Below are 273,682 nucleotides of genomic sequence, written 5' to 3' on the forward strand. Positions count from 1 at the left end.
ACGTCAGGACAGCCGCTGCGGCCCCACCCCAGGCTGTGCCCCCGGGGGGAGAACCGCCCTGGAGGACCGCCCAGGCTTCCTCCCCTCACAGCTTCTCACGGCCCCCACCGAGCGGGCCTGCCAGACAGACGCCAGGACAAGCTAGACGCTGGGGACCCCCACGCACCTCTCCCCCTGCCCTGCTCCCCTGCCCTGAGGCCCCTCACGGCTGTCTGGCCCCACAGGGGCACCGGGGAGGGGGGTGCATAGTTCATCCTTCCAGGGCGGAAGCCCAGGCTTGGTGCAGAGAAGAGCCGGGCAGCCCTCAGGGGACCTTCCCTCCACAGGCTGCTCTATTTGTGAGGGAGGGAACCAGATGGTGAGGCAGTGGGTGGGGCAGCTGTGACCCCCGCTGTGGACCATCTGCTCTTTGGGGGCCCTGACACCGCCCAAGCCCCAGGTGGATGCTGCTGTCAGGGCTTCGATGAGAGTGAGGGGCATCCCCACCGTCCTCCTGTGGAGCTCTGGAAGGAAGCAGCGAGATGCTGATGCCGGCAGAAATGGGGTGCGGCCTTCTTGGGGAAACAAGGCTGACCCCAGCGCCTGCTCACTGCAGGCTGGCCCACGGTGTCGGGGGCAGCGGCTCACGGGGGGAGGGCACTGGGAGAATGGCTGGGGCGGGCGTGGGGAGGAGGGGAGAGCGGACAGCAAGGTGGACACATCTGTTTTGGAAATTGCGGGCAGAGCCAAAGCTTGTCTGAGCCACAAGAGAGATTTTGTCAACCAATGTTTCCTGAGACGGGTTCTACCGCCTCTGGGCGTGAGCTTCTGTGACCACAGTGACCACGCCCCGCTTGTGTCTGCACTCCTCGGACGGTCCAGGCCTGGGGGGACCCCTGCGGAGTGCTCCCGGACAAAAACCGCCAGGGCCCGCGGGGTAGGAAGAAACCTGGGCTGGGCCTGTCTCCACCGCGGACGCCTGTGGGTCCTCGGCAAGCCGCTTCCACATCAGGGCCCGGCGCTCTCACCCGGGACGCTGGTGCCCACGCTGTCTGCACCCGTCCCAGGAGCCACTGCGAGGCCCTGGGCATCCGGGGGTGGGGAGGGAAACCCCTCGCTGGGCCATCTGTGCTGGGCCCCACCTGCCGTCTGGCTGGGACCCAGGCCAGGCGGTCTCAGGGCCCGCCGCCCCTCTGCCTGCCCTGTGGGGCTGCCCGTCGCGGGGTGAACGCACAGGCAGCAGGTCCAGTCCGGCCTTTCAGACTGGGACGCGGAGCCCCGGGCCCAGAGGGGTCTGCTCCAAGCGCCCCGCGTTCGCTCCTGAGCCCCGTCTGGGCCAGGCCCGGGTGGGAGCTGGGTCTCCGGGTCCAGGTCCAGCCTTGTCCATCCCCAGGCCCCCAGGCCTCTGGCCTCGACCCCTCCCAGCTCTCCACACACACCTGCCCAGGGGCTCGGCTGAGCGGCTCCCAGGGCGGTCCCTCCCCTCGTCCTCACAGCCCTGAAGCCCTGGGCGGTCTCCCCACGGCCGCTGCCCACCCGCCCAACGCCCTCCATCCCCAGCTCAGAACTTCTGTCAGACAGATCCCAAGCTGAAGGCCGCCCCTCACTCAGACTGGCACAGCCTGCTTCACGAGACCCACAGGGCTCTGCCGACATGCTCAGGACCCTTCTTGAGGGTGGGGACCCCCCAGGTTCACCTGCCCCGAGCTGGGGCCCTTGCGGTGGGTTCTCCCCACTGGGAAGGAGAGACTAGGTGGGATTGACAGATCTGGACCACCCCGGGGCACCCTCGGCGCTCCCACGGGCCGGAAACGTGGGCCCCACCTCAGCGCTGACCCGGGGCCGTAGGCTCGGGCTAGGCGGGACGCCCCGCACCCTCAGCACCCAGACGGGCCCAGCCCCCCACACGGTCCCCACCTGGCGAGCCCCCTCAGCTCCTACCGCGGACAAGGACTCTCACAGACAGCCCGAAACCCGAGGCTGCCTTTCGTACAAAAGTCTTTAATAAAAATAGCTCTGTGCAAAACTACTCCCAGATGGAAGCAGCAAATGCGCCCTCCTGCCGGCTGGGGGCGAGAAGGGTGGCAGGGTGGCCCGAGGGTGGCGGGGGCATCTTCCCAGCGCGCAGGAGGCATCACAGACATCTGCCCTCTCAGGGGCATCTGCGGCTGGCTGGCCCCACTACCGACGGGGTTGGGGGGGGGGGGGGGGCGCGGCCATTGACACTCGCAGGCCGCGGGAGCAGCCCGTGCTACACGCTCAGGACACGCGCGTGCGGGCTCTCAGGTCAGCCGCACGTGGCTGGGGCGACGCCAGGGGGTCCAACCAGCGGCCCTCGGGGGCGAGGTGTGCGTGAGCAGGGTGCCTAGCAGCCGAGGAGCCGCCGGGCCTCCTCGCTCTGGGCCTGCAGTGTCTCGCTGGCGTACTTCTGCAGCAGCTCCATCTTCTTTCTGCGCACCAGCGCCTCCTCGATCTGCGGGCGGCAGGGGCGGGCTGGGGCGGCGGCCGGCCCTGCGTCCACGGCCCCGGCCCCCTCCTCCCAAAGTCAGAGCTGCCCGCGGGGACGGGAAGAACCCAGAAAAGCACGCGGCGGGCCGGCGTCCTACCTCCTGCTGCGACGGCACCGGCACGTGCGCGATGAACTTCTGCTGCCCGTCCTCCCCGCCGTTGTCCAGGCCGCCCTCCTCGTCAGACTGCAAGAGACGGCAACCAGAGGCTGTGCGGAGGGGACCACGAGAGGCCCCCCCGGCAGCCATGTGACGGGGAGACAGGCCCGGGGCGCGCTCTCCTCAGCAGCGCCAAGTGCAAGAGCCAACAGCACCGTGGACCGTGCGGCCTCCCGCCCGAGGAGGAAGAGCGGCAGAGAGGCCGGCGACCTCAGCGAGAGCCGGGCCCGGAGGCCGAGGCTGCGAATGGGGAGCTGTGTGAAACCTTTATGTGTTTCTCGGGTTGTGAGTCACATGAACATATTATCTTTGTGACCCCGTGGACTGTAGCCCTCCAGGCTCCTCTGTCCGTGGGATTCTCCAGACCAGAATACTGGAATGGGTTGCCATTCCCTTCTCCATGGGATCTTCCTGACCCAGGGATCCAATCTTGCAGGCAGATTCTTTACCATCTGAGTCACCAGGGAAGCCCTGACTATGTTATCTATTTTTAAAACTAAACTCATAAAAACGGACCACATCCACAGAAGCATCACTCAGAAGCTGCCTGAGTCAGCAGCGCTCACTCACGACTAAGGAACGGCCCTGGGGGCCCGAGGGCAGAGGAGGTCCGTGCGGAGCTGGGTCTGCTGGCCGCCAGTCTCAGGGCCGAACTGTCCCGTCCAACCCCACCCCACCCATGGGTGGACGCAAACAAGAAAGGCCGCTGTGGCCCCGGGATCCACACAAGTGACGGCAGACACAGCCCTGCACACACGGGTCACAGCGGGCAGGATCCTCGTGGACGCCATGCCGTCAGCATCCAGGACGGAGCCTCCGGGGCCCCGGGGGAAGGACCTGCGGGACCTCTCATAGCAGCTGCCTTAAATCTATGATGATTCCAACACGAACGATTTTTTAAACCTTTTGGTGCTTTTCCATCACTCTTATGATGAAGGAAGACAGGGCCCCTGCTGGTCCCAGCTCACCTCCTGCAGTCTCTGCTCACGCCGAGGCCCCGCTCTGGGCTCCAGCCACCAGCCGGTCCTCCAGCCCCGACGCTCCCCTGGGGCCGTCCGCGCGTGCTGTCCCCTGCTGCCACCTCGACTTCTGAGCTCCGCTGAAGGGTCACCTCCCCAGGAAGTGTTCACGGCCCCACCCGCCCCGCGTCGCTAACCAGAGCTCCTGTCACACCTGCCGTTTTCCTACAGGTCTGCTGACCCGGCTGGCCCTGGGATCTTGAGCTACTGACTGAGCATGTGGCTGCGAGGCCCCTCGAGTGGGCCTCACTCACTCATTACTGGCCCCAAGTAAGCAACATCCCTTGAAAAAGCGAATGGGTCGTTTGCACCCAGAGAAAATCCTGGCAGGGCACGCTGCCATCCTGCTTCAAACGCCTGCCTGAGGGCATGCCCCGCAGCTCTGCCGGACCCCGTGCAACCGTGCCCAAGTCGCCAAGCTCCTCTGAGCCCGCGTCCTCGCCGCTGCGCGCGGGCACGCCACGCGGTGTCTCAGGGGCCCGACCCGTCGCCCCGACCCAGCTGACTGCCCCGCCTTGGCCCAGTTCACAAATCCACTTCGCCCTGGGCCGGCCCGACGGGGGAGCTGGGAGCAGGGGCTCTGCCTGCGGGGCCGCAGCTCCACCCCACTGGGGACTCCCAAGGGAGCCTCTGCTCCGGTTTCCCGTGGTAAGGTGGGTGTGGGGGGTTAGGACCCACAGACGCGCTACCGGCTCCGCCGCTGAAGCTCAGTGAGGTCAGGGGCTTCAAACGTGCCTACAAATCCAGGCCCAGCAGGTCCAGAGGGCCCAGCTCTGAGACACAGGTAAGCCACCCGACACGGAGCGCAGGTCCCCGAGTGCCCTCAGCGGTCCTCACTGGGACCCCGAGGGGACCTTCATCCCCTGTCCGGGGCAGACCGGACCTTGACCCCGACCCCAGCCTGGGCGTCCTCCGCCACCGCCCCCCATGGCGCAGCGGCGGCCCGTACCTCCTCCTCGGTCACAGCGTAGATGTTCACCTCCTCCTCCTCCTCCTCCTCCTCCTCCTTCTCTCCTCTGGCCAGGCGGGCCTCTCGCTCTGCTTTCCACTTCTCCACCAGTTCGGCTCTGTCTGCAGACGAGGGACAGCAGGCGTCAGTCACTCTGGCCTCCGAGAAAGCTACATGCCACGCGGGGCAAAGGTGACCAACGCCTGACCCCTGCAAAGGGCGACCCTGCTCCGGCCCCAGCAGGTGGGCATCAGATGGAAGGGCAGGGTCCCACGGGAGCTCCAGGGAGGCTGGCGGGGCACACGGCGGATCGTCCCCGGTTCAATACCCTGAGGTTCCTCAAAAACACAAAATCAGGACTAACACGTGATCCAGCAATTCCATTCCTGGGTTCACACACGAAATAATCAGAGGTACTAATTAGAAAAGATACAGCATCCCAACGTCCCGAGCAGCACCATTCACAATGCCAAGGCGTGGAAGCAACGGAAGGGTCCACCGACAGATGAAGACAGACGCACGAGGGAACCCTGCTCAACAAGGAATGACGCTGTGCGCCATTCGCAGCAACGAGGACGGGCCTAGAGATCACCGTACTAAGTGACGCAAGCCAGAGAAAGACAGACACTGAAAGCCATCACTTACTTGTGGAATCTAACGAATACAACAGGATACATTGTACAACACGGAATATAGAACATGTTCTTCCAATAACTTGCTAGTGGAATATACCTTTAAAAATTGTGAATCATCATACTGTGCAGCTGTATATAATGTTGTACATCAACTATACTTCAATTCTTTCCAAAGTCTAATAGAAAATAAATTCCTTAGAAAAAGAAAAAGAAAACCCCCTTTTTCGAAGGCGAGAACAGAAACCAGCCGCCAGCAGTCGCGCAGCGACGCCCGCAGACCTACATTTCTTCTCATACTCCTGCTCCAAGGGCACAATGACACCATCGTCCTCGTCGAGGTACCCGTAGTACTCAAAGTCGATCGCCTTCATGAGCTCGGCTCGTGTCTTTCGTGGAGGAGGAAGTGCTGGAAGAAAGAATTCATCAGCTTAGCCGGGTTCCGCTCACAGCCACACTCACGCCACCGCCCCACACAGCGCTGCGCAGGCTGCGTGTTCCTGACAACGCCAGGAGACAGGCACTCCGCCCCACTAGCAACGGGGCCACACACGACACCCCTTTTAAACCAGCGCTGATTTTTAGACTCAGTCGCTTAGAAGGAATCTATCGTAACTTAAAAACCAAAACCAAAAGCTAGCAAAGTTTTATGGAGATGAGCGACACGGCATTGTTTATACAACAGTGAAGACTTGGACCCCCCCCCCCCCCCCACCGCCCCGAGGACTATGAACTGCCCGGCAGGGGGAGGGTGTCCTGTGACCCCCCGACCATGGCTTCACGGGGTGTTTTCACAGGAAATACCATAATGACTAATGAAGACAAAAGAAACTACAAGCAAAAAAGATCCATGAGAAATTCCTGAAGAAAATACATTCAGACTAAGTACTACTGTTCAGATTATGTAGTAATTCTGGAAAATCAAAAGGGAAGTGAAAGTCCAGCTGACTGGTTGAAGAATAAAAGCTGATTAACTGAAGGAGAAGAAACCTGTAGTTATGAAAATTTCAATGATTAATACTAACTGAATTCAAGTGTCAATTTCGTTAGTAATCAGGGAAACAAAAAATAGAAGTAACATACTGTTTCAAGTAACAGCAACAATGTTATAGTTGTGAAGATGCGGAAGTAACTAAAAGTCTACACAGGAGGGGTGGTCACAGCCAGCACGGGTCACCCCTGAGACTCCCATCCTTCCCGACGCTCTCGGCTTTGCAAGAACGGGGAGAGACAGAGACGGCCCACACATGACGGGCGCAGGTACGGGGAAGGCCCCTCCCATCGGCCACGAGGTGCCAGCGACCCTGCCCAGCCCTGCCCCCCGAGGGCCGCGCCCAGGACGGGCTCGGAGCTCCGCGTGCACTCCAGCCGCAGGAGGGAGCTGGGATCCAACCAATGCCGCCGGGGCTCGCCCTGCGGCCCGTGCTTGAAGCGTCTTGGGGGTGCAGGATGGTGGTAAACTGCCGCTGAGAGAGGACAAGCTCTAAGCGGATAACGGACAGCCCGCCACCCCAAAGGAGACAGCCAGAGAAGCGCTCGCAGGCCGGAAGCCACAACGGCAGCAGGGGCAAGGGCGCTGGGGCCAGCCATTCCTGCGGACAAACGCGTCAGTCACAGGAGCCAGGAAACGGGCGTCTCTGCCTCAAGGCAGCCGGGCTGGAGTCACCCGTCACTCAGGCTGACGTGACTCAGCTGATGAGACAGGCAGGGAAGAGCAGGGGAGGCCTGGAAGGAGCACTCCAGACAGACGGTAACGGCGACGGGGCAGCCCTAGCAGAGCACCGAGGCGGCGGAAGAGGGGGCCGTGCTGCCATCTAAACTACACGCCTGAGGACTAACTCGGGCACTTTCTTCTTAAAAAAAAAAAACGGTGCCTGGAAAACATAAGAGTAAATCTAAAGTCAAAGTCAATGCAAAAACAAAAACACAAACACAGCACCACCTCACCTTAGGAGCCTTAAAAATCAGAAAGGGAATACACCCCAACATGTCAACAACCATCAACTGTAGGATGTGAAAATGTGGGTGTTTTTTCTGATTTTCTGTATTTTACATGTCTATAATAAAATTTTATTGCTTTCATAATAAATGACATGATATTTACATTCTGAGTTATTTTAAGCAATGTCAACGACGCATGCAAAACTAGTTTGCACACATAATGAACTTAAGAAGAAGCAGGGCTTGGGAGTTCCCTGCTGCTCCAGGGGTTAGGATTCCAGGCGATCACTGACAGGGCCCGGGGTCAATTCCTGGTAGGGGAACTGAGATCCCAAAAGCCTCCCAGGGAGGCCAAAAAAGAGAACAAGTGGGGTTTCACGAAGGCGGAATCGGAAGGGGTCAGCAGGGGAGGAATCCTGGTCTCGCCCTTCTCTGCTTTCCACACTTTTGCCTATGGAATGCTTGGACTGCTTTTCGAAAAGTCAAAATTAAGATGCAGGCAAACTCCAGACCGGTGGCATTCCGGAGGTGCCCAGAGCCAGGCGTCCGGCTCGGAACCGCGCGTCTCCACTGGTGCACAGCGGCGTGGGCCTGCAGTGTCGTCTGTCCTTCAGTTAAGAGTTTTTTCAGCCCAACAAGTAACTGAAACATGAACCTGAGCGATGGACCTCAGAGCTGCCCCGACAAACGCCAACTGGGAGACTCTGCGTTCACAGCATTTCTGTGTTCACCCGGAGACAAGCCTGTGCAGGGCCTGCAACCTGGCGCCCCGCAGCTCTGGGTTCCCGCTCCCGCCCAAGGCGTGCCCCGAGCTTGCCACTCCAACGCCCAGCGCGCGAGGTTCCCATTCACACCTGGGAGCGGTGACCCCGACAACACGGGGCTGCCGCGCAGCGGGGCGCCGCTTACAACCAGAACCACGATCTAGGCTGATGCCCTCGCAAACACCGGCTACTCACGCTCTTTCTCAAACAGCTCTCTGACGCCAGGCAGGTCTTTTGCTGCTCCGAAGTACTTGTAACCTCGATTTCCTGGGACTTCCTTCCCTTCGTGGTCCAGCATTTTAGGGCCAACTTTCTTAGGGGGAAGGAAGAAGAGAAAATGGATCTGATCCGTAAACCCACTATTTCCATGATTCCAAACATAGTTGAAGACAAGGATGCTAAAAGTAGCAAACATTAATGGACACAGAAATACACTTCAGTGCTTTCTTTAATCCTTTTAAAAATCAACCTAAATGGATGATTTAAGTAAACTATAGTATGTTCACGAGTGGAACATATTCTACAGCTGACAAATGACGGTTCGTATGACACACCTATACTGGCTTAAAAACTGCTTATAACACAATGTTAAGTGAAGAAAAAAAAAAGCTTTAAAAAGTTGCAAAATATCTACATGACAACTAGTAGAAGAGGACAGATGAAATATCCAGAAGATGGAATTCTCTCCATTAAGAGCGATGATGGTAACACCTGCAGACCACAGCACGCGAGTCTGGATGAGGCTCTGTGCTGCAGGGGAGAAACCGTGAAGCATGGGACACGGTGACACAGCCAGATGACCGAACCAAAGGTGAACGCCCCTAAGTGTGTTACTTTTACACCCAGGAAATAAACATCAATTTCTTTAACATTAGAAAACTCCAGGAGGAAATAGACAGAAACATCACTACTGACTTTGGGCGCCTTTGCAACCCTTCCAGGATGGGTAACAGGGGGCACTCACGCCGTCCGACAGGGAGCAAGAGCAGTGTCACAGAAATAATGAGGGTGCAGAGGCAATGTTCCCAGCACACATGCTCAAGGAATGTGAAGATAAATGCCTCGGCCTAGGCCAGGCACTGAGCCGAGAATTCTGGCTCTGTGTTAAGAGGGGGCAGACTAACAGACAGAAACACTGCCCATGCTTCTTGCATAACTACACGACAGGCCACTGGCCAGATGCAACTGGTTCAAAGACCTGGGCAAACGGGGCAGGTCTGGGTCATGAACTCCATCACATGGGTCACATCACCAACTTTTTAAAAATCAAAATAGAACAGAGGAGAAAATACCAAAGTGCAGCAACAATGCACTTTGATACAGCAGGTATCTTCTCAGCACACAGGGACTGCGTGTGTTTCACACAGCCGGTCACAGTCTAAAAGCCTGAAGGTTACCGTCCTAAAATACTGCCTTAAGGAATCCAGAGGAAAAGAAAGAACCCAGAGAGAGCACAGAGCAGCCTGTCTCCAGGCCCCCTCGAGCACAGAAGCCGCGGTGGAAGGGCTGTCCCAGTCCTCAGGAGGCTCAGAGACGCACGTGGGGCGCCAAGGTCGTCCCCACCAGGGGCCCGGGGAGACCGAGCGGCTGACTCTGGACGCCTGGCCGGTGCACACTCGGGGGCCGCGCGGGGGACCTTCTACCCCACTGGCCCTGAGCTTTCACGGTTCCCGTGCACACACCCCAGGCCGGTTCAAGGCTCCTTTCATTTCTCTAGGGCCTCGTCTACGGCAGGCCTGCGGGGGCTGCAGTGAGACAGACCCACGCTGCCTGCACAAAGCTCCCGAGCCGAGCCCGGGCGGCTGCTCACTTACCCCGTAGTCAGGGCCGCCCAGCTCCTTGATCCGGACCTCCCAGTGTCCTTTCTCTCGCAGCAGCTTGTTAATTTCATCATTCAGGTCGCGGATCCGGAATTCACCTAAGCCAGCTAAGAGAAGAGAAATGTCGTATCATTTCCTGAAGATACCGCTTCACGTCTTACCCCTAAGAGTGAGTGTCAACGCCGACAGAGGGGAGCAACGCAAAAACACTACTCCAGCTTACGAGAAAAACCATCCACACCGAAATCACGGGGGGGTGACGACTGTGAATAGAGTTCCAGCAGCACGAGAAAAACTCTGGAAAAAAACTTCCTCCTCATCAGCAGCCAGAGAAATACAAACTGAAGCTGTCCTGCGGCTCCATTTACACCAGCTCTAAGACATCACAGCTCAGCGGCGGGGCCCTCGGCGTCCAGTGTCAGCCAGGACGCAGGGAGGCAGCGTCAGCCCCAGGGCCAGCGGCCTGTGACGGCTCCATCCTTCCGGGAAAGCAGTCTGCCGGTCCCGGGGACACCTCTGCCAAGGAGCCCCCGGGGCGGATTTAAGGGGACAGCACAGGAGTCTGCTGCGGCGCTGTCACTGGCGACAGGGGCATCCCACCAGAGGCGGGAAGACGGTCAGGGACCCCTGACGTGCTCAAGGGAAGCGCCCTGGGCCCACTGGGAGGGAGAGCCCTCCTTCCCCACTGAATCGCCTGTTCCCGCGTCAGGTCGCTGGACCCCTCGCCTGTGCCCCTATGTCTGGACCCCTGCTCTGCTCCCCGGTCGGTCTGTCTGCCTCACCGCCATGTTATCCTGATGCCTTTCGCCTTACACTGAATCTTGAAATTAGGTATTATGGGTACTCCCATTTTGTTCTTCAAAGTTCTTTTGGCTACAATTTCACATGGAAAGGCAAAGTTGTAAATTTTACAGTTCATCAACATAAACCGAAACACCACACTGGGTTTCTGTGATAGATTTTAAAAAGAAAAGAACTGACCTCTTTCCGATCTCGAGTATTCCCCTTCACAAACACTAGGTCTCCATTTCACTGGTTCTTTACTATCTGGCATCACTGCTTCATAGTTTTCACGATACAGACCATGTGTGTATCTTACTAAGTTTATATCTAAGTATCTCTTGCCTTTTGATGCTTCTGTAAATAACACTTTTAAAAATGCTCTAGTTCCAAACTTTACTGCTAGTACACAAAAATCGGACTGACTTTCTTTGTATGGACTTTCTAGTCTGTCATCTGGCTAAACCCAGTTATTCACAGTGGAAATCCTTCTGTGGATTCCTTGGGAAATCTATACAGAAAACTAGGTCATCTCGGAACAGAGCATTTTTCTTCCCTTCCAGTCTTTGGGTCTTTATTTCCTTTCCTCGCTTTACAGTACTGGCCAGGAGTTCCAGTACAATGTTGAATGGAAGAGGTGAGACTGGATCTCTTCACCTTGTTCCCCATCTTGGGAGGACAGCATCCAATCTTGCAGCATTAAACATGATGTTTGCTATAGGCTTTTTGGTAGAACTGTTTCATCAGGGAAAGAAAAAAGTTCCTGTCTATTCCCAGTTAGCTATCTGAGTTTTTATGAATGCATGAGAAACTATGTCAAATACTTCTGCATCTACTGATATGATATGGTTTTTCTTCTTTAAAATGATGACACAGTGAATTAATTTTTGAATGCTGAATCAACCATGCAATCCTTTGTTGAGATTTTTATGGCCAAATTCAGTAAGGAATATTGGCCTGCAGCTTTTTTCTTTTCTTGTGCTGTCTTTTTCTGATTTCAGGATCAAGGGAACACACACTAAAATATACAAAAAGCAAACTGGGAAGTGTTCCTTCTTCGATCTTCTGGAATAAACTGTAGAGTTGGTATTCCTTAAACATCTGAACTGGCCAGTGGAGCCATCTGGGTCTGGAATCTTCTTTGCTGGGAAGTTTTTAACTATGAATTCAATTTCTCTAATAAATAAAGCCCCTCCAGATATCATGAAATGGCCGGGGCCGGGGGGCGGGTGCAGGGAGTAACGCCGCCAACGGTCAGGAACCACTCCTTTGTGAGTGTGTGTATTCTAGACAGCGGCCTGTTTCATCCAAGTTGCTGAGTGACAGCCCTAAGCTTGTGTCTAATATTCCCTGGTCCTTTCAATGGTGAGAATGTGTGACATTCCCAATCTCATTCCTGCTGTTACTAATCTGTGTCTTTTTCTCTTGATCAGTCTAACTGGACTAGCAGTTTACCGATGTTACTGAACCCACTTTTGATCTATTTTCTCTACTCATCTTCTGTTTCTTCCCTTCCTTCTGCTTAGTTTGGAATTAATCTGCTCGTCTTCCTTTTTGGTTTCTTAGGGGAGAAGCTTGGATCACTGACTTGAGACCTTTCTTTTTTTATTTTACTTTAATGCTATAAATTTTCGTCTAAGCACTGCTTTTTTCATACCCTGAATTCTGACATTACGTTTTCATTATCATTCAATTAAAAATATTTTCTAATTTCCTTGAGGTCTTCCTTTAGGTATATGAGTTGTTTAGAAGTATGTTTAATTTCTAAATAATTAGGACGTTTCCAGGTATCTTTCTGTTACCGATTTCTACATTAACTGTGTTTTAATCAGTGAATTATACTTTGCAAAATTTTAATTATTTTCTGTTTGCTAGCATTTATTTTACAATCCAAAACGCACTCTATTTTGGTGAACATTCCATTTGCTCTTAGAAAAGAAAGTGTATTCTTCCTTGTGAGGTGAGTGCTCTATAAATGGCGAGTAGGTCAAACCGATTGACAGTACTGCTCAGTTCTCTGTCCTTATTCATGTTTTACCTTTCGGTTCTATTGACCACTGAGAGGGGCTGACGTCCCCACGCCTAGCTGTGGATGTGAGAATCAAGCACTTTAAAGCGAGGGGCTAGCTTACCATTCTGAATCTGAGCCACTTTTTTTGAGATCTCGCCAATGATCTATAAAAAAAAAAGGTAATACATTTTTATGACTGAATAAGTCTTATAGCATAAGAAATATCTAGTTAAAAATTCTTAGAAACACGGTTTAAGGGTCATGCAGATAATGAAAATCAGAGACTCGCTATTTCTGCTAAGATCGAATTCGCCCAATCGCACCTGTCGTCTCCACTTCTCGGCTTTAGGCAGTTCAGTACATTCTGAGGCAAGGAAGGGTCTTCGCTCCTAAGGAAAAGCAAAATACACACGTTGCCGCCATCTTGTACAAAATTACAAGCTTCGTGCAACAGTCAGAATTGACTCAGGCCTGAAGCCTCAAATGTCTAACAGTCTACAGACACCTGCAGCTTCAGCTCCCGGCGGGCTTCGCCAAGCCTTAAGGCTCACTCTGCAATCTCTCCTCAGGAAATAACCGCACAGGCAGAAACGCTCACTGCATTGTACCTGGGACGGGAGCCAACACACAACGGAAACGTCCACTGCACCTGGCCATGAGCAATGTGGGGGTTAATCCGAGTCTAACTGCGTCAGCCCCCAGGATCCGTGGTTCCTCTGCAGCCACAGATTCAACCAACCACAACCGTGTAGCTCCACAGTAGTTATTGTTGAAAAGCATCTGTGTATGAGTGAATCCACGGAGTTCAAACTTGTGTTGTTCAGGGTCAAGTGTCACAGAGAAATGGAAAAGTACAGCTGGCTATACCCACTTCATGGCATTTTCTATGCTACCTTAAGCAGCGACAGCGATCAGTGTTGAGAACAAATGTGTGTGTCTGTGTGTACACAGGTGTATGTGTGGGTGCAGGTGCAGGTTGAGTGGATACTTTTAAAAAACAAAAAACAAAAATACTCAAAGAGCAGCATATATTAGCCCTAACCTGGCGGAGTCCCCATGAGTGGAGGTCATCCGCTGGTCTCAGGTTAGAGCTGCTTCCCAGAGCACACCCCACTTTCTAGTACTGAGCATGAGCCCGGGCTGGGATAACAGGGAGACCCAAGCATCACATCACCAAGGTAACAGATCATCACACGGCCCCCGCGACAGGGAGCTTCACCTGCGCTTCAGGTGAACAGACTCTTAGGATACAGGGAAGTGCCGGCAAGAAGAGGAGGGTCTGAAGTCTGGAGCCTGCCGGCGCTCGTCCTTCCTACTGGAAAACTCACGAGGAAGGTTTAAACCAACCTTTACTTTCCCCTCTTCCAGCTGAGCCTGGCGAAATCTTGCTAAGGCCGTCCTACCGGGAAGAGAGAAGACTGTCAGATCCCGCTTACAGGTCTCTCATCACCCAAGTTCCTGGATGAGTGAATCTGCTCATGACCACGTTGGCTGTCACTCCTCACTCATAGACACACACACACACACACACACACACACACACACACACACACACACACACTGCTGTCAAGAAACCAGAGACATCACGGGTTTCCATGTTCCCAAGAGCAGGGCTCATAAGGACTTGTGCTTGTGAACACCCCCGTACCCCCTCTACCCACACGGCAGGTAAGGACTGTGGGAAACTCAGCAACCTGCTGCAGCATTAAAGATACTGATATGATGGGCCGCCGCTCTCACAGCCCTGCCACCCCCCACCCCACCCACCACCCCCCCGCCGGCCGCAGGGTAAGTTCTGGGAGCAGTGAGAAAACACTTCGGGGGAGATAACTACATGGGCAGATATAAGCACGCTACTTCAACACAGGGAGAGGAAGAAACGGGTACCCAAAGACCAAACAGGAAGAGAGCTCCCAGGTGGCGACTGAGCAGCATAAAACCTACAGGCAAAAGGGACTTGATACTCACATGGCCTTTTCTGCGTTTCGGGCCTAAAAGGAAAAGAGAGGGGAAGAAAAACGTCCATGTTTAAAAGAGTTTTTTCTTTTACTTTTTAGAAAAAGGTTTTATTTAAAGAAAAGCTTCACCAGGACACAGTCAGAAGCATGGGCACAGCAATGACAACAAAAATCAAACGATGTCCAAATCCTGTGACTTGACTTAGCCGCTCTCCCTAAACTCTACTCCTCCCCATGACCACTCCCTTGGATTTGGCCACTCCTCCTTCAGAATCCACCTGTGTCATCATCATCCCAGGCAATTCTCCTGTCACCCGTTCTTCCCAGCTAGGCTGCTCCCCTTTGTCTGGGTCTATACCTACCAGGCACTTTCCACCCAGCATCACAACTGTCTGTTCTGTGCCAGTGGAACTTGAGGAAGGAAAGACTGGCTTTTACAAGTGAGTTTTACGGAAAGATTGTTGCACTGAGGGCAAGTCACTCATCCCTGAAACACAGCGTCAGGCTGGGAACACGTTTTCTGGGTTGCAGTGTAAGCAGAGTACTTGTTGAGTCCAGGATCTGAGCGTTACTCTCCACTCTCCCACTTAGCGTCCCTGAGAAATTCTCTCTCAGGCTTGGCTTCCCCATCTCTAGGCAAGGATCGCACCTTTTACCTCACATAGGCGTCAGGATGGTGCAATCAGATAAATATATGAAGAGGTCAGCGATGCAGTTTACAGGTGCTCAGCAAGAGTGAGCTCCACTTAAGTCTTTCTGACTTTTTCTTCCAACTGACACAGAAATAAGCTTGCTAAGTGCTCGGTAGATAGATGGACACGATATCTACTAAGGAAGGAAACAGAGGCTCTCCCAGGAGAAGCCATCTTCTTGAAGGCTGAGGTTGTGTCCTGCCTACTTCATTAAAGCCTATAGATTCTCAGTATATAATGTAATTCGTGAAACACCATGCTGGGTACTACGGATCTGGCCCCGGTCCTTCCTTTTGAGGGAAGTCAGAGGAACTTCGGTCCCCAGCACAGTGAGTCATGTGACAAGGGCAGGTAGCCGGGATTGCAACGCAGTGGACATCTGTTGCTGCTGTTTGGTCACCGGGTCGTGTGCGACTCTGCGATCCCATCGACTGCAGCACACCAGGCTTCCCTGTCCTTCACTATCTCGCAAAGTTTGCTCAAACTCATGCCCATTGAGTCTGCGATGCCATCCAACCATCTCATCCCCGGCCGCCCCTTCTCCTCCTGCCCTCCACCTTTCAGAGCTTCCCTGTGGCTCAGACAGTAAAGAATCTGCCTGCAATGCAGGAGACCTAGGTTCCTTCCCTGAGTCGGGGAGATGCCCGGGAGAAGGGAACAGCTGTCCACTGCGGTATTCTTGCCTAGAGAATCCCACGGCGGAGTACAGTCCGCAGGGACACAAGGGTAGGAGAGGGCTGAGAGGCCAACACTTCCAAGGGACGTGACTTCGGGCAAACGCAGGGAGAGAGTGGAGGCCAGGGGAGCCTGGAGCGCTGCGGTCCACGGGTGTGCAAAGAGTCGGACACGACGAAATCCAGGGTTATGGAAAGCCACAAAAAGGAGTGTGTGTGATGGCCACAGTTTGCCGGAAACATCCAAAGCTTCTCCTCTGCCAGGGAGTGGAGGGAGGAGACCCCTACGCTTGTCAGAGTTCGCAAACGAGAGCCTGCGGGCTGAGGCGGCCAGTGTGAAGGAGTAATGGGGGGCGAGCGGCATATCTCCGAGGGCTGGAGAGCGGAGAAGGCTGCTTTCTGCACCCTGGTTTCTCATCAATCGACGGACTTCCACGACGCCTTCGATAACTTGCTACGGCGCCTCGCGCCTCCCACCGGCGCTTCGCTTGGTGAGAACGTCACGGTCACCAACGGCCCCGCGCATCCTCCCGTCCCTGGGCCCTGCCCTCGGGGGCTGCCCTCGCCTCCTCCGGCCTCACGCGGCGGGAAAGCCCTGTGTCCCGAACGCGAGGGCCGCAGCCCCCGGGCTCCCCGGCCCCGGCCCGCCGCTCTCCTCCCCCGCTCCCCGCCCCGCTCACCATGCTGAGAGGGAGCGCGCCGCCCTCAGGCCGCGCAGCACCAGCCCACGGACTTCTGCCGCCCCGGGAGCGGCCAATCCAGACGGGAACTGAACGTTTTAGCCTTCCGGAACCACCGGCTTCCCAGTCGGAAGGATAACTACGGGAGCCGGAAGTGAGGAACCGGAAGCGAAACTCAGAATTGACCTGGGGACGGGAAGGAAGTGCAGGCGCGCTCCCGTTGGCAGCCTTCCCTGGGCGTCAGGACGTCGCACAGACGTGTGCGCACGAAAATTAGGGGCGTGGCAGAACTGCGCTTGCGCAATGGAACGGAAGCGTCTTCGACTAGGACCGGGGTGGTGGGGTGGTGCTGGTGCTGGTATTGCTCTCGCGATAACAACGGCGTGGTTTCCCGTGATAACTCGCGGTGAGTCTGCTTGGTCCGTGGCTGCTCCTGGAGGTTCGCGTCCCTGCTACCCGTCAGGTCCTGGGAGCGGAGACACGCCGTTGGAAATTTCTCGTCCTCAGCCCTCTGAGTGGACGGGGGGCCCTCCCGCGGCCCGCGTGCTCGTCAGGAGCGGGAGGTTGCCTCGCCTCGCCAGCTCCCCCTCCCCTCTCAGTCGTTTATTTCGGGTCTGTGCTTCTCAGAGTTTCGCCTGGAATCGCGGGGTCTGTCCGAGCTTGACCCAGGCTTGAGGTCACCCTTTAAAAGTAAACGTAAGGCCCGGGGGAGAAAAGGACCGTTACTGCTGGAGCTCAGTCGGTGGGTACTGGGCACGCCGCGGGCATCCGAAGGGCCTCAGCCCAGGACCAGGGAGTCAGGGAAGAGACCGCCGCTAGGGATGGAGCTGGTGACTCCTCCCGCAGGGCCCCGGTGACCGCTTCGGCCAGTTCCAGCACCTCCCCTTCGGCCAGCATGGTGCTTTGCGGAAGCGACTTCCTGCGACACGGGGCCTAATCTTTGCTGGGTGCTCCGGCTGCAGCCGGGAAGCACAGGCCGTCGGGGGACGCAGCCAACGTTTGTGGTTCAGACAGGACCTCCGAGTGCTTGGGACAGACACGAGGGGCTCGTGCCTGAGCCGTGACAAGTTTTCCCTTAAGAAGTTCAGGCTGTCCTGCCACAGTCCATCGTCCGCCTCCCTGACAGCTAGGCGTGGGCTTGCCAGGAAACCCTGGCCCATGAGAGTGGAGTGGAAGGAATGTGTGCCACTTAGGTGGCGCCCTGAGAAGTGTGGATGTGCCTTGCCCTTGCCCCTTGGCTGCTTTAGTACTGTGAGCCATAGGGGGCGCTCTCCCAGGCTGATGCCCGCTTTCAACCATCTCAGCAGAAGCCAGGAATACAGATGGGTCATCCAGGAGAGATGTGCAGAGGAACCTCTTGTCAGATGGAGTGAATTCCCATGACACACACAGGAGACCCCCAAGGTTGAACATTTCACACCAGTAGAACCACTGCCAGCTTGGACGGCATGGGACAGAGGGTACAAAAGAGGGCTGTTAACCCGCAAAAATTCTAGGGGCAGGACATGGGCTGATCAACGTGTAGCCATGCACAGGTGCCGCCCTTCATGGAGAGCAGCTGATGGCTCCTGGGGAGGCAGCTCAAGCCCAGAGGATGTGGGCTTGAGGCTTGAGGTTTCAGGCCCTGAAACCTAACACACTTGCCCTGTGACTGGTTGAAACCAGTGAGGCCTCTTCCTTCCAGTCTCCCATCCTGACGGGTAGTGGGAGACGTACAGTCTCCCACTCATCTTGGGGAGCAAGTCACAAAGCTCCTGATAGGAGTGATGGCCCAGGCTGGATCATACCGAGATCTCACCCATACCTGATTTAGGACAGACTGGGGCCTCTGTAGCCGGCCAAACTTAGAGCAGACTTGTATCTTTGATGGGATGACGCTTTTAGTGGTGTTAGGATGAGATGGTGACAGGGTCCATCCGAGGCAGAAGCATACCCTCCCTTCATGTAAATGTCCTGGTCCCCCAAGACCTGAAGTTAATACAGACTCCTTGTGATCTGAATGGATCCTGGAGCATTGTGTTCTTCGTGGAAAATAAAGATATGCCAGTATGAGAGTAAAATAACACAACCCTCCTGAAAGAGGACTGCATCTCACAGGTCGTGTCGCAGCTTTTAATCAACTTTGGGCTTCTTTGTTCCAAATTACAGTTAACTAGCTGAATATACCAGAAACTCCCATGCTCGTGAGGGGATGGTATTCTGTTGGGTCTAATAGAATTAACACCCAAGGAAAGAGTAAAAATGAGTTACGGTAGAATCCTTAGGGGGCTTCCCTGGTAGCTCAGCTGGTAAAGAATCCGCCTGCAATGTGGGAGACCTGGGCTGGGAAGGTCCCCTGGAGAAGGGAAAGCCCACCTGCGTAAGTATTCTGGCCTGGAGAATTCCAGGGGTCATTCGACCCTTTACCAACGACGTCTTGTCACCCAATCACTACAGTCCGCGGGTTGCAAAAAGTCCGACACAACTGAGCAACTTTGGCGCATGCAGAATCCTTGGGAAGGGGTATGATTGGAGCATCCCAAAATTGTAAGAAAAATTTCAGTCACTAGTAAGACTTTAATCCATCACACTTGTCGTGTTCCTGCTGTCCCCAGAGGGACAGGGCCCTCAACCTGTTTCCCGCAGCACCAGCTCCTTCATCTGCCAGCTGACCAGCTTCACCCGCATGACCCGCTGCCTCCCGGAGACTGGAGGTAGTGGCCAGACACTTAAGCATTTGACAACTGGCTCATCCCGCCCCATTTCAGGCTTGCCCAACACAGAGGTGTTCCTCTCAGCAGGATGCAGTGTGGCGGCACTGCTGGAAGTTTGAAAACAAACAATAGGTACCATTGATTATTCGACCCTTTACCAACGATGTCTGGTCACCCAATCACTATACAGTGATGCTGCAAGATAGCTTTTCTTCACTTTACAGACCAAGCTCAGAGCTACTGGCTGAGCCCGAGCGGACCTCGAGTGTGGTCTGCTGCCTGCATGGTACTACACAGCTTCAGACACAGCAAGGCTCTGCTGCTAAAACCAGGAAGAGTTTTGGAGATCTGGGTACAGAGGTACTGAGATGGCCCTTGGGGGAGGTGAGAACTGACTTAGCCAGGTTTTAGAAGTCACACACACAACTCTCACCATCAGTGACCGCCAGCTCTGACCTCTGCTGTATCTGTCCAGGTTCCTGTTGTCGAATATTTCACCCAGAGTATTAGTGAATAAGCAAATGGCCTCAGCTTGGACAAGTGTCACCTCCATCTGCGTTTAAACAGACCACATCATTTGCACAGAGTTTCACTTACCCAAACTGAAAATAACAAGGAGGCACTGAAAGAAAGGCCCATCCCAGGCTCTCCTGGTGGCTCAGCCATAGAGTCCTTCTCCCAGTCGAGTTTGATTCCTGAGCTGGGAAGATCCCTCACACCTCGGAGCAACGAAGCCCGTGCGCCTCAACTACTGTGCCTGTGCTCAAGCGCCAGGGAGCCCAAACTGCTGAGGTTCACACACCCTAGAGCCGTTGCTTCCAAACAGAAGCCCCTGCAATGAGCAGCCCACACCCCACAGCTATGGAGGAGCCTCCGCTTCACATAACGAAGGCCCAGCACAGCACCCCTGAAAAGAAATGCCCATCCCTCTAATAAATCAGCTGGAAGTCTTCTCTAGACCATGACACACTCATCCGGCTATAATCAACCCTTGGTTGGAAGGCTCCCTAAAGCTCTAGTGATCAAATAAGGCTGCCTCAGACTTGGGAGTGCTGAAAAAACCGGGCCTAATGCACACACCTGTGGCCTGACCAGGAAATACAGACGTAGTTCCCATCTCCCGACTGACAAGCCTCAGGTGGTAGACTCTGCCTGCAATGCAGGAGACCTGGGTTCATCTTGCTGCAGCAACTATTGTGACAGGCCACGAGAGGGCAAGCAAACCGCAGCTGCTTCACAACCTGAAGGAAGCGGAGGTCGCGGCTGGGAAGGAAGGGCCGCGAGGGAGGGTGGTGACAAGTGCAGGTGGCCCTGCTTGTGAAGGAAGCCGGTCTCGGTGAACTGGGGAAGGCCCACCGAGGCGGCACTGAAGTTAATACCTCTGCCAGCAAACGCTCTCTGCCCAACAGCGGTCACACAGCAGTGTCCTCGGGTGGAGACCAGAGCGGTCAGGTTCCAGGCCAGGGTTCGTGGTTCATACTGCAAAGTACCCTCCATGGAAAACGAGATGAGGAACACAAAAGCACCCCAACCAGCTGAAGTGCATGCGTTTCACTCACTGCAGCTGCCTCAGTCACTCAGGCCCGTCTAGGAAGGTGTGTTTTCACGAGCACAAGAGCAGAAACCCGAGTGTGAAAACAGCACGTTTGTGACGTTGGAAACCCCACTCTGACCCTCATTACCATCACGTACATCAGCCTGCTCAGGAGCCGGCCCGACACCACAGCTTGCTAGCAAACCTTTACCGAGATTACCAGTACTCAAGTTCATTGCCAAGGTTCGCAGCAGAGGTGGAAATGAACAGATGGGAAGCTGTTACGTTCAATGTAATCTTTCAATTCTAAGGCAAGGAACAAGGATAATTGAATGCACATGAACCTTTGTAATTCAGAGCACAAGCTCTGGACTGAGTTCTCAAATGATAACCACACCACTGGGGCCGTGACCCTGCCTCCTTACCCCAGGAGTTTTCAATCCGGCGGGGCCCTAGTCACGGAGCAGCTCCCAAACTAGTGCTCAGTACCCACCCTGAAAGAGTCATGCTAAACGCGAGCCTCTTTAACAGAGACGTTCTTTGACACCTACTCTACAAAACTGGAGAAGGAAATGGCAACCCACCCCAGTGTTCTTGCCTGGAGAGTCCCAGGGACAGGGGAGCCTGGTGGGCTGCCGTCTGTGGGGTCGCACAGAGTTGGACTGAAGTGAATTAGCAGCAGCAGAAAACTGTTGTTAAATGTTTTAAACAGCTGCAGCAGTTACATGAGCCCAATGAACAATGTGCTCAAAATCTTTTGGATAACTAGAATTTCTATCAGGTTTTAAAAATGAGTTAAGGTTAACAAGGACTGTCACAACCAGTACTAATATGTAATTAAGGGAAACGGATCCCAAAACAGGGAACAGAGAACAGATGGTACAAGTATATGCTACTGTCTTCTCTGACAGCCCCAAATTCTCAAGATCTTGCCTCTGACACTTGAGTAGACAACAATGTCTCATTACAAGTCAGGTACCTCACCTAGTGACTGTGGAACTGCCTTAAGTCAAGGACAGCCTGTTCCATGAATAATTTAACATATAAAATAGTCAAAATAACTCAAGCACAACAGCTACCAACATCCCAGACAAAATCCTTCAAGGCACTGTTTTCCCTACAACTGCAACAGAAATCTATTTCTATCTAGAAAAATCAACTCTTCCTTAGTGGATGATTCTCATTATTTACCAGAATCCTCAAAACCCTGAAGGGAAAAAAAAAAAAGAAAAGAAAACCCTGAAGGGCACTGTATCACTTAGTACCACTTGGTTTTGTTGAACCAGGGAGGACAGTCTTCACTTCTCCCAACTGTACACAAAGAACAGGAAATGCTAAACTCATCAGGTGACTGAAGGACGGATTACTGACTTTCCAAGGGAAGCGCTTGCCATCTCAATGCAAAAGAGGTCAAGCTCTGTGTCAGCAATAAGACTGAGGCAGTGCACCGCCGCTGTTGCCTGCTTGTGCCAGAAAACTAAAACCATCATGATCTCTAACAGGCTTAACATCTGAGACACAACACTTGCTTCACAAAAATATCAAAGGGACTTTGCTGGCTGTCCCAGGATAAGGACTCCAAGCTTCCAGACAGGAGACACAGGGAAGGAAGATCCCATATGTGGTGCCACTCAGCCAAAAGAAACAATGAAACTCAACCACAGAAGCAAAAGGAAACCGCAAGCTTGTCCTCGCAAGGAAATGAGCTGGCGCTGGGAGTTCACTTTCCTGCTGCTCTGGTGACTGCAGCGCCAGTGACCCCCATCACACGCCGACCAGATTATACACAGCGTACACACACGGCGCATTCAAGAAGAGACCAGCAGGCAGTGGGAAGCGGCAGGGAGCCACCTTCACGGGGCGGGGGACAGGACCCTTTAGAGGGTGTAGGAGAGGCAGGGCACCTGGTTCCAGGAAGCTGCACATTCTTCCAGCAGCTCATCTATAGTGAGTTCATTAAACGACTCTTAAGGTCCATGTCAGCTCTAGATCAGACCCTAAGAGAAAACTCAAGGAATCCAACATTTCAGATCCCTGTGAAGTCCAGGAAAATCTGAAATGCTACAAGTGTAAGGTGGGACTTCCCGGGGGTCCAGCGCGTAAGCCTTCGCCTTCCAGTGCAGGGGGCACGGGTTTATCCCCAGTCCAGGAGCCAAGATCCCACACGCCTTGCAGCCAAAAAATCATAAAACATCAATACAGTAACAAATTCAATGAAGACTTTAAAGACAGTCCACATCAAAAAAAAACCTTTAACTAAAACCATCCATGGTGTTAGAACTGTTCAGAATCCATGTGGAACTGAAGGCCATCGTTATAATGGATGAGAAGAATCAAACTGTCCGTATCCTCGCAGGGCTGACAAAGCGTCTGAACGCTGTGCTCCCTCTAACAGCTGTGTTTCCTTACTGAAGACGAGACCGAGTTAGTAGAAAAAGAAAACTCCAAACTGTCAGCTTCCGGTCCTCCGCTCCCCTCTTTAATATGGCATTTTGCACTATATACATTAATGAAAAGTTGAAACAAACAAAAAGAACTTTAGTCAAACTCCCCTTCGTCCTCCAGCTTTATTGGATAGTTTAAAATTACATTTCTATTTTCTAGGACTTCAGTTGCTTTTTCCATCTGACTTTTAAAAACTGATTACAGCAAATGAAACACAGTTGTCTAAGTGATATAGTATACAAAAATAACATCTTGATTTCTGTGAAAATGCATTTCTCTGCAATTCCTGAATAGCTCCAAATTATGCTAACTCTGAGCATAGATGTTTTACTCTGGGTTTTAGATTTACTCTTTGAAAACGTGTGTTCTACACCATTGCCATCACCATATTTACCCAGCATCGACGCTGCGGTGAGGTTGTTCCTGCTCAGGCTTTTATCCCGAGTGTTCCCGCACAACCATTAACACGCATGTTTGTCTTTTTATTTTGTTTACTCCCACTCAACTGTATGTTCTATGTAGGGCCTGATACAGATGTTACTTGATGTTATTTAATAGCTACTGAGGTCAGACAATCCAAGGCAGTCATTATGCTAAAATTAAAGTTATTTATGGAAGCTCACAGACACTTCCAGGATTGGTTTTACCTCCTACATGGGAACATATTTGAGAAACCCAAAACGGGCTTCCTGGTCTGACTCAACTCTTCCCATTCATTAATCCCTATTCACCAGTGGCGCGGAAAGGGGGTTCTTTAACAAAGCATTATACATTAACACCTCTACCAAACTAAACATAAACTTTTTTTTGTAGTTAAATGCAGAAAGTCGATTTTTTTTCCACCCCTTTCCTCCTTTTACACGGCAAGTAAAGCTCACTGGCCTGGGAGTAGCCTCTATCTGCCAACCTTTGGCCAGTGAAGAGGATTCAGAGAAAATAATACAACCATCAATCAGAAAAGGAGGGGCGACAAAGGAAAGGAATTAAGCCGTGGCCTCGATCGTGCATTCCCGCGCCAGGTGCCCCGACTCGCCACAGCGGTAACAGTTGACTTCACTTGTCTTGCTGCAGTTGATGGCTACGTGACCAGTCTCGCCACACCTGAGAGGAAATTAAAACAGCTTTCACAACAGCGCTCACAAAACATCAGTGTACTGAAGGATTAGTCACTGCAACACAAAAGGCAATGATGAGTGAAGTGTACATCTGTGTTTTCAGACAGTAAGTCTTATTAACCCTAAACTGAGACCAAGGAGGAGGAGCCTGACAGCAAAGCTACTCAACTGAGCGGTCCACAGCGTGAAATCAGACTGTGCCATAGGAGATCATCCATCACCACCCCCAAAGCACTGGCCAAATTAACCCCTAAGATTTCACAAGTATGTACAAACCGACACTTATGAACTTTTACGCTTGAACATGTACCTATGATGTCACATTCACAAGCAGAGACTTCTAATTTCATGACAAAACATTTGTGTATGAACTACACACACACACAAAACACACACTTTGTCGTTTTCTACAGAGTCTCTGAAGGTGCCAAATTATTACACCCTAACGTTCTTTCCTGCACGCGGGCCCCTCCCCTGCCGGCCGGCCGGCCGGCCGGGCGCCCGCAGCCCCCGCAGCTCACCGGTAGCACTTCACTTTGGTGCAGTCTTTCTGAATGTGCCCGAACTCGCCACAGGAGTAGCACTTCTGCTCGTCCGCGTGGTCGCAGTCGCGGGCCAGGTGGCCGGGCTTGCCGCAGTTGTAGCAGCACTGCTCCCGCTCCCGCTTGGGCTCCTTGCAGTCCTTGGCGATGTGGCCGCCTCGGCCGCAGTTATAGCAGGCTTCAGCAGTAGGCAAAGGGCAGAGCCAGACTGTAACACCGCACCCGGGGCCGCCTCCCGCACACGCCCCTCGCGTCCCTAACCCTAACCCGGGAGGCGGGACAGGAAGGGTCAACACTCACCATCCTCCTGAAGGTCGCAGTCCTTGGCCAGGTGCCCAGACTCACCGCAGCGGTAACAGATGTCTGGGAGAGACGAGGAGACAAACTGGAAACCTGTTTTGAACAGAAACAAAACATGCGTGGCTAATTAGACCAGTCTTGACACTCATGAATACTGAAGTACTTAAGAATTTTTTATTCGACAAAAATACCTCTATCCGAGGTAAAACCACCTCTGCCGCGGCTTCTCATCCCACGACCGCGGCCCCCGCCAGCGGGGCACTCCCGGGCCCAGTGGCCAGACCGTCCACACTTGAAGCACTCATTGCTGCTCATGGCTGCAGTCAGATCTTCAAAACATTAAAACGACAGCATGAAACCACTCAGCACTACTTACAGCTCTTATTCCCTACTAGTGTATTTCTGGATAATTATTCTTGAGGAACAAAAGCCAACCAATGTATTGCTTAGAAAAACAGTCAGATGACCATATACTTAGGCATTATGATTATGAAATATATTAAAAAATGAAACAGAAACAGTCTGCTATGCATACGTGTTAACCCAGTCACTAAGGGGACTTACAGGGTTAGTGCACATGAATATACACCATTAGGAATAAAACTTGATTGTGCGCAACCGGAGGTCACATACTGGCTACAGACCCGCAAGGAGCCCGTCATGTGTAGCACCGACAGAGCAGAGGGGGACCCCCTCCCCCCCCAGGAGAGCACCTAGCGGGCACCTGATGACGCTGCAGCCCTGCCGCCGCCGCCTGAGCGCTCAGGAGCACACGAGCTACACCAGGGGCAGCAGATCCTGACTCGAGAGGTGCGGTTTGTTAAAAACAGTAGGAAAATGACAGAGAAACTCCGAAGGACAGTCCCGGTAGCACTGGGGCCATTTCCCCTCTTCTATTCTCCTGCTTCCAAATTTTCTTCGTTAATTTTACATCTAAAACAAGGTTACTTGGAATTCCACAGTAGACTGCTTTATTGGGTATTGTTTCAAAATAAAAGCGAAACTCCACTAAAGCAAATGCATTTTATACTTATTACATAACAATCTAAAAATAAGTAGGGGCTATTCCTAGAAAAGAATGGAATAGAACAGAACGGAATGTTGCAGGACAAACTCCCATTAAACTGGCCTTTAAAAAACTAGCTAAAAGCAATGTGACCTTTACATTTCCACACTTCCCTGTATCTAAACATGTTTTGTCCTTAATTCCAGTGTCAAAGAATGGCGCACAAAGTTTTTAAACTTGATGGAGCAAAACCTAGTGACTAAAATTATGCTAAAGTTTAGTTTCAAAAGTTTCCACAGTCATATATCCGAAGAACCCATAGCTGTCCCATGCGTCTGAAATCAGAGCCGGGATAAACCTTCAGAGGACACTTTCTACCAACTCGCACGCTCGCCCTGTACACTGATCAGCAACAGCGGCACTCATACTCCGCAGCGTCACAGTGCACATTTCCAGAGAAGAGACCAGACTGTGAAGAGTAAGAAGGCATTTGGCAAAATTACATCTGCTTTCCTGTACAGGTGCTGGCATTTTAAGTCAAGTGGAGGGCAGGTTTCCAGAGAAAATACTCGAGATCAAAAGTGAACAGCACGTAAAACCATCACAGGAAAACGCAGCTTCTGGCACTTCCTCCTCCCCTCAATCCCGCTTCCATTCTGCGTCTTCTCTGGTTTACTGAGCGCCAATCTGAGCACAGACGGGTGTACCCAGGCAGCCCAGTGGTAAAAAAATCTGCCTGCCAATGCAGGACATGCAAGAGACACAGGTTCACTCCCTGGGTTGGGAAGATGCCCTGGAGTAGGAAATAGCAACCCTCTCTAGCATTCTTGCCTCAAAGTCCCATGGACAGAGGAGCCTGGGGGGCTACAGTCCACAATCAGTAGGTCAGACACTACTGAGCACGCATGCAAATCTGAGCACTTTAACTCTTGGTCCCAAGGAGTTCTTTCCTTTCACAAGGCAAACCAGGCAATTTGACAGGCTCTAAGCATTTTATAATTTTTTATTTCAATGAGATATTTATCTTCTAGAAAAATGACAACCCAACATTCAACATGCATTTTCCAAGCTAAAGTACATGATAGTTCTGGGCAATCTCACTTTTACGCCGCTGCTTTAAAAAGACCTCTTGCTTACTTCATAATGGTAAAGTACAAGGGAAATACATTATAATGAATCATCAGATGTTTATCAGTGGAAGAAAGTTAACAGTGAAACCTTTAGGTTTACTTTCAGCCTACAAAAAATAGTTTAAAAAATTTAACTTCCTAAAAAGTGATTAACCCATGTGTGGATTTTTCATGAACTGTTTCTTTCTGTTTGGCCAAGCCAATCTCAATGAGCTGCTCTACATTTTTACTGAGGGTGCTCTTAGGTAATGGACATTATTCCAACAGCCTCCTGCTGTTTCAAAGGCCGCCACCCACCCTAGGGGGCAGGCCGCTCTCCTAGTCCTCACCTCACACATGAACACATTAAGCCACGAGGTCTTCAAAGTCTCAGGCCGTTCCTCAGGAAAACCAGAGGCAGTGAGGGAGGCCGGAGCTAACTACGGCTCTGTGATTCCCACCGCTCTTGGCTGGGAGTCTTGCTGCACTGTCTGCCTCCGCCTCTCGCACCTGTCACAACGTTTTCCAACCTTCAAGGGCCAACTCAGATAAATGCCAGCTCTATAAAAGAACCTGACCACATCACCAGCCTGGAACTCTCCTTTTTCCTACTAAGACTCAGGGCACTTTGCCTGCTCTACCATTTTGCTTTTTATCATACTCCTTAAGGGTACAGACCAAGTTATTTACCTTTGAATAATACCCCATACAATCACCTTTTTAGTAGCAGTTATATAACTCAGGATTTTAACTGCTGAGGTTTTTTTTTTTGGGGGGGGGGGGTGACCAAAGTCATTTGCTGAATGAAATAAACTTGTGTTTCTTGTACAGACCCAACTCAATCCAGTAAGTACTGACCAAAAAAAAAAAACCCCCACCTAAATTTCTGCTATCAGATGAGTGGCTGCACCATTCATTTAAAAGGCCAATGCTGGAAATCCCCTGATGGTCCAGCAGCTGGGACTCATACTTTCACTGCCAGGGCCCAGGTTCAATCCCTGGTCAAGGGACTAAGATCTCACAAGCAACACAGTACGGCAAAAAAAACCAAAGAGTAACAATGAATTTTACATCCTCGTTAAGGACCGACTACAGTCTAGATTCAGTATGCACTTCAGATTGTCTATTACAATTCCCACATGTAACTGAGAAATTTTCACCCCAGGTCACTAAAGCCAGTAGCCAAGCCAGGACCTCTGCTTGCCACCCAGACTCTTATTACTCCAAGAATTCAACGAGACCCCAGGAATCTTTTATGGAAAGCTGCAAGACATACGCATACTAATTTAAAAAGCAAATACTGTATTTCCCTGTCACTTGGCAGTAAGAGCGTGTTTTTCTCCTCGCTGCGATCTACACCCACGTACTCTCACGACGTGCAGATCTGGGATCCACGCGGTTAACCTCTGAGCTGCGTGCTGTGTTGCCTCGGGACACCTGACACATCTCCGGTCTGATCTGCAACCCTAATTGTCACCAGGTGCCTTGTGCTTCACACACGCTCAATTAAACCTTTAAGCATTTCTATCTAATGCTCACAGTTCCTCTTTCCTTTCCACTCCTCCCCTGCTGAGGTTAAAGTGCAGACGGGCAGAACGCACTCCGAGGAGTTCCCTGGCAGCCTGCGGGTCAGGATTCTGGGCCTTCACTGCCAGGGCCCCGGTTCTTTCTCTGGTCCGGGATTTAGCCCACGAGCCTTGCAACACAGCCAATCTACACAGCAGGCTTAGGGTGGGCCTAACTCCGCTTACACTCCAGTTTCCCGGTCTATAACGTCTCCCTCTTGAGAAGCAAGAGGGTCGATTCCAAATGAGCTCACATTTCCAACCCCAGGAAGCAGTATGTTTCCCTTCAACCACAGTGAGCTCAATTTTTATGACACAAGTCACACTTAAGATGTGGCAGGGCCCAGGGCACGCCTGGTGCAGTCAAGATGTGACCTGAGCAGGGCTACTGTCAGCGGCCGCGTGAGCTGAACCGGGAGGTCCAACTATTCCGGTTCTGCACTCATCCAGGCTGTGAGGCTTAACGCCTGGAACTAGTAACAAAACACTAACGGTCACACAAATTTGTCTTTATTGAAGTAAATCTACTGCATTTTTGATACTAACAACCAAGCCAGTAAACTGCTTTGACTAAACCTTAACAGTACCTGGTCAACACTAACACTGAGTTCCAATGAGCAGGAGCCAGTAACAGTCTATAAACACATCTAAAATCAGCAGCAGCCAAGAGGGAGGCGAGAGCGGGCATCAGTGGCTGGGGGCGCGGCGAGGCTGCTCTCCACACACGGCTCTGCTTGCTGCCTCTCCACGCCTGTCCCCGAGCCCACGGCGCGGCCTCTGCCCTCCGAGTGCACTCACCCTCCACCAAGGTGAGTCAGTTTACGGAGTACCAACGTGGGGCCCAAACACTTCAGTTTGAAGTAAAAATAAACAAAATAAAGGAAGTAAGTGACACTGTGACTTCACTCAGAAGAGTGAAGAACAGAGTGCAATACCAGGAGCAGTTCTGGCTTCTCATCCTGCATCTACTGTGTGGTCTTGTTACCTACATCCATTTCTGCATATCTGGAAAGGCTTTAATTAGTAGCTAAATATCTACCATGAGTCAAGGGTTAACATACATATTATCTATAATCCCTGCAACTGTGCAAGTTCCGTAACCTTGTTCCCATTTCACTGATAAGGAAACTGAGGATCTGAGAGCAAGTAACTCACCCAAAGCCACACAACTAGAAAGTTCAAGTCAGGATTTCAACAGTGCGCTCCAAGTCCTCTGCAGAGGTTTTTGTTAGGGTTAAGTGATAAAGTTCATGAAAATGCTATCAGAAAAGTATACCAAATTAGATAAGTCAAAATAAAAGAACAGAACTGATACGTTTTTTGAAAAACCCACACCCATGAAAGAATTAAAAATCATCTTAGATTTTAACCTTCCTCAAGGCAGAATTTAGGAGTGGCAAAGACTGGCAACCTGACCTCTCGGGCTAACACCCTCATCTGTAATTAACAAGCCACTCCAAGTGAACACCATACTGCATCTTCAGTCCCCTTTAACAGAGCCCACCCACTCACAAAGTGAATGCTGGTGGCTACAATCTTTACTGAATTAGACCAGCGTCTTTTTAACATGAAAATGGTGCACACTTTCCTGGAATCTCCCAGGAGCATGCCTTGACTGCAGCAGCATCTGACACTGCCAGCAGAGGAGTTCTATGAAACCTGTCAGAACAGAAAGGGTGCCCTCCACAGAGCAGGCCAGGAGGCCTTGGCACCAGCCTTTCGCTCTCCACTTACTGTCAGAAGGCTAGAAAAGGAAAGAAGCCAACAACCTTTTAAAAAAGAAACTCTCATTCCTGCAGGCACAGGAGAAGGGAAGCAGAATCTCTCTCATGGTCAAGCATTTAGACAAGAGACCAATCACCCCAAGTAGTTAAAACTGTGGTTCTCTTGTCTTTAAGCTTTCCATGTAGATGCCATATACTTTAAGATTTCAAAAAGAATCCTCATTTATAGTACCTTAAAAAAGATATTCTGCCTGTTACAGATGTTCAAATATTAAGTGTAATAAATGTCCCTTAAACTGCACATTTAAAATACCTAGTTTGTTGTCAAGAGGAAAAGGACTGTGGACCTTTGGTTGCTAAGAAAAACTTATCCAAGTTCTGTGACACATTAGATAACTACATAAATATATACCTTGTTTTTGTTTTAATTGTTGCCAAGAGTTACAACTTGGAAAAAACTTTAAGTTCTTTATTCAGCCCTTGGGAATATAATAAATTATCCCTTTTACATTCCAGTACAAAGAGCTCCTCCTAAACAAGAATCAGGCTCAACAAACTACAACAGCATCAATCTATGAACGTGGCATTTCGTAGGTGTTTGATTAAGCCATGACCACAGTAATTTTTAAGAAATATTTGAAAGTAATTGCTTTGCAGAGAGGGAAAAAGTCTTACAGGTAGGAACAACCTCTTAATTCATCTCTTTAAGGCCCTCAAAACCTTACATTCAACTAACAGGGATTGAGCAAAAGAATAAAAAGTTGCTAACTTAAATTAAGGTTAACTCACTGAGGCAGAAATTAACTAGCTATGTTTCTCTCCAAAAGTGAGTCAAACAACGAGAAAAAGGGGGAAAAAACCTTTTCTTAAAAAGTTGTCTTTTGGGGGTACAAGATAAGGACAAAAATCAATACTCCTGAAAAGAAAAAACAAGGGGAAAGAAAAAAAGGCAAGCTAATCCAGACTTTTGGCTTATTTACCTTATCCTTTTCGTGGGTCCTTCTGAACAATGTCTGAAACATACTATTTGAAGTCACAGATGAAAACCAAGCAATGTTTTCTTTTCCTAGGACCCCCAGGACCAGATGCAGTCACTTCCTTAGGAGGTGTCCTGTGGCTGAGGCCATGTGGTTAACATGTGGCAACAAGCACGAGCCTTATCCATAAGAAAATCCACACCCGAACCCAAACGTGGGCCATTATGCCGTTACCAGAATAGGTTCTCACGTCTGGAAAAACCAAACGGAGTTTGGTTAACTCATCTTCTCGCCTCGTTTTTATATTGCATTCGTTTCATCTACCCCGGAGATGATGCAAAGGTTACTGCTGCTGCCATGATTTGGGAAGTTTGGCCGATTCATGTTTTCTGCCGATAATGGGGTTTTTTTCTAGAGGCCTCTCGAACTTAAAGCAGTGTTGATTCAAGGAAAACGAGCCTTCTCTGCCCTTTCCCGAAGTGCAACGTAAGACCAGTAACTTAGCACGTCCATGACGACAAAAATCCAAGAATCCTGAAGCTGCCATGGAGCACCGAGAGCGAGTCCCGAAGCCGCACGGGCCTTCCGGCGGGGTATCCCCCGCCCTGAGCGGACAGCGTCTCCGAGGCCCCTCCCGGGCTCGAAGAGCCCTTTGGCACGTGGCCCGCCAGGCCCGGCCCCGGCCCCCCACCGCCCCGCGCCCTCCCCACACGGCCCCCTCCCCGCACCTTCCCGCCAAGCCACCCCCTCCCCGCGGCCCGGAGCGCCCGCCTCGGTCCCAAGGACGCGCGGCCTCGTACGCCGCGGGGCTGAGGCCCGGGCGCGGCCGGGTCCCGGAGGCCCCAGCGAGGCGGCCCCGCGTCCCGGGCGGCGGGCAGAGCGCGGGGGCAGCCGGCCGTAGGGCACAGGCCGGGCCCGGGCTGCGGCGGCCTGCTTCCCGCCTGACGCAGCAGCGGAGCAGGCCGGAGCCCGGCCGCCATCGCCGCCGCCTGGGGCCCGGCCCTCCGCCGCGGCCCCTCCCCGCGCCGCGGTGCCCGGCCCGCTCGCGGCCTCACCTTCCGCGTCGCAGGGGCCCGCAGCGGCCGAGACTCAGGCGCAGGCCGGGAGGACGGCTCGCGAAGCGGCGGCTGTTTATTTTCAGGGTCCCTGCCTGCGCCACACGCGGGTCTGCACACGGCCCCGCACACGCCGCTGCGCACGGCTCGCCGCCGCCTCGCCCACGCGGCCAATCAGCGTGCGACGCCCGGCCATCCAATCAGGGCCGCCCGCGACGCGGGCCGCCGCGCCTGACGCGGCGCTGGGGGCGGGGCGCTCCCCCGGCGCGCGGCCCTTCCCGCCGAGCCTTGCGCGCGGCCTTCCCGCCTCGAGGCCGGCCCGGCCCTCCGGGGGCTGTCGGAGTTCCGGCTCAACGACCCTCCTGGCGGCGGCCAGGGGCGCCGGGACTGGCTTTCTGTGCTCGTGGGGCCCGGAGCCTCCTCCCGGGGGCGGGCTCAGCGCCGCCGGAGCCTGGCCCCGCTTTGGGGGCCTCTCTGCTGCGGGGAGCCGGGCTGCCGGTCCGCCTCACAGCCCCTCCCGGGTAAACGTCCCGCCCCGGGGAGCGGGCGCGGGGGAGGCACCGCCGCCCCAACACTCCTTGTCCCCCGGGCAGCACTTGACGCGTGACGGCCCCTGCGGCCCGAGGGCCACCGTCCCTGCAGGCCTCCAGGCTTTCTCCGAGAGACGCTGAATGTAGCGCAAACACGCTGTCACGGTGACATCAAGCCAAACTGTTCGTGTAAACTGAGCAGTTACAGACCTTGGTGCCTCATTTTGGAAAGCCTTTCATTAAAAACAGGAGGAGAAAAGGGAAGAATCCCAGTCTCTTGAAGCCCGAAAAGGTCCTAAAATGACCACAGTCACAGTAAACGGTGTGCTCTGGGGGTCTGCCTGCGGCCCGGCTTGGCCTCACAGCCCGGGAGTGTACTTTCCGTTCTGTTAATGACTATCTCACTCTTGCAAAGTGAGCGCTTGTGTCTATTCAGATGTTAAAACGGGTGGCCAGTCCTTGTTTGCAACGTTAGTTCGTTGCATCCGCAGGTGACTGTAGACTTGAGCTATTCATTTGCCCCCAGTTGCGCCTCATTGAATCCGAGTACCAGGCTGTGTGGCTTCTTAAAGGACGCAGAGAGGAGGCAGTGCGGTGTGGTTAAGAGCTCAGGTGTTGGGAGGGTTAAACCTGGTTCAGATCAATCACTGCAAAGCATCCAGCTGGGAGCAATCATTGGAGTGGATGGACTGTTTTAAGGACCCATGATTTTACCTTGTGTTAAGACAATTCAAAGTTGAAATATTTTAAAATTCGCTGTGAAAATGCCCAATTTCCAGTAACGACTGAGCTGTCGCACTTTCTGCACTGAGTTACGCATAATGCACTGGTACTTTGTGCTTACCGAGTTTTATCACCAAGAAGCTTGCCCAGCTTCATAGATTTCCCCTCCCTGACTGATCACTCTTTATCATGTCTTGAGATAAGTTGTAGTGTGGTAACCACAGACACTTACCTAGTGATTTCCTAAGGCCTAACAGTGAGTCGGTGTAACGCAGGACGCTTTGTAGGAAGTCCAGCCTGGGTGCCTCCACGCCACACCAGGAGATGAGTTAAAATTGTCACGGGAACTAGAAATTAGTATTTTCTGACTCGATTTTGGTTTACCATTCCAACCAAAGTGCTACATAAAATATTCATTACAGACACAAGGACTGAATGTTCCTAATATATTTTTTTAAAGATGGGTGTGAAATAAATATACTGGACATAATGTTCTTGTACACGTTTTAGAAGACTTCAGTAGAGGAAACATCATGTGATCTTTGCTCTTTGGCTCTGGGAGGAGCAGCTAATGGCTCTTTTCTACCTGGCATCCAGCTTTCTGTAATGACTATTTTTAATAGAGCCAGTCTGGTCATAAGTCATTCTGACCTACCCTGGGAAGGTCTGGGATGAAGTGACTATTGTTGCATGGATATGGCCCTGAGTATACCTGTTCATTAGTGATGTTTGAAAACAAAGGAAATAAAAGGCTACCCCACTTAAAAGATAAACTGCCATCTGTATTTGAAGAGTTTTCTATATTTCCCTCCCCTGAAATCTGCTTTATCCCTTCCTGCCCTCCCATGTCCAGTCTTCCCCAAGGTATTGTACTCAGCTCTGCAGGGGTCACACAGGTGAGTTAAGACAGACCATGCCCTTGAAGATCTTTCAGGATGACAAGGGCCAAAAGAAAGTATTAAGTGTCCTCAGAGAGGCCCAGCTAGGATGCTGTGATTCAGCATGATTCAGGATTCCTTCAAATGAGTGCCAGTCGAGCAGCAATAACTGCCAACTCCTCATTTCCGCTTAAAATGCCCAACTGTTCCTAGCACAAGCCCTAGATCCTGTTGTTAAATGGAGAGTATACTGTGTCTGTCCTTCTAAACCCTTCCATGTCTGGTTTTCCCTGCCAACAGAGAAATAGTCTGTGACTTTACTTGGAAAGTATGCAGCTAAGGTTGAGGAGAATGAATTGTTTCCACCTCTCATGTCAGCTTCTGATCCTGAAATAGGAATTAGTTATACAGTACTAATCATACCTAATAGTTAATATAGAGAGTTCTTAAAACATGTGTGGCTGCATGCTAAGTCACTTCACTCATGTCCAGACTCTTTGCGACCCCATGGACTGTAGCCCACCAGACTCCTCTGTCCATGGGATTCTCCAGGTAAGAATACTGCAGTGGGGTTGCCATGCCCTCCTCAAGGGGATCTTTCCAATCCAGGGGTCGAACCCCTGTCTCTTATGTCTCCTGGGTTGGCAGACAGGCGATTGACCACTCGTGCCGCCTGGGAAGCCCCTGTTATAGCAACAGTGTCTGGCATGAAGTATTATCCATCATTATTGTTATTGTCATTATTTATTGAGTACTTACTCTATGCCAGACATTGTTTATAACCTCTTTATAATTTTTCACAAAACCCCCTTGAGATAAGTACTTTTATTATCCCTATGGGGAAATTAGTCCAGAGAATATAATCTGCGCAAGGTCACAGAGCAAATAAATAACTGGGCTGCCTTCGAACAGAGGCAGCCGGAGTGCTTCACACAAAGCTTCTGGCCTCCATAGTTATTGAGACCTCATCCTACAGTTTCCCACAGACTTCTTAAAGTGACAGAGTAGGGAAGGACAGCTGATGACAAGAAAAAGATGAAACACTGACTAATAGTTTAGTGAGCTTTCCCATTGGTTGGCTTCCTCCTCTGTGACCTTAACAATGACACAATCTCTACTTCTGCAAGCTAACTGGTAAAAGAAAAACTTTATTTGCAAATAAGTTTTAAAAGTTTCAAAATAAAACCACCACTGTTTTTTTTTTTTTTTCTTCCTAGAAGAAAAGTAGGTGAAGTTACTTAACAAAAAGTAATTTCATATCAATAAAGGACAGAAATGATATGGACCTAACAGAAGCAGAAGATATTAAGAGGTGGCAAAAATACACAGAAGAACTATGCATAAAAGATCTCAATGACCCAGATAACCTCGATGGTGTGATCACTCACCTAGAGCCAGACATCTTGGAGTGTGAAGTCAAGTGGGCCTTAGGAAGCATCACAACAAACAAAGCTAGTGGAGGTGTTCCAGCTGAGCTATTTCAAATCCTAAATTCCAGCTGAGCTATTTCATATCCTAAAAGATGATGCTGTTAAAGTGCTGCACTCAATATGCAAGCAAATATGGAAAACTCAGCTGTGGCCACAGGGAAAAATATCAATAACCTCAGATACACAGATGACACCACCCTTATGGCAGAGAGCGAAGAAGAGATGAAGAGCCTCTTGATGAAAGTGAAAAAGGAGAGTGAAAAAGAACTGGTTTAAAACTCAACATTCAAAAACAAAGATCATGACATCCGGTCCCATCACTTCATGGCAAATAGATGGGAAAACAGTGGAAACAGTGACAGACTTTATTTTGGGGGGCTCCAGAATCATTGCAGATGGTGACTGCAGCCATGAAATCAAAAGATGCTTGCTCCTTGGAAGAAAAGCTATGACCAATCTAGACAGCATATTAAAAAGCAGAGGCATTACTTTGTCGACACAGGTCCGTCTGGTCAAAGCTATGGTTTCCGGTAGTCATTATGGATGTGAGAGTTGGACTATAAAGAAAGCTGAGCATTGAAGAATTGTTCCTTTTGAACTGTGGTGTTGGAGAAGACTCTTGAAAGTCCCTTGGACTGCAAGGAGATCCAACCAGTCAGTCCTAAAGGAAATCAGTCCCGGATATTCACTGGAAGGACTGATGCTGAAGCTGAAACTCCAATACTTGGGCTTCCTAATGCGAAGAACTGACTCATTAGAAAAGACTCTGATGCTGGGCAAGATTGAAAGTAGGAGGAGAAGGGGATGACAGAGGATGAGATGGTTGGATGGCATCACTGAATGGATGGACATGAGTTTGAGCAAGCTCCGGGAGTTGGTGATGGACAGGGAGGCCTGGAGTGCTGCGGTCCACAGAGTCGTAAAGAGTCAGACACAACTGAGCGACTGAACTGAATTTCCATCAAGTGTCTACATTATTTAGTGAAACTTTGAAATAGGGAGTGAATAGCAAGATAATGGTGTGTTTAAATTGCTTCTAAAGAGTATTTTACAGGATGTCTCCAGTTGTGTTTTGAGAGAGCATTATACAGTTTAACACTGGATCATGTAGTTCTCATAATCTATAAAAATAATGCAAGTGATTTTTAAAGGTTAAATTTTAAAAGAACTACTATATAATTTGGAGAAGGAAATGGCAACCCACTCCAGTATTCTTGCCTGGGAAATCCCAGGGATGGAGGACCCTGGTGGGCTCATGGTGGTCCATGAGGTCTCAAAGTGTCAGAGATGACTAAAGTGACTTAGCACAAACACACTACATAATTGGCTAAATTAGGATAAAAAATCTAAAAGGACCTTTAGCCTAATCTCAGAGTATTTAGTCTCGTCTTCTCATTTTAAATTTAAATTGAAAGGAGACCAATAGAGTTGCACAGAGTTCCTGCAAGTATATTAATGATTTTTCAGTCACAAAAAAAGAATAAAATAATGCCATTTGCAACAACATGGATGAATCCAGAGATTATCACATCAGTGAAGTAAGTCAGAAAGAGAAATACCACATATCACTTACATGTAGAATCTAAAATATGACCTAAGTGAACTTATGTACAAGACAGACAGGCTCCCAGACATACAGAAGAGACTTGCGGTTGCCGAGGGGGAGGGGTTGAGGGAGGCGTGGGCTGGGGGTCTGGGACGGCAGATGCATGACCGACAGCCAGGTCCCACCGGGTCTCCTGCATTGCAGGCGGATGCTTCGCTGTCGGAGCCGCCAGAGAAGCGCAGTGTTCAGCACAAAGAACCACATTCAGGTCCTGTGATGAACCATGATGGAGAAGAACATGAGAAAGGATGCATGTGCGATGGAATCACTGTGCCGTACAGCGGAAGTTAGCACAAACTTGTAAATCAACTACACTTCAATAAAATACATTTTTAATGGGGAAAAAATTGATAAAAAAATTTTTGTGTGTGGTCATACCCACACCATGTAGGATTTTAGCTCCCAGACCAGGAATCGAACCCAAGCCTGTTGCTTTGGAAGCATAGAGTTGTAGCTACTGGACCACCAGGGAAGTCCCCCAAACCCACGCCTTTTTAATATGAAAAAGGCGTCACCCACGTGTCGTAGAGTCCGTTAGCTGTGCTTGTGCCTGATTAGTGCAGTTAGCCACAGTGGAGGTAGGAGAAAAGAAGTCGCTCAGTCGTGTCCGACTCTTGCGACCCCGCGGACTGTAGCCCACCAGGCTCCTCCGTCCGTGGGATTCTCCAGGCAAGAGTGCTGGAGTGGGCTGCCCTTTCCTTCTCCAGGAGGTAAGAGAAGGGGGCCCACATCTATACCGTACCCTTGATTGTTGTGTCTCCAGCTCCTTTCTGTGGACATCAACACAAATGGCCATTCTAGCTTATGAATTAGTCATTTATGAGTTTGGCGAGGATGAATCAATCATCAGCTTGTCAACTTTGAGAAATGTACTCAGGTTCCAATTTAAGAGACATGAACTTCACACTCTACATTTTCATAAGGACTATAAAAACATCCTCTAATTAGGTATTATTACTACAGAAGAAAGTGTGTGAATTTACACCGGGCTGAAGAAAGGCTTTTAGGTAGTGACGATACAACAGGTAACAGCTGCTGTTCCCTTAAGCCATCCCGACCCCAAGCTCCACTTCTTTTCTCTTCATCCCCAAATCATACAAATGGTATATTCTTTAGCTCATTTTTTATATTATAAAAATAAACATATGCCCACATTAAATGTATAAACTTGGGCAGACTATTCAAATATAAAATTTCTCTAAATATGTAAATTTTAAAATAGTATATTGTATTATACATTCTATAACATACTATGAATCACATGTACAAATTTGATAAAATTTACATATAATCTATAATATGAATTATTTAATTATATGATATATGTAATTTTTATATAGGGTTTATATATAGCAAACAATACATGCACAATTAAAATTTACATAAATCGTATCATACCTATCTGCTAACTTATTTGCCTTCCCTTACAAGAATGTAAGGCCTGGATATGACTGAGCGACTTTCACGCTCACTTTTTCACAAGAACGTAAGATCTGAAAGGCAGGGGCTTTGTTTGCTCTGTTTTCTGCTTTACTTCCAACTCCTAGAATGGCTCCCTGTACATGAGAGGCAGCCAAATGGTTGCTGAAAGAATAAATACCAATCTTTGTCTTGCTTTTTAAATTTACTATTATGTTTCTGAGATCTCTATCCACAAAAACGTGTATACACACTTATATCTGTATTATTCTCCTAGTTCATTTTTTTCAGTGCCATGCATGACAGATATGTGAAGTGAAGTGAAAGTCGCTCAGTGATGTCCAGGTCTTTGCAACCCCTGGACTGTAGACTGCCGGGCTCCTCTGTCCATGCAATTCTCCAGGCCAGAATACTAGAGTGGGTAGCCGTTCCCTTCTCCAGGTTATCTTCCCAACCCAGGTATCGAACACAGGTCTCCAGCATTGCAAGCGGATTCTTTACCATCTGAGCCTCCAGTTTAGCTCAGTTCAGTCACTCAGTCATGTCCGATTCTTTGTGACCCCATGGACTGCAGCACACCAGGCTTCCCTCTCCATCACCAACTCCTGGAACTTGCTCAAACTCATGTCCATCAAGTTGGTGATGCCGTCCAAGCATCTCATCCTCTGTGGGTCCCTTCTCCTCTTGCCTTCAATCCTGCCCAGCATCAGGGTCTTTTCCAAGGAGTCAGTTCTTCGCATCAGGAGGCCAAAGTATTGGAGTTTCAGCCTTCAGCATCAGTCCTTCCAATGAATATTTCGGACTGATTTCCTTTAGGATGGACTGGTTGAATCTCCTTGCAGTCCAAGGGGCTCTCAAGAGTCTTCTCCAACACCACAGTTCAAAAGCATCAACTCTTTGGTGTACCTGAGGTTATTGATATTTCTCCCTGCAATCTTGATTCCAGCTTGTGCTTCATGCAGCTCAGCATTCCGCATGATGTGCTCTGCCTATAAGTTAAATAAGCAGGGTGACAATATACAGCCTTGATGTACTCCTTTCCCAGTTTGGAACCAGTCCTTTGTTCCATGTCCGGTTCTAACTGTTGCTTCTTGAGCTGCATAGAGATTTCTCAGGAGACAGGTAGGGTGGTCTGGTATTCCCATCTCTTTAAGAATTTTCCACAGTTTGTTGTGATCCACACAGTCAAAGGCTTTTGGAGTAGTCAATGAAACAGAAGTAGATGTTTTTCTGGAATTCTCTTGCTTTTTCTATGATCCAACGGATGTTGGCATTTTGAACTCTGGTTCCTCTGCCTTTTCTAAATCCAGCTTGAACATCTGGAAGCTTTTGGTTCATGTACTGTTGACACCTGGCTTGGAGAATTTTGAGCATTACTCTGCTAGTGTGTGAAATGAGTGCAATTGTGTGGTAGTTTGAATATGCTTTGGCATTGCCTTTCTTTGAACTGGAATGAAAAGTGACATTTTCCAGTCCTGCGGCCACTGCTGAGTTTTCCAAAATTGATGGCATATTGAGTGCAGCACTTTAACAGCATCATCTTTTAGGATTTGAAATAGCTCAGCTGGAATTCTATCACTTCCACTAGCTTTGTTTTTAATGATGTTCCTAAAGCCCACTTGACTTCGCGTTCCAGGATGTCTGGCTCTAGGTGAGTGATCACACCATCGTGGTTATCTGAGTCAATAAGATCTTTTTTGTATAATTCTTCTGTGTATTCTTGCCATTTCTTCTTAATATCTTCTGCTTCTGTTAGGTCCACACCATTTCTGTCCTTTATTGTGCCCATCTTTGCATGAAATGTTCCCTTGTTATCTCTAGTTTTCTTGAAGAGATCTCTAGTCTTTCTCGTTCCATTGTTTTCCTCTATTTCTTTTTTCTTTTTTGTTTTCCTCTATTTCTTTGCACTGATCACTGAGGAAGGGTTTTTTTTATCTCTCCTGCTATTCTCTGGAACTCTGCATTCAGATGGATACATCTTTCCTTTTCTCTTTTGCCTTTCACTTTCCTTCTTTTCTCAGCTATTTGTAAGGCCTCCTCAGGTAACCATTTTGCCTTTTTGCATTTCTTCTTCTTGGGGATGGTTTTGATCACCGCCTCCTGTACAGTGTTATGAACCTCTGTCCACAGATCTTCAGGCATTCTTATCCATCAGATAAAATCCCTTGAATCTATTTGTCACTTTCACTGTATAACTGTAAGGATTTGATTTAGGTCATACCTGAATGACCTAGTGGTTTTCCCTACTTTCTTCAATTTAAGTCTCAATTTTCCAACAATGAGTTCATGATCTGAGCCACAGTCAGCTCTATGCTGACTGTATACAGCTTCTCCACCTTTGACTGCAAAGAATACCATCAATCTGATTTCGGTGTTGACCATCTGGTGATGTCCATGTGTAGAGTCTTCTCTTGTGTTGTTGGAAGAGGGTGTTTGCTATGACCAGTGTGTTCTCTTGGCAAAACTGTTAGCCTTTGCCCTGCTTCATTTGGTACCCCAAGGCCAACCTTGCCTGTTACTCCAGATATCTCTTGACTTCCTACTTTTGCATTCCAGTCCCCTGTGATGAAAAGGACATCTTTTTTTTGGTGTCAGTTCTAGAAGTTCTTGTAGATTTTCACAAAACTGTTCAACTTCAGCTTCTTCAGCATTACTGGTTGGTTCATAGACACGGATTTCTGTGACATGAATGGTTTGCCTTGGAAACGAACAGAGATCATTCTGTTGTTCTTGCCATGCCGTCCTCCAGGGGATCTTCCCAACCCAGGGATCAAACCCAGGTCTCCGCATTGTGGGCTGATTCTTCACTATCTAAGCCACCAGGGAAGCCTGAACTGCCAGGGATTTATCCATTTCCATGTCCGTTTCCCTAATGGAGGGTGCAATGGTATTTCCACTCTTTCGCTATTATACAGTGTTGTAATAAGCACCCTGTGTACAGGTCTCCTGAGGCACAGGTGGGAGGGTTCTGTAGGGCATGTAAACCCAGGGGAGAGGTGTTGACAGTGAACAGGCTGTATTTACACTTTGCTGGCTGCCTGCCATGACTCTTAAAGTGGACACACCAAATGATACTCCCAGTCACAGAGGGTATGGGTGCCCTGTTTCTCAGTCATTGCCGACACCTTAAATTGTGAGATGATTTAATTTTTGCCAATCTGATGGGTGAAACCGAGGGTCTCTCGTTTGTTTTCATTGAGATCATCGTAGATTCGCATGTGGTTGAAAGAGATAATACAGACGGATCAGAGGTGCTCTCTCCCCGATTTCTCCTAATGGTAACATCTTGCAAAAGTACCATACACTATCACACCCCGGATATTGAAGTCACAAAACCCACTAACTTTGTTCAGCTTTCCTCAGTTTCACATAGACTCTGTATATGTCTGTTGTCATGTATATGAGTGTGTCTCATGTGTAGGTCTGTGTACCCGTCTCTGCCATCAAGAGCTGAAGGGCTGCAATGCTGAGTTCATGCAGAACTGGAAGACACAAATCAGACTGTGATGCCTATCCCCTAGGAGGAACTAGGACTGTCTTATTTCTGAACTAGTGTTTCTTGACTGCCTTTTCTTAGTTGCTGCTTCCCCTCACTTCCCTGAAGATGCTCAATCGCTGGGGCCTGTTCACGGGCAGTTATCGTGGTCAGGCCTCGATCACAACATGGCTTCAGCCAAAAATGGCTTCCTTTATGTCAGCAAAGCCAGGTCTGGTTCCCTTTCTCCAGGGACCCCCTGACTCTTCCGGTTACACAATTTCCAACTATCACAAATAAAGCTTCTGCGAACGTTTGTGAAAAGGTTTTTGTGTGCACGTAATTTTCACCCGGTTTGTTGTCCTTTTCATATAGTGTTCCCCCATCACAGTGAGGTTGAACACCCTTCATGTGTTTGCAGGTTATTCAAGTTTCCTCCTGTGAGAATGGCTGATTTTGCTCATTTTTGCTGTTTTCTTGCTGCCCTTCTCTGATAGACTTGGAAGAACTCTCTTTTCTGCACACCCGTCCTTTGTCAGTTATACAAGGCTATGCTTGTTGATAGTTTGGTGATCACTGTTTCTCAACATGACATAAAGACTGGGAATTGATAAAGAGCTTCTGAGACACGGATCTGGATACACATGAGAGGACGGAGGGTTTCGTTCAGGCTGCCTACACTGCATCTGGGGAGACGGCCACACGCAACCCCTCCCCCATGCTCTGTAGCATCTCCTTTGCCTCTGTCATACGCCAACAATATGCTTTAACGGCGGTGAGCATCACAGCCTCTGCCTGCTGCAGGGCAAACGCCAGGCATCTTTACGTTTTTGTCTCATTCAGAGGAGGCATTTGGACGCACGTTGCGTCACAAACCCCTGCTTGTCAGCATTTCGACCCGCCCTGGAAAACTGCTGACTTCATGATGTACTTCCTTCCGCATGCTGCCGTTCTCCCCTGCGCTGCAGCCAGCTTAGAATCCTGACTCACCCTCCAGCCAGCCACTGAGAACGCTGATGATTCTGGTACGGTCACTGCTCTCCAAGTGACTTTGATGGGGAAACAGCTTCCGGACAAGCCCAAGCCAGTGCAATCTCAGGTGCCAGGGAGGCCTTTTCTAACTGTCTCGTCATGCAGCCTCCTACTCTTCCTGCCGTGGCAGGAGCGGAGGCCGTGCTCCTGCGGTCCTGGCTGTGAGGCAGTGCGCTAGACGAGCTGGCACGGCCTGCACCCTCCTTCTGAGCTCAGCGAGCAGCCTCTCCCATCTGCACTGGAGCCCTGGCTGGGGCTCAGGACCCACAGCGCGATGGTCTGCAGAGCTGGGTTAACGAGTCCAAAGTCGGCCTGCCTTTCAGTAAATTACCCTGTAAAGCATTCATTGACCAAAATTATCTTGATTCGTTTCTCTTATGCATGTTATGCTAAGTCACTTCAGTCGTGTCCAACTCTGCAACCCCATGGACTGCAGCCCGCCAGGCTCTTCTGTCCATGGGATTCTCCAGGCAAGAATACTGGAGTGGATTGCCATGCCCTCCTTCAGGGAATCTTCCCGACCCAGGGATCGAACCCAGGTCTCCTTCATTGGAGGCAGACTCTTTACCACTAGCGCCACCTAGGAAACCCACTCAAAGGTCTCTGGTGAAGATCAAATAGATAAAATATATGAAAATGCTTTGCAAATTCTACCATGTTTTATCAAGATAAACTGAAATTAAGATCAGTTATTTTTGGCCTCACACATGTCATGGAATTCTTTTTTCTGCACTTATTTATTACAAATAACAGACATATTTTGGACACTTGAATCAGAAATCATAGCATTTCTATTGCACTTGAAGAGTGATCAGAAGTAATTTTTCGCTTTGTTTAGGGGTTGGTTTCCTCATTTGATGCAATAAGAGTTCTCAGGGGACTAAAACTTGACTCTAAAAGCTACTGATGCTGAAGATTTACCCAAAATGAAGTTGCTTTTGGGGGCACAGCATTCAGAGACGGCTCTGGACCAAACTGAAATGATCGTCCCTGTGCTTCCTGATTCCTTCTTTCTGGACACTCCCCAAGCACATCTAGTTTCCTTGAGACTTCCTGAGTCAACCAGGGCCGCTTCCTCCTCTCTTCAAGGCTGACAAGCCCATTCCATCAGGAGCTAGGAAGTCATTTAGTATGCTAGGATAATAACCTCGTTTACATGAAAAGTGAAAGTGAAGTCACTCAGTTGTGTCCGACTCTTTGCGACCCCATGGATGGTAGCCTACCAGGCTCCACAGTCCGTGGGACTTCCCAGGCAAGAATACTGGAGTGGGCTGCCATTTCCTTCTCCAGGGGATCTTCCCAACCCAGGGATCGAACCCGGGTCTCCTGCATTGTAGACAGACGCTTTACCATCTGAGCCACTATAGTACTTCATAAAATAATAAAACTTTAGTAAGAATTTAGTGCGAGAAGATCATGTACCACACTCTGCTGGGCAGTTCCACCTTTGCTCCGTTATTTAGCTGTCATCTTATTCTTTGAGCCTATGAGGTTTAGAAACCTTACAGATTCTAGCACGACCTCCCTAGACAGGCTCTACAAATGTTTTTTAAATAAAAGTAGCTGGCTGATTTATTTATGTGGCTGTGCCGGGTCTTACTTATAGCACATGGGGTCTTTTATCTTCATTGCAGCATGTGAGATCTGGTTCCCTGACCAGGGATCGAACCTGGGCCTTTTGCATTGGGAGCACAAGGTCTTAGCCACTGGGCCACCGGGGAGGCCCCAGGATCTGGATATTTAAGTAGGAGGCGTTAGCATCCTGACCAACTGTTTTTCACAGGTGAGATGCCTGGATGCTTTTACGTGGTATGTGACAGGGCACCAACTACGACTGGGTCGCATGGTAATAAAATCTGCTCTCAAGCCTTTTCAATCCTTCCAGCACCAACGAGAGGTCTCAGTTCGGTGTTTACCAGCGTTTAACTCCTCTGCGACACTGTGCCTGACCTTCGGAACGAGGGGAGCCCAGGCCAAGTGGCCACCCTGGATGTTACCGTTTTATTCTGATGACGTGACACACGAGCTAGAGTGTCTTCTCACTTGTGTAGTGGGGTCTGCTCTTCTTGTCTCTTTTAGACATACACACATGCTTTATTTTCTGGCAGAACCACCTGAGAGAAAGCTGCAGACTCTGCACGTTGTGTTTACAGAGATGTAATTGACATATAACATTATACTGGTTTCAGGTGTACATCATAATGATTCGATATTTGTATGTGTTGGAAAATGATCACCACAAAAGTCTAGTTAGCATCCATCACCACGCAGTTACTCACTTTTTTCTTGTGATGAGACTTTTAAGACCTGTTCTCTTGAAGGGATAAATCAGACGTTTGGGATTAACATACATGCACTACTATATATATACAATAGACAGCCAACAAGGACCTACTGCATAGCACAGGGAACTATTATCAATACCTGTATGGGGAAAAAAACCTGAAAAAATAGATATAAATGTGTATGTATAACTGAGTCACTTTACTATATGCCTGAAGCTGATGCAAGATAGTAAATCAATTATACTTCGATAAAAAAAATTTTTTTAACTCTTACCAAAAACTAAAAAAGACTTATCAGGACCACCCCCCACCCCCGCGGTGGCCCAGTGGTTAAGGGGTGCGGGTTCCATTCCTGGTCAGGGAACTAAGATCCCGCATGCCACAGGGCACAGCCAAAATTTAAAAACAAAAAAGACATTCTCTCAACAATTTTCAAAGATGCGATGTGGTATCACTAACTATAGGGTTTCTCCAATGGCTCAGCAGAAAAAAATCCCCTGCCTACAAGCCAGGAGAGGCGGGAGAAGTGGGTTCGATCCCTGGGTCGGGAAGATCCCCTATAAGAGGAGATGGCAACCCACTCCAGGATTCTCGCCTGGAAAATCCCATGGACAGAGAAGCCTGGTGGGCTGCGATCCAAGGGGTTGCAGAGTCACGCACGACTGAACGCACATGCATCTTTAACTGGTTCAACGTGCTCTACACTACGTTCCCAGGACATTTATTTTATAATTGGAAGTTTGTACCTTTTGACCAGCTTCGCCGATTTTCCCCAGCCCACTCCCCGCAAACCCAGCAACCCCCAAAGTGTTCTCTGTTTCTATGAGCTCAACTTTTCCTAACTCTACATATGAGAGCTCAAACAGTAACTGTCTTTCTACGATTTATTTCACTGAACATAATGCCCTCAGGGTCCATCCATGTTGTTAGAAATGCCAGAATTTCCTTCTCTTTTTTAATGTCTGAATAATATTCTGTTGTCTATAGGTACATAAATTCCTTATCCAATCATCTGTCAAAAGACACTCAGGTTGCTTCTGAAAGCTCCCTCTTAAAATACTAAAATGTGAGTCAACCTAAAAATACAATGAAGTAAACGAGAGCAGATAGGGTGTGTTAGTTGGTCAGTCCTCTCCGACTCTTTGCGACCTCATGGACTGTAGCCCACCAGGCTCCTCTGTCCATGGAATTCTACAGACAAGAACACTGGGGTGGGCTGCCATTCCCTTCTCCAGGGGATCTTCCCAACCCAGGGATCAAACCTGGGTCTCCTGCACTGCAGGCGGATTCATTACCACCGAGCCCCCAGGGAAGCCTAACTGAGAGCAGAGGAAGTACGCAAGCTGAACAGTCACAAGGACAGACGGGTGTGACAAGAACGGTGTCTGGGCTGTGCCGCGGGGCCAGTGGGGAGCCCCGGGGAACCCTGAGCTGCCCCTGGGGGACAGCTGTCTGCGGCGCTGCTGCGCGGGGGCGGGGCGGGGCGCGCTCGCAGAAGGGGCTTTGGAGAGGTCCACCCCCGAATGGAGTGCTTGCTTGAAAAATTCAGTGTGGGTGGCAGCTCTTTTTGACACAGGCCGCATCTCAAGTGCAGAGTAACAGTCTGACTCTGTGTGTGCGTGCATGCACACGCAGGCAGCGCCTTACACACCTATCATGACTGGACGATTGGAAGAGTAACACAGTGGTGGAAGCCCCTCTCAAACAACCCAAGGATGTTTCTGCCTCGAGGGGATCTGAGACCCCACTGCAGGCAAAGGTTTGTCTTGGATTTTCTCTTTTATGCCATTTTCACACTCCTTTTCCCAGTCTATTATCGTCCCAGGACGCTCATGGAGTCGACCCGCTGAACACAGCCCACAAACCCCTCTGCTGCAGAGATCAGGGGACATTCGCCAATGGTGTTAGCTCTTCCAGAGTTTCTTCCACGGATGCCTCTTGGAGACCCCATTAAATCCATCGTGGTGGATTCCATAGAGGCTGACAATTACAGTCTCCTCAAGGTTCTCCATGTATTAACCACAGACACTTACCTACGTTTTCCTCCCACAATCTTTTAAGACCTTTGTACGTTCTTCTATGAAGGACAGATGGGTTTACACATAGGAATAAGATCTGCAAGGGGCGGGGGGGAGAAAGGAAATCTGAAAAATCAAGTCATAGGGCATTTTTGAGAAAACAAGTGCTCGTTTCATTACAGGATTCTAAACTGTAGACCCTCCAAGGTCAAGGGGAGGCAAGATGGAACTCAGGTTTGCAGAAGCAGTGCCTGGCAGCGGCTCCTCTCTGCATGAACAAGGGCTTTATTGTCCCTCTGTGCGGCGCTCCTGAGATTGCCCAACTGCCCATGGGCCTCAGAGCCAGCACTTCTCAGACCTCACTAGAAAGTTGCTAAGACAAGGCGTTTTCCACAGGCGTTTCCTGTTTCCAGGGCCCTTCCAACATCATTCCAGTGATGTCACTGCCGTGGGTTTTATGCTGCATTTGCAATGATGATACAGCAAACAATGTGGAATATCCAGAACTGATGTTAATACAAATAGTTTTTCAAGGGAACGTTGACACCTAGCTCACCAGAGGGTTGTGACTTTAGAATAATCTATGCCAGCGGCACTGTTTACAGTGTGAAGTGCTATCCATTTGCTAGACATGATTATTACAACACCAGAAAACAACCCAAGGACCTCACAAGGAGACTGCACCAGGCCATTTTTACTCTTTGTGACAAAGCACTGATTCTTCAACATTTGTGGTCAGTTAATCATTTTGGCAAAATACCTCAAGATGTGCCCTCTCATTCACTCTTACCATCAACTGAAGACTTTTATGAGAATAAAGTGGGAAGAACAGAGCCATTTTTAATATCCAGATGTGCCATAAAAGCCACCCTTTCACAGCACACGCCTCACTGGGCTTTAGTGCTCCCGCAGAGCCACACAACCAGCACCGTTACCTGAGCGCAGGCTCTGCTGCCGCTTTTCTTAGGGCAGCTTCAGGCTCAGAGTAAGTCTGAGTGGAGAGTGCGGAGCTCCCCCACCCCTGCCCTGGGAATCCCGGCAGCCAGCACTCATTTCACTCTCTGCTGCTTTTGCCTTTTCCAGAGTGCCACAGAGTCGGAATCTTACACTTTGTAGCCTTTTCAGATTGGTTTCTTTCACCTGGTCACATGCATTTCCTTTTTCTTCACAGCTTTTCAAGGCTGGATAGCTCATTGCTTCTTGGTGCCGAATAACACTCTTCTGTGGTACCGAATGTTCCACGGTCTGTGTATCCACTCGCTTACTGAAGGACGTATGGTTGCTTGCAAGTTTTGGCAATTATAAATAAATATGCTGTAAATGTCTGTGTGCAGGTTCTTCTGTTGACATGCTTCCAACTCCTTTGGGGAAATACCAGGGCGCATGACTTGCTGCTGGATTGTATGGGAAGAGAATGCTTAGTTCTGCAAGAATCTGCCAAACTGCCTTCCCGCCAGCTACACGTGAGAATTCGTGTTGTTCCACATCCTCGCCGGCATGGTCCGTCTTTGGTTTGTGGCCATTCTGACAGGTGTGTAGTGGTATCTCATCAGAGTGTTATCATTATTAATCAATGTATTATTTCTAGCTGCGCCAGGTCTTTGCCGCTGCACGCAGGCGTTCTCTAGGTGTGGAGGGCAAGGGGCACTCTTGGTCACGAGGCACAGGCGGTGGCTCCTCTGGCTGCGGGCATGGGCTCCAGACGAGCGGGCTCAGCAGTTGCAGCAGCACAGGCTTCATGGTCCTGTGGCACGTGGGAATCTTCCCAGACCAGGGGTCAATCCCACGTCCCCTGAATGGCAAGGCAGAGTCTAGTCACTGCACCGCCAGGGAAGTCCTCTCACCGCTGTTTTAGTTTGCAGTTCCCCGATGACATATGATACCGAGCATCCCTTCACCATTTCCAGCTCTATGTCTTCTTTGGTGAGGTGCCTATACAGCTGTTGGCTCATTTTTAAATCGAGTTGTTCTTTTTCTTATGGTTGAGTTTTAAGAATTCTTTGTATATTCAAAAGATTTTAAAAGTTTCTCTGAGACCCCTTTCACCCACGTGTGGTTTAGAAGTGTGTTGTTTAACCTCCCAGGATCGAGGGGCTTTCCAGACCTCTCTCTGTTACTCATTGCCACTTTAATCCCACGTGGCCCGGGAGCAGGCTGGGACCACATTCCCACCCCGTGTCAAGGAAGAGTCACCACCCTGAGTGCTAACATCACTGAAACTGCAGCATCTGAGCCAAGCCTGACTGTAACTCTAATCTGGAAGGTTTAATCATCAAAAAAAAAAAAAGTCCAACTCTCCACCTCCCTATGTTTTAAGCTGATTTATACCATTTAAAGTAAAAGGCTCAGTGTTCAGTAAAGGAAAACTAAGCAGATTTCTGTTTAATGAGCCAGGGCCTAAATGTACCAAGCTCTGGGGATTTGGACTACATTCTCTTTTTGAATTTTTTTATTGTGGTAAAATATACCTAACTAAAATTTACCTTCTCAACTGTTTTTCAGCACACAGTTCAGTGGTATCAAGTCCACTCACACTGTTCTGCAGCCATCACCACCATCCGCCTCCAGAGCGTTCTCATCTTCCCAAACTGAGCCTCTGTCCCCATTAAACACTACCTCTCCACCCCACCATCCTACTTTCTGTCTCTATGGATTTGACTACTCTAGGGACCTCATGCAAGTGGATCATACAGTATTTGTCTTTTTGTGACTGGCAGAATTTCCTTTCTTTTTACATTTCTATTTGAATTTCTATTTCTCCATTTTGTTTCAAATTAAAACTTCAACAGTACAAATCAGTCCTGATTTAGCAAATGAACATGCTGTGCAAAGCTGGCCTAAAGACAGGGTACCCAGCGTCTCCAGAGGCTGCTGCCTTTGCAAGGATGGTCATTTGCTCACGGAGCTCAACCTCTCTATTGACCGTGGCTGAGAAGTGGCAGAGCATTATTTAGCATTATTATCATTTCTTTGCCAAAAGAGAATCTAAATTATGCTGAATCAGAGCAACTGGACACATTTTTTGCTTTTAGATATTTTACTTTATCAGGCAGGCTCGGAGATTCTCAGCCTGTGTCCTGGAACTGTGCTTCTGAGAAACAGATACAAATGAGCTGGCAGTGTCCATAAACAAAATATTTCAGGCCCTCCTAATCTAGGACAAGGCAACTAATATTGTGGTTTGTACTGCATTATACAAATCTTTATGAAAGGTGAGCATTAATTGAGGCAAGGAAATTTCCAGTCTATAGGAAAATGACAACATATAAAATAGCTAATGATTTATTCTTATAACTTAATATTCTACTATATATACTTTTTTCATATAATATTTTCTAAATATGGCAATTTTATCACTTCTTCCTATTGTAAATTTATCAAACCAAAAAGTCAAAGCAGTAACTGCTGGTGTGCTAGGAAAAAAACCCAACCAGAAAATACTGCTTTCTCACATTGTTATCACCTTTAAAATGTGCTTATAGTCTACATGTATAAATATACAGTATACATATTTATATTATTATGAAGAATATGTAAAAATATCTTATGGATGTAAAACTGCCTGGTATTTACTGGTTTTGACCAAACTGAAAAGACTGCCTCCAAGTGTATAAATTGAGACAAATAAAAGCTGCCTTTTATCAACATCTACCATAGGAGGAAAATTCAAGACAAAATAAATATTATTAGTTAAAAATGAGAGATTTCCCTGGCTATGCAGTGAATAGGAATCTGCCTGCCAATGCAGGGGACATGGGTTCAATCCTTGATTCAGGAAAATTCCACACGCCGTGGAGCAACATGAAACCTGAGAGTATCAGAAGTATTGTGAAAATACAGTATCTAATCAAGTTCTTTTACTCCAAGTACCAAGACAGTCTCCTGAAAATAGGAACTCAGATTTCACATCTCCCGACATTCTCCACAAGCAACAAACTCAGAAAACTTCACGGATTTGCTGATGGTCACGGAGCCAGGACACCAACCCTTCCCCCAAATGCAAGCAGGAGAAAAAGTACAACAAGACAGAAAGATGCTGGAATAGGGGAAATCTGTTTTTTTTTTTTTGAACAATTTTATACAGTGGGTTGCATTAGGCTTAAGGAGAGAGGAGATCACTACAGAATTAAATACTGACACCAAAAAGAAAAGAAACCCTCAGGTGTGGCACTGAAATAGCCCAGAAATAAACAGTTTGCACAGGAGGAGTGATTTCCTAATCCCTGAAAAATACTAGAGCAGGCAGGGAGGTGACTTGGGGAAGGCTATTTTCTTCCAGCCAAGCTCCCAACCTTGGAGGAGCCCTTGTACAATATCCCTGGGAATGTAAAATGGTGCAGCTGCTGTGGAAAACAGTTTGATTGTTCCTCAAAAAGTTAAACAGAGAACTACTGTATGACCCAGGCATTCCATTCTGAGGTATATACCCAAGTAATTGAAAACAGACTCAAAATAAATACGTGCAGGCCAGTGCTCATTGGAGAACCGTTTGCAGCAGCCAAAAGGTAGAAATTCCCCAAGTGTCCATCAACAGATGATGAATAAATAAGCAGTGATACAGACACTCAATGGAATGTTAGTCAGCCATAAAACAGGAATGAAAAGAGAAAACGAAGTGGTTACAAGGATGGGAAGGAACTGGAGCCACCTTGTGCTGCTGGTGGGAATGTGAAGTGGTACAATCACTGGGAAAACACTCTGCTGGTTCCTCAGAGAACTGAACATAGAACTACCTTGCGATCCAGCAATTCCACTCTGGTATATACCCCCAACTACGGAAAGCAGGGAGCTGAATAGATACGTGACTTCAAGTGTTCCTAGCAGCACTATTCGCAGTAGCCAAGGAGTGGAAACCACCCAAATACCCAGCAGTGGGTCAACGGATAAACAGAACGAGAGGATAAACAAGGGATAAGCCAACATTCTGCTTTAAAAATGAGTGAAACTCTGACACGTGCTACAACACGGCTGAACCTCAAAAGGCATTAACAGTGAAAGTCGCTTTGAAAAAGGCTTTTAAAAACCTTCAAAGTGAAAGTCGCTCAGTTGTGTCAGACCCTTTGTGACCCCAAGGACTATACAGTCCATGGAAATCTGCAGGTCAGAATACTGGATTGGGTAGTCGTCATTCCCTTCTCCAGGGATCTTCCCAACCTAGGGATCAAACCCAGGTTGAACCCAGATCGAACTCCCACATTGCAGGCCGATTCTTTACCAGCTGAGCCACAAGGGAAGGCCCTAAAAGACATTATGCTCGGTGAAATAAGCTGTCACAAAAGAACAAGCACTGTTTGATTTCACTTAGATGAGGTCCCAAGAGGAGTCAATTTTATAGAGACAGACAGTAGAATGGGGGTTGGCGGGGGCTGGAGAAGTGGCGGAGGTGGGGGAAGTTAGTGTTTAATGGGGAGAGAATTTCAGTTTGGGAAGATGAAAAAATTCTTAAGATGGATGGTGACGGTTACATAACAACAACATGAATGCACTTAATACCACTTACTGAGCACTCAACAAATGGTTAAACAGTAAATTTTATATTCTGTATATTTTACCAAAAGGAAAACAAAAGCATAATATATTCAGCACACACACACACACAAAATGGATGAACTTCTGATACATTCTCTTACAAGGGCAAATCTTTGAAACATTTATAAATGAAATAAGCTGGACACAAAAAACAAATACTATACGATTCCACTTACATGAACTATCTGTCTTAGGCAAATTCATAGAGGCACCAAGTGGATGATAGGTTACTGAGGGCTGGGAGCACGAGAGAGGGGAAAGCTATTGCTTCATGGGACAGAGTTTCTGTTTGGGGTGATGGAAAAGTTTTACAAGCAGATAGTGGTGATGGTTGCACAACGCTGTAATTAATGCCACTGAATGGCACAATTTAAAACAGTGAAAACAGCAAATGATACATATATATCTTTCCCCACCAAAATGGACAAGTAAACAAACCAAGCAGACAAAAGTCCCTTCGGGGCACCAGAGCTTCGCGGACCTCAAAGTGCACGCCCGTCTGGTGGGCGGGCCCCCCTCTGCCTTTCCAGGCTCCTCTCGGCTCCTGGCTGACGCCCAGTCCTTCTGGCCCGGCTCCACCAGGCCTTCTCCAGTTCCCAGTCTGAGAGCCTTGCCTCGTCCAGTGAGTAACTGGTCGCTCCTGCACCACCTCCTGCCCCACCCTGCCCCTTCCAAGGCCTCAGCTCTGAGTCATCTGGGCTCTCACTGGGTTGTCTGCCTGGTAATCTTATGAACTCGGAAAGGCTGGAGAGCGAGCAGAGGCAGGACTGGTCAAGGTCAGGGCTTGGGACACAGAAAGGCCACTGGACTTGGCCTCAAGAGGACTCTTGGGCCTCCTCTGCCATCAGCCAACAGAGTGACCATGCACCAACCACTGCACTTCTGTTTTCTCGTCTGCAAAATGAGAGGGCCAGACTGGAATCTCCAAGATCCTGTTTTCAGTTCCAGGCTATGGGGACTAAACCCAGGCACAAAATACAGCAAGACAGAAGCAACTTTCTTCAAAGGAGAACGTTTTCCTGACATTTTCAGTTGATGATTTTATTCTTATCAGAGCACCTGGGGCAGTCTTTAAGGTTTCTTGAGACATAAATGAAAAAAAATTTAATGCACTCAAGTTAAGAGTTTTGCGGCTGAGTTACACAATAATTTCAGTGTTCATTACAGTATTAGACTTTTCCTAGAGAAACTATCCAGAGGTAATAGCAGTTGCTCTTTCTACTCTTAGCCTGCAAACATAAGCCTGAGACACTGAGTAGAATCTGGGTGTTGAAATGCATCGTTGGATGTGGAAGCAGCTAGAAGTCAACAAAACAGGTGTGGCAGGGGAAGGAGTCAGCACAACTCCCGGCCACAGCACGATGTGTCTCCCAGTCATAGATGTTGTACAGGTCCCCTCTGTGAAGCATTCAGAAGTGGGTGAAGTTGGGACATCCGTGGGGGTCGGTGGTTAAGAATCCACCTTGCAATGCAGGGAAAGCAGGTTTGATTCCGGGTCGGGGAACTAAGATCCCACATGCCCCGGGGAAACAGAGCCTGAGATAAATACTTCTGGGTATTTATCCTAATGAAATATTCAATGATGTGCACAACTATTTATTTATAAGCATGTTCAGTGAAGACGGTTGTTACAGACTGAATGTTTGTGTCCTCTCGATATGAATATATTGAAACTCTGATCAGCAATGTGATACTAATTGTATTGGGCTGTGGATCCTTTAGAAGGTAATTAGCTCAGAAGGGAGGAACCCTCTTAAGGAGGATTAGTGCCCTTGTAAGAAGAGGCTGGAGAGCGAGCATGTTTGCTTTCTGCTATTTGAGAGGAGAGCCGTCTGCGAACCAGGAAGCGGATCCTCACCAGACACCAGCTCTGCCAGAGCCTTGATCTTGGCTTGTCAGCCTCCAGACTATGGGAAACAAAAGCCTGCTGTTTAAACCAGCCAGTATAGTGACAGCGGCCCAAATAAGACTGGGGTCATTGTTTACAATATTGAAAAAGAGGAGACAATCTACATGTCTTAAGGAATAGGTTTATAAATGTTTAAATATATACATAATATACATATAAGCTGATATAATAGCATACCTGGAAACATACATCGGCATATACACATGCTGTTATGTCAATTCCTATGCCAGACACTTACCACATGTATAAATAATGTGTAATATAAAGAACACACAAGTATATTCATATATTATATAAAGCTATGTATTTATTTAACAGAGTCAGTGTTATCAACAAAAGCTTCCCGGGTAGCTCAAACAGTAAAGAATCCACTTGCAATGTGGGAGACCTGGGTTCAATCCCTGTGTTGGGAAGAACCCTGGAGAAGGACATGGCAGCCCACTCCTGTACTCTTGCCTGGAGAACCCCCAAGGACAAAGGAGCCTGGCGGGCTACAGTCCAGGGGGTTGCAAAGAGTCAGACACGACTGAGTGGCTAACACACATGCACAGTGTTATCAATACCACGGAATGCTTGCTACACAGCCACTTAAACTTCTGAGGAAGAATATTTAATCACTCTAATTTTTCTTGAAGAGATCTCTAGTCTTTCCCATTCTGTTGTTTTCCTCTACTTCTTTGCATTGATGCTGAGGAAGGTTTTCTTATCTCTCCTTGCTATTCTTTGGAACTCTGCATTCAGATGGGTATGTCTTTCCTTTTCTCCTTTGCTTTTCACTTCTCTTCTTTTCACAGCTATTTGTAAGGCCTCCTCAGACAGCCGTTTTGCTTTTTTGCATTTCTTTTTCTTGAGGATGGTCTTGATTCCTGTCTCCTGATAATGTCATGAACCTCCATCCATAGTTCATCAGGCACTCTGTCTATCAGATCTAGTCCCTTAAATCTATTTCTCACTTCCACTGTATAGTCATAAGGGATTTGATTCAGGTCATACCTGAATGGTCTAGTGTTTTTCTCCACTTTCTTCAATTTCAGTCTGAAGTTGGCAATAAGAAGTTCATGATCTGAGCCACAGTCAGCTCCTGGTCTTGTTTTTGCTGACTGTATAGAGCTTCTCCATCTTTGGCTGCAAAGAATATAATCAATCTGATTTCAGTGTCAACCATCTGGTGATGTTCATGTGTAGAGTCTTTTCTTGTGTTGTTGGAAGAGGGTGTTTGCTACGACCAGTGCATTCTCTTGGCAGAACTCTATTAGCCTTTGCCCCGCTTCATTCTGTACTCCAAGGCCAAATTTGCCTGTTACTCCAGGTGTTTCTTGACTTCTACTTTTGCATTCCAGTCCCCTATAATGAAAAGGACATCTTTTTTGGGTGTTAGTTCTAGAAGGCCTTGTAGGTCTTCATAGAACTGTTCAACTTCCACTTCTTCAGCATTACTGGTCGGGGCATAGACTTGGATTACTGTGATATTGAATGCTTTGCCTTGGAAACGAACAGAGATCATTCTGTCATTTTTGAGATTGCAACCAAGTACTGCATTTCGGACTCTTTTATGATGGCTACTCCATTTCTTCTAAGGGATTCCTGCCCACAGTAGTAGATATAATGGTCATCTGAGTTAAATCCACCCATTTCAGTCCATCTTAGTTCACTGATTCCTAGAATGTTGATGTTTACTCTTGTCATCTCCTGTTTGACCACTTCCAATTTGCCGTGATTCATGTACCTAACATTCCAGGTTCCTATGCAATATTGCTCTTTACAGCATCGAACCTTGCTTCTATCACCAGTCCCATTTACAACTGGGTGGTGTTTTTCCTTTGGCTCCATCCCTTCATTCTTTCTGGAGTTATTTCTCCACTGATCTCCAGTAGCATATTGGGCACCTACCGACCTGGGGAGTTCCTCTTTCAGCGTCCTATCTTTTTGCCTTTTCATATTGCTCATGGGGTTCTCAAGGCAAGAATACTGAAGTGGTTTGCCATTCCCTTCTCCAGTGGACCATATTCTGTCAGACCTCTCCACCATGACCCATCCATCTTGGGTGGTCCCATAGGGAATGGCTTAGTTTCACTGGGTTAGACAAGGCTGTGGTCCGTGTGATCAGACTGGCTAGTTGTCTGTGATTGTGGTTTCAGTCTGTCTGCCCTCTGATGCCCTCTCTCAGTGCATATCGTCTTACTTGGGTGCAACTCCAATACTTTGGCCACCTGATGCAAAGCACTGACTCACTGGAAAAGACCCTGATGCTGGGAAAAATTGAAGGCAGAAGAAGGGGATGACAGAGAATGAGATGGTTGGATGGAATCACTGACTCGATGGACATGAGTTTGAGTAAGCTCCGGGAGTTGGTGATGGACAGGGAGGCCTGGCATGCTGCAGTCCATGAGGTTGCAGAGTCGGACACGACTAAGCGACTGAACTGAACAGTAACTAACACTTACTGAACCCTAGTTATGCACTCTATGTTTATTACCTCATTTAACTCTCACATTATAACTGCCTGTGATAAAATACATTTGGTTTATAGATGAGAATACTGAAGCACAGGGAGTGAAGTAACTTGTTCAAAACCACCTAGTTAATAAATGACAAGTCCAGAAATATATCCATTAATTTATGTTTAAGTAAAAAATAAGGTATATAACAATATGTATAGTTTTATCTCATTTTTATTGCTGTAGTTTTAACTTTATTCAAAACATGTCTTTGCACATATCTGTAAGACATAACAACATATACATACAGACACAACACACAAAACCTCTACAGAATGCAGTGGTGGGATTATGAGACACTGCTTCTCTTCCTTTTGGCTAATACGTGTCGAATGGGCCGTGCATGAGCCAGGCACAGGCTCTTTTCTCAACACACGTTTACGGGCTGCACCAGCTCTTACTCGCAGTATTCATGATCTTTCACTTGTGGCATGTGGGATCTCGGTCCCCGACCAGGGATCGAACCTGGGCACCCTGAATCGGAGCTCAGAGTCAGCCACTGGACCCCCAGGGAAGTCTCACAGGGCACGAGATCTTAGCGATTACTAGCCCATGGGGGGCTGCCTTATCCGAGGGTGAGTCCACTCAACACGACACACGGGGTGGCCGTTGGCATGTTCCTCAGAGCCTCCGCAGAGCCCGAAGAGTGCCGTCACCCCTGGGACCAATGCGTAGGGCCCGCTCGTGTGCACAGAGCCCTCACATCACAGCCGCACGCAGCGTGGGCCCTGGGTGGTGGCACCTGTGCCCAGAGCGGCAGGCGGCAGGCTGTCCTCCAGGCTCCAGCTCGGGAGGTGCGGGAGGCCTTGGCCTGGGTCCACCCCACAGCGATCAAAGGCCTAGGCAGCTGGGAGGGCCCCCTAATGTAACAACACTAGAAGTTACAGGACCAGGGAGGGCCTCTGGGCCTACCCCACAGAAACCTGTGTGACAGGAACTTGTGAAGATTAGACACTTGCATATCAGACAATTCTGTGTTAGGTTGAATAATTTTATGATAAATATAAGGAATCTGAAAAGGCTGCTGTCATAGCAAGTGGTACGACTGTAACTCAGTTCACTAAATAGCTTTGACGATGTCTATTGTCTAAAGTTTCTTTAACGAATGTAGGAAATTTTGCAACATGCATTTTTAAACAAAAAAATAACCTGGGGGAGGGGCAATATAGGGGGAGTGGGAGGTAACAAATTGTTGGGTGTTGATAGATAGGCTCAAGGATGTACTATAAACATGAGGGATATAGTCAATATTTTGTAATAATTGTAAATGCAAAGTAACCTTTTAAAAATTAAACAAAAATTGTTAAAGTTTTCAAAGAATCAAAAAAAAATTTTCCAAATATTTTGGAAGCATTCATTCATTTAACGAATATTTGGGAGCTGGCCAGAAAGGAGAAGAGACAAGATTCACAGGTTGTGAGTTTACGGCGTCCTCTCCTCCACCTAAGCAAGCCCCTGGGTTCTCTGCCCCGCTGCCTCTGGAGGTGGGCATCCTGCCTCCCCGGCTCTTCTCTGACTCTTAGGGCTGCTCCAGGCCAACGCGAGCACTCCCCTCTCTGGGCTAGCCTGCAGTATTCTGATACCCACGATAGTTTACACTTATCGGCAGCTCCTTCTGTGCCCAGCACTCTGCCTTTCCCAGCTCTTACTCCTTCACACAGCACAACACAATGCTTCTCTCACTTCGAAGCTGAAACGCACTCAGACACCAAGCCATGGGTCACTCATCAGCCCAGGGACACCAGACCCAGAGCCTGCCTCTCCTCTCGACCTCTCACCCCCCTGCCACGTCCACCCCCAAACTACGGATACACCCCACGCAGGTTGGCTGGGGAAGTCCTCAGGGGAAACATCAATCCAGGCATTCCTGAAGAGCAGTGGTTCAAGGTATGACACATTAGCCCTGGGTGTGCCTGGAACCCCTACCTGGTTTGTGGCAGAAAAAAACTCCAAACAATGGTACCTCCTCTGTGCATCCCCACACCTCCTCTAGGGGCCCTGTTTCCCCTCTCCCCACTCCCACGTCCTCTTTACAGCTGCCTAAAGAAGCTGAGGGCTGAGTGGGTGCAGCCACTTGGGCACCGAGTGGCCAAGACTTATTGTTTCAAAATCCAGTTTTTCTCTGGAATCCAGACCCTTCCTTTTCTTTCATCTCAGCTGCCCCTGCTAGGCCCTCACTGTCAGCAGCCTGCAGACGGCCACCACGCACCCAAGTCGAGTCACACTCTAGCCCTCCGCTGGCTGCACGCTGGCCAGGAGAAAATGCCCAGCCTGTTACCTGGCAAGCAAGGGTCTCAGGGGCCCAGCCCCCGCCGGCCTTCCCAGCTCCATCGCGCATCTCCACTCTGCTCCCGCATTCATCTCACCTTGCCACTGGGCCCACGCCAGGCTCCACCTGCAAAGGCGCTTCTGCTTTCCTCCAGGGAAACCCGCAGCGCTGGGCAGAGGCTGGGTGCAGTCAGGGAGACTGATGTAAGGTAGGGCCAAAACACAGTGTGCGTGCTAAGACCATCGCGAGAGAGTGAGGGGACAGTGCTTGGAGGAGGAGATGTTTTCTGCGTCTTGAAGAATGAGAAGGCATTCACTGGGCTGAGAAAAGCAGGGAGGGACATCAAAGGCTGAGAAAGGGCCTCTGTAAGTTGGGAAGGGATCTGGGCTGCACAAACATCATTCACGGATACGGCCGGAGGACCAGGCTTCCGGTCAGGTCGGAGCTGGGACCCAGCCGTGGCCCCATCGCCTCAGCCCCCAGCTTCTTTAGGCAGCTGGAGAGAGGACGTGGGAGTAGGAGAGGGGAGAGACAGGACCCCCAGATGAGGTGGCGGGGGCACAGAGCAGGTTACATCGTTTGGGGTTTTGTCTGGACACAAACCAGGAAGCAGGGCTTCTAGGCACACACGGGGCTGCTGTGTCATACCTTGAACCTCTAGGTCTGTCACGGGACCCGATTTACGCTCAGATAATGAAACCATTCAAGATGCTGTGCCGGTATTTCTCTATTGGCCTTCCCTGATATCTCAGTTGGTAAAGAATTTGCCTGCAATGCAGGAGACCCCGGTTTGATTCCTGGGTCGGGAAGTTCTGCTGGAGAAGGGAAAGGCTACCCGCTCCAGTATTCTGGCCTGGAGTATTTCTCTAGGTTACTGACATATTTTAAAATCACATAATAGAGAATTCCCTGGCAATCCAGTGGTTAGGATTCTGTTTTCACTGTCAAGGGCGTGGGTTCAATACCTGATCAGGGGAGTAGGATCACACAAGCTGTGCAGTGCAGCCAAAAAATAAAAATTACAAAATGCACTCAAAACCTAGGACATTACTCTTGGGAAATCATTGAAAGTAATTACATTAATAATTATTAATTGACAATTAAAGCAAGCATCCAAGAGAATAACTTTAATTACTTTATGGGCTATCTCTGGGTGTGGCATAGTGCCACCTTAACAATTACAGTTGTGAAGGTGGTAACAGACGAGGAGGGCTTTCCCGGTGGCTCAGCGGTAAAGAATCTGCCTGTAACACAGGAGCTGCAGGAGACGCGGGTTCGATCCCCGAGTTAGGAAAGCCCCCGCAGGAGGGCATGACCACCCACAGCAGTGTTCCTGCCTGGGAATCCCGTGGACAGAGGAGCCTGGCGGGCTGCAGTCCACAGGGTCGCAGAGAGCTGGACACGACTGAGGTGACTGAGCACTCACACGAGAAATGCTTACCTCTTAAGTGAAGGAACAGAGCTCGACAGTACATGGATATTGCGCTTATCAGGGAATCTAGAAGCTATAGGCAAAGATACGCATATTTGACTACTTGACGTTCTAAGTTTTAAGACAAAAAACACTTTAAAAGTTAGAAGACAGAGGATAGAGCAGGAAAAAAATGATACTATCTACAACAAAGGTTAAGATCTTTAGTAAACGAAGAGTTGCTACAAATTAAAATCCAATGGAAAAATGAGTCAGTGGTCTGACAGACAATCCATAAAAGAGAAAATGCAGAGCTTCCCTAGTGGCTCAGTGGTAAAGAAACTTCCTGCCGATGCAGGAGACACGGGTCCCACCCCTGATCTGGGAAGCCCCCACATGCTGGGGAACAACGAAGACCCTGTGCCGGCACCACTGAGCCTGCGCCCTATGGCCCAAGGCCCGCGACTACCGCAGTGCGAGTGCCCCAGAGCCCGCGCTCCGCAACGAGGACCCAGCACAGCCACAAGCAAACAAACAAACGGAAAAAAGAAGCGCCATCTCAGCACTCAGGGAAGGCCAACTCAAGGCAGCAACAAGAGCCTCATTTCATCTGAGGAACTGGCAAAAACAGAAAAGAATAACACCCAGTGCCTGCAGAGATTCGGAGAAAAAGACATTCCTGTCCGTTGCTGTATGGGAACGTGGCCAGCTGTGACTTTTCTGGAAAGGAGCTTGGTTCTCTGAAAACCACACCTGACAGCAAAAAGGAAGAAACTCTGACATGAGCTACGAGGTGGAGGAGTCTCCAGGATGTTGGGCCAAGTGGACAAGCCAGACCTGGGCGAGACACGCAGGGGGATCCCAGGTACGTGAAGTCCCGGGAAGGGGAATCCCTCCTGGGCAGTGGGGCGAGGGGGGAGGCGCTCCTGCAGAAGGCCAAGAGGGGCCTTTTAAGGGGATGGAAAGCTTTGCACCTGGGTGGTGTTGGTGGTGACACTGGTGACTATTCTCATCAAACCTCATTGACTCTTACAGTTAAATGGGAGTATTTTAGCGCATGACCATGATGGCTGCAAAAAGTTGATTTAAATTTTTTAAAATACAAATATATATGTTTTTTTGATCTTGCAAATCCCATTTTGGATAAGCAGGCCTACAGATATAAAAGTACCCATATAGAAGAATATATGCCGATGGATGTTTTATTGCAACATTTTTTAGAGATAAAAAAACTATGGATGATAGAAATATTTATCATCAGGTAAATAAATGAATAAACTACAATACACCCTTAACGTAAAATAACCCTACCTAAAAGGATAAGTCAAATCAGTGTCTTTTGGTCTTGAGGACTATGCATGCTATGGTTTAAAAAAAAAAGACAAGTTGTTTAGACATGTGCATAGTGTTCCATTTCTGTAAAAAAATAAAGTGTGTATTTTTAAATATGGTATGTATATCTGAGAGACAGGAAAAATATGCGTTGAGCACACCAGGCTGTTAGCATGTATTACTTCAGGGGACTGGAGTAGGGCGTAGGGCACATATGATTTTCCTTTCACAAAATGTTGAATTATTTCAGTTAGAACAAATCAGCATGAATTACTTTTGTAATTCTTTCAAGTCTTAAAGTTTAAGAAAAAAGTAATAAAGAGTATAAGGAATCACTAAGTGTTTCTAATATAAAATAGGATAAAAATAAGAAACTGAATTTGTGCTTTTATTACTAGTGGAAAAAATGAAATATGCATGTGGATAAGGATTTGTAAGAAGAATTCAAAACAGATTTTTAAGAGTTTTGTAGAGTGTAGGAGTATATATACTTTTTTTTTATAAACCTGTGAATGCTTGTGGGCAATAACCAGAATAGTTCTATTATGTAAAATATGCAAAATATAGATGCCGTGAACAAAGCATAGATAGAAAATGCAAAAATTAAAGTGGTTCAGTAAGGATGGCAGGTTTATGAGTAATTTTTTTCTCTTTCTCCAAACTGTATGTAATGTTACAACATCTTAGAATAAAAAGTAACCCTTCCTCTCTGAGAAGAGACGTATTCTTTTATGGAATTGTTGACATCAGGTGAAAAGACAACACAAATGTTATCAACTTTGTCAACATAAACCCCTGTACAGACAAGGACTGGAAAAAGAGGCTGAGGTGTCTGAGGTTTCTAACTTCCATTTCCTTTACTATTATTGCAAAAACTGCAAATAGAGCAGGGGAAAGCCATCTGCAGCGACACCGATGGACTCAGATCACACTAAGTGAAGCAAGTCAGACGGGGACAGAGAGCCTGTGACGGACATCGCGTGCTTGTGCAACCACCCCCCAAAACGAGTGCAAGTGGACTTACATACAAAACAGAAATAGACCCACAGACATAGAAGACAAATGGACGGTTGCCAAAGGGGACGGCGGAGGGAGAGATAAACTAGGCATTTGGGACTAACACCCACATCACATATAAAACAGACACCGACAAGGGCCTGCTGTGCAGAACAGGGAACTCTACTCAATATCTCGTAATAGAATCTATAAGAGAAAAGAATCCGAGAAAAACCAGATTTATGCATGTATAACTCAAGCACTTTGTTGTACACCTGAAACTAACACAACATTGTTAGTTTCAAAATCAATTGTTCTTTAATAAAAATGAATTTTTAAAAAAAAAGAGTCCAAGGAAAACTTTTATTCTGGGTTTTCCTAGTTGCCAGAGGCTGTATCTTCTTTTTCCAATTATAAACGTCTTTTAAATACTAGCTGATTGGGTCATCCCTAAAACATTATCTCAAGCTGCTGACCTTTGGAAAGCAAATGGAGCAGGGGGCGGGGAGGCCGTGATCTGCATTCCCTCTCAGTGGGTGTCAATCCTGCAGGGTTCCAACCCCGCCTACGGCATGGGGTCGCTGGGCCGTGAGGAGGAGACGAGAGCTGGTCTGAAGCAGGCTGTTCCGGGAAGGAGGCCCAGGCCTTCCCTGGCAGCCTCCTCGGTGTTCTCGGGGGATGTGCCGTGTCTAAACACAGACTGCAGATTGAACATGACCCAAGCAGGTCACTTGCCCTGCAATTCAAAAAACAAACCCAATCCTAGACTTGAAATGGTTCAAATCAGCTGGACCAGGGGTCTCTCGGGTTGCAAGAGGCTCTAGCCACTTCTAATCTTCTAATAGGAAGGAATATCAAGTCAGGGTTCCAAATTGTGATATATTTTAAATGTTTAGATAACACTTTCAAAAACACACACATTGCATTTTAACAGTGCTATTCTAAAGGTGACTACAGAATTACATATATATATATATATATATATATATATATATATATAAAAGTAACTGCATGTGTACGTATATATATATGGATGGAGATACATGTATTTCCTTTTTGGAAAGTATAGATGTATTTTAAAGTCAGGAAAAAGGATGAGTTTGTTTGTTTGTTTTTTGACCAGGCCACACAGCTTGTGGGATCTTAGTTCCCCATCTAGGGACTGACCCGGGGCCTGGCAGTGAAAGGGTTAACTGTGTCCTAACCACTGCACCGCCAGGATATTTTGGAAAAGGTTATTTTAAAATAATGTATTAGTTACATACTCAAATAAGATGCTGAATATTTTTTTCTTTAATCTCTAGTAACCGTTTCCGGTAAACAACATCTAAACTGGAAATAATAGATTCAATTGTTCATTTGAAAAAGTACGGTAAATACACAGGGAAATTTTTATACACATTGTGTAATATTCCCTCTGTATATACCTATCTTTTCAGGGTGTACTCCAGGTGTACTGGTTTGACTAAAGAAGACAAAATTCAAAGTAATACCATAAGTATTTTCTTTCAATCCTTCTCATCCTCGGCTCCTGGAGGCCCTTGTATGGCGATGGAGCTCTGGGAGAATGCGCAACCTGGCCACCTGCCCACGGCAGGCCCCGCTAAGGAGCCGGCAGGAGCTGCGGGGGGTGGAGGCTGTGACTCGGGATCAAAGGACTCAGGCTGGAATTGCAGCGCTGCTGTTTACCGTGTGACTCTGAGCCTACATCCTCCACAAAGAGATGGAGATAAGAAGTAAAACCTGCACAGGCTTGGGGGAAGGTTAACCAGATGCACAGGGCCACGCAGCATAAGATTTAGCACAAAGGTTGCTCAAATGTTTGCTTCCTTGGACGGACTCTCCCTGGCTGGACGAGGGGATTATGTGGGATGATGTATGTGAAAACAAATGTTGGCTATAATTAGAAATGGGCAACAGCGCCCTGGAGTCTGTGTCAAGACGGCTTGTCTGTGTGTAAGATGGTGGCGGTGGGAGGTTTGTGCACTGCCTCCCAATGTCCGGCGCAGGGGAGTTAGCCTCCAACGCTAGGATATTTTTTAACTTCCTTCTGAGCCCCCTGCCCCACCTTTTGACAGCCCCCAGAGCTTGAAAGCTTCTCAGAATGGTTCTGGAAATGCAGAGGAGGGCCGAGAAGGCGCAGGACGACGGGCAAGGAAGTACAGGTCACGGCTCCCAAGGCACATCATCCTTCCAGGCGCATTCAGAGGCGCAGCGAGGCCCGGCCTGCTCCCTCGGACCTTTCCTCCCTTTTCCAATACTCCAGACGCCCTAGTCTAGACAGTTTCAGTCTACTGTCCCTGAAACATGTCGAGCTGAGATTTGGTCAAGGTGCATTCCTGCCCCCTTCCTCCACCCTTGGTTCCCTCCTCCTAGAACATTTGCGACTGGATCTCCGCGAGGTTGGTGCCCTCTGCTAAGTCCCAGCTAAGCTTCCTGATTCAAGGAAGGCCTCTCCTGATCCCTGTATCTGAAGTACCCACCCCCTACTGACTCTCTGCCCTATTGGGCTGTTTGGTTTTCCTTATAGTGCTGGTCATCATCTGAAACTGTCTTATCTGCATATGCACTATGATAGCCCTCAGAAGCAAGAGCTCAGCTGTCTCGTCCATACCAAATCCCCAGCATCTGCACTCTCGAGAAATGCTTGTTAATTGAATGAATGACTGAGATCCTTCATGGCGTCTTCCTAACTGAAAGGAGCGCTTCATCCTGGGTAATCCGTGGCAATTTATTGACTGCTGTATGCAAGACTTTTCCTGGCTGTGGTGGGTCCATGCATCAGTGGTCTCCGCTGACCATCAGCCCTCTTCCTCACATGTAAATTCGGGATTGGACATGTAACTTGCTTTGGCCAATGGGATGGTAGCAGGTGTGCTGGGCACACAGCCTTAATAAACATTTGAATGCTGGGGTCTGTCCTCTTGGGATGCTGTCTCTTGAAGTCCTGAGTTGCTCTGTAAAGAGGTCCAGCTACCGTGATGACATGGAGGCACAGGTGTTCTGGTCATCCCCGTTCCAGCCACCTCAGCTGAAGCCCTAGAAATCCGAGTGAAGATGCTCTTCGGAAACTTCCACCCCGGGAGACACCTGGCAGGGTGGAAGAACCACCCAGCTGAGCTCAGCCCAGAGTGCAAAGCCAGGGGAAACATGAAGTCACGTTTTAAATAAGCTGGACATGCTGACTTCAGCAATAAGTAGCTGAGACACCTGTTTACTTTCCATTTTGAATAGCTGTGTGAGTCCACAGCTCAGAAACCGAGGTGGCAAAGGGCTGCTCTCGCACTCTGCCCCGCATCCCACACAAGCTACTCAGTAGTTGGCTGAGCAGTTTATTGGACTCTCCCTGCTGATCTCTTACGTGTGTGATGGAGAGGGTGCCGGTCATTTTCTGCACGATCTCTAAGGTCATGCAGAGGGGTCAGGGGCCCCTTGCACGCCCTGATCCCCACCGTAGCTTGTGTGGGCTGGGCAGCTGGACCTGCAGGGGTGAGCCTCCCACAGACGCTGCAGCCAGGTCACTGCCCTTTCCCTGGGCCTTCCCTCCCAGACCTTTCCCCCGGCACCGGCTGCTCTCTAGGAGAGCGAGCAAGAGAAAAGGGTAGGTCTGCCTAACCTTGACGTTCACTCATGTCTTAAAAGACAAGAGACAGAAAAAAAAAAAAAAAGAGACAAACCCTACTCTCTACTGCCTTAAACCTACGTTTAAGTAGAAAGCTTTATTTCCTCCCTTATTTTTGCCTTTTGGACAGAATTAAGAATCCAAATTGACAACAGTTTATCTCAGTTAGATTAGAAGTTATGTTTGGTGGTTTGAAAGCAAAAAAAGTCGATTAATTTTACAGTTAAAAATGAATACATTAAAAATTTTTAAGGAAGGAAGGGGGATTCTTTTCATTATTAAACAAGTCAAATACACAGACTAAAAAGATCTAATGACTGCTAAGTTGCCACATTCACTTTATGTGTGAATGTGTGTGTTTCCGCAAAGATTTGGAGGTAGTTTTGGTTCTCCTACCCAACCACCACAGCACTGTCACACCTAAAAGACCAACCATCGTGAGACACAGCCTTTGAACATGGGGCTTGGGGGAAAGAGAGCACGCCTCTGCACTTATCTGAGAGCACAGGATAGTTGGCAGGGTGCGAGGCCAAGTGTGGGAGGAGGGAACGAGAGGGCTTTCTGATCCCCGAGGCCAGGCAAAGGCATGGAGTCGCTGGGCCTCAGCACCGGGTTTAAAACTATTTATGGGAGCGCCCTGGCTCCTGGATTCTGAGCGCCAGTGACGGACTGCCTGTGCGTGAGCAAGCCCCAGGCCGACGTGCCCCTCAGCAGCGTGGAAACAGCGTGAAAAACCGAATCGAGCAGGTCTTTGAGAATCGAGCAGGTCTTTGAGAGACGAAATAAACTGTAGTCACAAGTCAAGCAAGAGAGGGAAACAAAAGATTCAGTGCAAACAATTTCTGCTGTGAAGGAACCCAGGCCTTCCCAGGGGGCGGTGTGGGTGGGGACAGCTGGACTGAGACAGGAAGTGGGGCTCAGGCAGGGACTTCCTGGCTGGATCCAGCGTGCTGGAGGAGCACCCCGCAGTCCCCACCTCTGCTGGCTGCGGACACTCCCTGGCCAGGAAGGCTTCTGCATAATCTCTCTGCGTCCCTGCAGCCCTGCCTCCTCTCCTCCACCCCCTGGCTGCGTCTCCCCCAACAGACTTTTTCTTTATCTGCCCCTCATCACTGTCATCCCTATAAAGCAGAGGCGGTATCTGCTTGCAGGGCAGCTCTCGGGCAGGGCCACCCGGGGTGGGGTGGGTGACCGCGGCTGGCACGCTGTCAGGCATCTTGAAACAGGCCCTGAGTAAATGGAGTCTGAGTCATTTCCTGGGGAGCCCCCGCCCTGGGAGGTGCCAGTGGGCGGGGCAGGCAGGAGGAGGGAGAACCCGGGTTCTCTTCCCCCTCTCCCTCTGCTGGGGGGGCGGTGTGAGCCGACAGCTCTCCCTGCGTGCCCCAGGGCCCACCAGGCAGCCCCAGGCCTGGGTCAGTCTGCGGGCTCAGCCACACCACCCCTTGTCCCTGGGCGGCAGAGGCCTGTGGTTGCCGCTGATGGTTCCTGGGCTCCCTGCCTCCTGCATCACTTTCCAGCTCTTCAATCACCTGTGAGACAATCTCCTTGTATTAAATTCTGTCTGTTCTAAATACCTACACTGGTTTCAGTTTTCCTGGCTGGACCCTGGTGGGTACACGTGTTAAGTGTTCAGATCAAGTGTGCAGTAGAGGGAGAACTCAGCAGCCTTGGGAGGTCCAACCCCTGCACATCCCACTGCGAGGACTGGCCCCTGACTGGCTCCTGGGAGGTAACATGCAGGCCCTCGCAATGTCCCACACGGTAAGAGTGCCTTTGTGCACCTGGGGCCTAGAGCCACCCCAGACAGCTGATGCTAACCATATGATGTATGATAAATGCCTATTTTTACTTGCCTGGGGCCGAGGTTGGGGGATGGTAATGGAGACCGTGGTGGCTCAGTGGCAAAGAACCCGCCTGCAATGCAGGAGATGCAGGAGGCCTGGGTTCAATCCCTGGTTCGAGAAGATCCCCTGGAGGAGGCACAGCAACCCATTCCAATATTCTTGCCTGGAGAATTCCATGGACAGAGGAGCCTGGCGGGCCACAGTCACAGTCATAGAACTCTGAAGCGATTCAGCACGCATGCACGCAGTGGAGCCCGCGTATCTGCGGCCAGCCATGGGGGTGCTCTCTGCTTACAGACTGCCCTTCCACACAGGCCCGGGACACTGCGGACCGGATGAGGGCCCTGGCTGGCCACGTCTGTGCGTGCTGTCACACGCCATCTCCGGGAGAACTAAGCGCCGTCTGCAGGTCTCCTGTGGTTAGGACGCCAGACACTCACACCTGGGAGCTCCTGCGCTCTGCTCTGTACACTTTCTCCTCTCCTGATTTTAATCTCTATTCTTCTACTAGAGTGAACTGCAACCACGAGTTGAACAGCTTTCCTGAATTATGAGTCCTTCTACCAAGTCACGGAAGCTGAGGGTAGTCCTGGAGACCTCCAACACACCAAATAAACAGGAAACGTTTTTCCCACAGACAAAGTGTCTAGGGTCCGAGAACTTAAGTAACGTATCTGAACTGGATGCAGGTTCCACCTGACTCCAAAGGCCTGGCCCCCATCACCACGCACCATGGACTGCCTCTTGTAAGGAAGAGCAGGGTGAGAGGCGCGGATGCAGGAAGACTGCTTGACGAGGAGCCAGAGCAGGGCCTGCTGGGGCCCCTCGTGGCTCCCTGTGTCAACAGGCATCTACTGATCTCCGGCCTCTTTGACTAGGCAACCACTTGCATGCCAGGGAGGGACTAGAGAGGGCTGCTGGGGGTGAAGCCACTCTCCTGCAGAGAGAGGGAGACCAGGAGCGATGGACAGGGTTGACTGACCAACCACACAGCAAGAAGCTGGTAACATCTTCACTGGGCCTCTCGCCCAGATCGGGGGTGCTCTGGCGTGCTCTGGCTTCCACATGTCAGTGGTGAAAAGTGAAAGTGAAAGTCGCTCAGCCGTGTCCGACTCTCTGCAACCCCACTGACTATACAGTCCATGGAATTCTCCAGGCCAGAATACTGGAGTGGGTAGCCTTTCTCTCTCCAGGGGATCTTCCGAACCCAGAGATCAAACCTCCCACATTGTAGGTGGATTCTTTACCAGCTGAGCCACAGGGAAGCCCAAGAATTCTGGAGCAGGTAGCCTATCCCTTCTCCAGCAGATCTTCCTGACCCAGGCATCAAACCGGGGTGTCCCGCGTTGCAGGTGGATTCTTTGCCAACTGAGCTAATTGGAGCCAGAAACATAGCATCCTCTGGCCCCTTCCTTCCCCTTGTTCACCCCCCACGGCCAAGTGTGTGCGCCCAGTCGCTCAGCCATGTCCGACTCTGCGTGACCCCATGGTTTGTAGCCCGCCAGGCTCCTCTGTCCATGGGCTTCTCCAGGCAGCGATACTGGAGTGGGCTGCCATTTCCTCCTCCAGGGGATCTTCCCTCCACAGGGGTTGAACCCGAGTCTCTTGTGTCTCCTGCACTGGCAGGTGAATTCTTTACCCAAGTCTGCTTCCGAAATCCATCTGCGAAGGCCCTCTTTCCTCTGCCCCTGGCCCGCCCGAGCCCACCCCGGCGCCACCTTGGCCCTGCACCGCTCGTGCTCGGCTGGGCGCTCGCCTGCTGGTCGCCTCCACGCCCTCCAGTTTCACGTAAGACGTGCTCTTCAGAGAAGCCTTCCCCGCCAGCCTAGGGAGAGGAGGCCACCCGCCTCGTTGTCCCCTTCCATGGCGTCCCCCTTTGTTCTCATTTACAGGTTTCCCCACTTTCTCCGACAATCACAGCTAAGACTTGTTGGGCACTTGCTGTGTGCTAAGACGCTGCTCAAAGCGTGTGACTTCATATTGGCTCATGTGGCGATCACTTACACAATTCTGACTTTGCAGCTAAGGAAACAAGCTTAAAACCACCGCCTTGACAAGCCTGGGGCATGAGGAGGGCAGGGAGCCTGTCTGGGTTACTGCTGAGCCAGAAGCCAGGCACGCAGTCGGGCCCAGAAACAGGGGCTCTGGTGTATTTGCTGGAGAGAACAGAAGCCTGCAGAGGGCCTGGGTGTGGAGAAGGAGAAGAAGGAATCAAGGCTGGCTCTTGGCCTCTAGGTGATGCAACTGGGTGGTACCATGGACAGAGGCAGGGCTTCCGGGTGGCGCCAGTGGTAAAGAACCTGCCGGCCAGTGCAGGTGACACAGGAGAAGCAGGCAGGATCCCTGGGTCGGGAAGGCTCGCTGGAGAAGGGCGTGGCAAGGCAACCCACTCCAGCAGTCCTGCCTGGAGAATCCCACGGACAGAGGAGCCTGGTGGGCTACAGTCCAAGGGTCGCAGAGTCCAACAGAACTGGAGCGACTCAGTGTGAACGCACGAGTGATGAACACAGGAGCAGCGGTCGGCCGGGCCAGCTGCTGTGCAAACACTCTGAACGTGGGCTGGGCCTGCTTACTCGCTCCTCCCTAGGAGGACAGGACAAGGCGAGGTAACGCCCCATCTGTCGTCGGGTTACTCACATTCTGACTTCCGCCTCACGAGCCATCTTGCTACCTTGCCCTCCTCGTGTGCACACTCTGAAGAAGCATGCCGACACATGGGGAGGCCCGTGTGGCAAGGGGCTGAGGGCAGCCTCTGGCCAAAGCCAACGAGTGACGGACACCCTCGAGCCAACAGCAGACGACGGACTGAATCCTGGCAATAAAGACCTTTCCTCAGCCTTCAGATGAGACCCCTGCCCCTGTGCAGCCTCGTCAGAGACCCTGAGGCAGAGAAGCCGGCTGAGCTAGGTCCGGATTCCTAGCCACAGGAACTGTGAGATAGGAAAGGGATTTAAAAAAGGATTATCATGGTAAAAAGCAGGCACACAAGATGGACCGTCCTAGCTATCTGACGTGTCCTGTTCAGCACTGGTAACTACTGGCTCCGTGCTGCATGACAGCTCTGGGACGCCGTCTTCTTGCAGCGGGAATCCTACAAACGCTGAACAGTGACTCCCTCCCGCCTCTGCCCAGACCCTGAAACCAATGTCCCACTTTGTGTCTCGGTGACTGTGAGGGCTCTAGGTGCCCGTGGATGTGGAATCAGACGTCCGTTCAGACTGCTTCATTTCAGTGCGTGCGAGGCCCTCCAGGCTTATCCAAGTGGCAGGGTGTATCAGAATTTCCTCCTTTTTAAGGCTGAGTAATACTGCCTGATGCTGGGAAAGATTGAGGGTAGGAGGAGAAGGGGGCAACAAAGCATGAGATGGCTGGATGGCATCACCAATGCAATGGACCAGAACTTGACCCACCTCCAAACATCTCTGAGACCCTGCTTTTCCATTCTTCTGGGTGTAACCTAGAGATGGAATTGCTGGATCATATGGTGATTCTATGTTGAATTTTGGGGGAACCTCTGTTATGTATTCCTTCTCATATTTCCACCAAAGGAGCACAAGGGTTCCAATTTCTCCACATCCTCACTGATGCTAGTTGTTTTGTTCTTTCGATACTGGTCATCAAAAGGGCAGGAGCTGGTATCTCATTGCATTGTGTTATTCTAGGCAGCTAAGTTTTGGGGTGACTTTTGTGTAGTGGTAAGTGATACACCATCTCATTCTGTGATTTCCAAGAACAGACTGGCTATTGGTTTCTAATGGTGCTGAAAGACTGAGCCGGAGGAGAACAGAAACACAAGGGTCCTAGGGTCATCAGAGAGCCAACGCTGCGGACCACGGGCAGAACAAGACCCTGAGAAAGGGGAGCAGTGGCAAGGCTGGCGGCAAAGAGGTGGCGACTGGAACAAGGGCCAGTCTGCAAGGAGTCACCATGTGCTTTCTGTAGGTTGTCTACAATCTTTTCAGCTGGAGTCACCCGTGTGCTTTCTGTAGCTTGTCTACAATCTTCCCAGTTGGAGTCACCGTGCGCTTTCTGTAGGTTGTCTATAATCTTTCAGTTGGAGTCACCGTGCGCTTTCTGTAGGTTGTCTACAATCTTCCCAGTTGGAGTCACCGTGCGCTTTCTGTAGGTTGTCTACAATCTTCCCAGTTGGAGTCACCGTGCGCTTTCTGTAGGTTGTCTATAATCTTTCAGTTGGAGTCACCCGTGCGTTTTCTGTAGGTTGTCTACAATCTTCCCAGTTGGAGTCACCGTGCGCTTTCTGTAGGTTGTCTACCATCTTCCCAGCTGGAGTCACCGTGCGCTTTCTGTAGGTTGTCTACCATCTTTCCAGCTGGAGTCACCCGTGTGCTTTCTGTAGGTTCTCTACAATCTTCCCAGTTGGAGTCACCCGTGTGCTTTCTGTAGGTTGTCTACCATCTTTCCAGCTGGAGTCACCCATGTGCTTTCTGTAGGTTGTCTACAATCTTCCCAGTTGGAGTCACCATGCGCTTTCTGTAGGTTGTCTACAATCTTTCAGTTGGAGTCACCGTGCGCTTTCTGTAGGTTGTCTATAATCTTTCAGTTGGAGTCACCCGTGCGTTTTCTGTAGGTTGTCTACAATCTTCCCAGTTGGAGTCACCGTGCGCTTTCTGTAGGTTGTCTACCATCTTCCCAGCTGGAGTCACCGTGCGCTTTCTGTAGGTTGTCTACCATCTTTCCAGCTGGAGTCACCCGTGTGCTTTCTGTAGGTTCTCTACAATCTTCCCAGTTGGAGTCACCCGTGTGCTTTCTGTAGGTTGTCTACCATCTTTCCAGCTGGAGTCACCCATGTGCTTTCTGTAGGCTGTCTACAATCTTCCCAGTTGGAGTCACCATGCGCTTTCTGTAGGTTGTCTACAATCTTTCAGTTGGAGTCACCGTGCGCTTTCCTTGGTTGTCTACAATCTTTTCAGCTGGAGTCACCGTGCGCTTTCTGTAGGTTGTCTATAATCTTCCCAGTTGGAATCACCGTGCGCTTTCTGTAGGTTCTCTACAATCTTCCCAGTTGGAGTCACCGTGCGCTTTCTGTAGGTTGTCTATAATCTTCCCAGTTGGAATCACCGTGCGCTTTCTGTAGGTTCTCTACAATCTTCCCAGTTGGAGTCACCGTGTGCTTTCTGTAGGTTGTCGACAATCTTTTCAGCTGGAGTCACCGTGCGCTTTCTGTAGGTTGTCTACAATCTTCCCAGTTGGAATCACCGTGCGCTTTCTGTAGGTTCTCTATAATCTTCCCAGTTGGAGTCACTGTGCGCTTTCTGTAGGTTGTCTACAATCTTTCAGTTGGAGTCACCGTGCGCTTTCTGTAGGTTGTCTACAATCTTTTCAGCTGGAGTCACCGTGCGCTTTCTGTAGGTTGTCTATAATCTTTTCAGCTGGAGTCATCCCTGCGCTTTCTGTAGGTTGTCTACAATCTTCCCAGTTGGAGTCACCGTGCACTTTCTGTAGGTTGTCTATAATCTTTCAGTTGGAGTCACCCGTGCGCTTTCTGTAGGTTGTCTACAATCTTCCCAGTTGGAGTCACCCGTGCGCTTTCTGTAGGTTCTCTACAATCTTCCCAGTTGGAGTCACTGTGCACTTTCTGTAGGTTGTCTATAATCTTTCAGTTGGAGTCACCCGTGCGTTTTCTGTAGGTTGTCTACAATCTTCTCAGTTGGAGTCACCGTGCGCTTTCTGTAGGTTGTCTACAATCTTCCCAGTTGGAGTCACCCCTGCGCTTTCTGTAGGTTGTCTACAATCTTCCCAGTTGGAGTCACCGTGCGCTTTCTGTAGGTTGTCTACAATCTTCCCAGCTGGAGTCACCGTGCGCTTTCTGTAGGTTGTCTATATTCTCCCCAGTTGGAGTCACCATGCGCTTTCTGTAGGTTGTCTACAATCTTTCAGTTGGAGTCACCATGCGCTTTCCTTGGTTGTCTACAATCTTTCAGTTGGAGTCACCGTGCGCTTTCCTTGGTTGTCTACAATCTTTCAGTTGGAGTCACCGTGCGCTTTCCTTGGTTGTCTACAATCTTTCAGTTGGAGTCACCCCTGTGCTTTCTGTAGGTTGTCTATGTTCTTCCCTGGAGCAGAGAGACATGTAGGGAAGAGTGGTCCAGGGAGGGCGCACTCTCCGCGTGTTTAGCGTGGGAAAGCATCGGTCATGCGGAAATCACTGTGGCTCTGCAGCAGGCCTGGGGCAGCCGTCTGTGTCCCAGGCGATCCAGCCCAGGCCCTTCCTTCTGGGCCACCAGCCTTTGGTCATGTCTTTTCTGAGCAGAGCACAATGTCTAGCAGCTCCCTAACGATGGTTAGGAAGACACAGCAGCCCCAGTGGTTGAACTTCCTGGGGTTTCCAAGTCCCAGGCCCTTCACAAACCGCAGTAGGGTCACCCTCCAAAGAGGTGCCTGCACTGAATCCCTGTGCGTGAATGTGACTTGTATACACTCCACGATACCACGCATGACTGTTTGAGCAGTTCATGCAAAGGCAGACTTGTTCTGGGGCCTGACTACAAACTCTGCGAAGTCAGGCACAGCCAGAAGTCACTGGGCCCCGTGAGGTGGGCGTGGGCCTCGGCGAGCTCATGACAGACACGCCCCGTCAGCTTACTGAACTGTGACTATTCTGTCGCTGTCCTCCAGTCTGCGGGCAGCGGAGATGTTCTCAATCCTTTCTGTGCATGTCACCAGCTCCTGGCGAGTCACAGAACAACCCAGTCCTGCCACCCCTCCACGAGGGTGAGCCTGCAGAGGGCTGCTTCTCCTCCTACCTTGCAGTGACAGGAAAACTGTCTCTCGGGAAGCCTGAAGCCATGATGTAGGCCTCTCAGGCTTACAGCCACGCATCCAGAGAAGAGCAGGGTGGGTGTTAATTCTATTTTCCTGGACACCAAGGTCCAGGGGAAGCTGAACTGCCTGACACTCCCACTCCTGGGCGCTTTCATCACATAAAATGAATACCAATCATTTGCACATGGACATTCATTTGACTTCAGATGTTATTATTTTTTTTCTTTTCAGTCAACCAAGTGATCAATCTGAAGGAGTGTCTTATTGCAGAGAAAGAATCAACACGGAGTTGCTCAGAGAGGGGCTGGAATCTGGGCTCTGTCATTCATTCATTTCACTGCTATTTACTGAGCCCCTACTATGTGCCAAAAACATGCCAGACTTGTCTTAGCAGCTGAAGGTAAAGAGATACAGTCAACAAGTGTGGTGGTTAACTTTATATGTCAACTTGATTGGCCATGGGGCACCTGGATATCTGCTCACTCGTTATCCTTGGTGTGTCTGTGATGGTGCTTTGGATGAGATTACATTTAAAACACTACATTGGGTAAAGCAGGTTGCCCTCCTCAATGTGGGTGGACCTCGCCCAATCAGTTGAAGGCTTGTATTTAAAAAAAAAAAAAAAATTCACTGAATAAGAGGAAGCTACACCGGCCTGACCGCCTTTCAAACTAAGATATCGGCTTTTTTTCTGCCTTTGTCCTTAAACTGAAATGTCAGCTCTTCCTGAGTCTTGAGGCTGCCAGTGTTCAGACAGAAACCACACCATCAGCTCCCTGCTCCTCAGACCTTTGGACTTGGGCTGGAACTAAGTCATCGGCTACCCTGGGGCTCCAGACTGCTGAGCACCCTGCAGGTCTTGGGACCCGCCCACTCCCATAACTGCATGAGCCAATTCCTTACAATAAATCTCAACCTCCCTCTCTGTCTGTATACACACAAACAAATCCTATTATTTCGACCTTTTTGGAGAACTTTTACTGCAAATGATCGATCCAGACAGTGATAAGTTGCCATGAAGGAAACAGGACGAGACCATGGAAAAGAGGGGAGACGGGACTTCAGCTCTAACGGTTCGGAACGCCTCTCTGAAGAGGCGCCCTTTCAGCTGGCTGCAGCGGGAGAGCACAGCCACTCACACTGTGGGCGCTGGCTGGGCAGAGGCCTTCCCGCAGGGCAGGCCACAGAGAGCTGGAGACCCAGGGAGAGTCCCAGGGAGGCGGGAGCGAGGCAGGATGCAGGGCGCTGGGGCCTCAGGGGCTACAGGGAGGCCTGTGCATTTTACCCCCAGGCGAGGGGCCTCCTCCGGAAGCTGCTGCCCCTCTGGCTCCTCTGTGTCCCCAGCCTGCCGTGTGGCCTCGAGCGGGTGAATGTGCCTCTCTGAGCCCCAGTTTCCTGGTGGTGCTGTGAGGATCAGAGGGAATGGCTTAGTGCTGGGTCTGGTGGTAAGAAGCGGCCGAGGAAACGTCACTTTCTCTGGCTTGCTGTTCACTGTGGGTTCCGACTGTAAATGCTGATGCTGGAACAAGCTGGGCAAGTAAAACTGACATGAACTTTCTGGGAACAGAGGCAAAATGTATACCAGAGACACTCATCAAGTGTCGTTTACACGTGAAGAGACTGGAGCCAGTTACATCCTGAGCGGTAAAGCCAGAGCTGCGGGGTCAGATAGACTTGGGCTCAAACGCTGGCTCTTCCGCTGCCTCCCCCAGGTGAGGTTTGCAAATCATCAAATCCTGCAAGCCTTAGTGAACTCGGGAAATGGGGACTGTGAGAATTAAATTAGACAGCTTGTGCAGACCATAACTACCTGGCACCCATTGGAGCCACCGGGGGGACACACAAGTGCCAAAGGGACTTTAAAAAAGTAGAAAGTTATATACATGTGCATATAGCGATGGTTAGGCTAAAAACTGTTTAAGCTGATCTACACATCTAATTAAAATCCCACAGGTTTGTCTATGAAACAAGCTTTATTTGGAGGATTTCTATGGAGGAATAAAGGCCAGAAAAAAAAAAAAAAAAAGGGCAACCCATGCTCCAGAAATAAGATGGAAGGACTCACCCTCCAAGATACTAATGTGAACACTTATCCTAAGACTCTGATGATGACAGTGCAAAACCGACAGAGGGATAGACAGACTGACAATGATACAGTGTGGGAGCTCAGAAACAGACCCATGGACTGCACAGACTATAGACGGGAGTCTGATGTGGGGTAGAAATGGCACTGCAAGTGAGTGTGGGAGGAAAGGATTATTCAATGAACTGTGCTGGGCAACTGATTATCCAAGTGGGAAAAAAATGAAATCAACTCCTTACCTCACACCATAAAAAACTTACGATGAAGTCAGAAGGTAAATGTGAAACGCAAAATTTAAAATCTTTGGAAGAAAACGTAAAACTGTGTTGTTCAATATAGCGTAACAACAACAACAACAACAAAAAGCCCAGACAACTCAATCAAAATATGGGCAGAAGGTCTAAACAGACATTCTCCAAAGAAGACGCCTGGATGGCCAACAGGTACCTGAAAAGATGCTCGAAGTCACTAATCTTTAGAGAAACGCAAGTTAAAACTACAGCGAGGCCTCACTTTACACCAGTCAGAATGTCCATCACCACAAAGTTTACAAATAATGGATGCTGGAGAGGGTGTGGAGCAAAAGGAACCCTCCTGACGCTGTTGGTGGAAATGGAGATTGATACGGCCATTATAGAGAACAGTATGCAGGTTCCTGAGAAAAAGGGAAAACAAAAAATACAACTACCATATGACCCAGCAATCCCACTCCTGGGTATATATCAGGAAAAGATGAAAACCCTTCCTCAAAAAGACACAGGCACCAAGGTTCACAGCAGGACGGTTTACAACAGCCAAGACCCAGAAGCAACCTAACTGCCCACCAACAGGTGAACGGATAGAAAAGGTGTGGTCCACACATACAACGGGATATTCCTCAGTCACTAGAAGAACAAAACCATGCCATTTGCAGCAACATGACTGACCTAGAGATTATCATACTAAGTGAACTAAGTCAAACAAAGACAAATGTCATAGGGTATCATTTACAGAGAATATAAATAAAAATTACACAAATGAATTTATTTACAAAACAGGAACAGAGTCACAGCCTTCAAACACAGACTAGCGGTCACCAAAGGGGAGAGGTGGGGGAGGGGAAAGTTGGGAGTTTGGGGCTGAAGTACACACTCATACGATATACAATGATCAACAAGGACCGACTGCCAAGCACAGGGGACTCCACTCAGTGTTCTGTGACAGTCTAAATTGGAAAAGAATTCACAACAGAATAGATACATGTCCGTGTATAACTGAATCACTGTGCTGATACCTGAAATTAACATTGGTAATCAATTACACGCCAATTCAAAATAAAAAATAAAAGACACACTATACACTTTAAACAAAAGAAAACACTGATCATTTAAAAATATTAAATTCTTAAGCTTACCTTGATAAAAATGCACCATAAAGAAAATGAAAACACCAGTCACAGACTGGGAGAAGAGAACTGCAATAAACACAATCGACAGAGAACAGCGCCCACACTATACAGAGAACTCCTACATTCTGGTCACCAAAAGAAACAAACGGGCATTTTAGAGAAGATCATGGCTGTTCAATAAGCAAGTAGAAGGTTTGGAACTTCAGGGGAAAGCAGATTAGATCTCAGTGAGATTCCATCTATACCCGCTGGGTTGTCAGAAAGTGGATTTAATAACACTGAGCTGGAGAAGGTGTGGCTCCACGATGGGGAGGATCAATCGGTACAAGGACTCTGGGCAGCAATTGGCACAATTTTGTAAGGTTGAATGTCCCTACAAGGCTATTCCTCTCCTGGATGTGTCTATGCAAGAGGCATTCCTGTAAACATAGGCATCAGAAGACAGGCACAAGAATGTTCACAGTAGTGGGGTGGTTTTTTTTTTTTTTTTGGTGATTAGGGGAAAAAAAAAGCTGGAAACGATGTAAACGCCCAGCAATAAGAAAACAGATAGGTATGCTCTGGTTTATTCACAACGGGGTATTATATAGCAGTGGACATGAGGAACTACAGCCACATAACCTCCAGATGTCCTATATGTTAGTTGCTCAGTCGCCCAACTCTTTGAGACCCCATGAACAATGGCCCACCAGGCTCCTCTGTCCATGGGATTCTCCGGGCAAGAATACTGAGTGGGTTGCCATGCCCTCCTCCAGGGGATCTTCCAAACCAGGGATCAAACCAGGGTCTCCTGCATTGCAGGTAGATTCTTTAACGTGTACTTCAGTCCTGTACACAAGCCTTTCAGAGATTCGTTTTTTTCCAATATTTTTATGAGATTCGTTTTTATGACCATAAAGGCACAATGATATTTACTTTGAACTTTCTTTGGGATCTCCCAGGCCCAGTAATGATCACAGCTTATTAAAGAGTAGTCCCTTGTAGTTTGCAAAGGTGTGTGGGGTGGGTTTTTTTTTTATCACATCTTTTAAAAGTCCAATATTTTAAAGTTATTTTGGCGCTTTTCTTTTTTCCCCCACACCACGAAGCTTGTGGGACCTTAGTTTCCTGACCAGGAATTGAACCTGGGCTCTCAGCAGTGATTTTGCCAAGTCTTAACCACTGGACTGTCAGGAAATTCCCCAAAGGTCTAATTTTTATTACTAATAATGACTTACCTGGATAGAGTACCAGCTGTGTTTATAAGCATTAGGTAATCGTGGGTGGACATGAGTTTGAGCAAACTCTGGGATACAGTCAAGGACAGGGAAGCCTGGCGTGCTGCAGTCCACGGTGTTGCAAAGAGCTGGACATGAGTGACCGACTGAGCAACAACAAATGAGTGAGTGAAGGAATGCTCTCAAAGCCTGAGCAGAGGAGACGTGGAGCGAGGCTACAAGCAGTCCCTAAAGCAAAGGCAGCCCTGAGTCTCCCTGTTACACAGTCAGGGCGGCCAGGACTCTGCCCTGAATCATGATGGTGGCAGCCAGGGCCTGGCAAGGGGCCCTGCTCTTCGCAAGAAGTCCTGGCACTGCTGCTTCCTGCAGTAGCTTCTGAAAAAAGAGAAAGTTGGTGCCACCTAGCGGTAAAGAACAGGGACCACAGAGGAAGGCTAGGGAAATTCTTAACACAAAACAGGTATTTTATTTGGGGTGGGGTGTGGTGTCAGGGTGGTGGTGGTTGTGAGAAGGTATTATTAAAATAATATCTGCCTTTTTAAAGTAAATTTTTGTTAAGATAATTGTATGCTCACGAGCAGTTGTAAGAAATAATACAGAAAGATCTTTCATACCCTTTCCCCAATTTCCCCCAATGGTTAGATCTTGCAAAACAAAGATCAATGGAATAGAAATGAGAGTCCAGAAATAAATCCATACATTTGTGGTCAATTGTTTTGTGACAAAAGTGCCAACACAAGTCAATGGGAGAAATAACGATCTTCAACAAATGGTGCTGGGACATCTGGATGGTCGCGTGCAAAAGAATGAGGTTGGACCCCTCATAAGGTGTATGAGTCTTACACCTTATACACAAGCTAACTCAAAATGGGTCAAAGACCTAATTGCAAGAGGTAAAACTATAAAATTCTTAAAAGACAACATATGCGTAAATCTTCATGACCTTGGATCAAGCAATGATTTCTTATATATAAGAAAGACAGTAAAAACGTAAGCAACAGCAACAAATGAATAAATTGGATCTCATCACAGTAAAAATTTTTGTGCTTTCAAGTACACTATAAAGACAGTGAAAAGACAACCCACAGAATGAAAGAATTTGTCAGTCATATACCTGGTAAGAGTCTAACTAGGGTTATAAAGAACTCATAAGTCTATGATAAAAAGATAGACTTAAAAACGAGATTTAAAAACTCAACTTAAAAATGGACAAGGTATTTGAATAGACATTTTTTCAAAGAAGATGTATAAACAGCCAAAAGTACCTGAAATGATGCTCAACATCATTAACCATCAGGGAAATGCAAGTAAAAACCACAGTGAGATACCAGTTCACATTCACTAAGGTGACTATTAATAAAAAAGATAGTAAGTGTTAGTGAGGATGTGGAGAAATTGAAACCTTTAATACATTGCTGGTGGGAAAATACAGGGGAGCAGATGCTTTGGAAACCAGGCAGTTAGGGAAAATGTTACAGTTGTTCCACAGTATTTGTACTCAAGAGAAATGGAAACATATGTCACACAAAGACTTGTACAGAAACCTTCACAGCAGCATTATGGAGGAGCCAAAAAGTGCAAACAACCCAAGTGTTCACTAACTGGTAAAAATTAAATAAACAAAATGTATATGTGTGTGTATCCCTAAATGGACTATTATTCAGCAACAAAAAAGAATGAAGTATTGATTCATGCTATGACATGAACCTTGAAAATATTATGCTAAGAAGCCAGACACACAAAAGGCCACATGTTGTATGATTCTATTTACATGAAATATCCAGACATGCAAATCCACAGAAACAGAAACGAGAGTAATGGTTGGGAGGAAGGGAATGAGAAATGGAGAATGACTGCTAATGGAGATCGATTTCTTTTAGGGATGATGAGAATGTTCTGGAATTAGTGGTAATGGAGGCACAATTTTTTAAAATATATTACAACCCATCAAATTGTACACTTACAGAAGAGTGAATTGTTTTTTTTTTTTAATGTTTATGTTTATTTATTTTGCTGTGTGACTCTTAGCTGCAGCATGCAGGATCTTCCATCTTCACTGCAGCATGCAGTCTTTTAGTTGCAGTGTTCGAATTCCTAGCTTCAGCACATGGGCTCTAGTTCCCTGATCAGGGATCAAATCTGGGCCCCCTGCACTGGGAGCTGGGAGTCTTGGCCACTGGACCACCACGGAAGTCCCAAAAGAATGAATTTTAAGGCATGAGGATTATATCTAAATTTTTTAAAACTAGCAAAATTATTAATTAATAAATAACAAATTAAAAAAAGAGAGAGAGAATACCACAACCAGGATAACATTGATATTGGTTCAATCTACAAATCTTACTCAGATTTCCCTAATGTCCCCTGTACTTCCCCATACACTGTGTTTCTATAGAGGATTTAGCAAGTATGCAAAGAATGTACATTACTGTTTAAAGCAGTAAAACTGTCACAATTATATACGACCTCATACTCAGAGTTGGAGTCACAACCCACGATTCTCATTGTAAAAATGAGGTGTTATAAAATTTACCCTTGGTATATAATTCCATAGAATTAATATCATAACATAAAAGGGTATTTTATATTTGTTTGCACTTTACTCAACATAACTTATCTGGCTTTCACGGTCTTAACCCAACAATGCAAATCTCTGGGGTTCTTTCCTGGTTTTTAACGAAGAGGCGTACTTATTTCAACTGAATTAAGAAGATTTTACAGTCTGTTTCTCCCTGTCAATGTCTCATTTTAAGAAGTTGGGATTACTGACTCCTAAGCCATCGGAAATATCCCTTTATATAGGGATGCGCAATCTTTCATCCGATGGATGGACCATAATTCCGTTAACCATCCCCTTATCGCTGGATGTTTAGGATGTTTCCATGTTTCCAATTTTCTTGCGGCAAACTACTGCAGCGAGCAACTTAATTTCTTCTGGATGATTTCCTCCTGGCAAGGGGTGGAGTTACTGGTTAAAGACTTTGAGCATCTGACTCCTGACTTATTTCCCGACGGCGCAAGCCCCACGGCCCGGGCTCCCCGCGGCCCCCGACTGCGGCCCCAGCCTCCGCAGAGCCAGCCCCCGCGGGCGCGGCCTCGCGCTTCCCCCGTCCCCGCGCCCGCGGGCCACGCCCCCGCCGCCCCTGCGGCCCCGCCGGCGCCCGGACTCACCTGGGCTCCCGCCCTCTGGCCCGCGCGCGTCCTCGCCTCGGCCTCGCGGTGTCCTCCCGGCTCCGCGGGGGTGGCCCTGGGCGACGCCTGTCTCCCCTCCGCGCCTGCCCGCCCCCAGCGCCCGGCGGCGCCTGCAGCGGGCGCTCGGCTCGTGCCCGCGGGTTTAAAGGGCCGGCGGCCGCAGCCGCGCCGGCCTGCAGTCCCTTGTGACAGGTCCCCTCCAGTGAGCCGCGCCCGCGACATTGCTGGCGCGCCGGGAGCGGCCGTGAGGCGGCCGGGCTGAGGCGAGCGGCAGGAGTCCGGTCGCGCAGCCGCGTGCAGAGCGCCTACTGTGTGCCGGGTGTCCGGCGCGGGGAATGAGACGGTCGCCGCGGCAGTGAGAGTGTGACCGGGGTCGGGGGCGCCTCCCGCGGGCGGGGAAGGCCGGCGGGGAGCGGCTGACGGGGGCGAAGCCGGCGGGCCTCCCGGGGGGCTGATCAGACCAGGGGCACTGGGAAGCGCGCGGGCCAGCGGGCCACACTCGGCCTCGCCTCCGAAACGCCCGCTGAGACGCCCGCCGGGAGCCAGCGGGGCGGGGGCGCCGGCACTGACAGGAGGGCGTGGGGCTGGGAGGCGGAGGTCCGCCTGCCCGGAGCCGGGACGGGGTTAACGCCTGACGCGGCGGCGCGGCCCGGCTGTGCGCCTGCGCCGAGGGCGCAGCGCGCCTGCGCACAGTGCCGGGCGACGTGGCCGGCCGGAAGTGGGCAGTGCGGAACCGCCGCCGCCGGCCGCTGCGTCCATCCGTGGCTGCAGCTTGGCTCCCGCAGGGACATCGCCATGCTGAAGAAATTCGACAAGAAGGACGAGGAATCGGGTGAGAGGGCCGAGGCCTCGGGGGAGGCCAGACGCCCGCGCTAGCCCTCCGCGCCCTCCCTTGGAGGCCTCCTACCGGACCTCCGTCAGGATGCGAGGCCCCGGGAGGCCCCGGGGACTTGGGCGAAGGTGCGGCGCCCATCGGCGGCCGGCCCCGGAGAGCCCGAGCGGGCTCTGCTGCCCCTTACCCGGCAGCTCGGGCCGCGATTCGCTGGGTGACCTTGAGCGGGTCTGCGCCTCCGGGCCTCTGCTTCCCCGCCTGTCAGCGGAGGGGGCCAGGCCCGGTGGTCCTCTGGGGATTCGCCGGGGCTGCGCCCGTGCTGGGGCGTCCTAGTCGGTGGTGCCCGGATCGGTGGTTGAGAACCCTGACTCCGATTCATTTATCCGGCATACGTATCCAGCGCCCGGTGCATGCCAGGTTGCACTGCTCCCAGACTCTGCAGCAGAGCTAGTGAGACGCGCTCGTGAGCAAGCTAGAAATATAAGACTGGTCGCAGCGGAGTGGAGGCAATAGACATCAGTCACATAGGTGTGTCATTAATTTCGAGTGTGACTTCTGCTATGTGCAGAAACCACAGTCACTGGAGATGGTGGTTCCTCACGCAGTAGGAGCTCGGTTAGGTACCAGTTGCATAAATGAATGAAAGATATGACACTCTAAGAGGCACACGAGGACTGTACCAGGGCTGCTGGGTGACTGCGAGTTCGTGGTTTGGGGTCAGGGGAGCTCCCTGGAGGTGGGTGGCTGGGCCTATTGGCAGCCGGTAGAGCTCTGAGTGCCGTTGAGAGGAGTTGGAGTTTGAGTCTCCGGGCCATCGGGATGTCTTTCTCCATTGTCTACATCTGGGAGAGTTTTGAAATTCAGGGTCACAACCTGTGCTCAGCCCCTTCTCTTCTCTCACGGAAGGTGGAAGCTCCAACCCGTTCCAGCACCTCGAGAAGAGTGCGGTGCTGCAGGAGGCAAGTGTCATTTGCTCCCCTAGGTCTTCCGTGGAGAATGTTCACAGTCAGTGTGATCAAAACGCTAGCACATTCAGAGCGCTGGTTTATAGGACATTAGGGGAGGAATCTGTTCGTGGAAAGACGGGGAATTCATCATGCTGATCCTTTTCTTCGTCTTTGTTTCTCCTTCCATTTAATTAATAAGCTTTTGAGGGCTTCTCTGGTGGTCCAGTGGGTAGGGCTCTGCGCTTGCACTGCAGGGGACACTGGCTCCAGCCTTGTTTGCGGAACTAAGATCCTGCATGCAGGCCACGCAGTGTGGCTCCCCCCACCCCCCAAAAAAGAGCCTTTACTACATATTCATTAGTCTCTAAGTTAGCACATCTCCAGGTAATATCTAGGGAGGATTTCAGGAGTTGCTAATAGATGAATTTTTAAAAAAGGAAATCAAAGCTCCTTCCATGTGAAAATAAAGTAGGACAAGTGTATTTCTTTACCTTGAGCCTTCTCAGATCTCTGATGTGCTTGAGGATAGTCATGGAAGGGAAATAAACTCAGCCAGAAGGTAAATATCCTTGGTCGCTTCTTCTCAGGCCCGTGTGTTTAACGAAACACCCATCAACCCTCGGAAATGTGCCCACATCCTCACCAAGATCCTTTACCTCATAAACCAGGTAACAGGGTGAGGCTTGGGGGTCTGGAAAACGGTACTGGGGTGTACTGGGGGCAGGGGCACAGCCCCTGGGTGGTGGCAGCCAGCGGCCCATCTCTGGGTGCCCTCAGGGTCCCGCTCTGAGGTGTCATCCTTGATACAGCCTCTGCGGGTCTGAGGCTCCGACCTGGGCTGCCTTAGCAGGAAGAGCTTTCCGGCCTTTCTGTCCCGAGCTGAGGCTTCTTTCTGAACTGAAACAGGGGGAGCACCTGGGGACCACGGAAGCGACCGAGGCCTTCTTTGCCATGACCAAACTCTTTCAGTCCAATGACGTAAGTGCCGCCACCCCGGCCCTCCTCTGGGTGGTGGGAGGGCCCCCGTGCGTGGCTGCCCGTGTCAGGCCGAGCCAGGGGTCACAGGGCTTTTCGCCTCTCCTGCCCAGCCCACCCTCCGTCGGATGTGCTACTTGACCATCAAGGAGATGTCCTGCATCGCAGAGGACGTCATCATCGTGACCAGCAGGCGAGTCCCGGGCCCCTGATGGCCGCACCCACGCCGAGCCCGTCTTCTCTCCCGTCTTCTCCCGAGCTCCTGCCCCTCAGTCCCCATGGGTCGCGTGTTGCCGGTGCCATCACCGCCTCTCCTCTCCACTCCCCCTCCCCTTCAGTTACTCTGCCCAGCCACGGCAGCCTCCAGGGTGGGCGGTTCCGCTTGTGATTCTCTGGTCTGGACTTAGGCACAAGCCTTCTCTTCCCTGCTTCCTCTTGGTCCGCTGAGGCGGCCTGAAGCTTCCACAGCGACTCCAGCTCTTCCCAGGAGAGCCTGGGAAGAAGCGACCGGGACGGGGGGTGGTGGGGTGCACGAAGGCCACAGGCAGACTGGCCCACGGAGGACGTGCTCAGGAAGCGTTCGGCTCTGGCGTCATCCCTGGGCTCCACTCTCGTACTTCTTGACGCGGTTTGGGGGGCTGCTACACACGCATGTGTAGGTTCACTTAGAGAACGTGGCAGACACGGCGTCTGCAGCCCCAGAGCTTCCAGGGAGGTAACCCCACAGACAGGCATTAGGGGGGCGTGGCGGCTGTGAGAGCAGGCCAGGAGGGCTGCCGGCTTGAATCTGGGTCAGGAAAGACCTCCTGGAACTGGGGGGGTGGAGTCCTGCGGGGCGAGGTGGGCAGAGCAGGACAGAGGTGGGGTGGGTGGGGCGCAGCTGCCAGGATCTGGGGGGAGTCCGGGGAGTTCCCCACAAGCACTCAACAGGGCCGGCGGCAGGAAGCCCTGCCCAGGAAGGTTGCCGTCGGAGCAGGGCAGTGACCCGGGCTGTGTGGAGTTTCACGGAGACCGCTTGATGAAGGGTTAAGAGCCCAGAGCGGACACCCGTCAGGAGACGGGCCTGCTGACCCGGGTGGGGTGAGTGGGGCGTGGGAGCAGGCCCGCCCCTGCGTGAGACCCACGCCTTGTCCCCGCAGCCTGACCAAGGACATGACCGGCAAGGAGGACAGCTACCGGGGCCCGGCCGTGCGCGCCCTCTGCCAGATCACCGACGTGAGTGCCCCGCCCTGGGGAGGGGCGCGGGGCCCCGGGGCTCACGCCTGCCCCCTCCTGCGGTCCTCACTGCTCACGCTTGCGCCCCCACAGAGCACCATGCTGCAGGCCATCGAGCGCTACATGAAGCAGGCCATCGTGGACAAGGTGCCCAGCGTCTCCAGCTCCGCCCTTGTGTCTTCGCTGGTGTGTAGCCTCGGCCGGGACCCGGGCTAGGGCTGGGGCTGGGGCTGGTCGGGAGACTGAGGAAGCATCAAAGATGGCTTTAAAGGAACGCCAAAGCTGTGTGGCCCCAGTTCTGAGAGTCCCACCCCTGCTCGGTGAAAAGCGCCCGGGGGACCCTGGGTGGGTTGAGGGCCGGGTTGGCGGCCTTGACCTGTGCCCTGGGGCGACAGGTCTTGGGGACTTGAGCCCGGCAGGAAGTCTGCCGGGGCAGGGGGGCGAGGGTGGGAGCTGGGCCGAGCCTGCACCCTCCCGGGGGCCCGACGGCGGGGCGCCCTGCCCGCCCCGCTCAGCACGCGCTGTGCCCCGCAGCACCTGCTCAAGTGCAGCTTCGACGTGGTCAAGCGCTGGGTGAATGAGGCCCAGGAGGCAGCGTCCAGTGACAACATCATGGTCCAGGTGAGCCGTGGACGTGGCAGGGATGCTGAAAGTGCTCAGGCGCTGGCCAGCGGGATGGACTTCCACCACGGAGGTCCTGGCGGCCCCTGGCTGAAGCAGTCTTTAACCCTTTACTCGTGGTGGGGAGGCTTGGGGGTTTGGGGAAAAGAATCTAGGGCACCTCTTGCAGGGGGAGTTGGCTTACAGACATGATGGACTCATGCTAAAATATTTGATAGTTTTGATAACCAGCGAGTATTGCTTTGGGTGTGCGATGCCATCTGCCTGTTTCCTGGTGAGGGTTCAGTGGGAGCCTCTGCCCTCCTGCCGAGACCTGCAGGCCCCCCATGTGGACATCTGTTCCCTCCCCCGCCCTGTGTCTTAGTGCTTGGTCTCGTTTCCAGGGCCCGCTCTGGCCCTTCAAACCCTCCAGGATCACAGGGACTTCTTCCCACGTAGAAAGCCCTGAGCACCGCCGTAGTAACGACTTTGGAGGGCAGAGTGGACGGGGATGGTCTGTTTGCCTCCCCTCCCCCTGCTGGCTTTGCAGCAGCAGCCATGCATCCTGGGGCGGGCCGGGGCCCAGGGTCTGCTGTGAGGGCGCCAATCTGCATGGCCCCTGACGACATGTGTCCTCAAACCAGGCCGACTCTGGCTTCCCCTTTCTGGCCGGAGACACCTGGTCTCCAGTTCCTCCATCTGGGTGGCACCTGGCGGGGTCGGGGAAGGAGACCTGCAGAGTCCCAGGTGGCTTGGCCGGCGTGGCCCACACCTGGGCTCTGGAAGCGCCCATGGTGCCCACTCCAGAGGCGAGGAGTGGCCGCGAGGCCTCAGGCCTCACTCGCCCTGCTCTGTGCCCGCCCCGCCCCCCCAGTACCACGCGCTGGGGCTTCTGTACCACGTGCGGAAGAACGACCGCCTGGCCGTCAGCAAGATGATCAGCAAGTTCACGCGGCACGGCCTCAAGTCCCCTTTCGCTTACTGCATGATGATCCGCGTGGCCAGCCGGCAGCTGGAGGACGAGGACGGCAGGTAGCGGCACCGCGCCCTGCCGCGCGCCCCCCCCAGCCCTCGCCCGGCCCCCAGGCGGCCCCCCAGCGTTCTCTTGCTGCCTATTTCGTTGCAGCCGCGACAGCCCGCTGTTCGACTTCATCGAGAGCTGCCTGCGCAACAAGCACGAGATGGTGGTGTACGAGGCTGCCTCGGCCATCGTCAACCTGCCCGGGTGCAGCGCCAAGGAGCTGGCCCCCGCCGTCTCAGGTGCCCAGGCCCCGCCCCCCGCCGGCTCAGCTGCCCAGGCCCCGCCCCCCTGCCAGCCCCCTGCAGCTGGGTCTCCCGGGGTGAGGCCCTGCCTGGCCTTGGGCAGGTGCGCGCTCCTCGTGGGGTGGCCGTGCTGGTTGGGGAATAGCTGAGCGGGGGATTTGGGTCTGAACAGTCTCCGAGCCCTTGCCCCCCAACTGTGCCCCGTGCCCTGTCCCTGCCCCTCCCGGGGGCCCCTGGGTTTCCTGGCTGCCGCACAGGGGGCAGCCCTTCACCGGCGTCTGTCTCCTCACAGTGCTCCAGCTTTTCTGCAGCTCCCCCAAGGCTGCCCTCCGTTACGCTGCGGTTCGCACCCTCAACAAGGTGAGTTCGCGGTGGAGGGAGTGGGGCCGGCCTTCCGACAGGGCTGGGGGAGGGGGCCTGGGCCCAGGGGACCTGTCTGGTCCCCCACGGCAGGAGGTGCAGCCCTGGCTGGTCTCTGTCCCCCAGGTGCTGGCGTGAGCCCACCTGAAGGGCCGGCAGAACGGCAGGAGGCCTTCTATGACCCGTCCCTGTCCTCATCTCTCTGCTCCCGGACAGGTGGCCATGAAGCACCCGTCTGCGGTGACAGCCTGTAACCTGGACCTGGAGAACCTGGTGACGGACTCGAACCGCAGCATCGCCACGCTGGCCATCACCACCCTGCTCAAGACGGGCAGTGAGGGCAGCATCGACCGCCTCATGAAGCAGATCTCCTCCTTCATGTCCGAGATCTCGGACGAGTTCAAGGTCCACAGTCTGTGCCCGGAGCGGGGTGGGCCGGGGGGCGGAACGGGGACCTTGCTGGTGGAGATGTGCCAGGCACTGCATCCAGCCTTTGTCAGCAAGGCTGGGAGCTTCCAGGCTGGCCGGTTAGGCCCTTTAGCGTTTCTGTGGGCGCTGTGTCCTGTGCTGGGCAGAGTCCGGAGAGAGGGGAGCAGTACACGCTCCGTCTTGCCCTCAGAGCTCGCTTTTTGGGGTGGGAAGGTGGAAGCCGACACCAGTGTGGATGGGATCAGTCCACACACTGGTGCAGTGGGGAAACCCTCGGGGTAGCAGTTCCCGGGGGAGGCGCCCAGGAAGGACCTGGGAAGGGCCAGCAGGAGCACTTGTGCGCTTGCCTTGGGGTCTGAGTAGAAGAGCAGCCTGGGGGGACTCGCAGTGTGGATCGGGGCCTTGGACCACTGTGCTCGCTGCCCTGCCCAGGGGGTCGGGGCTGCAGGCTCCCCGAGGGGGACGAAGGTGCCCTCGTCCCCTGGTCTCTGCCCAGCCTCACCCAAGGCGGGCCTTTGCTGGCCCTGGGCACTGAAGGAGCCGCCCGCGGGGCCGGGCTGCAGCTCACGCCTGTCTCTGGCACAGGTGGTGGTCGTGCAGGCCATCAGCGCGCTGTGTCAGAAGTACCCCCGCAAGCACGCCGTGCTCATGAACTTCCTGTTCTCCATGCTGCGGGAAGAGGTAAGAGCGGGTGGCCAGGCTGCTGGCTCCCGGGCGGGCGGGCCTGGATCCACCTGTTAGCTGGCTGGCTTCCCTTTCGGCTCCCCGTGCGCAGGCCGTGCAAACACGCCCCAGTCACTGTGGCTACAGTCGTAACTGACGACGTGCCACCCTGGCCGTAAAGACCCAGCAGATGCCCCGAGGTGATGCTTAAGCAGAAGATGGCTCACGGTCTGTCTGGTGTCATCTGGTATAGAAATATTCTAACCATTGCAGTTTTTCATAGAAAAATTTTCTCCCAGAAAGATCGGTCCCTGATGCCGAAAAGGTTGGAGACCACTGTCATAAAATAGATATGACACAGAATTCATCGAGGGCTTCCCCGGTAAAGAATCTGCCTCTGATGAAGGAGCCCTGGATTTGATCCCTGGGTTGGGAAGATCCCCTGGAGAAGGGAAAGGCTACCCACTCCAGTATTCTTGGGCTTCCCTGGTGGCTCAGCTGGTAAAGAATCCATTTGCAATGCGGGAGACGTGGATTCGATCCCTGGGTTGGGAAGATCCCCTGGAGAAGGGAAAGGCTACCCACTCCAGTATTCTGGCTTGGAGAATCCCACAGATTGTATAGTCCATGGGGTCGCAAAGACTAAGTGACTTTCACACCAGAGTTCATCACTTTAACTGTTTGTAAGTCTATATTGTTCAATATTGTTAAATACCTTCATATAGGAGTGCAGTTAATCTCCAGAACTTTCTCATCCTGCAAAACTGAACTCTGTTCCCATTTAACGATAATCCCCTACTCGACACCCCTCCAGCCTCTACACCACCCATTCTGCCTTTGTCTCAAAGGTGGGAAGAGAATCAAGTCTCAGATGTTTCTATTAAAGCATCTGCGGTTCAGCCTGAGCCTTTGGTTTTTACACAAAAGGGAGGTGGTGGCGGGGGAGCCAGGCCCTCGCCTGCAGGCTCCGGCTGGGCCGCGGGGCCAGGCTGCAGCTGGGCTCCGCAGAGCCAGCTGGGGCTCAGTTCCCTGTCGCGCTGGCCCGCAGGGTGGCTTCGAGTACAAGCGGGCCATCGTGGACTGCATCATCAGCATCATCGAGGAGAACGCGGAGAGCAAGGAGACGGGGCTGTCCCACCTGTGCGAGTTCATCGAGGACTGCGAGTTCACCGTGCTGGCCACGCGCATCCTGCACCTGCTGGGCCAGGAGGGGCCCAGGACCAGCAACCCCTCCAAGTACATCCGCTTCATCTACAACCGCGTGGTGCTGGAGCACGCAGAGGTCCGCGCAGGTGCGCCGGGGCGGGCTGCGCCGGGGCGGGGCTCCCAGCTGCCGGAGGACGGCCCAGGGGCGGAGGACGGCCCAGGGGCGTGGGCGTCGCTCGGTGAACCTCAGCAGTTTTCCTGTTTCACTGTGTGTAGTCGTTTTCTTTTCTCCTTTTTTCACCTCTCTCCTTTCTTTCTTCGTGGTGTTTAGGTTTTTCTTTTTAACAATAGCTTTCTTGAGATATAATTCACCTAGCATACTCTCTTAAATAAGAGTGTGCGCTTCCATATACAGCCATCCTAGTCTTCACTTTATTTTGACTTACTGCCGTTTCCCGCTCGCGCCTGCTCTGGACAGACGCTCCCCAAGCAGCGGTTACTTCCTCAGTTGTAGTTCATTTTCTCTCACTTACGGTCAGGTAAGGCTTCGCTGCACCTGAGGCCGTTAGGATACAGAAATTGAGGACAGGTCTCGCGGCCCCTTTGCAGTTCTAGCTGAGAAGGGCTGCTGGGCCCGAGGACAGGGCCGCCTCCCCCGGGAGGAGCGAGGCCTGGACGCTGCTTGTCATGGGGTGTCGGGTTGGGCCTGCGGCTCGGGGCCGCTGAGATGCGGCTGGCACGCCCCGAGCCCTGATGCTCATGAGTCGTGTTTGCCTCGTGCACGCAGGCGCCGTGAGTGCTCTGGCCAAGTTCGGGGCGCAGAACGAAGAGATGCTGCCCAGTATCCTGGTGCTGCTGAAGAGGTGCGTGTGGCGTCCCCGCGGCCGGCGGCTGCTCCTCTCTGTAGCTGGAAAGGGGAGGAAAGATGCGCAGCTGTTGATTGTAGGAAACTGGAAACAGCAAAGCGTGACGCTGTGCGCACAAAAGCCCTGCGCCTGGCTGTCGCCGTGGTGGTCTCTGTTTTAAAAACAGCTTTATTGGGAGAGAACTCGCAGCCCACACAGTGTCCCGTCTTCAGTGCATGACACAGCGGGTTTGTTACATTCAGAGTTGTTTACCCATCACCCCCATCTAAGTCGAGAATTTTTCTCTTTACCGCGCTGTGCGGCTTCTGGGATCTTAGTTCCCTGACCGGGGATCAAACCTGGACTCTCTGCAGTGGAAGCGCAGAGTCCTAGCCACTGGACCACCAGGGAATTCTCAAAAGGACTTTTACCACCCAGAGAAGCCCTGTTAGCGAGCAGCCCCCGCGAGCCCCGCCCCCGCCCCCGGCTCCGGGCCTGCCTGCCCGGACCTGCCCTACGACCGCCGGCCTTCAGCGTGTCCTCTCACGTGTGCGGCTCCTTCACGGGTTTCCAGGCTTCGCCCGTGCTGTCACCCATGCCAGCGCTTCCTGCCTTCCTATGGGCAGGTGCCCCTGCGTGGCGTGAAGGGCCCTCGTTTGATAACCCGTTCAGTCGGTAGGCGTTTGGCCCGCTCCCGGCCTGCGGCCGGCGCGAACGTCCTTGCACGAGTCCGTGTGACGTGCCTTCAGCTCTCTCGGGTGTGCGCCCAGGAGCGGACCTGCGGAGTCGCGTTCCAGTCCTTGGTGACGTGTGCCGCAGGAGACAGGCGCGCGGCTCCCTCCCTGCGCGGGCTCTGGGCGAGGGTCCCAGGAGAGTGAATCCCGCCGCCCCTGTGCCTCCGACACCCGGGCGCCACATCTGGTGGTGCGGGCGCCGCAGCCCTGCCGCCTTGCCCTGCGCCCTGCTGGAGCCCCGCAGCGCCGCCTGCGCCCCGCGGCCGCGTCAGGAGCGCCCTGTGTTCTGGCCACAGGTGTGTGATGGACGACGACAACGAGGTCAGAGACCGGGCCACCTTCTATCTCAACGTCCTGGAGCAGAAGCAGAAGGCCCTCAACGCAGGCTATATCCTGAACGGTGAGCCCTCCCCGCCGGCCACCGCCCTAGCTCCCTCCCCGAGCTGCGGCCTTCCCGGGCGGGGCGCCCGCGGCTGGACTCCCCTGGCAACTGCAGGGCGCCTCTGTCAGCTCAGGAGAGGGGGGCCCGAGGGTGGGAGCAGCCCAGAGAGCTGACCTCCACGTGCCGAGGCCTGCCCCTCTATCCAAGCCCCTTCCTGCGCCCGTCTGCTCTTCGCAGCAGTCCTGCAGAGCAGGGTGTCCTGAGAAGTGGGGGCTCGGCGGCTGCGGTGGTGTTCCCAGGGTCCTACAGCCGTGACCCCCGGACCCGCGTCTCGCTCTGGCCTCTAGGTCTGACGGTGTCCATCCCGGGCCTGGAGAGGGCGCTGCAGCAGTACACTCTGGAGCCGTCGGAGAAGCCCTTTGACCTCAAGTCTGTGCCCCTGGCCACCGCGCCCATGGCGGAGCAGAGGACAGGTGAGGCGGCACACCTGTGTCCTTCAGCGGCCCTTGGCTCTAGGCCTCCTCTGGAGGGTCTGCCTTGCCCGCAAGGCCACCACAGCTGCCCAGGGTGGAAGGGGCCATGCTGGGCGGAGGGAATTAGCCCGCCTGCCTCTGGCCCTGGGGGAGGAAGCCACCTGCACACAGACAGTCGCATGCTGTCTCCCGTGCTCCGAACGTCACACTGGGGGGTGGAAATTACACTTCCCGAGTAACAGCGCTGAGGTCGACGTGCCTGGCCGTCTCTGAGCGTGGGTCATCACGCGTGCTTGTTCTGCAGAGAGCACCCCAGTCACCGCCGCCAAGCAGCCCGAGAAGGTGGCCGCCTCCCGGCAGGAGATCTTCCAGGGTGAGTGAGGGGGCTCACGGGGCTCGCGGGCCACGGCTGGGGTGGCGGCTCTTCCCCCAGGAGCCGAGCTCAGGTCTCCCCTGCGTGCTGGCTCTGAGAGTGTTCAGACAGCATGCTTGACCCTCAGGTGGAGGTTGTCGCATCTATTTGGTATCTGAGGATTTGGATGTTCAGAGAGACTCGGTGATTTGCCCAGTTTGCACAGCACCAAGGGGAGGGCGGCCAGAATTAAAGACCAGCTCCAGCTGGCCCAGAGCTGCCCAGGCCTTGTTCTGAGCGCTGCAGGCCCTGGGCCCAGTCGGTTCAGAGCGTCTGACACCTCTCAGCAGAGTCGAGGACACGACGCAGGCCCGTGTCTCGGCTCCATTTCTGCCCCGTCCACGTTGTCTGGCAGGGTTTGGTGAGGAGTCCGTCTGTCCCCCTGCTCCTGCATTTCTAAGGGGAGAGGCTGTGTGTCTAGTTGGCAGACCACATTGTCCACTAGATCCCTGCCTTCGAGGCCCAGCACTTGCCTCTAATCCTGGGTGACCGCCACGCCGACTCCCCGACTTGTCTCCTGTCGTCCTGCGTGCTCTGCATGGCTTCTGTCTTCTCTGTTTTCTGTCCATCACTGCCTGCCTTCCTCATAGCAGGCTCCCGATAACTGTTGGATTCATTTCGAGTCCACCTTTTCCATTCCACTCCTGAACCTGTCTTCCACCAACACGCCGTCTCTCAGATGTGGCTGAACCAGGACCCTGAGCTGGCAGGCGTCGCTCTCACTGCAGGTTTTCCCTGTGTGTTCCTTCCCTCTTGCTGTTGGCAGAGATCAGCACGAACTTAGTGGTTTCACTCAACGCTGCTTCACCTCTTGTCCTGAGGTCTGAGTTCAGCCTCTTTATGGGGGGAAGAGCAGAATAATAATACTGCCTGCCTTCTCCCCCTGTCCCCAAAATCCTGCTAAGTGTAGGGCAGCATATCCTACTGCCTCGGGCAGAGTTCTTTTCCACGTGGAGGTCAGTGTAACCGGGAAAACCAGCGACGGATCTTGACTGGTGGTCCTCAGACATGGGTGTGCGTCAGTCACGAGGGGAAGCTTGCTTGAGATGCAGGATGGGGGCTCTTGCTTCAGTCTCTGACGGGCAGGTCTGGGGAGGCCTGAGGATCTGCACTGTTGCCGTGCCCGCGCCCCCAGGTGTTTCTGGCGCGGTGACTCCTGAGCACAGCTCGGGGAGCACTGCCAGCTGCTCAGTGCCCAGTTCTCCCAGGCACGCGAAGCTGGCCTGCACCAGACGCCCGCCGGCCTCTCTGAGCTGGGCTTTCTGTAACACTCAGAATCTGCTCCCCTCTCCTCTGGGGCTACTTGTCCTGACAGCCACGTGTCTGAGAGCTGCCTGTCCTGCCTGGTTCAGTGGCCAGCAGCGCGATCGTCTCCTCCTTGTCTTTCCCCGCCTCCCTCTTCTGAGCACCCTTGCTGAGCTTCTGAGCTTGAGGGGGCCTCTGGATGGATGAGGCCTGGCCGTGGGCCTGACGTCCATGGTTGATCTGGTGTCCCGTGTGGGATGGCGGGGAGGCAGCTTCATGGAGTGGCACCAGCCGAGCATCGTGAGGGAAGGGGTGTCGGGAATCGGGTGTGAGCTCTTCAGTCGGGGAGCCCTGAGGGCCCGCAGCCTGAGGCCTGATCAGAGACCTCGCTGAGCCGCCGGGTGAACGCGCTGCCTGTGGGTTTCAGAGCAGCTGGCGGCCGTGCCCGAGTTCCAGGGGCTGGGGCCCCTCTTCAAGTCCTCACCTGAGCCCGTGGCCCTCACTGAGTCGGAGACGGAGTACGTCATCCGCTGTACGAAGCACACCTTCACTGAGCACATGGTCTTCCAGGTGAGCCGGGGGCCTCCCAGGGGGCCGGGCGCCCCCACTGAGCACATGGTCTTCCAGGCGAGCCGGGGGCCTCCCGGGGGGCCGGGCGCCCCCACTGAGCACATGGTCTTCCAGGCGAGCCGGGGGCCTCCCGGGGGGCCGGGCGCCCCCAGCCGAGTGGCTGGAGCCCAGCTCGATGCCAGCCCTGCCTCCCGCTGCTGTGTGTTGAGTCCTTGACTCAGGGCCTGTGTGGCTCCCACGTGCCAAATGGAGATGGGGGGCCTGGGCAGGGGGCCTGGGTCAGAAGTCGGGGTGGCCGTGGGGTGAAAGGCGGGGTTCCCGACGCCGCCTCTGCAGCTCGGGCCCCCCCGCCCCCCGGCTCAGCATCTCAGCCCCTCTGCTCCTGGTCCAGTTTGACTGCACGAACACCCTCAACGACCAGACCCTGGAGAACGTCACGGTGCAGATGGAGCCCACGGAGGCCTACGAGGTGCTGGGCTACGTGCCCGCCCGCAGCCTGCCCTACAACCAGCCCGGGACCTGCTACACGCTGGTGGCCCTGCCCAAGGAAGACCTCACGGCGGGTGAGCCCCCGGCCTCCTGGGAGCCCCTGGGTCGGGTGCGGGCGGGGCGGCCTGTGCGCCAGCTGTCCGTCTCCGGTCAGAGCTTCAGCTCCTCGAGGTCGGTCCAGAGAGGAAGGCCGGCCTGCCCTGGGGCTTGGCACACAGCAGCCCGTTTCCTCCTCACACACCCTTCGGGGCAGCACTGCTGCCTGTCCGAGAGGGTACCCGAGATCGGGGTAAACAGCATGCCTGAATTCACGAGGCTGGTGAGAGGCCGAGCCCGGGTCCTCAGGCAGGATTCTGTCTTGACTGTGAAGCAGCCAGAGAGGCACACACAGGACCGTCCAAGTCCACGCCTCCCAAAGAAGCGGGCTTTCCAGGCCTGGGGTGGTGGGCCCGGACGGCACGTGGACGTGGCCGCCCTGAAGCCTCTCTGCCCGCCTTGCTCCTCTTTCCTCGTGAGGGCAGCTCCTCAGGGTGCAAGCGGGCGCTCCTGCCTCCCCACGGCCCTGCCCTCGGTCCCGACTCGTGGGCAGGCTGTGGCCACCCGCCCGCAGAGCGCCTGCCCTGACGGCGCGCCTTCCCTCCCGCAGTGGCCTGCACGTTCAGCTGCATGATGAAGTTCACCGTCAAGGACTGCGACCCCACCACCGGGGAGGCGGATGAGGAGGGCTACGAGGATGAGTACGTGGTAAGCGGCAGGCGGGGCCGCGGGGACGAGGAGGGCCGCGAGGATGAGTACGTGGTAAGCGGCAGGCGGGGCCCGCGGGGCTCACGGCCAGTCTGCACGCGTGTGCTCGCTGGTTTCCATTTAGCCATCGTGCAAGAACTTTTGTTTTTAACTTAAAAAAGAAATACATTGGGGAATTCGTGTAGCTCTATGGCTGATTCATACCAATGTATGACAAAACCCACTGAAAAATAAAAAAATAAATTAAAAAAAAAAAAAAAAAGAAATACATGTTCAAGTGTAACAAGAAAACCTGGGAAATACAAAAACAAAGTACACACAGACAGGAAAACGTTCACCGTAGTCCTTGGGAATGGCTGGGGGGAGAGGAATCTTATGACTGAGGTTATTATGTACGTTACAGATCTTGTTGGGTTCACTTAGAACCGGGGTATAATTTCCCCTCAGTACAAATACTTCATAAACACAATTTTTACTGATTTTAAAATACTCTCTTTTGTTGATATATCCTAATTCACTTCAGTTTGTATTCCGTTAACATTGGGCATTTGTGATTCCAAGTTCTACTATTTTTAAGCGCTACATTAAACACCCCTTTCAGTATAAATTTGTATCTGTGTTTCAGATCTATCTTCTTGGGACTAGAAGTAGAATAATTTAAAAAAGAATTTTTTTAAACAATTTTTTCCTATAAGTAGGATAATTGGGTCAAAGACTCAGGACAGTTTTAAGGCTTGTTGGTTCATGCTGTCAGTTGCTTTCTGGAGAAGCGGGGTCAGTTTGTATCTGCTGGCAAGCCTCTGATGCAGTGAGGTGGCCCTTCCGGCTCCAGCTCGCGGGCTAGCCTAGAACCGAGGGCAGGGTCATTCTCGCTTTGTCCAGGGCCCTGTGGCTCCATGCCATCTGAGTGCAGACCCGGATAGGCAGCCTGGGACGGAGACTGCCAGAGCCCTCGTGGCCAGAGGGGCAGCCGCTGGAACACAGCCGATGGGCATGTGTGTCCTCCCGGGCCCACGGCAGAGCCAGCAGTGAGCTAAGCCACGGACAGGAGGCTGCGTATGAGGCCCGGCTTCTGCCACAGGGGCTGTGTCTGACCTGGGAACACCCTTCCCGCGCACGGGAGCAGGGGCTCAGCGGAGAGCTGCTGGCGAACGAGTGGGTGGGCGTCCAGAGCGGCCCGACCGAGTCACAGGGGGCGGACTCTGAGCAGCCCCCGCCCCCCGCCCCGTCCACTCAGGCACTGGCGGCTTCGGAGGGTGCTCTCTCACAGCCGACACCCCGAGAGAGGACGGCGGGCCCTCCACATCTGTGGGTTCTGCCTCCACGCATCCAACCGACGGATGCAAATAATCAGAGTGGGTTCCAGAAAATTCCCAGAAGCACAACTTAAGCTTGTTACACAAGGCAACTGTTTGCATAGTGTTTGCACTGTATTTACAGGTGTTTCTGTAACATTTACGTCGTATCAGGTATTATAAATTATTGAGAGGTAGCGCAGAGTGTAAGGAAAACGTGTGTAGTTTAAACACAGATACGGCACTGCTTTACATAAAGGACTGGCGCCTCCAGGAGTTCGGTGTCTGAGGGCGCGTCCCGCTGAGGGGCCACCACCCGGCCGTGAGCAGCTGAGGACAGGCCGCTGGTCCGGTGGGGCGCGGCACTCGGAGCCTGCACGGCAGGAGGGGGTGGGTAGGCAGAGCGCAGCAGAGGCTCTCGGCCGCCTGTCCCTGGAGCTGTAACTCAGGCCCCCCTGTCTCCCCCAGCTGGAGGATCTGGAAGTCACGATAGCGGATCACATCCAGAAGGTCATGAAGGTAAACTTCGAGGCAGCCTGGGACGAGGTGGGGGATGAGTTTGAGAAGGAGGAAACATTCACCTTGTCTACCATCAAGACCCTCGAAGGTAAGCGCTGGGGGTGCCGGTTCTGGTTTGCCTGCCTTTCAAGACCCTTGGCCACTGTCCCCGCCCCCATCCCCCAAAGATCCAGGACACACAGTTCAGATACATAAAATAATAATAAAGAGTCGCTCAGTTGTGTCCGACTCTTTACGACCCCGTGAATGAGAGTCCATGGAATTCTCCAGATCAGAATACTGGAGTGGGTAGCCTTTCCCTTCTCCAGTGGGTCTTCCCAACCCAGGGATCAGACCTAGGTCTCCCACATTGCAGGTGGATTCTTTACCAGCTGAGCCACCAGGGGAAGTTCAGATGCTGCTTCATTAAAAGCTGTGCACAGTGGGATTTGGGGCTGGGGGAGTGGTGATGGCTCAAAGCGGAGGTGGGATAAGTGGGTTAATAACTCCGGGACTTCTCCCTGCAGAGGCTGTGGGCAACATCGTCAGGTTCTTAGGAATGCACCCTTGTGAGCGGTCTGACAAAGTGCCGGACAACAAGAATACGCACACGCTGCTGCTGGCCGGTAAGTGGCCTTTGTCGTGGGAAGGGCCTGGGTGCCGCTGGGGGGCCCGGGCATCCAGAGCCCGCAGCGCCGAACATCACAAGGTGTAAGAAGACCTGCCGGAGGCGTCTTCCCCCAGCGCCTGCTGCCAGTGTCTCAGTGTCCCTTCCCACGGGCAGCCAGTGAGCCACTGCGCGGGCCACCACGCGCCTCCCTGTGACCACAGGACGTGAGAGCTAGCACACACACTGCCCTTCGCAGGCGCAAACATTTGTGTACAGATGGTGGGTGCGTTGCTCTGCACTTGGGTTTTCACTTGACAGTACATCTTGAAGAGCTTCCTCTTTTCTTTTTTTAACAACATGAAATTTACCAGTGTAACAACTTTTAGGTGTTCAGTTCAGAGGCATTAAGTACATTCCCGCTGTGTTGCAGCCATCACCACCATCCACCTCCAGAACTTTCTCGTCATCCCAGACTGAGTTTTCATAGTTTCTTGTGGCTGACCACTCTCTCACAGAACCGGTACATGTACTGATGAACACCTGGATTGTTCTCGTGTTCTGCTATTACAGACCATGCTGCAAGGAATAATCCCGTACATACGTGTACACTTAGGCACTTTACTTTGGATGTGTGCACTCGGGTATTTGTAGGGTAAGATTCTCAAGGCTTTACCAGGTCAAAGTGCACTTTTCATCTCAGTAAATATTTCCAGTTGCCTGCCATAGGAATAGTATGCCTTCTCTCCCACACTTCCCACCAAACAGCGTGTTCTCAATCTGTATGGTCTTTGCCAGGCGTCTTAATGGTGTCTCGTGTGGTTTCACTTTACATTTCTTGTATACTCAGTGACATTCAGCATCTCCTCAAATGCAGAGTGCCATTTGCATTCCATTTCCTGTGAATCGTTTTCATATCCTTTGACATGAAACATTGTATGTAGTTTTGTTTATATCATATATATTTTCCCACTGGGTTGGTTATTCTTTTCTAATAGGAATGGGATTTTTAAGCACTTCTGGAAATTTTCAAACTTAAACACACGGAACCCCCATGTACTCCTCCAACTGTAGCAATGAGCATCTCTACCCAGATGCGTTCTCCACCCCCAGATTATTTTAGAGCAAACTCCATATATAGACATTTAATATGTAAATGTTTCTGATCCGTTGGTTCTCCAGAAGCTAATGATCCAATACGCTTATCGCACCTGAAACAATGAACGAAGGGAAATTCTTTTTTCTGAGTGTTTATAAACAGTTAGGAAGTGGCTCTGCTTCAGTGCCCTGCTCACAGCTGACCGCACCCAAGCCCACAGCGAGGCAGCTCCGTCCCCTGGGTTTGCAGACAGCTGCACTGCAATTTTGCCACCGTGGGGCTGTCCCTCGCTCTTTGTGCTTTGATGCGGTCAGGACATGTGAGAGCCTTGGTGATGTCAGACAGAACCATACATGTCCAGTAATTCATCTGGGTCGGCAGCAGCGTGACGTGACGTGACGTGCAGGCTGACCTCTGCTGAGGTCACTGATGATGCTGCAGCACAGAGAGGTGCAGTGACGTGCCCAGAGCCTCCCGCAGCTCCCGTCTCCCCCCAGAGCTGCCTCTGCCCGCTGTGGCACGCTCCCCGCAGCCCGCGCTGGCCTTACGTGCCTGCCTTCTCCCCCTTGCAGGTGTGTTCCGGGGCGGCCATGACATTCTGGTGCGCTCCCGGCTGCTGCTGTTGGACACGGTCACTATGCAGGTGACAGCCAGAAGTTCGGAGGAGCTGCCCGTGGACATCGTCTTGGCGTCTGTGGGCTAAGAGGCCAGCTTGCATCGGACCACGTCCTCCCCTTTCCCCGAACACTACGCAAGAGTTGCGCCTTCCTCCTGAACCCAGTGGAAGCTCCTTTCCAAGCCTGTGTGTTGAAAAGCAATTAGGAATCACTGAGGGTTTTTTGTTGTATTTTTTGTTTTCTTAAATTGACCCCCTGCCGCAAATCCCCCTGCTGACAGTGACTCTCTAAACCTGGCATGGTTTTAGCTCATCCTAGAACTTGCTGCCTTGCCTGCCAGGGAAGGGGCATTGCAGATGAATAAAGTGCTTGCACCACCTGAGTTTATCCCCTTCGGAACCGTCATCTTATCCCTACAAATAAATCAGAATGTATTTATTGAATGACTGCTACTTCTGCAGATTCGAGCTTAGGGGTCCGGCTTCCCTGCCACTGTACCTACAGGAGGCAGGACCCTCACACGGGCCTCCACCCCGGCCCCCCACCCGGGAGCAGGAGCAGCACGGGTTTGCTGAGGGGATGACAGCAGCGGGCGGGCAAAGCCACCCTCCTGTAGGAGATCAGTGAGGTCTGCGGGTCTGGGTGGGTCACCAGGCCTAGTGCTGGGTCTGAGGTGGGAGCACTCCTGCTGCTGGAGGAACAGCCCCACGGAGCAGAAGCCCCTGGCTTCTGCAGCTGGGCTTTTAAACCCAGGCCTGGTGGTTTTGCCAATACATCTGTCTTGCCTACTGTTAAAAACATTGGCGTCAACCGTTAAAGATTCGTATTGGGCTGGGGGGAAGGTGGGGGCCTTGGGAAGTGTTCTGGCGCCCACTGAAGTTTGAGTGACCTGTGGTTCGGGGAATTTTCCTGATGGTTTTTCAAGTTTTGCCCCAAACCGTGGGCAGTTAGTATGACTGCCAAGTAAAGACACCGTTTTCTGACTTCACCCCCACGCCGACCTGGAGCCCTGGTTCCCGCGGTGCGGGGCAGGGCCTGCAGGCCCCCGGGTGGCATCGCTGGCCTCTCAGGACGGCCGCGACCCTCGGGCCCTTCCCGGCCCCTGCCCGAGGTTAGCCGTGGAGGCAGCTCACCCCGCAGGGGCACGGCCAACACGGAGGACGTGGACCCCGAGACTGTCCGTCTCCCTGTCGGGCCCTTTCAGGAGAGCTGCGTTCCCGGGTAGTCCCTGGGCACCCTGCGGGAGTGGGTGCAGTGCGGGCGCGGCCGAGCAGCCGGAGCGCTGGGGGCGGGGCCTGTCACGGGGCGGGGCCAGGCGGCCGCGGGGGGCGGGGCCTGGCCCGAGGGGCGGGGTCCGGCGCGGGCCCGCTGGCGCGCAGAGAGCGACGGGTGAGCTGCGGGCGCGACGCGGCGGGCGCGGGCAGCGGCGGGGTCGGCCCTCGGGGTCAGCGGTCCTGAAGCGGGCGGAGCGGGGCTGCGGGCGGCGGGGCGGGAGGCGGCCCAGACGGGGAGGGTCCCTTCCGTCACCGGGCCGGGTCGGGCCGCGAGGCGAGGCGGGCAGCTTACCCGGGAGCCGGGCGCGCGGGCGGGGGTTGGGGCTGGGGAGAGGCGGGCCGCGTGGGGTGAGGCCCGAGTCCGACTCCCCCCGTCCCCGCGCGCAGGGCCAGCGGTCTGGGCGCCGAGGATGTGCGGCCGGACGTCCTGCCACCTGCCTACGGAGGTCCTGGCCCGGGCCTGCGCCTACCGGGACCGGCAGGGCCGCCAGCGGCTCCCGGAGTGGAGGGACCCCGACCGGTACTGCCCTTCGTACAACAAGAGCCCGCGGTCCAACAGCCCGGTGCTCCTGTCCCGGCTGCACCTGGAGAAGGTGAGCGCCGACCTGATCTTCTGGGTCATTTGGGTATCTTACAGAAAAAAGGAGCGGGGGCATCGCTATGCCCCTTAGGAGTCCAGCTTATCAGAATCTCTAGGCTTAGGGCAGGGTTAAACCTAGTCTGCAACACCTCTGATGTTTCTTGAACGCTGAAGTTTCTACGCTTTCTGCTTGTTTTATCTTTAATTGAAGCTAGGAACAGAGGTGTTTGGTCTGGTATTCTAAAGTTTAATTGCTTTCTTTGTGTTTATAGAATCTACCTCTGTAGTGTTGGAGTGGTCAATAATTTATAATGTTTTGCTTCCTTGCTTTATCTCCTGAAAGAGAGAGAGGGGGAGTGTATGTATACATGCCGTGTAGTAAAAATGCTTGATTCCAGAGAATAATAGTTTCTCCATGTCTTAGATATTTTAAATATCTTTGATATGTTTTTTAAAATCCTGATTGTTTCCATCTTGGGTTTTTATTCTGTTTGGTCCGTAATGCATGAGTTACTTTATGAAGTTGCTTGAACCCCTGTTGCACCCGTTTTTTTTTTTTTTTTTTTTTTGGCCCCACCATGCAGCATGTAGGGATCTTGTTTGCTCATGTAGGGATTGAAACCTGCGCCCCTGGTAGTGGAAGCACAGAGTCTTCACCACTGGACCCCCAGGGAAGTCCCTGTTGTGTGCTCTTTAGAAGCGTTGTATTTATATGGTAGTCAAAAGATTCATCTTTACGTTAGGAAGATCATATTTTGAAATCGGCGTACGAGGTAACTGATTCTTTTGGTTGAGTGAGGCCATTTACATGAAGGTTTACTTGAGCCATTTTTAGTCAGTGCATACTTCCCTATTCAAACTAAAAAAAAACCTTTTAATTAGCAGAAAATCAAAATAAAATAAATACTATGGGAAACCTTGACTGGGAAAGGAAAAAATAAAACGTTTCAGAGGAAAGCATGATCTGGAGACAAGGATTGACTGCGGTTTCTTAGTGCTTGGCCCTGTTTCTCTTTGCACCACCTCATTATAGAATGAATGTTATCTGGAAGAAAACAGGTGTGGAGACAGAAGTGCAGGAAGACTGTGGGTGGCCCCAGGTTACCCAGTCAGTGAGGGACAGCTGGTACCAAGGTCCAGTCCACCCTTCCACTCCGGTGATGCTTCCTGGAACTAGGAATGGGAAGGTGGCGCTCCTGAACACACAGAGTCCTCCTCTCTGTCAGCGCTGTGCATTTGCTGATGTAAAGTTTTGACTCCACCTCTCTCACAAATTTTATAAAGATCGCTAGGATTTCCTGATTTTGATAAATAGTTGAGTTTTCGTTTATCTGAAAATGAGAAATTGTGAAATTGTAAAGCCAAAATAGAACCATTTCAGCTCATTCACCCACATCATCAAGACCAGCGCTTGTGTGCAGATTGTAACATTTGCATTTGAAACCACCGATTTGCACCCTACTTCCGCTTCTGCTTATGCAACCCCAGTGCTACCAGCTGCTCTGATCACAGGTCTGAGAGGGCAGAGGAGAAGATGAGTAATACTGAGCAGTATTCTCAGTATTTTGGCTTAGAAGTACTTTCTATTTATCATGCCCCCTATGGGGCAGCCCCTTACCTGGGTTTGGTTTACAGTTGTTGAGTGAACGCACTCAAGTTAAACGTGCTACATGGAATTTGTAAGAGGACCATCTCCCAGTCTCAGCACTGCTGACACCTTGAGTGAGATATTTGTTGTAGGAAGCTGACCTGTTTGCACTGTGGAATGTTTAGCAGCATCACTGGCCTACTTTGAAACCCCCCAAAATAATACTCATGTTGCTTTCGAGTCACTTATGGACGTACAGAGTAGTGAAATATGAGTCCCAAATACACATCCCAGCTGAGATCAAAGCTCCACCTTCTTGTTTCGGCTTTTATACTGTAAACAAGTGTCTTTTTTGAGATATATTTATGCTAATTTTTTTTTTTTTTTTTTGTATTTCTGTGCTTTTTGCTGGCGATCTCACTGTTTAAAATTGTCCCCAGGTGTAGTGGTAAAGCACAGGCTAGAATTCCTAAAAGCAAGGAGGTGGTAACGTGCCTTACAGAAAACATGCATGTGTCAGAGACGCTTCACTCAGGCATGAGTTACTGTGGCTGTTGGTCATGAATTCAAAATTAATGAACTGACAATTTATGTTAAATAAAGTCTAACATAAAATAGTAAATATGCTGAACAGAAACACAGAGAAGGCATGGTTGTATATGGACCAGTTAATGAAAAGATGGCTATAGGCGCCTGGCCTCGTAACTCTGCATTTCCCCCAGAGCAGCTCTTGGGTTTCCCTAACCCGCTCTGTGCAGTGACTTTGCGGAACCTGACTGCACGTGGAGCAAGCGTGGACTCTGTGGTGTGGGGGAGGGTTAGCTCATTAACACAGGCAAGGTTTACAAAGAAATGAGACAGGCTCTTGTGAAGAGCACAGTTGAGGCATTCAGTTCAATTCAGTCGCTCAGTTGAGGCATTCAGTTCAATTCAGTCGCTCAGTCGCGTCTGACTCTGCGACCCCATGGACTGCAGCACACCAGGCCTCCCTGTTCATCACCAACTCCCGGAGCTTGCTCAAACTCATGTCCATGGAGTCGGTGATGCATTAGCTTGGAATAAAAAGGGAAGCCCTTCCAAGATCCCGTCACTGACGGTTCCCCGTGCTCTCAGAATCCTTTGCTCTCAACTCTTTTCATTCAGCTTTTACCTCTCTAGATACCTTTTCTTGAACTGCACTTTTCCCTCATTTCTTATTTTTCCTTTTTTCTCCCCCGGCCCCCACTCCCACCTCCCGCAGGTTTCATCCTGTGGTTGATTTACTTTCTAAGAAATTTCATCCTCATGTCTTCACCAGTCACCTTTATGTAGACTTTGCGGTTTCTTTTTAGTCATAACCTTGAAAAGTATTACACTACCACATGTGTACCTCCTCCATGCCACACATCTAACTAGGGTCTTCGTATGAAGGCCTAATTCTTGCCTTTATTCTGGAGATTGGCAAACCGTGGTCTTCAGATCCAGTCCAGTATACTGCTTGTGTTTACAAATACAGTTCATTAGAGTTCAGCCCTGCTCGCTCGCTCCCCGGCTGCTCTGACATGCCCAGGGTGCCAGAGCTGAGTGGCAGCAGAGACCGCATGGGCCCGGAAAGCCACCAACACCCGCTGTCTGCTCCACTGCAGAGAAAGTGCCGACCCCTTCTCCGTACCATGCCACCTGTCTCCTCAGCTTAAACTCCACATGCTTGTGGGACATAGGAAGCGTCTCTCTGCAGATTTCATTCTGGTGACTCAGAAAACCTTTCTGTTTTGTTCACCAGTGAGGAATTAGGGCAAGGCCTTGCAGGTACAGTTTGTCTCTTCCCTGGAGTCTGGGGTCTCCAGAGGCCGAAAGCCAGGGTCCTCTGATCATTTCTGTACGTGAAATTTTCTGGGACAGAGCAGCATCCTTTTATCTGTTGCTTTTGGCTGCTCTGTTCCTGTAATAGTGTTTATTAACATACCAGAGACTAGGGTCCGCAGAGTCTGCAATACTCACTATTTAGCCTTTCAGAGAACAGTCTGCGAGCATCTGGTGTAGAGGCCTCTCCCCGCTCTCACCTGCCGGCTGTTGGCTCTTACCTGGGCACAGACTCGTGGCCGGTCCCCAAAGTCTGGGCTTTCTCACGCGTGGTGGTCTTAGCGTCGCTGGATTTCTTACACGGCGGCTCGGGGCAGCGAAAGCAGGGTCTCAGCCAACACAGAGGAGGCTGAAAACCCCTTGTGACCTGGCCTTAGAGAGCTTACAGCGTCTCTGGTGCCACATTCTGTTGGATACAGTCAAGTCACAGACCCATCCAGAGTCAAGGACGTGGAGCATGGACCTCCCCTAACCCCCCAGCTCTCGACAGGAGAAGTCTCAAACACTTGGGGACCCCCTTTCTGAGCTGCCACAGACTTCCCACTGTTAACCTGAAATTCGGCCTGTGGTTTTTCCCCAAATCACACCCCTCTGGGGATGTTTCTCTTTTGCTCAGTAGTGCCATCATTACTTCAGTCTTCCGGCCCTGAAAACCCAGTCACCCCATCTTCTTTGTCCAGTTCTCTGGTTTCCTGCCTCTTGGATGTCTTTTATTATCACTGCTCCCACCAGACCCACCGTACCACTGCAGCAGAACCCAGAATGTACTCTGCTCAATCTACCAGCCCAGTGTCTGTACCGAGAGAAAAGTGTGTGCATTTTAATCTGTCGGTCTCATCAAATTCTCAAGGGGCCAGGTACCCCAAGAAAGTTTAGCAACCGTATGTCCAGGGCGGGGGCCCCAAAACTCCCCTCGCGTTTGGAGATTGGTTAGAAGACAGCATGTAGCGTGGCTGCGGTTCATTACGGTGAAGGGGTGCACAGTGGAATCAGCAAGAGGAACAGACGCAAGTAGAGATCTGGAGAAATTCATGCCCAGGCTTCCTTACGATCTCTCCTCCCTCCCTGGGAGGGACACACCAAGCAAGTTCTTTCTCCAGCAGTGAAAAAGGGAGTAACTCGTGTGCAGTGTTTCCGCCCAGAGAAACCCATCAGACACAGGCCCAAGGTTTGCTGGGGGCTGGTCACGGAGGCGCTCTGCCCAGCAAGCAGCAGCATCCCAGATGCCCAGGGGGAAAGCCTGCGCTCAGCAAGAACGTCATTTCCTGCCTGAAGCGGGCCTAGGATGCCATCCCAATCGTTAGGGGAAGGGGGGCGCTCTCAGGAGCCAAGTCCTCAGATGCCGCCTGACGCCAGCCCTGTGAGCAGGCCCTCCTAAAAACAGCATCCTCAGGCTTGCTGCAGCTTGCTGCATGAAGCCACTTCCTGCCCAGCCTTGGCACCGCCTCTGGTTTCACCTCTGGTCCCTCCTCCCACCTCTTCTGTGTCCCAGTCCTGTTCCTCTTGTGGGGTCCAATCTGAGAAGCCCCTCACCCAATGCTCCCCCTTCTGCCCTCCCAAGGAGCTGATCGCTTCCGCAGGCCCCCCCTCACAGATCACTGTCCGCCGAACCTTCCCGACCCACCTTACGAGCCACTTACATCGTATCACGTCATGTTGCTCAGTGTCTGCGTGGCTTCACGAGGATGGTGCAGGTCCTTCCGTGTGTCCCCTGGGTGTAGCACGGACCTTCCGTAGGGTGACTGCCTGTCCTGCGTGCCTGGTGAGAGCTGGGCCCCGTGAGGCGCAGGGCCTCGGAGCCTGTCTCTCCGTGGCCGACACGGAGTCACAGTTTACAGGAGCTAAACCTCTTTGCACCCCCACACCCCAGGCAGAATGTCATCTGTCTGATAAACACGGTTGCCTGAGAACGCCAACCACTCGCATCATGAGAAGTCGTTAGAACTGTTGGCATGCAGGAGCTCTCCCTTTTCACAATCATCTACTCTCTGCGTTTTGACACTGGTGGTGGTGGGGTTTAGCCGCTCAGTCGTGTCTGACTCTTGCGACCCGTTGGACTGTGGCCCACCGGGCTCCTCTGTCCACGGGATTCTCCAGGCAGGAACACGGGAGGGGTTGCCATTTCCTCCTCCAAGTAGTGCGGTGCGTGTCCTCCATAGGGTTTTGCAGGTTCCTTCCCGTCTCCTCACTGCACCTTACCCTTTCCCCTGGCAGGACGCAGACTCGTCCGAGCGGATCATTGCGCCCATGCGGTGGGGATTGGTTCCCTACTGGTTCAAAGAAGCAGATCTTTCCAAGCTGCAGATCAACACCAGCAACTGCCGCAGTGACACCATAATGGAGAAGCGGTCCTTCAAGGTAGGAGCGGGCGCGGGCAGGTTCCCGGTCTAACTGCTGGCGCCGTGGACACCCGCGGATAGCCCCAGGCTGTCCCGCTCGCCGCTGTAGAGTGCTGTTCACCGTACCCCGGTGAGACAGAGCGGGTCTCACCAGGACCACAGCGTCTTTTTCTCCCACTCAGCCGTGGGCTGCCGGGCCCGGCTGGACACGTGGCGCCCAGCCGGAGGTTCTCAGGCAGCGCTCGCGTCATAGAACGGCCCTCAGCCGGGACGTGGGGACAGAGGGAGGCCCACCCACGTGTCTCATGGCAGGCGGGGGCAGTCAGGCATCTCACGCGGCACCCTGCTCACCCTCCAGGGAGCGGGCACAGCCACGGGCCTTTACGGCCCCACCTCGGAAGTCCCAGGCATCGCTTCTGCTGTGTTCCTTGGTTTATCCCGAGCCAGCCCGAGGTCACCGACGGAGGGGACCTCATCGCGTGTGAATCCTGCTGGGTGGGGCTCGTTGGGGGGCGGCCAGCTTTGGAGACAGGCTCCACAGCACCTATTTCCTCTTAGGCACATTATTTAATCTTTCCAACACTTGTGTACGTGCGACTTCACACCTTTAAACGCAACGTGCAGAGGAATTACTGCTCTGAGGTCGCCCGTGCTTTCCCCCAGGTGCCTCTGGTTAAGGGGAGACGCTGTGTCGTCTTAGCGGACGGATTCTACGAGTGGCAGCGACGTCAGGCCACGAACCACCGGCAGCCCTACTTCATCTATTTCCCGCAGATCAAGACCGAGAAGGTAGAAGCAGCGGCGTGTCCGTCTCTGTTTGGCTCTCCGGGCTTCTTGGATGTTTGGTTCTGTGTTGTTCCTGTTTTTTTTTCTCAGCCATAAATTATCTATTCAGATTCTTCTGTGCCATTATCTCTTCTTTCTGGGATTCTCATTATACGTGTTTTAAGACAGTGTGGTGTCGTCCCATAGCTTCCAGATGTCTTATATACTTCATTCTTTTTCTCTGCGTTTCAGTCTGGGCCATTTTTACTGATCTGTTTTTAAGTTCACTCTTCTCTCTTATTTACTCTTGAATCTGGTCCTGTTGACTTCTGCATATCTTAGCAGTTCCTTGGTTATCTGACTGTTTTGTATATCTTAGAAATTTTTTCACTGGTTGCCAGACAGAGAACGTAGGAAAGAGACTGAGACCAATAATATTGTGTCTGGACGTGGACGTGTGTGTCTGCCCTGAGGCTGAGTTGATCTTGTCAGGAGCTGGGCTGGACTTGGGTCTTCTCGCGCACAGACGCTTTCACTGTTTGTTTGGCGTCGCCCCGTGTTCGGGGTGAGGGCTAGGTTTCCAGAGGGTTTTCCTCAGGAGCCCTGCTCCCCGTGCTTTGAAGCCCTCGGGCCGCTCTCCGCAGGCACCCGCTGCCGCCGATCCCCCGGGGCCTGCTGGTCGCAGAGGCTGCCGCGCGCGCTCTGCTGTCCGGGTCCGCCTCGTCTTAAGCGGAACGGAGCCCCGGCTGGCGGGCTTTCTCGGTGAGCCTGCTCCTCCCCAGGGAGCAGAGAGCTGTTCCTGTTGTCCTTCTGCAGCCTCGGCGGGGCCTCCCTTGACTCTTAGGAGTGACGGGATCCATCCCTTCTCCCCTGGCCCCTTCGTGCTCCTCGGAGGAGAACGGCGGGGTGAGACTTCTCGCCGTCCCCGGCCCTGTCTCTCTCTGGAGCACCCGCGGAGGCTGGTCCGGACACCTGCAGCCCTCGGGCGAGCCCGCGCTCTGCGGAGGGCAATTGAGCGATCATCTTATCTGAATTCCTAGCTGCTGCATAAAGGAGGCCTCGTTTGCCCCCTGCCACCACCGGGAAGTCTGCCTCAGGGCCTTCTCTCCCTGGGCGGCCCTGTCCTGGCTCTGCAGTTCAGGCCAAGTGGCTGCCCCGCGGCCCCGAGCGCCCTGACGAGTTTAAGGAGAGTCAGGGGTGGAGAGTCCCTACCTGTTCTTGTCTGGGGGGGAGGGTGGGGGTGACACTCTCTAGCCTTCGGAAGCTGGGGACTGAATCTTGACGGCAGTAGGAGTTGGCCCGTCGAGGGCGGGCAGAAAAGACCTTTTGGGCAGAAGAGGAAAGTTACTTCCTCGAGACTGGAGGGCTTTGTTTACAGACAGCTGGGTGGGCAAGTTCCCTTGTACGGGAAAGCTGGAATGAGGCTCCAGGTCCCGGCAGGCCTGAAGGCCCACGGGAGGTGTTAGCCTGTATCGAGACAGCATTCGGGAGCCATAAAGCTGCCTCGGGGAGGGCCTGTGGGGCAGCCTCTGTGCTCCTCTGACGGCGCGTCCGGGGCCTCCGTGCTGCGGGCGGGGTCTGGATGCCAGAGAAGGTGGCCATGCTGCCGCCTACAGGGCGGGCCGGCCGCGGGTGCCTGACCGGCCGTGGTTTGCTTCCAGTCCGAGCAGGTGGGTGCCGTGGCCAGCCCCGAGGACTGGGAGAAGGTCTGGGCCAACTGGCGGCCGCTGACGATGGCCGGCATCTTTGACTGCTGGGAGCCCCCGGAGGGCGGAGACTGCCTCTATTCCTACAGTATCATCACGGTGGACTCCTGCAAGGTCATGACCGACATCCACAACAGGCAAGTCACCCCGCCTGCGTTCAGAGGGCTCAGCGCAGCCTTTGTCGTCTCTGGGCTCAAACAGGCAGCTTTCGGAGTTCAAGGTTTCTGTATGCACAGATTTAGAGAGTCGGAAACTAAGCCAGTTACTTCACGAGATACGGGTACAGTCTGCGCGGCTGTAACATGACACGCATTCCGAAAAGTTACCACGCTTTGCAAAACTGTACAGTGAAACCAGGGAACTTACAGAAAAGTGGGAATAAGGCGACAACACTTAAACATCCTGTCACTGACCCAGCTAAAAAATAAGAATCTAATAAAACCCATACTACAGTTTCATGCATTCCCTAGCTAAGAAGTACAAAGAAATTATAGTAAATATAGTACCATACCTTAAAAAGACCTGAAATCAGCCTGTGCTGGCGGGGTCGCAGCTTGTGACTTACTGTGACATGGTGGAAGGAAGGTGATGCGAAATGATTGTCTTTTCCGGTCTTAAATCCTGGGACGTGTTCTTCTGTCTTTGAAATGTTGTTCCTCCGAGGCTGGCCTTCATAATAGATACACGTTTAATCAGAGCCGAACGTTCTGATGCGATGGACCGCCTCCCCCAGCCAACTTCAGTGTCACCCCTGGAAATGCCTCAGCGGCGTGCCTGGAGCCAGGCAGATAGCCATCGTAGCCTGATGGAGCCCCTCCGTGCCGGTCTGCGGTCTTTGTGTACGGCCAGCGCGTTCTCTTTGTGAGAAAGCCCCCCCCCCCCCCACTTTTTTTTACTGTTTGGCTTTCGGTCAGCATCCTGAGAGATCTTCCTGTTGCATCTGTCCCTTCGAGCCGGGCTGCTTGCAGCTGTTCCGGCCGTGGATGTTCCTTCTTCTAGCCGCCTTGCTGCTGTGGAGCCTTTATGTCTATTGCCCAGGAGATTCCACGCGTTCTGTTCTGCTTTCAAGATTGTCATTTAGTTGCTCAGTTGTGTCTGGCTCTTTGCAACTCCATGGACTGTAGCCCACCAGGCTCCTCTGTCCGTGGGATTTCCCAGGCAAGAATACCAGAGTGGGTTGCCATTTCCTCCTCCAGGGGATCTTCCCACCCCAGGGATTGAACGCACGTTTCCTACATTGGCAGGTGGATTCTTTACCACTGCACCACCTGGGAAGTCTGGCTTTCAAGATGGTTTATTATTTCAGCTTCTCCCCAAGACTTAAAGGTTTCCCATTTTCGTGCACTGCTTAGAATGTCTGAACCAGGAAACTTAGACATGTTTGAGGTGTTGAGTGAGCAGTTTTTTGAACAGAAGAGTTTACAAGTGCAGAGTGAGAGCAGATCACCACTCTGGAGGCTAGCGTGCGATGCGCCGAGGTAGCCGTCGGCGTCTGAGCTGCGTGTTGCGTGTACTCTACGGGGTTCGGTTCAGCGGGGCGAAGTTTGCTGTGTTCACGTTGTGTCCTCACAGATAAAACAGTGTATAAGCAAACACAAAATTGGCATTATGTTTAAATTGCTCTCTATTAGTCAATCACACTGGAGTAAATTTTCATTTTAAAAACAAGCACTAGCAGAACTGTGTAAAGATTTCACAATTTTTGCCAGGTCTCAATGCCCTCGGGTAATTTTATGATGTTCTGCTGAAAAGAATCCAGTACGGCATGTATTGCATTATCTATTTTAACCCCTTTGTCCTAAGCATTCTGTCTGAAATGATGCTTTTCTGGGATATAATAGTTCTAGTTTTGCTAATTTACCTTAAAGTTCTATTTCATCAAATCTAAGATTTTGTTCCACTATTTTATACAGTTAAGTAAACTGCTGCCAATTACTGCCAATGAAGTTGTGATACAGTGCAAAGATGCCATTCATTGTAAATCTAGATTTCAGAGATTTTAAAATGCTATTTAAAAATATATCTTGGGAAGATTCCCTGGCAGTCCAGTGGTTAGGACTCCATGCCTCCACTGCTGAGGACCTGAATTTGATCCCTGGGAAACTAAGATCCTGCAAGCTGTGTGGTGCAGCCAAAGAATAAAATAGTAAACATATGTGTTTGGTGTTTAATTTGTTGAAGCACCAATAATTACTAAAAGTAATGTTCATGCATGTATCTCCTAAATTCAACTGTACCACCCCCCAATGAAGTACATACATGCTTTGCACTGGCCTAGAACATAAAATTGGAAGCTAAACAAGGGCTCTTTTCCTAACGTCTCCTGGGTACCAGGAGTTGTCTGGGGCGGCCTCTTCGCTTTTCTGAGCCGTGGTTCCCTCTCGTTGACAGTTACATAAATAGCTCTCCCTTACATAAACCTGCCTGGGTGGGAAGGCTGGGGTCTTAGTGACAGACGGGTCCTGGGCTGTGGCCCCCCTTGGCGTCTAGGCCGGCGCCGTAAAGGTCAGCAGCCCGCCGGCGTGTGCGCGGGAGGGCACCCCGGCTGTAGCGCCGGGCAGTCTTCGCCACCACACTCTGAGCTGGCTCTCCACGCTGAGCTCCGAGCCCTGTTGTCCTCGGGGGACTGGACCGCGTGCGCGGCGCAGATGTGGGGGCGCGGCCTGTGCGTCAGCTTACTGGACGCCCCCCCGGTGTCCCCGACCCGTCTTGCGCTCACCCCCCAGGATGCCTGCCATACTGGACGGGGAGGAGGCAGTCTCTAAGTGGCTGGACTTTGGTGAGGTCTCAGCTCAGGAAGCTCTGAAGTTGATCCACCCCACGGAGAACATCGCCTTCCACCCAGTGTCGTCCATGGTGAACAGATCCTGGAACAACGCTCCTGAGTGTCTGCTCCCGCTCCACCTGCTGACCGGAAAGGTAGGGGCCCGGACGCCCGCCGGCCCTGCCGGGTGCTCTGTCTGCTCCGAAGGGCCTGTTAGTGCATGCTGGGACCTTTACAACCAGAGACTGAATGCAGACCACCCACAGTTCTTCCTTGTGCGCAGCAAGGCGGCCCAGGGCCGTGATTCTCAGAGCTGGCCGCGGGTCGGCCGGGTGCACGCCTGTCAGTGTTGAGGCTGGGCTGGGCCTTCTGTACCTCTGGGGAGCTGCTCGGGTGGTTCTGATAAGAAGCCACCTTTGGGCACTCATCTGGAGGGTGACTGTGGAAAGGGCAGAGGGCCCCTGACCAGAACCGTCTCTGCTGCCAACCGAAAGGGAGGCGTGTCTCTGTCCCTTTTCTTTGCTTTTCCAACTACAAGATGGGGCATTCAGTCCTCACTCTCCTTCAGGAGACAGGAGAACATCCCTGCTAGGAGCACGAGCTTCTCAGAGTTGGCGGAGGTCACGGGGGTGTGTTTTGAAAGGAAGGTGGACAAACGAGGCGTCGGTGACAAGGACGCCCAGAGCGGAGGCTGGCCCTGCTAGTGCCGGGGATGGGGCGTGGGGGCGGCAGCCGCTCCTTGGTGGCTAGAGGACGGCGACAGCTGGGACCACGGCCCCTGCGCCGTTTCCCTTAAAGCCTCTTCCGTTTCCACACTCACAGTCAGCGTCGTCCTTTTTCTGTTGGTTCTCTCAAAGCCTTGTATCCCTGGTAGCACTCATTACCTGTCTCTCAAAAAATGCAACTGTAGATATTCATTTTGCACCAGACATGGCCCCATGTCTGTCACGGTCTTCTCTGCAGAATTCACGCTCTGGAGAGCTGGCGTCCTGTGCTGGGCTCGGGTGCAGGGTGCAGCCGGCCCCTCCCGCCCGGCCTCTGTCTGAGGGCTGCATCTCCAGCTCGCTCCCCACACGGCCTGCTCAGGCTGAGTGCCGCTCTTCTTCTGAGCTTGCTTCATTCTCTGCCCCGGTTTGGAGAGCCTGCCCACTGTCTTCTCTGGCCGGTCTCGCCCAGCACGAGCTGCCCCCTCTCCCTTCCGGCCCTGGGAACCCGCCCTGCTCCCCTCCTCGTGCCCCTGGTCACATCTCCGTGCCCAGGTCGGTCCCTCGCACAGCGCCTCTTCCCTGGTTTCCCAGGAGCTCGAGCTGGGGGTCTGAGCTGCCACTGCTTTCTCCTAGGAGCTCAAGGCGAGCGCCAGCAGCCAGAAGATGCTGCAGTGGCTGGCCACGAAGTCACCCAAGAAGGAAGAGCCCAAAACACCCCAGAAGGCAGAGCCCGACGTGCGCCAGTGGTCCAGCCAGTTCCTGCAGAAGAGCCCGCAAACCCCCAAGCGAAGCAGCGCCAGCCTCCTGGAGCGGTGGCTGAAGCGGGGTCAGGAGGAAGAGCCTGCGGCCAAGCGGCCTCACACGCAGTAGCACAGGCGTTCCGGAGACCACGGCCGCGGTGCTGGGTGCTAACCACCGCGTGATCACAGGCCGTGTTGTGTGTGTGGTGGGGGAGTTCCAAGGCTGAGATGGGGTGTGTGTGTGTGTGTGTGTGTGTGTGTGTCACGGCCGAGGTGCTCAGTGCTAACTACCGTGTGTGTGTGTGGTGGGGGAGTTCCAAGGCTGAGATGGGGGGGGGTGTGTGTGTGTGTGTGTGTGTGTCACGGCCGAGGTGCTCAGTGCTAACTACCGTGTGTGTGTGTGGTGGGGGAGTTCCAAGGCTGAGATGGGTGTGTGTGTGTGTGTGTGTGTGTGTGTGTGTGTGTGTGTGTGTGTGTGTGTGTGTGTGTCACGGCCGAGGTGCTCAGTGCTAACTACCGTGTGTGTGTGTGGTGGGGGAGTTCCAAGGCTGAGATGGGGTGTGTGTGTGTGTGTGTGTCTGTGTGTGTGTGTGTGTGTGTCACGGCCGAGGTGCTCAGTGCTAACTACCGTGTGATCACAGGCCGTGTGTGTGTGTGGTGGGGGAGTTATAAGGCTGAGATGGTGTGTGTGTGTGTGCGCGCGCGCGTGTGTGTGTGTGTTGGGAGTTCCAAGGGCGAGAGGTGCTGCGCTGAATCCTGCTGTGATCACAGGTTGCACTTGGGGTGGGAGGTTGGTGGTGGAGTGGCTTCCATCATAGCTCAGTCTTAGTTCAGGGTTTCGGCCTCCCGGGGCAGTGCGTGCTGACTGTGACCGGGACTGCCGGATGGGATGGGCGGGCAGCCCCCATCAGCTCCGAGAGAGGGGAGGGAGCGCTGGCCCACAGCCCTCGCCCGTTGGCTGGGTGGCCAGGTGGGCCCTCCCTCAGAGCCCGTCCCTGCTGGCGGTTCTCAGCAGAGGCTGTATTCTACTCAGCCTGTGGGCTCTTTCAGTGTTTGGGAGTTAGGTTCTTAAAACATTGTCTTTTTCTCTGAATAAACTGTATTTGATAACCTGTCTAGAAAATGCTGCCTGTGGGAGGAACTCTGATCTGTTTCCTCCTGGCCACGGTCCCGGGGGGATGATTTTGTCACAAGCGTGGGGGCACTGGGGTCTTTGCGGGCAAAACTGCTTTTTTGGAAACAATAAAAAGACTTGGCAGGGGGCTCTTTATTGAGTCTCTCTTCACTCTTAACACCTGGAAATTGTCTGAATCCACCAACTTAAAGCAACCGGAGTGCCTGCAGGGCAGGAGGGGCTGCGGGGGCCGTGCCGGCTCAGGCGCGCAGCGCCCGGGGTCAGGAGGCCACCCGCCCAGCCTGGTCGGCAACCCCGCGTTTGCTCTGCAGGCAGATGTCCGTCTGCGTGGCTGTGGCCGTCCGCCCGCCCCGCCCAGATGCCTGCGTCCGCGAAGGCAGGAAGCGCGCAGCCCTGCAGGCTCACTCGGGCGCCGCGTTTGGTTGGGGGGGCCGCCGAGGCGGAGGGGTCCCCAGCTTCATGGCAAGCCTCTAGGACGTCCGCCCGCCCAGGACCGCCCCCGCCCCGCCCCGCGGCCGTCCCGGCGGCTGCGGCTGCAGACCGGCGCCTCCGCATCCGAGACCCGGGCCATCAGCCCGACCCGGGTCTATGCAAATCAGGGATCGCAGCGCCACCAATCAGAGCGGGGCCCGGCGCTGTTCTTGCCAATGGCGGGGCCGGGAGGCGGGGCCCGAACGGCGCGGGCTCCTCGGTTCCTCTTCCGGGGCCACGGAGGGTGGACTGGAGCCGGACCCGTGGAGGGGCGGGCGCTTTTCTGCAGCTTCCGTCTCCTCTGTGCTCTTCTTGGAGTAAGAGATTTTACAAATACAGAGAATATACAGGAATGTCGACTGTAAGACTTTTTTGTCGTATTTACCTCGTTTAGTAGAGCAGCAAAAGGGAAATTCCCTTGGTTTTCCGCACTCATACCCAGAGTCTGTGTGCTTTTCATTCTGGTTTTTATACCGCGACATAAATGTGATGTTTAAAGACAAATTCTCATGTCAGAACATGGTTTTGTGATTTTCAGGTTTACGTTAACGGCGTCATGGGCATTTCCTTCTGCAGTTTTCCCCGTCTGAAGCCTCAGCGTTTCTAGGCATTGCCAGGTCGCGCCCCAGATTTTCACTGGACTGCCGTTTTCTCCCCTCTTGTCAATCCTTACTCCTGCTTGTAAGAATCAAGTCTCAGAAGGGCAGCCTGCTCCTCCCCGTTCCGGTGGCCACGGAGACCAGGCCCCAGCCATTCTCCCGGCAGGAGGGACAGTCCCTGCACGGGGCTCTCTGAGCCCTCCCGTGCCGTGTGGGCACACGGCTTGGCTCCAAGCCTCAGAGGAAGCAGAGGGTCCCCTAGACTCCAGATTCTGTTGCAGTGGACAGATGTCTCCCCAACTCCTGTCTGCAGTCCACCTGGCTCCATCGCTTCCTGTAAAGCTGTGTACCTGAAAAGCCCTGTGCATCCAAGGAGAACAGACCCAGGCGAGGGAGGGACTTGGCTCACAGGGTCAGGTCGGAGGGGCTCCTGGCCTGGGTCTCAGCTTGCAGGGTGAGGGCAGGACCCTGCTTTCTACCAGGAAAGCCCAGAGGGTAGGCTGGTGATGGGAATCAGAGGGTGATGGCTGACCTCAGCCAGAAGGAGGGTAGAGCCTCAGTCCTTGCGGAAGGAGATCTGGCTTGGGCTGCATGGGTAGTCCCCAGTACATACAAAGCTGCCCTGAGACGTGGTTTGTCCATCTCTGAATAGGACAGTGGGTGCTCGTGGTTGAACTCCCAGGAGCCCACAGCAACAGGTGCTGGTTGTTGGGGAGCCGACACCTACCGCTGTCAAAGTGTTGCTCCTGTGGAGAAGGATCCCGAGGCTCCAGGGAAAAGACATGCTGCAGACGTCATGGGCGCCACTCCCAGTGGAGGCACGGGGAGTGGGGGCTGGGGCAGGGCCCCACGGCCCCACTGCTCGCCCCCGATGGAGGCAGCCAGGAGAAAGAGAACACTTGGGAGAGGCAAGAGGAGTTGGGCGAGAACAGGGAAGCAATACCCGGAGGTGCACAGTGCAGGGCTCTGGGGGGAGGTGGTCACCTGGGGTGCAGGCGCTCAGCGCGGCAGGCTGAGCTTGTCACCACTGCGGCGCTTTCCTCTGGCTCCTGCTCCATCAGGACACCACCATCCAAAGCCATTTGTCTCGTGAAGCAGCCAGAACCACCCAACCCTCAAAGAAGATCAAACTGAGTGATCACACAGGTGGGGGCCACAGGCCACACCACATCACATGTGATTTTGTTTGGCCTAGGAATTTATTGTTTGCTATGGATTTTGTTTGTTACAGAATTTATTTTGTTTTGGTAAAATCCACACGACGTAAGGTTACCATCGCACCCGCTCTTCAGTGCACAGCCCTCTGCTATGAACAACGCTCACACTGTTCTGTGGCCATCTCCAGCATCCATCCCCAGAAGTCTTTCCACCTTGCAAACCTGAGATTCTGACCCCGTCCCTGTCCCAGCCTCTGACACCCACCATCCTACTTCCTGTCTTTGTGAACTTGACTCCTGTAGGCCCTCATGTAAGTGGGATCATGCAATACTTGTCCCTCTGTGGCTGGCTTGTTTAACTGAGCGCACTGTTTTTCAGGTTAATCCATGTTGTCGCCAGTGTCAGAACTTCCTTTTAAGACTAAATAATATTGCTTGGTGTGTTGAGGCCACACTTTGTTCATCCAGCAGCCACTGATGGACCCCTGCTTGCTTCCACCCATTGGCTGTTGTGGTTAGAGCTGCTATGAGCACAGCTACGCAGATCTCTGAGTCACTATTTTCAATTCTTTTGGGTGTGTCCCCAGAAGTAAAATTGATGGCTCAATTCTATGATTTTTTGAGGAACCTCCATACTGTTTTCCAATTGCTGCATCATTTTACATTCCTACCATCAATGCACAAAGTTCCAGTTTCAATTCCACATTTTAAAAGTGGGAGGTTTCACATGCACACACACAAAATGTATAGTCTCCACATAAAATCTTCTCAGGAGGTGCCTCTGATGACCGAGTCCCGTGTGGGACCACCGGCAGCTGGGGGACCCTCCTGCCAGGCTCCCTGGATAACCCGCTCCCCTCCCTGCCTCCAGAGGGCAGCTCAGAAACTTGCAAGTGCTTCTGCAGTGTCTTAAGAGAGCTCTGGCTACATTCTGCCCCGCTGCTGCCTGGAGACCATCAGAAGGGCTCTCGGCCTGTGCACCTCTGTTTGAGAGCCTGGTCCCGGCTGGACCCACCCACCTGATGGTGGAGAATCGCGATCTCTTTGCACGGCTGTGGCTGGGCCGCATGGGGTCACCCTCACTTGTATGTTTCCCTGTGGGGTGGCCACAGGCAGATTCTTGCCGGATTCGGGAGGAAGCCGCCGCCATGGTTGCCGGGCTGCCCACTTACCTCCTCGGTGGGAAGCGGCACAGGAGCTGGCAGTCTACTTTCTCAGGATTCTCAGGGTTCCTGATTCCCGGGCCAGATGTGGACATGTTCACCTCTGGACGAAGAGTCTAGGACAAGGACACCCCCGTCGCCAGGGTCAGAGGCAACATGTACTTGGGTTTCAGTCCTGTGCTCAGCACCAGGCCCTGTCCTGGTGGAGGACAGCTTGAGCCAGAGTTGACTGGGTCAAGACCCCATTCTACGGGTTGCTCGGCCAGTTTGGCCTCGAAAGGGGCCTTTGCAGCATCTGCGGAGCCATCTGGGGCCCAGGAAGAGGCAGGATCCAGAACACAGAAGCAGACCCGAGATCTGAGGAGGTTCCCAAAGAGGCAGGTCCCAGCCCAGAGAGAGGAAAGAGGTGGGCCTTGCAGGAGAGAGAACTGCACATCCAGAGGTGGTGGAAAACCTGAGATCCTGGCCAGAGGGTCAGACAGCCCTGCTCAGCAGATGAGTGAGCAAAAGATATCTCTTTCGGCTCTGTTTATAGATGAGGACACAGGCTTGGAGAGAGCAGTCTTGCCACAGACATCAGACGGTGGTGGAGCCAGGTGCAGAGCCCTGCCCTGCCACTGCGGGCCCCCACTCCCAGCCCCACCCAGCCCCTCTCCTGCCCGGCGGATGCAGGCCTGGGCCGTGGCCGTGCCCCTGGTCGCTTGCCTCCTTGCTGTAGTGCGGTCACCTCATCCAGGAAGCCCTCCTCCAGGGTCTCATGGTGTCACGTGCCTTCAATGTTTATCTGGAATTGAGGCCCCTTGAGGCCAAGTCCAAGAGACACAGTAAGTAGATCCCCCTTCTCCAGCCCTGCCCCTGCCCCCTGCTCTGTGCAGGAGCTGAGTGTGGCGTCAGAGCAGAAAATAGACCTCCCACACCAGTAAGGTGGGTGTTGGAACACCTCCCTCACGGGCTGTCTTGAGGCTGAGGTCTCTGCAGCCTTCCTTGGGGTGCCAGGCACACAAGGGGTGTTTCTTCAACTTCAGGGTGTGGGACCCACCCACAGAGGTGCCGCTCAGCTAAAGGCAACTCGGGCAGAGTTGAGGAGGGGCCTGTGGGTGGAGTGAAGGCCCCTGGGAGAGCGTGTGTTTGATTTTCACGGGTTTACTGGAGGCCGCGCAGGAGTCACTCTGTGGTGCGGGGCCCAGGTTCTCACTGCGGCGGCTTCTTGTTGCAGAGCACGGGCTCCGTAGATGTGACCCACAAGCTTCGTTCCTCCACGGCACCCGGACTCTTCCTGGACCAGCGATAGAACCTGCGTCTCTTGCATTGGCAGGTGGATTCCTAACCACTGGACAACCAGGGAAGTCCTGGGTGAGTGGTTTTGAGGAAGAGCAATTTGAATGGATGACAAGGTCCAGGAAGTGGGCATGGGAGGATAAAATGAGCTGAAGGAGTGAGACTGGATTGCAGGTGACATAAACGCAAGTCAAACTAGCTTATGTAAAAAGCAAGCATCGGCTCCTGGAACAGCCGGCTCTAAGCAGCTTCAGGCCCAGCTGGACCTGGGCCTTGCGTGAGCATCCTCAGGCATCTGTTTCTGTGTTGGCTCCTTTTCCAGCTGGGCGCTCTCCGTGTTGACAAGGGTGGCCACCGGCAGCTCTGGCCCAGTGTCCCTTCCGTTAGTGGTCCTGGGCGGAAGAGCACCTCTTTCTCACTACTTTGATTGACTCATTGAGGTCAAGAACTCATCTCACCAATCGTGGCCAGGCAGCAGGTTGAAAGAATCATCAGCCAGGTCTCTGGTCACGTGACCACCCTTGGGCCTGGAAGGGTCAGACCCCAGAGCACTGTGGCTGGAGAACAGGGAGCATGACTTTGTCCCTGGGAGAAAATGAAAGTGCTTTCTATCATCAGAAGAGGCGCGCTGGTGCTCCTGGAGAAACAGGCCTTAGCATGGAAAAGGCAACAAGCCAGGGGCCAAGCCTTCAAAGAACAGAGGGGAGAGGGTGACAGGAGGTGGGGGTGGCCTGAGCTGGAGGCCACTGGAACTGGGTGGTGAGCAGCGCAGGGCCCATCTAGGAGGGAAGTCTGGAAAGACGATGCAGAAGGGCTGACCTGCAAGGCCACTTGAGGGTGTGGAGCTGCAGGGTGGTCGCCAAAGGGTGGAGTTAGCAAGGGGAGGAGCTTGGGTCGGGGAGCTCTGCAAGAGGAAGCTGCTTGATGTGAAGAGCTTGGCCAGAAGAAGCAAAGATCACTGCCCCGTCCCTGCAGCCCACCCCACCCGAACCCAACCTCAGGGCCACCTACGGGAGGGCCAGAGAATCAAGTCTCCAGCCCGAGGCGTACTTGGACAGCTAGCGTGAGCCCAAGTGGCATCTTGCTCAGGGAGAGAGGATGGAATCTGAGGGCTCACTTTTAGTGGGTCAGGAGCACCATCCCCTGGACCCTGGGGAGGCCAAGGCCTCTCAGGGCTGCTAGCTGCTGGTAGCCTATTGGCTGGCTCTGCAGACAGCTTGGGACTGGCCCGGTCTGGCACGGTGGCCCTGCAGCAGGGTACTGGGCACACTGCCCCCCAATCAGAGCTGCAAAGGAGATGAAGCCGTTGCCAAAACCTGGGCTGGCAGGGTGGGTGTTTTTCCCAAGAATCCAGACAGCCACTGCCAAGTCCAGCATTCCTCCTCCGCCCTGATGGCGGTCTGGTCACTTTAGAAAGATGACGTGGTTCCCTCCCACCCCCAGCAAAGCGTGGGCAGGGCCGGCACCTGAGCTGGCTGGGCGCTAACACTGGCAGCTGGCCCTGCAGCAGGAGGCAGTGCGGACCCTCAGCAGGGACAGAAAGTCGAGTAGGTCTGGGTGGCCGCGTGCCCACCGTGGGGAGGGTCTATGCTGCCGCCCCTCCGGGTTCCGGAGGCAGTGGCTGCCAGGCAGCGGTCAAGTAACTTGCCGGCCCAGGACTCTAAAGGAGATGCTCTGCAGCTCTCATCTAGTTCCAGCCCAGACTTGCTCAGCCTGGTCTGTACATACACACTATTCTGGAATGTTCGCTGGCTTCTCCACCGCTCCAGAGTTCTCCCGTTTTGCAGGGTTGTCCCTTCATAGGAACATATTAAAATAGGCCTCAGTTTACCCTTAACTCTGGATCCCACGTAAGCTCCAGGAGGGTCAACCTTCCTCAGACCACTTCTTGCATCACGGTGGGTGAGCCTGGGTCCGCTGTCCACATCACCAGGGAGCCTCACTTAACTCCAGAGTTAACTAAGCTGTGAAGGCCCACCCTGCAGTGACCGAGGGCAGACCCCCGCAAAGCCCCTGCTCCCCCAGCCCCCGGACGAAACTGCCATTCTACCCACGTAAACAAATGCCTCTGGGACCCACCGCCCAGCTCCGCGCCTGCGTCTCTAGCGGACTTAGCGCGCCGGAGACCCTCCGCTACCCATCCAGCCCAAGCTCAAGCCCCCGCTTCCCTACTCCACGCGAAGACAACAAGAGCGGTTGAAAGGTTTAAACAATTTATTTTGACCCAAAAATGGAGACCAGAAGGAGAAAAGCCACGCGCGCTCCCGCGCCATTACCCGGCGCGCGCCCGGAGGCGGGGAGGGCTGCACCGCCCTGGCGTCCTCGCGCGCAGGGCCGGGGCGGGCAGGCGCAGCCCGGCCATTGGCGCCCCGAAGCCGGTAACCAAGGCGACAGCCCGGGCCAAGGGCGCGAGCCAATAAGGGCGTCGCCAGGGCCGTTTCAAAAATCTAAAGCAAATAACAAAAAAAAAAAAAAAAAGGAAAAAAAAAAAACGCTCCCACGTTGGGGGATGGGCAGGCCGGCGTGGCCCGGGCCCACTGATGTCGGGGCGCGCACGGCGGTTCGGGCTCCGCGCAAAACCTACGTGCACTCTGGGGTGGAAAAGTAGGCGCCGGGGCCCGGTGATCACTTGCGGCCCTTGGGCACTTTGGGGACGCTGGGCTTTGCCGCTTTCTTCACCTTCTTGCCCCCCGCGGCCGCCGCCTTCTTGGCTTTGCTGCCTTTGTCCTTCTTGGAAGCGGCGCCCTTCTTGTGCGAGCGCTTCTCGGGCTGTGGGCCCTTGGCCGGCTTCTTGTCCGCGCGTCGCGGGGCGGCCGCAGCCGGGGCCGCCTTCTTGGCCTTGTGTGCAGCGGGCGCCGGGGCAGAGGCGGGCGCCGGGGCTCCGCGCCGCTCGCCGCCGCCACCCTCCAGCTTCTTGCGGTTGAGCTTGAAAGAGCCGTTGGCGCCAGTGCCCTTCACCTGCAGCAGGGTGTCGTTCTGCACCAGCGCCTTGATGGAGTACTTGAGGTAGGTGCGCCCGTTTTGCTGGTCGAACCACGCCACCTTCTTGGCCTCCGCGTAGATCTTGGCCAGTGATGAGCCGTTGCGCTCGCCCAGCCGGCGGATGGTTTCCACCACCAGCTGGCTGTACTTGCCCGGCTGATTCTTCTTTTTGCTATTCTTCCTCTTCTTGGATGGGGACAATGCGGTCGAGCCTCCAGCCTTCGCCGCCTTCTTGGCCGCCCCCTCGGCAGTCGTCAGCGGCAGGGCCTCTTCAAGCTCCACAGACATAGTGGCGAGCGGGTTGGTGGCGGGCGGGGCGCGAAAACCCGGGGGCCGCGCCGGGAAGAGAAAGGCGAGGGGCCGCGGGGGCGCCGGGGGGCTGGGGGCGCGCGGCGGCTCCAGGCGGGAGCGGCCGCGGCCGGGCCTGGGGCCGGGCGGCAGGGCTGGGGTGGGGGCCGGGCCGGCCGGAGCGGGGGTCCCGAATCGGGACCGGAAGCGGGGCCGGCGCGGAAGCGATCGGAGCGCAAAAGTCCGGCGCGAAATCGTCGGAGCAGTAATCGTCTGGGAGCGGGGAAGTCGGCCTAGCGAGCTGCCGCCAACGCTGCCTACGCCGGAACTTGCTGGGCGTGCGCGCTGCGCTCTGGCGGGGAGGGTGCCGCGCTCCCCTTTTATGGCTCCACGGCGGACCACGTTGAGAACAACAACAGCCTGGTCCGGGGCCGGCGCCAACTTGTGCTTCTTGAAGCCCCTTCTCCGGCCGCTGGCTTCCCAGACCCGGCCTCCCCGGCGCCGCTGTGCCCGTCTCTGTGCACCCCGGACAGAGCCCGAGCCCGTGGCGCGATGGAGATGCGGCCCGCGCCCAGGGAGGGCTCGCTAGAGGGGAACGGAGGGGTGCACCCTAGGCTGAGGGAGCGCGAGAGGAGGGGGGCACCCCGTTTGAGGCCGAATAGCGCGGGCCCCCAAGGAGGCCCCGCAGCCCGGAGCTCCGCAGCCGACAGCCAAGAGTGCTCCACGGGCCCCCAAGCCCAGATCGCGTCCAGAGGCCCCCGGGCCTGCCCGCTGGACGGGCTTTAATTTGTACGAACTAACACAGGGCACGCCCTCGCGCGGTCGGCTGGGGCAGTGTGGAAGGAGCCGGGACGCTTCGAGGGGGGTCTCCGCCTGAGTGCGAGGGGAGGGCGGATGCAGGCGCCTTCCTTTGCGCGCCCGAGGCCTCCTTAGGCCTCGAGGGCCCAGGGCACCACGCGGGAGGCGGCGGGAAGGACTGCAGGTGCTTCTTTGGGGACATTCCCTAGGCGTCCCCACCGCCGCCGCGGATGCTACAAGTGCCCCCATTTTATGGTGCGTGAGTAGCTTCTACCCTTACCCCAAAGCCACAAGGCGGCTCCGGCGGGGACGAGGGGAGGCGCTGGCCCCCGGAGGATTTCCCAAGGAGGATGGGGGAGGGGAGCGGCTCCTTGTTCTCTGCGCGCACACACACACACACACCACCCCCACTTCGTGTGGGGAGTGCAGTTGAGAGCGGGGACCCTCTCTCTCTGGGTACCAGGCGGAAGCTTGTGCAAGTTGGTGGCCCTGCCTCTGGGTCCAGTACTGGGGGTGAGCAGGAGGCGTCGGACCATCTTTCTCCAAGCCAAAGGAGCCCCCACTTGGGGAAAGCTGAGACACCGGGAGACGCTCCAGGAGGAGGGTGGATCCCTTTTAGGATGAGTGATTTAGGCCCGATCCTGCGCCCTGCAGTGTCCTGAGGCCCAAGCATGGAGGAGGGGCGGGCGGGACGGAGTGGGGGCGTAGAGCAGAATCGCGGGGCCCCTCAGAGGTCTGTGCGCATCCCTGCCACAGCGCTTGCGCTGCACCGCGTGCTCTCCAACAAGCTGCGGTTATAATAAGCCCCAGGGGAGGAGGACTTTGAGCCAGGGAAATGTGAGGCTGGTGGGATTTGCAGGGAGACGGGGGAGGTCAGGGGCTGGGAGCCACAAAAGGGGGCCCTGAGTACACCCAGCAGGAGAGAGAAGGAAGATGGGTCTCAGCGTGGGCTCCTGGAGCCCCTTCCAGCACAGCGGCCAGGAGCCCTGAGTCCGGGGGGAATGGGGAGCAGTGGTCAGGGGCCTGCAGACACACAGGGCTTGAGCGAAGACCTCGGGTTCCAGAGATGCACGGTTGTGTGCAGGGCGAGAAGCTGCGAGATGGGAGAGCCCTTGTCCCCTCCCAGGGTGGACCAGGGTGCACGGAGGTGGAGTGGGAGCAGGGGCGCCCGGGAGACAGCTGGCCCAGGGCAACCAGGTGACTGGTGAGAGGGACTCAGGTCAAAGGGAGAACAGAGAGTGAGGCCCCCGAGGGACCCCAGACTGAAACCAGCTCATCCTGTGGGGGCAGGGCATGGGCTGAGAATGTGAATCTGGAGCCGGTTCCAGCAGCAGGCAAGACTGGTGAGGGCCCTCTCCCCGGGGCCTGACATCAGACCAGACGGAAGAGGAGGGTGTGGGCTGGCAGGAGAGTGCGGCTGTCCACTGGAGACAGAGGAAGGACCATCAGAGAGGAGAGGACCAGGCACAGTCCGGGCCCTGCTAGTTGAGAGATTTTCTAGAACTGAGGACCTGTCTGCTCAGGGCAGCCCCTCAGGAAACTGGTTGAACTTGAGTCGATTGGCCAGCTTCCGACTTCTCAGGAACTCTGCCTGGACTTTGCCTGTTCAGCCCAGTGTATTTAAAAAGGTGAAAATAAAAATTCAGGCCATTTCACACAAAAATGCAGTCCAGATTTCAGATTTCCCTTTTAAAAAAATCTGCAGATTGATGGCTGATTCATGTCAATGTATGACAAAACCCACTGAAATGTTGTGAAGTAATTAGCCTCCAACTAATAAAAATAAATAAATAAAAATTAAAAAAATAAATATAAAAAAAAAATCTGCAGATTGGACCAGGGTCGGGGCAGAAGCGGGGTGAGTAACAGTGGGCTGATGTCCAGCACCTGGTCAGTGAGAAGGGGGTCAGCGGGAGTGGGGGAAAGGCTCTGTGGCCGGGGCCAGCGGGTGGGGGGGAGGCCTGGCCATACCAGAAGGAACATAGGACTCAGAGCAGAGAGTGGACACGTGCAGGTCGGGCAGCGTAGCCCAGACCACCGGGAGGATGCGGTGGACACACTCCAGAGGCCTCTCCTGTCCAGTGGGCCCCGGGGCTCGGGGACACCGACTCTGGGCTCCGGAAGCTGGTGGGATGGAGTGGTTTCTTCCCACTGACTGCAACACACAGATGAGGAAACAGGACTGGGCCCACGCCTTCAGGAACACGCGGCCCACAAACCCCCCACTCCCGGGGAGCCGCCTGCCACCCCTGTAAGGACAGGACAGGTGGCGAAGGCCTCCCGTGGCCAATGAAAGAATGACGAAATGGGAAAGGGGCCTCTGCAATTGGCCCAGGGCCTAGGACCCTAAGGGTTCAGATTCCGTGCACACACTGGAGACACCCACGTCTCTCCCAAGCAGCAGACGGCAGCCGCCCACCTTCCCCTCAGGGTGTCTGAAGTCTCTCTTCTGCCTTTTATTTTCTCCTGCAATCCCGCTCTCCCCGACACTTGCAGAGAGCAGGGGCTGCTTCCCGCTCAGCCGCCCCACCCCCTGGCTCTGGCCTTTTTGTTCCTTGTGCCCGAGGCTCCACCACGCCTGGGACTCCCACTCGGGGCCTTGGCACTTGCCACGTGGCTGGCCCTTTTCCTCCAGAATCCATTCAGAGCTGCCTCCAGGCCCGCCGCCCCGCTTTATTTTCCTCATAGCACTTATCCTTATCTGACCCTATGCTGCCTATTTGTCGGGGGGCAAGGGAGGCCCTCTGAGCCCCAGCTGGACTGGCCCCGTTCCCTACGGGCCCAGCTTCCCTGGGGCACGCCCTGCAGCAGAAACGCGGTTTGGCCTGGACGCCTGCTCCCCCACGCACTCCCCGTGTGACCCACCTGCCTGGGCCCTGGGCCGGCTCTGCAGGGGTCCATACACAAAAGGGCCAACAGAGCGGCCCCACACAGTTTCTGACAGCCTAGGATGGGGCCCGGGCAAGAGGCCAAGACAGGCCTGAGGGGTCGCAGCCCCTGTGGGAAAGGCCTCGTGGGCTCCGGGGGTGGCAGGAGGGTCTGTCTCCCCACACTGTTTTAGACAGCGAGACTGGCTCCAGCCTGGGCCCGCTTTGGGATTTAAAATGGAAGTAAGAGGCCTTAGGTGCTTTTTAGTATCTAAGGGGAAATGGAATTCACCAGGTGTGAGGTTGGGGAAAAGTCGCCTTTAAGATGCAAATGTGTATTGTGAAGCCCTGAACGGGGTGCTCTGGAGGTCTCTGGTCTCCCACCTCCCCCACAGCGGCGGGTGAGCCGCCCGTGGAGAGCGGATGGCTCTTGCTGAGGCTTGGAGGAGGCAGGACTCGGAATCGAGAGGCCACCACGCCCTGTCCCCAGGGGCAGTGGAGTGAGCCCCGAGGCCCGGCTGCCCACCCACCCCCGCCCGCTTCCCCTTGGGGGGCTCCCCCCGCTGCAGACACCCCCAAAATGCAGCTGTGCTTAGAAGGCTGTAAAGAAGGGACGGGCGCCACTCTGCGTGGCAGGACCCCCTGCTGCCGGGCGCTGCGTGTCGGGGTCACAGTGAGGGAGGCTCCCCGGGGGGGGCACTGAGGACCGGGAGCACGAAGTGACAGCCCCTCCCCCTGGGAGCCGACGGCTGACGCGGGGCCTGGCAGGTGGCGCCGTGTCTGGGAGGCGTCCCCCAGCTTCCCGCGGCCGGTTCTGCCAGAGCTGGGGACCCTCTCGGTCACGCCACCTTCTCCAGGCCTTTTACTTTAAGAGTTTTTTTCCTTTAAGAGCCGGGTCCCTTTTTCTTAGTGAAGTTATTCGTGGTAGAAAACCCGACTGGAGGAACAAGGCTGTGTGAAGTGAAAACTACGGCGGCGTGTCTCGGGCTCTGGACACGGGTCCGTGTACGGGGTAGGGGGGGCGGGCAGCGCTCAGCAGCCTCAGCACCCCCCCCCCCCCCCCCCCGCCAGCCCCGTCCTGTCATGCCCTCGGGGCAGGCCGGGCAGTTACTGATGTTTCCCTGACTGTCTTGTTCAGCAGCCCAGAATGAGCTGCCAGATTCACTCTTACAAATCCACTTAAGTGTTGCCCTGTGACCCGGCAGGCTTCCAAGCGTGCGCCCCTCCAACCCATGTCCCCGTGAGCACCCGTCCCGGGCCTTGTGAGTCCACCCGGCCTGGCCTGCGTGTGTGCCTCCCCGCCCCACATTTCAGGCGCAGCCATCTGGCCACCCCTGGTGACCTGGCTACCTCCTCGGCCCTTCCTGGCTCCCCCATCGAATTCAGCCTTTCGGGGGCTTGGATGGCCTGGCGTCCTTCCCCTTCACAGCCAGGCTATGCCCCCCACCTCCTTTTCTTTCTTCTGAAACAGCCACAGCCCTGCCTCCCCAAGGGGCCTCCCCTGCGGGGATCTCTGCCCGGCCAGGGGCAGGGAGGGGTGGGCAGGCTCGGGGGTCAGTGGTGCTGACTGGCCTTCTAGCCGTGTTTCATGGACAGGGAGGCCCAGGAGAGGCTGGCCCCCACCTACTCGAGGGGCCTCCCCTGCAGGGGGATCGCTGCCTGGCAGAGGGGGGCAGGCTCGGGGGACAGTGGCGCTGACTGGCCTTCGAGCCGTGTTTCATGGACAGGGCGGCCCAGGAGAGGCTGGCCCCCGCCTCCCCGAGGGGCCTCCCCTGCAGGGGGATCGCTGCCTGGCAGAGGGGGGCAGGCTCGGGGTCAGTGGTGCTGACTGGCCTTCTAGCCGTGTTTCATGGACAGGGCGGCCCCGGAGAGGCTGGCCCCTTGCCCATTTGCCTCGCTCCTCCCTCCGGCAGGGTGTCCCGGGGGGCGAGCTGGCCCACGCAGGGATCGAGGCCAAGGGGCTGGGGCAAGGTCGCGTCCAGACACTGTTCTGGGAGGGGTGCTGGGGCCAGGGCAGAGCCTGACAAGCAGAGAAATCATCTTCCAGGGTCACCCTACCGTCAAGGTCCCCCCAGCCGGGGAAGATAACACAGCCTTTGCTATTTACCTCATTTCAAGGAGCGGCACCACCCCCGCCCCGCAGTAGCACTTGGTTTTATACCATTAATCACTCTCCGAGATTGTCCTGTCGTGTGCCTGTCACCCCCACGAGAGCAGGGATGCTCTCAAGCCACGCTGCACACGACCTGACACATAGTAGGCCCTCAATAAATATTTGTTGAATGAATGAAATGGGAGTCAAAGCCGGGCGGGCTTAGGGTTAGCACGAGGGCCTGCCAGCCTCACCGAAGCCCATCTCAGGTCATTGGGCTTGCCCAGTCCTGGGGGTCCTGACTTTCTTTCCTGGTCTAGAACCAACCCCAGCCACCCCTGAAAGCTCCCTAACTGCTGCTTTCTGGGGGTGCCCCTCCTCCTGCCCACCACCACCCCCCCGCTTCCTCCCCCACCCCCAGAGGCCTTTGAAGAGAGTGCTGGGAGCTTCTTGCTCTCCCACTCAGGGCCCCCCCACCAGCCACAGCATCCCGGCCCTACTGACCTCTTCGACTTTATATCCCCGGCTCACCCGGCCTCCCTGCCACAGCCCGCGTCCCACCCCAGCTCCTTCAAGCCTAGTCATCCCAATTCCTTCTCCTGTTAAGTTTTCTCTAGCTAAATTATCTTCTGCTTTAACATCTGCCCTCAAGGCCCCTCTGTCTTGTGTAGCCTTCAATATGAGACTCTAGAAGGGGCTTTAACTGCTATTTCAGAAGAGGGGTGCATGGGGACCCACTTGTGAAAATGAGGAGGCCAGCAAAGCGCACCAGACAACACCTCCTCCTAATTCGAGAGCCTGACATACACAGCTCTCCAAAACTGAGCTCCCCTCCGCTCCTCCCTTCTCATCAGCCACTGCTTCTTGAAGGAGGCGGCCCCCTGAATGCTTTGGGAGCGTCCTCGACGGGTTCAGGGGAAGGGACCCCCTTGGGACCAGGCTGAGGTGCAAGGTGCAGAGAAGGGGCCAAGCCCACCCAGGGCTTCTGGGTTGTGTTCCAAGTCTGATTCCCAGTCCAGTGCTCTTGCCCTTCCTGACCTCTCATCTGGCCAGTTAGCTGGGGATGGGGAAGGGATGGGGAGGCCAGGCCAGGCCCCTGGATGAGGACGGACGTTGGCCATGTGCCCGCCTTGTCTGGGTGAGAAGGCTGTCCGGGGCAGGCCCCAGAGCCTGGGAACATTGGGAGGGGACCTGGGCGAGAGCCCGAGCTGTCTCCTGGCCTCTGAGCTCACCCTGGACCTGTCTGCCAGGCAAACCAGCCACAGAAGACCGAGAAATCCTCCGAGTGGGTCTCCCTGTGGCCAGATCTTCACAGAAGCCACCGTTTTCTCAGAGCCCCCCACTGGACCCCATCAGATTCTGCCCATCCCTCCTTAAACTTAAACCCTCAGGCTGTTCCCACCGCACTCAGAATAAAATCCAAGCGTGCTGCCCTGCTGTCGGGCCCTGCACCGTGTCCCCACCCGCCGCTCCACTTGGGGCTTTTGTGCTGCGGAGCCCTCCTTCGCCTCCCCTTCTTGCCAATCGGGTGAATGCCACCTCATCCAGGAAGCCCTCCCTGAGCACCCTATCTGAAGAGTAGGACCATACGCCGCCCACCGTCTTTGACGTTTTCAGGTTTTTTCTTCAAAGCACTTGTCACTACTGCAGCTTCTGCATTTATAGCCTGTCTCTCGTCCCCACCCGGCTCCTGCTTGTCTGGCCCCCAGTAGGCGGCACACAGTAGGTGCGCAGTAAACAGCTGTGTGAACGGGCGAGGAGAGCCCCCTGACTGGCAGGAGCTGGGAGGTGTGGCCTCCGCTCGGCCCAGCGCTGACTGCTGGTCTGGAGACCGCAGAGCGAGACGGCATGCCCCCGCCACACACCCCCCCCCCAGGCCTGCGAGGGGCCAGCAGCGGGCTCAAGCGGAGGAAGGAGCATTTCCAACGGGACGCGTGTGGCCTGAGCCCCGGGAAGGGGCTCCGAGGACTTGGGGGCAGCCTTCCGTGTGGGCACCGGGGCTTCTCGGCAAGGACAGTCTTCACCCCCGGAAAGGACCGCGGCCGCGGCCGGTCGGGCGGCGGAGGCCTCTGGGTACAGAGGGGAAGGTCCCCAGGGTGGGGACGCTCGTCTCTGCCCCGGGGCGCGGGAGCGGGCGCCCAGCCTCCACGTTTTCCCCGAGTGTCCCCGGCCCTGTCGTGCCCGCCCGCCCTCGTCCAGCAATGCCGGAGGTCTGGGCCGCGGGCCGCCGGCGGGCGTTGGGCGCGCGCCCCCGCGGCCGTCTCCATGGAGACCGCGCGCGCCTCCCAACCTGACCGCCGGCGGGCGTTGGGCGCGCGCCCCCGCGCCCGTCTCCATGGAGACCGCGCGCGCCTCCCGCGGCGCGGCGCGCGAGCGCGCGCACCCTGAGCGGTGCCAGCCCGGGGAAGGGCCTGGGGGCCTCCCGGGCGACGCGGGCTCGCGAGGCCGCTGAGGGAGCAGCTTTGGCAAAGGCACTGACCCAGAGCCGGCGATCTAGACCCTCGGGGGCGGTCGCTTCTGCAGGGCCGCTCTGGGGCGGCTCTGCGGTGAGGGTCCGTGGAGACACCCCGCCCTGGGGCAGCCGCCGAGGGCGCCGTCCCGCCGGCCCCCACCGCGGTCTCCGGGCCCTGGGGTCTCAGAGCAGCCTGGGCCGCTCTCCTCCCGGCCAGGAGACATCCCTGCCGCCTACACACACGCAGACACGCACGTGCACGTGTAGATGCCCACAGCAGCTGGTGTTCTCGCAAGACAGCCCTCCCCTCTACGCACAGACATACATAATGTCCGCAGCCTCAGTGGAGGCTGGCCCACCTGGAGGCTGGCTTGTCCGGGCCTCTGGCCAGGTGACAGCTCGCGCCCACCTGACCTGCTGCCACTCCAGCAGGGACCTCTCATCCGGCCTCACGACCGTCCCTGGTGCTGCCTTCAAGGATGTGCAGTGGGCACCTGCTGACCGTGGTCGGGCGGGAGTCCGTGCCCCCAGCACCCGTGGGGAGTGTGGCCCCCGGGGACCAGGGCGTCACAGACTCACTTGATGTTGAGCTGCCAGAGCTGCGTGCTCACGCGGGTCCCCACTCCGACACCTCTGTGCCTCCTTGTCCCCGCTCCCCATTCCTCTGTCTGGATGCTTCTCTATTCATTTCGTCCCAGGATACCAAATAACCCCACGAGAAAACCATAGACAAAAGCACCAATTGTATCTATCCCAGGGCCCACAAACTTACAGGCCTACTTGACCAGGTAGAAAATACCAGTCAATGAGGTGGTTTGCAAGGCCTGGTGGGCCCACAAGGGGGCAACTGGGAGCAGCCCCTGCTGCGACACTGGGCGGAAGGCAGGCTCAATGCTCCAAAGACAAGGAGGAAAATGATCTTGCTTAGTATGTAATCTCTTGAGCTTTAAACGTTTGTCGTTTAGTTGCTAAGTCGTGTCTGACTCTTTGTGACCCCAGGGACTGCACCCCGCCAGGCTCCTCTGGCATGGGATTCCCCAGGCCAGAATACTGGAGTGGGTTGCCATGCCTTCCTCCAGGGGATCTTCCCGACCCAGGGATCGAACCTGCGTCTCCTGCAGTGGCAGGCGGGTCCTTGAGCGCTGAGGTGCCTGGGAAGCCCTCCAGTGTACCATGTACTTGAATGTTTGTAGGTACTGTGAAATAGCACAGTCCGTCACCGTACACACTTCCAGGATTTTGTTTTCTTCCTGATGAGGACTTTTTAAGACCTACCCTCATTGTGAAACTGGATGGAGTCTGTAGTTAAATCCGTTTCACCTGTAACCTGCCTTGACGCCTCAGGCTCATTTTAATCGTTGCTGCATAAAGAGTCGCGTGTCCTCCACACAGCTCGGAGCCTAAACAACACGTCTGCCCAAGCTGTCCTCCAGGAACTCGGCTTCCACCGCACCTGGTGTGAGCTGAGCCGTGGGACCACGGCCCCCCACCTGGGCCAGCACAGGGTGGCCTTTTGAAGCCGCAGATGCCGGGGCCTGGTTCCACCTGCGCAGACCCGCGACGGGACGGGATGCGCCCGCCTCCCCCGCCACCTCGCCCTGCTTCTCACTCCTGATCCCTTCATGCCCCAGCCGCTTGCCGGCCGGGAGGTTCCTTCTCCTGCCTCCTTGCTTGGCTGCCTTGTGAATAAACCCCCAAACCTCGGCGTCTCAGGCGTCTCAGTGGAGTGTGGCTCGCTCCGCGGCAGGTAAACCGGCTTGGTTCAGCGGCGTCAGCAGCTTTGCAAGACGCAGTTAATTGGGCGTGATGAACCCCCGTCACCATCATGAGCGTTGCAGTCCCAGGACCTGGAAGCCTGTGCCTTTTGACCCTTCACCCATGTCACCCCCCCCCCATCCTCCACCTGTGGCAACATCCAGTCTGTTCTGTGAGTTTGGCTTATTTTTTAAATTTTATTTATGTAATTCATTACATTTTTCACTGCCCCAGTGGGCAGGCAGGATCTTAGCTGCCCAACCGGGGATGGAATCTTGGTTCTCCAACCGGGTGGCCCTGCGGTGGAGACACGGGAGTCCTAATCACTGGGCCTCCAGGGAAGCCCCTGCAGAAACCTCATAGTTGAATTTTTTGGAATGCTTTTTCTGCATCATTTGAGATGATCACATTGGGTTTTCATCTTCACCCTATAAATGTTGTGTATTGCATTCTAGGAATAAATTCCACTTGGCCACAGTGTATAGGCCTTTCAGTATGCTCTAGCAGTTTCCTTTTTCCGGGAAAACAGGCAGAGAAGGGATCCCCTCATAGGACTCAGGTGATGCCCAGGGTAACCTGAGCGGATGTCAGTGCTGGAGGGTTCTCTCATCCCCAAAGGGACCTGGAGTGGGGGGTGAAGCCAGCTCCGTGCTCCTCCGCAGCCCCGGGACAAGATGACCCCCAAACAGCCCTTCCGGGTGGAGGCGTGACTGGGGAGAGAGGGCTGACAGCCGTGCTGGCTCCCCGTGCAGACCCCACCTCGGTCGGTGGGCCTTTGCTCCCCTAAAGCTGGGGCTTTATTACACCCCTCGCCCCTCCTCCTCCCTGGATTCACCGTTAACCCACGGACTAGGCGGGACCCTGAGTGGGGGACGGCATTCCAGCGCTGGCTCCTTCCCGTGGAGCTCCAGCAAAGTGACGCGTTCCCGGCAACAGGGACTGAGCTGACGCTCGCGTCTCTTCCGGATGCGGGTAAACCCAGTGGTCGGAGGGAAGCCAGGCAGGGCAGCCACATCAGCTCCAGGCACTCCAGGGCTCCGGCAGCACCGGCTTCCAGCCACACGCTTCTCGGCCCGCCTGAGCAGGCGCATGCGGGGAGAAGGCAGGCACATGCGCTGGGGCCGCAAGTAGGAGCCGCTGGAGAACTGGACTTGGCACATTTGAAAATTCTGGTGGGATGCATGTAGGGGCAGTGGACCCAAGAAGTACAAGTAGGGGTAGCAGCTAGGGGTGGTGGTCAGGAGAGCTAGTGCGTCGTTGAGATCCTCAGTTTTTTAAAAATTGTTTAAGTTCGTCCTGAGTTTTCGTTGTGCTGGGTCTTTGCTGCCGTGCAGGCTTCTCTACTTGGGGCAAGTTGAGGCTTCTCATTGCGGGGGCTTCTCTTGTGGCGGAGCAGACGCTGTAGGCACCCAGGCTTCAGGGATTGTGGCGCGTGAGCCGGTTACTCCGCAGTGTGTGGGATCTTTGTTCCTGGGCCAGGGATAGAAACTGTGTCCCTGCGTCGGCGGGTGGATGCTCAACCACTGGAGCGCCGGGGAAGCCCCATCACACCTTCTTTATCCGTCTGCCGGTGATCGTTCAGGTCGTGTCCTTCCCTTGGCCGCTGCGAACAGCGCTGCGCTGAACGCAGGGATGCGTCTTTCTGAGTCACACTCCTGTTTGGACACATGTGCCCAGGAGCGGGCTTGCTGGGTCGTGTATTAACAGTAGCTGTGCTTTTAGTTTCCTCAGCAACTCCTATACTGCTTCCACGGTGGCTGCACCAGCTTACATTCAGGTCTTGAATCCGTTTTGCGTGTATGTCTGTATGTGTCGTTAGAGAAGCTTCCGATTTCTTTTTTTACATACAGCTGTCCGGTTTTGCCAGTGGCGTTTCTTGCAGAGGCCGCTTTCCCCCACTGTGGCCTCCCTCCCTTGGTCTAGCGCGGGTAACCACACGGGCGGGCATACTTCCGTTCTCTGCCAGTACTGTCGCTGTGTTGATGACCGCAGCGTTGCGCTGGGTTGGCCAAAATGTTCGTCCGTTTCTTTCTGTAAGATAGCTCTGGCAGCACTCAATTCTCTTCCACTTCATTTGAAATGATTTTATTCCGTTGTATGGTGACAGCTGTTCTATCAGGATGCGTTTTTAAAAATTCAAAATTGGTGAATTTTTGTGCAGCCATTTTAGTATTGAAGATGGGAGGGGAAATAAGCAACATTTTCAGCACAGTGAAAGTGAAAGTGAAGTGAAAGTGAAGGTAAAAACACAGCTGAAGCGCAGGGAGAGCTTTGTGCAGTGTACGGACCAAGTGCGGTGACTGTGTCAGAGGCGGTTTGCAAGGCTTCCTGCTGGAGGTTCTCGCTGCACGATGCTCCAGGGTTGGATGCATCAGTTGAAGTTGATAGCAATCAAATCGAGACGCTGAGAACTATCAGTGTTTATACCATGTGGGAGATAGCAGATACACTCAAAGTATCCTAATCAAGTGTCCTGAATATTCATTGGAAGGACTGATGCTGACACTGAAACTCCAATACTTTGGCCACCTGATAAGAAGAGCTGACTCATAGGAAAAGACCCTGATGCTGGGAAAGATGGAGGGCAGGAGAAGGGGACGACAGAGGAGGAGATGGTTGGATGGCGTCACTGACTCAATGGACATGAGTTTGGGTAAGCTCCGGGAGTTGGTGATGGACAGGGAGGCCTGGCGTGCTGCAGTCCATGGGGTTGCAAAGAGTTGGACACGGCTGAGCAACTGAACTGAACTGAACTGATCCTAATCAAGCCTTGAAAATCATCTGCACCAGCTTGGTTTATGTTCATCACTTTGATGTTTGGGTTCCACATACATTAAGCAGGAAAAAAAAATCTTTTTGACCATATTTCTGCATGCGATTTTCTACTTAAACATGATGAAGTGGGGAGTGAGGGAGTGATGGGAATGGTCTAGAATTAGTGTTTGTGGTTACACAACACTCTGAGGATCCTAAAACTGCTGAACTGTGTACTTTTTGGGTGTGTGTGTACTATTTTATTCACGTTTAAATTGCACCATCAGACACTGAACTTAAGTACATGCTGGCCCCATGTTCAGATTTTTGAAATAAAGATGGACAGGCAGCTTCAAGGGTGCAGTGTATTACACTGTGCCCAGGATATTAAACAGACAGTCCAGGGCGGGAATAACTGCATGCCTTATCCATCTGCTGGCGGTGAGTGTAGGGACAAGCCCGGCACCGGGAAAAGCCCGCTCAGGGCTGACTAGAGGCCCTTGGCTGCTGTCAGGATCCGCCCTTGACCTTCAGACTTGGACAAACCACGGCGTCTGTCCATGGACAAAAAACCCCGGATTCAGGGCAGATGAGAGCGCAGCACGGACACTATGAGCCTGGCTCTGGCCGGTCAGGACCGGGGGCAGGTCTGCGGTGAGCGCGGCTGGCCGGAGGCGGGGCGCGTGCAACTCCAGTCTGGGGCCTGGGGTCACCAGCGCGTCCAGTCTGGAGACGAACGCCGAGTGCTTCCTCGCCCCCTAGTTTCCAGACAAGTTCCCGGACGCTCTTCTCAACCGCGAATCACCCCTTCAAACGAGTGAACCCCCGGGTCTGTGGGAGAGGATGTGGCCTTGCCCGAGAGAGGCCTGGCTTCGCCCGCGGTCTGCAGGAGGCGCCCCACGTCGCCCGTGCCAGGCGTGTCTCTGGTTAGGGTGGGGGCGGCCACACGGGGTGAGGGCGCTGGAGGCTGGCGGGGCAGGTCCGGCAGCGTGGGCCGGGGCCGGGGCGAGGGTCTCGCCGGGTCCCGTTGTGAGTTTTGTGAGGGTGCACGCCGGCAGCTCTCCTGGGCGGACGACCAGCGTGAGGGGGCCTCCCCTGGCCCCCAGCCCCTGCGCTCGGCCGTCAGCTCGTCAGGCCAGGCCCCCCCCTGACACGGAGCCCAGGGTGCTCTGGGGGCCGTCATCGGTCACTACGGAGCCCCGGTGAACACTGGACGCCAGGGCTACTGGGAGCCGCTCTGTGGTTGGTCCTTTCATCCTCTTAAACATCGCTTCTCCAGAGAAAAAGCTTTGCATTTTGATGGAGTCCAATTTATTGATTTTTTTTTCCTTTTATAGAATATGGTGTTGGAGGCATGTTTAAGAGTTCTTCACCAAGGCTTAGGGCTTGAGAATTTTTCTGTTTTTTTTGAGAAGTTCCATAGTTTTATAGTTATAGTTTTACAGGTTCTGATTCATTTGGAGTTAACTTTTGTATAATGCACAAGGTTTAGATGGAGTTTTTCCCTCAGGTAACATGCTGTGAGCTTTGGGCCATCATGACTCGATCTTGTCTGTACTGTGAAATGATCACCACCCATCGTCACGTCCACTGAAGTCTCTGTGATGAGAATGTTAAGGTCTACTCTCCCAGTGACTTGATGCAGATTTATGAACCAGTCACCGGGCTGTACGTGACCTCCCCAGGACTGACTTTGTAAAGGCCTTCGTAACCTTCTGACCCTTCACCCACCGTGCTCACCGCACACGCGGACTCTGGCTCCCGGCGTGTTCGCCGCGTCTGTGAACTTGGGTTTTTACTGTTTTGTTTCTGTTTCTCTAGATGCCACATGTTCAGGTCATGGGCAAAATTAGGGCAATGCATGTGGAACACACTCATTCACAGGGGGAGAGACTGGATCAAGGTCAGGCTCAAGGTCAGGTTCAAGGTCAAGTTCTGGTTTGAGGTTAAGTATGAAGTCAACCTAAAATCAGGACAAGACGTGGTCACAGTGGGTGAGTGACAGTCATTTCAAGGCCAGGCAGTGTCAGGGTCAGTATCCCTGCAACAAATCACTGCTGTTTCTCAAACGGAACTTCCTCTCGTTGGTTGGAACTGAGATGAATGCAGACACACCACCACACACGCGTCTCAGTTCACATCCTCACTGGGAGACAGAGCAAATTCAAAGGATCTAAGGAGTATGACAGACAAGAATTTGCATTAGGGCAAATGCTCCACATCCCATTCCCTTCAAAAGCACATCTTACTCCTTGTTGGAACCAACTTGCTTCTCTCAAGAGCACGTGCAGTCTTGTGAGGACTGCGGGAAAATACACTGTACTAGTGGGGTTCAGCCTCCACCTGCTTCTTTCTGTGGACAAACCAAATCCAGGTGAGCGTGGCTGCGAGTGTGCGGCGCACAAGATGACGCTGGGCTGACGGACGTTGGGATGGGGGAGTCCCAGGCTGGGGAGGAAGCTGTCACGGTGGGCTTGAAAGGTGGAATGTAACAGGGTCAGGTTCAAGGTCATTTCAAGGGGACCATGCTTAGGATGATTTGTCAGTGAGGAGAGGAAACTGAGGTCTGAGTCAAGGTCAGTTCAAAGTCAAATCTGATTTAAAATTGACTGGCTGTGGTTGGGTTCAGGGCCACAAAGTTATTTTCAAGCTCATTCCAGGGCACGGCGGGCCTGTGTGGGAGCATGCAGAATGAGCCATGTTGTAAGCGTGGTCCACCATCTAACATTATCTGAGTAAACAGACTTTCTCTATGGCTCTTCACACTTATTTTTCCGAGATAATAACTTCATTGAAGAAACTTTTGATCCAATACATTTGTTATTTAAAATAAGTTGGTGAGTTTATAGAGCTATGCAGTCACCGTGGTCCACTCTAACAATGCTTTCATCACTCCACACAACTCCACTGAGCCTGTCTGATGCCAGGAACCCGCCCTCACCCCACTCAGCCCCAGGTCCCCGCAGGTCTGACTTGTTTAAATGTGTCTGTTCTGAACATTGCACATGAAATCACACGGTGTGTAATGCTCTGCGTCCTCCTCCTCTGCTGAGGCTGAGGCCCGTCCGTGTTGCTCATCAGTTTATTGTTTCTGCACAGTACATCCACTGCACCGACACTTGTGTGATCCCACACTTGTGTATCCATTTGCCGGTGGAGTTGCTTCCATCAGTTCAGGTGACTTGCTCAGTTGTGTCCAATTCTTTGCTTCCGTATTTCACCTGTTATGAACAATGCTGCCAAGAGCACTGGCGTAGGAGGAGGGTTTGAGCGGGTATGATTTTATTTCTCTTAGATTCACAGGCGTGAAGTTGTTGGGTCATATGCTAAGCATATGTTTAGCTTCTTAAGAAATTGGCGGATTTTTCCAGCAGGGATTATACTATTTTCATTCCCACCAGTACTGTGGGGAGGTTCCACTTTCCCGAAGTCCTCACAATGCTTGGTATCGTCTTTTTTGTATTATAGTGACCCTGGTCCATGTGTAGTGAAACTCCTCTGTGTTTATTACATATTTATCGGGCTGCATCGGGTCTGAGTTGTGGCGTGCGGGCTCAGCAGTTGCAGCGCATGGGGTTACTTCCCTGGACGCACGTAGGGTCTCAGTTCCCAGAGCGGGCATTGAACCCACACCCCCTATACTGGATGGCAGACTCCCTCCACTGGACAACCAGGGGGTCAAGTTCCTCCATCACGGTTTTAGTGCATGCGCTGCCGCAGGGAGCATCCATCACGGTTTTAATTGACATTTTCCTAGTGACTAACAATTTTGAGAACATTTTCTAATTCTTAGAAAACAGTTTGAATGTTTTGATAAAATGTTTATATTAATTCTAGTCTTTTGCCCATTTTGTTTTCTTACTATTGAGTCATAATAGTTATTATTTTTCATACTGTAGATGCAAGGTCTCCGTAAGATACATGATTTGCAAATAGTTTCTATGTTTGGCTTACCTTTTTATTCTGTGTAAAGGTGACTTTAATACATACATGGTTATAGCACTATTAAACATGTATTTTGAAAACAAGGCAGGTCACTGTAAGAATAATCATTGGCTTTTGGAGGTTGAGGTCTGAGGGCAAAGTCCGTTTCCCTGTCTTGTTCACGGTCAGCACCAGAGGGCTACAGCCTGGTTTGTGAAGTGAGCACCACTCAGGGTCCACTCACCGCGGCCCGCACCGTGCCCCCCACGCCCGGCGCAGGAGGCAGGGCCAGAGCGCGCGGAGCCGTCGTGGTCCTGGGCGTCCGGGGTGTGAGCCCAGAGCGGCCGGAGGAAGCAAACCGCGGGGGGCAGCGCCCAAGGCGCGGTCTGCTAGCCGCCAGCCTCCCAGGGACCGACACGTGGCCGTTTCTGACACTGGTCCTCGCGGCATCTGCCATCCCAGGGCGGCTCATCTGTGCTGGAACGTGGGCCCTGCTGCCCGACCCTCCTGTCCTGTCAAGAGTCAGAAATCCAGGACCACGCAGAGGCCGCATGTCAGCGACCACGCGGGTTAAACCGCAGCAACCCCGAAGGCCGCCACGGCCCGCCTCTGCACAGACAGCGCGCTCTCCAGCCGGGGTCCCCCCCACTGTGATCAAAAACACCGGCGGCACACTCCGGGGCCGTGCTGAGGGGCTGGATGGGGGGAGGCCCGCAGACGTGCCACGGTGCCGCTCGAGAGGAACTGCCGAGAGGGCGACCAGCTGCAGGGCCGCCCCTGAGCCCAGGCCTGGAGGAAAAGACGGGGCGAAGACAGACGGTCTTTGTTCTTGGTACATTTTATTGGCATCACGTTCGTCTCTTTACAGAACTTGGCCCACACCCTGGGACGCAGGCCCTGCGAAGCAGGCTCCAGTGCGGGGGCGGGGGGCGGGGGGCTACTCTGGGGAGCGGGGGGCGGGGGAAGGTGTGCTCGCCGAGGACGCCACACCCCGAGAGGAGTGCCTTCCAGAACAAAGGTACCGTCGCTAGGACAGGTCTGGGACGGCCTCCTCTCCCTCTTGGACGTGGATGCTAATCTAACAGGAGTTTTAAAGTGTGGAGCAGGAAAGAAAAAAAGGGAAAATGAGAGTTTTGTGAAACAGCTGTTTCTCCATTGCACACACCAAAGTATTATGGAAATCACCTCTTGGAAAATTGGTACACAGAAGGGAAAGGGACAGTTTCCCCTGGAGAGATGCAAAGCTGTTTGGCTCTGAAGTCTTTGATAAAAGGCGTACATGATTCTCCTGTCTACTGTACAGAATACTGCCTCCTGCTGGACTTCAACTCTTGAGGTGCTGAACAAGCTGAGATCCAGACCAGGTTCAGCCCTGTCTACGCCTGCATCACAGGACTTAAACACATAACCCAAGAATTTCTTACACTGATTTATACATTTTAATTGGTTGCATATATTAACATGTACTATAAGATTCTTTTCTACGAAGCATTACATAATAAATGGATACTGTAAAAAGATCTGATTAGTTAAAAGTAACAAGCATTAACAGATACATACAAAACTCAGCCTGATCAGACTGGGCGTGAGCCTGTGATGGAACAGGGCACCAGCCTTCCCACGCGGCGGCCTTCACAGGAGGGGGGTAAAAAGACCACAAGACGGTTAAAAAAATCAGAACTAATTAGACACAGATTAACTGTAAACAGTTCTCTCTCCAGTGGACAAAAGGAAGAAGCTTCCCACGCAGACTCCACCCCAGGCGGGGGTCTGCCGCCGGCCCTGCTGCCGTGGAGCCCGGGGGCGGGCGGCGGGTCTGTCGGGCGTGTGCGGGGGTCGGCGGTGTGCTGGGCTCTCCGGGCAGCGGGGTGAGAGATGACTGTCTGTGTGGAGAGGGGGGCTCGTGGAAGAAGGCCTGCGTGTGTTCTCGGTCGTGAGGGCTCCGCGCTCCGCTCGCCCGCCCCCTCAGCAGCTGCAGCTCTCGCCCGCGGGCTTGGTGCGGTCGTTCTTGTCCAGTTTGATGGGCTCGGGGAACTCGTTGTACAGCTCCACCTCGGTTTCCTGGGCAGGGAGAGAGGCGATGACCCCGGGCCGGGGGCGAACCCCGCAGCGGAGGGGCCGGGTGGGCAGGATGGGTGACGAGCAACAGGCTGTCGCCCTCTGCCCGCAGGCGCCCGCTTTGGCGGCTTCTGCCAGCCCGACAAAGCCTCGGTCTGGGGCCCCGGCCCTCGCCCTCCGCGAGCTCGCCCTGCGCGCCTCTCTCTGGACCCAGGTGTGTTGCCGTCTCTTCCGGGCCTTCAGGAGAGCGCGCCCCCACGGCTGCACACGCAGGGCCTGCCCGGGACAACTCCCTCACTGTGGGGCCCACGGGACAGGGACTGGGGTCACTTCACGGGGACGCGGGCTGCATTAACATGTTCCCAGCGAGGGGCAGCTTCCTGCTTCCTAGGGAAGAAAATTCACCTGTCCCTTAGACACGGTCCCCCAGGGAACCCGCTCCAATCACAAGTGCTGGCCACGCCCAGGACTGCCCGTATTGAGAGGCGCTCTCTCCCTGAGGGGCGCGCGCCTGCGGCCTGCTCCGCTCACAGCTCAGCCATCAGGCCCTTCCCGCCCCGGGAGGCGAGCCGGCTCCAGCGGCAGCGGCCTATCCCGCCCGCTGCTCCCCGCCCTGAGCAGCGCTCATCTGCTTTCTGTCTTACGGAGGCCTCAGCAGAGACCGGGTTCGCTGGCCCCTAGATTGAGGACTTGTGGCCCCGAAGCCAACAGAAAATGAAAGTGTGTCGTTGAGCCACACGGTCTGTGGAGTCTGTCAGATGCCTGCTGCTGACAGACATTGTGCGGTTCAGTCAAACCTCGGGAAGGCTCATTTATTTGGGGGGGGGGGAGGTGGGAGAGGATGGAGGAGGAAGAAGTTGCACCGTGAGTACAAGCCTTAGTTTAAATGGATAACGAACCACACACGGCCAAGCAGACAGCCAGCCAGTGAGGGCAGAGGCAGTGGGACCGGGACGGCCCGCGGAGGGAGCACGCAGACTGCAGAGGCGCCCCGACGCGGGGGGCGGGCTCCAGCAGAGGGAGGCTCTCCACCGCGGCCACAGGCGCTGAGGAAGGCCCGCCACACACGGCTCACCCCGAGCTCTGCGCACGGCGAGTGTGCGGCCATGGCCCCTCTGCGGAGCGTGGGCGCTGCTCCGGGGGCGCCGCCGCGGTGCCGGAACCGAGGGGCACCACAGTCCCCAGGGACAGCCAGGCGGTCTAACGCCCACGACCCCAGCTCTAGGGGCACCAGCGCTCAGGGGGCGACCACTGCCCTGCCGCCGGGGCCGGAAGGGCCTTCACCGGGCGCGTGTCAGCAAGACACCCCTGGTATTGGGGGGGGGAGGGAGCTGAACCCCGAACAGGAGGAGCGTGCCAAGCAGGGCAGCCCCTCCCGAGGGGCCTCGGTGCCCGTGGAGCTGACTCAGACGACGGGACGGGCCGCTCTCCCAACGCCCGCCACCGCCCCTGGCTGCAGAGGGCCCGCAGGGAGACGTGCAGGCCGAGGCGGCCAGGCCGGGGCTCCGTCCCCACAGGCGCCGATGGCTGCAGACACCCACCTGCTTGAGTGCATTCCGGGCGATCGTCTGGAAGGCCTGCTCCACGTTGATGGCCTCCTTGGCGCTGGTCTCGAAGTAGGGAATGTTGTTTTTGCTGTAGCACCAGGCCTGTGCCCTCTTGGTGGCCACCTGAAGGACAGGCAGGGCACAGGTGCCAGGAAGAGCTGGCATCCCACCAGGGGACCCCTCGGAGCCGCCCCCCGCCGCCACGCGCCAGCCCCGCCCCCGGGCGCCGCCCGCCAGCCCCGGCCCCGGCCCAGGACTCGGTCTTCAGGTCTGCAGCCCCTCCTGTGACTGCTCAGCGCATCCGCCTGGGCCCCTGGCCTGATTGCACACCCAGACCCCAGAGCCCCCAACCCAGTCCCCTCTTGTTTCCTGACTCCTCCCCACCCCCCACCCGAGCCTGTTTTCAGGCATGAGAGAAGGACTAATTCATTTAGGAGAGAGCTGACTGGTCAAAAATAAACACAGCTATAAGGAGATCCAACCAGTCCATCCTGAAGGAGTCCTGGGTGTTCATTGGAAGGACTGATTCTGAAGGTGAAACTCCAATACTTTGGCCATCTCATGCGAAGAGTTGACTCATTGGAAAAGACCCTGATGCTGGGAAGGATTGGGGGCAGGAAGAGAAGGGGACGACAGAGGATGAGATGGCTGGATGGCATCACCGACTCAATGGCCATGAGTTTGAGTAAACTCCGGGAGTTGGTGATGGACAGGGAGGCCTGGCGTGCTGCCATTCTTGGGGTCTCAAAGAGTCGGACACGACTGAGCAACTGAACTGAACTGATACTTAAGAAAACTTGATCTACATTCCCCAGAGAGATGCTACTGGAAAGGAAGCCAGAGCAGTTTTACTCAAAGCCCAAAGCACCGCCCTCACCCACGGGATCTGGGGAGGCCCCCGGAGCCCTAGGACGACAGCAGAGGGCAACCAAACCCTACTCCAAGGTCAGAGGCAGAGGTGCCAACATGCCCAAGTCACAGCCGAGCGAGCGGTGTGGGGGTCTCAACGGGCCTCCTGGGCCCCAGTCCCCAAGGGCAGCCAGCCTGGAGATGGTGGACCCCCAGAGCCACAAGGCCAGAAGACCGAGGTCCCACGGGGCCTAGAGGTCAACCCCAGACAGGAGCCAGGAGGGCTGGCAGGGGCCGCTCCATGGGGCGCTCCGACCCCGCACATCCTCCGCGCTCTGCTCCCAGGGAGCCGGGCCCCACCCAAGGGCAGCCAGGAGCCCCCTTGTTAGTCGTACTCTGCCCCTGCAGGGGTCGCACGCAGACAGAAAGATGGGGTGATCCTCGGGGCACGTGGTTCTTTACCAGTCAAACCTGAACACTGGAGCTGTCCCCGGGGCCTCACGTCCCCTTTAAAGGCGGCCCCCACCAAAGACCCCACCGTCGCCAGCACGCACCTGTCTGTTTTCGAGATCAATCTTGTTTCCCAACACGACAAAGGGGAAGTTCTCGGGGTCCCGGGGACTGGCCTGGATGAGAAACTCGTCTCTCCAGCTGTCAAGGGTCTTGAACGTGTTGGGGGCGGTCACGTCGAACACCAGAACACAGCAGTCGGCGCCTCTGTAGAAGGCCACGCCCAGGGACTGGAACCGCTCCTGTCCAGCCGTGTCCCAGATCTGCCCAAGACACACCGTCACTCCTGGGGGCGCGGCCCAGGACGGGGAGTGCGGGGGATACCAGGGCCACCCCAAGATGAGCACCTCAGGGCTCAGGGAGGGCGCGGAGCACCCTGACCGCCGGCAGCTGAGTGCACGCGCCCGAAGCCCGGAGACGCTCCAAACTGTGGGTGAAGCGTCACACGGGGAGGCACGTACGGAAAAGCTGCGCCGTAACCCTAGGAGTTCCGTACTCTCAGAACTTCCCGCAGGGGATCATCTGTTCAGTCTACGTTTACTTTTGTTTATTTGGCTACACCGTGGGGCTTGCAGGATTTTAGTTCCCCAGCCAGGGACTGAACCTGGGCCCTCAGCAGTGAGAGCACAAATCCTTACTACTAGGCCAGCAGGGAACTCCCAAATTGTACATTTGTTTACATTTAAGTATCTTACTGTATATAACATTTACCTTAAAAAAAAAAAAAAACATTTTTATTATATCTCAAGAGACAAAACAGAAGTACTGTGTGAGGAGGGAAAAGGGAGGGAGAGAGAAGTGAAGGGAAAGGCAGTGAGGACTCAGCACAGAGGGGAGGTGCTGACCAAGGGCACAGCGGTACTCAGCTCTCAGAGCTTCCCATCATGCACTTCTCTGTCAGGCCAGGATGCAGGGCACACCTCCTCGATGCCCCAGACCCCAGCAGGGCCCTGAGTCGCCGGGAGGGACAGCCAGTGTTCCCGGGACAGGCACCCGTGCCGGGGCAGAAGGCACGCGGTTACCTCTGCTGACAGCAGTCGCCACCTGCTGGACCCTCTGTCTGTCTGTCTGCAGGAAAGCACTTCGCTTCAGAACAGCACGAGAATCTGAACCATCCTCACAGCCCAAGTAAAAACGATGTCCACAGCACCGGCTGGGACTCAAGGGCCTGGGTTTTAGGTCAACATGGAGTGCAGACTGAGCCACCCGTCTCATCTAATGAAGCAGCCTCTGCAGGAGGCGGCCCAGACTCCGTGCAGCCGACCTGGTCTCCTGAGACCCGCAGCACTCGCGGAACACGCCAACCTGCCGGGGCCGCACGGATGGCCTCCTGCACAAAACCGGGCCGATGTCTGCCCAGAGGCAGCGAGCCCACACGAGGACAACCTGGGGCGCAGGGCCGCACTGGGGGACCCGTCACACCAGCAAGCTGCAGTCGCAGCGCGGGCCTTCCGCTCCTGCCTGGAGTGCGCCTCTGAGGCTCTCTGCACGGGAGTGGAGGGAGGCGCGCCCTCCTCCTCGCAGCCAGGCACCCGGGGGCAGAGCAGCCCGCCCGGAGAACAAGCCGCAGCCGCGCGCAGCCTCGCCGCTGCGCTTCCTGGTCCTTCTTGTTCCTCTGGCTGCTTTCACGTTTGTCTCGAACAGTTGCTTCCTTCAACGTGGTTTTTCCAGTCTTCTTAATTTACCCCTCTTGGGATGTGGGCTTCCCTGAATCTGTGGACTGGTACCACACCTGCTGTGGAAACTTCCTAGCAAGTACGCATCTCTGATCTGCCTGCTCTTCCGAGGCAATGAAAAGTCGGAGCTGCTCACCCAGTCCTGCTTCTACCTGCTCCCCTTCCCCTCACTCTCCCTCTCAGCCCGCGTCTGCTGTATCCCATCTGCCAACACTCTAACTTCTAATTCTGGGTTGCCGTGTTTCACCCTCAGCAACCCTACTGACCCATGCCACCTGCTTAGCTGCTTCTCTGCAGACACATAGGATGCTTCATTTCTTTCAAAACAAAACCGCTCGAGCTGCCAGGGAGGTTCCCGCTGGTCCTTGCTGTGCTGCCTTCTCTGAATCATCTCTCTTCAGCGTGCTGCTGGAGGCCCAGAGAAACGGGAGGATTCCTCCAGACCTGGAATGAGGATGCCTTTGTCCGGAGATGGTGTTTTCATTTACTTCCAGCCTTTTACGCTGGCCGCAGAAGCCTCAGCGCAGCCTCTGTTCCAACCCGAGGACCACATTTTCTTTTGCACTCTTTCCAGACTGTTCGGTGCCCTGGGTTCTCGGCGGGGGCACCAACTTCAGGAAACTCTTAAGATCTGAGCTTGTGGGGCTTCATCAGACTGGCCCCGAGCTGGGAGAGGCTGTGCCTCCCTTCTGCAAGCCCTCATGGCTACGAGAAGCACGGCTGTCTGTCTGTGCCAGGACACGGGGGTCTTCAGGCAACACCTGAGCCCAGGACCCGGATGCAGCCCCCGGCCGCGCCGCAAAGCTGAGAACTCACCTGTCCGCTTGCTGCTCCTGCACCCGTACCCGTCTTCTCTCCCCACGTGTTAAGGATTCTGGCTTCTGGCACTCCAGTTTTCCTTGAAGGGATTTGCTCGGCTCAGTGCTGAAGTTCACGGTTTCCCCCGCTGGGTGTAACCTGAGGTTTACCTGTGCAGTCTGTCTGCGTTTTCTAAGCCTCCCACACACCCACCTCTCAGGTCTATCTTCCTCAGTCTCTAGCCCTTGTCCAGAAGCCTCCCGTCTCCTCACTACTCCCTCAAGGGCTCATCTGTCGGGAAGTTGTGCATCTCCCGACAGGGTGGGCTTACCTTTGTCTTCGCTAGGAGTGACAGAGGGTTATGTCAGATCCTGCAGACAGAGCTCTCTGTGCCCCGTGGAGCAGAGACGGGGTGTCCCCCACCAGGGGCGGGGCAGCAGAGCCCCAGGTGCACCGCACAGGCCAGCATCACCCCTTCTGGGGGCTGAGGCCTGGGGTCCTGTTTCCACAGCCCGCCCAGGCCCCAGGAGCCCTGCGTGTCTGTGTGTCCAACGGGGCCTCAGCTCCGCAGCCCGCCCCGTGCAGGCCACGTCTCGTCCTGAAGACTGACAGAATGCCATCCCTGCTGTAAATCCACAAACCACCGCCCGCCGCAGGAGCCTGAGCTTATCAGCAGCTTCCGCTTCTCTCTCCTGTTATATGGAAATCTTCTCTCTCAAGCTTGGCTTACGCAAACTTTCGTCACACACACAGACTGAGGTTTCACTGACCACAACGTCATGTTTGTTTCCGGTGTACCACCTTGTGGTTTTACACTTTTATGTCACAGAAGGGCCCCCACAACATCTAGTGGTTACAATTCTGCCACCTGGAGAGCACCCCACAGCCCCCCACCTGCTTACTGTGCAGCCAGAGGCCCGCACCTCTGGACACCAGGCCTGCCTGCCCACCCCCGCAGGCCGCTGTGTTTGACACGGTGGGGCGGCAGCCACATCGGCAACACCTGGAGCAGCGTGTGCCCCGGGAGCACGAGACGCAGCTCGAGGTGAAGACGGGTAGACGCTCCCGCCGCAGCCCGTACCATCCAGACGTCTCAGCGAGCCGGGTGTCAGCCAGGACACACGGCGTGGTCTCCCCAGGACAGCATTCAGGGCAGAGCACAGGGCACAACTGCTGTGGAGGCAGCGGCTTCCGAACACAACACCTGGGCTGGAAGCTGGCGACGTGAGGATGCCAGAAGCTGGGGCGGAAAGGCCTGGCTGGCAGAGTCCTGAGCGAGGGCACGCGAGGCTGGTGGGAGCTTAGCTCCTCCCCAGGGATCAAGCCCAGGCCCCTGTACTGGACGCGTGGTTGGAACCACTGGACCGCCAGGGAAGCCCCAGAACGTGCAGCCTCTTAAGGAGCCAAGTGAAGGAATCGTGTTTACCCCGAGTGTTGAAAGGGAAGCCCTGGAAATCAGATTGAACTGCTACATGAAAAAGCCAGACTGCCTGAACAAAACTCAACTCAAAGGGCCATGGAGAGCACAGATGAGAAGCCAGGAAAATCACTATAATGGCTGCTGTGAGAACCTAGGAGAGACGCAAGGGTTCTTCAGCCTAAAGCACGAGGCAGGCGTGCTGAGAGAGAGACGACTTAGCGCTTTGGAGATGCAGGACTGGAACCGGTAAGCTGCCAACTTTATAGCAAAAAAACTAGACCGAAACAACAACAAAACCGGAAGTCCAGTTCAATTCTAACTTTGGGAATAAAAGGAAAACTCCTGGTGTGGCTTGCAGTATTGAGGACGCCCTCGGTGTCCCAGGCTGTATCCGGCAGGCCACTGGAAGGAGACTGCCCGTGAACATAACCGTGAGGCCTGACCAAAGGGAGGGCGGCGCCAGGGCAGAGGCCGGCGCCCAGACCACACGAGCAGGCCGGGCCGGCGGAGGGGAGGCGCTCACCTGCATGGTCACCAGCCTGTCGTCCACCATCACCTCCTTCGTCAGGAAGTCTGCCCCTATTGTGGCTTTGTACTGGTTACTGAACTTCTTGTTCACATACTGGTTCATGAGTGAGGTCTTCCCGACTCTGAAATTGGAGAAAAACCACAAGTGTAAGTCAGGCAGGACGGCACTGCACACTGCCTCTGGCGCGCGCAGTCTGGAAGGACCGTCTGTCCTGCAGAACAGGGCGGGCCCCTCCCAACGGGGGGCAGCCTCCAGTTCACCAAGTGACGGACACGGACAGAGCCCAACAAACGCCCTCCTCCTAAGAGAAGCTCCAGCAGTAAGATCCCCCACTCGTTCAGAAGTCTCTCTGCCGTCCTGGGTCTCTCTGTTTAGTGGTGGTTATTCAGTCCAAGAGAGTAATGGTCAGAGGAAGCCACTGGCTCCCAGCACACATTCACACCAGCCAGCCAATCTGCTGCTGTTGGTTTAGTCACTAAGTCGTGTCCAACTCTTGGGACCCCATGGACTGCAGCCCTCTGTCCATGGGATTCTCCAGGCAAGAACACTGGAGTGGGGTTGCCATTTCCTTCTCCAGGGGATCTTCCCAACCCAGGAATCCAACCCGGGTCTCCTGCATTGCAGGCAGATTCTTTACTGACTGAGCTATGAGGGAAGCCCAAACCGAGTTTAAAATCTGAAGCAAAAAAAGCACCAATATTCCGCCAAATCGGAACCCACCAAAGCAGGCTCCCCAGAGTTGTTTCAGTAAGAGAACTCAGCAAGCGCCCAGCTGAGTAACACCTTCCTGTCCACCAAGGAAAACACTTGCTTCACTGGCAGAGGACCTGGGAGGACAGCCCAGGGCAGTGCTCCCCGCCCGGCCACCTGCGCCCGAATGTCCAGCGGAAGATGCCAGGAAGTCTGTCAGCAGGCGAGTCTGGGGAACAGGTCGGAGAGCAGCACTTTCAGTGCTGACGGTGAGGAGGAGGGATTGGAGCAAGTGAGCGCGGGAGGGGCGACAGGGAGAGCGGAGACGGACCGGGAGTGGGGATTCACGGAAGCCGGCCAGCGCGGGCCCGTGGCTTGGGGCGGACCCTCACTTTTAAAACCAGGTGATTAAGGAAGCCAGCCAGGGTAGGAAAATCACTGCCTTTTTAAAAGAACTTTGGAACAGGAGGCACATTTGCATTTATTATATGATTTTCAAAAGTATGCAGCCTCTGGTCTAAGTTTTCAAGAGTCACTTCAGATGCCAAGTCTGAAAAGCTCCCCCCACACCCCCTGGAATCTTCCCAGTGATCACAGAACTAATCAGTTACTTGGTCACTGGAGACTCAGGCCCAGCCGGAGGCGGGTGCAGGCACGCCTCACTTTCGGGCGGTCTGCAGAAACTGCCTTCCGCTTGCGTTTTCTCTCTTGCAGACTGCACGTCTGCAGCAGCCCTGTGTCAAGCTCGTCGGCTGGCACCGCTTTGCCAAGGGCCTTGGCTCCCTTCACGTCTGTCATATTTTGACAATTCTCGCAGTAGTTATATAACTCTTCTGTTATTACTTTGCTATGATCTGTGATCAGTGATCTTTGATGTTACTACTGCAAGAATATGACGTCTCACCGAAAGGTCAGCTGATGGTTAGCGTTTCCTGGCAGTAAACGAGTTTTAAATTATAGTATGCACGATGCCCTTTAGACACACGGTCACTGCGCATGTAAGTGGTGACAGCACGGTGCAAACATGACTTCTCTGGGCCCTGAGAAAGCGGAAGGTCCCGCGGCTCACTTTGCCGCGCTGCCGCCGCCGCGGAGGCGGTCTGCAAGCAGCCGCAGGGTCTCGGGCTCTGCCCGCGCTGCAGCGCCCCCAAACCTGCAGCAAATTCACACAACCCTCCTCCCGCCTCTCACCAGCCGGGAGGGAAAAAGGAACCGCGTGAAATGATCACTCACTGAGTTCAAACGGCCACCATGTTCTCCAAACTGGGGACCACGGGCCCCACGGCCAGGGCCAGGCAGGCTCTGCTGTGCCCCCACAGGGAGACCCGGCCCCACGGAGACCAGCGCGAGAGCTCCACCAGGGCGTCAGCTCAAGTGCAGGAGGGACGCTTACCCAGAGTCTCCCAGGATGATCACCTTCAACAGCACTTTCTTCCTCGAGGTCATCCTTCAAGCTGGAAGAAAGGAGAAGGCACATGAGCAGGCCAGAACTGCGAGGGGAGCCCCGCCCTTGGCACACGCACCGATGCGGCCTGGGAGCTCGGAGCCCAAGCCTTCCGGCTGGCTTCCCCCTGCCGCCTAGGCCCTGGACGGAGCGCCTAGCTCAGCACGGGACTCGGGCCAGGAGCACGCCAGGCAGCACCCAGGGGAGCCTGCAGGAGCACACGGCCCTCCAGGACGCTGAGGCGGCGTGGGTGAGCCTCAGTGCTGCTCACGCACGCCTCCTCACGGGCGAGCCGTTCGTCCACCGTGAAGCAGAATGCCTCTCCCCCTGACGCCGCCTGTCTTCAAAGCACGGACCCTGCACACAGCTGGAGACTGCGGACCACCTCACAGCCGGCCGTCGGCACCTGCGGTCCTGCCTTTGCACTTCAACCGCCTGGGCTCTGCAGTCCTTAAAAAACCCTCAAGGGCGTCCCTGGTGGTCCAGGGGGAAGAATCCACCAGCCAGTGCAGGGGACACGGTTTCTACCCCGGCCCAGGAAGTTCCCACGTGCAGCGGAGCAACTGACCCTGAGCCGCCCGGGAGCCACGGCTGCTGCGCCCAGAGCCGAGCTCCGCACCGAGGAGAGCCTCTGCGGCGACGGGGCGAGGCTCAGCCAGAAACCCTCCTGCAAGCGGACGCGCGGCTCAGGGCTGCACATGCAAGGGTCACCTGGACTCGACATTTTAATGTTATTACACTGATCTCTCTTCTCCTTCTCCTAATGGTTTTTGTCTAGACCGTTTTCTTCTCTATCTCCAGTGCTCAGCAGGCAGTTACCAAATATTGGCAGTAACAGCGTTTGATTTTGCAGCTCAAGACCATGTTTCCCCAGAAAGCCCTTCAGGAAGTCTTCCGGAGCCTGGACCACACAGCATGGAAGAGGCCCCACTGGTGCTCAGCCTCCTCCCTCACCCTGACCCCGGATCACTTTCCTTACGGGCACGGGCCTCGTGGTCCTCAGGAATGCCTCAGAGACTTTCAGGGGAAGAGCAGCGTCAGGAGGGCAGCAGTCCCGACCCTGGACCGGTGTTGGGGCTGCACGTGAGGACCACGATGAGCTCCCCTCGGCGCCGATCCCGAGAGGGCTGGGGGCTGCCACCGCCTCCAGAGCACGGGCGTCCTCAGAAAGGACCCCACGCCTTCCGGGGACCCCGAGCCCTGGCCCCCCTCAGGAGACACCGGACAGGCCGGGCGGAGCCGACTGGGAACCAGCAGGGGCGGCATCGCCTCCTGCCGTCAGCGGAGTGGGGACTCAGGGGCCTCGGGGCTTACACAGGACCGAGCGGCGAGGGCGTGCACTCGACAGAGCCCGGTGTCCTTCCAGTCCAGGCAGACAAGGCGCTCCAGACGGGGCCTGACAAGAGCCACTTCTGGCTCTTCTTCACCTGCCTGGCTTCCTGAAGGCTGAGGCTGACGACACTGCCTGCCACAGGGCCATGGCTCAAGAAGGGAAAGAAGGGAATTCCTGGCCCCACACTCCCCAGCGCTGTGACCTCGGACACGCCGGTCAGCCTCTCTGCTGGGAGAAGGAAACAGTTCTTAGGTCCGAGGAGGGGTGTCAGGCCTGGATGAGGCGGCCTGGCCTCAACACCCCGACTCAGCCCTCCTTCCTGGGGGCTCCCCACGAGACACGTCCAGCACAAGAGCCACCGTGCTCCTCGAAGCCCACGGCTGGGGGCCCATCGGGTGCGCCCAGCCCCTCCCCACCTACCAGATGCAATCGCCAAGGGAGACACGTGACCACAAGCAAAGCTTCCCACAACAGAGGCGGTCATGTGCCTTCAACAGGGTTCCCAAAGGGTTCCAGGAAGTCAATGAAAGGTCAATTCTCACTCAGGGGAAAGGTTTCTGTCCATCTACACCCAAGGTTTAAGAATGGGATTACTGAGATTAAGAATGGGATTAACTGTTGAAGACTGGGATTATTGAGTCAAAAGTATAAAAGCACTTTTATGACTTTTGCTAATTCACTTTCCTGAAGGATTTTCCAAATTTAACTGCAGCCACTGTTGCAGTAGTTAACAGATACAGGATCTAAATGAGAACAATTTTACTGAGACAAAGAAAATCAGAAAAAATGAAGAGATACCTCCTATAGAAAACCTTAATGTAAAGATAAAAGTTCTTCCCTATTTAAATAACTCCAAGGATTTTGGGGGAATGTGAGGAAGTCATTCTATCTTTCTTAGTAAAAAATGAACAAGAGTCCCTCCCAATCCTTTCAAAAAAGAGTAGTGACAGGGAACTGGCCTAACCATCTTGGAAAGTATGTTATAAAAACACAGCATTAACTTGATGGGCAGCAGTACAAGGCTGACCCCCACTCAGTGGAGAGAGCGGGGTTAACATTAACAGCCCTGCAGCTCGTCTTCCCAAACAGACCCCCAGACAGGGCAGAGGTGCGAAGGTAAGCAACGCACAAACCAGCAGGTCTCTCCTGGGGGGGGGGTCACAAACGACTTACTTTTCTTCATAGGCGCTTAATGTCATCTTTCCAGGGGCAAACGACCTTCAAACTCAAAAAGTCATTTCCATTTTGGAGGAAAACGTTCACTGTTGATTTTTCCAGTTGGTTCTGCTTGCAAGAGCATTCTTGACCTCCAGGACACGCACCCCTACGCAGCGCCTGTCAACAGGCGAGGGGGGGTCGCGGCCAGGGCCGGCCCAGAGGACGCCACCGGCTTCACACTGGCAACCACTAAGAGCTATGTTTTTGTACATAATGTTCTCTGGGATCGAAGAGCGGGACACTTGTTTCTAGACAAGAGTGAAGGAAAAAACAAAACCAAAGCAAACCTGGAACACAGGTCTGCCGCAAGGAGCAGAGCCTCCAGAGCCCTCTCTGGCAGCACCTGCCTTGTTACCCTCGACCAGCACCATCTCCACGGACTGCTGGAGACACAGACCGCTCTGAAAAACCCTACAACCCCGGGGCCTGGGAACAGGCCCTGAGAGAACACCCACCAGCCCAGGAATCTCTCCCAGAGTCTTTCTAGAAGAAGGGATACTCATGGCACATCCCCTCCTCCTGTCCTCAAACCCAGCATGATCAGTGCGCATCAATGTTCCACGTGCTGCAGGGATTCCTTCCCCAGGGACACTGTTTCTCCAATGGGAAATCAAAAGCGAGACTCCCCCCGACACACCTGGAGTCACCGGTCTCCTCATCTCTGAAGCTGAGCAGCCAACTGGCCATAAAAGCAGAGCCAATAAGGAAGCTGCAAGCAGGCAGAACCATCAGGAAAACACCGTGACCCAGCCCAGACTCGGCTGGGCACGGCCAGTGAGGATTGCCGGAGAAGGTGGGCGGGGGCCCGAGGACAAAGGGACGGGGAGGGGAGGAGCAGGAAGCCGGGCCACTGCCGCCAACCGACCCTAACCCTCAACCAGGGCGCTGCCCCCGTGCCGGCCACGCGGGGGCGCACCCCACACCGAGTCCCCGAGGTTTATGCAACTTGAATCTTGGGGTCCACTCATCATGCAGCCTGTGTGCTCCAAGCAACCCTTCCGCTGTGATGGTGTCAGCTAACAGCCTGCTGGTCTGATGTCCCGTTTACAGCCAACACCCCCAGGGGAAACTTAGCAGGAAAGAGCTACCAGAAGGCTTCAAGAGGACACTGGGAGTGCTCGAGAAGACGCAGGAGACACGCCAGGGAGCAGCACACTGCCGAGCGGCGCGGGTGCCTCAAGGGCCGCGACCTCAGCTGGGGAGTGAGACGCGCTCTGCTCCAGGAGTAGACGACTGAGCCTGGACTGGAAGGAGGGGAAGGGCGCCAGGATGTCCCAGGCAGGACGACCCGCTGACCGCCAACACTGCCCCAACACGCCCCGTCTCCCCTGGTGCTCCTTCCAGGGTGTTCCTGCCACGCCACGCTGCCCCCCAGATGCCCTCCGCACAGGAGGACGGGGGACAGTCCCGGCGACGGACCTGAGAGGGCAGGTCCGGGGAGGCCCCGAGCACCTCCTCCTAGGCTTGGCCCGCAGCAACGTGCCAGGGTCCCCACACAAGCACAAGGTCCGCACTCTCTGAGAGGAAGACTCCTAAACCCCTGCCCACCACTCAGCAGGAAAGGCCTGGCTGGCATTCTCACCAGGGCGCATTCTCTGCAGCTGCCACAGCATCAACTTACGTCAAGGGGGAGCTATAGTCGTGGGGCGGGGCCTCAGTAGCGCGGGGCGGGGCCTCTAGTGTGGGGCGCGGCCTCTGTAGCGTGGGGCGGGGCCTCTGTAGTGTGGGGCGCGGCCTCTGTAGTGTGGGGCGGGGCCTCTGTAGTGTGGGGCGCGGCCTCTGTAGCGTGGGGCGGGGCCTCTAGTGTGGGGCGGGGCCTCTGTAGCGTGGGGCGGGGCCTCTGTAGCGTGGGGCGGGGCCTCCAGTGTGGGGCGCAGCCTCTGTAGCGTGGGGCGGGGCCTCTGTAGTGTGGGGCGGGGCCTCTGTAGTGTGGGGCGCGGCCTCTGTAGTGTGGGGCGCGGCCTCTAGTGTGGGGCGCGGCCTCTGTAGCGTGGGGCGGGGCGTCTGTAGTGTGGGGCGCGGCCTCTAGGGTGGGGCGGGGCCTCTAGTGTGGGGCGCGGCCTCTCGGGTGTGGGGCGGGGCCTCTAGCTGCAGCGCACAGACTCTCTAGCAGTGGAGTAGGTTCAGTTGTTGCACCACGTGGGATCTCAGTTGCCCGACCAGAAACTGAACCTGCACCCCCTGCCCTGAAAGGCGGATTCTTAGCCGCTGGACCACTGGGGAAGTCCCCATGAGGGCTTTTCTAACAGTGTGGAAAACGTCCCTAGTCAACCAGCATTCCTAGTATTGTTACTTCCCCTTCCAAATCTCATCACCCCAGCCTCTCACACTAACTCGCTGGCCTCTGACACTCGCATGGTAACTCACGCACGTGTGTCTGAGGTCCCAGTGAAACATCTAAGACAACGCACAGCTTCGCTCACCTGCACCCTGCAGCCCGTCACACTGCGCCCGCTGGGACTGCGTCAACCAGCAAACGCTGCGGCAGAGCAGTCGCTGGAGGAAGACGCGCGCCCGCGCCAGAGGAGAAGCAGCACAGCTGGAGAGTGGGCGCGCAGTGACTGCCCACTCGGGTTCTCACCTCTGCATCTACTGTTCTGCGCTAACAGTTCAGGCCCGTGTGCCCGAGAAGCATGGCTCCCCGCTCTCGAGATCCTAACCCAGCTGGTCAGACGACCTCAGACTAAGGCCTATGTCCTGACACCCTCCTCCACACCTCACACCTAACCACATGCACTCAGAGCCCCTGTCCCTATCAGGAACACTGGTCACTAGCTGCGGCCTCGGGGAGTAAGCACACCCACTTTGGCTCAGACACCTGCTGAGGGTGCAGTGAAGTGTCAGTCACTGGGTTGGACGTTGGGGTTGACTATCCCTGGTATCCAGTGGTTAAGACTTCATGCTTTCAACGCAGGGGGTCCATCCAGGTTCTGGTCAGGAAGTACCTGGGGCAGTCAAAACAAACAAACAAGAAGGCCACAACGACTCCTTGTGAGCTGAACAAAGCGTTCTGTTCTGTAGCTTTTCGGTGGTCAACTGGGAGCTCCAGTGGCCAGATGCAGCTGGCTATTTCACACCTCCTCAATGGACAAGGGCTTTCGTGTGACTCCATACACGGGGAGGCCACGTGCAGAATGAGTCCAAGCACCCAACACCATAATGGGCCCTCAGGAGTCACTTTACCCCACCCTGTGCTGGGAGAGACACCCAGGGCACCTACACCCTGCCTGGCTCCCGCATGCACACCCAGAGACCACGAACTACCTCCCGCGCAGCGAACTGTTCTCAGCCTGCAGCAGGACCAGACACACCCACACCCTCCAGCACCGGTCTCAACACCTTCCCTCAACTCCTGCCCACGCAACCTGCCTCTGGATCCTCAGCTCCCGGTAGCCGCCCTCTGCCTTGATCAGACTCACTGTGCCTCTCACGACACCTGCCTCATTGTACATGCATCATCCATTAGTGAAACACGGTGATGCCAAAGAATGCGGAGAATTTTACAAATGTCTAAGAGCTCCCTCAGCGTGGAAGCCCTTAACTACACAGGAAGGTACCAGCGGCCTCAGCAGTCATCCCAAACGTCCAGGAAGTATACTGCCACTGGGCTAAGCTTCACGACCATGCCAACCCTCTGTTGGCCTAGGCCACGCATTCCCCGTGCGGGTGTTACTAACCATGGTCTGTGGCCCTCCAAAAGCCAAGCATAACAAACAGTACATCCATGGCATTAAAATTTCACTGGGGCAAAAAAAAAAAAAAAAAAAATTCACTGGGGCAGGGGAGACAGTTGGCGAGGGGGGGGGTTGGATCTGCAAAGGCCTGGGGGGCAGAAGGGAGATGTGATCATGAAAGCAGTGGGAGAAGGCTGGTCTAAACTGGGCAGTCCTCCGCAGCAGCCGCGCCCGCCCCGCCGGCCCGTGCGTGCACAGAGAACACTTGCGTCCCCACAGCTGCAGCGTTCTGCGGTGTCTGCGCTGCGCCGCTCTCAGCAGCCCTGGAGGGTCCTACCGGCACTGTCGGTGGTCCTCACACACCTCCCACCGCAGCGGATGGCCGTTCATTACCACCTAGCCCATCGTCTTTCCCTCTTGAAAACACAGTAAATACTAGCTCTTCAACAGCAACTTTAGGCACCAGTGCACACGTGGGCTTTTCATCAGAATACCACAGGAGTATACTGGCTGCATCCTAACCACTTCAAAGTACTTAGAGCCACTGGTCTTGGCTGACCAGGAGCGTCCACACGGTCCCCCAGGCCCTCTGTACTCCCGAGGCCTGTCTGAAAGCCACAGCACTGTGGACGACACCGGGAGCATGAAGGACCAGACAGACCGCACTGATCTGGAGCAGGCGGCCTGCAGAAGGTCAGACTAGGAAACGTCACCCAGATCTCAGAACCTCCCGGGGCCAGGCGTGGACGTCCGCTCCTGACAGTGCTGAGCGTCCCAGCAGAGCCTCTGCCTGCACGTGTCTGTGTAAGGCGGTCACGTGTACTTTTTTCTCAAGGACTCTTGCAGGAACCATGGTGACTGAGGTGTGCCACAAGGCTAGACTGACTCCTAAACAACTCCTTCCTGACCACTTCCGAGTCAAGACGCCGAAATTAAAAAAAAAAATCCAGTCAGCTAAGTGACAGTCTGTCTCCACACTTGGCAATTTTTAAGGCTCCACATCACACAGAGCACAGAATGCAGTATATCACACATGTAGTCAGGTTAGATGCCAACAAGTTAATGCCACCGGCCACGGATTTACGACCCGGAGTTCAGACAGGGAGGCCCAGGCCACGCGGTACACCACCACCACCAGGACAGCAGTCAGAGAGGCAGGGCACGTTTCATCAGAGAAAAGGAAGGGTGGGAACCGGGAAAGACAGACCCCAGCAGCACCCACAGGGGGGCGGCGAGCCAGCGGAGAGCTTCCCTCGGCCGGCAGCACCCTCCCCAACCGAGGCCAAGCCCCGTCAGGGCTCCGTCTCCTCCCAGAGCGCCTGCTGTTCTCCGGCCCACAGGCCCCAACAGGGCTCGCCCTGCCCCTCAGTGGAGGCTCTCGGTGGCCACTGGGCCCCTGGACAGGTATCCAAGGGCCCTTCCGTTCTGAAGATGCTCCAGCTCAGGACTGGCTTGCCTCTCCCACACCGTGAACCTCAGTCCCCCGTACCCACTATCAAGCCACCCCGATCCCACTGCCGCTTCAGGGAACAAGATCACAGGACCACACACCTGTAGTTCACAGCATTTACTGCTTTGGCATAAAGTGGGGCGCTACCCCCAGGGAAAAACAAGTCCGAGCAGCAACTCTCACCCAACGTTTGGGGACCCCGTCTCCGAACCTTGAGCACTGCCTGTGTCCAAGTCAGACACCAGCAATACAGGAGTCCCAGGAGCCCCACGCTTTGTCCCAGGGCCACCGTCCTCAGAACAGACCACTGGAGCAGAGACCACATTTCATATCAAGTCATCAAACTACATTAAACCAAATATGTAACCACTGGGGCTTTAATTCACAAAGCCTCCTCACCAAAACATTTTTAAACAAGTGTTCGAAAATTTCAGTATTAAATGAAAAAGTAGCCCAATTTAGCATTATGAACTCATATTCTGTACGGAGACTTACAGCTAAGAGGGCATGGGATGCCTCCTGTGGGGAACGGTGCACGACTCGGAGCCCAGAGTCCAGAGCGCCCTGGGGCCCTCACTCCAGGCCTTCGCTGTCCCTGACCTGTTGCACGTGTAGACACGATGTCAGAACACATGCTTCTCAGACACACAAATGGATTCTATCAGGACAAGCTTCTGGCGTGGAAAAGCCAGTTTTGTCACCAGCTGCAGGTTCCTTACAACACTGTTGACTTCCCATGTATATCTGCTCTTTGTTCATTTCTTAAGTGACAGTCATGATACTATCTTTTCTTGAAAATTGTCTTTTAGCAATACCCATCACCTAGGGACTTCCCTGGTGGTCCAGTGGTTAAGACTCCAAGCTTCCACTGCAAGGGGCACAGGTTCAATCCCTGGTCAGGGAACTAAGATCTCCCACAAGCCACATGAACAAAAACAAACAAAAAGACCCCCGAAATCCACTCCAAACAAGGCTACTCTGATGCCTGTCTCTGATGAGTAAGTCTATTAAAGTAGTAATTGTGGTTGTTCTTTTTCAGTTTGGAACCAGACGTTGTTCCATGTCTGGTTCTAACAGTTGCTTCTTGACCCACATACAGGAGTCTCAGGAGACAGGTAAGGTGGTCTGGTATTCCCATCTCTTGAAGAATTTTCCACAGTTTGTTGTGATCGGCACAGTCAAAGGCTCTACCGTAGGCTTTCTCTATGATCCAGCGGATTTTCGCAACTTGATCTCTGGTTTCTCTGCCTTTTCTAAACCCAGCTTGTACATCTGGAAGTTCCTCGCTCACCTACTGCTGAAGCCTAGCTTGAAGGATTTTGAGCATTACCTTGCTAGAATGTGAAATGAGTGCAACTGTGCAATAGTTTGAACATTCTTCAGCACTTTCTTTGGGATTGAAATGAAAACTGACATTTTCCAGTTCTATGGCCACTGCTGAGTTTTCCAAATGTGCAGCACTTTTATATTGAGTGGAACACTTCAACAGCATCATCTCTGAGGATTTTAAATAGTTCAGCTGGAATTCCATCACCTCCACTAGTCTTGTTGGTAGTGATGCTAAGGCCCGCTTCACTTTACACTCCAGGATGTCTGGCTCTAGGTGAGTGACCACACCATTGCAGTTATCCCAGTCATTAATATCTTTTCTGTAGAGTTACTGCTGTGTATTCTTGCCACCTCTTCTTCATCTCTTCTGCTTCTGTTAGGTCCACACCATTTCTGTCCTCTATCGTGCTATTCTCCCATGGAAAGTTCCTGTGATAGCTCCAGTCTTCTTGAAGAAGCATCTAGTCTTTCCTACTCTGCTGTTTTCCTCTACTTCTTTGCACTGTTCACTGAAGAAGGCTCTCCTTGCTCTCTGGAACTCTGCATTCAGTTGAGTACGTACCAGTTAGGATTCTCCGGAGAAACAGAACCATGGATCCAAGGATGAAGGAACAGAACCTAATGCTTCTGTTGGCACCATATAAAAGCCTATGTTTTACCATTAAAGTGAGATTTCAAATGTGCTGTTAAAAATAAACTTCACATACATGAGATTCATGTTTCTGTAAGGATGTATAAGATCATGGAATACACACATGAAATGTAGCATTTAGACTAGTGAGGAAGGTCTCACAACATTACAGAGGCTGAGATGTCCCCCGATCGGCAATCTGAAGGCCTGGAAACCAGGTAGCCTGTTAGATCTTGGCTGAGTGGGGAGCTGGGAAAACCTCTGACCGGGAGAATTCTCCCCCTCAGCCTGTCACCCTCGGCAAGCTTCCCAGGCCTGGACGAGAGCAGTCTGCCCTGCTCAGCCCACGTGCCCAGCTGTGCACCTCACCCAGAAACACAGCATGGACACCCTGGAAGCACGCTTCAGGCTAACCCCTGGGGGCCCCTGCCGCTCAGGCTGACACAAAAAATTCACCAGCACACCAGGCAGGAGTGAAAGCCCTGCAGACTTCAGAGCTCAGCGAGAGCTCAGCTCCTCTGGCTGATGAGGAAGTCCGAAGTGCCCACTACCCTGCCTCCACTACCAAGGTTACTACCTGAAGGTTATTACTCAAGTGCAGCTTTACAGGGATTCAGAAGCAGTGCGTGCAAGATTTGGCAACACACAGATCCACCTGCCTTCCAAGATCACTGATGGCCAGCTTGCTTCAGTAACATTTAGGAAAATCACTGGTAAACAGTCCCTCAGGGTGGACATGCACCAGTCACCCACTAGCAAGGAGAAGAGCTCAACGTCCCGTCGCCAGGTCAGGTGCACGCAGCACTGCGAGGCGCACGCCGCGTGCAGACTACGGTCCTCCTCCTCAGCGGGAGAGCCGCCCCGGAGCAGGGCGCGCAGCTTCCCGGCCGGCGCGGTGACCACCCGGGAGGTGCCCACGATGTCACATCTCGAGGTCAGAGACCTGCCAGCTGGGACGCCGTCGGGCTCTGGCTTGGGAGGAAGCCCGTGTCTGGAGCGAAGACTCGCACCTCAGTGAGAGGACCCGTGAGCAGCCACCGTGACTACTGCCAGGGCCTTCCGTCAGGGCGAGCAGAGGCCCTGCGCGGGTCACGCATGCAGCATGCAGCGGCCCTCCTCGCCTGCCCCGGCCCTCTCGGCACTGGCCTTCTGCAAGCAGCTCTCGGGCACCGGGGCCTCTCCTGCCTGGCGTGTCCCACTCGGCCTGCTTTCAAGGGCTGTCCACCTCGCAGCCCACACTGGAACTCCATCCCTTTACATGGTGAGTAACACACCCTGTATCCAGATACAGTCTTTGGCTTTTCTGTTTACCAACACGAAGAGTCTTTCCACCCGACGACTGCTGTGAGTAACTCTGCCATAAACCATGGTGTATGAGTATCTGCTGGAGATCCCGATTTCAAACCTGGTGGGTAGACGCACCTAAGTGCCAGGACATATGGTAATTTTCTGTAATCTGCGCACTGCTCTCCACAACTCCAGCATTTTACATTCCTACCAGCAATATGCGAGGGTCCCAGCAATATGCGAGGGTCCCAATTTCCCTAATTCTCAGCAACACATATTTATTTTAAAAATAAAGAGCCAGACTTCCGTGGTGACTCAGTGGTAAAAAATCCACCTGCCAATGCAAGAGACACAGGTCTGACCCCTGGTCCAGGGAGATACCACATGCTCTGGAGCAACCACGCCCGCGCTCCACAACCCCTGAGCCTCTGCTTTAGAGCGGGCAGGCCGCGCCCCTGCAGCTCAGAGCCCAGAGCCCGTGCCCCGCGACGAGGGGCCACTGCAGGAAGCCCGCACGTGGCGACTAGAGAGCCCCCTCTCAACACAGCCAGAGACAGCCTGAGCAGCAACGAAGACCCAGCACCGCAATCAATCAATCAATCAATCACTATGACTTCAGGTGGGGGAGAAGAGAGCCACCTAATCCAAGCGCAGCGTGCATCGCCGGTCTGAATTTCCCCAATAACGAGCGGTGCTGTGCATTCATTTTTTGTGTGGATCAGCCATTTCCACATCTTTTTTGAAGAAATGTCTACTCTGATCCTGAACCATCTATAATCAAGTTGCTTGTTTGTTGTTCACTTGTTCAAACTTTAAATATGTATTCTGAATATAAGCCTTATCAGATGTACAATTTATAAGTATCCTCCCCATTCTGTAGCTTCTCTTTTTACTCCCCTAACACTGTGCTTGGAAACACAAAAGCTTTAATTCTGATGAAGCCAAGTTTATCTATTTTTTCTGTTGTTGCGGGTGCCCTTGGTATCACAGCCACTGCATCACCGCCAAATCCAACACCAGGAATCTCGCCCTGTTTACTTCTGAGTTTCACAGTTGTCTTTTTTTTTTTGCAGCCCTGAGCAGCATGTGGGATCTTGGTTCCCCGACCAGGGATCAAATCCTCGTCTCCCGCAGTGCAAGTGTGGACTCTTAAAACCACTGGACCACCAAGGAAGTCCCTCACTTTTTTACTTTTTACCTCTTAAGACTGAGATCTTTGAGACTGAAATATAAGACACACCACCATAAAACTCCTAGGAGAGAATGCAGAGAAAACATTCTCTGACGTAAGTCATTCCAATGCTTTTTTAACTTAGGTCAGTCTCCCACAGCAATAGAAATAAAAACTGAAATAAACAAATGGGAACTAATCAAACTTACTAGCTTTTGCACAGAAAAGGACACCACAACGAATGGGAAAAAACCTATAGGATGGGAGAAGATATTTGCAAATGATATGACTGACAAGGGTCTAGCTTCCAAAATATACAAACAGCTCGCACAACTCAATAACAACAACAGAAGACAACAGACAAATAGCCACAGAGCAACTAAGTCCACACACCGCAACTAGAGTGCGCGCATCGCAATGAAAAGGTGTGGCATGACAAAATGAACACTCCCCACACCACAAACAAGATCTGACACAGCCAAATAAACTTAAAAAAAAAATTGGGGCAAAAGACCTAAATAGACATTTCTCCAAAGAAATACAGGCAGCCAACAGACACATAAAAATATGCTCAATATCATTAATTATTCAAGAAATGCAATTCAAAACTACAATGAGGTACCACCTCACACTGGTCAGAATGGTCATCATTAAATTTTTGGAGGGGGTGTGGAGAAAAGGGAGCCCTCCTACACTCTTGGTAGGAATTTATCGATAAGCTGGTGCAGCTACTAGGGAAGTTCCTCAAAAACTAAAAATAGAGCTGTCATATGATCCAGCAATCCCACTCCTGGGCGAGTACCCAGACAGGACTCTAAGTCAAAAGGACACACGCACCCCACGGCTCAGAGCAGCATTACTCACAGCAGTCAGGGTCTGGGGACAACTCGGGTGTCCGGCGGCGGGCGAACGGGTGGGCGGCTGCGGCACGCACAGACAGCGGCCCGCGGCACCGTGCGCGGCAACCGGGGTGCAGCTGAGGTTACTCGGCAAGTGAGGCGGCCGGGGGAAGCACCCCCTGCTCCACCTACACGTGAGACCTGAGCCACCACAGAGATCTGCTTACGGAGAAGACTCAGGACAGAGCCAGCAGGGCTTTCTCTGCGGCGGCCAAGAGGAAGCGAGGCGCGGAGGGGCTGGACTGGGAGGTCAGAATGAGCGGGGCAAACTATTACACGCAGGACAGACAAGAGCGAGGTCCGACCGTACAGCGCGGGGAACCACACATTCGGTATCCTAGATAAACCACAATGGAGAAGACGGAAAAGAATATGACGTATAGCTGAGTCACGTGCTCTACAGGAGAAGTCAAAACAACACGGTAAATCAACTATTCTTCAATAAAAAGCAGCTTTGGGTCTCTGATTAACTCTGTGTGTGACAAGTCCAAACCCTTCTGCAGGCAGACATTCTGCCGGCACCATCATCAGCCACAGAAGCCACTGCTTTCGCCACGGAACACACTTGGCACCTTTGCCAAAGGTCAATTCACCTTGAAAGTGAAGATTAATGTCTGGGCTCTCTAGTCTGTTCCGCTGGTTTACACGTGTGTCCTATTCCAGTATCATACTTTTCTAATTACCACAAAGTTTTGCAGTTTCAAAATCTGGACGTGGGAGACCTCCAACTTTTGAGCTTTCAAAATTATTTTGACTATTGAGGTCCCATGGCTTTCAGGACAGGTTTTTCTATTTCTGCAAAAAAAAAAAAAAGTCATTGGGAATTTTGACTAGGATTGCACTGAATCTGTAGACGGTTTCCCAACAATATTAACTTTTCTAATCCATAAATGAGATGTCTTTCCACTTACTTACATCTTTAACTTCTCTCAGCAACGTTTACAGTCTTTCATGTATAAGTCTTTTTCATTTACCAAGTTAAAATTTATTCCTAAGAATTTTATTTCTTTTGATGCTGCTGTACATGGAACATGGAACTGTTTCCTTAATTCCTTTTTCAGATTGTATCCTGAAATTTGCTAAATTAGTTTGTTAGCTCTAAGAGGTTTTAGTTTTTTAATTTTGGGGTATGAACTCTGTAAGGCACTCCACATATAAGATCATGTATCTCTTTCCTGTCCCATTTGGATGTCTTTTCTTTTTCTTGCTGAACTGCTCTGGCTGGAACTTCCAGTAGGGTTTTGAAGAGAAGTGGTAAAGTGGGCATCCGTGCCTTGTTCCTGATCTTAGAAGACAAAGTGTGTCCTTCACCACTGTACATGATGTTCACTGTGGGTTTGCCATATATGACTTTTACTATGTTGAAATAATTTCCTCCTATTCCCAGTATTTCCACTGCTTTCATCCTGAAAGGGTGCTGTCTTCTACATCAGCTGAGATTATGGTTTTCCCCTTTCATTACATTAACATGGTGTATTAACGATCGCTCTTTGGTTGTGGAACCAACCTAGCATTCCAAGGAATAAGTCCAAGCAAGGAATAAATCCCACTTGGCCCTGGCACATAAACCCTTTTAACAGACTGCCGAATCAAATGTTACAGGTATTTTGTTAAGGACTTTTGCACCACTGTCCTAAGACAAATTGACTGATAGTTTCCTTCTTTGTAGTGTCTGTCTGACCTTAGCAGGAGAGCAGTGCTGGCCTCCTTGGTGGCTCAGATGGTGAAGAATCTGCCTGCAACGCAGGAGACCCAGATTCAACTTCTGGGTCACGAAGATCCCCTGGAGAAGACAACGGCTGCCGACGCCAGCACTCTTGCCTAGGAGAAGGGCAACAGTCTGTGGGGTCACAAGGAGCTGGACACAACGGAGGCACTAACACTTCACTTTCAACACAGGCCTCACAGAATGAGCTAAGAAATGTTTTCCCCTCGAAGTTACAGTTTGGGATGAACACGTACGCAGGGTTATGTTTACAACGGATCACCAACAAGGCCCTAGCGTACAGCACAGGGCACTCTGCTCAATGTGATGCGGCAGCCTGGGTGCGAGGGGCGTTTGGGGGAGAATGGATACACGCACATGTATGGCTGAGGCCCTTCACCGTTCACCTGAAACCATCTCAATTTTGCTAACAGGCCGTGTCCCATCACAAAACAAAAAAAGAAAAAGAGGCAACGTTCTCCCCTCTTCAGTAACTGGGAAGAATTTGAGAACTGGTCTTAGACCTTTACCATTAGAATTCACCAGTGAAGTCATTAGATCCAGGGCTTTTCTCTGTCAGGAAGATTTTGGTAACTGATTCCATCTCCTAGTTGACAACAGTACGATTCCTATTTTCTGTTTAGTTCGGCAGTTTGTGTATTTCTAGGAATCTGTTTCATCCAGGCTATGCAATTCATTCTTGTACAAGTGTTCCTAGGACTCTTTTAGAATCCTTTTTATTCATAAAAACGGGTAGTCATATCTCCACTTTCTTTTCTGATTTTAGTGATTTGAGCCTTTAAAAAACTTGCAGTTAATCTAAAGAGTTTTCTGTTCTAACCTGAATTATTTCCTTCCCTTTTAAGCTTTGCGTTTAAACTGTTCTTTTTCTAGATCCTTGGGAAGCGAAATCAGGTTGGTGATTAGAGATCTGTCTCAATGTTAGCACTTTTGGCGACAGCTTCCCCCTCAGAACTTCGCCGGGTCCTCTACGTTCTACGAGGCTGTGTCTGCAGGGCCACTGTTCCCAGAGCAGGGACTGAGCCTAGGCGTCCAGCAACGAAAGCGCCGAGTCCTAACTGCTGCCAGCGAGTTCTCCATCCCTAGACGTTTTAAGATTTCTCTTGTGACTTCTTCTTTGGCCCATTAGTTCTGTAAGAATGTGCTGTTTACCATCTATGGTATCTGTGGGTTTTCTAGTTTTCCTCTCATTATTGACTTCTAACTTTATCTCATTGTGGTCCGAGAGGTACTTTGGGGACTTCCTGGCGGTCCAGCGGTTAAGACCTTGCTTTCCAGCGCAGGGGGTGCAGGTTCCACCCCTGGATGGGGAGCGCAGATCCCACATGCCTCAAGGCCAAAAACTCAAACCTTAAAACAGAAACAGTAACTGTAACAAATTCAATAAAGACTTCAAAAATGGTCGACATCACAAGAAGGAAGGAAGGTACTTTGTGTGATAACCTACTTTTTCAAACCTTCTGAGGCTTACTATGGCTCAACAGGTATTCTGACATGGAGAACGAGCGTGTCCATCGAGAAGAACGTGTGTCCTGGTGGCGGGGGGCAGAGACCCGCGCCTGCTGCATGCGGTCCGTTTACTGTCACTCACGTCCTCCACTCTCCCGTACCTGCTGTCTGGGTCCATGCATCGTCAGCATTCCTGTCAAGCTTCTCCGCCTTCAGCGCTGTTCATTTCTGCCTCACGTATTTTGATGGCTGTGGAATGGTGTGTACCTGTTTATCACTGCCTAACCTTCTTGCTGTACCGAATCTTCCACTAATATACTCTGTCTTGTAAGCTTTTTTTTTTTTTTTGACTTAAAGTATACTTCACCTCAGATGAGTACAGTCGTCCTCTCTTTTGGTTACTATTTGCATGAGTCCTTTCCACATCCTTTCACACTGAACATTTTTCTGTCTTTGTCTCCTGTGCAGAGCAAGTAAACGGTTCATGTTTTTCTATCCAAACTGCCAATCTGTCTTTTGACTGGCAAGTTTAAGGCATTCACAGTTCCAGTCCTTTTCCTGCTTGTTTTTCATATGCCTTATTGCTTCTTTGTCCCCCATTCCTGCACGGCCATCTTCTTTTGTTATTAATTGATTCTTTATAGCAGAACATTTTCAATTCCCTTCTCATTTCCTTTTGAGTATATCCCATAGCTAGCTTTTTCCTTGTGGTCATGGAACTACATTTAACACCCTAAAGCTGCAGCAGTTTAACAAGCCACTCTATACCAGCTCAACTTCAGTAACATGCACAACTGTTCCCACACAACTCAGACCCCATGCCCCCTCATTCACAGATGTCACAAAATCACATCTTTCTGGATCGCGTCCTCCCAAAAGATGAACTCAGTTTCTAAGTGTGTTAATCCCTGAAATCGAGTGGAAACAAAGGTGAGTTACAACAGCGCCAGCCTTTCTAATCGTCTGTGTGACTCCTTCCCCCAGACTTTTACTTCTTCATGGGACTGCAGGTCACTGTCCAGCACCCTCCAATCTGAGGGAAGCCCCTCACTGCAGGCAGGGCTGTGGTGAAGAACTCACTCAGCTCTGGCTTCTCTGGAAAGCTCTCAATTTCTCTCTCAGTTTTGAAGGACAGTTTTGCCAGTTACAGGTTTCTTGTTTGACAAGTTTTTCCCCCCTCTATATTTTGAACAGAGCAACACAACCTCCAAGGTTTCTGACAAGAAATTTACCAATAATCTTTGATTTTCAGCTGTTTTTATTGAAATACTTTTCATTTTGTTAGTAACATCAGAATTGTTAGTTAGCACAAGTAGTATGTCTCAGACACTGCAGACTTGGTTCTGACCACTGCAGAAGAGTGAGACTGCACTGAATTGAGTCACATGGACTTTCTGGTGCATGTAAGTTACGTTTACACTTCACTGTCACCTATTAAATGTGCAACAGTGCTATGTCTAAGAAAATGTACCTGCCTTTATTTCAAAATACTTAATACTAAAATTACCAGGCATCCCCTGACCCTTCAGGGAGTTGTAATCTTTCTGCAACAGTAACATCAAAGATCAGTGATCACAGATCACCACAACAAATACGGTAGTGAAGTTTGAAATATTTTGAGAATTACCAAAATGTTAGAGACCTGACCTGAGCAACTGCTGTGGGAAGAAAATGGTACTGACAGACTTGCTTGACACAGGACTGCCAGCTTGCTAAGTGCTATAAAGAAAAGTGTGTTACAGTGAGGTAGGCAGGCAGGCAGCACCGTCAGCGCAGTCACTAACAGTAAGCAGGGTCAGCAGGTGACCACGGTACCGGGCCTCGCTGAGGCCTCCCTGCTGACAAGGAGGCTCCCGTGACCCTTCCAAGCTCCTCAAGATCGCCGGCCCATGTAGCTTCACCAGGTGACGCTGGGCCGGCTGAGTGTCAAGGTCACTGAGGGGAAGGAGCAGAGCTCCTCCGCCTCCAGGCACTTTCCCATGAAGGCCACGCATGAGGGTTTGGTGAGTTGCTCTGTGGCATGTGGGATCTCCCCGGATCAGGGATCGAACCCAAGTCTCCTGCACTGGCAGGCAGACTCCTCACCACTGCGCCACCAGGGACGCTCCACTCTGCTCTTCTGACTAAAGCGCAGCTGACTCACCACGCTGCTCGCCTCTGTCGCACAGTCTTGCTGACACTCTTCTCCACTGCGGCCATCGCGGGGTACTGAACGCAGTTCTCTGCGCGGTGCAGAGGCCTGTCATTTACCCACTCTGGACAACACTCTGTGTCTGCTCTCCCAACGCCCACAGCCCCCTTCCCCTCCGGCAACCACACATCTGTGGGTCTGCTTCTGTCTGTGGTTTCTTCTGTTTTGCTCTGACCACCATCTCCTCTGTCCTGTGAGCCTCGGGCCTGAGCGGGGTCACGGCTCCCTCCGGTCGCCCTCCTCAGGCCAAGCTGGACCAGGAGAGCTTCATCCACGTACACTCAGGCTGCGCCCACTTCTCTTCAGGCTTTTCTGCTCCTCACATGGAATCACTTCAGCTGTCTCACTCTTCTGCCTGCTCACGCGGCTCTTAAACCCTTCTGTAAGCTTCCCGTTTCAGCTACTGTACTTTTCTGTTTCAAAACTGTTTCCTTGTCTAGAATTACTTTTTCTTGATATCCTCATTTTGTTCAGACACCTATCCCCAATTTCCTTTCCTTCTTTGCCCGCCGTCTCCTTTGGCTCCTTGAGCACATTAACATGCTTGATTCAAAGTCTTTGACTAGTATCCTCATGCCACTGCCTCCTTTGGGAGGGTTTCCGTCAAACTCATTTTTCCTGTGAAACGCCACACATTGTCAGTTCTCTGTCAGTTCAGTTCAGTTCAGTTGCTCAGTCGTGTCCGACTCTTTGCGACCCCATGGACTGCAGCACTCCAGGCCTCCATGTCCATCACCAACTCCCAGAGCTTATTCAAACTCAAGTCCATCAAGTCGGTGATGCCATCCAACCATCTCATCCTCTGTCGTCTCCTTCTCCTCCCGCTTTCAATCTTGCCCAGCATCAGGGTCTTTTCCAGTGAGTCAGTTCTTCACATCAGGTGGCCAAAGTACTGGAGTTTCAGCTTCAGCATCAGTCCTTCCAATGACTATTCAGGACTGATCCTTTAGGATGGACTAGTTGGATCTCCTTGCATTTCTTCCTGCGGTTCTCTGTATGGTCCGTATTTTCTGTTGTTGAGAGTTTCACTGTGGTGTTCTAGAGATCTGTTTCCCTCCCTCCAGGGCTGCTGCCTGCTATGAGCTAGAAGCATTCACCCTGAGCACACCACTTTCACCCTGAGCACACCCTGAGACACCAGCAGTCGTCTCCTTGCAAGGCTTCACCCAGCCAGACCCCGGGGCTCCAAAACAGCCAATTCCAACCATTCTTCCCGGCTCAGTGCTGACCTGGTAGAGGGGCTGCTGCTCAGGTTTCCTAGTCCATCATTTTGCATAACGTCGCTGTGGTCTACAGTCTTTAACTGTCAGTGATTCTGTCCCATTTCCAGACCTTGATCAAACTCGTCTTAGCCCTTGAATCACTGCTAATCCTCTCAGCAGAAAATGCCAGGCACATGCGTATCCTTCCAGCATAACGTATGATGTAGTTTCTAGTTCTGGCAAACCATCAGAATGAGTCACCCTTCCTCCAAAGTACCTCCTTCCATAAAACTCTTGTGACCACAGGAAGGGATGAAGCAAAGATCCGCTCCTCTAACAGCACAGACCCCAACATCAAACTCGAGGCTGTGGCTTCACACACTGTTCAGAACACTGGAGGTGGACCCAGCATTAAGAGGAGCGTGGCACAGAGTCTACCTCTAGAGTCTTTATTCCGGGACAACTGTCTAGGGCCCAAGGCTGCAGCTCAAATCAATTCTTCCAACTCTGTATTCTAACCCCAACCGCATTAGGAACCTGGATATTGGCTACAATATTCCACTTCTTTTGCCTTAAACGTCTTTCTGGAAACACAGGTAAGAAACCACAGCCAGCAGTCTCTGCGGGGAAGCACTGAGCCCTCCCACCAGAAACCTTCTCTCCGAAGCACGCTTTTTCTGCAGCAGTTACTTTGTATCCGTGAGCAACCCACAGGCTACAATGTTTAAAGAACTGATGTGCTAACAGCCAGCAAATCCCATCCAACAAGTCCTTCCTCCAGCAACAACAGCCAAATGACATCAACAACTGGCCATCAGTCGCCCCGAGTGTGACGTGAGCACTGCCAGGCAGCGGGGGAAGTGAGAGCTCCTCTGTCACCAGAGGCAGGGGTGGCCAGGTCCCGGCTCGCCAGCACCGCCAGCAGAACCGCTTCCTCCTTTGCAGTGAGCCTGCTTCCTCTCAGGACTGCCCACTCCCTCTACCCAAGCAGGTCAAACAGGCTTCACTGCTTTCAGAGCTTCGACCTGACCAGGCTGGGCCGCATCACACCCCCACCGTTCCAGCCGCAGAGCATCTCCACCGCGGGAATCACCGCGTGTTTCAACATGAAAATGCGGATCGGCTCTGGTGGCAAACTGTGGTCTGGGCGAAAACAAGACCACCACAAAACTGCTTTCAGCCCCATCACGGCATTTCTACCTGGGCTCTCGAATAACCACGCGGCTGAAAGCACAAACCCCAACCCCGCCCCACGCTGCACACGCGCTGCACCCAGCCCCAACTCGCCAGAGCGCCCTCTTCACGGCCGGCCACCACCTCACACTGAGTGAGGTCCAGAACCCAGGAGATTGCTTCCAGGCTCGACCACGACACGGACGGAGGGTCTCAGGTCCCCTCGTCTCCTCCCCTCCACGCATCTCAGCCAAAAAAGAGCCCATGGAGGGAAGACTCTGTCTTCACTCCAAAACACATAGTCAAAACACATGAATAATGCCAGGCAGAGTCACATGTACTATGAACGAACACTCTAAAACGCAGTTAGTCTTTTTAAGGGTACAAATTTGGCTCACACTCTGTTAGGCTGAAGCCTACAAGCGGTCCTTTTGGTAGTGAAAACAAGCCACAGAGGGTCCACCAAGGTCTCCAGGTGGAGAGGCTGAGCGATGCAGGCTTGGGTCCAAGGCTCCCTTCTGGGCCGGTACAGGACACCCCTCCAGGACTCTTGGGCACCTCCCCAGCACAGCCATCCCTTTTCCAGACCTGACCGCAGCCCCTGCAGAGGACCCCTTGCCAGGCCTCTCAACTGAGCTAACATGGGCCACGAGCCTTCCCCCCCCTCCTCCCCAGAGACTGCAGGTACCTGCGAGTCTGGAGAGCAGACAGGAGTCCACGTGCATAGATGATGAGCTACGCTGTTAGAAGTCAACAAGGAAGAGAAAGAGAGAAGGACTGGGTTACTAGGGTCCTTTTTCCTGTCAGAAAGGTAACTGCTTTCCCAACTCAGACTGCTAGCATTTCCTTGAAAGTCATGAAAATTAAGACTAGCCCAATGGTCTACTCTTTATCTGTGAAAATTAATTCATAAAAAGAAGCATTTTTTAATGTGCTAAGATCCTACATGCCACCCCTGGACAAACATTAAATGAAAAAAACGTTTTAGAAATGCACCCGGAGTGCACATCATGAAGTAACTGCGTCTGCTCAGATGCTGCAGGAGGCCAGAGGCGGCACAACGGGAGACGCTGGAGAGCATCACGATCACAACCAAGCCTGGCCGCCTGCGTTCCAGGCCATCTCTCCAGGCGACTGGGACACACCGGGGTGAGGCTCGTGCTCGGGGCCCGGGAGCCAGGTGCTCTCCTGCTGCAGAGCAGGCACGTGACCCAGGGGGGCCGGTCCTTCCTCCCTCCACCAGGCCATCCCCCCAATCCGACGAATCAATCTCTCAGAAGAGCTAGTCAAGGACACAGAACAAGCGGTAGGAGGAGCACCGATGTACTCAGCAGCAGACGCGTCTCTGAGCACAGCTTCAACAGAGATCTACGAAGACGGGGGACTACGAGCTTATCAAAAGGGATTCCGAAGCAGAGAAGCCAGCAAGACAGCGGCAATGTCCTGGAAACAAAGAATGGAACAGAGCATCTAGGAAAGACGCGTGGGGAGGAAGTTAGTATGTGCGATGAAAAACTGTCTAGCTGGTGAAGAAAGGATGACAGTGCAGTGAAATGCCGGAGCAAACATACAAGGGGAAAGAACTGTCTAACGCCACATTACACAGAACTTTCAAACATGCTAGGTACTAGGAGAAAAAAATTGGCACACGGAAGAAGCCCAAAGGATAACACAGAATGCAGAAAATGAAACAAGTTAACAGGTGTGACTATTTAAAGTTTCTATAGAACAAAAACACAGGGTCAACGGAACCAAGCAAGAGAAAGAAGCCAGGAACACTGCAACACAAAAAAATGATCATGTTCTTCCTATACAAAAAATACTCTTAAAAACTATTACATAAAAAACATCCTTGCTATATTTTTTTTTTTAAAAACCTTCCCCTGGGCCTTCAAGAAGAAAAATCAAATAACAGAAAAAAAATAGCTAATCCCCTTTTTATAAAAATTAATCCATTAATCAAAGAAAGGTAAATGTTAAACAATGAGGCACTTTTAAAATTTTCCCCAGTAGTTACACTGGCAACCACTAAGGAAAGTGACACCTTTATAAACAGAATCTTCCAACTATACACAGCTAGGTACACAACCCTCCTGGGGGCACGATAGTAACAAGCTCCAAATTCTAGGGACGCACAACCACGGGATCTTAGGGACGTGATCATGGAAGCGGACAGAGTGCGTGATTCTGTTACAGAGAAGAGGCGGCAGTAACTGAGGCGGCCAGAGGACGGTTACATTTCGGTGTGGGCAGTGTGACAGGGGCAGCAGCGGGCACAAGGGAAAGTGCCGCGGGCGGGGGGTGGGGGGTTCACAAGCAGCTGCGGAGCCTGTGCGCAGTCCAGGCCCCGTCCGTGGGAGATGCACTCCGAGACCCCAGTGGCTGCCAGAAGCCACGGAGAAGACCGGAGCCCACGCACAGTGCGTCCTTCTGTGCCTCTACGTCTGTGATCACAGGACGTTACTAACAACACACTGTACTGAACGCACATGAGTGTGGTCTCTCTCAAGACCTCTGGCCACACCATGCCCTCCCGCCTCCTCCTGAGAGGTGAGAGGTGAGCTGCCCGCCTGACGCAGGCCCCGCGCCCGACCCACTCTCGGACCCCACTGCAGGCTCCAAGCCTGGACATCTGAGACCCCAGGTGGGGAGGACCAAGACGGGCGTGAGGTTCTGTCACACTGCTGACAACAGCATGCATTGTCAAATGACCAACGGTTTACATCTGGAAGCTTCGATCTAGTGTTTTTGGACCGTGGCTGACTGAAGGTAACTGAAACAGCAAAAAGTGAAACTGGGAATAAAGGGGGATGCTGAATTCTCATTGTGCAGCCATGGAAACCGAAGCTCAGCCACGCTCTTCAGAGCCATCCTGTGGCGCTGCTTAAGGAAGCCTCGACAAGGCCGCTGGCTCCGGGCCTACTGATTCCAAGCAAGGGGAGGCAGTCACAGGTATGCGCTCCTTTTCAGCATGGGAGCACCACGGGGTGGGGGGTGTCTATCAAAAGCCACTTTGGGAATGTATTTCAGCTCTTTCTTTCAAGTGGCTACTTTCTGGGGGAAACACAGGTCAGTCTAGGATGTGGAGCTCCTGGCAGCCTAGTGTTAGGGTCCAGGCTTTCCTGCTGTGGCCCGCGGGCAATCTCTGGTCAGGGAACTCGGGTCCCGCAAGCTGCACGGAGCGCCCCTCCCGAAAGGCTTACCAGCAGTCTAGGCTCTCCCCTAAGAGCCTGTGAGAGCAGCTGCAGCACCCACAAAACCTGTGAAAGACACGTGGCTAAGAGCCACCCGAGGATTCGGTGAGAGGTGAGACTGAGGGGAACACGGCAGGAAAGCTTAGGAAGCGAGGCCGCTGGCGCCGGGCGAGGCGGTAGGCGCGGATGAGCTTGGACAGGAGGGGCGCGGCGGGGCCGGACCAAGGGCAGGAGCAGAGCGCGCTCAGGGCTGGCAGGCCAGACGACACGGGACACGGCTGTGCAGGGCCAGGACCACCGGCGCACGCGACAGGGAGGATGGGGCAGGCCCGGAGAGCGCGGACGGCAGGGAGGACGCGGGCGCACTGCTCCCTTCCCCTGACGTCGAGCTCAGCCCTCCTGCCCGAGGAGGCAGGGACTGCGGGTGCCGGGCGCCCAAAAGGCCAGCAGGCCAGGACGGGAACCCGCACACCAGGCGCCTCCCCAGCAGCCGCGGCCGCGAAGCAGCCAGTCAACCTCCCCCGCTGCCCGGCACGGCCCAGGCCTCCTGCTCCGGGCGCCCTGACACGCTCCAGCCAGAAGCGACGGCCGGGACCCTCCGGCAGCGCCCCTCACAGCGGCGGGAGGGTGGCGCAGACCACAGCGGGCACCCGCACCCGCAGAAAGCGAACGCGCGGTGGTCTGCGGCCACTCGGAGGTGGTGTGTTACTGCTGAGCAACACAGCCAGTTCAGTCAGACGCTGCATGAAATTCACTACCGGAAATTTACATTTCAGAAGAAACAGACCTGTCAAGGCATTTCTCTTTCCAAAACATTTTAAAATAAACACAACAGCGTATCATTAAAATTCACAGAGGCTGTGCTTCCATAGGAGGTGTTCTCAGCGCTGTTGGGGTTAAAGACACGCGTCCCGACCTGGAACACGCAGTGCTGGACCGTGATACCAAGCATGTTCTTTCTGGTGGGTCTCTCATCTGGAAACAGACGCTGACAACTCAGATGCTGCTTCAAGGTAAGCGCTAAGCTCTCTAAAATGTAAAAAGGCTGTGTATATATAGATACACACACACACTTTTTTCCAAGGTGTCACATTCACATGGAGCCACTTTTCAGAGTCAAGCTCCCTGGAAAGCAATTCTTGTCATGAGGACTTTGCAGCCCTGATCAATAGACTCTTTAAAGGGATGCTCCCACTGTTCTAAAGGCAGGTGCCAAACGAAGAGCTAAGGGTCCTTTTTAAGAGACCAGAATGACTGCCTTTCCTTTTTCTTTTTGGTAAGGGAGACTGGAAAACAAGAGAAAGCCGCACACATTGTTTTTCAGGAGTTTGAACATCTGCCATCAGCTTTAGACCATTGCAGACATTTACCTAATAAAACACCACCCGTAAACCATTGGGAGGAGCCCACACGGCGAGCTGGCTGTAGAAGAAAACCGAACTACCTGCTCTCTTGCTCCAGTCAATCCCCCCAAACCAGCCCCTGGTTTGGTGCTGCAGGCACGGTTGAGGAAGTACACCCCTGAAGGCTGAAGCGTGCCCTCCGTATTCCAGTCCTAACCCCGCTCACCTCTGAGAGTGTGTGTCTTTAGGTGAACTGGACCATCACAGCCACTCCTCGTGGGTGACTGAGACGCCGTCCTCCTCACCCACCAGGCTGTGCGGGTCAGGGGAAAGGACCACGGCCAACCCTCCACCGTGCCCTGGGCTCGTCCGCTCCCCACACAGACGGCCACTCCCGAGTCCCAGTGCCACAGCCCCTCGCCTGCCCTATGCCCCCGGGCCCCGTCCACTCCCTCTAGCGCCCTCCAACGGCTCTCCCCGGCCCCCTCCGAGGTACTCTCCCGGACGTCCGCGCAGCACCCTCTGAGCCAGCCACTGACCGCTTCTAACGTTTCTGAGACTGGCATCTGTCTCATTTCTACTACGGCTCCAAAACCGCCAGAGCTTTTTATCTGATCCTCCCGCAGCTGTCAGCCGCACTTTGTTTTAGTAGACAATAAAGCTGCGTCCAATGAACACAGAGCGCATAACTTATCATTCAGGAAGGCTCTCCGTATTCATCACTGGCCCAGAAGCAAAACTCACATGCCACAAATAGCAACCCAGTGCGCAAAGTTAGAACTGGAGAAATATCAAGCTACTGAGCAGTATTTCAAGACTCGTCCTGGAGCCGTGACTCACCCCTGCCCTCAAGGTGAGTGTGGGGGCGGGGCGGGGCAGCACTACCCCAGGCATCCCAGGTCTACAGCCATCACTCAGCCCGAGAGCTGCTGGCGAACACCCGCTACCGGCTAAATGCTCGGTCAGAACACGCAATACAGACCTATTCTGAGCATACGTATCAGGGAGTCCAGTGTTTTAAGAACCCAAGTGTCAGGTCAAAGAAGAACTCTCCTAGGGCTACCTTTATACCCTACAGGTGACGATCTGAAGGCAGCTCCACCCCCAGGAGTGAGTCAGGTGATAAATGCAGAAGCTCCCACAGGGCAGTGTGGAGGGCTACCTGCTCCCCTACGGAAGCCTCTCTGCTTTTCCATCCCCGGTGGATTCAAGAAGCATTCACAACAGGCAGTCTCAAATTCTGACACATTGTGCTCCAAAGCCAACCTCCCCACCCGCTCAAGCACTGCCCATGCCAGCACTAGATGGGGGTGCAACGCTAGCACCCCAGGGGCAAAATGAAGGTGCGTCAGCAAAGATGCGGAGTATCTAGAACCCTGACACACGGCTGGTGGGCGTGGAAGCGGCAGGACTGTGGGAACCGAGCCGGGTCCACCACAGCGCTGCACACACGGTTATGGCTGGACTGTGCCCTCCCCCTCCCCCAGATCTAACCCCACCACCTCACAATGTCAGACCGTGACTGCAGCTGGAGACGGAGCCCTTACAGGGTGAGGGAGGTTAGACGAAGTCCTGCGGGCCCTAATGGATCTAACTGGGGCCCTGAGAAGAGGGCGTTAGGACGCAGACCCCTTCAGAGGAAAGACAGGGCGGGCAAACAGGGAGCAGACGGTCCCCACAACTCAAGGGAAGGGGCCTCCGAGGAAACCAGCTCTGCCAGCACTCAAACTTGAGACTTCCAGGCTCCAAAATTAAGACCCAATAAGTTTGTTGTTTTGTTACAGTGGCCTAACAATCTACAGATACACCGGCTAGAACGCAGCCTTTCCACTCCTCAGAACTGACATAATGGAAATGTGCACACACGCCCATCAGAAGACGGATCCAGGACTGTTCACAGAGTTTCTTTTTGGCCACTCTGCTCTGGCTCCCTGGCCAGCGATGGAGCCTGGGCCGCCTGCAGCGGAGTGTGGGGTCTTAACCACCGAGCACCAGGGAGCTCCCAGCACAGCATGACTTCTACCAGCCACGCACACAAGCTACCCAAATGCGCACCTGGAAGTCAACACAGACATCACGGCGGGCAAAGGGAAGCAGCCCTCGGGAACGCTGGAAACGGAGTCGGGGCTGCGCCCAGCAGAGTGTCAGACAACACGGAGACAGAGACAAGGGGGCGCAGCGTGTATGACCGACAGAGACACAGACAAAAACCCCACAGTGCTCACGAGTTAAAGAAAAAACCAGGAGAGGATGACAATGACCTCAAGGAGGCACAAGCGGCCTTCCGAGCCTGTGAAAACTCCCCAAGTTTCTCACTTACTTGCAGTCTTCATACGTCCCACTGCAAATTTGGAGTTTAGTAACATGTGGAAACGACAAGCTGCAACGCCGTACTGATGCACTGTCAGCAGCCAGCCAACCTCACCCCTCGGCTGGACTCACCAGGTTCTTCTCCGGCGGCCACGACAGAGTCGGACGCACAGCTCGTCCCCTGGCCCCCAACCCCCCGCCTGCCAGAGGGGCTGACGGATGCCCACGGCTGCTTTCTCACACCGTCTCTTCAAAACTCAACCTCACTAAAGGAAGGCGTTCACAAGAGTAAAACTACCAATTAACACTCCGGTCTTCCTATGGGTAGTGAATTACATTTCTCTTCTTTTTCACTTCTGTATTTTCCTAGCTTTTTTTTTTTTTTTTTTTTTAAAGCAGCGACTAGTTTAATAATCAGCAAAAGAGAAATACCACTTTAAATAAAAAATAGGGCTTCCCTGGTGGCTCAGATGGTAAAGAATCCACCTGCCATGCAGGAGACCTGGGTTTGATCCCTGGGTCAGGAAGATCCCCTGGAAAAGGGCATGGAAACCCACTCCAGCATTCTTGCCTGAAAATCCCATGGACAGAGGAGCCTGGCGGGCTACAATCCACGGGGTCACAAAGAGTCAGACACAACTGAGCAACTAGCACTTTTCAGTGGAGGAAGGATAACGTTTTCATAAAGAGTCGAGAGCTGAGGGCTTTAGAGCAATCGTGAATAACCCAAAAGCCAGGCTGGGGTATCAGAGCCTCCGTGCGTTCCAGGAGATCCCGACCAGCACTCAAGCAGCCGGGCCTCCTGAGCACCAGGCTCAGCCACCCTGAACCTGCAGGACAGCTGCGCGCCAGCCGGGACCCTGTGGGGCTGTAAGCGCTACCCAAACACTAGCAAAATAACGCTTCAAGACGAGTATCTGCAGCGGAGCTTCTACAGAAGGGCCCTTAACAACCACCCACAGCAACGCACAGGTCAGGGGACTTTAGTGAGTCTTATAACCCACGGGCTGCGGGGGCAACCCCAAGTTATTTCTGGGGACCCGGACCCAGAAGTGCCCAGAGAACTCTCAGCGCCTGACTGAAAGACACATGCAGAGGGCACTGTTTTTCCCGAACTTCTGTGCTGTTAAGATCGAGTTCTTTAAAGGTTAACTCAAAGCAACTTTGTTGTGTACTCGCAAACAACTCAAATGGAAATCAGTTTTTAAAAATTAAAATTGCATACCAGAATGGGAAACCGATGGCGTCCACAGGGTCATGTTTCAGAGACTCCCTAGCGGAGCTGGGCCAGGCCAGGAAGGCCAGGAGCAGGCAGCAAGCCGCTCACCCCGGACAGGGTGGGGAGACCAGGGAAGCCAGCGTGTGGCACCTGGCGGCAGGTTCACACGCAAGCCTCGCCCAGCCCCCAGCTCCCCCTCACAGGCCTCCTCGGAGCTGCTCTGTCGGACAGTGAGCAGTCCAGCGCGGCCAGGAAATGGACAAGGGACTCAGACTGCTCTCCTCAGCAGTGATGACATCACCGAAATAGAGCAGCCGGGCGAGGCCTGCGATCCCCTGCATTAAGTGCTGCATCTCCAGGCAGGAGAGCTCGGCCAGGACTGCGTGTCACCCCTGGAACCAGCTGCCGAGCTCACTTCCTCCCCCACAGAGGCATTCTGCAAGTAGCTATTCTTAAATTTGTTTTTGAAATCACAGCCTGGAGTATTGAAATTGAAACTAGTGGGAGACAGCGCTGAAGAGCCTGCCCTGATTTCCCCACTGCATCACCTTTACCTTTGACTCACAAGTCACACTGACCTCAACCACCATTAAAGTTTTAAAACATAAATGCAAACTATTTTTGTATTTAATGCCGTACATGGGAACGAAAAGGCAGAAAACAGAGGGGAGAGATGAGAGCCAATAACTGAGAAGATGAACACATTGCAGCAAACTGCAGACGGAAGCACAGAGTTTGGAGACGGCATCCCCGGACGTGTGTCTGATCACACGCAGGAGCGGATGCTGGCGACCCTGCAGGGGAGACACGAGGCAACACAAAGCCAGGAGCTGCAAAGTGGGGTGGGGAGCAGGGAGCTGGTTTCCAGATGACATCAGCACCGGGAGAACCCCCATCTGGGCCTCACTCGGGACTCCTCCTGACTTCCCCAGAACACCCGCCTGTATAACTCCCAGTCCAGTGACTGGTCCAGTTATCCTCAGTCGCGTGTGAACTGCTAGGTGGAGAACCAGACAACTCAAGACAGAAGTAAAGACAAACATTTAGGTCAATTTCGGAGAAACAGTTCGTAAAACAACAGTCCCACGTGTGGGATCTGGGTTTGCTACACCCTCACATAGAAACACCAATGCCAAATGAAAGAACAAGTATATACTGAGTACAGGTCCCTTTGGAAATTTACTAATAGCTAAGGAAATACCCAAAACCTTTTTTTTTTTTTTTTTTTTGCTTTATTTGGTGGTAGAGTAAGGAATTGGATTCAAAGCCACACTTTACTATAAAGCAATGGTCTTTGATTATGGGGTTTGGAGGGGTGGCTTAGACTTGTTTGGCACCAAAAACTATTTCTGCCTCAGGAGATTGCTTACAATTACCTGGAAAAACGTACCAATAAATATTTTTAGAGTGTCCTCCACATTCCACTCCCCCCTTCTGCTTGTTTACTCAGGCAATTCTACAGCAAATGTAAAACTCGCATCCCCCGTGAACCAAGGGAGCTGGAGGGCTGGAGGAGATGGGGTGGCGGGGGTTACCTAGGGTGACCCTGGTACATCAAACCTGTGGTATCAGCCGAAGCAGCCGCCTCAGCCCCACAAGAGCACCTCTGCTCAGAGAGCCCCCAGCAGCTAACACCCGGCCTGGAAGCTTCTGGCGACACAAACTCCATGTGGAGTGAACAACAAATGCCCCAGAGCAAAAGAACACGTTTAGAACTACAAGTTATTCTTTAAAAAGCACAATCAGTTAGAAACTGTGATATTATCTTCTACACACCCTCTTCAAAAGCAAACCAAACCAAACGCTGCTGTTAAAATTAACAAAGCCTTCAAGTTAGGACAGAACACCATGCTGTCCAGATTACCACAGATGCACTTGCTGAGATGAAAAATAACTCTCCCTTATGAAAAATCTCAACATCTACAGTACCATCATGCCATTCCACAAGAGAATTCCTGGCCATGACCACTCACCACTTTTAAAGTCCTTGAGGACAAGAACCAGGCCTATCTCCCGGAGTCAATACTCAGCCATGCCTGATACTCGGTTCATACTGAAAACATCTGATGAATGGATGAAAAGCCACTCATCACCATTACTCTGCTCCAAACACAAACAATGGTTACGGCAACCACGCAGATTACTCACTTCAATATATCCGACCGGGTAACCAGAAAAAAGGAAATCAGACTACGATAAGGTAGTAGGCACCAACTTCTGGCTTGAACAGGACCTTCAGGAGAAGTACTCAGGACTCACTTTCCAGCTCTTGACTCAAAACTGAACAAACTCTCCTAAGTCTGAATAGAGAAGCACGCTAACAGGAGACTTTATTAATCCACGGATGAGAAGTCATGCGGGTAATCAGCTGCTTCAGTCACAAGGAAGAGACAAGAGCCTGTTCTTTTGGAATCCAAAGAGAAGATACAGTATTTCCAACAGTAAAGAACCAACTGGCCGGACACCCATGCACTGAGGCTTCAGGAAAGGCCCACACGCAAGGTGGCCAGCCCAACTCATTCGACAGGAGACCAAGGTGACAAAAATTTTCAAACCTCAAATAACAGCTCTACTAGAATTTTAGAATTTCCAATCGACTGGCGCGACACTACCAAAAAAAAAAAAACAAAAAGCGTTATAACTCACAACTGAAAACGGAATATGTTGTGGTTTTAAGGCAGAACTAATGCTACCAGAGAAGGCTTCCAACGTCACATCACAAGAAAAGACGTGGAGAGGCAGATATCGGGTGGCAAGAGACAGATCCCAAGCTTCAGGGACCAGCCCTCCGATCTCCGCTCCGCGACCTTGGACCAGTGACTTAACCTCTTCGATCTTCGACTTCGCTATCTACCAGTGGATACAGCAATGTACTTGAGAAGACTGCGCTAAGAATCAAATATAACAATCGGTGCAGAGGTCTCGCCACACCGCCCGACAGACAGTAAGCGCCCCAGTGTCCGCTGTCTTTATTCTCAATCGCCCAGTTTCGCGAACCGTTCCTCGCCGGGAAGCCCGGGCTGAACGCACAGGCGGGCCACGCCGCAGTCCAGACCTAACACGGCGCTGCACCCGGCAGCGGTTCGCCCCAGCAAGTTTGCAAACTTCTTCCAGGCTCCCCGCGACGCGTTTAAAGGAAAAAGCTCTGCGTCCCGGGAGCCCCGGGCAGCTGGGAGCACGTGACCGACTCTCCGCGGACTCCCGGCGTCGGGGACCCTCGGCCGACCGGCCGTTCGGCGGACGGGACGGCGAGCACACGGCTCGGCCTGGCATCGGGGCGGGGTGGGCGGCGCCCCCGCGGCCGGCCGGCTGGCCACCGCCCGGGCGCGCAGACCTGGCCGCTCCGGCCGGCCGGCCCGAGAGGAGGGCGTGCGCGGCGCCGGCCCGGGTCGCGGCCGGTCGCGGTCACACCCGGCCACCTCTCGGCCGGCCTGCCGCCGGGCCCGAGGGCGCGGGACACCCCGCGAGGCCGGGCCGGGCCTGCCCGAGACGAGGACGGCTCGCGCCGGCGACCGAGGCCAAGGAGGGGGATGGGGCCGGGCCGCCTCTTACCGCGGCCGCTTCGTTGGGCTCCGGGCCGGGCGCGTCGCGAGGGCTCCGCCGAGGAGGAGACGGGGGATGACGGGCGCGCGGGGAGGTCCAAGCTGAGGCTCTTGTGGGCTCCCGGGCCTGTCCAAGTCTCCAACGCCGCCGCCGCCGCCGCCTCGGGCTTTATGGCCAAGACTCCGGCTCCGCTCCCACTTCCGCCACCGCCGCCGCCCCGAGCGGAAGTACCTGTCACGAGACGCTCGACGCCAGGGCTGCGGGGGCGGAGCTCCGCCCCAGTCGTGCGTCACGTTCCGTCGTCTCCTGCCCCGGCCCGAGTCACGTGGCACAAACATGTCTGCCCCCAGTAACTGCGGCCATCTTGGAGGCCCCTCCGGGAGCAGGGCGGCGCCATGCTGGACCCACCCACCGAAGCCTCAGCCCCTAAACCGCTCAGGATCAAAAGGAGCGAAGAAATGGAACCCGGAGAGCTCCGCGGAGGGTGGGAAATCCCACCCAGCTCTAGTTCCACGTGCACACCGTAGGAGCTGGTCAGAACTTTGGCTCCGTCTTCAACAACATGCTCCTCTCATAGCCTTTCACTCTGCTGGTTCCTGCAAACTTCATTCTTTTGGCCGCTGGATACAGTAACTATGGAATCATTCTTGATTACCGTAGTGGGTTGAATAGTGACGACCCAAAAGGTATGTCCACATCGTGGAACCTGTGGGTGTGACCTGATTTGGAAAAAAGTGTATTTGAAGGTGTAGTTAAGGATCTGGAGATGAGACCCTCCTGGACTACCTCCTTGCAAGAGAGAAACCAAGAGGGAAAGGCTACGTGGAGATGGAGGTGACACAACCAGAAGGATGCCAGCGGGGGGGGGGGGCTGAGTGTGACTTCTGTATTTGAGAGAATCTGTTTCTGTTGTTTTAAGCCGCCAGCAGTTCCAGGACGCTAAAGCTGTCGCTCTTGGACCCCTCATCCACAGCCTTTGAACGATACCCAGGCCGTGACCCCTTACTCTCTGCCGCCACCTCCTCCTCTGAAGCACCATCCGTTCTCACCTGGATCATGGCAACAGCTTGGCTTCCTGCTCCCACCCCATTCCCTCTCTGGTCTCAACGCAGCAGTCAGAATAACATGTCATGCTCCTGCTCCAACTATTCCCATAGGTCAGAATGAAAACTAAAGGCTTTACAAGCAAAATGTCCCATCCCGGGACTTCTCTGATTGTCCAATGGTTGGGACTCCCCACTCCCAATGCAGGGGGCCTAGGCTCGATCATTGGTCAGGGAACTAAGAATCCCACATGCCAGAGCTAAGACTTTGTGGCCCGCAACTAAAGATTCTGCAATAAAGATCAAAGATCCTCCATGCTGCAATTAGGGCCTGGCACAGCCAAATAAATAAATATTTTTTAAAAAGTGTGACGAGGAGAAACACAGCAATGGCAGTGGGTAGGGAGTGACCCCAGCCTCGCTGCCTCCCAAAATCAGCCCACTTCCTTGTCTACCTGGTTTGATGCTGAGATTTCAATGCCTGGAACACTGCCTGAGTTGTGACAGGTACTGAGTATTCACGGAGCAACTGATAAATCCATTCCTCTGCCATCTCCCTAATTCTCTCCTTTCACATAAGGAGCTCCCACCACTCCCTTGAGACTAGTCCAGCAAGATTACATTAGTAAACACGCAGTCATGGTGCTGTATATCAGAAGGTAACCCTACCTGCTTTAACAGTAGGCCTCCAAGGAGTCAGATTTCAAACAAGACAGAACTAGGTGGCTCTCCTGCACACGCAGACTTGGGCGACCCCGAGCCACACTGTTCAGAAGGGGCTTGGCACTGTGTAGAGAGCCGGGAGCAGGGGAGGAGTTCTGTAGAGGTGGCACACCTGCTTCTTAAACGCCTGGGTGCAGAAGTGACACACACCGCCTCTGCTCACATTCCTCTGGCAAGAGCTAGTTGAACTGCACAGCTGGATGCAAGAGGACCTGCAGAACAGGGGGCGGGCGAGGCGCCAGCTCTGCGCTCCGGAAGAGGGAGAATGAACCTGGTCGTATCTGTCTGCCCTGCCGCAGATACAGCGTGGAAAACACTGAATACAGGACGCCAAGGAATGAGGGCGGTGCAGGAGAAACACCTGAGGTTGCCCAGGAGATGGAGTAGCCAAGGAGGGCTTCCCAGAAGAAGTGGTGCCGGGGTGATTCATGAAGGATGAACAAGAACCTGCTGGGCCAAGAGGAAGGTGACTACCCTGGAGGGACGGCTGTGTGCAAAGGTTTAGAGAAAAGAGAGCATGTCATAACTCATTCCAGAAATTGCTGACGGGTTAGTGTTCCTGGAGAACAGAGTTGGAGGGAAGGAAGCAGGAACCCTGAGGAAACGCATGCGCAAAGGCCGGCTGGTGGTGTGTCCTGAGTGCCTTTGATCCCGAGGTTGATGGAGCCTTTTCCTGTCTTCCTGCTATTCACAGTCCTGATCCACAATTGAGGACAAAGAGTGTGGAGGAGCTGACACTTAGGAGGACTGGGACACTGGCTAAGACGGGTGAGACCCAGCCCTGCTTCGGTGCAGACGGAAGTGGCAGGACTGGCCCCACCACCTGGCTCACCCCCCGCCCCACCCCACTGAGGAGAGGGGAGAGAGAAAATTCACAGGGCCGCTGGTGATCACTGGGCTGCCCCCACCTGGTTACCAAGGTGAGGGCTCTGTGAGACTTACAGCTGGGGGGGAACGGGACCCACGGGACTCTCCTTTCCTGGGGACTCTCCCAGTGGACCCTGCCCTCCACCCCCTGCCAGGGGCAGGAGAGGGCTCCAAGCGGAGAGGAGGCTGCAGGGTGGCTGCCTGCACACCCGCCTGGCCTGGGCGAGGCCACCCTGTAGGCTTGTCCTGGAGTCGAGAGGTCGGTCCAAAGGGCAGCAGCTTGAGCCACTGTATCAGCGATCCGTCACTGCAAATCAAACAGCCCAAGCCTAAGTGCCGTAAACCTGTGCTCATCTCTTATCTCATGACTCCCTGGGCCAGGAGGTCAGACAGGGGGTCATGAGCATGACCCCTGTATCCTCCACGCTGCCTGGGCCGCGGCAGAGGGACTCGGCTGAGGGATGAGCTGAGGGCTCGCCTGGGGCTGGCTCACACAACGGGTGACCGGCGCTGACACCTGGGCTTCTCTCCACATGGCCTTTGCACGGGCTGTTGCTGTCCACACAATGTGGCAGCTGGCTTCCGCCTGAGAAAACCACCCAGCAGGCCGAGGTGATGCTGCAACCTCTGACCCGACCGAGCCTCACAAGTCCCCTGTCCTCACCTCCACAGAACTTGGTGGGCTCACATGGGGTAGCTCTGACTCAGGGCGCGAGGACCACGGAAGGGCGTGCACCCCTGGGCGTGCACCCCTGGCAGGAGAATCATGGGCTGTCGTGGAGGCTGCAGACCACGGCTCTCCTGCTGGCTCTGCAGCTGGGAGGGCTGGCCAGGCACAGGGCACCCGAGGAGGGTGAGCTGGAGGGGCAGAAGAGTCCTGGCCTGGTCGTCTCTACCCTACCATGGGCCCGAGCGAGGGGAAGGCCCATGGAGCTCTGCAGGTACCTCACCCGTGGTCCGTACACAGCGCAGGCCCCGCACAGGTGTCGAGGCTCCCAGAGCCCAGAGAAGCACCCACGACCTGAAGGATCTGTTCAGAAGATGCCCTTGCCCCACGGCGCTCAGCTGTCACCTTTGCCAGAAGTCAGATGGCTGTAGATCTATGGGTCTATTTCTAGACTGTCCTGTTCCATTGATTTGTCTGCCCAACTTTATACCAGCACCACACTGGATTAATTACTATACTTACATGGGAGGTCCTGAGATCTGGCGGGTAAGTTCTCCAACTTTCTCCTCCTCCCCTTTTGGAAGGCCTTCACGATCGTTGGCCCTTTGCATTTCTGTATAAATTTTAGACTCAGCTTGTCAATTTCCACATAAAAATTCTGCTATAGACTGGAATCATATGGCATTTATGATCCACTTGGGGAGAATTTTATTGAGTTGTACACTTATGTATTATTTGAATGCTTTTTCATATATGTGTTACACTTCAAAATTTTTAATGTCATTAAGAAATCTGCTACCCATGGCACTTGTGTGTTAAGTTGCTCAGACGTGTCCAACTCTTTGCGACCCTGTGGATCATACCCCACCAGACTTCTCTGCCCATGGGATTCTCCAGGCAAGAATACTGGAGTGGGTCGCCATGCCCTCCTCCAGGGGATCTTCCCAACCCAGGGATCAAACTCATGGCATATTTCAAATTATGTTACAAGACATTAAGATTCTTCAACCAATTAACAATAAACTTCTTTTAAAACTTCACTTTTTTCCCAAGGGATCTGTGTTCCCTCAAATTCTATCACTTGTATACCATCTTCATGACTTTTTTTATATACCCCATGCCATCAATACTGCTAGTTATGGAAAGGGAGTTGATTTTTTAAAATTTAAACTTTTTGTAAATAGACCTTTGTATCAGCATCATAAGGGGATGAGTCTCTCTTGCCAAACAGAGACGACAACTGGCAAGGCGAGCATCACAAAAATAAGATTGTTGGCTTATAACTAGCTGTTGTCTGCTCAAAGTCTTGAGAAGGAAGCCTACACTTTCTTTATTCAAAATGCATATTTGCAAGTTTCAGAGAAATGCGACATGCACATTGCCAGCATACCAAGAATTTCTCCCTGAGGTGATCAGAAAGATTGGAAAACTACTGGAAAAGGGATAATTCTGTCACTTTTTGGCTTTCTGGAGCTAACTGGAGATCCACATGCAGGTGTGAGTAGTCCAGAGAGACGGCCTGCACTCTTTACTCGGCATCCCCCAGGGGCAGCGATGTGCAAAGCTGCAGCTCATCACTGCGAGGATGCTGACACTGGTGGTGCTTTGAGCTCCTTCGTCTTACCTGTTCTCCCTTCTGCGTGTGTGTGCACATGTGCCCGCTGCGTGCGGCGTAAGTGCATCCCCCGCGCAGGTCTGTGTATCCACCGTCATCCAACTGTGTTTCGGCGCCACTCTATCTCGGGAATCCGGGCCGAGGGTGCCAGCCCCACCCCCGCGGTGTCTGTAACCGCAGGCCGCCTGCCTGCTGCGTCTCGCGCGCTGTGGCCCACTCCTGTGCTGCCCCCTGGAGTCCCCACCCACGTGTGAACCGCGATGCCTCCCCGCACTCCCCCCTCCCCACCCCGGGTCACAGCAATGTCCACGAGGCAGGGAGGCAGGATCTCACCACGACCCTGAAAGGAGAGGACTCTGAGCATTAATGAACAGCACTGACTGTTCGGACAGTCATTGAATATTAATGACCATCATCTCGTGGTTACATGTTTCTCCCCCTCTGAATGCACTGGTGAGCCCCCTAAAAGGCCAGGTGTCTAATCTATTCCTGGAAGAAACAAGGCAAACAGAACACAGACAGTCACGTAAAACTTTCAAAATGACCTGATACAGGTATTCCCCACTTTTTAAAAGGTCGCTTGATACCACTCTGATTTTAAGAAAGCCCTACGTTAGTACCTGTTTTTACTAACCAAAAGAAATCCAAAGAGGATTTTCACTATTATAAGAAAAAGGCAAAAAGTGGAAATAGTGTTTCCCGTGAGTTCCGCTGCGAGCTGTTAGAGGCAGCGCAAGCTCTGAGCAGCAGGAGCCGCAACCCGCCCCCCAGGTCCTTCCCAGGAACCCCACTCAGCATCTCAGGGTCAGCCGCCAGAGCTGGGAGCTGTGTCGGCAAGTGTCTGCTCCTGACTTGTCTGTGCATCTGAGAGCAAGATGTGTCCTAAGGTGACTGCTTCTTCCCTTTATGCCGCTTGGCTCATGAAAGATTTCTTAGGAACGCTTTACTTCCAAACACTGGGGGAAGCTGTATCAATACTGCGTTTTCCTCTTCTGTGTTCTCAGGTGTGGGGCAGTTATCTGGACCATCTCTGTCCTCGAGTGAAGCCAGGCACCAGGACCCAGCTGTCCTCTCCTGGGTTCATCCTTCGGTCCATTCCAAACCCCAGCCTTCGCATTCCCTATGGCATCCCCATTCCCCGGCCGCTTGGGGCTTGAGTCCACTCTGTCTCCCTCCACTGTCTGCCAGAGGGAGCTTTCTTTACTTTCCATGTTATGGCTAATGCAACTCGATAATTAAACATCGCAATTAACAATGCATTTGCTATTTAAAAAAGAGACTCCAAAAGAACTAAATGTTTTGACGTTTCCTGTCCAGGCCTCATTCAAACACAGATGGAATTTTTATGCAATGATAACAGAATACAGACCCACACCGAGCAGCTTTTGAGTTTTTAGTTCCCCAGCCAGGGATGGAGCCCAAGCCCTTGCCAATGAGCGTGCAGAGTCCTAACCACTGGGCCATGAGGGAATTCCGTGCAGACCATTTTTATACTGCCTATTTTACCTAATGTTGTACCAGATGTGTTTATGTGACCAAATAGTCCCTAAAGTCTCCTAAAATTAGCTGTCACTTTCACCTTCTCCCTGACTCTGTAAACAGCGTAGTTCCATCATTGAACATTTTAGGAAAAGCGGGCATCTGTGGGGAGGAAAATGAGGCACCAACCATCATTCTGCCTAGAGATAACTGGTAAAATAATTAGTATTCGTCAGCCATGTCTTTTGTCTATGTCTGACACAACATACCATACTAGTTAACTTCAGAAAACATAAAAATCACCTTCACACTCAGCAGCTACAAAAGATGAGCACTCAGCTCTCACGGTTTCTACGAGTCACCTGGCTGCAGCCGCAGTGTTGGCTGAAGCTGTGATCACCTCGCGGCTTGGCTGGGCAAGGACCCCTGGGTGCTGACCCACGTGGCTGCTGGCGGGCGGCCGGGCCGAGCTGGCCTGTCGGAGGCAGCAGGAGCCCCACAGAGGGCTCAGGGCGTGGAGCTGCCCCCTCCAGGGGACGGATGTGCGTGAAAGAAAGGGCAATGGGGAGGCTCCATCATTTTTCAACTTAACGCCACAGGCGACCTTCCACCACTTCTGCTCTGTCGTCTTATTAACACCAGTGAATCGCTAAATCTGGCCTGCGCCAAAGGGTGAGGGATACACAAGGGGAAGAAAACCATTCGGGGGTCACTTTGCAGGCTGCCTACCAACCACTTACAGGCAAGACTGTCTTGAGGCCTACGTGTTTTTTGTTCATTGGAGATAGTTCATATTCCACAAAACCAGTTTTAAAGTGTGCAACTCAGTGGTTTCTGATATATTTACAGGGTTGTGGAAAGACCACCGCTTACTCCACGACATTTTCAAGACCCTATAGAAAACTTTGCCGTGAGCAGCCACTCCCGTTCTCTCTTTCCCAGCCCAGAGACCACTGATCTACTGTGTCTATAAGCATTGCCTATTCTGAATATTGCACATAAACGCACACATGAAATACCAGGATATTACACATATGTGTGCACATGGATTGCATACATTTTGTGGCCATTTGTCCTTGGCTTCTTAGCAACAACGTTTTCAAGGTTCATCCATGTTATAGTGCGTCATTCCTTTTTATGACCGAGAAAAGCCCCACTATGTGGATGGACACATTTTGTTCATTCAGGCATCAGTCCACGGTCATCTGTTCTCCTTTCCAGCTAACGGGAATCATGCTGCTGTTAACAATATTCATGTACACATGTTTGTGAACCTATGTTTTCAACTCTCTTGGGTATACACCTGGCTGGTCATGTGGTAACTCTATGTTAATTTTTTGAGGAACTGCCAAGTTATTTTCCAAGGCTGCTGCAACATTTTACGTTCTTCCCAGCAATGAATGAGAGTTCTAGTGTCTTGATACCCCAGACAACACTTGTTACTGTCCACTTTTCTTTTCCTAGACTCACCCCAGTGGGTGTGAAATGGTTTCTCAATGTGATTTTGGTTTGTGTTTTCCTAGTGATGAATAAAACTGTATATTTTCATGTACTCATTGAACTTCTATATACCTTCTTTGGAGAAATGTCCATTCAAATCCTATGCCCATTTTTCAACTGGGTTGTCTTATTATGGAGTTGTAACTGTTCTTTATATATTCTGGGTATTATATCTTTTGCATATATATGATTTGCAAATATTTTCTTCCATTCTGTGGATTTTTTCACTGTCTTGACAGTGTTCTTTGACATATGAAACTTTTAAAATTTGATGAACTCCCAATAATTTTATCGTCGGCTGCTTGTGGTTTAGATGTCATACCTAAGAAACCACTGTGTACTCTAAAGGCGAAAACATTTCCGTCTATGTTTCCTTTTTTGTTTTCTGGCCCACACCATGCAGCTTGTGGGATCCCAAGTCCCCAACCAGGGACTGGACCTGGGACCTCGGCAGTGAAAGCAAAAGCCCCAGCCACGGGACCGCCAGGGAGTTCTTAGGTTTTCTTCTGAAAGTTTTACAGTGTCCGTGGTTACATTTGGGCCTCTGATCAATTGGAATTCACATTTGTACACAGTATGGTTAGGGAGTCAACTTCATTCTCCTGCGGTGGCCCCAGCACCATCTGCTGACAAGCGTGTTCTGACCCCAGTAAATGGCCTGGCACCCTTCTTGAAAACAGTTGCCTACGGGTGTATGGGTTTACTTCTGGACTCCCCAACTTGTTCCATTAATCCACATGTCTACTCTGATGCCAGCACCACACTGCCTGGATTACAGGTACTTCTCAAACTGGGGAGTATGAAATCTTCCAACTTCGTCCTTATTTTCAAGACTGTCTTGACTATGTTGGGTCCCTTGCATTTCCATATGAATATTAGGATCAGCCTGTCAATGTCTGAAAAAAAAGGCAGCTGGATTTTGATACAAATTGCATTGAATCTGTAGATCAATTTGGGTTTTCGTATGTTGAACCAGCTTTGCATCCTGAGATAAATCCCAGCTGGCCATGGTGTATAATCCTCTTTATACGCTACTGGATCCAGTTTGCGAGAAATGGCAACCCACTCCAGTGCTCTTGCCTGGAGAATCCCATGGACAGAAAAGCCTGGCGGGCTACAGTCCACGGGGTCACAAAGAGTCGGACATGACTTAGCGACTAAACAACAACAACAAAATCTAAATCACAAAAGATACTGGTCTGTAGTTTTCCTGTGATGTCTTTTGTTTCAGTGTCAGAGTAGTTCTGGCTTCAGAAAATGAGCTGGGGAGTGTTCTCGTTTTGTTCTTGCCGAAAACTGAACATTTTAAGCAACTGAATGTACAGCTTCAGAAATAAGATCTTCTCCGTCCCCAAGGAGAAGATCTTATCACTCCTGCTGTTGCGGTAGTTGTTTGTCCAGTAACTATGCTGAACTAACTCTACAGTGTCTGTATCCTTTGAGGCCAGTACCATCTCGTCAGTTAGGTTAGTGGTCGGCTCGTGGGACTGAGTCTTCTTTAAATGCCTGGAACAAGTAATTCTCCCAGTCTTTGCCACGGGGCTCAGAGTGTGTGTTCGGACAGGTTTTCGGGGTACAGGCAGGCAGTTTACGGCTCCGCCTTAGGCTTCATTGCCTTGTGTGTGCAAGGCTTTGGGGTCAACCGGAGGTGAGCGCGGAGAGCCTTCTGAGCTCTTTTCTGAGCAAGTGCAACCCCTGGGCACACAGACCCACAGGTGAGCATGGCCACCATGCGCCCCAGAGTACTCAGAGCCTGCAAAGCCCTCAGGGGCTCTGTCCCCTGACCTGCTCTTTCAGTTTTTTTCTTTCTTTTAGGTCTGGTGCTTGACCGGACTCTCATCTGCTGCCTCCAACAATCACACAGTTAACGCGCTTGTCTGTAATTGTTCATTTTTTAAATTAATTTTCTTCATCTGTGGCTGCGCTAGGCCTCCGCTGTGCGGGCCGTTCTTCAGGTGCGGCGCACGTGCTTCCCTTGCGGCGGGCGCGGGCCCCAGGGCACACGGGCTTCCCTAGCCGCGGTCTCGGGGCTCCAGGGCGCAGGCTTACCTGCCCGGCGGCGCCTGGGCTCCTCGCGGACTGCGGCCTGGACCTGCGTGTCCCGCGCTGGCAGCGCGTTCTTTACCACTGAGCCAGCGGGGAGCCCTGTGATGCTTCTCCAAAATGCCCTCTGTAGTGAGACGCCTGCCCACGCTGAGTGAGCTCCGGGTCAGCCCGTCCCCTGAGGGCTTCCAGGGGACCCGGGCCGGCCACACGAGGGCCCCACCCGAGCGCGCGCCCTGGAGCGGGCTCCAGCTCCACTCTTGTCCCTCTGGCAGCTGGCGGGCAGCCCCAGAAATGCAAGCTGTGCTTGCTGAGGTGACTGTGGACTTGGAGGACGCAGGACGAGTCTAGGGCAAAGGCAAATGTCAGCACACTCTGTTCAACCTTATTCTTGAATAAATGTTTTCCAGGCTGTTTCAACAATTTGGCTAATTTCCACACTTTTCAAAAAGTTGATTCTGACAATTTTTGCCCATTTTCTGGTTGATTTTATGGAGGAGGCAATGTCTGTAATCCTTACACTGCCATTTTCACTGATCTCGCTCACACTTGCTTGTGTTTTAAACTTGCAACTAAACCTGAATTTTTCTCAAGTATGACTGACTACTTCAAAGAATCATCCTCTCAGGAGTGATTAGCATTCCATTCAATGAATACATTATTATGTACTTAAAACCCCCTCCCAACGGGCCCGCATGAGGAGGTGGAGGGCTCCGGGGACACGAGGAGCCAGCTGGTATTGACTCTCAAGGGCCCCTTGTGTACATGTCCTCCCAATTCCCCGTTCAGTAAGGTTCCACTGGTAGCTGGAAATCAGCCATGGGGGAAATGCTTACACCACAGCAATTGGCAAAAATTACAAAATATTTCCCCCACTCCCAACTGACTAGCAGCTGGTTATGCGTTTCACTGCACCCCAGTGCTAGCAGGTCAGTAGCAGAGAGCCATGACAGGACCGTGAGTTGTTTTTCCTTTGGCTGCTGTGGCATCTGGGATATTAGTTCTCTCACCAGGGATTGAACCTCTGCCCCCTGAAGTGGAAGCACAGAATCTTAACCACTGGACCACCGTGGAAGCCCAAGACCATGTTTTATTAATCTGTGTATCTCTAAGACTCAACAGTCTTATTTTATAATCTTTCTTGATTTAGCATAACTTCAAAGCACGGTATTCACTGACACATATCTGTCGTTATTTTAATGCATGCAGTTTTCCTTTGACTTAATGAATTTCTTTAATCTCTCCCATGTTGATTTATTATTAGATCATTTCCAATATTTCACGGTGATGAACATTGTCATGGAATGAGCTTTCTGTACCTTGTTGAAACTCCTTTAAAGCTGGGAACAGGACTTCCCTGGTGGTCCAGCGGCTAAGAATCCGCCTGCCAGTGCAGGGGACACGTTCCATCCCTGGTCCGGGAAGATCCTACATGCCACGGAGCAACTAAGCCTGCGTGACGCAACTACTGAGCCTGCGCTCTAGGGCCCAGGAGCTGCAACTACTGAAGCCACTGCAAGGCGAAGCCTTCACAGTGCAACTAGACAGTAGCCCCCACTTGCTGCAACTAGAGAAAGCCCGCAAACAGAACAGACTCAGCTCAATCAAAAATAAATAAATAAGTAAAAAATAGCTTAAAATTTTTAAAATACATTAAAAAAGACAACCCTCCCTGAAACAGGCTGGGAACAGGCTACCTTGCCACAAGAAAGCCTGAGGCAGAGTAAAACACACATGCGACCTCCTAGATCATTGCCTGTTTCACACAGTGAGGGTCTTCTCTGGGTCCACCTCCCTGTTACAGAGACTCAGGAAGAACACGCCTGCCCCACACAGTCACAAGCAGGCGCTGCCTTTCGGGTTTCCGTGCTGTCTCCAGATGAAGTCGTGTCTACAAGACAGCAGGGCTCGTGTCACTGCGTGGTTCCGAACCAGGAATAATTGGGACGCTCTTGCAGCTGCTCTAACAGAACCAAGACACATGTGCACCTGACAGAAGATTCCTTCTCCTCTATCAGCGGCCCGGGGTCAGGGAACTGGGCTCCAAGTAACCTGCCGCTCAACTGCCCAGGCCCCCGCCCTCCCACCACCACCCCCAAGAGACCCCTGGAGGCCCTACAGTGCCTCTGGAAGCATCTGATGCCCTGGGTTAAATCCCTTTCTGATTAGAATTGCGGGAACGGCTTCTCTTTCCTTAAGTGGACCCTGACTGATACAGAGGCCCGCAGTCAGAGCTGGCGATTCAGCCGCATTCCACCTAAAGGGTGGCTCAAGTCCAGGCTCTGCCTGCATTCTGGAGAGCCTCCTGCTGTAACGCCGAAGAAGCAACGTGGACACCCCCATCAGACAGCTCCCCTGGCCTGGCCGGCCCCAGTGGAGCGCAGGCCATCTCTGAGGGGGCCCAGGGCGAGCAGAATACAGCCTGCGCTATGGAGATCCTGCTGCTGCCGGGTTACCTCTGTCCACACACAGGGTGAGGGCCATACCGTCCCAGTCACGCCTCGGGCCCGATGAGCCTCTGCCACAGCACATGGAGTGAGTTAAAACGCCTTTCATCCTGGGACTGGGGGCCTCTTTCTATCCCTACAGACGATCAGAGCCTCCGGGGGATTGTTGGGGGGACTGCTGGTGTGCGGGGCACAGAGGAGGGGCCCCCACGCTGCACCTGGGACCCCACTGGGGAACCACAGAGGATTTTTTAAATTTAATCTTTATCTACTTATTTTAAGGTGGAGTAGGAAAATGTGACATGTGAAACAAACCGAATTTCATGAGCAATATTTCTTTAGAACATTTAGAAAGGAAAGCCAATTACGGAGAATTATTAGGGAAATAATAGCAGAAGTGGCATGAAGAGATGGCCAGAGTTAAGCAGGTGGCATGCCGATTCCTAAGATCTGGAAGTCCCACCGCGAGATGACCTCTGGTCCTTGTGACAACTGCAGGAGTTGCTTAACTCTGCCCCCACGCTGGGACGGAGAGTGAGGCTCAGATGCCTGAAGTGACCTGTCAGTGTCACATGGCTGCCAGCGGGCCATGACGCAGTTGGGATTCTTCCCTGGCTGCTGTGGTCGTGGCCCCCTCCCTCCCCCACCGTATTTGTCATAGGCAGACCCTGAAACACACTTTGGAGAAGTGAGAAACTTCCAGGCCACTTCCTCCTGGTGGCTGTCGCATCCCCCAGGTCCTGGTTCCCCTCGGAGGGGCTGGCGTGTTGCAGAGAGCACCCAGGGGAGGTGCCAGGTCTGGGGGCTGGACATCCACGCTGGCCGCTTCCTCCAGTGTGCAGGCCACAAGGAAGCAGGCGCCTTCAGGTTCAGCGGCAGAGAGGAGGCAGGGGCCTGTCCGAGTCTCTGCGGCTTCTTGGCCTCCTCTCGAGGCTGCAGTTAATATCCCAGGAAAACAAGAGAGAAAGTGCAGCTGGGGTGGTGTGGGGGTTGGGAGGCTGCCTGAGCACAGACTGAGTCCCTTCTCAAAAGCCAGGGACCCGCGTGGCCCAGGACTCGGGCTCAGAGCTGTCGGAGCCAGCCTCCTGAGGAGCCAGTGCCGTGGGCACGCCTCCCGCGCCGGGGGCTTCAGCGCTGGCTCAGGGAGCCGGCTGGGGACCCGCAGGCCAGCCCACAGGGAAGAGGACATCTGCTGGGCTCGGCTGCATCTCACTGCTCTCCTCCAACCCAAACGACGTGTGTTTCCTCCGTCTTAGATTCCCCTAACAGTTGGAGGAATGCTGCCTTCGCGTCGCTGAGGCCTCGGGCTTGAAGAACTGTGTGCAGGGCCTCCTTCCGACCCTGACTCTGCAGCACCCAGGGCAGAGGTGGATGGGATGCGAGCGGTGACTGAGGGACCTGGGGAGCGGGAGGGGTGGCAGGTTCTGGATGCTGGCCTTGACCAAACCGTCTTCTGAAGTGCTTCCTTGTCATTCTCGCCTAGCTTAAAAAAGACATGCTGGGAGAATGTCTGGGCAGCTCAGTCGGCAGAGCATCAGAGTTTTACTCTGAGGGTCCAGGGTCCAAGCCACTGTCCAGGTACCCAAAATAAATAAGTACACAAAACCGAAAAACAACCTACCCGTCCCAGCAACAGAGGCATGGACACAGAAGATGTGATGTGTATGTACAGTGGAGCACCACTTAGTCATAAAAAGAGTGAATAACAGCATTTGCAGCCACATGGAGGCACCTAGAGATGGCCACACTCAGTCAGTCGGAAAGAGAAAGACAAATACCATATGCTACCACTTAGATGTGGAATCTAAACTATGACACAAATGAATCTATCTATGAAACGGAAACAGCATCACAGATGTGTAGTTGCCGAGGGAGAGGGAGTGGGAGACTGGGGTTAGTAGACATATAAGCTTTTGTATACAGACTGGATAAACCACAAATCCTACTGTGTATGAGAATCCTGGGACAAACCATAATGGGAAAGAATATTAACAGTATATGTATGTATAACTCAGTCACTTTGCTGAACAGCAGAAATTAACACGCTGTAAACAAAGTAACGTAAACAACTTAGCCCCGCACTCACTCACTCATCACCGGACAGTAACTTTAGAGTGGACAGGGCTGGCGGACTTCCAGCGTAACCAAGTGACCCCACCGAACATCAGCAGTACCGGGATACAGTGGCACCAGGGCCCCGTGACAAGGTGAACGAAGACAGACAATATCACATACAGCGCTCCTGCCGAAGGTGCAAAGGCGGCGTGTAACAAGGAGGAGACGCCAGGTAGACCCATGAGGAGGGACAGTCTAAAAAGTAACTGATCCGTGCTCTTTACAAATATCTAGATCAGAACGACAAAGAAGGGCTAAGAAACTGTTCCCGATCAACAGACTTAAGGGACATGGAAACGAAATGCAACACATGGTCCTCGAATGGATCTTGCAAGCGAAAGTCAATCAGCCTTGTCTCACTCTTTGCAACCCCAGGAACACAGTCCACGGAATTCTCCAGGCCAGAACACTGGAGCGTGTAGCTGCTTCCTTCTCCTGCGGATCTTCCCAACCCCGAGATCAAACCCAGGTCTCCCACACTGCAGGCGGATTCCTTACCAGCTGAGACACAAGAGAAGCCCAAGATGGAATGGGTAACCTATCCCCTCTCCGGAGGATCTTCCTGATCCAGGAATGGAACCGGGGTCTCCTGCATTGCAGGCAGATTCTTTACCAACTGAGCTACCAGGGAAGCCCTATGGATCTTGGACTAGGAGTGAAAAAAAGGCCAGGAGGGACTTTACTGTGACATGGGAGAACCTGACCATGGGCTGTACATTAGATAGCAGGATTGTATCAATGTCCAATCTCTAGATTTTGATAACAGTACTCTGGTTTTGTATCAGAACTCTGCAGTGGCCACAGCACCGGAAAAAGTCAGCTTTCATTCCAACCCCAAAGAAGGGCAATGCCAAAGAATGCTCAAACTACCACACAATTGTGCTCATTTTACATGCTAGCAAGGTTATGCTCAAAATCCTTCAAGCTAGGCTTTAGCAGAATATGGACTGAGAACTTCCAGATATACAAGCTAGGCCTCAAAGGGATAGAGGAACCAGAGATCAACATTTGCTGGATCGTGGAGAAAGCAAGGGAGATCAAGAAAAACATCTGCTTCACTGACTACGCTAAAGCCTTTGACTGTGTGGATCACAACAAACTGTGTGAATTCTTAAAGAGATGGGAATACCAGATCACCTTACCTGTCTCCTGAGAAACAGGAGACATCTACATTTCCTGTATGCAAGTCAAGAAGCAACAGTTAGAACCAGACATGGAAAAACTGACTGGTTCAAAATTGGGAAAGGAGCATGACAAGGCTGTATATTGTCACCCTGTTTATTTAACTTACAGGCAGAGCACATCATGCAAAATGCTGGGCTGGATGACTCACAAGCTGGAATCAAGATTGCTGGGAGAAATATCAACAACCTCAGATATGCAAATGATACCATTCTAATGGCAGAATCAAAGAGGAACTACAGAGCCTCCTGATGAAGGTAAAAGAGGCAAGTGAAAAAGCTGGCTTGAAACTAACCATGAAATAAACAAAGATCATGGCATCCCGGGCCATCACTTCATGGCAAATAGACAGGAAAAAGTGGAAGCAGTGACAGATTTTATTTTCGTGGGCTCCAAAATCGCTGCAGATGGTGAATGCAGCCATGAAATTAAAAAGACACTCCTTGGAAGGAAAGCTATGACAGTGTATTAAAAAGCAGAGACACCACTTTGCTGACAAAGGTCTGTATGTGTATAGTCAAGCTTATGTTTTTTCCAATAATCACGTACGGATGTGAGACTCAGACCATCATAAAGGCTGAGTGCCGAAGAAGTGATGCTTTTGAACTGTGGTGCTGGAGAAGACTCTTGAGAGTCCCTTGGACTGCCAGGAGATCAAACCAGTCAATCCTAAAGGAAATCAGTCCTGAATATTCACTGAAAGGATTGATGCTGAAGCTGCAACACTTTGGCCACCTGATGAGAAGAGCCGACTCCTTGGAAAAGACCCTGATGCTGGGAAAGATTGAAGGCAGGCGGAGACGGGGACAACAGAGGATGAGATGGTTGGATGGCATCACTGACTCAATGGACATGAGTTTGAGCAAGCTCCGGGAGACAGTGAATGACAGAACTCAGCGACTGAACAACAAACAGCCTGTGATCTTAGGAAATAAACCCTGAAGTTAGAGGTTAAACAAAGATGTTTTCAATTCACTCTCAAGTAGTTTAGAGAGAAGGAATGATAAAGACAAAAAAGTCACCTAAGCAGTTCATGGTCAAGTCAGACTGCACACCACAGAGGACAGCTGAGGGTCTCCCCCACACCCTCTGCTGCCGCCTCCCGGACACCAGCGCCCGCTTCCACGACTCCCGGTGCTCAGATGATCTTCTGTACACAGACGGATGGTGTGTTGGGGTTTGGTCTCGCTTTAAAAATGGGGTCAGAGATGACATGTTACTCTGTAGTGTGATCTTTTGCATGGTTTTGAAGCCTTTTAAAAATCAAAGCAATGCATGCATATGGTTAAAAATTAGTAGTACTAAAAGCCTTTAGTAAAAGCCAGCCGCCTCAGCCCTTCCTGACCCCAAGGTTGCTCCTCAGGGCAGTCCCTCTTAACTGCTTTTTTCGCTGCTTACCCCAGGTGTCCATGTCCGATCGCTCAGTTGTGTCTGACTCTTTGCAACTCCCTGGACTGTACCCTGCCACACCCCTGTGTCCATGGGATTTCTCAGGCAAGAGAGCAGGCTGCCATTTCCTCCTTCAGGGGATCTTCCCAAGCCAGAGATCAAACCTGCGCCCCACTGGCGGGCGGACTCTTTATCACCGGCCACCTGGGGAGCACTGCTGTGAACATGCTTGTATAAATACCTGTCTGAGTACCTACTTCCAGTTCTTTCAGCAACACACCCAGAAGAGGAATCGCTGGATCATATGGACATTCTATAGGCAATTTGGGGGGGAACCTCACACTGTTTTCCACAGCAGCCACGCTATTTTACATTCCCACCAGCAGTGTATAAGCGTTCCAATGTTTGTCTTTTTAAATATAATTCCTGATGGGCCTGAAGCGTTCCTAGGGTCCTGGGGCCCTGGGTCGCAGAGGCAGACACGGCTGGCTGGCTGAGCTCAGGCACGCCGTTCTGGAGAGCGCACTGCGCGTGGCCAGCAGACGCAGGCAGCTCAGCGGGCGCCCGCCCACCACACTCGGGAGACAGGCAGGCTGTCCCGCTCGAAAGTGTCAGTGGGCACAGCGCTTCCTCCAGGCAGCCTCCCCAGCTCCCCCGCAGGAGTCCGGGACACGCCCAGCCATTTCCTCGAAGGGGGCTACAGAGAACATCATCACACCCCCTCCCCTAATGTTCAGGGAGAGGGCGCGCGGCAGACCCTTCAGCCCCCCGGTTCAGTTATCCTAACCCCAGCCCCGTCAGAGTAGTCTCCTGGGGGACCTGTCCCGGCCTGGCCACTGTGACCTGGGCTCCCCCACCAGCCCCGCGAGCGCGGCACACGCCTGGGGTGAGCGGGCCCCAGCGGTCCGGCTGCCGCAGCTCCCTGCCTCCAAGTGAGGGGCCGCCGCGCCCTCGGACCCTGACTCAGTGGCGGGACGGCTGTCGGTCACCGCTTCTTTGGCCCGCCCAGCACTGCCGTCCCCCTCAGACCACCCACCTCTGCCCTCGGCCTGTGGCTTCTCTTCCCAAGGCTTCATCTGTTCGGTTCTAACAGACTCTCCCATCGCGGACGATGGCCTCAAGTTCCAGCTCCGGTAATTCCCACTCACTGGCTCCGGGGACAGTCTGCTGGGGCCGTCTGACCCGGTCCCTTTCCCGCTCCGGCCGGCACAGGAGGCCCACGCTCCTTCTCTGCGTCTCTGTCACCCTTCCGCCACCGACACGACCACGACCGGCACTCTGACTCTGACCCCTCGCGCTGTGATCGCTGGAGCTGGCAAGAGTGGAGCCACTCTCTCATCTGAACAGTCACCGCTATTTTGCATGGCCGTCACAGCAGAGGTGACCATCTCTTAACTCTGAGCTTTTCCACCAGCGCACCGTGGCCAGGAGAAAGCCGTGTCTCAGAGGCAGTGAGGAAGATCAAGCAACAGAGCCTAGAGCCGTGACCAATCGCTCCCTTCCTAACATATCCGCCGCTGTAGCAGGGACAAGTGACGGCACGTATTGGGGGGGAGGACAGCCACGCGTCGGAACACTGCGTGTGAGGTCTCGGTGAGACCCACGAGGACAGAGGACAGGAGAGCCGGAGGGGCAGGTCTGGGGCTTGGGGGAGAGCTGGGCTGGGGCAGGACGCCTCACAGTTCAGGGCAGACACTTCGGAGCCCCTCGCTGGCGGTCTTGGTCGGGCACGTCTCTGAGGGACAGAGCAGCGATCGGATCTGGACTCCAAGTGAGCAAAGGCCTTGCCACAGACAGAGTTGCTGGGCACCGATCAGATCAGCTGAGACCAGCCACTGGAGGGGAGCCGTCCGGGAAGGGCTCCACCGTGAAGGGCTTTCAACCTCGAGCTGTTGTTCTAAGCATCTGATGTGGCTCTCAACTGTGATGTCAACCTCGTAAAGGACCCGCCCAGAAGTGGGACGGGAAGCCATCACCTCAGCACCTGTCCTTGCCCGGAGGCCGGGGTCCTTCACAGAAGCCAGGGGCCGTTTGGACGGAACTCGAGTCCATGAAAGGTCTCAGATGTTTCTGTGTGTGTGTGTTTGCTGTGTGCTGGGTGCTCAGGCATGTCCGAGCATGACTTACATGTCCAAGCCATGTCTTACAACCCCTTAAACTGTAGCCCACCAGGCTCCTCTGTCCATGGGATTCTCCAGGCAAGAACACTGGAGTGGGTTGCCGTTTCCTTCTCCAGGGGATCTTCCCCACCCAGGAATCCAACCTGGGTCTCCTGCATTGCAGGCAGACTCTTTACTGACTGAGCTACAAGGGATGCTTCCATTAGATAATTATTAGATAACTACCGGAGTCCATTTTTATTAAACTAAGTACTAGTGTTCTTCATAATTAGTAGACTGATACACGCATAGAACAACAACAATGACAACAAAAAACTTGGTAAACTCAAGAAAACACGGAGGGTGGAATATATAATTCTGCCACCTAGAGATAACCATGATTAGTATTTTTGATATAAAAATATCATGTATTTTTTGTGTGCATACATTTTCCCTCACAGTTGTATTCTATTTTACATGCTATTTTGATGTGGGTTTTGTTTTTGAAGATTTTTTTGATGCGGACCATTTTTTAAAGTCTGTATCGAATTTGTTACAATAGCGCTTCTGTTTTCTGTTTTGCCTTTTTGCTCCTGAGACATGTGGGATCTTCGCTCCCGACCAGGGATCAAACCTCAACTCCCTGCACTGGGAGATGAAGTCTTAACCAGTGGACCGCCAGGGAAGTCCCTTGATGTGTGTTTTTTAAACTTAGTTTGAAATAAACTTACAGAGGAGTTTATAGGAAAACTTATACGAAAACTTACAAGGAACCCCTGTAAATCCCCACGTTCCCTTCACCTAGACTCACCGCGTTCCTTTTAAAAATGACTTGCACACTGTGGACACGTTTCCACATCTGCGGTCCTCATGGCCAACATCCACTCCTGGCCAGGTGACCGCCTGTCCTCACCACGACCCCGAGGTGAGTGCTCTCATTATCCAGCCTCACAGACTAGGCCTGCAGTGCTTCCAACATTTCACCTCACAATCGTTTGTTAAAGGTCTTTGATTCCTATCTTTGTGCACCTATTTCTCAGGTTTTCAACGCCACCTTTAAATAAGATTACCCTCAACCTCCCCCGAGCCCACTGGTGGGGCAGAAGGGACCTACGACAGTCACAGCGCCTTGAACGTGCGTCCCATCGCCAGCTGCGGCACAGCCCGTGAGGCACTATGACTGACTACCTCTCTTAAACCGTCTAATGATCTTGTGAACAGCTTACTATTGTATTTTTCATGATTCAGAATTACTTCATCAAATGTAAGCATATAAAGCACACTCTACTCTATTATAATCCTATTGGACATTACTTCAAGTTAAAGTATGTATGCACTCAGCTTCGTAGCAACATTACTCACAAGAGCCAAAAGGCAGACGCAACCCAGCTATCCCCCGACAGGTGAACAACAAAATGTGGTGTTGGGGCAAAAAAATGTCCCTTCTCTCCTTGTAGTTTCTTTGGCTGGTCTAATGGTTAAACTGATTTAAGACAGATTAACTGGAGAAAAACCGATTTCATTTCATATGTATGGGAGCCCCATAAAAATACGAGACCCACGGGCAGTAAGGCAATTGAGGCTTATCTGCCTCCCTGAGCTGAGGAAATGGTTAGGGGCTGGGTCTGCAGAGGGGAGGGCCGCCCACAGGACGACAAGAACACATGTCTGCTGATCACATGTTTGTCCTGCCGCACAGGTTAAGTCCAGAAGATAAAACAACTATCTCTGGTAATTGCTGTCTTTAGGGGCTGGCCCCCTATTTAAATTCTTTTAGGCAGATAAAGAAGAGGTAAAGGTTTTTCCTAAAACTGCTGGGTCTTGATTTCCTTCGGCTCAAAACAATTCACATGACAAAGTGGCATGTTTCGGCTGGTGTATTCTGCTCTCATCCGGGGCTACATGCAGAACATTACTCCGCCTTTAAGAGGAAGGAAATTCTGACACACGCTACAGTGGGTGAACCTCGAGGACATATTATGCTAAGTGAAATGAGCCAATCACAGAAAGATAAATAAGTACTCTCATTCCTCTTACATGACGTCCCTGGAGCAGTAAACTTCACAGACACAGAAGGTAGAATGGCGATTGCCCGGGGATCATGGGAAGGAAAACTGGAGAGGTACTGTTTATTGCACATAGCTTCATCTTTCTGTAAAATGGAAAGACACAACAGTGTGAGTGCACTTAATGCCATTGAAATGTACACTTAAAAATATTAAAACGGTAAATTCTACATTATGTGTACCTTATCGCTATTAAATTTTTTTTTAATTTTAAATATATGCAGTATGAGTTTCATATTAAATGAGCAATGAAGTGTTGGCACTGAGCCTCAGAAACGGAGGCTGACGCCTGTGAAAGGCACTGGAAGATGCTCCAAAGGGGTGTCTGGGAACTGAACAGAGCAGGTGGCTGCTGGCAAGGAGACACCTCCACGAACGGCCTGCAGCCCATCCCTGCAGCCTCCCGATGCAAACAGGAAGCCTGGGGCCCTGAAGCCTCAGACCTGCCAGCCCTCCAACTGCTCACAGGCTTCCTGTGCTAACTGTCACTCTGCGGCCGCCTGCTCCTGCTCGTGGAGAACACCGCCGAGCGCAGTGCTAGGGCCTCAGCCCAGAGGCCGCACTAGAGGCCAGGGCCAAGTGCCCGTGGGCCGCCTCGCACTAGCTGCTTCATGCGCCTTGTTTCTCATGACCATGTGCACCCTGAGGCGTGAGAGAGGTTCTGTGATTCTCTCACTCATGATGAGACTGACATCTGCAAAGGTTATGTAACTTTCTAACTTACTCAACATACATAAGGAAGAGCAACATTCTTTCCATTACATTACACCATGTGGCCTCTAAGTCAATAAAGGCCCACAGGGCAACTAGCATATTTTTTTAAGCTCCTATAAGGCCCCAGAGGCACAGGATAAAATGGTTAGATAGCATCACCAACTCAATGGACCTGAATCTGAGCCAACTCCAGGAGTCTGAAGGACAGGGAAGCCTGGCACGCTGTACTCCATGGGGTCACAAAGAGTCAGACTCGACTTAGCTACTGAACAAGAACAAGGACAGAGGCCCTAGACACAGAAAGCAACTCGAGGTCGCCCTCAACAGTAACTGCTGCTTACTGAGCATTGAGCACAGGGGAGGAACCTGCTGACTAGTTCCATTACCATATTTCACACATGCCAGAGCTTGGAGAGACACGTGTAAGGGTGCCAGCCTGTCCAGCACCCAGCACGCTAGTAAAGCTCAGGAACGGGCAGTGGCTTCAAGAAGGAGGACATTTCTTTCACATTCAAGCTGGTGATTCCCAAGATCAACGTTGATTCTAAGGCTGTTACTACTTTATTTTTTAAGCGTTGAGAAGACATTTTGGCAAGATTTTAAGGCAGAAGTTGTTTCAGTGGTTTTCCACAATACTAACCCTGAAAACACAGGGCCTCCCCCATGGCTCAGCAGTAAAGAATCTGCCTGCAATGCAGGAGATGAAGGTTTGATCCCTGGGTCGGGAGATTCCCCTGGAGGGCATGGCAACCTGCTCCAGTATTCTTGCCTGGAGAATCCCCATGGACAGAGCCTGGCGGGCTAAGACCCATGGGGTCACAAAGAGTCAGACAGGACTAAGAGATTAACACTTTCACTTTCAAGCTGTTACGCATAAGAGACTCTTGTTCAATGCCTGGGTCAGGAAGATGCCTTGGAGGCGGAAATGGCAACCTACTCCAGTATTCTTGCCTGGGAAATCCCACAGCAGAGGAGTCTGGTGGGCTGCTGTCCAGGTCACAGAGTCACACCGGACTGAAGTGACTGAGCATGCACGCATCAACCCTCAAAACATAGAAAGATATTCCAGCAACAGGACTCACTACAAATACGTGTGTTCATAGCAGGAAGATGTTATTAATTAATATTTATTCGTTCTTTCAACAAACAGGTCTTGAGCGCCTTCTGTCTGCCGGGCCAAACCCAGGCTCCTTCTCCTCCCCTCAAAAACAAAAACTAGGGGGGGGGGATCGGGATGGGGAATACATGCAAATCCATGGCTGATTCATGTCAATGTATGACAAAACCCACTACAATATTGTAAATTGGCCTCCAACTAATAAAAATAAATGGAAAAAAAAACAAACCCTGTCTTTCAAGAGGGCTCAGGCCATCTCAACAACCAACCTTTGCAGCAAGTATTGCGGCACTGACCTTGGGAAGTCTGTCCTCACAAACGGAACCTCTTGAATCTTTACTAAATATCGTGGTCTCGGATAAAAAAAAGTCCTTTTTTTTTTTTTTAACGTTGCCTTACCGCTTTATGATGTGACAACCTTACGAAAAAGCTTTGCGCCTTCAGATGGCACACTTAGACATTCCCAAACTTGTCGTGTACCCAGTCCCCGTCGCCATTTCGGCCCTTGGAAGGGACCCAGCCTAGGCGAGAGGTGGACATCCCCACCCTCGTAAATCTTTCAAAAACAAAGCCCGCCAACCACGGCATATCCTCACACGTCTTCCCGCACTTTGCTTTCCCTCACTTAGGTGTCTGCTGGGTTGGGTCCCCACTAGTGTAGGAGCCGTCCTGCGCTTTCCCGCGACGGCACGTCACTCCTCCGAGAGGAGGAACGAACTCGGTTCACCTTCCCGTCGCTGGTTTCGCGGGCAAGACCGGAAGATCAGCCTCCGCGAGGCAGCTGAGGGAACTGGAGCTAAGGGGACCCAAACTGCTGGGAGGGAATACCTAACGTGGCCGCGGGGCTTCCTCAGCCTGGAGCCGGGTCCAGGAAGGGCAGGGCCCGCTGCCCGCGAGGCCGCCCCACCGCCCCGACAAGCACCGAGGCCCAGAGAGAGCACCCAGCGACGGCGGCCAGGCCACTTCCGGCCGCGCAGTGGGGGCCGCCATCTTGGACTCTTGGCCACCTAAACGACAACAAAGACGGCGGGACACTGCGGAAGCTGTCTTTCTCCGGGAGCCTACTGCGATGCCAGCTCACAGATCGCCGGGTGTCCCCAAAACAGACCGGCCCCTCAGCGTTCCGTACCGCCACACAGGAAGCCGCCATCTTGTACTGCAGAACCCTCCCTTTCCGGGACCGGCCGCTGACGTGACTCGTGAGGTGCGAGCCAACAAAGGCGGCGCGAGCGCCCTCTGGCGGTAGCGCCGCAAAAGCGCCGACAGCTTTGACCCGACGAGGATTCTGCTTCCGGGTCTCCGAGGGGGCGGGTCGTGACCCAAGCGCCGGGCAGGGGCGTGGCTGGGGTGGCCTGGGGAGCATGCGCATCGACGTTGGAGCGGGGTGGGGCTCGGCCTGCTCAGGTTGAGGGTCCTGAGTGAAAGTGAAAGGTTAAAGTCGCTCAGTCTTGTCGGACCCTTTGCGACCCCATGGAGCACGCCAGGCCTCCCTGTCCGTCACCAACTCCCGGAGCTTGCTCAGACTCATGTCCATCGAGTCGGTGACGCCATCCAGCCGTCTCATCCTCTGCCGTCCCCTTCTCCCGCCTGCGTCTTTCCCAGCATCAGGGTCTTTCCCAATGACCCTATAGGACAGTGAGGGTCCTAGTGGTTTATTAGTCCTCGCCCGCCCGTGAGGCTCGTGCTATGTACTGTTACCGCTTACACGTGCCCTCCTTACCCCCTCTGCTAAACCCTGGGGGAGACGGCCTGGAGGTCTCCCCTCTCTGTAAAATGGGAAACATTACCTGGCCGGGGGTTGTTGCGAGGCTTGCTTTCGGATGACAGCATGGGTTCGTAATGACTGCCTGCTTCTCCCTCGGTGATAGTGAGAACAAGCCTAGGCAGGACAGCCTGGGCCGCCCTGGGTCACAGCTGGAGGAGCCTCCCGGGCAGGGGCAGTTGATACGGCACAGGGGCAGCGCGGTGCACGCGGTGGGGCCTTTGCTCCCCGCAGCTGAGGGCGCTTCCGCAGAGAGTGGCCACGAGCAGACAAGGCGTGAAAGTGCCTGCCCAGCTGCCGAGCCCGGCGCCGCGTCGGTGGGTGTCCAGGTGGCTGTGAAGCGGACGGTGGTGGTCGTGGGGAGCACCGTCCCCAGCCGCTCCGAGAAGCCAGACCACACAGCCGTGTTCCTCTCCTGTGGCTGGTGACGGCTTGTCACGGGCTAGCGTTCTGGAACCACCTGGCGACCAGCTCTCTCAGCCTGCAGCGGCCTGAAGGTTGGGCGGTGCCCAGAGGCCGTTCTGGCTCCGTCAGGAGTCTGGCCGCCTGGCCTCCCTTGGAGGGCTCCTGCTGTCCTCTTCCATGAGGAGAACTACATGTCTTTGGGATTCACACATCAAGATGCACAGCGCCTGCATGCTAAGAAGCTCAAAGATAGTGATTTAAGGCTCCTTAGATAAGATTACCTGCTCTACTTGCTTCAAACCAGCAATCATACCACCTCGATTTCCATGAGGGTAGCTTCCTCATTCTGGAAGTTAGATGCATTCCAGGGCTTCAGGAGACCTCTCTTTAAAGGGGAAAATTTTAAAAATAAATAAATAAAGGGGAAAATTATGTTTCTATCAGTTCCTACAGGGGTGATGAGTTAGCACGTTAATGGAGTTACAGTGGTTGGGGGCACGTCTGAGTCAGTTTTCACCCTCACCCTCATCACATGACCCAGGGGAGATGCTGTTTCTGTCCTTTGGAAATATACAACGTTTGTTAAGCCAGGTGTGCACATCACAGATATTACTACCTTGATGCAGGAGAAATGAAGTAAGGAAGCCTCATCCTGTTTCTCTGTGATTATCCAACACTGAAATTGTCCAATATTGTCCTGGACATTCATACTGGACAACACTAACCAAAGCAAACAGGAACATCAGGCCTTTCCACTTGTTTCCTCATAATGTGAAGAATTAATCCTTTGTGCAGTTGTCTTTTTTTTTTTCAGCTGTGCTACTTGGCTTGTGGGACCCTAGTTCCCCACCCAGGGATCGAACTTGGACCCTGGCAGTGAAAGCACCAAGAGTCCTAACCACTAGACTGCCAGGGAATTCCCCTTGCAGTTGTCTTTTAAGCAAAATAGAATAATAAAAAAGCTACAAACAAAAGAACATTATGTTATTGCTTACATTTATCTTGATTGGTGCTCTTTTCCCCTGTATTTGGAATCAAGTTACTGACTAGTATCATTTCACTTTAGCCTGAAAGACTCCCTTTATTATTTCTTGGAACGCAGGTTTGACTAGCAACAAATTCTCTCAATCTTTGTTTATCTTGGGATCATCATTGCTGTTTCATTTTTATTTTAGCATTATCAGTTCAGTTGCTCAGTCGTGTCCGACTCTTTGTGACCCCACGGACTGCAGCACACCAGGCCTCACTGTCCATCACCAACTCCCGGAGTCCACCTAAACTCTTTTCCACCTAAACATTGAGTCAGTGATGCCATCCAACCATCTCATACTCTGTTGTCCCCTTCTCCTCCTGCCCTCAATCTTTCCCAGCATCAGGGTCTTTTCAGATGAGTCAGCTCTTCGAATCAGGTGGCCAAAGTGTTGGAGTTTCAGCTTCACCATCAGTCCCTCCAATGAACACCCAGGACTGATCTCCTTTAGGATGGACTGGTTGGATATCCTTGCAGGCCAAGGGACTCTCAAGAGTCTTCTCCAATGCCACCGTTCAAAAGCATCCATTCTTCGGCGCTCAGCTTTCTTTATAGTCCAACTCTCACATCCATGTATGACCACTGGGAAAACCATAGCTTTGTCTAGATGGACCTTTGTCGGCAAAGTAATGTCTCTGCTTTTTAATATGCTGTCTAGGTTGATCATAACTTTCTTTCCAAGGAGTAAGCATCTTTTAATTTCACGGCTGCAATCACCATCTGCAGTGATTTTGGAGCCCAGAAAAATAAAGTCAGCCACTGTTTCTACTGTTTCCCCATCTATTTGCCATGAAGTGATGGGACCAGATGCCATGATCCTAGTTTTCTGAATGTTGAGCTTTAAGCCAACTTTCACTCTCCTCTTTCACTTTCATCAAGAGGCTCTTTAGTTCTTCACTTTTTAGCATTATAGTGTACTACATTAATTGACTTTTTAAAACAATTTTTATTTACTTATTTTTGGTTGTCCTGGGCCTGCCTTGCTGCTCGGGCTACTGTCTACTTGCAGTGCCAAGGCATCTCACTGTGATGGCGTCTGCAGACACAGGCTCTGGGGCACACGGACTTCAGGAGTCATGGCGGGAGGGCTCAGTGGTTGTGGCTGCTGGGCTCTACGGCACGGGCTCTGCACGGCATGGCTCACAGTGTCATTGAGTTAGAGAAGGTTGGTCCAGGTGATCAGATTGGTTAGTTTCCTGTGATTGTGGTTTTCGGCCTGTCTGCCCTCTGATGGAGAAGGTAAGAGGCTTACGGAAGCTTCCTGATAGGGGAGACTGACTGAGGGGAAAATTGGGTCTTGTTCTGATGGGCAGGGCCATGTTCAGTAAATCTTTAATCCTATTTTCTGTTGATGGGTGGAGCTGTGTTCCCTCCCTGCTCTTTACCTGGGGCCAAACTATGGTGCAGGTAATGAAGATAACGGCAACCTCCTTCAAAGGATCCCATGCGGGCAGAGCTACCCTCAGCGCCCCCAGCCCTGCAGCAGCCACCGCCGACCCACGCCTCCACCAGAGGCTCCTGAACACTCACAGGCAAGTCTGGGTCAGTCTCCTGCGGGGTCCCTGCTCCTTTCTCCCGGGTCCTGGTGCACGAGGTCCTGTTGAGCCTCCAAGAGTCTATTCCCAGCCCTGTGTAGGTTCCGGCGGCTCTGTGGTGGGGTCAGTGGCAACCTCCTCCGAGAGGGCTCATGCCACACCCCGGTCTGTGGCACCCAGAGCCCCTGCCCCTGCGGCCGTCCTCTGAGACCCGCCCCTCCCCAGGAGGCGCTCGGACATGGCTCTGTCTCCGTCTCGTGGGCTCCCTGGCTCCTGGTGCGCACAGGCTTGGTTTGCGCCTCTGAGCGTCCCTGGCGGGAATGGGGTGTGATTCGAAACGCGATTTTGCCCCTCCTACCGTCTCGCTGGGGCTTCTCCTTTGCCCGTGGACGTGGGGTATCTCCTCGCAGCTGCTTGGGCGCTGCGCAGCCGCTGCTCCAGCACCCACAGTCTTGCTGGGGCTTCTCTGCTGTGTAGAGCCACCCAAGATGGACGGGTCATGGTGGACAGTGCTGACTAAACGTGGTCTTGCCTTCAGAACCCCATGAACAGTATGAAAAGGCAAAAAGATAGGACACGGAAAGATAAACTCCCCAGGTTGGTAGGTGCCCAATATGCTACTGGAAATTAGTGGAGAAATAACTCCAGAAAGAATGAAGGGATGGAGCCAAAGCAAAAACAACACCCAGCTGTGGATGTGACTGGTGATGGAAGTAAAATCCAATGCTGTAAAGAGCAATATCGCATAGGAACTTGGAACGTTAGGTCCATGAATCAAGGCAAACTGGAAGTGGTCAAACAGGAGATGGCAAGAGTGACTATCGACATTCTAGGAATCAGTGAAGTAAAATGGACTGGAATGGGTGAATTTAACTCAGATGACCATTATATCTACTACTGTGGGCAAGAATCCCTTAGAAGAAATGGAGTAGCCCTCATAATCAACAAAAGAGTCTGAAATGCAGTACTTGGATGCAATCTTAAAAACAACAGAATGATCTCTGTCCATTCCAAGGTGAACCATTCAATATCATGGTAATCCAACTCTATGCCCCTATCAGTAACACTGAAGAAGCTGAAGTTGAAGAGTTCTATGAAGACTTACAACACTTTCTAGAACTAACACCCAAAAAAGATGTCCTTTTCATTATAGAGGACTAGAATGCAAAAGTAAGAAGTCAAGAAACACCTGGAGTAACAGGCAAGTTTGGCCTTGGAGTACGGAATGAAGCAGGGCAAAGGCTAACAGAGTTTTGCCAAGAGAACGCACTGGTCATAGCAAACACCCTCTTCCAACAACACAAGAGACAACTCTACACATGGACATCACCAGATGATCAACACCGAAATCAGACTGATTATATTCTTTGCAGCCAAAGATGGAGAAGCTCTATACAGTCAGCAAAAACAAGACTGGGAGCTGACTGTGGCTCAGATCATAAATTCCTTATTGCCAAATTCAGACTTAAATTGAAGAAAGTAGGGAAAACCACTAGACCATTCAGGTATGACCTAAATCAAATCCTTTATGATTATACAGTGGAAGTGACAAATAGATTCAAGGGATTAGATCTGATAGACAGAGTGCCTGATGAACTATGGACGGAGGTTCATGACACTGTATGGGAGGCAGGGATCAAGACCATCCCCAAGAAAAAGAAATGCAAAAAAAGGCAAAATGATTGTCTGAAGAAGTCTTACAAATAGCTGTGAATAGAAGAGAAGAGAAAGGCAAAGGAGAAAAGAAAAGATATACCCATTTGAATGCAGAGTTCCAAAGAATACCTAGGAGAGATAAGAAAGGCTTCCTCAGAGATCAGTGCAAAGAAATAGAGGAAAACAACAGAATGGGAATGTCTAGAGATCTCTTCAAGAAAATTAGAGATACCAAGGGAACATTTCATGCAAAGATGGGCTCAATACAGGACAGAAATGGTAGGGACCTAACTGAAGCAGAAGATATTAGGAAGAGGTGGCAAGAATACACAGAAGAACTGTACAAAAAAGATCTTCACGACCCAGATAATCACAATGGTGTGATCACTCACCTAGACCAGACATCCTGGAATGTGAAGTCAGGTGGGCCTTAGGAAGTATCACTACGAACAAAGCTAGTGGAGGTGATGGAATTCCAGTTGAGCTATTTCAAATCCTGAAAGATGATGCTGTGAAAGTGCTGCACTCAATATGCCAGCAAATTTGGAAAACAACAGTGGCCACAAGACTGGAAAAGGTCAGTTTTCATTCCAATCCCAAAGAAAGGCAATGCCAAAGAATGCTCAAACTACTGCACAATTGCACTCACCTCACGCGCTAGTAAAGTAATGCTCAAAATTCTCCAAGCCAGGCTTCAGCAATACGTGAACCATGAACTTCCAGATATTCAAGCTGGATTTAGAAAAGACAGAGGAACAAAAGATCAAATTGCCAACATCCCCTGAATTATTGAAAAAGCAAGAGAGTACCAGAAAAACATCTACTCTGCTTTATTGACTATGCCAAAGCTTTTGACTGTGTGAACCACAACAAACTCTGGAAAATTCTTAAAGAGATGGGAATACCAGACCACCTGACCTGCCTCTTGAGAAATCTGTATGCAGGTCAGGAAGCAACTGTTACAACTGGACATGGAACAGACTGGTTCCAAATAGGGAAAGGACTACGTCAAGGCTACATATTGTCACCCTGCTTATTTAACTTATATGCAGAGTTCATCATGAGAAATGCTGGACTGGATGAAGCACAAGCTGGAATCAAGACTGCCAGGAGAAATATCAATAACCTCAGATATGCAGATGACACCACCCTTATGACAGAAAGCGAAGAACTTAAAAAGAACCTCTTGATGAAAGTGAAAGAGGAGAGTGAAAAAGTTGGCTTATAACTCAACATTCAAAAAAAAAGAAAACAAAAACTCAACATTCAGAAAGCTAAGATCATGGCATCTGGTCCCATCACTTCATGGCAAATAGATGGGGAAAAAGTAGAAGCAGTGAGAGACTTTATTTTGGGGGGCTCCAAAATCACTGCAGATGGTGATTGCAGCCATGAAATTAAAAGAAGCTTACTCCTTAGAAGGAAAGTTATGACCAACCCAGACGGCACATTAAAAAGCAGACCTTGTCAACAAAGGTCCATCTAGTCAAAGTTAAGTTTTTTCCAGTAGTCATGTAAGGATGTGAGAGTTGGACTATAAAGAAAGCTGAGTGCTAAAGAATTGATGCTTTGAATCATGGTTTTGGAGAAGACTCTTGAGGGTCCCTTGGACTGCAAGGAGATCCAACCAGTCCATCCTAAAGGAAATCAGTCCTGGATATTCATTGGAAGGACAGATGCTGAAGCTGAAACTCCAATACTTTGGCCACCTGATGTAAAGAACTGACTCATTTGAAAAAACCCTATTGCTGGAAAAGATTGAAGGCAGGAGAAGGGGACGACAGAGGATGAAATGGGTGATTGGCATCACCGACTCGACAGACATGAGTTGAGCAAGCTCTGGGAGTTGATGACGGACAGTGAAGCCTGGGGTGCTATAGTCCATGGGGTCGCAAATAGTTGGGACGTAACTGAGCAACTGAACTGAACTGAACAGCACAGGCTCAATAGTTGGGGCCTATGGGACTTATTTGCTCTACAGCATGTGTGGTTTTTCTGGGACCAAGGATCGCACTCACGTTTCCTGCACTGGCAGTCGAATTCTTTACCACTGAGCCACCAGAGAAGCCCTGTTATTCGACTTTTGAATGTTAAACCATGCTTATATTCTTGGGAAACCCCACTTGATCATGGTCATAATTATTTTTATATGTTGCTGGATTTGGTTTGCTAATATGCTATTGAGAATATTTGCATATATATTCATAAAATATACTGATTTGTAGTTTTTTCACTTATAATGTCTTTGACTTTGACCCCAGGTTACTAATGGCCAGGTAGGATTGAAGGAGGAAACAGACAGAGCTGGACTCCATCTGAGGCCAGGCTGCGAACGTTAGGCCACATGCATGGTCCCCCTCCCAATGGACTCTGGACTTTGTGCCTGGTGTCTATAGAAATGGCATACCAGTGGGAAACCAGACCCCCCAGGTAAAAGAGCCTCAGGACTTGGACTTGGACTCTCTGTCACCTAAAAGAATATGCAAATTATCTCTGTAACAGAACAAAGTCGCAAATTCCATTATGTTTATCGGGATATGACCACAGACCTATTGATAAATGTCTACTGTTTAACTATCGAGGCTTATGACACACGAATCATGGGTTAACTTTGATAATATCTTTTATCTTGTCTAGACTAGTTTCAGGGAATTTGGTGAGGTGGGTTTGAGCATGTACATTTAGGGCATATCAGGTTTTCACAAAAACTGGTCTGGGTCCTTGGCTAACAGGAGACTGCCTTGGGCCCGGCGGTGTAATAAGCTGCACTCCACCATCTGCATCGTCCTTCTGAGTGGGTTTTGTTTCCTAGAACGCGTGGCTGCAACAGGATGAGCCCCTGCCTCCTCCGTTTCTGAGAAGAGCTTGTGCTCCCAGGGTCCAGGGAGGTTCCGAAGAAGCAGGCACCAAGCCGGGACCAGAGCCAGCTCTGAGGCCTCCCAGTCAGCCCGGCAGTCTCCAGGTGTAATTGCTGCCTTCGGGTTCCAGCTTCTGGGAGAGCGAGTCTGGGCTAGACCGGGGTCTCGTCCCCTTCGTGCACCGGTGATGTTTGGTGCACTTTGACTCACAAACGGAAGTAATGAAAGCCCCTGGGGCTGCGGAGCTTTGCGGCCCAGGTTGCCCACCAACTTCCAGCTCCCCTCTCCTCCTTCCTGACCAAAACTAGGTTCTCCGCTAAAAGGATGTCTTCCTGCCCGTCCTTCAGATGGGTATGCAACTCGAGGTTCAGTCAAGTCGCTTCTTGAGACAGTGAGTTAGTGAGGCGAAAGCAAGTGTCTTCAGGTTTACGGAGAATTGGGGGGCACTATTTTGCAAGCTAAAAAGTCACATGCCGCCCACCCGGCCGCAGCACTTGCTGGGGACGGACGCGGCTGCCGCCGCGCTTCCGGCGGTGGGACAGGCTCCGCCCTCCGGGGCTAGAGGCCGCCGCGCGCGCAGGCAGGCGCTCGGCGGGCCGCCCGTTGCCATGGAGACCGGGTCCTCGCGCGGGCGCCGCCATTTTGGGCGCCGCCGGGCCAATGGGCGGCCGCGCCGTGGCGGCCGCGCCGTGGAGGACGCGGGGCGCGCGCGGGCGGGCGCCCTGCGGCTCAGCTCGGTCCCGGCCATGGAGGCGCCCGCAGCCCGCCTGCTGCCGCCGCTGCTGCTCCTGCTGCTCGCGGCCTGCGCCCCGGCGCCGGGCCGCGCCTCCTCGGACGCGCCGCCGCTGGTCAACGAGGATGTGAAGCGCACGCTGGACCTGAGCAGCCACCTGGCCAAGGTGACGGCCGAGGTGGTCCTGGCGCACGCGGGCGGCGGCTCCTCGGCCCGCGCCGCCTCCTTCCTGCTGGCGCTGGAGCCGGAACTGGAGGCCCGGCTCGCGCACCTCGGCGTGCAGGTGAGCGGGGCGCTGCGGCGGGGCGGCTCGGCGTCCGCCCGGGACACGTCAGCACCGGCCTGCGGCGCGGGCGCCCGGACCCCGGGCCTGCGGGGGCGCGCGCGGCCGGAGCGCGGGGTCCCGGGGAGCCGCCTCTGGCCACAGCGGTCAGAAACTCAGGTCTCCTGCTTCCAGGGTGGTGCCTCTTGGGAACCGTTGCACGCAGAACGCATTTCTTAACGGTTGCGAATAACTCTTTTAAAAAACAGTTCTCTCTTCTTTTAACTTTAAAAAACTCGTGCGAGTAATACGGTACAGGAAAGGAGAGTCCAGTTCTCCGCCTCCCCGGCCTGTCCTCATTCTGACAGTAAAGCAACAAATGGGTCCCCAGTCGGCTGCTGGTCTTCCAGGCATTTCACTGTTCAGTTTTACGTCCCTCGAGGAGGCAGTGCTGGCTTTGGGCGGAGGGATATACATATACAGAAGTTTGCCTTTTATAGCTCTTCCCATTAGACAACATGCATTAAGTAATTACCCAATTGTTAGTTGGGAACAGTCATTACAGTGTCGTACTGCTGAACTCGGAGCTGTAAAGTTGCCTTTACAGCTCCCGAAATGACTCCTGTTCCCTCTCATGCCTCCTCCATGATGTGGGACGCAGTTTTACTTGGAGTTTTGTGGAAGGATGGATTAAAAAAGCACCTCCTACCTAGCGTGGTTGCCAGAGTGTAACAAGACCACAGCAGAGACTATCTGGAGAGCGTGGGTTACTGTGCTGGTGTCTTACTGAGAATTCACCTGGTGTTGGTGTTGTGGCCGGTATTTTAAGGACATTCTCATTTAACTCTCACAACGGTCCTTTGATGTGTACTCTAACTGCAGGTGAGGGCTGGAGTCTGGGGGCTGAGTTAAGTCAGAGCTTAGGTTAGTTTGTTTCAGACTTCATTTGCACACCACACTGCCTCTTCTGGCCTAGGTGGTGCTGAAGCAGGATTCTGCAGGAGTATAAAACCTGCGGTCCCATCACCAGATTTATCCAGAGTCGTTTTTTTGGAGTCCAAAAGAGAGGCTCTCTTGTACCTCTATCTCAGTGGGGGACATAATCGGATGATAAACTTAACCAGGACGATATGTACTTTCCAACAACTGACTGGGAGTCTTGGTGCGGTTGCTTGAAGTTTTTTCAGGGAATTATCTTCACCCTTACATGTAGAACTTCAGAAGCTGGTGGAAGGGACTGTGGCGATCAGTGACTAGGAGCCATTGGTTCCTTGCCACCAAAGACATTTTTCCTTTCAGTTGTATTCTATATTTGAAATCTTTTGCCTCTCTAATCTTTTGTTAGTTTAGGCAGTGAATCTGGTAAACACTTAAAAATGAAGAGGAATAGTTCTTAAGGCAAAATCACCATATAACTGAACAGTGAGAGTTCCTGATAAATAGAGTATTCTAGAATGTTCCCATTGTGATAAGAGTCTAGCTAAAGAAGTGAAATGGTTGTGTTTATTAGGCTTGGACTTCACTGGTGGCTCAGACGGTAAAGCGTCTGCCTATGCGGGAGCCCTGGGTTAAGTCCCTGGGTCGGGAAGATCTCCTGGAGAAGGAAATGGCAACCCACTCCAGTGTTCTTGCCTGGAAAAATCCCATGGACAGATAAGCCTGGTGGACTACAGTCCATGGGGTCGCAAAGAGTTGGACACAGCTGAGCGACTTCACTTCACATTAGGCGGTATGACTCTGTTGAGGATGATTATATGATAACTTTTAGGCTTTCTGAGATACTACAAATAGCTTTCTCATTATAGCTTTGTATGCTCTATTGGGAATCACTGCTTCAGTCCTAAAAGGTGGTCTTAAATATTTTTCTTTTGGTGGAGGTTGGGTTGGCAAGGAGATCAGTGGTGGATGTATACGTTTCTTCCTTATCATTTGTTCCACAATCTGATTTGAGATGCCTACTCCTCCTCAGAAGGACCCTGCAGCCTGCTGGAGTTGGCATCCTCTTCGTGGTTGGACTCTGGGCTGCAGGGAAGGATGAGAGCAAAGGGGTGTGTCGTGCCGTTGCTTGTGCCACTGTTAATTTCTTTTGTGCAAGTAAAGTCAGTTTCCATTATGCATTAGAGTTTTCTGCTATAACAAATAGCTGGGTTTTTTCCCCATGCATGTAAATGAAGTGTAAATGAAGAAAAAAATCTCTAGAAAAAAATCTTTCCAGCCTTAATTTTAATTTGTATGTGTATTTTATCATTCAGGAAATACTATGATTTTATGGAGCATATTATACAGCTTATTCAGTGCAAAAGTTAGCCTTTTGAAGTGTTCCTGTATTTTGGTTGAAAAAATTGTTACTGAAACCAGAATTCAATCTTCAAAGTTCTGGCAGCTGGAATTCTTTAATGTGGACGTCCTGAGGCAGTTAGTTAATTGCTGACTCAAAATTTAGAGGCTAAAAGACAAAAAAGAATAACTTCCTTTGTCCTGTTGCAGGTGAAGGGAGAGGATGAGGAAGAGAACAATCTGGAAGTAAGAGAAACCAAAATTAAGGGTAAAAGGTAAGGTGACAGTCGGAATGTCTCTGTCTTGCCTCCTCTGGTTGCAGGTTATCATGCCAGGGTTGGAATCCTAACAAGAGAGTGGCTTGGCGCTTGCTAGGCATGTCAGAGGCTGTTTCGGTCAGTGCACCTTTGAGCGTCTTTTCGTGTCGGCCAGCATTCCGTTGTGTGGCTCCACTGCGATGTTTTCAACACTTAACCTGTTGTTGGACATTTGCGTTTTTTAACACTTTTATAAACAACCTTGAGATGAACATGTAGACATTTGTGGTTTTTATTTTGCTTGAGGTTTTTTTGGCCACGCTGCATGGCTTGCGGGATCTTCCCTGAGCCACTGCAGTGGAAGCCCAGAACCTAACCCCCAGGCCATGAGGGAACTCCCTGGACATGTGTCTTAAAAGGCTTAAATGAATAGGTTGAAGGTAATCTCTTAGAGGCAAGTGGTGTTACCTTGGCACAAAATCTCGCTGTGACTTTGAGCTGTTCTTTTTTCAGTGTCTTGGTCTCGTTTCTCCTCGTTCTTCCTGCAGCGGGAGATTCTTCACAGTCAAGCTCCCCGTGGCTCTTGATCCTGGGGCCAAGATCTCCGTCATCGTGGAAGCCGTTTATACCCACGTGCTTCAGCCGTACCCAACCCAGATCACCCAGTCTGAGAAGCAGTTCGTGGTGTTTGAGGGGAACCATTATTTCTACTCTCCCTACCCGACCAAGACGCAGACCATGCGTGTGAAGCTCGCCTCCCGGAATGTGGAGAGCTACACCAAGTTGGGGAACCCCACGCGCTCCGAGGACCTCCTGGACTACGGGCCCTTCCGCGACGTCCCTGCCTACAGTCAGGTGGGCCCTCGCAGCACGCGTCTGCCCTGGAGTCCTAGAGGGACTGCTTGTTGAGGGGCTTTGGTGGGAATCCAGGGCCCTTTGTAGAATCAACCCCAGGACTGCTGAGAAGTGACTCCGTGGGGCTCACTGCCCTCCTGGGAGTTCAGGTAGAGGCCGGGGCTTGAGGAAGACTTTTTAAAGGAGGTGGGACCTGGCGTCATGGGCAGAGGTGTCACCGTGGTGTTCGAGCGCTGCGTGTAATGCTTCAGCCAGCCTCTTTTTTTTGCTCCATACTCTCGGTAGACTTTTTAAAAAGTTCTCAAAGCAAAGCATGTGGACATTTAAAAATCTCTTGTGGTGTACTGCCAAATGGTTTTTCAAACACTTTAGCCGGTTTGTTATGGCACCAGCAGTATGAGACTGCCAGTCTCCCCACACCCTCATCAGTACTGGCATCAAATGCGATCACATATCATTAATATTTCAGTTGGGTTTTTGAAAATCTAGTCATAGAATGAATGAAGTGGCCAGAGCTATAAGAATTAAAATACACCTCATCTTGTCCATTTCTTGGACTTTTGGGAAAGAAAGGTATTTTGCTTGTTTTGTTTGTTTGTTCGTTTGTTTCCTTCCAGTTTTACCGAGATAAAATTGACATACAGCCCTGAATAAATTCAAGGTGTGCAGCGCAATGATTTGACTTCCCCAGAAACAGTCATCACAAGGAGCATAGCACGCATTTATCAGCTCATACAAAGTTAAAGAAATAGGCACCTGTTCAGACCTTGGCTCCAGTTGTGGTTCTTCCTTTATAAAGTTTATGGGGCGAAGGGCTGCGAAATTTAAAGGAAAATTAAACAGAAGAGACTCTCTTCTTGTGATGAGAACTCCTGAGATTTACTCACCTAACCTTCATGTGTGATACACAGCAACAGTAATTGCATTTTTCATGTTGTACATTGCACCCCTAGGACGGACTTATGTCATCACTGGAAGTTTGTGCCTTCTGACTGCCTTCTCCAATTCCCCTCCCTGCACTGCCCCCCACCCCCGCGCCCTGCCTCTGGGGCCACAAATCTGGTCTCTCTCTCTGTGAATTTGTCTTTTGCTTTTTGAAGTTTAATTGACCTACAACACTTCATTAGTTCCTGTTACGCAACATAGTGATGCCGTGTTTCTGTGCATCTCTAAATGACCACCACTGAAAGTCCAGCTGTGACATGTCACCATACAAAGATACTAAAGCTGCTGACTGAACACCCCGCAGATTCTGCGACTGAGCGTTGTCCTCTCAGTGCCCCTCGCCTGATTCCTCTTCCAGCTCCCCTCTCCTCCCCTCTGGTGACCTCCTGTTTGTTTCTGTGACTCTTCCTATTTCCTTTGTTCATTTGTCTCTTAGAATCTACATGTAAGTGAAATCATACAGTGTTTGTCCTCTCTGAGCAATATCTGACTTAGATAATGCCCTCTAGCTGTGTCCACGTTGTCACAGACGGCAAGGTTTCCTTCTTTCCTGACTGAGCAGTGTTCCTCTGTGTGCGCCTCACATCTGTGTCCGCTCGTCTGCTGATGAACACTTAGGTTGCTTCTATATCTTGGATGTTGTAAATGATGCTGCTATGAACTTTGGGGTTGTTGGTATTTTTTCTAATTAGTGTTTTCATTTTCTTCGGATAAATACTGAGAAATAGAATTGCTGGGTCATACGGTAGTTGAGTTTTCAATGTTTTAAGGAATCTCCTTCTTTAAATTTTTAAGGAGTCCCCACTGTTTTTCATAGCGGCTGCCCCAGTTTACATTCCTGCCAGCAGTGCATGCGGGCTCCTTCTCCACGTCCTTGCCGACACTTGCTATTTGTTATCTTTTTGGTAACAGCCACTCTGATAGGTGTGAGGTGATATCTCACTGTGGTTTTGATTTGCACTTCCCTGATGATTAGTGATGTTGCGTGTCTTTTCATTTGCCTTTGGCCATCTGAATGTCTTCCTTGGAAACATGTCTATTCAGCTCTTCTCCCCATTTTTAAATTGGGTCATTTGGTTTTTGATGTTGAGTTGTACAAGTTCTTTTTATATCTTGGATGCTAGCCCCTAATTGGCTGTGTCGTTTGCAAATATCTTCTTCCATACATAGGTAACCTTTCATTTTGTTGATAGTTTACTTAGCTGTGCAGGTTTTTTAATTTGATATTTTCTGGTCCTTTTGTCATTTTACCTTTAAGAAATTTTTTTTATTCAATTTATTTAAAAAGAAACAAGATAGTTCATCCATTTCCGCAACTCACGTCTCTGGCAACCACCAGTCTGTTCCTTGTGTCTGAGGCCAGGAGGATTCCCCGACACTGACCGCTGGGCCTCTGGGTGATTTTGTTTGTAAAATGGGGATAAGCAGTACTCACTTAATTATGACGTTCTGAAGATTAAACAAAATGGTATGTTTATTTAGAGCTCATAAAGGAGTGACTGTCACGTACATACCTGTTAGCTGTATAACAATATATTATCTCAAAAAATCTCCCCTGTGAATTTTCCCAGATAACTTTTCTCCAGGAGAGAAAAATCCAGTAATTCTGTGTGTCGTGCTCAGTCCTACGCTGTGTGTTGGCTCACTGCTGAGAGATCATGTCTTCATTAGCTCTTACATACATGGATCTTTCCCCGTTGCAGTTTTTCTTTATTTACAACTTAAGGTTTTTAAAGAAGTGTGGAGTTCTGTTTCTGACCGTCTTGGCGCTGAGCTGTAGGCTGTCTGCAGTCTGTTTCCGTGAGCTAGTGTTGGTTCCTGTTCGCTCGGATCCTCGAGCTGCCTGCTTCCTTCCTCTCCAGGACGTGTTCAGAGTGCATTCTGAGAACAACAGCCCATTCCTCACCATCACCAACATGGCCCGCGTCATCGAGGTCTCCCACTGGGGCAACATCGCCGTGGAGGAGAACGTGGACCTGAAGCACACGGGCGCCGTGCTGAAGGGGCCTTTCTCGCGCTATGATTACCAGAGGCAGCCGGACAGTGGGGTCTCCTCCGTCCGCTCTTTCAAGGTGTGGGCTCTTGGGCCTGGACACTGGGAGACACTGTGACTGTCTAGTCAGAGAGGGAACTGCAGCCCAGCTTCAGTCCCTGGTCGGGGAACTGGCAGTACAGCACCCCCCCCCCCCCAAAAAAAAAGCCCCACTCATAAAGAAAACGGGAATGGAAAAAGGAACAACAAAACCAGACCGTGGTATTGCTGACATATATTTCTTTTTTCTTATAATATGGTTTTTAAAAAACATTTGATCATATTGCATATACAGTTTTGTATCTTCTTTCGTCTTATAAATGAAAGCTTATAAGCATGTTCTTGTACTTGCATAATACAGAAGGGCTCATTGAGCAAACAAAGGCGTTATATTTCCCCTTGATTATCAAAATATGCTTACAGATTTGGAAGTAAGTAATTTAAAGTTAAGTAAAAATTTTAAAAAAAATTAGTAAAAAATACTAGGTGGAGAAACCCTTTTGTAAGTAAACCGTGAACTGTCTGGAGATTTGATGTGGTTTCTTCCATCTTTAGCTTCCCTGCCTGCAGAACAGCCTGCAGGTTATTTTTAGCTTTGTACTAAGTCTTTAGCGTCTGCAAAGGTAGTTATGAGAATCTGGCTATTTGCCAGCCTTGACCGAGAAGCAGATGAGGTATCTAGAACTCTGAAGCCTGTTGGGGGAAGCTAGGCTTCCCTGAGCTGGTTTGCGTGGAGACGGTTTCATTACGGAATGCTGTGGTGAGCTTGGGGCAGGACATCTGGCCTGGGCTCGGTGCTTCTCTGGGTCCGTTTCTGGAGTCTTCAAAAAAGTGTGCTCGCTCTCTGCAGACCATCCTTCCCGCCGCGGCCCAGGACGTGTACTACCGCGACGAGATCGGCAACGTGTCCACCAGCCACCTGCTCATCCTGGATGACTCCGTGGAGATGGAGATCCGGCCTCGCTTCCCGCTCTTCGGCGGGTGGAAGACCCATTACATCGTCGGCTACAACCTCCCAAGCTACGAGTACCTCTATAACCTGGGTCAGTCTTCAGTAATTAGAGGGTGGAAAAGGCAAAGGCTGTCTTTTCTTCCCTGTGGGGTTGTATGTGATGATCGGATGGGCAGAGCGTGTTCTCATTCTCAGGAAGGCTGGCGTCAGGAACCCCGTCTCACGGGTGTCTTCCGTGTCTCCAGCGACAGCTGTCTCTGGAGCCCGGTCAGACGCAGGGCGCTCCTTCAGCGAGAGTCGGCGGACGTGTTCTTTCATTAGCGGCAGGCACTTAGTGGTGGCCGGGGTCTCGTGTGGTGCTCAGGGCCTGGACTCTAGTACTTGCTGGAGAGGCGCACACGAACCACTCACCGCTGTGTCTGCTCAACCCTCAGGAGACCAGTACGCGCTGAAGATGAGGCTGGTGGACCACGTGTTTGATGAGCAGGTCATAGACTCTCTGACCGTGAAGATCATCCTGCCGGAAGGGGCGAAGTGAGTGTGCCCTCCCTCCCCGTCCCTCCTGGCCCCGCCCTCTTGGTGCCTCGGGGACTCGGGGTTGCAGGGCGCAGAGGAGGGGTTCCTGGTGGTTTAACCTGGGGCATCCACAGCAGGCCTGGGCGGTGGCCCGAGGCCGGCGGGTGCCCCCAGCAGGAAAGAACGCAGGGGGAAGGACAGTAGGGACAGTCTGTCCTGTCTGGGCTGGTCACACCAGGTTCAGAAGGGCAAGGTCTGAGATTGTGCATCAGGTTCCATGGTGATGGACAGAGGAGCTGTCTTTGGCCGATTTAAGCAGAAAGCAAGGACTCTGGAAGGGTGAGGGATCTCTCAGAAAACGGCCTTAGCTCAGGATGGGGTGGACAGAGCCCCGCACCTCCACAGGTCCAGGTGGCAGAAACCAGTGGGCCCTCAGAGCCACCTGCCCTTGGCACAGAGGACACAGCGTGCTCACACGCAGGCCTTTCTGGCAGTGGGCCTGTGGTCTCAGGGCCAGGTGGAACCCGTGCCGGGCGGGGGAGCGGAGTAGAGTAGGACCCTGGAGGTCCCGGGCCTTGGGCCCCGCGCTATGGAGCCAGCGGGGAGTGCGGTCTGTCAGGCTGCCCCAACCCGCCTCCCCCAGGAACATCCAGGTGGACAGCCCCTACGAGGTCAGCCGCGGCCCCGACGAGCTGCACCACACCTACCTGGACACGTTCGGCCGCCCGGTCATCGTGGCCCACAAGAAGAACCTGGTGGAGCAGCACATCCAGGACATCGTGGTAGGCACGCACGCCTGCGCCCCGAGCGCAGCCGCGGGGGCGGGCGGAGGGCCGGCGGGCGCGCGAGGCCTGCGGAGGCCCCTGCCCCCGGGCTCTGAGTCCGGGTGGACTCGGCCAGCAGCGTTCCTGGTCCGCAGGTTCACTACACCTTCAACAAGGTGCTCATGCTGCAGGAGCCGCTGCTGGTGGTGGCCACCTTCTACATCCTCTTCTTCACCGTCATCGTCTACGTCCGGCTGGACTTCTCCATCACGAAGGTACCGCCCGGCCGCCTGCGTGGCGCGCTTGCCCTCCGTCCGTCTGGACCACCCCCACCCGCAGCCCCCGCCTGTGGCCCCGGCTGATCCTGAGCCTTGGAGCCCCGCCTCCTGTTGCTGTCATCGCGGCACGTGATGCTGCGGGGGCAGCGTGCCGCCGGGCTGCGAGTGCCGCGGAGGCGGCGGGCAGAGCGCGCGCTCTGGAGCGAGGCACCCGACCGCGCACGGGGTGGGAGGCCGTCTGGCAGAGGGAGCAGTGTGCAGATGGCAGGGGAGCCTTCAGGGGGCCTGGGGTTCTGAGCAAGGACCTTGGTCCCGCTGGTTCTGTGAACCCCCAGGCTGCCCGGGGTGGGGGTACGCCAGACAGCGGCCAGTTAGCTCTGTCACATGGAAGGGCTGAGTCCAGGTTTTATGGTGACATATGCCCATTTCCTAAGGTACAAAAACTGCTTATTCTTTCGTTAATTTAAAAAATGCTGAGTTTTAAACTAATTCTACATGTAGACATTTTGCAAGAACAGTAAAAATAAGTCGTGTGCCCTCTTCACGTGGACGGAGCAGTTAACACGTGGCCCCTGCCTGTCATTTTCTCGCTGGCCATCTGAGAGGGAGGGGCTGACCTTCCGTGTGTGCTCAGGGCTGTGTGCAGCCCGCGGCGCCGCCTCCAGTGGCTGGAGCACATGGATCGCCCTCGGAACATCGTGTCCTGTAATGACCAGCGCGCGGCCCTGCGCCGACTGCCCGAAGGGCAGCTTCCAGAGCGGGGGTTTTTCATGCTTGAGACTCCTGTTGAGGACGGTGTGCTGCATTTAGTTGTCATATTTCCTTGATCTCCTTTAATCGGGAACATTTGTAATTTAGGTTTCTCACGGTTCTCCCTGAGAATTCCTATCAGGCCTTTTTGGTGAGAGTGTGATAAACTGCTGCCGTGTCTGTGGTGCGTGATGTCAGGAGGCGCCTGGTGTCAGCTGGTCCAGGGTTGGTGGTGGTGACTTCTTGAATGACTTGGTGCCTGCCTGGTTTCGTCACCAAAAAGTTAGTTTTTCTCTTTGCAATTAATACACAGTCTGTTTGAGGCTATATAAATACTGTATACGTTCACCATTAGTTAACAGTATTCATTATTGGTTCTCGTCTGAATCTGTTACCAGTTGTGGTCACTGAAAAACTGCGGGGCCTTTTACCTTAGCAGGTGGCTGTCCGCTGTAAGGGAGAGCTTCCCTGGTTGGTTGGTTGGTTGAATTCAGTGTTGTTTTGGTGGATCACTGTCCACTGCTCTCTGCAGCAGGCCCACAGTGAGAGGTTCTGGGGAGTGTGCGGGGCCACGTCTAAGGGCTGTGGTGGCCAAGGAGCTCGGGCTTCGTCCTTAGGCCCTGGAAAGGTCCTGGAGGCCGCCGGCCGAGCCGGGCTCCGCTCCCTCAGCACCTCCCTGCCCTTTCATGCCCCTGGCGTTGGCGCGCCTTTCACCCTGTCTGTCTCCCCTGCCGGGCCTGGCTGTGATCGTCTGCCCGGCCCCGTGCCGCCCACTGCTGAGCTGTCTGGCGTCGGCGACTGTGCTGCTCTGGCTGCACGGCTGGGCGGGGGGGGGGGGCGGTGCCCAGAGGTCATCACACCCCGTCTCTCCCCAGGACCCGGCTGCGGAGGCCAGGATGAAGGTGGCCTGCATCACGGAGCAGGTCTTGACCCTGGTCAACAGGAGACTAGGCCTCTACCGTCACTTTGACGAGACGGTCAACAGGTACAAACAGTCCCGAGATGTGTCCACTCTCAACAGCGGCAAGAAGAGCCTGGAGACGGAGCACAAGGCCTTGACCAGCGAGGTGGCGCTGCTGCAGTCCCGGCTGAAGACCGAGGGCTCCGACCTGTGTGACAAAGTGAGTGCCTGCTGCCGCCGGGCACCCGGCTGTTCCTGCCCCGGTCCCCGTAGCCGGCGGTGTGGGACGCCCTGGCTCGCCGCAGGCCTGTGGGGAAGCACGCCCGTCGTGTGTTCGTGCTGCGTATGCCCCCCGGGGCTGTGAGAGCTGGGGTCTCGGGGCCTGCGCAGCACTGTCCGCGTGGCCGGCGTGGCGAGCTGCCCCTTCTGCTCGGGCTGTGGGGAGGAGCATGGGCTGAGTGACGCTTGGGTCCAGGCTCTGATTCACAGTGTGTGAACCTGGCCAGCTACCTAACGTGCGCCTCCGTGTCCGCATCTCTAGACTGGGGCTGGGGGAGCTGCTGTGTCCCTGCGGAGCTCGCAGCCGTCGTGGGTGTCAAGCCTGTCCGTGTGTGCGTGTGTGGGAAGCCCGGGGGTAGGGCTGAGCCCGGCCACCTGCCCCCTCCTGTCACCCTGAGCTTTCTCCTCAGCACACCTGCCCTTTCTGACCCGCTCACTCACGTCCTCAAGTGTGTGCTGTCAGCTTCCCGCGGGAGGATGCCTGTCTGTCTCGTCTGCTGTTTTCCAGAGCGTAGACTCGTGCCCGGCCCCGTGGCTCATAGATGCTCGCCAAGTGTCGAATGACCGTGGCTGTAAAGGCCTCGGCCTGACACCCAGTCGGGTCACGCACGTTGCCTGCCCCCGCTGTCGGCCCTTTGCCTGACAGAGTCCCTGGCCCCGCCTGGCAGCGGGGGGGAAGAGGACGGGCGTTCACAGTGCCTGCGTGTGCCCAGCACCGTGCCAGGGACTCTGTGTTTGCACACGTGATGCTCACGGTCTCCACGGCTGGAGCCAGGGGTGCTGAAAGGCCTGGCTCCCTGGGGCTGGAGACTGAAGGCAAGGGCCCATGGGGGGCCTTGGGAGGCGGTGCAGGGACGCTCTCCACCCTGCCCTGCTCTTGCCCCGCCAGGTGAGCGAAATGCAGAAGCTGGACGCGCAGGTCAAGGAGCTGGTCCTGAAGTCGGCGGTGGAGGCCGAGCGGCTGGTGGCTGGCAAACTCAAGAAAGACACGTACATTGAGAACGAGAAGCTCATCTCGGGAAAGCGGCAGGAGCTGGTCAGCAAGATCGACCACATCCTGGATGCTCTGTAGCTCTGCCGAGGGCAGGCTTGGGAGTGAACAGCAAGGCCTGCTCAGGCCGGCTTCTGGATTTTGCAGAATGCTTTCAAGGAAGACAGAAGTCAGGTCCTGCCTCAGACAACACAAGCTTTGTTTTTGTCCCTAAAATATTCCTTTAAAACAACAACAAAAGCTAGGTGCCATGAAAAACAAAATATCTTTGTGTTTTGAACCAAGAAGTTTTTCAGTTGGTTTTGTTTATTCTGAATCCTAGGATATTTTTGGCACCTGTAAGCCCCTTGTTTCATGGCCTCCTAATTCCTGATGTGTGCGTATTTTACAAGCGTGTGTGTTTTTTTAAAGCGCGTGTGACCAAGTGGCAATAAAGCTGGGACTGTGAACTTGGGTTTTGTTGCGCTGAAACTCTCGTAACTTGTTTCTTAACTTTGGGGATAGTACTTTAATCAAGTGGTTTTTATCCACTAAACAATGGATTTGCAAAAAAAAAAAAAAAAAAAAACGGACTTGCTCCTGGGAGCAAGTTTGTGTGGCAAGTATAGGTTACATTTTACATCTGGGAACCCTGATGCCACAAAGGTAAGGCGGCCTGTCCGGGGTGAGGCCCCAGAGCCGAGTGGAGCGGGGTGGATTACCGGGGCGCTAAGGCGACGGTGGCGCGGGGGCCGTGTGGAGAGCGGTGAGGGACGGACAGACAGCCACTAACTGCCAGGCCGTCGGGGGGTACACAGGAGAGCCCGGGCGGGACGGCCGTGGGGGAAGCTCCCCTGAGGCGGCAGGGCGCGTGCCAAGGCCCCGGGCCAGCAGGGAAGCCAGGGAGCGGGTACAAGCGGCAGCGCGGGCAGACCCCAGACGGGACGGGGCTGCACCCAAGGTCAGGGAAGGGCAGGCAGTGAGGGAAGACACGCTCAGCTTTGACTGGCCGAGAGCGAGCTGTGAGGGGAAGACCTGAGCGCCCGCTGTCCCCCGGGCGCCAGACGCGGGCCCAGGCCGCGCCGGGGGGCCGGCCTCCGCGGGAGCCTCGCGCCCGCCCAGTGAGGTCCCGCCCCTCCTCCGGGAGCGTCTTCCCCGAGCCCTTCTCCTTCACCGGCCGCCAGGAGCGGGCTGCCGCGACCTCGACCCGCCTCGAACGGAGGCCGGGCTCAGCCCGCCATCCGGCGGCTTCTCCCGCCTTCCGCTCGCTGAGTTCGGGTAAATCCCCCACTGCGGAGCAGGAAAAGGAAGAACCTCGGGGCCGGGGCCAAGGCCGAGGGCGCGCGCCGGAGGGCGCCCTCTGCCGGATCGGCTGGCCGCACTGAGCGCCCCGTCCGGGCCGAGTGCGCAGGCGCAGAGTGCCCGCCGGGGAGCGCAGCCGGGGATGGGTCGCGCATGCGCAAGGCCGCACCCGGCCTGGAGGCGAGGGCGCCACCTAGGGGCGCGCGCCGGGAGCGGCCGCCTGGCCTGGACCAGAGGTGTGCCGGGGCGTCCGGCGGCCAGGCTCGTCCATCACCCGAGCGCGGCCCGGCTGAGACCTGGGCGCCGGCCGCCCCAGCTCCGCGCTTCCTCAGCTCCCGGCCGCGGGCCGCCCTGCGCCTCCCTGGCCCTGGCTTCCCCCGTGGGCAGTGGGGCCTGGCGCCCCCTGCTAAGCCAGGGGCGAGGGTGGACTGCGCCGGTCCAGGGTGCCTTAGACGAGGACACGTCCGCTGGTCACGGACCAGCCTCCTCCCTGGGCCTCTGGTGGCGGGTGGGTGCCCCTGGGCCATGGGCGGTCCAGGCCCCCAGGCCAGCCTGCTGTCCGCCCATCATCCGACGCCACTGTCCAGCCCCCGTGGGCCAGCCCGGCTCCTCCATGACCCGGCCTCGAGCTGGCCCATGGCCGCGGGGGGCCAGCGGAGGAAAAGGGGGCCGAAGAAGCGGCCGGGCGTCAGCCTCCCCCTCCATTTGTCTTGGAGGCTGACACGGAGAAGCCCCACAGGGCCGAGTGCACCCTCACAGTTTCACCACAAGTATCCTGGCCGGGCGTCTGGTGCCGAGCTGATAGTGCAGCCCGCCGCAGGCCCGCCGGAAGCGCTGCCAGCGGTTGGGGCCGCGGCCTGGGCAGGAAAGGCCCCCGCGGCTGCCCTGCACCGGCTGCTGCCGGGACGGCGGGGCCTGAACCTGGGCACCCACCGGTCACCTGCCTGGGTGGCCAGGGAGGCGGCTCGGAGGGCAGACGGAGCCTGCAGACCGGGCCAGGCCTGAGCTGGCGCTAAGGGCGGCCTTCCCTCCAGTGGCGGAGCCCCCGTGGCCCCCCCGACCCGGCCCTTCACGTTCGCAGCCTCCCTGCGGTCACTGGTCCCATGGTCTCTGCGACAGACCAGAGCCAAGTGCAGGGAAACGTGTGAACAGAGAGCCCGGGTGGGCTGCGGGGAGAGCCGGCGGATGGGGCATGGTGAGGGGAGCGGTCCCCCCTCCGGAGGGTCTGCAGGTGCCCGACTCCAGCCCTCTTGTTGCCTATCATTCAGGAGGTGGAATCAGGAAGATCCATCTGAAGATGAGAAAGACAGGAGCCCCTTTCAATGCTGGAAGGGAGGAAGGAGGTCCCGGGGAGGGATAGGTTGCCGATCAGGAGAGGAGGGGCCAGTGGAGGGAAGGGTCTCGAACCGCAGGGCCTTGAGGGCCGAAGGGGGTTTCACGGGAGATCCCTGAGTGCTGGGCCGTGCCTCCCCGCAGCTGCGTGCAGGGAGCCAGTGGAGACCCTGTCGATGCATTTCACAGCTGTCGTCACTGTGTGTCAGGCAGGGTTTTAGGCACTGGGGACCGGTGCCTAAGGAACTAGACAAGACCCTTTGTGACTTTCAGAAGATAAGAAACTAGAAAATAAATCCTTGCAGGTAGCACTGAGTGCTCTGAACCAAGTCTTCCCTCTGGGTCACCCCTCATTCGTGGGCAAGTCCCTTCCCTCTGGGCTTGACGTCTTCCTGCACAAGCCGACGTCTGAGGGTCCCTAGCCCTGACACCCTGGGGTGGCTGTTGGCCCAGCCTCTGCCAGGGAGGGGAGGCGCGGGCCTTTGTTTGCTTCCCGGACTGTGGGCGGCAGCTGGGTGGTTGGAAGAGGGACCATCAGCCTTCGGGGGTTCCGTCTGGGTTCTGCAAGTCGCCCGGGAGTTTCCCACCCATTTCCTGACCCAGATAACAGACCCCATCATACCTGTGTTACGAGATGAAGTGTGCAAGTGGGAGTCTGGACAGGCGGCTGTGACTGACGTGTGTGTGTCTCTGGGGAGAGCATCAGGCTTGTGAGCTGCAGGTCCCAGCAGAGCTCGCCTCGAGCCCGTCCCGGCGCGTGTGTTCACTCGGCCTTAGAGGTCACTCCGTTTCTCGTTAGTGTCTCTTGGGTCAAGTTTGGGGTCGATTCTCGATGCCACGCGAACGGCGTGCGCCAGGATGTCCTGACCCAGAGAACCCCGCCGTGTGTCCTCTGCCTCGGGACGCACCCAGCCCGCAGTGCCGGCCCCGCAAGCCCGTCGGTCCCCACAGGAGGGCTCGCAGGCTCCGCCAGGAGGCCACGTGTGCCCCCTCGGGGGTGCCCCCTGCCCTGCTTGGTGCAGTATGCACCTGCCGAGTCCCTACAGCAGACCTGGGGAGGGGGTGCCACTCACTTCCATGGGAACAGGATCCCAGGAAGGAGAAGCGGCCCTTCTGGGGCCACATGTCCCTCAGGCAGGTCGGGGGCCAGGCTGGTGGCAGGGACTTGCAGAATGGCCGCTATGAGCTGCCGCCCACCCAACGCTGGGAGCCGCCCCTGACCTGACCTGGCCCGAGACAGGGGCCCTGCAAAGCTCTGGGCTGCTCCCGAGTACCGGGGTGGTCCCCAGAGAGCAGCCGTGCCCACTGCTGGGAAGGAGAGTCGGGGTGGCTTGAGAGAAACCCTGATTTGGGTGGGGGGCTCTGGGGGCAGACCCGGGGGCATATGAGGCTGACACTCAGCGGCCCAGCCTCCCTTTCCGGGCTCTCGTTAGTGAGGCGAGTAACGCCGGCCTCCGCTGGTGGGGATGCAGTTTGTCACCAGGGAGGGGGCCAGAGGGCGGCGAGCTCCAGGCGGGGTGCCGGGCTGCGTTGCTGGCTCTGCCATGCTCGGCTGCCCTGCGCCTTCACATCTCCACCTGGGAAACGGGGTAACGCTCCCTGCTAACTCAGAGGCCCTGTCGGCGTGAGGCTCGGAGGAGCTGACGGGGCGGGCCCTGGCCCGCAGTAAGCCCTGGGTGGGGTCTGCTGTAACAGGAACATTTGACGGCTGGTCAGACGCCCTGTGACTCAGCTGCCGTTTCCCGGGGAACTGAGCCCCTCTCGTCAGGTGCCAGACTCCCCTGGGCGCCCGGCCCCGGAGCCTCGGATCCAATACATACAATGGGGCGCCCAGGATTGCTGTGGGGGGCGACACCTGACGAGGGTCCGCTCTTCTCGACCAGAGTCTGACCCGGCTCCTCTGAGCCCTCTTCTCCCCTGGGCCTTGACCTCGGGCTCCTGCGTTCCTCTCTGCACTGTCCGGGTTGATCAGGAATCCTGCCAGGTCTGTTTAGCTGGAACCCCCCACCCCGTGTATCTGATGGGCTCCTCACCGCTCGCCACCGCGCTGCTGGCGTCCGCTCACCTGCCTGCCTTCAGTGAGGCTCTGGGGAGGTTGGTTTGACCAGAACCCCGCCTGCTGGTGCTTCCTCTTAGTCATTGCCACCCACTGCCCGCACCCGCTCCTTGCCTGTGAATTCCCTTCTCCTGGCTGTGCTGAGCACCCCATCTCTTCCGCCATTGCAAGACCCCCCGATGTTGGGGTCTCTGGAATAATTTCTTCTTTAGTAGGGGTCATGGGAGACCATAATTGTAGAGCACACAGCAGGTGCTCAATAAATGTTGGCATCCCACTTCACACTGCCCCCAGGCCAGCCTCTGGACTCCCGTCGGCTTCCTGTCATTCTCCCGTGGACGGGTTCTGGGGCTCTAGACGAAGCAGCTGCTCTGCAGTCGGGGCCTGATTTTCCCCCGCAAAGTTGGGTGGCTGGGCCCTGAGCCCTGAGCGGTGAGCGAGGTCCAGGTGTGCCCTGGAGACCCTCCGAGGCTGGTGGGGACTGCGACCCACCCCCCATCACCGCCAGAGGGAGCCCCTGCCCGGGAAATGCGCACACCGTCCTGTGTGCTGGTCGCGGCCGGCTGTGCCGTCGAGGTTGTGCCGGGCCGCCCGGAGGAGCTCTGTTGGGGGGGATGGCGGTTCCAAGGGCGAGGCAGGGTGGTACCCGCCCAGCAGGTGAGGTGCTGCCCGCCCGGCCCCCTCCCACACTTCGCGGGCCTCCCTGTCACCTCGGGGCATCCGGGAGCCGCCGTCCACGGCTCTCTGCAGACCGAGCGAGCTGGCGATGGAGGAGCTCTTAGACAGGGGCCAGTCCACGCCGGCAGTCTGCTCCAGGCAGGGCCTGTGTGGGGACTCGGAGCCTCACACCCTGGGGTCTTCTCCGCTGCCTGGCGGGAAACGAGGTTAGGGAGGGTCGGCTCGGTCCCACGTGGGGAGTGCGGTTCCCAGCGGGATCTGGGCGCCGTGACCGGCTCCCAGCAGGGAGCATTGCTCAGGCCTCTGCAACAACCAGCGCCTTTGGCCCAGGCTCCTTTGTGAGCCCGCGGGCACCCCGTGGGCAGAGTGCCCGAGGCAGCCCCCTGGACTCCGGGTGGCAGCTCTGGCCAGGTCCTGAGGGGACCTGGGGACGTCCCCAAGGCTGTGGTACCCGCTCTGGAACTGCCCTGCGGTCTCCTGGAGGCTGTGGCTCGGCGATGGGACAGCTGCTGGGAGATGACCTCCCTGGGCCTCAGCTGGCCTCCCTGACATGCGACAGGCTCATTCCTCGGTCCGGTCCTTGCTGGTCCCAGGCCCACCCCCTGACGCCTCTCTCACTGAAACTCTTTCTCTCCTCCAAGGTCCAGCTGAGGTCCAGCCCTCCATAAACTCCATGAAACCTTGTCCAGTGACCGTGACAGCCACTGATTTCCTTGGTCCGCGAAGACGGGTCCCTCCTAGTCTGCCTGGAAAAACTCCTATTCATTCTCTAAAGCCCAACCCCCAGCAGCCTGCCCCGGGAAGGCTGTCCCCCTCTTTCCTAAATGGAGACAGGTGTGATTCGCCGGGCTTCCTGTAGGTTCGAGCTATGATGTTATGACCCGGTCAACTGCATCGGTTTGCATTCAGTCATTAAAAAACGCTTCCTGTGTCTTAGAAATTGTGAAAGTAATGATAATACCTGCTCACGGTAAACACTCAAGCACCTGAGAGGGGTGGAAAGGAAAGGTGGACGTCCCACCTTGCCAGCAGCCCCCAGTTGCCAGCATCCCTCCCAGAGGAAAACGCTTGCCGGCACTTCCTGCAGGGAACTCTCTGCCCCGCTACAGGGCCCGCAGGGTCGCGGCTCTGCAGCGGTCTGTCTCTGCCCACCCTTCCACACCCACCTCCCAGGGCCTGGGGTGGGCTCCACCTTCCCGGGTGCCCAGGGCTGCTCTGAACACACTGCCCCAGCTGGTTTTGCATCCTCCCACCCCTGATCGGCTGCGTGTAGCCTGGGCTCTGGTGGATCATCTTGCCTTTTCTTGCAGAATGTTATTATTATTATGGAAAGCTGAATTCGTTTTCCACCTTCAAAAGTCAGGATACGGTCCCTAAAAGATTGAGGCTGGGGGCTGGGGCTCAGAGCTTCCAGAACAAAGCTGAGAATACAGCTCAGGAGTGGACTCAGATTTCAAGATGGAAACCCGGTTACTCCGGCAGCAAATTAAGCCTACCAGTGGGCCTTCGACCAAGGACCCCGCAGGGCCTGGAGGAGCCGGGTCACCTGAGGCCCAGTGCTGCCTCGGAGGCTCAGGCGGCCCCCCGGCCGGCTGCGGGAAGCTTCCAGGCAGAGGGCGTCTCTGGAGCCAGCCCCCACCATGCTCCCTGGCCTCGCATCTCAGCGTCTTCGCACCTGGGAGCCCGGGGCCCGGTGCTGCGGGTCGGGGAGCCAGGGCCTGCTCTCTCTGGCCGTGGCCCCGTCTAGCTTTCCTTGCCTGCGCCGCCCCCCCACCTGCCCCTGCTCCGTGGTGGGGGCGGGGGAGGTTGTTGACGACTTGTGCCTTGGTCTCTGCCCCGGGCCTCCTGGTCAGGTGGCGCTTATCAGGGTTCCGCTCCTGTCAGATGGGCCTTCCGGAGCCTGTGGGCGCGGGCTGGGGGGGCGGCGGGAGCCCCCCCGAGGGCCTGGAGGCTGCCTCACATCCCCGGCCTTCGCACGCCCTGCCCCCACCCCGCCCCCGCGGGCTGCCCCCTTTACCACATCAGGATACAGAACATTGCATGAATTCCGGTCTCAATGGAATTATTTCAGAATTCTGGTCAACCGCAAACTTGGGGTGTTTCACAAACTGTCCATCACTGCCGTGTGGTGGGCAGAGCCGGGCCCGGGGCCGTAACGGATGCAGGAGGCTGGCCACCTTCCATGGGGGCGGCGGGGCCCCGCCCTGGGGGCGCCCCTGGGGCTGTGGGCAGCTGTCCCCCATGTCTGCTGGGGGCTCAGGCCCGGGGCAGGGGCTTAGGAGAGGTGGCTGGGGCCAGGCCCCAGGAAGGGAAGGGTGGACAGGGTGGGGAGAGCGACCAGATTGGGGGTCCACTCGGGGGTCCATCCCCGCCGCGGCGGGACCCAGGCGAGGCCCACATGCGTCTCCGTTGCCCCCCGGGCCGTGGGGAGCTCAGCTGTCGGGAGTCCTCTCGACTCTTGAGGACAGTCTTGGAGACGCGCCTGTGAAGGGCCTGCTCAAACGTCGAGGGCGTGCTCGAGGGCTCCCAGCTGCAGTGGGAGCGGCAGTCACACAGTGTCAGTAACAGCCGTGCCGCTGATGGCGGAGGTCAGGCCTACAGCCGGGGGCTCCGGGGAGACCCCGCTGCAGGGGCGGAAGTCTGTGGTGGTCACTGTCGTGTCCATGCCGGGCAGTGGGGCCCACAGTGCTTGGGCCACCCCATCCACCCAGCGACGAGGCCCGGGAGAGGAAGCATCTTTTGTCATTCCAGCCTCAACGGATTGCGTGAAGCAGCAGGCCATGGGTCCCGCTTCTTCCTCCTGCTCCCCCAAGCCCTCTGAGGGGTCTCGAGCCCGGGCCTCGGGGGGAACAGGGCCTGCAGGGGCCACGTGCCCAAGGCGTGGCCCACGGTCTGCAAGGGCCGCCTTGGGGCCCGGCTGGCCCCGCGCAGGGCGCTGGCCGGACGGGTGGTCCCGGCAGACCCAGGCGGGGCCTTGTGGCCCACTCTGGTTTCTGCCGTCTTTTCTCCCCGACCCCCGCGGATGACCGCCCCCCAGCCCACCAGCTCCCACTCTGCGTGCTCTCCTGTGGGCTCAGATCCATGGCTCCCCGTCTTTCCACAGGGGAGCAGAGCAGACACAGCACGCGGTCTACAGCCTCTGGCCCCTTCCTTTTATTTTGGAGAAAACGTGAATGTCAATTACGTATAGATACAGTTTTTCTCCAAAACAAAAACAGCTGCAGGTTTTTATTGAAGTATAGCTAGTTTACAGTGTTGTATTAGTGTCGGGCGGACAGCAAAGTGACTCCGCTATAAATATATATTTACCGTTCTTCAGATTCTTTTCCTGTTGTAGGTTATGAGATATTGAGTGTAGTCCCCATCTTTGTTGTCCATTTTATGTATGTGTATCTCTTAATACCAAGCTCCTAATCTATCCCTCTCCCCGCCTTTCGCCTTTGTAAGCTTAAGTTTGTTTTCCATGTCTGTGAATCTGTTTCTGTTTTGTAAATAAGTGCATTTGTATCATATGCTAGATCTCACGTATAAGTGATGTCATACGATATTTGTCTTTCTCTGTCTGACTTACTTCAGTCCGTGTGAAAACCTCTGGGTCTCTAGACACTTAAGTTGCTTCCATGTGAATACTGCTGCTGTGAACAGAGGGTTGCATGTATCTTTTTGTTTTGTTTTTGTTGTTTTTGCATGTATCTTTTTGAATGAGTTCTCTAGATACATGCCAGGCAGTGGGATTGCTGGGCCATAAATAGTTCTATTTGTGGTTTTCTGGGGAACCTCCTTATTCTTCCCCACAGTGGCTGCAGTTTACATCCCAGCAGCAGTGTAGGCGGGCTCCCGTTTCCCCACACGCTATCCAGCATGTTTTGCTTGCAGGCTGTGTGACGATGGCCGTTCTGATGATGGGATGAGGGGGCACCTGGCTGTACTTTGGGTCTGCGGTCTTGGTCACCCAGGTCTTTCCTCCTCGGTCTCACCTGGAGCCGGTGCTGAGAGCCATGGTGACCCGCAGGTGAGCTGCGTTTGGGCCGCCCTGGGCTGGAAGGTGCGCCGGCTATCCTGGGAGGGATGGGGATGATGGCACAGCTGCAGTTTTCACCATGAGGGCAGCGGAGAAGGGCTTGCTGAGAGCTGTGTCTCCACCTTCGTTAACTCATTCGATGCGAGGTCGGTACTGTCGCTGTTCCCGTTGGACAGTAAGGAAACCGAGCCAGAGGTCACCAAGCTCCTGGGCGCAGACAGCTGGGAGTGAAGGGGTGCGGGGCGCCGGCTGTCCAGCTCAGACACCCGCCCTGGGGAACTCGGGTGGCCCGGAGTCGTCAGTCTCATCAGGCCATGAGGTGGCATCGATTTAGTCCGAGTTATCAAACGAACGTAACATTGCAGAAAGTTCTCAAGGTCACGGGAATAAAATGAATAAAAATCTTTGCCCGCCAAACTACATGCCTGCCGCTGCCACTGGACGTGATTTTGCGCAGTGGACGTTTGCATGGATGTAGCTTCCCGTCCCCTCCCTCCCTTTCTCCTCTCTTTTTCTTTTTATGGCTTTCCGAGGCTAGATTTCCAGAAATCGGTGACCATGGCAAAGGGCTTAAGTTAGAAAATTTGTAAACGGTTCCTGGCAGCGCGTGTGTGAAGCGCAGCCTTGAACGAGGGGATCCCCATTGGCGGAGGCTGCGTGTGGGAGTCGCCGATCAGGAGCTGGATCTTAGATGGCTCTTCCGAGGCTGATGGGAAATGCCGGGCTCCCAGGCGTCGTTATCGCCGTGGTCATCCGCAGCGCGTTATCTGAGGCCCCTTCAGGAAGCGCGAGGGCGGGCAGACACTTGGCCAGAGTCAGCCTCGCCTGGGGACTTCTCGTGAGAGTCAGCGGCTCCCATGGAGGGCGAGGGCGGACCACACAGACTGACGTCCCGAGCGCACGAGCGGGGACGGGCCGAGCCCGGGGCCTCTGCCGGCTCAGCTGCGCGGGTGCTGGGCCCCGGGAGCCGCTGTCCGGGCCGAGGGGCCCGACGGGGCCCTGCAATGAGCAGTGCACATCCCGGGCAACCTGACGGGGCGGCCCTGGCCGAGCTGCCAGCGCAGGCGGTGCGCAGGCGGACTCCATGTGCGCAAAGTAACGCCCACGGTCCCTTGGCTGCCTTTCTGTTTCCCAGCTTTCGATGGAGATGGGCGCCGTGTGTCGGCCGCAGGACGAGCAGCAGCGTTCACGCCTTGAGGCCTCAGAGAGCGTCTCCGCGCCGCGCTGGGGCGACCAGGGAGCGGCGGGGACTGCGCAGCCGCGGAGGTGGCTGACCCGGAAGTGCTCTCTCGGAGCAGGAAGCCGCCGCCCCGGGTGGGCCGCTGCCCCTGAGGGTCCGCTGGGGACCTCCAGGCGGCCGGTTGTGTCTTCCTGGGCAAGCGGCTCCGGGAAACGGTGGGGGACGCCCTCAAGAGCTGCAGCAGCCTGCTCCTTCGACTTGATTCTTTGAAGGAAAGGAAAGAGGTGAACGTTCTCGGTGCGCCCTGGACACCCTGCTAGCGACCTTCATTGACTCGTGAATCTGCGTCTCAGCGTGCCTCCACGGGGGTCTTTTTCATTCCCTTCCGCTTAAAATCTGGATATGTTTAAAAGGTAACGCGTTTTGGTGATCTGAGATTCCAAAGGCACAGGAGGGCGCGCGGAGGAAGCCCCTCCTCGCACGATATCCCCGTTACAGCCGTGACACAGCCAGCGTCTGCCCCCACCGAGCTCCAGGCTCAGCTTTCCCAGGTACAGTGTGTGTGCGCATAGAGCTTCTCATTAAATTGGGATGCAGCTCACATGCAATGTTATGTTCATCCCAGGCGTAGGACGTGATGACACCCTACACGTGTACATTATAGAGTGATCGGGCACGAAGGCTAGTTAACACCCATCACTACACACGGTTACAACATTTCTTGGGATCTCCTTTTTTTTTTAATTTTTTATTATTTTCCGGCCACACCTCATGGCTTGTGAGATATTCGTTCCCCAACCAGGGATTGAACCCACACCTCTTGCAGTGGAAGCACAGAGTGTTAACCACTGGACCGCCAGGGAAGTCCCTCTTGGGATCTTCTTTAAGTTTCATTGTCCGAGCAGCTTTGCAGCATGCACACAGCATTGTTAGATAACTCTAGTCACTGTCTTCTGGGCTTTCCTGGTGGCTCAGACGGTAAAGAATCTGCCTGGCATGCAGGAGACCTGGGTTTGACCCCTGCATCGGAAAAATCCCCTGGAGTAGGAAATGGCAACCCACTTCAGTATTCTCGCTTGGAAAATCCCATGGACAGAGGAGCCTGGCGGGCGTCAGGCCATGGCACTGCAAAGAATCAGACGTGACTGAGAGACTAATACTTTCAATTTCGTAGTCACTGTGTCTATGTTGTGTTCCCGGGGTTCATTTATTTTTATTTCCTTTATAACTGGGAGTCTATCCCTTTTGACCTCCCACCCCTCACCTCTGGCAACCACCAGTCTCTGTTTCCATGAGTTCAGGGTTCTTTATTTGTTGTAATGTTTTCCATGTATGCGAGGTGGGACCATATTTTTCCTTCTCTCTGGCTCATCTCACTTAGCAGTTTGCCCTCGGATTCTATCCGTGTTACTGCAAATGGTGGGATTTCCTTCTCTCTCTCTCTTTTTTTTTTTTGGCTGAATTGTATCTTTGTCTCCCTGCTTCTTATACCAAGGTTCTGCACCTTGATTTTTTCTCTTGAACCATGTCTCTTGAAGACCCACCGATAACGAGTTTCTCCTCTCCCCTTTCCAGCTGTGTCACGCTCCGTCATGATGTGGGCATCATTACTTACATCTCTTGTTTGCGTCTGTCTGCACTGACCCCGTGCGTGTCCCAGAGGAGATCAGAGCCTTCAGGGTGGGGTCCTGGGCCATAGCACTGGGGAAGCGCTGGGGGCACGTGTGCCCGCAGAGGTCAGGTGCCTGGAGCGCTGGGGTCTCTCTGCCCACTTGTCCCGGGGTGGGGGGGCGGGTATCAGCGTGCTTCCTGCCCATGACATCTGCAGGTTGGTGACTCAGATGCGCCTAGCGTTTATCTGACTTCCTTTCTGAGCTTCACTTGTTCCAGCTTCTCCTTCTTGCATCCTTCCACCCGGGGATCGGCACCCAACCTGAGAGCCCCTGAAGACCTCCAGGTGCTAACGAGTCGACAGAGTCGTCCCAGAGCAGGACCATCAGCGTTCAGGCCCCTCGCTGGGTTTGCTTCTGGGTCTCTGGGGGCTGAGGACACTTGGCTACGGTCCCCGCCTCGAGCTCTTGTGATGGGGGCCGGGGGCCGCCCCTGTTCCTCCTGGGGCGGTACAGATAGAGCCGCGGTTCTGCTGTGACAGTTGACGGGCGTGTGTGAAGTTGGCAACAGCTCAGGCCCGAAGAGACAGCTGGACTCCAGCCCGGAGTTACGTTCACCTCCTCGATTATTTTTGGCCATGTGGGTTTTGAGAAGGGAAATCAGATGCCAACAATTTCATGGGCGTCCCAAAAGCAGCCTGTTCTGTTGAGTCAGGGAATATTTAAGTGAGGGTTCTTCCAGAGGCCCTGGGCCCCAACTCAGGCCTCAGGGAATGGTTTGAATTTGGGTTCTGGTTCACGTCCAGAGTGCCGGGCATGGGGGGAACATGGCAGACCCTGACCTTGCACTTGGATATGGGCCCTTTAGGGTCTGACCCCTGGAAGCACCGGGGGTAATGGCCTTCCACGCGACCCCAGCGACAGGAGCCGGCTGGCGGGGCACCTGGATGAGGCCTGGAGCAGCTGGAGACGGCCCCCTAGTGGCAGCGGAGGGAGGTGCCTCCAGGGCTTGTCGGCCAGCTCCAGGGTCCACTCCAGGGTCCGCTCTGGGGCCCGCTGCAGGGTCCTGGCAGATGAAAGCCGGTGTGGTTCCATCTCCAGGACATCCCAGCCTCGTGGGCGAAGGCCTCACATGGACCCTGCATCCCGCCAGGCCTCCCTGCCCGCCCCCCAGGCTGTCCCCAAGAGTCTCCTCATCCCCCACCCTCTGATCCCCGCTCACATTGGGCCTTTTCCTCCAAGGGAGGAAGCCGATCCCTCCCGGTGAGGACAAAGCGTTCCTTCAAGGGCCCCTCCCTGGTAGGGACCTCGGGGTGCAGGGAGGGTGGCGGTCCTACAGATACAGCGTGCGGGTGGGTCTCAGCCTTAGACCTCCAACATTTTCCGCACAAGAGGTTAAACACCAAGAGGATGAGAAGACAAGCTGCAGACCGAGAAAATCTCCGCAGAAGACGCATCTGATAAAGGACAGCTGTCTAAACTGTACAGAGAATTCTCAATGGGAAAACGAACGACCCAACTGTTTTAAAATGGGCAAGAGGCCTGGACAGTCAGCTTGCCAAAGAAGATGGACGGAGGGCAGATGAGCCCATGGAAGGATGAGGCACCTCGTGTGTCATCAGGGAAATGCAAATGGGAACAAGGAGGCCCCACCGCACACCTGTCAGAATCCGGACACGGACAACACCCTGGGCTGGCAAGCAGGGAGCAACAGGCGCTCGCACCCGCTGCTGGCGGGGAGGCAGGTTGCTGCAGCCACTTCGAAAGCCAGCTTGGTGGATTCTTACAAAACGAACTGACTCTTACCGTACGATTTAGCAAACATGCTCCCTGGTATGCATCCAAAGGGGCTGCAAGTTTATGTCCTCAAAAACCTTGCACATGATCGTTTATAGCCGCCTTATTTATAATTACGGAAGTCACCTAGATGTCCTTCAGCGGGTGAAGAAGTAAAACGTGCACGGGGATCATTTTCACTAAACCAGAGTGGAGTGTATGTTACAGTTGAGGGACTTACACTTCTTTGGTGAACGAAGCCAATCGGAGAAGACTACCCACTGTGTGATTTCAACTGTTATTTCATTCTGGGAAAGGTAGCAGAAAAGATGAAAAGTCACCTGAGGTAGGCGGGAGGGAGTGATGAACAGGTGGAGACCGGAGGAATTTCGAGAAGTGAAAGCACTCTGTGATGCGGTGATGGTGAATGCGTGTCCTCCTGCTTTTGTTATTTATTAATATCCCAGGATCTGCATCACCAAGAGGGAGCCCCCCTGGAAACTCTGGACTCCGGGCCCAGCGTTGTGTCCTTGTGGGTCATCACTTGCAACAAAGCCTCCTCACTGGGGATGGGGGACACTGATCACCAGGGGGCTGTGTCTGTGGCAGGGGAAGGGCTGTGTGGGAATGTGTACTTTCCACTAGGTTTTGCTGTGAATCTCAAACTGCTTGAAATATAGGGTGGTTTAAAAATTAAAAACAGGAAAAAAAAAAAAAAAAACCAAGGTTGAACACAACAGCAGAAGCCCCTCGACGGGGCTGCAAGGAGATGCTTCTCCTCCCTGGGGCGTGACTTCGTGTCTCTCAGTGGCCGCCTCTCCCCTAGACCCTCTCCAGGCCGACACGTGCCCGTGCGCGTACATCTCGGCACTCAGCCTCTTCGGGCCGACACGTGCCCGTGCGTGCATCTCAGCTGCTTCCGTGAGCCCCCCCCCCCCGCCCAGGTAGCGTGTTTTAGGTGGCCTCTCTGCAGCTGTAGTGTAGTTACACTGAGACACGTGAACCGGAGGCCCCTGCCCAGTCCCCCTCACAGGCCGGTGTGTCGGTGTGTCTGGCCCTCAGGCCCTTCTCGCCTGCCCCCACCTCCCCCCGGCCAGCTGGCCTGCCCCCTAGACGCCAGCCTGGCGCCGTTTGTCCTCTTGGGGGCAGCCACCGCTCAGGGAAGAGACGGCCCAGCCCCGGAGCAGCTGCAGCCGCCCTGGGCCCCGTGCTCTATGTCCAGGGCAGGCCTGGCGGCCTTTGAAGGGACAGTGGCTTGGGGACCAGCCGACCCCAGGAGGAGACTCCGGCGTGACTCTGCTTCAGCTCGGGTCTCTCCCGCCTCTCCGGGGGGCTGTCCAGGGGCCCCCCGGGCCTGGCTTCGGGGACTCGGCCTTCAGGCTCGGTCCCCTGAGTACAAGCAGCGGTGGACGCGCAGCGGCAGCCCCTGTGGGCGGGACTCTGTGCTCTGCTGGGGGGCACGGAGCGTGGAGCGGGGTCCTTGCTGCGAGGGCTGGACTGGGTGGACGGGTTGCCCCCGAGCCCCGTGGCTGGGGGCAATCAGAAGGCGGGCGGTTGGCTGAGGTGGTCCTCACGCAGGAGGAAGGGCAGGTGGAGGTGGGGGTCCGGGGGTGCGGCGTGAGCAGGAGGGGCGCGGCCTGGCCCCGACCCCCGTCCCTGCACCAGCAGGACAGAGCTGCCGCCGGTTATCTGGCCTCTCGGGGCTGCAGGCCCATCCCCACGTTGTGCTGGTATTTTTCATCCTTTCTCTCTCGCTCTCATTTTTTTTTTTTTAATAAAAATAACTATGAAGGGTCCAAGACGCCTTTCTTTCTCGACATCCCGCCCTTAGGTCCCAGCAGCGCGTCGGTGGCAAAGAATGTCCCCTGTCACCGCGGCCGCTCGCCTTTATTTGAAGTGTCTGGCTGAGCTATCTCCCCGTGACATGCTTCTTTCAGAGCGAATTATTCATGGGGCCTGGCCCCCGCGGCCCCCCCACCACCCGGCCGCTCGGTCCTCCCGCAGGTGTGAAGACAGGCCCAGCCTTTGTGCTGAGGATGCCGCCCCCCTACGCTCCCCCCTGGAGCCGGTCCAGGCCTGTCAAGGCTCCCGCGCTGCCGGGCACGCGGGGCTGACGGCTCCTGTCATCCCAGGAGGGCCGCACGGGGGCCCCCCGCCCACCCCACTCCCCTCCACCAGGGGCGGCCCCCTCACTCGGGGGCAGCGGGCGCGTGTTGGTGTGGCCACCCCGCCTCAAGTTGGGGGAGGTGGCTGGGAAGGGGCCGGGGACCGTCCAGTGCCCCCAGTCGGGGTGTCGAGCCTCCGCTGAGAAGAGCTGATGGCTGAGCGCAGAGCCGAGCACGGCAGGGGGGCCAGTCCTGGCCGAGCCAGCTGGCGGTCAGTGTGGGCTCCCGACGACGGTCTCAGGCCATCCCAGCAACGGGAAAATGGCCCCTGGAAACAGGTCAGCATCCCCTGCCTCCTCTGGACCCCTGAGCGCTTCCTCCGCTTCTCGGGAGTCATGGGGCCACTTTGATCCAGTAGGACCGCAGCGGGCACATGGAACCGGCTGGCGCCCATGCCGCTGGCCCACCTCTCTGGCCTCCGACTGCCCCTCTGTCCCTTGGAGGGGAGCTGCCGCGGGGGGAGGGGGCGTGCAGAGAGACTGAGGGGCCTCTGTGCGTGCTGGAGGTGTGTGTTCTTGTCACTAGTCCGGGGCGCTGACCTGTTCTGACCTGCTGCTCACTAAGGCGGGAGCGCGCGGGGGTCCACACGGAGGTCAGGCCACACGGGCAGCTGCTCAAGGGTCGCCACAGGCTCTCCTTGCACGCCCCCCAGCCCCCTTCTTACCTGCAGCTGGTGCTGCCCCTCGGGGTGCCCCTTGGGGTGCCTTGCCCGGACCCTGGAGGTGTCTGAGTTTGCAGGAGAGCCCGGAGGCCCGGGACAGGTTTGTGAGTGAACCCAGCGCTCGTCTCTACGACCTGGGTGGTGGCCTCTCTGAACCTCGGTTCTTTGCCAGACGGGACCCCCATGCCCTCCCACTGAGGCGCAGAGGGGCGTGTGTGCGCCCCCCCACTGCACCCAGCACAGGAGCAGCTCCCCCGCAGGAGGGATGACGCGGGCCCTGACCTTTGGGGGTCCTTGCTTATTGCTGGGCCAGTGTGCCGTGCCGTCAGGCCCACAAGCTCCCAGCCCCTCCGCAGCCCAGCCAGGTCCAGGGTCCCACAGGCCTGCGGGACAGAGGGGGGGTCCCCTCCTGAAAGCCCCTGGGTCCGAAAGCAGGCCTCTGGGCAGGAGAACAGACGCTGGCACGCTGCCCCCGAGGTCCCGCCGTCCAGGCAGCACCCGAGCGGTCAGGGCCGCAGGCGGCAGGAAGCCACTCCCAGCACACACCTGCGCCCTGGTGAGCGCTTGGCGTTGTTCTCCACCCGGAGCTGAGCGGGGGCCCCTTTTCTCTCAGGAGCCTCCAGCTCCACCTGGTATGAAGCCCACGAAGCCTTCCCTCTGCCCGACGTGCCATTTCCCGGGGATGGAGACCCTGGATGGCACGTGTTGATTAAGCTCCCTTCAGCTCAGGCTCAGAAAGGCCCCCCACTGGGCACAGGGCGCGGGCCCGCACCGGCCGGTCACCCACCGGTCTCTCCCACCAACTCTCACCCACACAGGGCGGGTCTCGGCTTGCGTGCGCCCCACCCGGGCACCCGGTGCAGGCAGGCACCCAGGTGATGTGCCTACAGGCCAGTTCAAGCATTGGCACTTAAGGATGGGTACAGGCTGGCATCACCCAGCAAAGAAGGGACTTCTGACCCCAGAGGGAGTCCTTGCTCAAGCAAGACTCTGAGCGGCATCGTTTTCTTAGGCCAGGTGAGGTCGGGTGAAGGCCGGCTCCCCTAAGTGGAAGCTGTGCAGTTCCCGTAGACTGGAGCCGTGCCAGGCCCCTCCTGAAACCTCCCAGGCCCACGAGCGGCTGCAGTTGGGCTGTAACAGACAGTTGGCTTTAGGAGTACAGCTGTGTACTCCGGCACCGCCAGGGCGCTAACAGCCATTCTGCCCCGGGAGACGCTGGGTGTACGATCACTGTGTCTGATCACTGCGTCTTTTCCGGAAAAACAGCGCGGTGCCCCCTTAGAGAGGGGGAGGAAGAAGGCCGCTGTCTGGTTGGAGGGCCTGGGAGGTCCATTCCAAAAGGCCTGGGCAGGAATCAGGCCTGAGGGCCGCTTCCATTTTCCCGCAGGAAATCTGAACTGTGAGCCAGGCTCAGGAGGCTGCCCAGAGCCGCAGGACAAGGCGCTGGGTGGACAGGCCTCCTCGGCCGGGCCGGCCCTGCGGCCACTGGCTCCTGGGCGCGCAGGGGTGGAGGACTGTCCTGGGGCCTGGGGCTGCGGAGGAGGGGGGCACGTGCTCCCAGGCCGCGGAAGGGGGGCTTCCATTCCCTTCTCCAGTGGCGTCCCCACGGCCAGCTCCTCCCGCTCTCAGCCCGGGGCGGGCGGGGGTGGGGCCCCAGGCGCAGGGCCGCCCTTCCCGGGCCCCGCCCACTCCGGGAAGAACCGCGATGAACCTCTGTGTCTCTCTCTCTCTTTTCTCCGACTGGCCGTCGGAATCAAAGAGCCCTCCGGTGACTCAGGCGTTTCCCATTGCCCTATTGAGCATCCTCTACCCTCAGCACCGAGAGTGTTTCACGTCCTATTTGGAACTGATAGGAAACCCTTTCATTGTTTCACTACATGGATATTAGCGCTGATGAAGGAAGCGCTCCATCAGATAATGGGCGGCTGCAGGGAGCTGCTTTCCAGCGTCCGGGCCCCTGCCCCATCGCGGCCCCGCGCCCCGCGCCCCCGACGCCGGCCGCCGCCCCGGGCACCCCCGGCCGGGAGGAGGGGCCCTGGCAGCTGGGCAGCGCCAGCCCCGCCCCCCACGGCCGGGTGAAGCGGGGCCTCGTCCCCACCCCACCCCCGTTAGAGAGGGGTGATGGTCCCCCAGTGTCCACGGGCCGGGACCCCTCGGCCCCTGCAGACGCTTCCGCCCTCGCCCCACCCGGGCCAGGTTCCCGCCGGCCCCTCCGAGGCGAGCCGCACCCCAAGATCCCGCCCAGCGGCCGCCCTTTGATCTTCTTTTCACTTTCTGTGCTGAACGAAGGGGTCAGTCGCTAACAAGTTGTTGGAAGAACCTTTGCCTGACCACGGCTTTCTAGCTGGATGCGCTGTGTGCCAACTAGATATGTGCAGATGCTGTGATGAAGCCTGACCCTCCCGGGACCCGGCCACCGCGCCCTCCTCCCACCCCCGCCGTCTCCGCTGCCCTCAGGGTGAGGGCCCGACCTCACAGGCGCTCAGTAAAGTCGTGCGTGAGTGAATGCTTTTCACCTTCCGTCCCCCAGTTAGAGACGAGGCTCTCAGGGTCAGAGAGGGTCGGCGATTTCCCCAAAACACACAGCAGGACCTGAGCCCCAGCTGAGCCTCCTCTTCCTGGGAGAGGCCGCTTCAGGGCTGAGATGGGCAGAGGCGGGGGAGAGAGGAGCCAGTCTCCCCTGGGTCTGCTTCGGTCTCTGAGAGAAGGCCCGCTCCTTGACAACCTCTGCTCCATTTCTCAGAGCTCAGCCACATCCTGGTCCCGGTGGAAGGTGCTTACCCCCCAGGAACCCGGCGCACTCGGGACGGAGCCGTCTGGGCGAGAGCGGCCGGGGAGGGCTGCCCCGTGGGCTGTCCCCGGAGTCCCAACCTCAGTACCAGGTGTGGGAGGTGTGTGTGTGTGTGTGCATGCGCCCGGCATCATCGCGGCCCTCAAAGTTAGCTCTGCACGCGCAGGCATGTCTGTGCCCGGAGCAGAGGTGGGACTCTGAGGCCCAGGGAGCCTGATGCCTGCAGACCTGCCACCCTCACACCGGGGCTCGCAGGTGCCCGGACCCCCAGTGGCCCAGGGGCCGGGGGAGGCTTGGGCAGCAGGCGATGGACGGTGGCCGCACCCTCCATGCGGGACCCTCGAGGTGGCGGGGCAGCTGCTCAGGGCCACGGGGGCAGGACGTGGGCCCACGCCACGGCCTGCAGGGGGCCAGCCGTCGGGCACCGTTCGGGCATGTTCCTCGGGCTCTCGCTGGCGGAGGGCTTGCTCTGGGGCCGGTCCCGGCGTGGACATTTGGCCATGCTGTTCCGGGCCGGCACGTCCCCCGGCAGCTGTGGTGAAGATGAACGGACGCCCGCCGCCCCCGCGTTGAGTGATGATTGCGGCCCGAGCCCCCACCCTGGTCTCCGTCAGAGTCAGGCCAGGGGGTCCCGTGGCCGCCAGGCTTGGGGCCTCCTCAGGCGCCCGCGGCCATCTACAACTTGTTTATGTGGGAAAGCGGTTCCGCCATCCAAACAACAGCCTTACGAAGGAATTTCAGGAACACAATTAGTTCATAAATTGAGAACTTCCTGTCTTTGTTGGGCTGGGGGTTGGGCACAGTGGCTGGTCGCCAGCCCCGAGGGACACAGTAGGTTCAGGGGCCTGGGGCCGGGTGAGCCGCACGCCCGGAGCAGGGTCGCTGTTCTGTTATTATTATTATTGCTGTTATTGTGGTTTCGTGCGGAGGCCAATCTGCGTGGCTCAGGCCGCAGAGCCGGGCCCAGGGCGCTGTAGGGGGTGACCTCCTGCGGTAAAGGCTCGCTGGTCCATCAAGGCTTAGCCCCATGTGCAGCCCTGTCCCTCGGCATGTTCAAGCAGAGGCTGCTGAAGAGTCGGACGCGGGGCAGCTGGACTCCCAGGAGTCAGGCCCGAGGCCGCATGGACGGGGCGGGAGGCGGGCAGCAGCGGCCAGGCCCTGCCTCAGGGGCTGCGGCTTTGGGCCAGGCGGCAGGCCCTCAGAGTGTGCCCGTCTTCCTTTTGTAACATGAAGGGTCACTGGAGAGCTCCCAGCGGCAATGCCAACACCAAGTTCCTCTGGCTGTTAGGGCGGGAACTAGAAATGGTGTTTGTGTCGGTGGACAGTGGGTCAGGATGGCGGCGTGGAGAAGAGACCTTGAGGGAGGCTGAATGGAGGGAAGTGGCTAAAATATTGACCAAGATTTTTCTCGAGACCCTAGAGTATCAACTGCAAATACACCCCCGCTTCGGTGAGCACTGAGGGTGGGGGCAGACAGGCTGAGCTGGGCGCTGGGGGCTGGCCTGAGTCTCTCTTCTCCAGGTCAGCCTTCTGCATCAGCCCTTCCCTGGCATTCTGACGCAGGGGTTTGGCTGTCAAACCCCCTGTAGTGACGTTGTCCTAACCAACGGCTTGGTTTTGGACCTCTGGTTCCCTCTAGGCAGGACACGCTGCTACCAAGCTGAGCGCTGTTTCTGGCTTGCCTACCGGCTCAGGGTGCAATGGTAGCTGAGGTCTGCAGGAGTTGAACACATCGGCTTAGCAATCTATGTGTGTTTGGAAACAGAAGTCTGCGTTTCGCATTTTGGCAGGTAGTCGCCAGCTCCCCTCTTTCTGCTGTCTGCCTCTGAGAGACCCTACTGATGGCCATTCCCCCTCAGACTTTCATCAGTGGAAGGGAACGCTCTGTGATGTAAAATAAGGCGCTCCTTCTCCTGGGGGGGCCGGAAGCCATGATTTTTTCCTTTGAAAACTCCGGCAGCACTTCTGCTTTGTAAAGATGCCTGAGTGGCAGGTACCCCCTTCCCATTGAGGACACTTAGAAAAGCTGGCCAACACCGCAGCAGAGAGAAGCCCCAGCATAAAGCACTGGAGAGCTGAGAGCGGCGAAGAACCGCTGGGCCAGGAGCCTAGTGTGAAGTCAAAGTTCCGGAAGCATGAGTTCAGCGCTCGGGATCACCCTTTCCTTGAGGAGCAGGTGCTGCCGGGGGTGTGGGCTGAGGTGGGGCAGGGTTGCTGGAGCTGGTGGGGGGCCTGAAGCCGCACCCCCTCAGCCCACCCCCCAGGGACCGAGGGCTGAACGGCAGGCAGACCTGCACCGCCTTGTAGGAGCGGCCGTTCGGTCTCCCGTGACCTCAGCTCCCAAGACTAGATTTGGGGTTTAGAGTCTAAGGCACTAGAGAGCCTTTTTGGATGTATTTAATACGTGTAAAGACAGTTAATACATTTAAATATCTCTCTGAAGGAAGACTGCTGCATTTGAGGCCTCAAATTATTTGTACCAACAACGTTTTAAATTTTAACAGCAAGCACCCAATGAAAGGAACCAGGCAGACAGAGATGAGAGGCCATGTGAGTGGAAACCAAGAGAAGCAACAGACAACAGACCGTGGACGAGGAGAAAAACCCAGAACCTCAGAAAGAGTGCCGAGCAAGCAGAGGAGGCTCGGGAGGGTGTAAGAGATTCAGACTCCAGGAGAACTTGAGCTGATGGACACACAGCTCCTTTAGAAAACACTCTTTTCAAGCACATGTTGGAAGTTTACCAAAAATGTGCTCATAGTAGGAAGCAAGTCTCAAAAAGTTTCATTCAAAGGATTGGAACATTACAGGACGTGTTCTCTGTCCGCAATATATTGAAGTTAGAAATATTGATTTAAAAATCACTAAAAATAACTATTTTTTAAAAGATGAAATGTTATGCATTTGTTACATAGATACTAATATAGTTGAAATGTTATTATTATTATTTTTTAGTTGAAATGTTATTAATGCTTACAGTAGACAAGTTCCGAGTTTTGCACTAATAAAATACTGTATCCTGAAACAATCTAAAGATTATGGAGACATATTTGAGTGTGACACTTTAAATCTGACTAAAATTTCCAGATGTTAACTTTGCACAAGCTTTGAGGAGAAATTCCATCAAAAAGAAAGAAGCTGAAGAAAAATGTGGGCGCAGGTAAAAATGAGTCAGCCTGGGGTCAAACCAGTGGTTTCTTTGAGTACTTCCTCTCTCAGCCTCTCAGTTTGAGAAAATTAAAAAAAAAAAAGAAAGAAAATTAAATGACTTTTGCTTTAAAAATTAAGCAAAACAGCGTCAACAATAAAAACCAAATCCCAAACCATAAAGGCCAAAGGAAAAACACACTGTGGCCATAAAAAAATGTATTTTGAGAAGAATGATATATACAATACCAAACATAAAACTGTGTGGAATGCAGTTACAGTCATACTTAGAGGGAAAATTATAGCCTTAATACATGTATTAGAAAAAAGGGGGAAGATTGAAAATAAACGAGGTAAGTGGTTCTTTCTCTTCCTTCCTCTGGTTTTCAAAGTTGCATTGGGAGAACGTGATGTTACAAACAGGGTATGAGGTCATGCTGTTTTTGCAACCCGCCTGAACCAAGGCTAACAATTCTGCGTGGCAAAATGTGACACACATCTCCGCAGAAGTCCTCATCCACTCTGACATGTCAACAGCATTTAATATGAGGGTCACTCTTCCGCTCTTCTAACTCTTTCTCGGGACTCTTTCTTCACTTGGTTTCCAGGCAGCGCTGAGCAGGAGCCAGCTCACATCAGCTTGCAAGAGTTGATTGCGTGCCAGCGACCTGCTCAGTGACACCACAGTGATACTCAGAACGAACCTCGGTGGGAGCGTTTCACCACTGAAACTGGAAAACTGCAGTCGGCGCATCTGTCTGTGGACAGATCAACCCACCTATCCATCCGTCCATCTATCATCCACTGATCTACTTACCGTCTATCATCTATCTATCATCTATCTGTAGTGTGTTATCCATCTATCTATCATCTGTCTGTCGTTGTACAGCCACTAAGTCGTGTCCGAATCTTTGCAACGACAGGCTTCCCTGTCCTTCACTCTCTCCCAGAGCTTACTCAAACTCATGTCCACCAAGTCGGTGATGCCATCCAACCATCTCATCCTCTGTCGCCCCCATCTCCTCCCACCTTCAATCTTCCCCAGTATCAGGGTCTTTTCTAATGAGTTGACTCTGCATCAGGGGGGCAAAGTACTGGAGCTTCAGCTTCAGCATCAGTCCTTCCAGAGAATATTCAAGGTTGATTTCCTTTAGGATGGACTGGTTGGATCTCCTTGCAGTCCAAGGGACTCTCAAGAGTCTTCTCCAACACCACAGTTCAAAAGCATCCATTCTTTGCCTCACAGCCTTCTTTACGGTCCAACCCTCACATCTGTGCGTGACTACTGGAAAAACCAGGGCCTAGACTATATGGACCTTTGTCCACAAAGTGATGTTTCTGCTGTTTAGTACGCTGTCTAGGCTTGTCATCCTCCGTCTCTCTACCATCTGTAGTCTGTCTGTCTGCCTGTCTGTCTATCACCTACCGTCAGCGGGCAGGCTCACCAGCTCTGGCAGCCCACTCCCTCCCAACCTTTGCTGGCTGACCGGAATCAGTCCTCCTCACTCTGGAATGCTGAACCTCAGAGTCAGTGCTCAGACCTCTCCTCCGTCTCCTCCCTTCCTCGGGGATCTCACTCGTTCTCGCGTCTGTATACACCACGTGCACGCCGACGAATGATCCCCACCCCTGACCTCACCCCAGCTCCAGACTTGTAGACCCCTCTGGGGACTCCACGCCTGGGGACAGGCTGGACTGGCAGGGCCCGGCAGACATCCCAGCGGCGTGGGTGATGACGTCCCTGCCCAATGGGGGGGATGGAGCTGCCGCCAGCCTGCAAGGGAGGAGCAGGGTGGAGGGCAGGAGAGAGGCTGCTGCCGTGTGGGGCCCTTACGGCGCCCTGAGGAGAGCTGAGGCTGAAGTCAGGGTGTAGCGCTGCAGGTGTGGGCAGGGGCCTGGAGGGCGGCAGAGGGTTTAGGTGTGTGACAGAGGACATGGATGTTTGTCTAGAGGGCTCAGCATGAGGTTTAAAAAGTCACAGTGATGCAGGAGCTTTCTTTTAAAATACCTTTTTTTTTCCCCTTTTTTGGCTGTGCCGCCTGGCTCGTGAGATCATAGTTCCCCGACCAGAGATCAAAGCTGCTCCGCCTGCAGTGGAAGGGCAGAGTCCTCACCACTGGAGTCTCAGGGAACTCCTGACATAGCGTTGTTTTCAACAGCCGCAAAGTACAAGCTACCCAAATGCCCACCAGTAAGTTAACAAAACCAGTGTGGTGGTGGGCCAGGCCTGGTGGGCCAGCGGCTGAGACCCTGCCTTCCAGGGCCAGGGTTTGATCCCTGGCCGGTGAGCTAGGCTCCGCTATGCCTCCTGGCCAAAGACACCAAACCATAAAACAGAAACAATATTGCAACTAATTCAACAAAAGACTTCAAAAAAAAAAAAAAAAGGAAGTGCTCCACATCAAAAACAATCTTTAAAAAACAAAAGGCCACACACACAAAAGCATTATGGTGTATCACAAGATGAAATAGCTCAGGGCAGGAACCTATTGGCTGGCGCTACAGCAGTGATCTTGTGACCATGAGGAAAGAGAAACAATTTATTAGCCCAAGCATGGTTCAGCCACTGAACACTTTGGAGTTCTCATTATGTGAAAAGAATAAGTCCCTATCTGCTTGAGTCGCTGAGATGTTTTTCGCGTCAGAACACAATCCAGGTTGTACCCCAGGCTGTCATCGGCTTAGCCCCCGTCACGGTCTTCCTAAAACAAGCATGACTGTGCCCCTCTTTGGCTGGAGACGCCCACCTGGGAGATGGTGTTTTCCTCTATCAGACGAGCAAGGATGAACAAGGAGCAGAAGGGTCCGCGTCTGTGGAAGAGGTGCGCGTACAGGGCTGAGGGTCTGCCGCTGGAGGGCCGTCCACGGGCGCCACGCCTGGGAGAGATGGGCAGTGGCGTTCCCAAGTAAAGATGCTCACCAGCCTCTTGCCAGCCCCTCAGGGTGGACACAGCCCAGCTCCCCACACCCGGCCCCAGCCAGGGCTGCAGTCCTGTGACGGGGGAGGCCGGGCCCGCGGGCGGTGCTGCCGTGGCCGCTGCCGTGGCTTCCACTCAGCTGGACGGGCTGCCTGGCGGTGGTGGAGCTCAGGCCCACCTCGCCCGCCTGCCCGCCCGCCGCGCCCAGCGGCAGGAAGCATTCCCAGAGCACCTGTTTCCTGAGGACCCCGCCGGGGGCTCCCGGGCACCATCTGGGCGCTGCCCCACATGCTGTTTGCATTAGGAGTTTAGAAAAACAATTCGGCGTGGACTAATCACTCTCTAATTTTTCCAGGCGCATCCTAAAGTCTCACCCCTGCCCCCGCCCTCTTTCCTTGCCAGCGCTTCCGGGAGTCCCTGGGCTGCCATGCACACCCAGCACACTCACACACACTCACCCCAACTTCATATGCACACCCACTCACTACCTACCTCCACCGCCACAGCACACTCACACACACACTCATAACCCAGCTTCATACACACACTCACATACTACCCACCTACACATCCGCTTACTCACATGCACACCCAGCACACTCACACACACTCACCCCAACTTCATATACATGCTCACACACCACCCACTCACACATCTGCTCACTCGCACATGCACATGTGCAATGCACTCATAGTTTACACTCACACACACACACATACACAGACACCTCCCCCTTGCACACCTCTGGAAGAAGACTTCTTGAGAGGGGACCCTTAGGGGTGGCAGGGGAGGTCAGCAGAGGGCGTTGGTCCTCAGGCCCCAGCGTGCAGAGTGGGTTAGGAGCCAGGCCCTGAGGCAGACGCTGGGCTGAACCCCAGTTCTGCAGCCGTCCGCCTCTGGCCAAGCTGCCCGCCTGTCTAGGCCCCGGGCCCGCCTCTGGTAAGCGGAGTAGCGGCCCTGGCACCTCTGTGCAGGCCACGTGTGGAGGGTAGTGCTGGGAGCAGAGCAGCGTGTGCGTTTCGTTTGAAAACATTCCCACAAATCAAAGTGACATCAAAACTCATGCTGAAATCTGGATTTTCCTGCAGACTTTTCTGATTGCATAATTCTGAATCAGTCCCTGAAGCCGGACACTTGTCCCCTCGCGGGGCCTGAGGCCTTCCATGCCGCAGAGGACGCCGAAGGACTGCAGAGGGTGCCGAAGCGCAGAGGTTAAGCTGCTTCTCTGATGGCGCCGTCTGCCGGGTTGGTGCCAGGTCCGCCGGTTCCGTGCCGTGCCCGGCAGGCTGGCGTGGGGGGCGGTCACGGCCGGGACGGGGCGGGGGGACTTCGTGAGGACGGGGAGCAGGACGCGTGGACTTTGTTGCAGGCGCTGGGCGTGCGTGCAGGAAACAGGGGGGCCTTGCAGAGCCCACTAGCGCGGCTACACACCTGTCTGGCTGGACGGGGCCCAGGCCCCAGGCGGCTCCAGGGCGGGGGCCCAGGAGTGGTGGTGGAGCCGTGGTGTGGATGGGGGGAGCGTGCCTGGAGTGTGGGCGGGCGGCACCCAGGGGCAGCGCCCAGCCCCCCGCCCTGGAGGGCTTCCCGGGGCGGAGCTCCGGCCGCGGGGCCTCAGGGCCCTAAGCGGGGCTGCCGTCTGAGAACAAAGCGTCCTGCAGGAATTCCGGCCGCGTCCTGGAGCCTGGCGCCCTGCCCTGCCCTGCCCCCACCCCCCTCGCCCCCACCCCCTCCCCACCTCGCGGGCCGGTTCCCAGTTCGGGGCGTGGAGGTCGCCATCGGCACGTAAGATGGGGCACCTGGGCCGGCCCGGGGCTTCCACAGCTGCTCCAATGCACACTCACCTCTTCCCTTCCGGCCTCAGAAGTGCTGGCCTCGGACCCGGGCGAGGGCGGGGGAGGGGAGCTTCCTGACCTGGCGGACCGAGACTCCCAGACTGTTGCAGCCAGAAGGTTTCCTTCCTGAAAAGGCACAGCAGCCCCTGCTTTCCGTCCCTCTTGCTTCTCTCTGGAGAGAGCCGCCCCCCGCCCCCCGCTTGGCCCCCAGCTGCAGGCCTAGCCCCCCTGGACGACTGGCCCGTGGCGCGGGGGTGAGCGGGGTTCGCAGTAGCCCACGGGCCAGCATGTGGTCCCGGGGGCAGGCAGCAGGACCTGTCCTCTCGCCAAAAGGCAGCCGCCACCTGCAGTTGTTTCTCTGGGGCAGGTGCTGTGACTGCACACAGCCCGCGTGGTGACTCAGAGCCCGGAGCTTCCTAAGACCGCCTGGCCCGGGTTTCTCAGCGGCCTGTGCTGGTCTCTCTCCCTCCCTCCCCCTCACCAGTCCGTCCATCATCAAATCCTGCTGGCTTACCTTCCCCAGAAGTAGCTTTGTTTGGAGAAGGCCTTCCCTCCCTGCCCCTCCCCTCTGACCTCAGCTCCCGCCCAGGCCGCAGTGGCCCCTCCTGCTCCTCACACCCACAGCAGTGGGTTCAGTGGTGGACATGACCCAAAGTTGACCAGACAGCCCGGCTTCCTGATGAAAGGGCTGGAACCGTAGCAGCCACCTCTCCACCAGGAGGAGAGTGTTGCCGTCACAGGAGGTGAAGCAAGCAGGGAAGTGGGGAGAAGGCCTCTGAGCGGGACAGCAGGGACGGCATTTGGAACCTCTTCACCTGGGCCTGACCCACTGCTGGGTTTTCCAGGTGCTTGCATGTCAACGGTGCTCATTTTAAACAAGCTGGCTCAGGTTCGGTCACTGTCAGTTGCCACAGGGAAGTCCTGCTTCATCTAGAAACTGACCTGGAACCCTCAGAGGTTTCCTCCCTCTCCCCTCTTCTCACACTTCCCTCCCTGTCGTCTGAGAGGCCCTGTCCTGGCTCCCATCTTTGAGCCGGGTCTCCTCCCCGGCTGCTTGTTTGGCCCTGGTGGCAGGAGTGCATGGCGTCTGCCCTCGTGGGGAACCGGAGCTTAGCGGGCCTGAGTTTTAGCACATTATTCACTTGTTTGTGACATCAGTGGCCCGAGGCTCGTCAGCAAAACCGGCAAGTAGGGGCTACATCTGCGTCGTCAGGGGTCCTGGTTGTCAGGGTTTTCAGGCCCTCTCCCGCCCTCCTCGGGACGCCTCTCCCCACTCCTCCTGCCGCGTGCTCCTTGGATGGTCCTTCCCGAACGTCCTCCCAGGGCTGTGTCCTCATCCTCCAGTTCTCAGCTCAGTTGTCAGAAGACCCATGGCCCCCACGGCCTCCCCAACCCCACACTGCCTCCGGCTGGTGGACCTCAGCCTGGTTTCAGGGCCAGCAGCCTGCCCACCACGGCTCTGCTCTCCCAGTATCCTCTTGTCCGTCAGGCAGGGGCATCCTGCTGGCTCACCTCCCCCAGAAGTAGCTTTGTTTGGAGAAGGCCTTCCCTCCCCGCCCCTCCCCTCTGACCTCAGCTCCCGCCCAGACCGCAGTGGCCCCTCCTGCTCCTCACACCCACAGCAGTGGATTCAGACGTGGACATGACCCAAAGTTGACCAGACAGCCCGGTTTCCTGATGAAAGGGCTGGAACCGCAGCAGCCACCTCTCCACCAGGAGGAGAGTGTTGCCATCACAGGAGGTGAAGCAAGCAGGGAAGTGGGGAGAAGGCCGCTGAGCAGGACAGAAGGGATGCAGCGGCACCTGCTGTATTGGATCCGTCCGCCTGGATCGCAGGCAGCAGAGAACAGCGTCCCTGGACGTGTCCGCTGGGTAGCCTCGCTCCCGGGGGCTCAGACACCAGCAGAGCCAGGCCCTCCCCTTCCCTGATGGGTCCTCTCTGCGCAGGTCTCGGCAGGGGCACGCACGGCCCTCCCCTCCCCGCAGCCCGGGCCTTGCCCTCCCAGGCCCACAGCCTCACCCAGCGCTGCCCACCTGGGGCCCCACCTCGCCGCGTGGACCCCCTGGGCTGACTGCTGTACGGGGGAGGGGGAGGGCCCCGATCCGACTGCAGGCTGGGGCTCCCGAGGCGCTCACCGGCCGCTGGCCGAGTGGACGGGTGGACGCGGGGCTGAGCCCCAGGCGTCTGGAGGAGACGGATGGTGGAGGCCGGAGGCCGGTCCCTGTGCCTGGGTGGGTGTGCGGGGCCCCGGGCCAGGCGACCAGGGCTGCGGGCGGGCTGGGCTGTCGTGACGAGCCCTGAGCGGCGTCCCTTTGGCGTTTGGAAGAAGAGGTGGACTTGTGTGTGGGCTCGCGTGTTGGGGGCCCGTGGGGGCCACGGCCAGCTGCCCCAGGGTCTGTTCCGCGATTCCTCAGTCACAGGACCTGCGGAGAAGATGACCGCGTGCTAAGGGGCGTCCCCGCAGGCGGGCATGGAGCCCGGCAGGCCGGGGGCGTCTCCTGTCCCCTTCCCACGTCCTGCTGCGGGATGCTGGCCGTGGGGGTGTCCGGCTCAGGCAGAGAGAGCCGGGTCTCTGATGTGTGGACCTGCCTTGTGGGTCCCGAGGCCCCTGCCCACACGGCAGGGGGTTCTCTGCCCGAGGGTCCCTGCGGCCTGACCCCAGCCCTGACCGTGGGCCCCTCACCACGTCCCCCCGGCGAGAGGTCCGGCTCCCGGGGCGGGGCGGCCGTGGGGCATCGGGGGCCCAGGTGCGCCGGGCGCTGCCCTCTCCTCCTGTCTGTCAACCCCCCAGCCCGAGGCCTGCAGAGGAGCCGCCTCCTGCCCGCCTCCCCCACCCCTGCATGTGCCAGGAAGTGCCGCGGATTCCCCGGCTCTGACGGGCAGGGCAGCTGCCCTGCGTGGGGAGGCCCGAGGCTGCTGGCCCGGCCTGTCCAGGCTGCCCTTCCAGAAACTTCCAGCCCCTTCCTGCCTGGCGTCCTGCCCGAGGCCTTCCTGGAAGCCGGGCCCACCCCGCCCCCCGGCCCAGGCCGCCGGTCTTCCCACATGTGAATCAGCCGAGCTCTCCCAGCATCACTTTCCTCCTGCTGAGAAGTTCTCACTGGTGGGTGCCTAGGCCCAGCCTGGAGGCCGCCCGCATCAGCCTGGGTCCTCTGCGGAAGGACCTCCGTGATGGGGCATGGACGGCAGACCAGGCAGACACGAGGTGACAGAAATAAGAGCCATCACCGCTTGCTGTGGGGTTTACAACGTTTACGGATGTAGTGTGCTTAATATAAAAGACCCCGGTGCTGGGGAAGATTGAAGGCAAAAGGAGAAGAGGGAGGCACAGGATAAGATGGCTGGATGGCATCACTGACTCGATGGACATGAATTTGGAAGCCTGGTGTGCTGCGGTCCATGGGACAAGACTTAGCATCTGAACAACAGCAACGAGTTTAATATAATACTGTAAAAAGGAAGAAAATGGAGCGTTATATGAGTAGTGTTTCTATACATCACGAACTAAGTTAGTATAAATATGAAGCTGTTGGTAAGCCTTAGAGCAGCCTACTAGGGAAATACCTCCAAACGATGTAGTGAGCAACCATTAAAGAAATTCAAATGCTACCTTCACTTAACGCAGACGAGAGCAGTGAAGGAGGAGCAGAGGAACAAAAGAACAAGATACACGCAGAAAAGACAGGAGTAAGAAAAGAAAAGCCACAGAGACAGACAGCAAAGCCAAAAGCGGGGTCTTTAAAAAAAATTCAAGAAACCCGGTAAACTTTCAGCTCGATTGAGACAAAGTGGGAAAAGATTAAAATGACTAGAATCAGGAAGGACAGAGACATTACTACTGACCTTACAGAAATAAAAAGGATTATAAAGGCACCCTGTAAGCAGCAGTGTGATAATAAACTAGGTAACTCAGATGAAATGAACAAATTCCTAGAAAGACACAAAATACCAAAACTGACTCAACAATGAACAGACAATTTGACTAGGCCTTTGTAATATGTGAAGAGATTGAATTATAATAATTCTTTAAAAATTACCCACAAAGAGAGGCAGCCCAGGGCCAGGTGGCTTCACTGGTGATTTCTACCAAACATTTAAAGAATGATTAATATTAACACCAGTTCCTCACAAAATCTTCCAAAAACAGAAGAGAACGGACCACTTCCCAACTCATTCTGTGAGGCCAGCCATCACCCTGATGCCAAAAGTGGACAAAGACCTCACGTGGAAAGGAAAGTACAGACCTATATCTCATACGAATGTGGATGCAGAAATCCTAGGTGAAACGGTGGCAGACTGAGTCCAGCAACACGTGTGAAAGAATCATACACATGGCTGAGCTGGATTCGCCCAAATTTGGTTTAACATCTGAAAATCAATCAGTGGAATGCGCCGTATCAGTAGAGTGAAGGCCAGCGCACATGTGGTCATCTCAGTAGACGCAGAGAGAGTTTGATAAAACGCAACACCCTTCCGTGGTTAAAAAAAAAAAGACAGCACTGAAAAAAGCTGGAATGGAAGGGAGCTTCTCGAGCTGATAAAGGGCATCTTTAAAACCACGTCACTAACATTATACTTAATAGTGACACACCAGGTGCTTTCCCTTCAACTACGGGAACGAGACAAGAATGTTCACCCCTGCCACTTCAATTCAGCGCTGTTCCAGAGGGTCGATCCAGGGCAGCTGGACAACTGAATGAAATAACGTGCATCCCCATCGGAAAGGAAGAAGTAGAAATTATCTCTATTCACAGATGAAATGATGCTGCATGTAGAAAATCCTGAGGAGACCACGCAAAGACTACGAGCTCTAACAAACAAATTCGGCAAACTTGCAGGATACAAGATTAATACACAAAAATCAGTTGTACTTTTATACACTTAGAAAGGATAATCTGAGAATGAAATTGGGCAAACAGTTCAATCAGCAACAGCACTAAAGAATAAAAGACTCAGCAATACATTTAACAAGTGCGTGGTTTATCCTCTGAAAACTGATACGCTGATGAAAGAAACTAAAGTCCAAATAAATGGGAAGACACTCCATAGTCATGGATCGGAAGACTTAATATTGTTTTCCTGGTGGCTCAGCTGGTAAAGAATCTGCCTGCAATGCAGGAGAACTGGGTTTGATTCCTGGGTTGGGAAGATCTGCTGGAGGACGGCATGGCAACCCACTCCAGTATTCTGCCTGGAGAATTCCATGGACAGAGGAGCCTGGAGGGCTCCAGTCCAAGGGGTCGCAAAGAGTCAGACATGCCTGAGCAACTGAGGACCGCGCAGTATTGTTTGGGTAACAGTACTCGCTAAACTGATCTGCAGATTCTACGTAATCCATGTCAGGATCACAGATGGCTGTTCCGTAAAAACCGAAAACCTAATTCTATGTTTCATATGGAATCACAGGGGACGAAGAATAGCCAACACAATCCTGAAGGAGAAAATCAAAGTCGGAGGACTTGCACCTTTTTGCTTTCAAAATGTTGAGTGAAAAAAGTCAGGAGCAGAATAATATGCGAAGTGTAGTAACATTTACTTACTCTAGTGAGTGTGCATACGTTGACGTTTCGCACACATCACAGTTTAACTCAGGGCTTCGGTCACAGCCGGCCTTTCTAAGAAGAGGGAACGGGCACGGGAGAATGTCCAGGGCTGTGTTCCCACCTGGACTCAGTTTAAGCGCCTCTGGAAAGTGCTGAGCCTCGGTGTGAGGTCCGTCTGGGGGCTTAAGGTGTTCGGCTGGTGGAGAGCTCTGAACGGACACGCGTTGATGGGGGCTGAGGTCTGGTCACTGTGACGCCCCCGCAGGCCCCAGCTTTGTCACCTGTGCCCCTGAATGCCACCTGCTCTCCCCGAGCCGGACCCTTCTCCAGGCCGACCCCACTTCAGCTCCTTACAGGGGGGGTCCCCAGCCCCCTCCCCATTCCAGCTGTCCCCTCCAGCGCGCCTCTCTAAGTCTTGACCTCCTCTCTGGGGGTTCTGGGAGCCTGGGGGGTCCATCTCCTGGAGCTTGTGAAGGACAGAGGGACCCTGGAGCTTGTGGAGAAGGACAGAGTGACCCTAGGCTCCCCCGGGGAGGAGATGCCAGCGTCGAGGGGTCCTGTGGTCACGTGCTCCCACTTCAGGGAAGACCCGTCGTGGACCCTGCCACCCGCAGTCTGGGCCACTCCGGCCCTGAGCTGTGGCCAGGGCGGCACCGCCGGGCTCCTTGCCTCCCAGGAGCTCAGCGAGGTGGTTTCCGTAAGTTGGCGGTGATTGCATAACTCCTTCACCAACTGCCGTGCCGGATATATTTTGCAACCCAGCCCGCTGTGCCACACGTGTCGGCTGGCGCTGCCAGGGCCCCGCAGAGCCCGGAGGAAGTCTGAGAGTGAAGCGCGCTGACGGCACCACCCGGGACCCACTCCCGGCCATCCTCGGGGACGCTCCCAGGGCCCCGCCGTCCTCCGGCCAGAAAGCGGAGCCGTCGAGCCCACGGAGCAGCCTCAGGAGGCGTGGATCTCTGAGGAGGCACTGTCATCTGCCAGGACCCCTTCTTGGTGTTCACAGCAAGATCGGCCCCAAAGGCGCGCTGGAGGGAGACCCGCACACGTCGGCCTGCATGCAGACCCCGCAGGTGCCGCTGGGCATCCTTCGGAGGAGGGTGCAGCAGGCGTCCGCTGGTGATGGAGGAGCAGAGCGAAGGCCACCAGCCTGGAGATGCGCCCGTCTGCCTGAGCGCCTGGGGCGTCGATGCTCCAGGGACTGGCGGGTAATCCCGGCCCCACCAGGGTGCTCCCACTTCCTGAAGAGGTTCTCGGCAGAGTCAGCAGGCCCAGCGGACACGGTGACGGGCCTCGGCGTCCACACTCGCCCCCAGCCTGCCTGCCGGGAGTCCTGCCGCTGGCTCCCAGCCGCCTCCATCACTGCCGCTCAGGGGAGCCTGTGTCTCCCAGGGTCGGGCCCCATCTTGGGGGCAGCCAGCATCCAGTGACTATCTAGTGTGAGTCTAGAGGCGTGCACCCCCCCGCTGCCTCTTGGACCAAGGCCACCCAATCACCAGGGCGCCCCCGGGGTTGGCAGAGCCTCGTGGTGACCGCATCGCAGCCCAGCTTCTCCCTGTCCACTCGGGCAAATAATAAACCAAAATAAAACAAATCTACAAAACCTTATATGCGGAGATGGGAGGTGAATTAACAAAGTGGGGATTCGAAGCACAGTCATGAGCCAGAAATCCTGCAGTGTTCAGGCCTCAGTCATCCTCAGATTGCCCGACACCCTCAGTACACACCAGGTCAAAGTCTTATGGCCTTGACTAAAAGAAAAATTGACAACGGATTTTTTAAATTTATGTGGAAAGGCAGAGGACCTAGAAGAGCCAAAATAATTTTGCAAAAAAGAAACAGTAGAGCTGGAAGATTTATGCAGTCTCCTCTTGAGACTGTTTATAAAGGTATAGCAACGAATACAGTGTGATATTGGTATTAGGATAAACCTGTAGATCAATGAAGAAAAAAGAGTCCAAAAATAGATCCCACATATATACGGTCAACTGAGTTTTTAAAACAAATTTTTATTGGAGTATAATTGATTTACAATGTATTAGTTTCAGATGTATGCAAAGTGAATCAGTGACATATGCATATGTCCACTCTTTTTTAGATTCTGTTCCCATGTAGGCCATCATAGGGAATTAAGTAGAGTTCCCTGTGCTATATGGGAGGTTGTTTTCCGTTATCCACTGTGTATAGTACTGTGTATATGCCAACCCCAATCTCCCGATTTATCCCTCCCCTGGCCAGTTGATTTTTTACAGAGGCACCAAAGTAATTCGATGGAGGAAAATATTGCTTTTTAAACATGGTGGCTGAACAATTAAATGTCTTTATGGAAAAAGAAAAAACAATTCCAGTTCTTACCTGGCTCCATACTCAAAAAGAACCCAAAGGGATCATAGCTCTAAACCTAAGAGCTTTAGGTCACATACTTAGTAACACCTTCTGTGTTAGGTTTTTCAAAGTTCTTACTGGTTTTTGGATTACAAAAGAGATATGTCTTATTACAATTCAAACCATATCTCTCACAGAGAGACTTGAGGAGTGCACATGCAATTATCATATAGGGTTTTAAAATAACCTAGCGGGATTATACCTGTTGTTCTAAAGCTTGGTTTTCCCCCACTTGAAATAAACTGTGGACGGCGTTCCCTATCTGCACATGCATATCTAAACTCATCCATTGAAAAAGCTGCATAAACAGCTGAATAATATTTGTTGTCAAATATTATTGACAACAATATTATATTAATTATGTTATATTATCGTTGTTGTTCAGTCACTCAGTCGTGTCCGACTCTTTGCGACCCCACGGACTGCAGCACACCAGGCCTCCCTGTCCTTCACCATCTCCTGGAGCTTGCTCAGACTCATGTCCATGTTTATATCAAAATGTATCTAACCAGTCCATATTTATGAACGTTAAAGCTGTTTTCAAGATTTTTTTCTTTACAAAGGAGGTTGGTCCATTTATCTTCTCATATGCTATTAACAGTATTTCTGTGTGACCTGTTACTGAGAGTGTGTGATCTGTTACTACGTGTATGTACACTTTACACTTAGGTGGCTTCCAGCTAATTGGTCGTGCGTACAGGCTTTATCAGTCTATATTCCATCAACACTGGAGAACAGGATTCATGTTCCTATGGGTTCAGGCTCGCAGTCAAGGGTGCTATCACTCTTGCTGCTTGTGTGAGTTTCCGTGCGCGTGGCCAGTCGGCTGAATGACCAGTGGTGTCTCATTGTTCTGCTTAATTTTCACTCATTTGGCTGCAAAGGAGGGCATGCTTTCTTTTCATGTTTATTGACCCTGATGTTTCTTCTTAGGCGAATGGCCTATTTCTCTGTTATTTGCCTTTTCCTTATTGATTTTTAGGAGCACTTTGCATGTTGCAGATACGGCTGGTACTTCATTATATGCATTGCAAATACTAATACTCAGTCTGTTGGTGACCTTTTAAGTTTGCTTATAGCACCTTTAACTATACAGAAGTTGGCACTTTTTATGTGATCCAATGGATCAATTTTTAAAATTAATTAAATTTGTTTGGTTACGCTGGGTCTTCACTGCCGCACACAGGCTTTCTGTGCTTTCGGGGAGCAGGGGCCACTGCTGCCGCGCGGGCTTGGCAGTGCGGAGGCTTCTTGCTGCAAAGCACGGGCTCTAGGTGCGCGGGCTCCCTCGCTGTGGTGCCAGGGCCTAGCTGCCCTGCGGCGTGTGGGCCCTTTGCAGACCAGACATCGAGCCTGTGTCCTCTGCATGGGCAGGCAGAGTCTTAACCACTGGACCAGCAGGGACGCTCAAGCCTTTTTCTTTATATTTTCTGCTTTCTGTGTGATGCTTAGAAAACCCCTTGCTACCTCCGAGTTACAAACGAAGTTGTAGTATGTAGTGAACTCCCGTGAGTCAACTATATTGGTGATGTTTTAATGCTTCAGCCAGGTGTGGGTTACGGAGGTATCCTTTACATTCTTCAGGTACTTCTGTGTATCTGAAATATTTCACAGTCTGTTTTTATAATGAAATAAAGGGAGGAGATTGAAGGCAGGAGTAGGGGACGACAGAGGATGAGATGGTTGGATGGCATCACCGATTCAGTGAGTTTGGGTAAACTCCAGGAGTTGGTGATGGACAGAGAGGCCTGGCGAGCTGCAGTCCATGGGGTCGCGAAGAGTTGGACACGACTGAGTGACTGAACTGAACTGAGAGGGAGGAGAAAACCACATACATTTTTGATGGGGATGCACCACCAGAAAAAACTCCAAGCCTGGCAAAAACAAAGTCACAAACACAAACAAAACAAGACTATGTGACATTGTCTGTAAGCCTAAGCAATCTTTAATGTCTGAAATCAGCGCCGTCAGGAATTGGCTACCACGGAGCAGAGGAAAAACCCCAGTGTCCACCGCAGACATGGGCATGGAGTGGGGGGTGGGCAGGGAGCCCAGGAGACTCAGAGAGACGTTTCAAGCATGGTATGACGTGGCTGGACCTCGACGACATCGTGCCAAGTGAAAGAAGAGAACAGAGTGGGGTGCGTGCGTCCACGCACCTCAAACACCCACAGCAGAGACAGAAAGCACCCTATTGGTTGCCACGGGCCGCTGGGGACAGAGACAGGGGAGGGACTGCTGATGCAGAAAGGGTTTGGGGGTGATGCAAATTGTCTAAACTTAGACTGTGGTCACGGTTGCACAACTCTGTCAATACACTAAAAACCACTTACCACTACCTTTTCCATGTTTCAGCGCGCATCAGGGCCTCATTCCTTTTTTACGGCCAAGTAATATTCCACCGTGTGGCTGGACCACTGTTTAGCCGTTCATCAGCTGACGGGCCTGTCTCCACTCTGGGGCCGTCATGACCAGGCGTGTACAACAAGCCTGTGTGTGGACACGTTTCCCAAGTCTTGGGCATATACCTGGGAGTTGTGTTGCTCTGGTGGCGTGGAGAACACAGTGATCCTGCCTCACGTTTCCCAGTGTTCTTGCTCGCAAGCCTGGAGACGTGCTGTGGTTCGTGCCCCTGCTACGGCCACGCCCTCTCGCCTCGCCAGGGTTGGAAGGCCCGGCCATGAGAAGTAGCAGCCGTGTTCTCCCGTACCCTTGCCTGGGCACGGGAGCTGCAGCTGGCTGCACTCCAGTCAGCGTGCCCAGAGCACAGTGCCATGTGCAGGGCCGCTTCTCACTCCCCCGCCTCTCTCTGTCTGTCTCTATCTCCCTGTCTCCAGAGAGCCTGCAGCACCCGTGTGCTCTCTGGCTATTAACCACAGCTGACCTGGCCCTCACCAGGAGCTGGTCCAGGAAGGCGCTCAGAGACGGTGACCTTCAGGCAGAGGCCCGGAGCATATGAAGAAGCCATGTGGCTCTCTGAGCAAAGGCAACATCAAGTGCAAACGTCCTGGGGTCGACGTGTGCCAGGTCGGCCTGAGGAACAGCCAGGAATCCCTGTAGGCCGATGTAAGCAAGCAAACGCGTGAGATCAAAGGGTCAGCAAGGGGTCAGCTGGCGTGGGCGCCTCGGGGCCAGGAGGAGCAGGCTCACACATTCCCAGGGCCTCTCTGCCGTGGTGGTCTGACGGGACGGTGGGGAAGCCTTTCATCCAGAAGCCTAGTGCAGGAGTCCAGGAAAGATGTCCGCAGCTTGGACCAGGGCCGTAGCTGTGTTGACGCTGGGGAAAGGTCAGAGTTTGGAATACCCGACTGAAGGCAGGCGCGTGAGGAGGAGGGGGCACCTTGGCTCTAGGGACCGCTGCTCCGACCCTCCCCCAGCCCCTCCTGCCCACAGAGAGACATCCAAAATGCAACCTGAACCCAGCCGCCAAAGTTTTCCATCTTGATGGTCAATACATTTATTGCCACGTGCATCAGAGAACACTAGCCCACCGAACCCATTACCTTGTCAGTAATATAAAATGATCTCTTAGTAACAACCTCCTGTACAAAGGCCCCCACCGATTAAAGAAAGTGATGAATGAAACAGCACAGGAGGTGAGGCGCTGAGACAAGCATTCCTGCTGAAGGCCGTGGACAAGACCGGGCCCTGGACACACCTGGGCCCCGCCGGCCCCGCGGGCGGCTGCCAGCCTGTCCAGGTGCCCCTGAGGTCACCCAGCCTCCGGCCTTTGCATTTCCTCCGTCCAGGTCTCACGTGTCGCCTCCGAGATTTTTTTGTTTTTTGCGAGATTGCTAGTTATTTATGTTTCACGTTTACATTTTTAATCCATCTGGAATTTGTTTGGCTCTATCTAAGCGGGGTCCAGTTTTCGCTTCTGCCAGATGGACGTTCACTTGTGCCAACACCGCTTATTTCACAATCTGCCCTCTTCCCACCGAGCCGAACGACCACCTCTGTCGTGTGTTATGTCCTCGTGTACGCGGGAATCTGTTCTTGGATTCTCTGCTGTTTCCACTGTCTGTTCCTCTGCCAGAGCCATATTGATTTGATTACAGTGACTTTATACTATGCTCTTATTTCCGGGAAGGCAAAAACCCCATGTTACTCTTTTTCCAGTTTTCCTCGGTTACTCCGGGGCATTCATTCTGCCACAGAACCTTTGAGGTTGTTTTATCCAGTTTTTTTTTTTTTTTTTTTTTTTAATCACATGGTATTCCAGTCTGAATTTTGTTAGATTTGTGCCAAAAATATGGGAGAACTGACATTTTTATGGTATTAAGTTTTCCCATCCAAGAACACAGCCGGGCGTGCTCTCCTCCAGATCTTATGATGATATCTTCCAGAAGATTTAATCCCATTTCTGTCTCTATACTTCTACTTCATGCGCTTTATGTCCACAAACAATATACGGTTCTGTTTTGTGTTTAAAATTCTGCCAGTTTCTCCTCTGACCGAAGCTTTGTGCCAGGCACACAAGGTCGTCGCTGCGTGGCATTCCAGCCAAGGATGTGCCACTCTTGGCTGGTCCAGATGGGCCATTAACTCACGTCCAGAGTTTCTGTTTGTTTGTTGTTTTTATTTATTTTATTTTTTACAAATAGTGCCCCATGAATATCCTTGCCTACATCTCTTCTATTCATGTGTGAGGGTTTCTGAAATGCCTCGATGAGGAAATGCTGAGTCACATGCATTCCTGTCTTCAACTTTACCAGAGACAGCCAAAGGACTCTGCAAACTACTTGGACCAACTCACCTTTTGGCCAAGAGGGCCAGAGAGTTCTTCTCTCCTGCGCTGTAGCCAGTGATGGGGTTCCCTCCAACTTCTCTTCTTGGCAGACTTCTGTTCCTCTCTATCTTTATTTTTCTAATTAAAATATTTTGTTTTTTAACCTTTATTTTTTTGTATAGGATATGTGCATACCCCTGTGTATCTCAATCTCCATCTCTCTGTCATCTGTGTAATTTTAAACAGCGATCAAAGCTTCCACAGTAAGATCCTTCTCTTCTCCCTACCCCCCGCCACCCAAATGTATATCAAGGTCCTTCTCTTCTCCCTACCCCCCCGCCACCCAAACGTGTATCCTTTCGTAGGTGCAGCCACTGTTAACTACTTCTTTTGTTTTCCATCCAGAGAAATTCTGTAAATATGTAAGCAAACCTGTATGGATCCTCTCGTCTTATCCCCGTGTGTAATCACACCACAGGTAGGCTTCTGCAGTCTGCTACTGATTCTCCCCTGGGATCACCCGATATCCATATAGAGAGCTGCTTCTTTCTTCTTTCTGCCTCCTTTCTTTCCTCCCTCCCTCCCTCCCTCCCTCCTTTCTCAGCATAACAGTCCACTGTTTGGCTGTGTGACAGTACTTTTAAGACTCTCTTCCAGGAGAGCATCTTGAGTTTCCAATCGTACCGTAATGTACAAGGCTGCTGTGGATTCCCTTACAGATTGCACAAGTCTGGGAACGTATCTCTCAGAGAAGTCCTATAAATGGAACTCTTGGCTCCAAGCATAAACGCATTTGTAAACGCGATAGTGTCACATTTCCCATCCCACCCTGACGGTGCATCAGTGGACACTCCTGCCAGCTCGTCTCCCCCGCCCCTGAGGAACACAATACGCAGTCGTGTGTTTTGATACTTGCTAATACTGATAGGTATCAAGTGGTGTCTCAAACTGGTTTTTAGCTTATTTTTAAGCATCTTTATCACGCTATGATTTACGCCACATAAAGCTAACTTAGTTGTGTGTTTCAGTGAGAGTTTAGTAAGATAATGGAGTTACAGCCATCATACAGTCTAATTTTAGAACATGTCTCTCATCCTGAATCTTTCACATATTTTAAATTTTCTTTTCTCTGACTGAGATTAAGCATGTTTTCATGAAGATCCCTTTCTATTTCCTTTTCTTTGAATTTTCTTTTTATACCTTTGGCCACTTTTTAATTGTACTTTTGCTTTTCTTATTGATTTGCAGACACTCTTTACATATAATGCTCCCAGACTAGGACAAGTGCCTTTCCTCAAGCAGGCACCAGGGATCCCAATTTCCCTAGACTGGGACGAGTGGGATCTCTTGATGTGCCCGTACCTTCACCACAGAGTGACCATACCTGATCTTATTCCACCCCCACAACCCCTCAGCACAGGACTGGCCCAGAGTATGTCTCTGCAAAAAAGCCTAGGTTCGGTATTTGTGAATGTGTGGTCTTTCCCCCTCACGGTTCCTCTCACAATTCGCAAAAGTGTGTTCACAGGTGTCAAGTCTGCTCGCTCCCCGAGGCAACCCGAGACAGGTACCATAGCCATTTTGTTCAACACTGTACCCAGGATTCAGAACACTTTTGCTGAGCGCTTTAAAGTGCCCACTGGATTGATTAATTAACAAACGCTAAGTAGCTTAAAGAATCGAGGGAGAAAGACCCTGGAAATACCACCAAAGCGTGCAGAGAAGGCACGCAGAAGCAGCGTGGCCACAGTCCCCCTTATTTCTATGAAGGACATGTCCCCGACCCAGAGGCCTGCGGTGGGGCCCGGGGCTGGTGAGCCCACCTCCGCCATGCCGGATGTGGGCCTGGGAGACAGGTTTTCAAGTGAAGCTGGAAACGGATCCCTTCACGTGAACTCGTCCATTTCCAAATATCGGCATGAGCGGGTTGTTGCATGCGACTTGCTCCGGAGGAATTCTTGTAACAACGCCAGGGCCTGACCTGAGGCTTAGAGCAGGAAAGCGGCTTGCCAGAGGCCACCCAGCAGGCGGGGTGGTGCAGGCTGGGGACTCC

At 53.7% G+C, this 273,682-nt stretch overlaps 8 protein-coding genes and 1 long non-coding RNA gene across 16 annotated transcripts; 4 read left to right on the plus strand and 5 right to left on the minus strand.

Annotated features, from left to right (window-relative positions):
• Positions 1 to 1,960: 1,960 nt before the first annotated feature.
• On the minus strand, positions 1,961 to 16,792 carry ISY1 (ISY1 splicing factor homolog). The gene is made up of 11 exons (XM_065934014.1): positions 16,566 to 16,792; positions 14,530 to 14,552; positions 13,909 to 13,960; positions 12,885 to 12,950; positions 12,683 to 12,725; positions 9,765 to 9,877; positions 8,146 to 8,263; positions 5,532 to 5,654; positions 4,614 to 4,735; positions 2,586 to 2,672; positions 1,961 to 2,452 (listed from the first exon to the last, which is right to left on the minus strand). Exons 1-11 carry the CDS (start codon positions 16,566 to 16,568, stop codon positions 2,345 to 2,347), a joined length of 858 nt encoding a protein of 285 aa, XP_065790086.1. The 5' UTR covers positions 16,569 to 16,792; the 3' UTR covers positions 1,961 to 2,344.
• A 6,537-nt stretch (positions 16,793 to 23,329) lies between these two features.
• On the minus strand, positions 23,330 to 84,096 carry CNBP (CCHC-type zinc finger nucleic acid binding protein). Of its 3 annotated transcripts, none has more exons than XM_065934021.1 (5): positions 84,078 to 84,096; positions 25,407 to 25,523; positions 25,195 to 25,287; positions 24,874 to 25,072; positions 23,330 to 24,338 (listed from the first exon to the last, which is right to left on the minus strand). In XM_065934021.1, the coding sequence occupies exons 2-5, from the start codon at positions 25,507 to 25,509 to the stop codon at positions 24,221 to 24,223; spliced, it is 513 nt and encodes a 170-aa protein (XP_065790093.1). In that variant the 5' UTR covers positions 25,510 to 25,523; positions 84,078 to 84,096; the 3' UTR covers positions 23,330 to 24,220. The 3 variants fall into 3 exon arrangements, with proteins under 3 accessions (XP_065790093.1, XP_065790092.1, XP_065790091.1); XM_065934020.1 differs by lacking the exon at positions 84,078 to 84,096 and adding an exon at positions 32,631 to 32,790; XM_065934019.1 differs by lacking the exon at positions 84,078 to 84,096 and adding an exon at positions 32,631 to 32,790 and having other exon boundaries at positions 25,386 to 25,523.
• A 599-nt stretch (positions 84,097 to 84,695) lies between these two features.
• On the plus strand, positions 84,696 to 102,976 carry COPG1 (COPI coat complex subunit gamma 1). Of its 2 annotated transcripts, none has more exons than XM_065934016.1 (24): positions 84,696 to 84,930; positions 85,837 to 85,889; positions 86,465 to 86,545; positions 86,784 to 86,855; positions 86,966 to 87,045; positions 87,992 to 88,067; positions 88,161 to 88,253; positions 88,602 to 88,688; positions 89,542 to 89,699; positions 89,794 to 89,927; positions 90,223 to 90,290; positions 90,507 to 90,695; positions 91,305 to 91,400; positions 92,431 to 92,674; positions 93,316 to 93,391; positions 94,404 to 94,507; positions 94,837 to 94,962; positions 95,267 to 95,335; positions 97,047 to 97,189; positions 97,581 to 97,752; positions 98,325 to 98,476; positions 100,186 to 100,324; positions 100,743 to 100,841; positions 102,494 to 102,976. In XM_065934016.1, exons 1-24 carry the CDS (start codon positions 84,894 to 84,896, stop codon positions 102,622 to 102,624), a joined length of 2,679 nt encoding a protein of 892 aa, XP_065790088.1. In that variant the 5' UTR covers positions 84,696 to 84,893; the 3' UTR covers positions 102,625 to 102,976. The 2 variants fall into 2 exon arrangements, with proteins under 2 accessions (XP_065790088.1, XP_065790089.1); XM_065934017.1 differs by having other exon boundaries at positions 98,325 to 98,422.
• Positions 102,977 to 103,885: 909 nt separating this feature from the next.
• Positions 103,886 to 118,135, plus strand: HMCES (5-hydroxymethylcytosine binding, ES cell specific). Of its 5 annotated transcripts, none has more exons than XM_065934023.1 (9): positions 103,915 to 103,982; positions 104,200 to 104,405; positions 110,037 to 110,180; positions 110,825 to 110,950; positions 112,588 to 112,769; positions 115,359 to 115,551; positions 116,737 to 117,039; positions 117,234 to 117,342; positions 117,454 to 118,135. In XM_065934023.1, the coding sequence occupies exons 2-7, from the start codon at positions 104,223 to 104,225 to the stop codon at positions 116,971 to 116,973; spliced, it is 1,065 nt and encodes a 354-aa protein (XP_065790095.1). In that variant the 5' UTR covers positions 103,915 to 103,982; positions 104,200 to 104,222; the 3' UTR covers positions 116,974 to 117,039; positions 117,234 to 117,342; positions 117,454 to 118,135. The 5 variants fall into 5 exon arrangements, with proteins under 5 accessions (XP_065790097.1, XP_065790095.1, XP_065790096.1 ...); XM_065934024.1 differs by having other exon boundaries at positions 117,234 to 117,290; positions 117,570 to 118,135; XM_065934025.1 differs by lacking the exon at positions 117,234 to 117,342 and having other exon boundaries at positions 103,886 to 103,927; positions 116,737 to 117,186; positions 117,391 to 118,135.
• A 6,707-nt stretch (positions 118,136 to 124,842) lies between these two features.
• Positions 124,843 to 126,280, minus strand: H1-10 (H1.10 linker histone). Its single transcript, XM_065934028.1, has one exon. It carries the CDS (start codon positions 125,914 to 125,916, stop codon positions 125,272 to 125,274), a length of 645 nt encoding a protein of 214 aa, XP_065790100.1. The 5' UTR covers positions 125,917 to 126,280; the 3' UTR covers positions 124,843 to 125,271.
• A 443-nt stretch (positions 126,281 to 126,723) lies between these two features.
• LOC136166964 (uncharacterized) lies at positions 126,724 to 138,868 on the plus strand. Its single transcript, XR_010663031.1, has 2 exons — positions 126,724 to 126,969; positions 138,372 to 138,868. It is a non-coding gene; the product is annotated as an uncharacterized lncRNA (long non-coding RNA).
• A 5,106-nt stretch (positions 138,869 to 143,974) lies between these two features.
• On the minus strand, positions 143,975 to 186,626 carry RAB7A (RAB7A, member RAS oncogene family). The gene is made up of 6 exons (XM_065934029.1): positions 186,431 to 186,626; positions 154,029 to 154,089; positions 151,940 to 152,066; positions 147,567 to 147,785; positions 146,158 to 146,286; positions 143,975 to 144,619 (listed from the first exon to the last, which is right to left on the minus strand). The coding sequence occupies exons 2-6, from the start codon at positions 154,079 to 154,081 to the stop codon at positions 144,524 to 144,526; spliced, it is 624 nt and encodes a 207-aa protein (XP_065790101.1). The 5' UTR covers positions 154,082 to 154,089; positions 186,431 to 186,626; the 3' UTR covers positions 143,975 to 144,523.
• Positions 186,627 to 197,439: 10,813 nt separating this feature from the next.
• Positions 197,440 to 210,856, minus strand: LOC136167496 (uncharacterized). The gene is made up of 4 exons (XM_065935049.1): positions 210,617 to 210,856; positions 207,628 to 207,742; positions 199,485 to 199,738; positions 197,440 to 198,249 (listed from the first exon to the last, which is right to left on the minus strand). The coding sequence occupies exons 1-4, from the start codon at positions 210,854 to 210,856 to the stop codon at positions 198,157 to 198,159; spliced, it is 702 nt and encodes a 233-aa protein (XP_065791121.1). The 3' UTR covers positions 197,440 to 198,156.
• Positions 210,857 to 219,405: 8,549 nt separating this feature from the next.
• On the plus strand, positions 219,406 to 231,979 carry RPN1 (ribophorin I). Its single transcript, XM_065934030.1, has 10 exons — positions 219,406 to 219,749; positions 222,216 to 222,280; positions 222,811 to 223,117; positions 225,925 to 226,134; positions 226,945 to 227,137; positions 227,481 to 227,580; positions 228,206 to 228,344; positions 228,482 to 228,601; positions 230,230 to 230,475; positions 231,424 to 231,979. The coding sequence occupies exons 1-10, from the start codon at positions 219,480 to 219,482 to the stop codon at positions 231,604 to 231,606; spliced, it is 1,833 nt and encodes a 610-aa protein (XP_065790102.1). The 5' UTR covers positions 219,406 to 219,479; the 3' UTR covers positions 231,607 to 231,979.
• Positions 231,980 to 273,682: the final 41,703 nt, after the last annotated feature.

This window comes from Muntiacus reevesi, chromosome 4 (assembly GCF_963930625.1).
Source record: "Muntiacus reevesi chromosome 4, mMunRee1.1, whole genome shotgun sequence".
Lineage (NCBI taxonomy): Eukaryota > Metazoa > Chordata > Mammalia > Artiodactyla > Cervidae > Muntiacus > Muntiacus reevesi.

What these genes read in the sequence shown, in the direction of transcription:
- RAB7A (XM_065934029.1), bottom strand. Translation starts at nt 154,081, where the DNA reads ATGACCTCGAGGAAGAAAGTGCTGTTGAAGGTGATCATCCTGGGAGAC. An exon ending in ATCATCCTGGGAGACTCTGG is followed by an intron (nt 152,067 to 154,028) that starts GTAAGCGTCCCT and finishes CTCCAATTTCAG; the next exon opens with AGTCGGGAAGACCTCACTCA. An exon ending in TTGATCTCGAAAACAGACAG is followed by an intron (nt 146,287 to 147,566) that starts GTGCGTGCTGGC and finishes CCTGTCCTTCAG; the next exon opens with GTGGCCACCAAGAGGGCACA.
- LOC136167496 (XM_065935049.1), bottom strand. Translation starts at nt 210,856, where the DNA reads ATGCGCATGCTCCCCAGGCCACCCCAGCCACGCCCCTGCCCGGCGCTT. An exon ending in TGGCGGCTTCCTGTGTGGCG is followed by an intron (nt 207,743 to 210,616) that starts GTACGGAACGCT and finishes TCCATTTTACAG; the next exon opens with AAAGATGAAGCTATGTGCAA. An exon ending in AAGTTTCTCACTTCTCCAAA is followed by an intron (nt 198,250 to 199,484) that starts GTGTGTTTCAGG and finishes GCTGTCTTGTAG; the next exon opens with ACACGACTTCATCTGGAGAC.
- CNBP (XM_065934019.1), bottom strand. Translation starts at nt 25,509, where the DNA reads ATGAGCAGCAATGAGTGCTTCAAGTGTGGACGGTCTGGCCACTGGGCC. An exon ending in TGGTTTTACCTCGGATAGAG is followed by an intron (nt 25,288 to 25,385) that starts GTATTTTTGTCG and finishes TGTTCAAAACAG; the next exon opens with GTTTCCAGTTTGTCTCCTCG. An exon ending in CTGCGACCTTCAGGAGGATG is followed by an intron (nt 25,073 to 25,194) that starts GTGAGTGTTGAC and finishes CTACTGCTGAAG; the next exon opens with CCTGCTATAACTGCGGCCGA.
- RPN1 (XM_065934030.1), top strand. Translation starts at nt 219,480, where the DNA reads ATGGAGGCGCCCGCAGCCCGCCTGCTGCCGCCGCTGCTGCTCCTGCTG. An exon ending in CCTCCGTCCGCTCTTTCAAG is followed by an intron (nt 226,135 to 226,944) that starts GTGTGGGCTCTT and finishes CGCTCTCTGCAG; the next exon opens with ACCATCCTTCCCGCCGCGGC. An exon ending in TGGACTTCTCCATCACGAAG is followed by an intron (nt 228,602 to 230,229) that starts GTACCGCCCGGC and finishes GTCTCTCCCCAG; the next exon opens with GACCCGGCTGCGGAGGCCAG.
- COPG1 (XM_065934016.1), top strand. Translation starts at nt 84,894, where the DNA reads ATGCTGAAGAAATTCGACAAGAAGGACGAGGAATCGG. An exon ending in CCGCCCTTGTGTCTTCGCTG is followed by an intron (nt 88,254 to 88,601) that starts GTGTGTAGCCTC and finishes TGTGCCCCGCAG; the next exon opens with CACCTGCTCAAGTGCAGCTT. An exon ending in TACCATCAAGACCCTCGAAG is followed by an intron (nt 100,325 to 100,742) that starts GTAAGCGCTGGG and finishes TTCTCCCTGCAG; the next exon opens with AGGCTGTGGGCAACATCGTC.
- H1-10 (XM_065934028.1), bottom strand. Translation starts at nt 125,916, where the DNA reads ATGTCTGTGGAGCTTGAAGAGGCCCTGCCGCTGACGACTGCCGAGGGG.
- ISY1 (XM_065934014.1), bottom strand. An exon ending in AGAGCTGTTTGAGAAAGAGC is followed by an intron (nt 5,655 to 8,145) that starts GTGAGTAGCCGG and finishes TCTTTCTTCCAG; the next exon opens with CACTTCCTCCTCCACGAAAG. An exon ending in CGGTGCCGTCGCAGCAGGAG is followed by an intron (nt 2,453 to 2,585) that starts GTAGGACGCCGG and finishes TGCCGCCCGCAG; the next exon opens with ATCGAGGAGGCGCTGGTGCG.
- HMCES (XM_065934025.1), top strand. Translation starts at nt 104,223, where the DNA reads ATGTGCGGCCGGACGTCCTGCCACCTGCCTACGGAGGTCCTGGCCCGG. An exon ending in CCCGGCTGCACCTGGAGAAG is followed by an intron (nt 104,406 to 110,036) that starts GTGAGCGCCGAC and finishes TTCCCCTGGCAG; the next exon opens with GACGCAGACTCGTCCGAGCG. An exon ending in CGCAGATCAAGACCGAGAAG is followed by an intron (nt 110,951 to 112,587) that starts GTAGAAGCAGCG and finishes GTTTGCTTCCAG; the next exon opens with TCCGAGCAGGTGGGTGCCGT.